Below are 263,273 nucleotides of genomic sequence, written 5' to 3' on the forward strand. Positions count from 1 at the left end.
ATATAGGGGCCCCCATACCTGCTCTCCCCTGTACAATACATGACAGTCTCCTCTTACCCAGTGATGTGAGGGGCCGGTGATTCTCCATCATCACGTCCTTGTACAGACCCCTGTGTTCCTCTATATACTCCCCCTCCTGCATGGAGATACAGACAGTGACATCCTGACACCTTATAGGAACCTGACACACACAGTGATACAGTCATCACCAGGACACGTCCCCTGGTGTTACTGTATAATGTCCCATTCCCGGCAGTCACCTCTCCAGTCATCACCCGGACACGTCCCCTGGTATTACTGTATAATGTCCCATTCCCAGCAGTCACCTCTCCAGTCATCACCCGGACACATCCCCTGGTGTTACTGTATAATACCCCATTCCCAGCAGTCACCTCTCCAGTCATCACCCAGACACGTCCACCGGTGTTACTGTATAATGTCCCATTCCCAGCAGTCACCTCTCCAGTCATCACCCAGACACGTCCCCTGGTGTTACTGTATAATGCCCCATTCCCAGCAGTCATCTCTCCAGTCATCACCCAGACACGTCCCCTGGTGTTACTGTATAATGTCCCATTCCCGGCAGTCACCTCTCCAGTCATCACCCAGACACGTCCCCTGGTGTTACTGTATAATGTCCCATTCCCGGCAGTCACCTCTCCAGTCATCACCCAGACACGTCCCCTGGTGTACCTGTATAATGTCCCATTCCCGGCAGTCACCTCTTCAGTCATCACCCAGACACGTCCCCTGGTGTTACTGTATAATGTCCCATTCCCGGCAGTCACCTCTTCAGTCATCACCCAGACACGTCCCCTGGTGTTACTGTATAATGTCCCATTCCCGGCAGTCACCTCTTCAGTCATCACCCAGACACGTCCCCTGGTGTTACTGTATAATGTCCCATTCCCGGCAGTCACCTCTTCAGTCATCACCCAGACACGTCCTCTGGTGTTACTGTATAATGTGCCATTCCCAGCAGTCACCTCTCCAGTCATCACCCAGACACGTCCCCTGGTGTACCTGTATAATGTCCCATTCCCGGCAGTCACCTCTTCAGTCATCACCCAGACACGTCCCCTGGTGTTACTGTATAATGTCCCATTCCCGGCAGTTACCTCTTCAGTCATCACCCAGACACGTCCCCTGGTGTTACTGTATAATGTCCCATTCCCAGCAGTCACCTCTCCAGTCATCACCCAGACACGTCCCCTGGTGTTACTGTATAATGTCCCATTCCCAGCAGTCACCTCTCCAGTCATCACCCAGACACGTCCCCTGGTGTTACTGTATAATGCCCCATTCCCGGCAGTCACCTCTCCAGTCATCACCCAGACACATCCCCTGGTGTTACTGTATAATGTCCCATTCCCAGCAGTCACCTCTCCAGTCATCACCCAGACACATCCCCTGGTGTTACTGTATAATGTCCCATTCCCAGCAGTCACCTCTCCAGTTATCACCCAGACACGTCCCCTGGTGTTACTGTATAATGCCCCATTCCCGGCAGTCACCTCTCCAGTCATCACCCAGACACGTCCCCTGGTGTTGCTGTATAATGCCCCATTCCCAGCAGTCATCTCTCCAGTCATCACCCAGACACATCCCCTGGTGTCACTGTATAATGCCCCATTCCCAGCAGTCACCTCTCCAGTCATCACCCAGACACGTCCTCTGGTGTTACTGTATAATGTGCCATTCCCGGCAGTCACCTCTTCAGTCATCACCCAGACACGTCCCCTGGTGTTACTGTATAATGTCCCATTCCCAGCAGTCACCTCTCCAGTCATCACCCAGACACGTCCCCTGGTGTACCTGTATAATGTCCCATTCCCGGCAGTCACCTCTTCAGTCATCACCCAGACACGTCCCCTGGTGTTACTGTATAATGTCCCATTCCCGGCAGTCACCTCTTCAGTCATCACCCAGACACGTCCCCTGGTGTTACTGTATAATGTTCCATTCCCAGCAGTCACCTCTCCAGTCATCACCCAGACACGTCCCCTGGTGTACCTGTATAATGTCCCATTCCCAGCAGTCACCTCTTCAGTCATCACCCAGACACGTCCCCTGGTGTTACTGTATAATGTCCCATTCCCGGCAGTCACCTCTTCTGTCATCACCCAAACACGTCCCCAGGTGTTACTGTATAATGTCCCATTCCCAGCAGTCACCTCTCCAGTCATCACCCAGACACATCCCCTGGTGTTACTGTATAATGTCCCATTCCCAGCAGTCACCTCTCCAGTCATCACCCAGACACATCCCCTGGTGTTACTGTATAATGTCCCATTCCCAGCAGTCACCTCTCCAGTCATCACCCAGACACATCCCCTGGTGTTACTGTATAATGTCCCATTCCCAGCAGTCACCTCTCCGGTCATCACTCAGACACGTCCCCTGGTGTTACTGTATAATGTCCCATTCCCAGCAGTCACCTCTCCAGTCATCACCCAGACACATCCCCTGGTGTTACTGTATAATGTCCCATTCCCAGCAGTCACCTCTCCAGTCATCACCCAGACACATCCCCTGGTGTTACTGTATAATGTCCTATTCCCAGCAGTCACCTCTCCAATCATCACCCAGACACATCCCCTGGTGTTACTGTATAATGTCCCATTCCCAGCAGTCACCTCTCCAGTCATCACCCAGACACTTCCCCTGGTGTTACTGTATAATGTCCCATTCCAGGCAGTCACATGGTGTTACTATATAATGTCCCATTCCCAGCAGTCACCTCTCCAGTCATCACCCAGACACATCCCCTGGTGTTACTGTATAATGTCCCATTCCCAGCAGTCACCTCTCCAGTCATCACACAGACACATCCCCTGGTGTTACTGTATAATGCCCCATTCCCGGCAGTCACCTCTCCAGTCATCACCCAGACACATCCCCTGGTGTTACTGTATAATGTCCCATTCCCAGCAGTCACCTCTCCAGTCATCACCCAGACACGTCCCCCGGTGTTACTATATAATGTCCCATTCCAGGCAGTCACATGGTGTTACTATATAATGTCCCATTCCCAGCAGTCACCTCTCCAGTCATCACCCAGACACATCCCCCGGTGTTACTGTATAATGTCCCATTCCCAGCAGTCACCTCTCCAGTCATCACCCAGACACGTCCCCGGTGTTACTATATAATGTCCCATTCCCAGCAGTCACCTCTCCAGTCATCACCCAGACACGTCCCCTGGTGTTACTGTATAATGTCCCATTCCCAGCAGTCACCTCTCCAGTCATCACCCAGACACATCCCCCGGTGTTACTGTATAATGTCCCATTCCCAGCAGTCACCTCTCCAGTCATCACCCAGACACATCCCCTGGTGTTACTGTATAATGTCCCATTCCCAGCAGTCACCTCTCCAGTCATCACCCAGACACGTCCCCGGTGTTACTATATAATGTCCCATTCCCAGCAGTCACCTCTCCAGTCATCACCCAGACACGTCCCCTGGTGTTACTGTATAATGTCCCATTCCCAGCAGTCACCTCTCCAGTCATCATCCAGACACATCCCCTGGTGTTACTGTATGATGCCCCATTCCCGGCAGTCACCTCTCCAGTCATCACCCAGACACATCCCCTGGTGTTACTGTATAATGTCCCATTCCCAGCAGTCACCTCTCCAGTCATCACCCAGACACATCCCCTGGTGTTACTGTATAATGTCCCATTCCCAGCAGTCACCTCTCCAGTCATCATCCAGACACGTCCCCTGGTGTTACTGTATAATGCCCCATTCCCGGCAGTCATCTCTCCAGTCATCACCCAGACACGTCCCCTGGTGTCACTGTATAATGCCCCATTCCCGGCAGTCACCTCTCCAGTCATCACCCAGACACGTCCCCTGGTGTTACTGTATAATGTCCCATTCCCGGCAGTCACCTCTTCAGTCATCACCCAGACGCGTCCCCTGGTGTTACTGTATAATGCCCCATTCCCAGCAGTCACCTCTTCAGTCATCACCCAGACACGTCCCCTGGTGTACCTGTATAATGTCCCATTCCCGGCAGTCACCTCTTCAGTCATCACCCAGACACGTCCCCTGGTGTTACTGTATAATGTCCCATTCCCAGCAGTCACCTCTCCAGTCATCACCCAGACACATCCCCTGGTGTTACTGTATAATGTCCCATTCCCAGCAGTCACCTCTCCAGTCATCACCCAGACACATCCCCTGGTGTTACTGTATAATGTCCCATTCCCAGCAGTCACCTCTCTAGTCATCACCCAGACACTTCCCCTGGTGTTACTGTATAATGTCCCATTCCAGGCAGTCACATGGTGTTACTATATAATGTCCCATTCCCAGCAGTCACCTCTCCAGTCATCACCCAGACACATCCCCTGGTGTTACTGTATAATGTCCCATTCCCAGCAGTCACCTCTCCAGTCATCACCCAGACACATCCCCTGGTGTTACTGTATAATGCCCCATTCCCGGCAGTCACCTCTCCAGTCATCACCCAGACACATCCCCTGGTGTTACTGTATAATGTCCCATTCCCAGCAGTCACCTCTCCAGTCATCACCCAGACACGTCCCCCGGTGTTACTATATAATGTCCCATTCCAGGCAGTCACATGGTGTTACTATACAATGTCCCATTCCCAGCAGTCACCTCTCCAGTCATCACCCAGACACATCCCCCGGTGTTACTGTATAATGTCCCATTCCCAGCAGTCACCTCTCCAGTCATCACCCAGACACGTCCCCGGTGTTACTATATAATGTCCCATTCCCAGCAGTCACCTCTCCAGTCATCACCCAGACACGTCCCCCTGGTGTTACTGTATAATGTCCCATTCCCAGCAGTCACCTCTCCAGTCATCACCCAGACACACCCCCTGGTGTTACTGTATAATGCCCCATTCCCAGCAGTCACCTCTCCAGTCATCACCCAGACACATCCCCTGGTGTTACTGTATAATGCCCCATTCCCAGCAGTCACCTCTCCAGTCATCACCCAGACACATCCCCTGGTGTTACTGTATAATGTCCCATTCCCAGCAGTCACCTCTCCAGTCATCACCCAGATACATCCCCTGGTGTTACTGTATAATGTCCCAGTCCCAGCAGTCACCTCTCCAGTCATCACCCAGACACGTCCCCCGGTGTTACTATATAATGTCCCATTCCAGGCAGTCACATGGTGTTACTATATAATGTCCCATTCCCAGCAGTCACCTCTCCAGTCATCACCCAGACACATCCCCTGGTGTTACTGTATAATGCCCCATTCCCAGCAGTCACCTCTCCAGTCATCACCAGACACATCCCCGGTGTTACTTTATAATGTCCCATTCCCAGCAGTCACCTCTCCAGTCATCACCCAGACACGTCCCCCAGTGTTACTGTATAATGTCCCATTCCCAGCAGTTACCTCTCCAGTCATCACCCAGACACATCCCCTGGTGTTACTGTATAATGTCCCATTCCCAGCAGTCACCTCTCCAGTCATCACCCAGACACATCCCCTGGTGTTACTGTATAATGTCCCATTCCCAGCAGTCACCTCTCCAGTCATCACCCAGACACGTCCCGGGTGTTACTATATAATGTCCCATTCCCAGCAGTCACCTCTCCAGTCATCACCCAGACACGTCCCCTGGTGTTACTGTATAATGTCCCATTCCCAGCAGTCACCTCTCCAGTCATCACCCAGACACATCCCCTGGTGTTACTGTATAATGTCCCATTCCCAGCAGTCACCTCTCCAGTCATCACCCAGACACATCCCCTGGTATTACTGTATAATGTCCCAGTCCCAGCAGTCATCTCTCCAGTCATCACCCAGACAAGTCCCCCGGTGTTACTATATAATGTCCCATTCCAGGCAGTCACATGGTGTTACTATATAATGTCCCATTCCCAGCAGTCACCTCTCCAGTCATCACCCAGACACATCCCCTGGTGTTACTGTATAATGTCCCATTCCCAGCAGTCACCTCTCCAGTCATCACCCAGACACGTCCCCTGGTGTTACTGTATAATGCCCCATTCCCAGCAGTCACCTCTCCAGTCATCACCAGACACATCCCCCGGTGTTACTTTATAATGTCCCATTCCCAGCAGTCACCTCTCCAGTCATCACCCAGACACTTCCCTGGTGTTACTGTATAATGTCCCATTCCCAGCAGTCACCTCTCCAGTCACCACCCAGACACATCCCCTGGTGTTACTGTATAATGTCCCATTCCCAGCAGTCACCTCTCCAGTCATCACCAGACACATCCCCAGGTGTTACTTTATAATGTCCCATTCCCAGCAGTCACCTCTCCAGTCATCACCCAGACACATCCCTGGTGTTACTGTATAATGTCCCATTCCCAGCAGTCACCTCTCCAGTCATCACCCAGACACATCCCTGGTGTTACTGTATAATGTCCCATTCCCAGCAGTCACCTCTCCAGTCACCACCCAGACACATCCCCTGGTGTTACTGTATAATGTCCCATTCCCAGCAGTCACCTCTCTAGTCATCACCCAGACACGTCCCCTGGTGTTACTGTATAATGTCCCATTCCCAGCAGTCACCTCTCCAGTCATCACCCAGACACGTCCCCTGGTGTTACTGTATAATGTCCCATTCCCAGCAGTCACCTCTCCAGTCATCACCCAGACACTTCCCTGGTGTTACTGTATAATGTCCCATTCCCAGCAGTCACCTCTCCAGTCACCACCCAGACACATCCCCTGGTGTTACTGTATAATGTCCCATTCCCAGCAGTCACCTCTCCAGTCATCACCCAGACACGTCCCCTGGTGTTACTGTATAATGTCCCATTCCCAGCAGTCACCTCTCCAGTCATCACCAGACACATCCCCAGGTGTTACTTTATAATGTCCCATTCCCAGCAGTCACCTCTCCAGTCATCACCCAGACACATCCCTGGTGTTACTGTATAATGTCCCATTCCCAGCAGTCACCTCTCCAGTCATCACCCAGACACATCCCTGGTGTTACTGTATAATGTCCCATTCCCAGCAGTCACCTCTCCAGTCACCACCCAGACACATCCCCTGGTGTTACTGTATAATGTCCCATTCCCAGCAGTCACCTCTCTAGTCATCACCCAGACACGTCCCCTGGTGTTACTGTATAATGTCCCATTCCCAGCAGTCACCTCTCCAGTCATCACCCAGACACATCCCCTGGTGTTACTGTATAATGTCCCATTTCCAGCAGTCACCTCTCCAGTCACCACCCAGACACATCCCCTGGTGTTACTGTATAATGTCCCATTCCCAGCAGTCACCTCTCCAGTCATCACCCAGACACATCCCCTGGTGTTACTGTATAATGCCCCATTCCCAGCGGTCACCTCTCCAGTCATCACCCAGACACGTCCCCTGGTGGTACTGTATAATGTCCCATTCCCAGCAGTCACCTCTCCAGTCATCACCCAGACACGTCCCCTGGTGTTACTATATAATGCCCCATTCCCAGCAGTCACCTCTCCAGTCATCACCCAGACACGTCCCCTGGTGTTACTGTATAATGCCCCATTCCCAGCAGTCACCTCTCCAGTCATCACCCAGACACATCCCCTGGTGTTACTGTATAATGCCCCATTCCCAGCAGTCACCTCTCCAGTCATCACCCAGACACATCCCCTGGTGTTACTGTATAATGTCCCATTCCCAGCAGTCACCTCTCCAGTCATCACCCAGACACATCCTCCGGTGTTACTATATAATGTCCCATTCCCAGCAGTCACCTCTCCAGTCATCACCCAGACACGTCCCCTGGTGTTACTGTATAATGTCCCATTCCCAGCAGTCACCTCTCCAGTCATCATCCAGACACATCCCCTGGTGTTACTGTATGATGCCCCATTCCCAGCAGTCACCTCTCCAGTCATCACCCAGACACATCCCCTGGTGTTACTGTATAATGTCCCATTCCCAGCAGTCACCTCTCCAGTCATCACCCAGACACATCCCCTGGTGTTACTGTATAATGTCCCATTCCCAGCAGTCACCTCTCCAGTCATCATCCAGACACGTCCCCTGGTGTTACTGTATAATGCCCCATTCCCGGCAGTCATCTCTCCAGTCATCACCCAGACACGTCCCCTGGTGTCACTGTATAATGCCCCATTCCCGGCAGTCACCTCTCCAGTCATCACCCAGACACGTCCCCTGGTGTTACTGTATAATGTCCCATTCCCGGCAGTCACCTCTTCAGTCATCACCCAGACGCGTCCCCTGGTGTTACTGTATAATGCCCCATTCCCAGCAGTCACCTCTCCAGTCATCACCCAGACACGTCCCCTGGTGTACCTGTATAATGTCCCATTCCCGGCAGTCACCTCTTCAGTCATCACCCAGACACGTCCCCTGGTGTTACTGTATAATGTCCCATTCCCAGCAGTCACCTCTCCAGTCATCACCCAGACACATCCCCTGGTGTTACTGTATAATGTCCCATTCCCAGCAGTCACCTCTCCAGTCATCATCCAGACACATCCCCTGGTGTTACTGTATAATGTCCCATTCCCAGCAGTCACCTCTCCAGTCATCACCCAGACACATCCCCTGGTGTTACTGTATAATGTCCCATTCCCAGCAGTCACCTCTCCAGTCATCATCCAGACACGTCCCCTGGTGTTACTGTATAATGCCCCATTCCCGGCAGTCATCTCTCCAGTCATCACCCAGACACGTCCCCTGGTGTCACTGTATAATGCCCCATTCCCGGCAGTCACCTCTCCAGTCATCACCCAGACACGTCCCCTGGTGTTACTGTATAATGTCCCATTCCCGGCAGTCACCTCTTCAGTCATCACCCAGACGCGTCCCCTGGTGTTACTGTATAATGCCCCATTCCCAGCAGTCACCTCTCCAGTCATCACCCAGACACGTCCCCTGGTGTACCTGTATAATGTCCCATTCCCGGCAGTCACCTCTTCAGTCATCACCCAGACACGTCCCCTGGTGTTACTGTATAATGTCCCATTCCCAGCAGTCACCTCTCCAGTCATCACCCAGACACATCCCCTGGTGTTACTGTATAATGTCCCATTCCCAGCAGTCACCTCTCCAGTCATCACCCAGACACATCCCCTGGTGTTACTGTATAATGTCCCATTCCCAGCAGTCACCTCTCCAGTCATCATCCAGACACGTCCCCTGGTGTTACTGTATAATGTCCCATTCCCAGCAGGCACCTCTCTAGTCATCACCCAGACACTTCCCCTGGTGTTACTGTATAATGTCCCATTCCAGGCAGTCACATGGTGTTACTATATAATGTCCCATTCCCAGCAGTCACCTCTCCAGTCATCACCCAGACACATCCCCTGGTGTTACTGTATAATGTCCCATTCCCAGCAGTCACCTCTCCAGTCATCACCCAGACACATCCCTGGTGTTACTGTATAATGTCCCATTCCCAGCAGTCACCTCTCCAGTCACCACCCAGACACATCCCCTGGTGTTACTGTATAATGTCCCATTCCCAGCAGTCACCTCTCTAGTCATCACCCAGACACGTCCCCTGGTGTTACTGTATAATGTCCCATTCCCAGCAGTCACCTCTCCAGTCATCACCCAGACACGTCCCCTGGTGTTACTGTATAATGTCCCATTCCCAGCAGTCACCTCTCCAGTCATCACCCAGACACTTCCCTGGTGTTACTGTATAATGTCCCATTCCCAGCAGTCACCTCTCCAGTCACCACCCAGACACATCCCCTGGTGTTACTGTATAATGTCCCATTCCCAGCAGTCACCTCTCCAGTCATCACCCAGACACGTCCCCTGGTGTTACTGTATAATGTCCCATTCCCAGCAGTCACCTCTCCAGTCATCACCAGACACATCCCCAGGTGTTACTTTATAATGTCCCATTCCCAGCAGTCACCTCTCCAGTCATCACCCAGACACATCCCTGGTGTTACTGTATAATGTCCCATTCCCAGCAGTCACCTCTCCAGTCATCACCCAGACACATCCCTGGTGTTACTGTATAATGTCCCATTCCCAGCAGTCACCTCTCCAGTCACCACCCAGACACATCCCCTGGTGTTACTGTATAATGTCCCATTCCCAGCAGTCACCTCTCTAGTCATCACCCAGACACGTCCCCTGGTGTTACTGTATAATGTCCCATTCCCAGCAGTCACCTCTCCAGTCATCACCCAGACACATCCCCTGGTGTTACTGTATAATGTCCCATTTCCAGCAGTCACCTCTCCAGTCACCACCCAGACACATCCCCTGGTGTTACTGTATAATGTCCCATTCCCAGCAGTCACCTCTCCAGTCATCACCCAGACACATCCCCTGGTGTTACTGTATAATGCCCAATTCCCAGCGGTCACCTCTCCAGTCATCACCCAGACACGTCCCCTGGTGGTACTGTATAATGTCCCATTCCCAGCAGTCACCTCTCCAGTCATCACCCAGACACGTCCCCTGGTGTTACTATATAATGCCCCATTCCCAGCAGTCACCTCTCCAGTCATCACCCAGACACGTCCCCTGGTGTTACTGTATAATGCCCCATTCCCAGCAGTCACCTCTCCAGTCATCACCCAGACACATCCCCTGGTGTTACTGTATAATGCCCCATTCCCAGCAGTCACCTCTCCAGTCATCACCCAGACACATCCCCTGGTGTTACTGTATAATGTCCCATTCCCAGCAGTCACCTCTCCAGTCATCACCCAGACACATCCTCCGGTGTTACTATATAATGTCCCATTCCCAGCAGTCACCTCTCCAGTCATCACCCAGACACGTCCCCTGGTGTTACTGTATAATGTCCCATTCCCAGCAGTCACCTCTCCAGTCATCATCCAGACACATCCCTGGTGTTACTGTATGATGCCCCATTCCCAGCAGTCACCTCTCCAGTCATCACCCAGACACATCCCCTGGTGTTACTGTATAATGTCCCATTCCCAGCAGTCACCTCTCCAGTCATCACCCAGACACATCCCCTGGTGTTACTGTATAATGTCCCATTCCCAGCAGTCACCTCTCCAGTCATCATCCAGACACGTCCCCTGGTGTTACTGTATAATGCCCCATTCCCGGCAGTCATCTCTCCAGTCATCACCCAGACACGTCCCCTGGTGTCACTGTATAATGCCCCATTCCCGGCAGTCACCTCTCCAGTCATCACCCAGACACGTCCCCTGGTGTTACTGTATAATGTCCCATTCCCGGCAGTCACCTCTTCAGTCATCACCCAGACGCGTCCCCTGGTGTTACTGTATAATGCCCCATTCCCAGCAGTCACCTCTCCAGTCATCACCCAGACACGTCCCCTGGTGTACCTGTATAATGTCCCATTCCCGGCAGTCACCTCTTCAGTCATCACCCAGACACGTCCCCTGGTGTTACTGTATATTGTCCCATTCCCAGCAGTCACCTCTCCAGTCATCACCCAGACACATCCCCTGGTGTTACTGTATAATGTCCCATTCCCAGCAGTCACCTCTCCAGTCATCACCCAGACACATCCCCTGGTGTTACTGTATAATGTCCCATTCCCAGCAGTCACCTCTCTAGTCATCACCCAGACACTTCCCCTGGTGTTACTGTATAATGTCCCATTCCAGGCAGTCACATGGTGTTACTATATAATGTCCCATTCCCAGCAGTCACCTCTCCAGTCATCACCCAGACACATCCCCTGGTGTTACTGTATAATGTCCCATTCCCAGCAGTCACCTCTCCAGTCATCACCCAGACACATCCCCTGGTGTTACTGTATAATGCCCCATTCCCGGCAGTCACCTCTCCAGTCATCACCCAGACACATCCCCTGGTGTTACTGTATAATGTCCCATTCCCAGCAGTCACCTCTCCAGTCATCACCCAGACACGTCCCCCGGTGTTACTATATAATGTCCCATTCCAGGCAGTCACATGGTGTTACTATACAATGTCCCATTCCCAGCAGTCACCTCTCCAGTCATCACCCAGACACATCCCCCGGTGTTACTGTATAATGTCCCATTCCCAGCAGTCACCTCTCCAGTCATCACCCAGACACGTCCCCGGTGTTACTATATAATGTCCCATTCCCAGCAGTCACCTCTCCAGTCATCACCCAGACACGTCCCCTGGTGTTACTGTATAATGTCCCATTCCCAGCAGTCACCTCTCCAGTCATCACCCAGACACATCCCCTGGTGTTACTGTATAATGCCCCATTCCCAGCAGTCACCTCTCCAGTCATCACCCAGACACATCCCCTGGTGTTACTGTATAATGTCCCATTCCCAGCAGTCACCTCTCCAGTCATCACCCAGATACATCCCCTGGTGTTACTGTATAATGTCCCAGTCCCAGCAGTCACCTCTCCAGTCATCACCCAGACACGTCCCCCGGTGTTACTATATAATGTCCCATTCCAGGCAGTCACATGGTGTTACTATATAATGTCCCATTCCCAGCAGTCACCTCTCCAGTCATCACCCAGACACATCCCCTGGTGTTACTGTATAATGCCCCATTCCCAGCAGTCACCTCTCCAGTCATCACCAGACACATCCCCGGTGTTACTTTATAATGTCCCATTCCCAGCAGTCACCTCTCCAGTCATCACCCAGACACGTCCCCCAGTGTTACTGTATAATGTCCCATTCCCAGCAGTTACCTCTCCAGTCATCACCCAGACACATCCCCTGGTGTTACTGTATAATGTCCCATTCCCAGCAGTCACCTCTCCAGTCATCACCCAGACACATCCCCTGGTGTTACTGTATAATGTCCCATTCCCAGCAGTCACCTCTCCAGTCATCACCCAGACACGTCCCGGGTGTTACTATATAATGTCCCATTCCCAGCAGTCACCTCTCCAGTCATCACCCAGACACGTCCCCTGGTGTTACTGTATAATGTCCCATTCCCAGCAGTCACCTCTCCAGTCATCACCCAGACACATCCCCTGGTGTTACTGTATAATGCCCCATTCCCAGCAGTCACCTCTCCAGTCATCACCCAGACACATCCCCTGGTGTTACTGTATAATGTCCCATTCCCAGCAGTCACCTCTCCAGTCATCACCCAGACACATCCCCTGGTATTACTGTATAATGTCCCAGTCCCAGCAGTCATCTCTCCAGTCATCACCCAGACAAGTCCCCCGGTGTTACTATATAATGTCCCATTCCAGGCAGTCACATGGTGTTACTATATAATGTCCCATTCCCAGCAGTCACCTCTCCAGTCATCACCCAGACACATCCCCTGGTGTTACCGTATAATGTCCCATTCCCAGCAGTCACCTCTCCAGTCATCACCCAGACACGTCCCCTGGTGTTACTGTATAATGCCCCATTCCCAGCAGTCACCTCTCCAGTCATCACCAGACACATCCCCCGGTGTTACTTTATAATGTCCCATTCCCAGCAGTCACCTCTCCAGTCATCACCCAGACACTTCCCTGGTGTTACTGTATAATGTCCCATTCCCAGCAGTCACCTCTCCAGTCACCACCCAGACACATCCCCTGGTGTTACTGTATAATGTCCCATTCCCAGCAGTCACCTCTCCAGTCATCACCCAGACACGTCCCCTGGTGTTACTGTATAATGTCCCATTCCCAGCAGTCACCTCTCCAGTCATCACCAGACACATCCCCAGGTGTTACTTTATAATGTCCCATTCCCAGCAGTCACCTCTCCAGTCATCACCCAGACACATCCCTGGTGTTACTGTATAATGTCCCATTCCCAGCAGTCACCTCTCCAGTCATCACCCAGACACATCCCCTGGTGTTACTGTATAATGTCCCATTCCCAGCAGTCACCTCTCCAGTCATCACCCAGACACGTCCCCCGGTGTTACTGTATAATGTCCCATTCCCAGCAGTCACCTCTCCAGTAATCACCCAGATACGTCCCCTGGTGTTACTATATAATGCCCCATTCCCAGCAGTCACCTCTCCAGTCATCACCCAGACACATCCCCTGGTGTTACTGTATAATGTCCCATTCCCAGCAGTCACCTCTCCAGTCATCACCCAGACACGTCACCTGGTGTTACTGTATAATGTCCCATTCCCAGCAGTCACCTCTCCAGTCATCACCAGACACATCCCCCGGTGTTACTTTATAATGTCCCATTCCCAGCAGTCACCTCTCCAGTCATCACCCAGACACATCCCTGGTGTTACTGTATAATGTCCCATTCCCAGCAGTCACCTCTCCAGTCACCACCCAGACACATCCCCTGGTGTTACTGTATAATGTCCCATTCCCAGCAGTCACCTCTCTAGTCATCACCCAGACACGTCCCCTGGTGTTACTGTATAATGTCCCATTCCCAGCAGTCACCTCTCCAGTCATCACCCAGACACATCCCCTGGTGTTACTGTATAATGTCCCATTTCCAGCAGTCACCTCTCCAGTCACCACCCAGACACATCCCCTGGTGTTACTGTATAATGTCCCATTCCCAGCAGTCACCTCTCCAGTCATCACCCAGACACATCCCCTGGTGTTACTGTATAATGCCCCATTCCCAGCGGTCACCTCTCCAGTCATCACCCAGACACGTCCCCTGGTGGTACTGTATAATGTCCCATTCCCAGCAGTCACCTCTCCAGTCATCACCCAGACACGTCCCCTGGTGTTACTATATAATGCCCCATTCCCAGCAGTCACCTCTCCAGTCATCACCCAGACACGTCCCCTGGTGTTACTGTATAATGCCCCATTCCCAGCAGTCACCTCTCCAGTCATCACCCAGACACATCCCCTGGTGTTACTGTATAATGCCCCATTCCCAGCAGTCACCTCTCCAGTCATCACCCAGACACATCCCCTGGTGTTACTGTATAATGTCCCATTCCCAGCAGTCACCTCTCCAGTCATCACCCAGACACATCCTCCGGTGTTACTATATAATGTCCCATTCCCAGCAGTCACCTCTCCAGTCATCACCCAGACACATCCCCTGGTGTTACTATATAATTTCCCATTCCCAGCAGTCACCTCTCCAGTCATCACCCAGACACATCCCCCGGTGTTACTATATAATTTCCCATTCCCAGCAGTCACCTCTCCAGTCACCACCCAGACACATCCCCTGGTGTTACTGTATAATGTCCCATTCCCAGCAGTCACCTCTCCAGTCATCACCCAGACACGTCCCCTGGTGTTACTGTATAATGTCCCATTCCCAGCAGTCACCTCTCCAGTCATCACCCAGACACATCCCCTGGTGTTACTGTATAATGTCCCATTCCCAGCAGTCACCTCTCCAGTCACCACCCAGACACATCCCCTGGTGTTACTGTATAATGTCCCATTCCCAGCAGTCACCTCTCCAGTCATCACCCAGACACGTCCCCTGGTGTTACTGTATAATGTCCCATTCCCAGCAGTCACCTCTCCAGTCATCACCCAGACACATCCCCTGGTGTTACTGTATTATGTCCCATTTCCAGCAGTCACCTCTCCAGTCATCACCCAGACACATCCCCTGGTGTTACTATATAATGCCACATTCCCAGCAGTCACCTCTCCAGTCATCACCCAGACACATCCCCTGGTGTTACTGTATAATGCCCCATTCCCAGCAGTCACCTCTCCAGTCATCACCCAGACACATGCCCTGGTGTTACTGTATAATGTCCCATTCCCAGCAGTCACCTCTCCAGTCATCACCCAGACACATCCCCTGGTGTTACTGTATAATTTCCCATTCCCAGCAGTCACCTCTCCAGTCATCACCCAGACACATCCCCCGGTGTTACTGTATAATGCCCCATTCCCAGCAGTCACATCTCATCACCCAGACACGCCCCCTGGTGTTACTGTATAATGTCCCATTCCCAGCAGTCACCTCTCCAGTCATCACCCAGACACGTCCCCTGGTGTTACTATATAATGCCCCATTCCCAGCAGTCACCTCTCCAGTCATCACCCAGACACATCCCTGGTGTTACTGTATAATGTCCCATTCCCAGCAGTCACCTCTCCAGTCACCACCCAGACACATCCCCTGGTGTTACTGTATAATGTCCCATTCCCAGCAGTCACCTCTCCAGTCATCACCAGACACATCCCCCGGTGTTACTTTATAATGTCCCATTCCCAGCAGTCACCTCTCCAGTCATCACCCAGACACATCCCTGGTGTTACTGTATAATGTCCCATTCCCAGCAGTCACCTCTCCAGTCACCACCCAGACACATCCCCTGGTGTTACTGTATAATGTCCCATTCCCAGCAGTCACCTCTCTAGTCATCACCCAGACACGTCCCCTGGTGTTACTGTATAATGTCCCATTCCCAGCAGTCACCTCTCCAGTCATCACCCAGACACATCCCCTGGTGTTACTGTATAATGTCCCATTTCCAGCAGTCACCTCTCCAGTCACCACCCAGACACATCCCCTGGTGTTACTGTATAATGTCCCATTCCCAGCAGTCACCTCTCCAGTCATCACCCAGACACATCCCCTGGTGTTACTGTATAATGTCCCATTCCCAGCAGTCACCTCTCCAGTCATCACCCAGACACATCCTCCGGTGTTACTATATAATGTCCCATTCCCAGCAGTCACCTCTCCAGTCATCACCCAGACACATCCCCTGGTGTTACTATATAATTTCCCATTCCCAGCAGTCACCTCTCCAGTCATCACCCAGACACATCCCCCGGTGTTACTATATAATTTCCCATTCCCAGCAGTCACCTCTCCAGTCACCACCCAGACACATCCCCCGGTGTTACTGTATAATGTCCCATTCCCAGCAGTCACCTCTCCAGTCATCACCCAGACACGTCCCCTTGTGTTACTGTATAATGTCCCATTCCCAGCAGTCACCTCTCCAGTCATCACCCAGACACATCCCCTGGTGTTACTGTATAATGTCCCATTCCCAGCAGTCACCTCTCCAGTCACCACCCAGACACATCCCCTGGTGTTACTGTATAATGTCCCATTCCCAGCAGTCACCTCTCCAGTCATCACCCAGACACGTCCCCTGGTGTTACTGTATAATGTCCCATTCCCAGCAGTCACCTCTCCAGTCATCACCCAGACACATCCCCTGGTGTTACTGTATAATGTCCCATTTCCAGCAGTCACCTCTCCAGTCATCACCCAGACACATCCCCTGGTGTTACTATATAATGCCACATTCCCAGCAGTCACCTCTCCAGTCATCACCCAGACACATCCCCTGGTGTTACTGTATAATGCCCCATTCCCAGCAGTCACCTCTCCAGTCATCACCCAGACACATGCCCTGGTGTTACTGTATAATGTCCCATTCCCAGCAGTCACCTCTCCAGTCATCACCCAGACACATCCCCTGGTGTTACTGTATAATTTCCCATTCCCAGCAGTCACCTCTCCAGTCATCACCCAGACACATCCCCCGGTGTTACTGTATAATGCCCCATTCCCAGCAGTCACATCTCATCACCCAGACACGCCCCCTGGTGTTACTGTATAATGTCCCATTCCCAGCAGTCACCTCTCCAGTCATCACCCAGACACGTCCCCTGGTGTTACTATATAATGCCCCATTCCCAGCAGTCACCTCTCCAGTCATCACCCAGACACATCCCTGGTGTTACTGTATAATGTCCCATTCCCAGCAGTCACCTCTCCAGTCACCACCCAGACACATCCCCTGGTGTTACTGTATAATGTCCCATTCCCAGCAGTCACCTCTCCAGTCATCACCCAGACACGTCCCCTGGTGTTACTGTATAATGTCCCATTCCCAGCAGTCACCTCTCCAGTCATCACCAGACACATCCCCCGGTGTTACTTTATAATGTCCCATTCCCAGCAGTCACCTCTCCAGTCATCACCCAGACACATCCCTGGTGTTACTGTATAATGTCCCATTCCCAGCAGTCACCTCTCCAGTCACCACCCAGACACATCCCCTGGTGTTACTGTATAATGTCCCATTCCCAGCAGTCACCTCTCCAGTCATCACCCAGACACGTCCCCTGGTGTTACTGTATAATGTCCCATTCCCAGCAGTCACCTCTCCAGTCATCACCCAGACACATCCCCTGGTGTTACTGTATAATGTCCCATTTCCAGCAGTCACCTCTCCAGTCACCACCCAGACACATCCCCTGGTGTTACTGTATAATGTCCCATTCCCAGCAGTCACCTCTCCAGTCATCACCCAGACACATCCCCTGGTGTTACTGTATAATGCCCCATTCCCAGCAGTCACCTCTCCAGTCATCACCCAGACACGTCCCCTGGTGTTACTGTATAATGTCCCATTCCCAGCAGTCACCTCTCCAGTCATCACCCAGACACGTCCCCTGGTGTTACTATATAATGCCCCATTCCCAGCAGTCACCTCTCCAGTCATCACCCAGACACATCCCCTGGTGTTACTGTATAATGCCCCATTCCCAGCAGTCACCTCTCCAGTCATCACCCAGACACGTCCCCTGGTGTTACTGTATAATGCCCCATTCCCAGCAGTCACCTCTCCAGTCATCACCCAGACACATCCCCTGGTGTTACTGTATAATGCCCCATTCCCAGCAGTCACCTCTCCAGTCATCACCCAGACACATCCCCTGGTGTTACTGTATAATGTCCCATTCCCAGCAGTCACCTCTCCAGTCATCACCCAGACACATCCTCCGGTGTTACTATATAATGTCCCATTCCCAGCAGTCACCTCTCCAGTCATCACCCAGACACATCCCCCGGTGTTACTATATAATTTCCCATTCCCAGCGGTCACCTCTCCAGTCATCACCCAGACACATCCCCCGGTGTTACTGTATAATGCCCCATTCCCAGCAGTCACCTCTCCAGTCATCACCCAGACACGTCCCCCGGTGTTACTATATAATGCCCCATTCCCAGCAGTCACCTCTCCAGTCAACACCCAGACACATGCCCTGGTGTTACTGTATAATGTCCCATTCCCAGCAGTCACCTCTCCAGTCATCACCCAGACACATCCCCTGGTGTTACTGTATAATTTCCCATTCCCAGCAGTCACCTCTCCAGTCATCACCCAGACACATCCCCCGGTGTTACTGTATAATGCCCCATTCCCAGCAGTCACCTCTCCAGTTATCACCCAGACATCTCCCCTGGTGTGGAGGAGCGGGAGGCTGGACTGATTGCTGCCTATGCTTCAAGAAATCCTAATCTATTTCATAATGAGTGGAGTGACAAAAGATCTATAAATATATGTGTGTGGGGGGGGCAGTCATTATGGGTTGGAGAAGATTAACAAATGATAATGGGTGGGAGTGAGGGGGGATTATCAAATATATAAGGAGCAGAGGTGACAAGTCGCTGTTGGGAGGGGGAAAGAGAGAAGATGTGGGGATATTTAGAAAAATAAGATTTTAAACCTACCGGTAAATCTTTTTCTCCTAGTCCATAGAGGATGCTGGTGACTCCGTAAGGACCATGGGGTATAGACGGGCTCCACAGGAGACATGGGCAATCTAAGACTCTGGGTGTGCACTGGCTCCTCCCTCTATGCCCCTCCTCCAGACCTCAGTTAGAGAAACTGTGCCCAGAGGAGACGGACAGTACGAGGAAAGGATTTTTGTTAATCAAAGGGCAAGATTCATACCAGCCCACACCATCCACACCGTATAACCTGGAATATACGCAACCAGTTAACAGTATGAACAAAACAGCATCAGCCCGAGACTGATCAAAACTGTAACATAATCCTTATTTAAGCAACAACTATATACAATCCTTGCAGAATTTGTCCGCACTGGGACGGGCGCCCAGCATCCTCTACGGACTAGGAGAAATAGATTTACCGGTAGGTTTAAAATCTTATTTTCTCTTACGTCCTAGAGGATGCTGGGGACTCTGTAAGGACCATGGGGTTTATACCAAAGCTCCAGACCGGGCGGGAGAGTGCGGATGACTCTGCAGCACCGATTGAGCAAACTCTAGGTCCTCATCAGCCAGGGTATCAAACTTATAGAACTTTGCAAAAGTGTTTGAACCCGACCAAGTAGCCGCTCGGCAAAGCTGTAATGCCGAGACGCCCCGGGCAGCCGCCCAAGAAGAGCCCACCTTCCTAGTGGAATGGGCCTTTACCGAATTTGGTAACGGCAATCCAGCCGTAGAATGAGCCTGCTGAATCGTGTTACAGATCCAGCGCGCAATAGTCTGCTTAGAAGGGCTGCATACAGGATAAACAGTGCCTCTGTTTTCCGAACCCGAGCCGTCCTGGCTACATAAATTTTTAAGGCCCTGACTACATCAAGGGACTTGGAATCCTCCAAGTCACTCGTAGCCACAGGCACCACAATAGGTTGGTTCATATGAAACGTCGAAACCACTTTAGGCAGAAATTGAGGACGAGTCCTCAACTCTGCTCGATCCACATGGAAAATCAGATAGGGGCTCTTGTGAGACAAAGCCGCCAATTCGGACACCCGCCTCGCAGATGCCAAGGCCAACAACATGACCACTTTCCAAGTGAGAAATTTTAAGTCAACCATTTGAAGAGGTTCAAACCAGTGTGATTTAAGGAACTGTAACACCACGTTCAGGTCCCATGGTGCCACTGGGGGCACAAAAAGAGGTTGGATGTGCAGCACTCCCTTCACAAAAGTCTGGACTTCAGGGAGAGAAGCCAATTCCTTCTGAAAGAATATAGATAAGGCCGAAATCTGCACCTTAATGGAGCCTAACTTTAGGCCCATATCCACTTCTGTCTGTAGAAAATGGATAAAACGACCCAGCTGAAAATCTTCCGTAGGAGCATTCTTGGCTTCACACCAAGATACATATTTCCTCCAGATACGGTGATAGTTCGCCGTTACCTCCTTCCTAGCTTTCATTAGAGTAGGGATGACTTCCCCCGGAATACCTTTCCTAGCTAGGATTTGGTGTTCAACCGCCACGCCGTCAAACGTAACCGCGGTAAGTCTTGGAACACTCAGGGCCCCTGTTGCAACAGGTCCTCCCTGGGAGGAAGAGGCCACGGATCTTCTGTGAGCATTTCCTGAAGGTCTGAATACCAGGCCCTTCGAGGCCATTCTGGAACAATGAGTATTGTCTGCACTCTTGTTTGTCTTATGATTCTCAATATTTTTGAGATGAGTGGAAGTGGAGGGAACACATAGACCGACTGAAACACCCACGGTGTCACCAGGGCGTCCACCGCCACTGCCTGAGGGTCCCTCGACCTGGAACAATACGTCCGAAGCTTTTTGTTGAGGCGTGACGCCATCATGTCTATTTGAGGAAGTCCCCAACGACTTGTTACCTCTGCAAAGACGTCTTGATGAAGTCCCCACTCTCCTGGATGGAGATCGTGTCTGCTGAGGAAGTCCGCTTCCCAGATGTCTACTCCCGGAATGAAGACTGCTGAGAGAGCGCTTGTAGCCGGAGAGACCCCCAGCCCACGTGGACAATGGCCGCTGCAGCACTGAAGGGGTTAACCCCTAGTGCCCGGCGCCATGTTGCGGACAATAGGCGCTTGGCGTCACTGTTAAATGTACTTACGGCGCTGGGCGCAGACTGTTTAAAAATATGTTTAATGATGTGTCTTAACATGTCATATGTAGTGCTCTGTGCACAATTGCAGGAATGCATGTTTAAATGTATTTATATTTAAGATGTGGTCACCTGTATATTTAAAGGAAAAATGCACTTACTATAGATGTCTGAATAATCATCTCCTGTCAGTAGGAAGTGGCATGCTAATGGGCCTGTCCTAGCAGAGAGGTGTGAATGACAAAACCTTTTGATGTGTAAGTTCCTTAGAGAAAGATGTTACGGGGGATCTCCTTATCCCATATGTAAAGTAGTTCTGGGCTTGGAACCGGTTTCATATAATGATTTAATTGATATACGAACCCTGAATGGCAGATGCAGGAAGGAAGCCTTTCCTGTTGTAATCCCAAACACTGGGTTTGCCTGGAGATGTGAATGAGACAGAAACATTGTATTTTGAAGCTATGTGATAAATTTATCAATAGTGAATGTTAATCTGATACCAAACGTCTGTGTCACAGGAAGGAGGATATTGTTTTATTGCACTTACTGTATCTCCTTTTGAAATGTAATTTATTTTTATAGATATCCTGATTGGATAGAAAGGGCTCAGGGAGGACATGACCCCCCTGTTGTACTGTGTGGTAAATTGACATAAAAAGGAGGCCTGCGTGCCTCCAGAGTGTATTTGTACCATCTTCATTCTGCTGGAACATCTTGCTGTGTGCTGTTGCCCCTAGCAATAGGGAAGAGTTCTCTTTAAAACTATTGCAAATAAATACCATTTGCCTCAAGAAGACCGCGTCATCTTGTGACCTACAGAGTTATGCCAAACATAGCCCGTCCTCCGGCTGTCCAGGGAAGCACCTAACGTCTTCAAGTTCCGCCTTCCGCCAGCTACCGGTAGCGGCCTAGTCAGGTGACTAGTGGGGATTCGTCAATACCACACAGGTGTGGTAAGGCAGCGTGTCGGCACATACAGAGCAGAACCGTGGTTCCAAACGCCACGGCAGGTTAGGAGTTTGGTGGTGGCAGCATAAACCCGCCCACAACGCAGTGGGTGGAGTCAGTAACAGGCGGTTACTGACGGTAAGCGGGAATCCCCTATGTGGTCAGGTCCCGTGTGACCTAACCTTCCATTCTGTGCACAGGGGACGGGACGCGAAAGCGGGGAGTGCTTTCGTACGGAACCGTCCTGTCACAGCGCTTACATGATTTTCCGCCCAGCGAAGAATTCTGGTGGCTTCCGCCATTGCTGCTCTGCTCCTTGTCCCGCCTTGGCGGTTTACATGCGCCACGGCTGTGACGTCTGACTGAATCAGAACGGGTAGGTTGCGAAGAAGATTCTCCGCCTGTTGTAGGCCGTTGTATATGGCCCTTAATTCCAGCACATTGATGTGTAGACAAGCCTCCTGGCTTGACCATATTCCCTGAAAAATTTTTCCTTGTGTGACTGCTCCCCATCATCAGAGGCTCGCGTCCGTGGTCACAAGAACCCAATCTTGAATGCCGAACCTGCGACCCTCTAGAAGGTGAGCACTCTGAAGCCACCACAGGAGGGATACCATGGCCCTGGGGGACAGGCTTATCCTCCGATGCATTTGTAGATGGGACCCTGACCACTTGTCCAGAAGGTCCCACTGAAAAGTTCTCGCATGGAACCTGCCGAACGGAATGGCCTCGTAGGCTGCCACCATCTTTCCCAACACTCGAGTGCATTGATGAACTGACACTCTTTTTGGTTTTAGCAGGTCCTTGACCATGTTCTGGAGTTCCTGGGCTTTTTCCGTTGGGAGAAAAACCCTCTTTTTTTCCGTGTCCAGAACCATGCCAAAAAATGACAGCCGAGTTGTCGGAACCAACTGCGACTTTGGTAGATTTAGAATCCAGCCGTGTTGTTGTAGTACTCTCAGGGAGAGAGACACGCTTTTCAGCAACTGATCTTTTGATCTTGCCTTAATCAGGAGAGCGTCCAAGTATGGGATAATTGTGACTCCTTGCTTGCGCAGGAGCACATTCATTTCCGCCATTACCTTGGTGAAAATTCTCGGGGCCGTGGAAAGCCCAAACGGCAACGTCTGAAACTGGTAATGACAACCTTGTACAGCGAATCTCAGGTACGCCGGATGAGGCGGATATATGGGGACATGAAGGTATGCATCCTTTATGTCTAGTGACACCATAAAAATCCCCCCCTTCCAGGCTGGAGATCACTGCCCGGAGAGATTCCATCTTGAATTTGAACTTTTTCAAATATGGGTTCAGGGATTTTAGATTCAGAATTGGTCTGACCGAGCCATCCGGCTTCGGGACCACAAATAGAGTTGAATAAAACCCTTTCCTCTGTTGTCCTAGGGGAACCTTGATAATCACCTGCTGTTGACACAGCTTTTGTATGGCAGCTGAAACTATTTCCCTCTCTGGGGGATAAGCTGGCAAGGCCGATTTGAAAAATCAGGTGTGGAGGCACCTCTACGAACTCCAGTTTGTAGCCTTGGGATACAATTTCGACCGCCCAAGGATCCAAATCCGACTGAACCCAGACCTGGCTGAAGAGCCGAAGACGTGCCCCCACCAGTGCGGACTCCCTCAGCGGAGCCCCAGCGTCATGCAGTGGATTTTGTAGAGGCCGGGGAGGACTTTTGTTCCTGGGAACTAGCCGTAGCTGGTGTTCTTTTCCCTCTACCTCTGGCGAGGAAGGAAGAGCCCCGACCCTTTATGAACTTATGCGACCGAAAGGACTGCATCTGGTATTGAGGTGTTTTCTTTTGCTGTGAGGGAACGTACGGCAAAAAAGAAGACTTACCCGCGGTAGCTGTGGAAACCAGGTCCGCGAGGCCCTCCCCAAATAAAACTTCACCTTTGTAAGGCAAAGCCTCCATATGTCTCTTTGAATCAGCATCACCTGTCCATTGATGGGTCCACAGGGACCTTCTAGCAGAAACTGCCATGGCATTGGCTCTTGAACCCAACAGCCCAATATCTCTCGTAGCCTCTCTCATATATAACGCTGCGTCCTTAATGTGACCCAAGGTCAACAAAATACTATCTTTATCTAGGGTGTCAATGTCAGATGACAAGTTATCTGCCCACGCTGCAACAGCGCTACCCACCAATGCCGACGCTACTGCCGGTCTGAGGTGGGCACCCGTAGTCGTATAAATTGATTTTAAGGTAGTTTCCTGTCTGCGATCCGCAGGATCCTTGAGGGCTGCCGTGTCCGGAAACGGTAGTGCAACCTTTTTTGGACAAGCGCGTCAAGGCCTTGTCCACCGTGGGCGAGTATTCCCACTGTAACCTGTCCTGTGAGGGAAAAGGATACGCCATAATAATTCTCTTGAGTATTTGCAGTCTCTTGTCTGGAGTTTCCAAAGCCTTTTCAAATAAAGCGTTCAGCTCATGAGATGGGGGAAATGTTACCACAGGTTTCTTTTCTTTAAACATACAGACCCTTGTGTCAGGGACAGAGGGGTCCTCTGTGATATGCAAAACATCCTTTATTGCAATTATCATATATTGAATACTCTTGGCCACTCTTGGGTGCAACCTTGCATCATCATAGTCGACACTGGAGTCGGAATCCGTGTCGGTATCAGTGTCTGCTATCTGGGAAAAGGGACGTTTATGGGACCCTGAAGGGTATTGTGATACAGTCAAAGCCATGGATTAACACCCTGCTTTTTCCTTGGACTCTGCTTTGTCCAATCTCTTATGTAATAAGGTCACATTAGCATTTAAAACATTCCACATATCTAACCAATCAGGTGTCGGCTGTGCCGACGGAGACACCACCACCATCTGCTCTGCATCCTCCCTAGACGAGCCTTCCGCTTCAGACATGTCGACACACACGTACTGACACCCCCACACACACTGGGATATATGAAAATGGGGACAGCTCCCCAATAAGGCCCCTTGGAGAGACAGAGAAAGAGTATCTCAGCACACACCCAGCGCCACTAGATACTGAAAACAAATTCCCAGCCTGTACAGTGCTTTTTATATATAATTTGCACCAAATAAATGTGCCCCCACCACCCTCGTTTTCTGTCCCGTTACTTGTTCAGCAGGGGAGAGTCCGGGAGAAGCTTCCCTGCAGCATGCTGTGGAGAAAATGGCGCTGGTTAGTGCTGGAGGATCAAGCCCCGCCCCCTCGACAGCGGGCTTCGGTCCCACTCATTTGTTTATACTGGCGGGGGTTTTATAACATACTGCCTCCGCAGTATCTGATAATGGTGCCAGTTTTATGCGAGGTAATTATTGCTGCCCAGGGCGCCCCCCCTGCGCCCCGCACCCTTGCTGTGCCTTGTGTGTGTGTGGGAGCAATGGCGCGCTGCACGGTACCTCTCTGAAGATCTGAAGTCTTCTGCCGCCTTTGAAGTCTTCTTACTTCATATACTTACCCGGCTTCTATCTTCCGGCTCTGTGAGGAGGACGGCGGCGCGGCTCCGGGACGAACAGAAAGGACGACACCTGTGTTCCGACCCTCTGGAGCTAATGGTGTCCAGTAGCCTAAGAAGCAGAGCCTATCAGTAAAGTAGGTCTGCTTCTCTCCCCTCAGTCCCTCGATGCAGGGAGCCTGTTGCCAGCAGTGCTCCCTGAAAATAAAAAACCTAACAAAAAGTCTTTTTCAGAGAAACTCAGTAGAGCTCCCTGTAATACATCCAGTCTCCTCTGGACACAGGATCTAACTGAGGTCTGGAGGAGGGGCATAGAGGGAGGAGCCAGTTCACACCCATCTAAAGTCTTAGAGTGCCCATGTCTCCTGCGGAGCCCGTCTATACCCCATGGTCCTTACGGAGTCCCCAGCATCCTCTAGGACGTAAGAGAAATATAATAAAATGGTATATAGAAATATATTCTCCATCTTTCTCCCTACCTCTCGATCTCTCTGTTTGTCTCTCACTACCTCTCTCTCTCCCCCTACCTCTCCATCTCCTTCCCTCTCTGCCTACCTCTCCATCTCTCTCTGTCTCTCTTTCCCTACCTCTCTCCCACTCCATCTCCCTCCCTATCTCTGTCCTTCCCTCTCCCCCCCTCTATCCCTCCCTCTGCCTATCTGTCCCCCTCTCTCAATATCTGTCTCCCCTCTCTCCATCTCTCCCTCCCTTTTTCCCCCTCCTTCTTCCTCTCTTTCTCCCTCCCTCTCATTCTCTCTCTATCCCTCCCTCTCTTTCTCCCTCCATCTCTCTCCCTCTCCATATCTCCCTCTCTCTAGCTCTCCCGCTCCCTCCATCTCTTTCCCCTTCCTCTCTCCCCCTCCCTATATCTATTTCTCTCCCCCTGCCTCTCTCTCTCCCTCCCCCTCTCTCACTCCCTCTTTCTTTCTGCCTCTATCTCTGTCCGTCCCTCTCCCTTTTTAGCCTTCTCTCTCCATCTCCCTCACTCTCCCTCCCCCCTCTCTCTCTATCTCTCCCCCTCCCCCTGTCCCTCCCTCTTCCTTCACCCCTCTCTGTCCCTCCCTCTCTTTCTCTCCATCTCTCCCTCCCAATCTCTCTCTCTCTCTCCATCTCTCTCCCTCTCTCCGTCTCCCTTTCTCTATCCCTCCCTCTCTTTCTCCCTTCCTTTCCCTCTCTCTCCCTCTCTCAATCTCGATCGCTCCCTCTCTCCCCCCTCTCTCTACATCTGTCCCTCCCTCTATCTCTCTCCCTTCCTCTCTCTCTCCCCCACCCTCCCTGCCTCTCTCTCTCTCTCTGTACCTCTATCTCTCCCCCCTCTCTCTCCTTCTACCCCTAACTTTCTCTCTCTCTCTCTCCCTCTTTCTCCCCCTCCCTCCCCCACTCTCTCCATCTCTTCCTCTCTCCATCCTTCTCCCTCTATCTCCCTCTGTCTCTCCCCCTGACTATCTCCCCATCTCTGTCCCTCCCTCTCCCTATATCAATCCTTCCCTCTCACCCCCCTCCTCTCTCCCTCTGTCCCTCCCCTCTCTCACCCTCATCTCTCCCTCTCTCTATCTCTCCCTCTGCCCCCTCTCTCTCCCTCTGTCCCTCCCCCTCTCTCTTCCTCCCTCCTATCTCCCCTCTCTATCTCTCCCTCTGCCCCCCTCTCTCCCTCCCCCTCTCTATCTCTCCCTCTTCCCCTCTCTCTCCACTCTGCTCGCTCCCCCCTTCTCTCTCTTCCCCCTCCTCTCCCCACCTACTCTCTCTCCCCTTTCCCTCTCTCCCCCCTCTCTGTCCCTCCCTCTCTCCCCCTCCCTATATCAATACCTCCCTTTCTCCCCCACCCCTCTTTATCCCTCCCTATCTCCCCCTCTCTCTCCCTCTACCCCCTCCTCTCTATCCCCCCCCCCTCTATCTCTCCTTCTGTCCCTCCCTTCTCTCTCTCTCCCTCTGTCCTTCCCTTCTCTCTGTCCCTCCCTATCTCCCTCTCTCTGACTCTGTCCCTCCCCCCTCTCTCTCTCACCCTATCTCCCCCACTATCTCTCCCTCTGCCCCCTCTCCCTCCCTTCTGTCCCTCCCTATATCCCCCCTCTCCCTCTGCCCACCTCTCCCTTTCCCTATCTCTCTGCCTCTGCCCCCTCTCTCTCTCTCTCTCTCTGACTCTGTCCCCCCCACCACCACTCTCTCTCCGCACATATACAGGACCTGCACTACTGTTGGTACCTCATGGAGGTGCAGGGAGGAGGCACACATGCAGGGTGGTGGGGGGCCTTCTGTTAGGTGCCCGGGCCTGCTGACGGCGTCACCCGGCCATGTATGAGGGGTGGCAGCGATAGGCAGGGTAGCGCCGGGGACAGCACCGTTTACCTGTTACCCAGCTGCAGTATTCTTGCACCGCGGGATATCTAGGAGCAGAGAACGGACTACTACAAAATGGCCGCCGCCGCGTTACTATCGCAACGGAGTGTCCTGCTCTGGGTGCTTGATCTATGGATTCTATAGATTAACAGTGTGCACTTACACGTGTCCTCAGTGCAGGAGCGCGACGGCCATTTCTCCTGTGTTTCCCGTAGGGTTATGCAGCGGGGCGGCCATGTTGGTGTAGCCCGCAGCTCTGTGCGTCCTCCCTGCTGCCCCAGTGTGTGTGTGGTACTGGTACTAGCATTATTATACTATTACTACCAGTGCTGGACGCTTATTATCACTCTTCTGGGTATTATCTGTAGTATCATTATAATCTCTATTGTTAATGCTTTATTATTCTATTATACTTTTTGTTATTAGTGATGCTGTATTACTATAGTCATTAGCACTTACACTGTGGCTAATGTGGGGCTGTGCGCTAATGACGCTGTGTGCGCCCCCGTGACATCTTTATTAGCGCCTATGTTCTTCCGGAACACAGTCTCCTTACTGTATTATGTTCTAGGGATGGACAGCGCATCTCCACAGTTTCGCAACCATCTATGTTTTTGTTGCCATGGCAGTGGTGTTGCCATTCGATGGCGTCGTTCCAATGTTTACCACCATCGAATGTTAAAGGTTGCCAACCAGTGCTGCCTGAAAATAACAAACTAAATAGAACGTTGAAGAAAATTCTCTGGAGCTCCAGAGGGTGACCCCGGCTCCTTGGGCACATTTTTCTAAACTGAGTCTGCAGGAGGGGCATAGAGGGGAGGAGCCAGCACACACTGATTGATTTCTTAAAGTGCCAGGCTACAATGGACCCGATCTATACCCCATGGTACTAATGTCATCCCAGTATCCACTCGGACGTTAGATAAATAGTCATTAGGTCAATACTAGATGGTGGACAGTCAATAAATCAATGGGGTTAAAAGGTCGTCAGTTATATGGTAGAAATGTACTTAGGTCACCAAAAGGTTTACAGGTTGAAAAACGAGATTTATGGTAAGAACTTACCGTTGTTAAATCTCTTGCTGCGAGGTACACTGGGCTCCACAAGGATTAACATCGGGTGTAGAGTAGGATCTTGATCCGAGGCACCAACAGGCTCAAAGCTTTAGACTGTTCCCAAGATGCACAGCGCCGCCTACTCTATAACCACGCCTCCGTGCACAGGAGCTCAGTTTTGTTAACCAGCCCAATGCAGGAGCAGGTACCAGACACGAAAACCGCTTGTAGCCGATTACACCACACACTCACCGCAGGAGAGGGTGTCAGCGTTATGCCAATACCAACCCAAAGAAGCTAAGTGCGTCAGGGTGGGCGCCTTGTGGAGCCCAGTGTACCTCGCAGAAAGAGATTTAACAACGGTAAGTTCTTACCATAAATCTCGTTTTCTGCTGCGGGGTAGACTGGGCTCCACAAGGATTAACATCGGGGATGTCCTAAAGCAGTTCCTCATGGGAGGGGACGCACTGAAGCGGGCACAAGAACCCGGCATCCAAAGGAAGCATCCTGGGAAGCGGCAGTATCAAAGGCATAGAACCTAATGAACGTGCTCCTCGAGGACCACGTAGCCGCCTTGCACAATTGTTCAAGGGTCATACCATGGTGGGCCGCCCAAAAAGGTCCAACCGACAGAGTAGAATGGGCTTTGATGGTAGCAGGAACCGGACGACCAGCCTGTACATAAGCATGTGCAATCACCATTCTAATCCACCTGGCTAATGTCCACCTTGGGTAAATAACCTGGGCGTGTCCTAAGAACCGCCCAGTCACAGTGAAAAATCAAGTAGGGGGACTTATAGGATAAGGCACCCAAGTCCGAGACCCTTCTAGCCGAAGCAATAGCCAGCAAAAACAACACCTTAAGGGAAAGCCACTTAAGGTCAACAGAGGTAAGAGGCTAAAACGGAGACTCTTGTAAGGCCTCCAAAACCACCGACAGATCCCAAGGGGCCACAGGTGGCACATAAGGAGGCTGAATCCGCAACACACCCTGAGTGAAGGTATGGACATCAGGCAGGGTAGCAATCTTTCTCTGAAACCAAATCGACAAGGCCGAGATGTGAACCTTGAGGGAGGCCTGACGCAGGCCTAAATCCAGGCCTTGTTGTAGAAAAGCCAATAGTTTGGCCGTACTGAGACGCACACCAAGTAAAGTAAGCATTCCAGACCCTATGGTATATCCGAGCAGAAGCCGGCTTACGGGCCTTCAACATAGTTTGAACGACTGCCTCAGAAAAACCCTGGTAAACACAAGGGCCCTGAATGAGGAGGTCCGGTCGTTGTGAAAGTAGAAGGGAACGATCCAACGATAGGCCCTGTAGATCGGAGAACCAGTGCCGCCTGGGCCACGCTGGAGCGACTAGAAGTAGGTTTCCTGCTTCTTGCTTGAACTTCCGTATAACTCTGGGCAGGAGTGACACCGGAGGGAACACATACAGCAGCCGAAAGTTCCACAGGATTGACTGAGCATCCACGAATGCTGCCTGAGGATCCCTTGTCCTTGCTCCGAAGAAAGGAAACCTTGTGATTGTGTCGAGACGCCATCAGGTCCACATCTGGGAGACCCCACTTGTCCACGAGAAGTTGAAACACCTCTGGATGTAGGCTCCATTCTCCGGCGTGCACGTCCTGACGACTGAAATAGTCCGCCTCCCAGTTCAGAACGTCCGGAATGAACACTGCTGATGGCGTTCTGCCCACTGAAGAATCCTTGATACCTTCTTCATTGCCATGCGGCTTCGAGTGCCACCCTGATGATTGATGTACGACACCGTGGTAGCTTTGTACGATTGTACTTGAACAGGTCTGTTCTGTATCAGACACTGGGCCATTGTCAACGCATTGAACACTGCCCGCAGTTCCAGAATGTTTATCGGGTTTAGAGACTCCTCCTCGGTCCACCGACCCTGAAGAGAGTGTTGTTCCAACACCGCGCCCCAACCTCTCAGACTGGCATCCATCGTCAGCAGGACCCAGTTGGATATCCAGAAGGGATGGCCCCTGCTCAATCGTTGGTCCTGAAGCCACCAGCTCAGTGACAGGCGGACCTCTGGAGATAGGGAGATCATGTGAGATCTGATCCGTTGAGGCAGGCCATCCCACTTGGACAGAATCAACTTCTGCAGAGGGCGAGAATGGAATTGAGCATACTCCACCATGTCGAAAGCCGACACCATGAGACCTAGCACTTGCATCGCCGAATGAATCGACACTTGCGGACGGGATAGGAAGCATCGGATCTTGTCCTGAAGCTTCAGGACTTTCTCCTGAGACAAGAACAACCGCTGGTTGTGGGTGTCCAATAACGCCCCCAGGTGTACCATGCTCCGAGCCGGAACCAGGGAGGATTTCTTCCAGTTGATCAGCCATCCGTGGGCTTTCATGCACTGGATTGTCAAATCGAGATGACACAGGAGAAGTTCCGGGGAACTCGCCAGGATCAACAAATCGTCTAGGTATGGTAGTATCCTGACCCCTTGACGGCGTAACGTAGCCGTCATGACCGCCATAACCTTGGTGGAAAACTCGCGGAGCTGTTGTCAAACCAAAGGGTAACGCCCAAAATTGGTAATGAAGGTTGCCCACTGCAAACCGCAGGTACTGCTGATGAGATACCGCAATAGGAATATGTAGGTAGGCATCCTGTATGTCCAGAACAATAGAGCGTAGCGTTTCCATACGGAACTTGGAAATTCGCACATGCTTGTTCAAGGACTTCAGATTGAGAATGGGCCGCGAGGACCCGTTCGGTTTCGGGACTAGAAACAGTGGTGAATAGAACCCCTTGCCCCTCTGAGTCAGAGGCACCTGTACCACCACTCCTGTGGACAGGAGGAAATGTACCACCGAGTGGAACGTGTTTGCTTTTGCTGGATCCAGAGGCACATCTGTTAGGCAAAATCGGTGAGGGGGACGATTCTTGAAGGGTATGGCGTAACCTCGAGCAATGACTTCCCTCACCCAGGTATCCGAAGTGGTCTTCAACCATTCCTGGGTAAAACCTAGAAGTTGGACCCCAACCCTGGGATCCCCCAGAGGGAGGCCCGCCCCGTTATTCGGCCGGCTTATCAGTTTTTGAAGCTGGCTGACAGGCGGCCCAAGCACGCTTCGGTCTGGGCTTGGCAGACCTGGAAGTATGGGCTTGCTTTGGGTACGCCTGACCTTTTGTTTTACCTGGAGTACGAAAGGACAGAGGGAAAGTACTTTTAGCCTTCTGTGCGGAAGGAGCCGTACTAGGTAGGCAAGCTGTTTTAGCAGTAGCCAGATCAGCCACAATCTTATTGAGGTCTTCTCCAAAGAGAATGTCTCCCTTGAAAGGAAGCACCTCCAGGGTTTTCTTGGAATCCACATCCACCGACCAGGATCTCAACCAAAGGATACGTCTGGCCAAAACGGACGCAGTAGCAGCCTTGGCCGCGAGCACCCCGGCACTCGGAGGCTGCCTCCTTAAGGTATAGAGAAGCCGTGGTAATATATGAGAGACATTGTCGAGCATGCTCAGATGCATCAGAAGGCAGTTCCGCCTAGAGTTCCTGAGCCCACGATTCAACAGCCAAAGTCGCTGCAATAGTTGGCCTTTGTACAGCCACAGAAAGGGTATAAATCGCTTTTAAACAACCCTCCACGCGACGATCCGTCGGTTCCTTCAGAGAGGTGACGGTCGTTACTGGCAGAGCAGAGGAAACAACCAGAGGAGGAGGGTTAGGGTTAGGCACCAGGAGGAGGGATAGGGTTAGGCACAAGGAGGAGGGGTAGGGTTAGGCACAAGGAGGAGGGTTAGGCACCAGGGTTAGTGTTAGGCACCAGTGGGAGGGTTAGGCACCGGGAGGAGGGTTATGGTCAGGCACCAGGATGAGGGTTAGGCACTAGGGGGAAGGGTAGGGTTAGGTACCAGGATGAGGGTTAGGCACTAGGGGGAAGGGTAAGGTTAGGTACCAGGATGAGGGTTAGGCACTAGGGGGAAGGGTAGGGTTAGGTACCAGGATGAGGGTTAGGCACTAGGGGGAAGGGTAGGGTTAGGTACCAGGATGAGGGTTAGGCACTAGGGGGAAGGGGAAGGTTAGGTACCAGGATGAGGGTTAGGCACTAGGGGGAAGGGGAAGGTTAGGTACCAGGATGAGGGTTAGGCACTAGTTGGAAGGGTAGGGTTAGGTACCAGGATGAGGGTTAGGCACTAGGGGGAAGGGTAGGGTTAGGTACCAGGATGAGGGTTAGGCACTAGGGGGAAGGATAGGGTTAGGTACCAGGATGAGGGTTAGGCACTAGGGGGAAGGGTAGGGTTAGGTACCAGGATGAGGGTTTGGCACTAGGGGGAAGGTTAGATTTAGGCTTAAAATAACAACAAAAAAGTGTAAACTATTTGCATGTCAACCATTTAACGGTCTATTTTTTCCCCCTATCGACCTATTGTACGTCAACCATCTGGTGTTGAACCTATTGACTGTCTATATTCTTTCAATGTTTTAATTCACACCCGGCAGACACTGGTATAGACTACTGTATATAGAGTTACTGAGCTGGGTAGTACATGATGTGGACGTATTAGTTCTGCAGATGCGTGTGTTGCAGGGATTTCCCCACACATACTTTTGCCAATCACAGATAAGTGATACAGGATCATTTACCTCAATAACAAAACAAGCACGTCTAATTTATGTGTCTCATGTGTTTGATCTGGGCCTTTGGATCTACTTTCAGGACTTGTGTACAAATCTCAGGTAGCTTTAGGCCAAATTCTGAAGGCTTCACAAATCTTCAGACACCACTGTAATTGCCTGAAATGTGGTCTCAGGATATCATTTGTTGTGAGACCGCTCACCTGTCACACATTACCGCCACCCGGTCAGGCAGCGATGCAGTCGGGTCTGTGTCCCATCTTATCCGGCAGCTTCTCACCATTTCCCGGTCATCCGGCTTCCTTCTGTGGTGGCTGTGAGATGTCCTCTCTTCTGACTGCCCTGCCTCCCTTAGGGATCACACAAGCTCTCCTCTGAGATTTCAAGGCTTAGGGTAATGTGACTCTGACATTATGGTGGCAACAGATAAGGATTACTCCAAAAGTCTTCCTCCAGCATATTAAAAGGTCTTTGTTTCTGACCCTGCTTGATTTCTGGATTCCACACTACCTCAGCTAGCTCTCCGTTTTGTGCCCTAGCCTGTGACCCTAACCTCAGGTTGTGTATTCTTTTTTTCCATTTGATTCAGTACATCTTAAGAACTACCGGCTGTCGTGTCCAGGGGGCAGTTTGAGGGCTACAACCTGTGGGTCTCTGGCAGTGAAGCCCATACCGCCTTGTTGAAGTTCCTGGAGAAGACCCAAGGGCCCTTTAGACTCCACTTCTTGACTCTGCTAGTGTTATTGTCCACTTCTGCCTGACGCACAGTAACCAGATTCAAGTTTTGGCAATGTCTTTTTACCAGAATGGAATGGTTGGAGTCCTTGTTACACAAGGAACAATGGATAGAATGGACATGTAAGACCTGGTAAAAACCTAGGCCAAAGGTTCTCAAACATGGTCTTCAAGCCACCCCAATGGTCCAAGTTTTAGGTATATCCATGGCTCAGCAGATGGTTAAACCAAATTGGTTGAGGTGCTAATTAATACCGCTTTCAGATCGCAAAGCAGGGTCCCACCTGGGAATTGGAAATAGTTCCTTCCCAGGTGCAAACCGGCATTGGACCCTTCCAGACTAGCTTCCCGACCTGTAATATGGCGGGTCAGGTTGCCATCAGGGGCGGGGATGGAGCCGGCGTAGGGGGCGGGTGCAGAGACGGCACTCGGAGATGAGATCATCTCCGCCTCTGCTGTGAACGGGTCCCGGGTCACATCAACCTTGCAACCCCATTCACACTGCACCTTACCCGGTAATATCCCGGGAATAACCCTTATTTATTCCCAGGTTGAATTACTGGTTCAGGCGACCCGGAAATTCGTCAGTGACTCTTTTCACACAGCACAGTGACCCACAATATACCGGGTCAATACTGGGTTATTTGTGCGGTGTGAAAGGGGTATAAGTCACCTGCGGCCAAGCATGGATAAGCTTAAAACCTGGACCGGTGGGGTGCCTTAAGGGCCATGTTTGAGAATGAGAACCTCTGACCTAGGATTTTATTGGCGGATCCATTGATTGTTGTCAATGATGCCTCTCGTAGGTAGGTTTGTTTTTTATGTTGGGGTGAGGGTTACCTTTAACATTATATATTACAGCTTAATACATATCAACAAATGCCCCATGATTACAGGCTTCATCCCTTTTTTATTGCATAGATGGAATCAGTATTATAATCAGAACTGTACACCATAATAGTCCCATTATTACGCTGGCTCACTAGAGGTAGAAAGAATACAAATTTTATTACAACAATGTTATTCACAAAAATGTTGATCGTTCACAAACACCTTGGTCGTTAGATCAGCTGACAAAGTATATTAATGAGCAATACGGAGCTCCGTTACCGGGATCATCACTTCTCCTACAGCTGCAAGATCTTAGCTGGAACTATCTCAGATAGATCGGATCCATGACGGGGAGTATAGACCCACACCAGACATCGGACAGATTGGCATATTATGTTTATTCTACATAAAATAAGTGAGAATAATCATCTTTAGACGTAATAGAACCATTCCAACACCTCAACTTCAACGTCATAATTGCCATCACATTTATGTAATCTATACATAGGACATAATGGTCAGAGCCATCTTTGAAATTGGCCATTAATTCCACACCATAATGAACCTATTGATGAAAACCAGTGTTAGAAATTTAAAGTATAATGAATTAGTTTTTATTCATTCGGTCACAATGTTGATAAAATACAGAACAAGAAGCATACGTCTAATGGTGTTCTCATTTGTTGGTACACTTTCAGCTCAGTGAAACAATGCTCCATTCTTCCAGACAAATGCTGAAAGTAAGAGCTACTGGTGGTCATTCAGAGTTGATCACTAGCTGCTTTCATTCGCTGTGTAGCGATGAGCAAAAAAACGGCACTTCTGCGCATGCGGTGCAATGCACACGCGCTAAGTAATATTACAACGACCGATGTAGTTTCACACAAGGTCTAGCGAAGCTTTTCAGTCGCACTGCTGGCCGCAGAGTGATTGACATGAAGTGGGCGTTTCTGGGTGTCAACTGACCGTTTTCAGAGAGTGTTCGTAAAAACGCAGGCGTGGCTGGGCGAACGCAGGGCGTGTTGGTGACGTCAAAACAGGAACTGAACAGTCTGAAGTCATCGCAAGCGCTGAGTAGGTATTGAGCTACTCTAAAACTGCACAAAAAAATTATGCCGCCGCTCTGTGATCCTTTCGTTCGCACTTCTGCTAAGCTAAAATACACTCCCAGTGGGAGGCGGCATAGCGTTTGCACGGCTGCTAAAAACTGCTAGCGAGCGAACAACTCGGAATGACCACCACTGCCTCATGCATACCTGCGTGCTTTTGGTATGACGTAGAATTAATCAAAGAAACAGATAATTTGTTGCTTATTCTCCAAAGATATTCTAAAATGGCCTGACTAGGGCCCTCATTCCGAGTTGTTCGCTCGCAAGCTGCTTTTAGCAGCTTTGCACACGCTAAGCCGCCGCCTACTGGGAGTGAATCTTAGCTTCTTAAAATTGCGAACGAAAGATTCTCAAAATTGCGATTACACACCTCTTAGCAGTTTCTGAGTAGCTCCAGACTTACTCGGCATCTGCGATCAGTTCAGTGCTTGTCGTTCCTGGTTTGACGTCACAAACACACCCAGCGTTCGCCCAGACACTCCTCCGTTTCTTCAGCCACTCCCGCGTTTTTCCCAGAAACGGTAGCGTTTTTTCCCACACGCCCATAAAATGGCCTGTTTCCGCCCAGAAACACCCACTTCCTGTCAATCACATTACGATCGCCAGAACGAAGAAAAAAACGTGAGTAAAATACCTAACTGCATAGCAAATTTACTTGGCGCAGTCGCAGTGCGAACATTGCGCATGCGCACTAAGCGGAAAATCGCTGCTATGCGAAGAAATTTACCGAGCGAACAACTCGGAATGACCACCTAGATTTGTTGGTACCCCATAGAAAAGATCAGAGATTGGATAACAGTGATATTTCAAACTAATTGCTTTCTTAAATTAGCATAAAACTTTTCAATCTCCTAATCGGTAATTCAGCCTATTTAAATGGACAAAAGACAATCACTCAGCTGTCTGGTATCATTGTGTGCACCACACCGAACATGGATCAGAGAAAGTAACGATAGTGTTGTCTAAAGAGATTGGGAAGAAAATGATAGACGAGCACATTAAAGGTAAAGACTGTAAGACCATCTCCAAGCAGCTTGATGTACGGGTTGGGGTTGAAATACTGGTGGTCAGAATACCGACTGTGGCATCCCGCTGTTTAGAAACCTGACAGGGGTCGGAATGCAAGCTAACCCTCACCCCCCCTTACTGCAGCTTAACCCTAACCGTCCCCAGTGGTGCCTAAATCTAACCCCCCCTCCCCACAGACTAAACCTAACCTCCACCTCTGCAGCCTAACCCTCTCGGGGGGAGGGGGGGGCCTAACCCTCCTCCCCGCAGTCTAAAGCTAACCCCCCCCTTCCCGCAACCTAACCCTAACCCTCCCCCCGCAGCCTAAACCTAACACACACACCCACCCCACCCCCGCGGCTTACATCTCTGGCATCCCGTCAGTCACTCAATCTGGATCCCGGTTGTCAGGATGCAGACGCTGGTATTCTGATAAGTGTCGGGATTCCGGGGTCGATCTTTTGACAGCCGGGATCCCGACCAGATCCCTGATGTATCTGTGACTACAGATGCAAATATTATTGAGAAATGTAAAGTCCATGGGACTGTAGCCAATCTCCTTGGTGGAGGTACGTCAATGTCTGATCAGACCATCCAAAGCTTTCTGAGTGACAGTGTGCTCCAAGGAAGATGACCAAGGAGGACTCCACGTTCGAGAAAAACAACAATGCCTCTGGGAGAATGTCCTTTGGGCAGATGAGTCACAACTGGAGCTTTGTCCTTTGGGCACATGAGTCGTAACTGGATGAGTCACGTTAGCTCTATGTTCACAGATGAAGCAATGAAGCTTTCAAAGAAAGCCACACCATAACTACTGTGAGATATGAAGGAGGCTTAATTATGTCTGGGGGTTGCTATGCTAGGTGCAACAAAATCTAAAGACTATCAGTGCAATCTGGTGCAAAACATACAACCCAATGTTAGGCAGATCTGTCTCAGTCACAGGTCATGGGTTCTTCAACAGGATAATCACCCAAAACACAAAGCTAAAAGCAGCCAAGAATGGACAAGAACAGAACATTGCACTGTCCTGAAGTGGCCTCTATGAGCCCTGATCTGAACTCTATGGACCATCTATGGAAAGAGCTGATACCTGCAGTCTGAAGAAGGCACCATCACACCTGAGACAGCCAGGGCAGTTGCTCAGGAAGAATGGTCAAACTACCTGCAGACAGGTGCAGAAGTCTCACTGAGAGCTACAGGAATGCAGGTTTCAGCTCTTTCCATAGATGGTCCATAGGGTTCAGATCAGGGCTCATAGAGGCCACTTCAGGACAGTGCAATGTTCTGTGAGCAATGTTCTATGAGCCCTGATCTGAACCCTATGGACCATCTATGGAAAGAGCTGAAACCTGTATCCTGAAGAAGGCACCATCACACCTGAGACAGTCGGGGCAGTTGCTCAGAAAGAGTGGTCAAACTACCTGCTGACAGGTGCAGAAGTCTCACTGAGAGCTACAGGACTGCAGTGATTGCCACAAAGGGTTGTCCAACAAAACATTAGGATAAGGGTCCCATCATTTTTGCCCATACCATTTTTATTTGTTTTATTGTTTATAATATACGGTTGAGTTACATTATTATGACCAACTCCTACATGTGATGTCGGCAGTGTGTAGACCATGAAGTTCATCATGTGCCATGCGCTGGCTTGGTGGGTATATAAGGTGTGCAATAACCCGTCTGCCCACATATCATGGGTAATAGGGGCGATTTATCCGAGTCACAGCAAGGGATGATTATCGGTTTTCGGAAAAGGCTGGCGGTATTTCAGACAGCGCAGTGTGTGACCTGTCCGCTTGCTACTGCGGTGAAGGTGCATCGTGACTGGACAAATGGCCCCACTGCGAATAACGGATGTGGAAACTGCGGAGCACCACGTGCCATTGATGTGAGAAGTGAACGTCGGGTACGAAGGTGCGCGAGGGGCGATCAACACACTACAGTGGAGCAGCTCCCCGTCACAATGAACCTGGGGGCCACCAGACGTGTGTCTAACATGACAGATCAGCCCGTCTAGCTGCTGTCCGTGCTGCACACGGTGGTTACTCTGGCTATTAGTGGTGGTCATAATAATGTGACGCCACCGTGTATTATTTCAAATATTTGTTAAATCAAAAATCAAACGCAAAGTCTGGTTTCTCTTAATAAACCATGGTGGAGGCCAATTCCTTTTATTTCAGAGAAAAATATGGGATCTTTTTTAATGAAGGGTACCAACAAACCTGCCCACCTCTGTATATTTTACTTCTACCCACATTTTTTGTATAACTAGTGTAGAGTCATAGGCAAAAACTCAGAAGGACCTTCACTTCTTTTCTCTGTGGCTTCTTCGATGTCTACTCAAAGACGAGCGATCTCTGTACCGTTTGCCACAGTCGGCACAGACGCAAGGCGTCTCCCCTGTATGGACGGTCTTATGTTTAGCGAGCCCGGACTGGTTGGTGAAGCTCTTCCCACACTGGGGGCACACGTAGGGCTTCTCTCCTGTGTGGATTCTCTTATGATGAGCGAGCGTGGACAGGAGCCTAAACGATTTGCCACACTCAGGGCACACGCACGGCTTCTCCCCTGTGTGAGTCCTCTCGTGCATGGCGAGCGAGGCCTTGGTGGTCAATGACTTGCCGCACTCTGCGCACACGTACGGATTGATGCCTGTGTGAATCCTCTCATGAATGACGAGAGATGCCTTGGTAGCTAATGATTTGCCGCACTCATGGCACACAAAGGGCTTCTCTCCCGTGTGAAGTCTCCGGTGCTTATCGAGCGAAGCCTTGGTGGTAAACGATTTCTGACACTCAGAGCAGACGTACGGCTTCACTCCCGTGTGAGTTCTCTTATGTTTGACAAAAGTTGACCAGTTGATAAAGCGTTTCCCGCAGACGCAACACACATACTGCTTCTCCTCCTTGTGCACCCGCTCGTGTTTAGCCAGTGTGGACTGATTGATGAAACTCTTCCCACATTCATCGCATGCGTACGGTTTCACTCCGGTGTGGATTCGCCCATGCGTAACTAGCGAGTACTTCACACGGAATCTTTTGCCACATTCAGAGCACTCAAATGGCTTCTCTCCGGTGTGAGTCCTCTGATGTACGACAAGCTGAGTGTTGAACGCAAAACATTTCCCGCAGACAGAACATACGAATGGCTTCTCTCCGGTGTGAGATCTCCAATGTAAAATGAGTTGAGCACTGAAAGCAAAGCATTTCCCACATTCAGAGCATCGGAACGGCTTCTCTCCTGTGTGAGTTCTTCGATGTGCCACCAGCTGGGAGTTGGAAGCAAAACGTGTTCCACATTCAGAGCATTCAAATGGTTTCTCTCCAGTGTGAGTCCTCTGATGGACAATGAGCTGAGCATTGAAAGCAAAACATTTGCCGCATTCGGAGCATTCAAATGGCTTCTCTATTGTGTGAGATCTTCGTTGGTTAGTAGTATTGGAGCTGGAAGCAAAATATGATTCCACCTTCATACGAATTGTTGGTGGACAAATGGTGTGTGTGAGGGTTCCTCCATCACATGAGGCTGGTTTCTCCTTAATATGAGTAGCTGTATACTGTGTATGATCTGTGGGTGTATAAATGTCACTGTCTGTGAGGTCTCCTCCATCACATGAGACTGGTTCCTCCTTAATATGAGTAGCTGTATACTGTGTATGATCTGTGGGTGTATAAATGTCAGTGTCCGTGAGGGTTCCTCCATCACATGAGACTGGTTCCTCCTTAATATGAGTAGCTGTATACTGTGTATGATCTGTGGGTGTATAAATGTTGGTGTCTGTGAGGGTTCCTCCATCACATGAGCCTGGTTCCTCCTTAATATGAGTAGATGTATATTGTGTATGATCTGTGGGTGTATAGATGTCACTGTCTGTGAGGTTTCCTCCATCACATGAGACTGGTTCCTCCTTAATATGAGTAGCTGTATCCTGTGTATGATTTGTGGGTGTATAAATGTTGGTGTCTGTGAGGGTTCCTCCATCACATGAGACTGGTTCCTCCTTAATATGAGTAGCTGTATCCTGTGTTTGATTTGTGGGTGTATAAATGTTGGTGTCTGTGAGGGTTCCTCCATCACATGAGACTGGTTCCTCCTTAATATGAGTAGATGTACACTGTGTATGATCTGTGGGTGTATAAATGTCACTGTCTGTGAGGGTTCCTCCATCACATGAGACTGGTTCCTCCATAATATGAGTAGATGTATACTGTGTATGATCTGTGGGTGTATAAATGTTGGTGTCTGTGAGGGTTCCTCCATCACATGAGACTGGTTCCTCCTTAATATGAGTAGATGTATCCTGTGTATGATCTGTGGGTGTATAGATGTCACTGTCTGTGAGGGTTCCTCCATCACATGAGACTGGTTCCTCCATAATATGAGTAGCTGTATCCTGTGTATGATCTGTGGGTGTATTAATGTTGGTGTCTATGAGGGTTTCTCCATCACATGAGACTGGTTCCTCCTTAATATGAGTAGCTGTATACTGTGTATGATCTGTGGGTGTATAAATGTTGGTGTCTGTGAGGGTTCCTCCATCACATGAGCCTGGTTCCTCCTTAATATGAGTAGGTGTATCCTGTGTATGATATGTGGGTGTATAAATGTTGGTGTCTATGAGGGTTTCTCCATCACATGAGACTGGTTCCTCCTTAATATGAGTAGCTGTATACTGTGTAGGATCTGTGGGTGTATAAATGTTGGTGTCTATGGGGGTTTCTCCATCACATGAGACTGGTTCCTCCTCAATATGAGTAGCTGTATACTGTGTATGATCTGTGAGTGTATAAATGTTGGTATCTCTGAGGGTTCCTCCATCACATGAGACTGGTTCCTCCTCAATATGAGTAGATGTATACTGTGTATGATCTGTGGGTGTATAAATGTTGGTATCTCTGAGGGTTCCTCCATCACATGAGACTGATTCCTCTATAATAAGAGTAGATGTATACTGTATATGATCTGTGGGTGTATAAATGTTGGTATTTCTGAGGGTTCCTCCATCACATGAGACTGGTTCCTCCTTAATATGAGTAGGTGTATACTGTGTATGATCTGTAGGTGTATATATGTTGGTATCTCTGAGGGTTCCTCCATCACATGAGACTGGTTCCTCCATAATATGAGTAGATGTATACTGTGTATGATCTGTGGGTGTATAAATGTTGGTGTCTATGAGGGTTCCTCCATCACATGAGACTGGTTCCTCCATAATATGAGTAGATGTATACTGTGTATGATCTGTAGGTGTATATATGTTGGTATCTCTGAGGGTTCCTCCATCACATGAGACTGGTTCCTCCATAATATGAGTAGATGTATACTGTGTCACTGGATTAATGTTGTGTCCTCCGTCACATAAAATTGATTTCTTAGTCACTTCTCTCTCAGGCGCTCGCTGACTTGTGCCTGATTTATAGATGTTCCTACATCCAATTGTGTTTGTAGAATGAGGTGAAGAGATTGGGCTGTGAAATTCATCTTTGGAAGAAACAGCGTCAGGCACATCTGAGGGGGGGAGAAAAAGTTCACATTTTGAACCAGAAACATAACACTGAAGAAGAAACAGAACTGACCTGGACACATGAAAACAAGAAGAAAGCAAAAGAAAACTAAGAGACATACAATGCCAACTTACTTCTGTGAGGTGTTAGAACCCACGGGTGGGGCTGCGTTAGTCAGGACACTGTGGCCCAGAAATAATCATATGTTTCTATATGATGTGCAGCCCTCTGTGAAGTACATCCTATTGCCACGGTTACTGTCACGGTTGTCACCATTTTGGATCACCTAATGTATGCAGCTGATCATGTGAGTGACGGGAGTGAGCCAGGTGATTCAGACTTTATAGCCTGGTCTCACTGACTCCTCAGGGCTGGTGATATTCTGTTTTACTCCTTTTACTTCTCTAACGAACCATGTACCACAAATTTATTTTCTTCATTGCACTCCATTGTTTTTTCTCCAAAACAATAACATCGGCCCTCATTCCGAGTTGTTCGCTCACTAGCTGCTTTTAGCAGCTTTGCACACGCTAAGCCGCTGCCTACTGGGGGTTTATCTTAGCTTAGCAGAATTGCTAACGAAAGATTAGCAGAATTGCGAATAGAAATTTCTTAGCAGTTTCTTAGTAGCTCCAGACTTACTCCTACACTGCGATCAGTTCAGTCAGTTTAGTTCCTGGTTTGGACGTCACAAACACACCCAGTGTTCGCCCAGACACTCCTCCGTTTTTCCCAGAAACACCAGCGTTTTCTTGCACACACCCATAAAACAGCCAGTGTCCGCCCAGAAACACCCACTTCCTGTCAATCACACTACGATCACCAGAACGATGAAATTTCTTCGCTACGCCGTGAGTAAAATACCAAACTTTTTTGCACATTTACTTGGCACAGGCGCACTGCGAACATTGCGCATGCGCAGTTTGCGACTAATCGCTCCGTTGCGAAAAAATCTAACGAGCGAACAACTCGGAATGAGGGCCATCCTTCATTCTCCCTGCAACTCACCCCTCTGTACACATTGATGCCTCTATTATCTACTCCCCTCTTTTTAGCACTCATGAGATTTTTACTTATGTCACCTCGCCACCAAAACCGTAATATTTCCAAAACAGAATTAATTATATTTCCACCGGCCAATAGTAGTTACCAACCTGATATCTCTATCACTGCTGAGAACTCGTCAATCAATCCTACCCCACAAGCTCGCTGCCTAGGTGTCATCGTTGACTCAGAACAGTCCTTTGTTTCCCACATTCAATCTATCTCTAAATCATGTTACATGCATCTAGAAAACATATCCAAAATACGACCATACCTTACACAAGACACAGCAAAAACTCTAATCCAAGCTCTCATTGTTTCCCGCATTGATTATTGTAATAGTCTCCTGACCGGTCTTCCCAAAAATAGGCTCTCACCACTACAATCCATTCTGAATGCAGCTGCGAGGCTAATCTTCCTCGCTAAATGTTCATCATCTGCAGATCCACTCTGTCAGTCACTATACTGGTTACCTGTACTCTACCGTATTCAATATAAAATACTTTTACTGACACACACATAAGGCCATTAACCAAACTACACCAACGTGCATCTCTTCCCTCATCTCATAATATCTCCCTACCAGACCTCTCCGCTCTTCACAAAATCTATGTCTCTCATCCACACTCATTACTCGCTTCCACTCACGATTGCAGGATTTTCTTCAAGCTGCACCCACTCTGTGGAATGCCCTCCCACGCACAATAAGACTCTCCTCTAGTCTCCAAATCTTCAAGCGTTCCCTGAAAACTCACCTCTTCAGACAAGCCTATCACATTCCAGAAACACTCACTTAACATTCATAGGGGGGGTATCCAAATAGCTCAGTTTTTTCGCTATTTTTAGTGCGAATGGAGATTCGCCCTATGCAATAGCAGGGCCAAATTTTCGCCTAGGCGAAAAATGTGGCAGGGACAGAAAACACGTGGATCAGCGAAACCACTTGTTTTCCGTCTAAAATGAGGGCAATTTTTGCAGATTTTGAGGCATTTTTCCCCAATGCCTTTTCACTTAATAAAAAAAGGTGAAAAGGCATTGGTGAAAATGCCTTCAAAACATCCAAAAACAGCCCTAATTGAATACTCATGTGGGGCGAATTCATTAGCTCTGAAATGTTTGGAACTAATTGCATACCCCCCATAAGCTTCCTATCCAGTTACATCCCCTCTGTATGGTCCACATATACAGTGCCTTGCTAAAGTATTCACCCCCCTTGGCTTTTTACCTATTTTGTTACATTACAACCTGTAATTTTTATTTATTATTTTATGTGATGGATCTGCACAAAATAGTCTAAGTTGGTGAAGTGAAATGAAAAAAATGTATATAAAAAATAATTTTTATAAAGAAAATCTGAAAATTGGCATGTGCATATGTATTCACCCCCTTTACTATGAAGCCCCTCAATAGTTCTGGTGCAACCTATTACCATCAGAAGTCACATAATTAGTGAAATGAAGTCCACCTGTGTGCAGTCTAAGTGTCACATGATCTGTCAGTATAAATACACCTTTTCTGAAAGGCCCCGAAGGCTGCAATACCACTAAGCAAGAGGCATCACACCATGAAGACCAAGGAGCTCTCCAAACAAGTCAGGGACAACGCTGTTGAGAAGTACAAGTCAGGGTTGGGTTATTAAAAAAAAAATCCAAATCTTTGATGATCCCCCGGAGCACCATCAAATCCATCATCTTCAAATGAAAAGAACATGGTACCACAACAAACCTGCCATAAGAGGGCCGGCCACCAAAACTCACAGACCGGGCAAGGAGGGCATTAATCAGAGAGGCAGCACAGAGACCAAAGGTAACCCTGAAGGAGCTGCAGAGTTCCACAACAGAGACTGGTGTATCTGCGCATGTGACCACAATAAGCCGTACACTCCATAGAGCTGGGCTTTATGGAAGAGTGGCCAGAAAAAAGTCATTACTTAGTGTTAAAAATAAGAAGGCACGTTTAGAGTTTGCCAAAAGGCATGTGGACGACTCCCCAAATGTATGGAGGAAGTTGCTCTGGTCAGATGAGACTAAAATTGAACTTTTCGGCCACCAAGAAAAACGCTATGTCTAGCGCAAACCCAACACATGGGGGATGGTTTTCAGCAGCAAGGACTCGTAAACTGTTTCGAGTCGAGGGAAAGATGGATGGTGCTAAATACAGGGATATTCTTGAGCAAACCTGTTTTACTAGGATATTCAATTATCCGCAAATTCGCGGCAATTTTTCACCCGAAAATTTTTCACGGCAATTGGGCGAAAATTGCCGCGAAAACGCTCCATTTTTCGACCTATTCAATTCCAAACGGGTTTCACGTGAAAATTCTTGCAGTGAAAAGTGCAGGTGAAAGTGGGGAAATCAGCCTGTACCTCAAAAAATGCTAAACTAACATAGGAAAACAGAAGAGAAGTGTGTTAGAGATCACATTAGAGAGTTTTTGGGGACTTAAATTGTGTGAAATGGCGGTTATATGCATTTTTTTTAAAAATGCAAAAAAATGATAGAAAGCAAGTTTTTTTGAGCAAAATAAATGCTCTCATTAAATTTGGGGTACATGAAAATGGGTATAAGTATATATTTGGGTCATTTTAGGGTACTTTAAAAAAAAGTGGAAACAGACCGATTACTCCCATCTGCAAGCCTAAAAACACCTGTCCCACTCATAAAGCACCCCAATATACCTGTCCCATATCTTGAACCCCAATTTCCATCACTTTGTACTTTTTCACCCCAAAAATGACATGTCATTATTGGCCAATTAAAAATAATTAAAAACTTCAACGTGCCTAATTAGTCATTAAGGGGGGTGTCCCAGGAGTTCTGTACCATATCCAAACATTTTTACCTTAAAATAGTGACTTTTCCCAACTTTTCACCTCCTTCAGAGTAGGTGAAGTGAAATTAGTGAAGAAGTTATGACCGATAAATTTTCCTGGAAAATTGAATAGGCTGTAATTGCGTTTCGCGGGAAAAGTCCGTTATCACTGCTAATTGAATATACCCCTGTGTCTGCCTGTGATTTGAGACTGGGACGGAGGTTCACCTTCCATCAAGACAATGACCCAAAGCATACTGCTAAAGCAACACTCGAGTGGTGTAAGGGGAAACATTTAAATGTGTTGGAATGGCCTAGTCAAAGCCCAGATCTCAATCCAATTGAGAATCTGTGGTCAGACTTGAAGATTGCTGTTCACAAGCGGAAACCATCCAACATGAAGGAGCTGGAGCAGTTTTGCCTTGAGGAATGGGCAAAAATCCCAGTGGCAAGATGTGGCAAGCTCATAGAGACTTATCCAAAGCGACTTGCAGCTGTAATTGCCGCAAAAGGTGGCTCTATAAAGTACTGACTCCAGGGGATGAATAGTTATGCACGCTGACGTTTTCTGTTATTTTGTCCTATTTGTTGTTTGCTTCACAATAAAAAAATTAAAAAAACATCTTCAAAGTTGTAGCCATGTTCTGTGAATGAAATGATGCAAACCTTCAAACAATCCATTTTAATTCCAGGTTTTGAGGCAACAAAACATGAAAAATGCAAAAAGGGGGGGGTGAATACTTTAGCAAGGCACTGTATCTTCACATAATTTCTCCTTTTATGCTTTCCCTTCCTCCTGACCGTGATTTGGACAGTTTCAGTGGAATGAAAGGAGCGAGAGACAAATTAAAGCAGCTCGAGGAAGGAATGTCAGTAAAGGAAAGCAGACAGGTATAAGAAGATGAGTCAACGCCTGAAAATGAAGACATGGAGGATGAGAGACATGGGACGGTAGTTAGAGATCAGGATCAGGTTTTTCTAGAATGTGAGAAATTATAGTGTGTTTCAAAGTGGAGGAGATAGTTCCATTGGAGAGGTAGAGAGGATAATGAAGAGAATAAGGTAGGAGCAAGCTTTAAGAGGAAGGGTGCAGAGGCGGTGGGAGGGAATGGTGGAGGGGGATGACAATGAAATGAGGATTCGGACTTAGTCACCAGTGATGGTGGAGGGAACATTGGGTCAAGTCAGCAAAACAAGGAATGGAGCAGGAGAAGGAAGAGAAGGATATGTCGGATACGGAGAAGAGGAGGGAAATTAATGTGGCGCTAAGGCAGTGGGGGTTGTAGAATGAGAAAACTGAAATAGGACTGCTTGGAGAGAGGAAAATCCGAGTAATAACAGGAGAACATGAATGACTCAAGAGCAAAAGGGTAGATGTATAGAGGTAAGTAGCCATGCCGGGACAGGAAAGGGTAGATATAGGGTTTAGAAGCAAGTCAAGATAAGGTTAAAGAGAGTAAGGCCCAGGCTACCAAGGTTTCAGAGAGTAAGAGTAGTCTTGGGAAATGAGATTATGGTCAGGGGGGGAGTTGCTGATGTTGTAGAGGTCACAGCACTGGGGAAAGACAAGGTCAACAGAACGACCACTGGAGTGAATGAGGCATTAGGTACATTTTTCGCAGTGCCTCGCAGCGCGCATAAACAGATGTAGTGCAGGCATAAAGTGCAAAGGACTTACAGTTCAGAGCATAGAAGGATATAAGCCATGTAAACATTACTGTGCACACAGACATCACATCCACAGCCCATGCGGAACCTATTGACAAGGGGGAGGAGAAGATGTCCAAAAGGGGAGGAAGGGTCGAGCTCAAGAGGTAGTAGGGTGAGCCTACTCATGAGAGCTCAATCTACTGGGGAGGGACAGACAGACACAGCTGACATTGAGGGGGAGTCAGTGAGTGAGGAACACTGATGGAAGAGTTGGGATTTAGGCTTCAGTAAGGAAATAGGTTTTGAGAAACCGCATGAAGCTTTGGAGAGAGTCTGTGATAGGGAGTGATATTCAATGGTGGGGCGCAGCACTGGTGCAATCCTAGAAATGAGAGAAACACAAGGTAATCCATTGGGAAGAAAGGCTGCAGTTGTTGGCAGAGCGGAGTTTAGGGATATGAGGTTAAACATGTGGGGGGGGGGTTTGTCGATGACTTTAAAGTTGCAAGAGTTTGAATTGGATTCTGTAATGGAGGAGAGCCAGTGTAGGACCTGGCAGAAACAATTCAGTTAGGGTGTGTTCCTCAAGCTTGGTCCTCGACAATGTGTGTTTTCAAGATATCCTCAGGAATAATTAGTACCACCAGTAGTTTTTTTTGTGTTACTCAATTAACACACCTGTGCTCCAGCTAGATGATCTGAAACTGAACTGTTAGGGCTCCATGAGGACCGAATGTGAGGAACACTGGGTTAGAGAGAACTGATGACTGATTAGAGGTGGAGCGAGGCGGTAGTCAGGCAGACCAGAAAAGATTAAGCTAAACAGTGAGTGGATGAGGGTCTTCATTGCCTTCGGGAGACATTTAGAAGGTGAAAGCGGAAAGATGGTGTGACAGGACGGTCCCGTACGAAAGCACTCGCCGCTTTCGCGTCCCGTCTCCTGCGCACAGAATGGAGGGTCAGGTCACATGAGGCCTGACCACATAGGGGATTCCCGCTTACCGTCAGTAACCGCCTGTTACTGACTCCCACCCACTGTGCTGTGGGCGGGTTTATGCTGCCACTACCAAACTCCTAACCTGCCGTGGCGTTTGGAACCACGGTTCTGCTCTGTATGTGCCGACGCACTGCCTTACCACACCTGTGTGGTGTTGACGAATCCCCACTAGCCACTTGCTAGGCCTCTACCGGTAGCTGGCGGAAGGCGGAACTTGGAAACGTTAGGTGCTTCCCTGGACAGCCGAAGGACGGGGCTATGGTTGGCATAACCCTGTAGGTCACAAGATGAAGCAATCTTCTTGAGGCAGATGAGATGTTTATTTGCTCAATAATAGCCTTAAAAAAGACTCTTCCCTATTGCTAGGGGCAACAGCATACAGCAAGATGTTCCAGCAGAATAAAGATGGTACAACTACAATACTGGAGGCACGCAGGCCTCCTTTTTATGTCAATTTTCCACACAGTACCACAGGGGGGTAAGCCCTCCCTGTCTTCTCCAACCAATCAGGTTATCGCACAAAATATAAATAAATTACATTTTACAAGGATGTCAGTAAGTGAAAAAACAATATCCTCCTTCCCGTCACCCAGACAACGTTTGGTATCAGATTAACATTCACTATTGATAAATTTATCACATAGCTTCAAAATATAAATGTTTCTGGTCATTCACATCTTCAGGCAAACCCAGTGTTTGGGATTACAACAGGAAAGGCTATACAACACATCAAACAGTCTTCCTTCCTGCATCTGCCATTCAGGGTTCGTATATCAATTAAATCAGTTACATGAAACAGGTTCCAAGCCCAGAACTACTTTACATATGGGATAAGGAGATTCCTGTGAGTAACATCTCTCTCAAAGGTACTTACACATCAAAAGGTTTTGTAATTCACACCTCTCTGCTAGGACAGGGCCATTAGCATGCCACTTCCTACTGACAGGAGATGATTATTCAGACATTGATAAGAGTAAGTGCATTTTCCCCTTTAAGTACAGGTGACCATATCTTGAATATAAAATAAATACAGTTAAACATGTATTCCTGCAATTGTGCACAGAGCACTACATATGACATGTTTGTTAAGACACATCATTAAACATATTTTTAAACAGTCTGCGCCCAGCGCCGTAAGTACATTTAACAGTGACGCCAAGCGCCTATTGTCCGCAACATGGCGCCGGGCACTAGGGGTTAACCCCTTCAGTGCTGCAGCGCCCATTGTCTACGTGGGCTGGGGGTCTCTCCGGCCACAGATGGCCAGACTGAGAGGGTGGAGTCAAGGTTAAAAGCAGAATGGATATTGATGTTACACTACTGATAGTGAAATGGAGGGATGTGAGGGGATAATGAATTCTGTCTTAGACGTGTTAAGTCTATGGAAGTGCCTGGAGATCAAAAAGGAAATAGCAGAGGCAGAGCGACAGCTGGAGACATGAGGGATGGGAGACGTCAGAGGAGGAGGGGTACATTTGAGTATCATCTTCAAAGGAGGATATTGGAAGAAAAAAAATAAAAATGATGAGCTCACCCAGTGAGGAAGTGTAAAGAAGAACCGTAGGTGGCCAAACTCAGAAACTCCAGGACAATATCAAATAGCATAAAAAGAGGAGAGATGGAGTCATGAGAAGAGCCAGATAAAGAGGGGTAGGCCAACAGCCATGTGAGAGGACTTACAGTAGGAGACTGTATAGTAACCTATTATCTGAGGTAGAAAAAAAGACAATTGTCCATCAAGTTCAACCTGTTAGTGGTCTCCTACGCTGTAATATCATTAAGACTAATTTTAACTGCGGTGAATGTTTAGCGGTCTGTCACTTCCTCCTGTTTTTTTATTTTATTTTCTATTACTATAGTGCATGATTTACCCACCATAACCCTGTACATCCTTATCCATTAGGAATTTAGCCCCTTCTTAAAAGTAATGACCGAGTCTGCCATTACTACTCTCTCAGGCAGGGAGTTCCAAACACCTATCGTCCTTACTGTGGAGAAACCTTTCCGCCTCTGGGTGCAAAATCTCCTCTCCTCTAACCTAAGCGGGTGTCCACGTGTCCTCTGTGATGATCTTACCAAAAACAGATCCCACGCAAGCTCTGTGTACTGTCCCCTTATATACGTGTAAATGTTGATCATGTCCCCCCTTAATTTCCTCTTTTCCAGTGTAAACATGCCTAGCAAAGCAAGCCTTCCCTCGTATTCCAGTGTCTCCATGCCCTTAATCAATTTGGTCACCCGTCTCACCCTTTTCTAGTTCCAGGATATCCTTTTTTGTAGTATGGTGCCCAAAATTGTACACAGTATTCGAGATGTGGCCTCACTAGGGATTTATACAATGGTGGTATAATACTCTCGTCCCTTGCATAAATTCCCCGTTTTATGCATGCTAATAACTTGTTTACCTTATTTGCTGCACTCCTCCTTTGGTTACTTCTGCTTAGTTTGTTATCTATGTGAACACCCAAGTCTTTTTCCAGTACAGAACACCCCAGTTTCTCCCCATTTAGTATGTAGGTAGGTAGTGTTTGTGTTCTTGCTACCAAAGTGCATTACCTTATTGTGGTCCATGGTGTTCAAAGCGGTCAAAGAGAATTAGTAGACAGCAAAGATTCTTAGGTTTGGAAACAAGAAGTGCATTTCGTAAAGGCAGATTCTCTAGGGTGGAGAGGACGAAAACTAGTCTGAAGAGGGTTAGGGAGAGAGTAGGAGGAAAGAAAGGTGGTAAGGTGGTTGTAAGCAATGCACTCAAGGAGTTTGGTGGCAAAGGGGAATAGAGAGATGGGTCGGTAATTAGAGAAAGCCCCAGGTTCCATGGAGGGTTTATAAGGATGAATAAGACCAAGGCAAGCTTGTAAGAGGAGAGGATGGTGCTCGAAGAGACGTAGATAGTGAAAAGGAGAGCAACATAGTAATAGGCTGTGGGAGAAAGCGAGTGGTGGAGAACCGGACAACTTCCTCTCCAGAGAATAGTGAGAATGAAAGTAGGGTTGTCAGGATGGAAGGGACAGAGGATGATAGGATAAGGAAGGGAGTGGCCGAATCAAAAACAGACAGGAAAGACTGGAGGTGATGAGGGAAATGATGAAAGCAAAGATGCCGCTGGGGTTGGAGCATTATACAGAGAGGGAAAGGACAGCAGTGAGGAGAACAGCCCCAATCCATGATCAACCATCTGTAAATTACTTGCACACTGCGCCTAATTCATATCTGATCGCAGCAGAAAATGTGTATTGTACCCAGAAATTACCAAGCATGGTGCTCTTACCTATACCGCAAACAGGACTAACAATCACAGCAGAAAATGTGTATTGTACCCAGAAATTACCAAGCATGGTGCTCTTACCTATACCGCAAACAAGACAAACAATCACAGCAGAAAATGTGTATTGTACCCAGAAATTACCAAGCATGGTGCTCTTACCTATACCGCAAACAGGACTAACAATCACAGCAGAAAATGTGTATTGTACCCAGAAATTACCAAGCATGGTGCTCTTACCTATACCGCAAACAGGACAAACAATCACAGCAGAAAATGTGTATTGTACCCAGAAATTACCAAGCATGGTGCTCTTACCTATACCGCAAACAGGACTAACAAGCACAGCAGAAAATGTGTATTGTACCCAGAAATTACCAAGCATGGTGCTCTTACCTATACCGCAAACAGGACTAACAAGCACAGCAGAAAATGTGTATTGTACCCAGAAATTACCAAGCATGGTGCTCTTACCTATACCGCAAACAGGACTAACAATCACAGCAGAAAATGTGTATTGTACCCAGAAATTACCAAGCATGGTGCTCTTACCTATACCGCAGACAGGACTAACAATCACAGCAGAAAATGTGTATTGTACCCAGAAATTACCAAGCATGGTGCTCTTACCTATACCGCAAACAGGACAAACAATCACAGCAGAAAATGTGTATTGTACCCAGAAATTACCAAGCATGGTGCTCTTACCTATACCGCAAACAGGACTAACAAGCACAGCAGAAAATGTGTATTGTACCCAGAAATTACCAAGCATGGTGCTCTTACCTATACCGCAAACAGGACAAACAATCACAGCAGAAAATGTGTATTGTACCCAGAAATTACCAAGCATGGTGCTCTTACCTATACCGCAAACAGGACTAACAAGCACAGCAGAAAATGTGTATTGTACCCAGAAATTACCAAGCATGGTGCTCTTACCTATACCGCAGACAGGACTAACAATCACAGCAGAAAATGTGTATTGTACCCAGAAATTACTAAGCATGGTGCTCTTACCTATACCGCAGACAGGACTAACAATCACAGCAGAAAATGTGTATTGTACCCAGAAATTACCAAGCATGGTGCTCTTACCTATACCACAAACAGGACTAACAATCACAGCAGAAAATGTGTATTGTACCCAGAAATTACCAAGCATGGTGCTCTTACCTATACCGCAAACAGGACTAACAATCACAGCAGAAAATGTGTATTGTACCCAGAAATTACCAAGCATGGTGCTCTTACCTATACCGCAAACAGGACAAACAATCACAGCAGAAAATGTGTATTGTACCCAGAAATTACCAAGCATGGTGCTCTTACCTATACCACAAACAGGACTAACAATCACAGCAGAAAATGTAACATGCCTGGCACATACACCCACCAACCCCAATACCCGCAGTCACACACACACACCCCTACACATACACCCCCATACCCGCAGTCACCGGCCGGCACATACACCCCCATACCCGCAGTCACCGGCCGGCACATACACCCCCATACCCGCAGTCACCCCCCAGCACATACACCTCCATACCCGCACTCACCGGCCAACACATACACCCCCATACCCACAGTCACCGCCCGACACATACACCCCCCATACCCGCAGTCACCGCCCGACACATACACCCCCATACCCGCAGTCATCGCACGGCGTTACACCTCACACGTACAATCCCGGGCACATTATACACCCTCACACCCGGCACATACACCCCCCCATACCCGCAGTCACTGCCCGGCGTTACACCTCACACGTACAGTCCCGGGCACCTTATACACCCTCACACCTGGCACATACACCCCCCATACCCGCAGTCACCGCCTGGCGTTACACCTCACACGTACAGTCCCGGGCACAACTTATACACCCTCACACCTGGCACATACACCCCCATACCCGCACTCACCGCCCGGCGTTACACCTCACACATACAGTCCCGGGCACCTTATACACCCCCATACCCGCACTCACCGCCCGGCGTTACACCTCACACGTACAGTCCCGGGCACCTTATACACCCTCACACCTGGCACATACACCCCCCATACCCGCAGTCACCGCCTGGCGTTACACCTCACACGTACAGTCCCGGGCACAACTTATACACCCTCACACCTGGCACATACACCCCCATACCCGCACTCACCGCCCGGCGTTACACCTCACACATACAGTCCCGGGCACCTTATACACCCCCATACCCGCACTCACCGCCCGGCGTTACACCTCACACGTACAGTCCCGGGCACCTTATACACCCTCACACCCGGCACATACACCACCCATACCCGCAGTCACCGCCCGGCGTTACACCTCACACGTACAGTCCCGGGCGCACCTTATACACCCTCACACCCGGCACATACACCCCCATACCCGCACTCACCGCCCGGCGTTACACCTCACACATACAGTCCCGGGCACCTTATACACCCTCACACCCGGCACATACACCCCCATACCCGCAGTCACCGCCTGGCGTTACACCTCACACGTACAGTCCCGGGCGCACCTTATACACCCTCACATCCACCCCCCATACCCGCAGTCACCGCCTGGCGTTACACCTCACACGTACAGTCCCGGGCGCACCTTATACACCCTCACACCCGGCATGTACATCCCTCATACCCACAGTCACCGCCCAGCATTACACCTCACACGTACAGTCCCGGGCACCTTATACACCCTCACACCCGGCACATACACCCTCCATACCCGCAGTCACCGCCCGGCGTTACACCTCACACGTACAGTCCCGGGCACCTTATACACCCTCACACCCGGCACATACACCCTCCATACCCTCAGTCACCGCCCGGCGTTACACCTCACACGTACAGTCCCGGGCACCTTATACACCCTCACACCCGGCACATACACCCCCCATACCCGCAGTCACCGCCCGGCGTTACACCTCACATGTACAGTCCCAGGCACACCTTATACACCCTCACACCCGGCACATACACCCCCCCATACCCACAGTCACCGTCCGGCGTTACACCGCACACGTACAGTCCCGGGCACCTTATACACCCTCACACCCGGCACATACACCCCCCCCATACCCACAGTCACCGTCCGGCGTTACACCTCACACGTACAGTCCCGGGCACCTTATACACCCTCACACCCGGCACATACACCCCCCATACCCGTAGTCACCGCCCGGCGTTACACCTCACACGTACAGTCCCGGGCACCTTATAGACCCTCACACCCGGCACATACACCCACCCATACCCGCAGTTACCGCCCGGCGTTACACCTCACACGTACAGTCCCGGGCACCTTATACACCCTCACACCCGGCACATACACCCCCCCCATACCCGCAATCACCGCCCGACGTTACACCTCACACGTACAGTCCCGGGCACCTTATACACCCTCACACCCGGCACATACACCCCCATACCCGCAGTCACCGCCAGTCGTAACACCTCACACGTAGAGTCCCGGGCACCTTATACACCCTCACACCCGCCACATACACCCCCCATACCCACAGTCACCGCCCAGCGTTACACCTCACACGTACAGTCCCGGGCACCTTATACAACCTCACACCCGGCACATACACCCCCCCATACCCGCAGTCACCGCCCGGCGTTACACCTCACACGTACAGTCCCGGGCACCTTATACACGCTCACACCCGGCACGTACACCCCATACCCGCAGTTACCGCCCGGCGTTACACCTCACACGTACAGTCCCGGGCACCTTATACACCCTCACACCCGGCACATACACCCCCCCCCATACCCGCAGTCACCGCCCGGCGTTACACCTCACACGTACAGTCCCGGGCACCTTATACACGCTCACACCCGGCACGTACACCCCATACCCGCAGTCACCGCCCGGCGTTACACCTCACACGTACAGTCCCGGGCGCACCTTATACACCCTCACACCCGGCACATACACCCCCCATACCCGCAGTCACCGCCTGGCATTACACCTCACACGTACAGTCCCGGGCACCTTATACACCCTCACACCCGGCACATACACCCCCCATACCCGCAGTCACCACCCGGCGTTACACCTCACACGTACAGTCCCGGGCACCTTATACACCCTCACACCCGGCACATACACCCCCATACCCGCAGTCACCGCCCGGCGTTACACCTCACACGTACAGTCCCGGGCACCTTATACACCCTCACACCCGGCACATACACCCCCATACCCGCAGTCACCGCCCGGCGTTACACCTCACACGTACAGTCCCGGGCGCACCTTATACACCCTCACACCCGGCACATACACCCCCATACCCGCAGTCACCGCCCGGCGTTACACCTCACATGTACAGTCCCGGGCACCTTATACACCCTCACACCCGGCACATACACCCCCCATACCCGCAGTCACCACCCGGCGTTATACCTCACACGTATAGTCCCGGGCGCCTTATAAACCCTCACACCCGGCACATACACCCCCCATACCCGCAGTCACCGCTTGGCGTTACACCTCACACGTACAGTCCCGGGCACCTTATACACCCTCACACCCGGCATATACACCCCCCCATACCCGCAGTCACCACCCGGCGTTATACCTCACACGTAGAGTCCCGGGCGCCCTTATACACCCTCACACCCGGCACATACACCACCCATACCCGCAGTCACCGCCCGGCGTTACACCTCACACGTACAGTCCCGGGCACCTTATACACCCTCACACCCGGCACATACACCACCCATACCCGCAGTCACCGCCAGGCGTTACACCTCACACGTACAGTCCCGGGCACCTTATACACCCTCACACCCGGCACATACACCCCCCATACCCGCAGTCACCGCCCGGCGTTACACCTCACACGTACAGTCCCGGGCACCTTATACACCCTCACACCCAGCACATACACCCCCCATACCCGCAGTCACCACCCGGCGTTACACCTCACACGTACAGTCCCGGGCACCTTATACACCCTCACACCCGGCACATACACCCCCCATACCCGCAGTCACCGCCCGGTGTTACACCTCACACGTACAGTCCTGGGCACACCTTATACACCCTCACACCCGACACATACACCCCCATACACGCAGTCACCACCCGGCGTTACACCTCACACGTACAGTCCCGGGCACCTTATACACCCTCACACCCGGCACATACACCCCCCATACCCGCAGTCACCGCCCGGCGTTACACCTCACACGTACAGTCCCGGGCACCTTATACACCCTCACACCCGGCACATACACCCCCCCATACCTGCAGTCACCGCCCGGCGTTACACCTCACACGTACAGTCCCGGGCACCTTATACACCCTCACACCCGGCACATACACCCGTCATACCCGCAGTCACCGCCCGGCGTTACACCTCACAAGTACAGTCCCGGGCACCTTATACACCCTCACACCCGGCACATACACCCCCCATACCCACAGTCACCACCCGGCGTTACACCTCACACGTACAGTCCCGAGCACCTTATACACCCTCACACCCGCCACATACACCCCCCATACCCGCAGTCACCGCCTGGCATTACACATCACACGTACAGTCCCGGGCACCTTATACACCCTCACACCCGGCACATACACCACCCATACCCGCAGTCACCGCCCGGCGTTACACCTCACACGTACAGTCCCGGGCACCTTATACACCCTCACACCCGGCACATACACCCTCCATACCCGCAGTCACCGCCCGGCGTTACACCTCACACGTACAGTCCCGGGCACCTTATACACCCTCACACCCGGCACATACACCCTCCATACCCTCAGTCACCGCCCGGTGTTACACCTCACACGTACAGTCCCGGGCACCTTATACACCCTCACACCCGGCACATACACCCCCCATACCCGCAGTCACCGCCCGGCGTTACACCTCACATGTACAGTCCCAGGCACACCTTATACACCCTCACACCCGGCACATACACCCCCCCATACCCACAGTCACCGTCCGGCGTTACACCTCACACGTACAGTCCCGGGCACCTTATACACCCTCACACCCGGCACATACACCCCCCATACCCGTAGTCACCGCCCGGCGTTACACCTCACACGTACAGTCCCGGGCACCTTATACACCCTCACACCCGGCACATACACCCACCCATACCCGCAGTTACCGCCCGGCGTTACACCTCACACGTACAGTCCCGGGCACCTTATACACCCTCACACCCGGCACATACACCCCCCCATACCCGCAATCACCGCCCGACGTTACACCTCACACGTACAGTCCCGGGCACCTTATACACCCTCACACCCGGCACATACACCCCCCATACCCGCAGTCACCGCCAGTCGTAACACCTCACACGTAGAGTCCCGGGCACCTTATACACCCTCACACCCACCACATACACCCCCATACCCACAGTCAACGCCCAGCGTTACACCTCACACGTACAGTCCCGGGCACCTTATGCAACCTCACACCCGGCACATACACCCCCCCATACCCGCAGTCACCGCCCGGCGTTACACCTCACACGTACAGTCCCGGGCACCTTATACACGCTCACACCCGGCACGTACACCCCATACCCGCAGTTACCGCCCGGCGTTACACCTCACACGTACAGTCCCGGGCACCTTATACACCCTCACACCCGGCACATACACCCCCCCCATACCCGCAGTCACCGCCCGGCGTTACACCTCACACGTACAGTCCCGGGCACCTTATACACGCTCACACCCGGCACGTACACCCCATACCCGCAGTCACCGCCCGGCGTTACACCTCACACGTACAGTCCCGGGCGCACCTTATACACCCTCACACCCGGCACATACACCCCCCATACCCGCAGTCACCGCCCGGCATTACACCTCACACGTACAGTCCCGGGCACCTTATACACCCCCCATACCCGCAGTCACCACCCGGCGTTACACCTCACACGTACAGTCCCGGGCACCTTATACACCCTCACACCCGGCACATACACCCCCATACCCGCAGTCACCGCCCGGCGTTACACCTCACACGTACAGTCCCGGGCACCTTATACACCCTCACACCCGGCACATACACCCCCATACCCGCAGTCACCGCCCGGCGTTACACCTCACACGTACAGTCCCGGGCGCACCTTATACACCCTCACACCCGGCACATACACCCCCCATACCCGCACTCACCGCCCGGCGTTACATCTCACACGTACAGTCCCGGGCACACCTTATACACCCTCACACCCGGCACATACACCCCCCCATACCCGCAGTCACCGCCCGGCATTACACCTCACACGTACAGTCCCGGGCACCTTATACACCCTCACACCCGGCACATACACCCCCATACCCGCAGTCACCGCCCGGCGTTACACCTCACATGTACAGTCCCGGGCACCTTATTCACCCTCACACCCGGCACATACACCCCCCATACCCGCAGTCACCGCCCGGCATTACACCTCACACGAACAGTCCCGGGCGCACCTTATACACCCTCACACCTGGCACATACACCCCCCCATACCCGCAGTCACCGCCCGGCGTTACACCTCACACGTACAGTCCCGGGCACCTTATACACCCTCATACCCGGCACATACACCCCCCTACCTGCAGTCACCGCCCGGCGTTACACCTCACACGTACAGTCCCGGGCACCTTATACACCCTCACACCCGGCACATACACCCCCCTACCTGCAGTCACCGCCCGGCATTACACATCACACGTACAGACACGGGCACCTTATACACCCTCACACCCGGCACATACACCCCCCATACCCGCAGTCACCGCCCGGCGTTACACCTCACATGTACAGTCCCGGGCGCACCTTATACACCCTCACACCCGGCACATACACCCCCCCATACCCGCAGTTACCGCCCGGCGTTACACCTCACACGTAGAGTCCCGGGCACATTATACACCCTCACACCCGGCACATACACCCCCCCATACCCGCAGTCACCGCCCGGCGTTACACCTCACACGTACAGTCCCGGGCACCTTATACACCCTCACACCCGGCACATACACCCCCCATACCCGCAGTCACCGCCCGGCGTTACACCTCACACGTACAGTCCCGGGCACCTTATACACCCTCACACCCGGCACATACACCCCCCATACCCGCAGTCACCACCCGGCGTTACACCTCACATGTACAGTCCCGGGCGCACCTTATACACCCTCACACCCGGCACATACACCCCCCCATACCCGCAGTTACCGCCCGGCGTTACACCTCACACGTAGAGTCCCGGGCACATTATACACCCTCACACCCGGCACATACACCCCCCCCATACCCGCAGTCACCGCCCGGCGTTACACCTCACATGTACAGTCCCGGGCACCTTATACACCCTCACACCCGGCACATACACCCCCCATACCCGCAGTCACCACCCGGCGTTACACCTCACATGTACAGTCCCGGGCGCACCTTATACACCCTCACACCCGGCACATACACCCCCCCATACCCGCAGTTACCGCCCGGCGTTACACCTCACACGTAGAGTCCCGGGCACATTATACACCCTCACACCCGGCACATACACCCCCATACCCGCAGTCACCGCCCGGCGTTACACCTCACATGTACAGTCCCGGGCACCTTATACACCCTCACACCCGGCACATACACCCCCCATACCCGCAGTCACCACCCGGCGTTACACCTCACATGTACAGTCCCGGGCGCACCTTATACACCCTCACACCCGGCACATACACCCCCCCATACCCGCAGTTACCGCCCGGCGTTACACCTCACACGTAGAGTCCCGGGCACATTATACACCCTCACACCCGGCACATACACCCCCCCATACCCGCAGTCACCGCCCGGCGTTACACCTCACACGTACAGTCCCGGGCACCTTATACACCCTCACACCCGGCACATACACCCCCCATACCCGCAGTCACCGCCCGGCGTTACACCTCACACGTACAGTCCCGGGCACCTAATACACCCTCACACCCGGCACATACACCCCTCATACCTGCAGTCACCGCCCGGCATTACACCTCACACGTACAGTCCCGGGCACCTTATACACCCTCACACCCGGCACATACACCCCTCATACCTGCAGTCACCGCCCGGCGTTACACCTCACACGTACAGTCCCGGGCACCTTATACACCCTCACACCCGGCACATACACCCCCCATACCCGCAGTCACCGCCTGACGTTACACCTCACACGTACAGTCCCGGGCACCTTATACAACCTCACACCCGGCACGTACACCCCATACCCGCAGTCACCGCCTGACGTTACACCTCACACGTACAGTCCCGGGCACCTTATACAACCTCACACCCGGCACGTACACCCCATACCCGCAGTCACCGCCCGGCGTTACACCTCACACGTACAGTCCCGGGCACCTTATACAACCTCACACCCGGCACGTACACCCCATACCCGCAGTCACCGCCCGGCGTTACACCTCACACGTACAGTCCCGGGCGCACCTTATACACCCTCACACCCGGCACATACACCCCCCATACCCGCAGTCACCGCCCGGCGTTACACCTCACACGTACAGTCCCGGGCGCACCTTATACACCCTCACACCCGGCACATACACCCCCCATACCCGCAGTCACCGCCCGGCGTTACACCTCACACGTAGAGTCCCGGGCACCTTATACACCCTCACACCCGGCACATACACCCCCATACCCACAGTCACCGCCCGGCATTACACCTCACACGTACAGTCCCGGGCACCTTATACACCCTCACACCCGGCACATACACCCCCCATACCCGCAGTCACCACCCGGCGTTACACCTCACACGTACAGTCCCGGGCACCTTATACACCCTCACACCCGGCACATACACCCCCATACCCGCAGTCACCGCCCGGCGTTACACCTCACACGTACAGTCCCGGGCACCTTATACACCATCACACCCGGCACATACACACCCCATACCCGCAGTCACCGCCCGGCGTTACACCTCACACGTACAGTCCCGGGCACATTATACACCCTCACACCCGGCACGTACACCCCCCATACCCGCAGTCACCGCCAGTCGTAACACCTCACACGTACAGTCCCGGGCACCTTATACACCCGGCACATCCACCCCCCATACCCACAGTCACCGCCCGGCGTTACACCTCACACGTACAGTCCCGGGCACCTTATACACCCGGCACATACACCCCCCATACCCGCAGTCACCACCCGGCATTACACCTCACACGTACAGTCCCGGGCACATTATACACCCTCACACCCGGCACATACACCCCCCCATACCCGCAGTCACCACCCGGCATTACACCTCACACGTACAGTCCCGGGCACATTATACACCCTCACACCCGCCACATACACCCCCCATACCCGCAGTTACCACCCGGCATTACACCTCACACGTACAGTCCCGGGCACCTTATACACCCTCACACCCGGCACATACACCCCCCATACCCGCAGTCACCACCCGGCATTACACCTCACACGTACAGTCCCGGGCACCTTATACACCCTCACACCCGGCACATACACCCCCCATACCCGCAGTCACCGCCCGGCATTACACCTCACATGTACAGTCCCGGGCACCTTATACACCCTCACACCCGCCACATACACCCCCCATACCCGCAGTCACCGCCCGGCGTTACACCTCACACGTACAGTCCCGGGCACCTTATACACGCTCACACCCGGCACGTACACCCCATACCCGCAGTTACCGCCCGGCGTTACACCTCACACGTACAGTCCCGGGCACCTTATACACCCTCACACCCGGCACATACACCCCCATACCCGCAGTCACCGCCCGGCGTTACACCTCACACGTACAGTCCCGGGCACCTTAGACACGCTCACACCCGGCACGTACACCCCATACCCGCAGTCACCGCCCGGCGTTACACCTCACACGTACAGTCCCGGGCGCACCTTATACACCATCACACCCGGCACATACACCCCCCATACCCGCAGTCACCGCCCGGCATTACACCTCACACGTACAGTCCCGGGCACCTTATACACCCTCACACCCGGCACATACACCCCCCATACCCGCAGTCACCACCCGGCGTTACACCTCACACGTACAGTCCCGGGCACCTTATACACCCTCACACCCGGCACATACACCCCCATACCCGCAGTCACCGCCCGGCGTTACACCTCACACGTACAGTCCCGGGCGCACCTTATACACCCTCACACCCGGCACATACACCCCCCATACCCGCACTCACCGCCCGGCGTTACATCTCACACGTACAGTCCCGGGCACACCTTATACACCCTCACACCCGGCACATACACCCCCCCATACCCGCAGTCACCGCCCGGCATTACACCTCACACGTACAGTCCCGGGCACCTTATACACCCTCACACCCGGCACATACACCCCCCATACCCGCAGTCACCACCCAGCATTACACCTCACACGTACAGTCCCGGGCACCTTATACACCCTCACACCCGGCATATACACCCCCCATACCCGCAGTCACCGCCCGGCATTACACCTCACATGTACAGTCCCGGGCACCTTATACACCCTCACACCCGCCACATACACCCCCCCATACCCGCAGTTACCGCCCGGCGTTACACCTCACACGTACAGTCCCGGGCACACCTTATACACCCTCACACCCGGCACATACACCCCCCATACCCGCAGTCACCACCCGGCGTTACACCTCACATGTACAGTCCCGGGCGCACCTTATACACCCTCACACCCGGCACATACACCCCCCCATACCCGCAGTCACGCCCGGCGTTACACCTCACACGTAGAGTCCCGGGCACATTATACACCCTCACACCCGGCACATACACCACCCCATACCCGCAGTCACCGCCCGGCGTTACACCTCACACGTACAGTCCCGGGCACCTTATACACCCTCACACCCGGCACATACACCCCCCATACCCGCAGTCACCGCCCGGCGTTACACCTCACACGTACAGTCCCGGGCACCTTATACACCCTCACACCCGGCACATACACCCCCCATACCCGCAGTCACCGCCCGGCGTTACACCTCACACGTACAGTCCCGGGCACCTTATACACCCTCACACCCGGCACATACACCCCCCATACCCGCAGTCACCGCCTGACGTTACACCTCACACGTACAGTCTCGGGCACCTTATACAACCTCACACCCGGCACGTACACCCCATACCCGCAGTCACCGCCCGGCGTTACACCTCACACGTACAGTCCCGGGCACCTTATACAACCTCACACCCGGCACGTACACCCCATACCCGCAGTCACCGCCCGGCGTTACACCTCACACGTACAGTCCCGGGCGCACCTTATACACCCTCACACCCGGCACATACACCCCCCATACCCGCAGTCACCGCCCGGCGTTACACCTCACACGTACAGTCCCGGGCGCAACTTATACACCCTCACACCCGGCACATACACCCCCCATACCCGCAGTCACCGCCCGGCGTTACACCTCACACGTAGAGTCCCGGGCACCTTATACACCCTCACACCCGGCACATACACCCACAGTCACCACCCGGCGTTACACCTCACACGTACAGTCCTGGGCACACCTTATACACCCTCACACCCGGCACGTACACCCCATACCCGCAGTCACCGCCCGGCGTTACACCTCACACGTACAGTCCCGGGCACCTTATACAACCTCACACCCGGCACGTACACCCCATACCCGCAGTCACCGCCCGGCGTTACACCTCACACGTACAGTCCCGGGCGCACCTTATACACCCTCACACCCGGCACATACAGCCCCCATACCCGCAGTCACCGCCCGGCGTTACACCTCACACGTACAGTCCCGGGCGCACCTTATACACCCTCACACCCGGCACATACACCCCCCATACCCGCAGTCACTGCCCGGCGTTACACCTCACACGTAGAGTCCCGGGCACCTTATACACCCTCACACCCGGCACATACACCCCCATACCCACAGTCACCGCCCGGCATTACACCTCACACGTACAGTCCCGGGCACCTTATACACCCTCACACCCGGCACATACACCCCCCATACCCGCAGTCACCACCCGGCGTTACACCTCACACGAACAGTCCCGGGCACCTTATACACCCTCACACCCGGCACATACACCCCCATACCCGCAGTCACCGCCCGGCGTTACACCTCACACGTACAGTCCCGGGCACCTTATACACCCTCACACCCGGCACATACACCCCCATACCCGCAGTCACCGCCCGGCGTTACACCTCACACGTACAGTCCCGGGCACATTATACACCCTCACACCCGGCACATACACCCCCCATACCCACAGTCACCGCCCGGCATTACACCTCACACGTACAGTCCCGGGCACATTATACACCCTCACACCCGGCACGTACACCCCCCATACCCGCAGTCACCGCCAGTCGTAACACCTCACACGTACAGTCCCGGGCACCTTATACACCCGGCACATACACCCCCCATACCCACAGTCACCACCCGGCATTACACCTCACACGTACAGTCCCGGGCACATTATACACCCTCACACCCGGCACATACACCCCCCCATACCCGCAGTCACCACCCGGCATTACACCTCACACGTACAGTCCCAGGCACATTATACACCCTCACACCCGCCACATACACCCCCCATACCCGCAGTTACCACCCGGCATTACACCTCACACGTACAGTCCCGGGCACCTTATACACCCTCACACCCGGCACATACACCCCCCATACCCGCAGTCACCGCCCGGCGTTACACCTCACACGTACAGTCCCGGGCACCTTATACACCCTCACACCCGGCACATACACCCCCCATACCCGCAGTCACCGCCTGACGTTACACATCACACGTACAGTCCCGGGCACCTTATACAACCTCACACCCGGCACGTACACCCCATACCCGCAGTCACCGCCCGGCGTTACACCTCACACGTACAGTCCCGGGCACCTTATACAACCTCACACCCGGCACGTACACCCCATACCCGCAGTCACCGCCCGGCGTTACACCTCACACGTACAGTCCCGGGCGCACCTTATACACCCTCACACCCGGCACATACACCCCCCATACCCGCAGTCACCGCCCGGCGTTACACCTCACACGTACAGTCCCGGGCGCACCTTATACACCCTCACACCCGGCACATACACCCCCCATACCCGCAGTCACTGCCCGGCGTTACACCTCACACGTAGAGTCCCGGGCACCTTATACACCCTCACACCCGGCACATACACCCCCATACCCACAGTCACCGCCCGGCATTACACCTCACACGTACAGTCCCGGGCACCTTATACACCCTCACACCCGGCACATACACCCCCCATACCCGCAGTCACCACCCGGCGTTACACCTCACACGTACAGTCCCGGGCACCTTATACACCCTCACACCCGGCACATACACCCCCATACCCGCAGTCACCGCCCGGCGTTACACCTCACACGTACAGTCCCGGGCACCTTATACACCATCACACCCGGCACATACACCCCCCATACCCGCAGTCACCGCCCGGCGTTACACCTCACACGTACAGTCCCGGGCACATTATACACCCTCACACCCGGCACATACACCCCCCCATACCCACAGTCACCGCCCGGCATTACACCTCACACGTACAGTCCCGGGCACATTATACACCCTCACACCCGGCACGTACACCCCCCATACCCGCAGTCACCGCCAGTCGTAACACCTCACACGTACAGTCCCGGGCACCTTATACACCCGGCACATCCACCCCCCATACCCACAGTCACCGCCCGGCGTTACACCTCACACGTACAGTCCCGGGCACCTTATACACCCGGCACATACACCCCCCATACCCGCAGTCACCACCCGGCATTACACCTCACACGTACAGTCCCGGGCACATTATACACCCTCACACCCGGCACATACACCCCCCCATACCCGCAGTCACCACCCGGCATTACACCTCACACGTACAGTCCCGGGCACATTATACACCCTCACACCCGCCACATACACCCCCCATACCCGCAGTTACCACCCGGCATTACACCTCACACGTACAGTCCCGGGCACCTTATACACCCTCACACCCGGCACATACACCCCCCATACCCGCAGTCACCACCCGGCATTACACCTCACACGTACAGTCCCGGGCACATTATACACCCTCACACCCGCCACATACACCCCCCATACCCGCAGTTACCACCCGGCATTACACCTCACACGTACAGTCCCGGGCACCTTATACACCCTCACACCCGGCACATACACCCCCCATACCCGCAGTCACCGCCCGGCATTACACCTCACATGTACAGTCCCGGGCACCTTATACACCCTCACACCCGCCACATACACCCCCCATACCCGCAGTCACCGCCCGGCGTTACACCTCACACGTACAGTCCCGGGCACCTTATACACCCTCACACCCGGCACATACACCCCGATACCCGCAGTCACCTTCCGGCGTTACATCTCACACGTACAGTCCCGGGCACCTTATACAACCTCACACCCGGCACGTACACCCCATACCCGCAGTCACCGCCCGGCGTTACACCTCACACGTACAGTCCCGGGCGCACCTTATACACCCTCACACCCGGCACATACACCCCCCATACCCGCAGTCACCGCCCGGCGTTACACCTCACACGTACAGTCCCGGGCGCACCTTATACACCCTCACACCCGGCACATACACCCCCCATACCCGCAGTCACCGCCCGGCGTTACACCTCACACGTAGAGTCCCGGGCACCTTATACACCCTCACACCCGGCACATACACCCCCATACCCACAGTCACCGCCCGGCATTACACCTCACACGTACAGTCCCGGGCACCTTATACACCCTCACACCCGGCACATACACCCCCCATACCCGCAGTCACCACCCGGCGTTACACCTCACACGTACAGTCCCGGGCACCTTATACACCCTCACACCCGGCACATACACCCCCATACCCGCAGTCACCGCCCGGCGTTACACCTCACACGTACAGTCCCGGGCACCTTATACACCATCACACCCGGCACATACACACCCCATACCCGCAGTCACCGCCCGGCGTTACACCTCACACGTACAGTCCCGGGCACATTATACACCCTCACACCCGGCACGTACACCCCCCATACCCGCAGTCACCGCCAGTCGTAACACCTCACACGTACAGTCCCGGGCACCTTATACACCCGGCACATCCACCCCCCATACCCACAGTCACCGCCCGGCGTTACACCTCACACGTACAGTCCCGGGCACCTTATACACCCGGCACATACACCCCCCATACCCGCAGTCACCACCCGGCATTACACCTCACACGTACAGTCCCGGGCACATTATACACCCTCACACCCGGCACATACACCCCCCCATACCCGCAGTCACCACCCGGCATTACACCTCACACGTACAGTCCCGGGCACATTATACACCCTCACACCCGCCACATACACCCCCCATACCCGCAGTTACCACCCGGCATTACACCTCACACGTACAGTCCCGGGCACCTTATACACCCTCACACCCGGCACATACACCCCCCATACCCGCAGTCACCACCCGGCATTACACCTCACACGTACAGTCCCGGGCACCTTATACACCCTCACACCCGGCACATACACCCCCCATACCCGCAGTCACCGCCCGGCATTACACCTCACATGTACAGTCCCGGGCACCTTATACACCCTCACACCCGCCACATACACCCCCCATACCCGCAGTCACCGCCCGGCGTTACACCTCACACGTACAGTCCCGGGCACCTTATACACGCTCACACCCGGCACGTACACCCCATACCCGCAGTTACCGCCCGGCGTTACACCTCACACGTACAGTCCCGGGCACCTTATACACCCTCACACCCGGCACATACACCCCCATACCCGCAGTCACCGCCCGGCGTTACACCTCACACGTACAGTCCCGGGCACCTTAGACACGCTCACACCCGGCACGTACACCCCATACCCGCAGTCACCGCCCGGCGTTACACCTCACACGTACAGTCCCGGGCGCACCTTATACACCATCACACCCGGCACATACACCCCCCATACCCGCAGTCACCGCCCGGCATTACACCTCACACGTACAGTCCCGGGCACCTTATACACCCTCACACCCGGCACATACACCCCCCATACCCGCAGTCACCACCCGGCGTTACACCTCACACGTACAGTCCCGGGCACCTTATACACCCTCACACCCGGCACATACACCCCCATACCCGCAGTCACCGCCCGGCGTTACACCTCACACGTACAGTCCCGGGCGCACCTTATACACCCTCACACCCGGCACATACACCCCCCATACCCGCACTCACCGCCCGGCGTTACATCTCACACGTACAGTCCCGGGCACACCTTATACACCCTCACACCCGGCACATACACCCCCCCATACCCGCAGTCACCGCCCGGCATTACACCTCACACGTACAGTCCCGGGCACCTTATACACCCTCACACCCGGCACATACACCCCCCATACCCGCAGTCACCACCCAGCATTACACCTCACACGTACAGTCCCGGGCACCTTATACACCCTCACACCCGGCATATACACCCCCCATACCCGCAGTCACCGCCCGGCATTACACCTCACATGTACAGTCCCGGGCACCTTATACACCCTCACACCCGCCACATACACCCCCCCATACCCGCAGTTACCGCCCGGCGTTACACCTCACACGTACAGTCCCGGGCACACCTTATACACCCTCACACCCGGCACATACACCCCCCATACCCGCAGTCACCACCCGGCGTTACACCTCACATGTACAGTCCCGGGCGCACCTTATACACCCTCACACCCGGCACATACACCCCCCCATACCCGCAGTCACGCCCGGCGTTACACCTCACACGTAGAGTCCCGGGCACATTATACACCCTCACACCCGGCACATACACCACCCCATACCCGCAGTCACCGCCCGGCGTTACACCTCACACGTACAGTCCCGGGCACCTTATACACCCTCACACCCGGCACATACACCCCCCATACCCGCAGTCACCGCCCGGCGTTACACCTCACACGTACAGTCCCGGGCACCTTATACACCCTCACACCCGGCACATACACCCCCCATACCCGCAGTCACCGCCCGGCGTTACACCTCACACGTACAGTCCCGGGCACCTTATACACCCTCACACCCGGCACATACACCCCCCATACCCGCAGTCACCGCCTGACGTTACACCTCACACGTACAGTCTCGGGCACCTTATACAACCTCACACCCGGCACGTACACCCCATACCCGCAGTCACCGCCCGGCGTTACACCTCACACGTACAGTCCCGGGCACCTTATACAACCTCACACCCGGCACGTACACCCCATACCCGCAGTCACCGCCCGGCGTTACACCTCACACGTACAGTCCCGGGCGCACCTTATACACCCTCACACCCGGCACATACACCCCCCATACCCGCAGTCACCGCCCGGCGTTACACCTCACACGTACAGTCCCGGGCGCAACTTATACACCCTCACACCCGGCACATACACCCCCCATACCCGCAGTCACCGCCCGGCGTTACACCTCACACGTAGAGTCCCGGGCACCTTATACACCCTCACACCCGGCACATACACCCACAGTCACCACCCGGCGTTACACCTCACACGTACAGTCCTGGGCACACCTTATACACCCTCACACCCGGCACGTACACCCCATACCCGCAGTCACCGCCCGGCGTTACACCTCACACGTACAGTCCCGGGCACCTTATACAACCTCACACCCGGCACGTACACCCCATACCCGCAGTCACCGCCCGGCGTTACACCTCACACGTACAGTCCCGGGCGCACCTTATACACCCTCACACCCGGCACATACAGCCCCCATACCCGCAGTCACCGCCCGGCGTTACACCTCACACGTACAGTCCCGGGCGCACCTTATACACCCTCACACCCGGCACATACACCCCCCATACCCGCAGTCACTGCCCGGCGTTACACCTCACACGTAGAGTCCCGGGCACCTTATACACCCTCACACCCGGCACATACACCCCCATACCCACAGTCACCGCCCGGCATTACACCTCACACGTACAGTCCCGGGCACCTTATACACCCTCACACCCGGCACATACACCCCCCATACCCGCAGTCACCACCCGGCGTTACACCTCACACGAACAGTCCCGGGCACCTTATACACCCTCACACCCGGCACATACACCCCCATACCCGCAGTCACCGCCCGGCGTTACACCTCACACGTACAGTCCCGGGCACCTTATACACCCTCACACCCGGCACATACACCCCCATACCCGCAGTCACCGCCCGGCGTTACACCTCACACGTACAGTCCCGGGCACATTATACACCCTCACACCCGGCACATACACCCCCCATACCCACAGTCACCGCCCGGCATTACACCTCACACGTACAGTCCCGGGCACATTATACACCCTCACACCCGGCACGTACACCCCCCATACCCGCAGTCACCGCCAGTCGTAACACCTCACACGTACAGTCCCGGGCACCTTATACACCCGGCACATACACCCCCCATACCCACAGTCACCACCCGGCATTACACCTCACACGTACAGTCCCGGGCACATTATACACCCTCACACCCGGCACATACACCCCCCCATACCCGCAGTCACCACCCGGCATTACACCTCACACGTACAGTCCCAGGCACATTATACACCCTCACACCCGCCACATACACCCCCCATACCCGCAGTTACCACCCGGCATTACACCTCACACGTACAGTCCCGGGCACCTTATACACCCTCACACCCGGCACATACACCCCCCATACCCGCAGTCACCGCCCGGCGTTACACCTCACACGTACAGTCCCGGGCACCTTATACACCCTCACACCCGGCACATACACCCCCCATACCCGCAGTCACCGCCTGACGTTACACATCACACGTACAGTCCCGGGCACCTTATACAACCTCACACCCGGCACGTACACCCCATACCCGCAGTCACCGCCCGGCGTTACACCTCACACGTACAGTCCCGGGCACCTTATACAACCTCACACCCGGCACGTACACCCCATACCCGCAGTCACCGCCCGGCGTTACACCTCACACGTACAGTCCCGGGCGCACCTTATACACCCTCACACCCGGCACATACACCCCCCATACCCGCAGTCACCGCCCGGCGTTACACCTCACACGTACAGTCCCGGGCGCACCTTATACACCCTCACACCCGGCACATACACCCCCCATACCCGCAGTCACTGCCCGGCGTTACACCTCACACGTAGAGTCCCGGGCACCTTATACACCCTCACACCCGGCACATACACCCCCATACCCACAGTCACCGCCCGGCATTACACCTCACACGTACAGTCCCGGGCACCTTATACACCCTCACACCCGGCACATACACCCCCCATACCCGCAGTCACCACCCGGCGTTACACCTCACACGTACAGTCCCGGGCACCTTATACACCCTCACACCCGGCACATACACCCCCATACCCGCAGTCACCGCCCGGCGTTACACCTCACACGTACAGTCCCGGGCACCTTATACACCATCACACCCGGCACATACACCCCCCATACCCGCAGTCACCGCCCGGCGTTACACCTCACACGTACAGTCCCGGGCACATTATACACCCTCACACCCGGCACATACACCCCCCCATACCCACAGTCACCGCCCGGCATTACACCTCACACGTACAGTCCCGGGCACATTATACACCCTCACACCCGGCACGTACACCCCCCATACCCGCAGTCACCGCCAGTCGTAACACCTCACACGTACAGTCCCGGGCACCTTATACACCCGGCACATCCACCCCCCATACCCACAGTCACCGCCCGGCGTTACACCTCACACGTACAGTCCCGGGCACCTTATACACCCGGCACATACACCCCCCATACCCGCAGTCACCACCCGGCATTACACCTCACACGTACAGTCCCGGGCACATTATACACCCTCACACCCGGCACATACACCCCCCCATACCCGCAGTCACCACCCGGCATTACACCTCACACGTACAGTCCCGGGCACATTATACACCCTCACACCCGCCACATACACCCCCCATACCCGCAGTTACCACCCGGCATTACACCTCACACGTACAGTCCCGGGCACCTTATACACCCTCACACCCGGCACATACACCCCCCATACCCGCAGTCACCACCCGGCATTACACCTCACACGTACAGTCCCGGGCACATTATACACCCTCACACCCGCCACATACACCCCCCATACCCGCAGTTACCACCCGGCATTACACCTCACACGTACAGTCCCGGGCACCTTATACACCCTCACACCCGGCACATACACCCCCCATACCCGCAGTCACCGCCCGGCATTACACCTCACATGTACAGTCCCGGGCACCTTATACACCCTCACACCCGCCACATACACCCCCCATACCCGCAGTCACCGCCCGGCGTTACACCTCACACGTACAGTCCCGGGCACCTTATACACCCTCACACCCGGCACATACACCCCGATACCCGCAGTCACCTTCCGGCGTTACATCTCACACGTACAGTCCCGGGCACCTTATACACCCTCACACCCGCCACATACACCCCTCATACCCGCAGTCACCGCCCGGCGTTACACCTCACACGTACAGTCTCGGGCACCTTATACACCCTTACACCCGGCACATACACCCCTCATACCCGCAGTCACCGCCCGGCGTTACACCTCACACGTACAGTCCCGGGCACCTTATACACCCTCACACCCGGCACATACACCCCCCATACCCGCAGTCACCGCCTGGCGTTACACCTCACACGTACAGTCCCGGGCACCTTATACACCCTCACACCCGGCACATACACCCCCCATACCCGCAGTCACCGCCTGGCGTTACACCTCACACGTACAGTCCCGGGCACCTTATATACCCTCACACCCGGCACATACACCCCCCATACCCGCAGTCACCGCTTGGCGTTACACCTCACACGTACAGTCCCGGGCACCTTATACACCCTCACACCCGGCACATACACCCCCCATACCCGCAGTCACCGCTTGGCTTTACACCTCAAACGTACAGTCCCGGGCACCTTATACACCCTCACACCCGGCACATACACCCCCCCATACCCGCAGTCACCACCCGGCGTTATACCTCACACGTACAGTCCCGGGCGCCCTTATACACCCTCACACCCGGCACATACACCCCCCATACCCGCAGTCACCGCCCGGCGTTACACCTCACACGTACAGTCCCGGGCACCTTATACACCCTCACACCCGGCACATACACCACCTATACCCGCAGTCACCGCCAGGCGTTACACCTCACACGTACAGTCCCGGGCACCTTATACACCCTCACACCCGGCACATACACCCCCCATACCCGCAGTCACCGCCCGGCGTTACACCTCACACGTACAGTCCCGGGCACCTTATACACCCTCACACCCAGCACATACACCCCCCATACCCGCAGTCACCACCCGGCGTTACACCTCACACGTACAGTCCCGGGCACCTTATACACCCTCACACCCGGCACATACACCCCCCATACCCGCAGTCACCGCCCGGTGTTACACCTCACACGTACAGTCCTGGGCACACCTTATACACCCTCACACCCGACACATACACCCCCATACCCGCAGTCACCACCCGGCGTTACACCTCACACGTACAGTCCCGGGCACCTTATACACCCTCACACCCGGCACATACACCCCCCATACCCGCAGTCACCGCCCGGCGTTACACCTCACACGTACAGTCCCGGGCACCATATACACCCTCACACCCGGCACATACACCCCCCATACCTGCAGTCACCGCCCGGCGTTACACCTCACACGTACAGTCCCGGGCACCTTATACACCCTCACACCCGGCACATACACCCGTCATACCCGCAGTCACCGCCCGGCGTTACACCTCACAAGTACAGTCCCGGGCACCTTATACACCCTCACACCCGGCACATACACCCCCCATACCCACAGTCACCACCCGGCGTTACACCTCACACGTACAGTCCCGAGCACCTTATACACCCTCACACCCGCCACATACACCCCCCATACCCGCAGTCACCGCCTGGCATTACACATCACACGTACAGTCCCGGGCACCTTATACACCCTCACACCCGGCACATACACCACCCATACCCGCAGTCACCACCCGGCGTTACACCTCACACGTACAGTCCCGGGCACCTTATACACCCTCACACCCGGCACGTACACCCCATACCCGCAGTCACCGCCTGACGTTACACCTCACACGTACAGTCCCGGGCACCTTATACACCCTCACACCCGGCACATACACCCCCCATACCCGCAGTCACCGCCCGGCGTTACACCTCACACGTACAGTCCCGGGCACCTTATACACCCTCACACCCGGCACATACACCCCCCATACCCGCAGTCACCGCCCGGCGTTACACCTCACACGTACAGTCCCGGGCACCTTATACACCCTCACACCCGGCACATACACCCCCCATACCCGCAGTCACCTCCCGGCGTTACACCTCACACGTACAGTCCAGGGCACCTTATACACCCTCACACCCGGCACATACACCCCCCCATACCCTCAGTCACTGCCCGGCGTTACACCTCACGCGTACAGTCCAGGGCACCTTATACACCCTCACACCCGGCACATACACCCGTCATACCCGCAGTCACCGCCCGGCGTTACACCTCACATGTACAGTCCAGGGCACCTTATACACCCTCACACCCGGCACATACACCCGTCATACCCGCAGTCACCGCCCGGCGTTACACCTCACACGTACAGTCCAGGGCACCTTATACACCCTCACACCCGGCACTAACCCCCCCCCATACCTGCAGTCACCGCCCGGCGTTACAACTCACACGTACAGTCCCGGGCGCACCTTATACACCCTCACACCCGCCACATACACCCCCCATACCTGCAGTCACCGCCCGGCGTTACGCATCACACGTACAGTCCCGGGCACCTTATACACCCGGCACATACACCCGTCATACCTGCAGTCACCGCCCGGCGTTACACCTCACGCGTACAGTCCAGGGCACCTTATACACCCTCACACCCGGCACATACACCCCCCCATACCCGCAGTCACCGCCCGGCATTACACCTCACACGTACAGTCCCGGGCACCTTATACACCCTCACACCCGGCACATACACCCCCCATACACGCAGTAGCCGCCCGGCGTTACACCTCACACGTACAGTCCCGGGCACCTTATACACCCTCACACCCGGCACATACACCCCCCCCATACCCGCAGTCACCGCCCGGCGTTACACCTCACACGTACAGTCCCGGGCACCTTATACACCCTCACACCCGGCACATACACCCCCATACCCGCAGTCACCGCCCGGCGTTACGTATCACACGTACAGTCCCGGGCACACCTTATACACCCTCACACCCGGCACATACACCCCCCATACCCGCAGTCACCGCCCGGCGTTACACCTCACACGTACAGTCCCAGGCTCACCTTATACACCCTCACACCCGGCACATACACCCCCCATACCCGCAGTCACCGCCTGGCGTTACACCTCACACGTACAGTCCCGGGCACCTTATACACCCTCACACCCAGCACATACACCCCCCATACCCGCAGTCACCGCCCGGCGTTACACCTCACACGTACAGTCCCGGGCACCTTATACACCCTCACACCCGGCACATACACCCCCATACCCGCAGTCACCGCCCGGCGTTACGCATCACACGTACAGTCCCGGGCACCTTATACACCCTCACACCCGGCACGTACACCCCATACCCGCAGTCACCGCCTGACGTTACACCTCACACGTACAGTCCCGGGCACCTTATACACCCTCACACCCGGCACATACACCCCCCATACCCGCAGTCACCGCTTGGCGTTACACCTCACACGTACAGTCCCGGGCACCTTATACACCCTCACACCCGACACATACACCCCCATACCCGCAGTCACCACCCGGCGTTACACCTCACACGTACAGTCCCGGGCACCTTATACACCCTCACACCCGGCACATACACCCCCCATACCCGCAGTCACCGCCCGGCGTTACACCTCACACGTACAGTCCCGGGCACCTTATAAACCCTCACACCCGGCACATACACCCCCCATACCTGCAGTCACCGCCCGGCGTTACACCTCACAAGTACAGTCCCGGGCACCTTATACACCCTCACACCCGGCACATACACCCCCCATACCCGCAGTCACCACCCGGCGTTACACCTCACACGTACAGTCCCGAGCACCTTATACACCCTCACACCCGCCACATACACCCGCCATACCCGCAGTCACCGCCTGGCATTACACATCACACGTACAGTCCCGGGCACCTTATACACCCTCACACCCGGCACATACACCCCCCATACCCGCAGTCACCGCCCGGCATTACACCTCACACGTACAGTCCCGGGCACCTTATACACCCTCACACCCGGCACGTACACCCCATACCCGCAGTCACCGCCTGACGTTACACCTCACACGTACAGTCCCGGGCACCTTATACACCCTCACACCCGGCACATACACCCCCCATACCCGCAGTCACCGCCCGGCGTTACACCTCACACGTACAGTCCCGGGCACCTTATACACCCTCACACCCGGCACATACACCCCCCATACCCGCAGTCACCACCCGGCATTACACCTCACACGTACAGTCCCGGGCACATTATACACCCTCACACCCGCCACATACACCCCCCATACCCGCAGTTACCACCCGGCATTACACCTCACACGTACAGTCCCGGGCACCTTATACACCCTCACACCCGGCACATACACCCCCATACCCGCAGTCACCGCCCGGCGTTACACCTCACACGTACAGTCCCGGGCACCTTATACACCCTCACACCCTCCACATACACCCCCCATACCCGCAGTCACCGCCCGGCGTTACACCTCACACGTACAGTCCCGGGCACCTTATACACCCTCACACCCTCCACATACACCCCCCATACCTGCAGTCACCGCCCGGCGTTACACCTCACACGTACAGTCCCGGGCGCACCTTATACGCCCTCACACCCGGCATATACACCCCCCATACCCGCAGTCACCTCCCGGCGTTACACCTCACACGTACAGTCCCGGGCACCTTATACACCCTCACACCCGGCACTAACACCCCCCCATACCTGCAGTCACCGCCCGGCGTTACAACTCACACGTACAGTCCCGGGCGCACCTTATACACCCTCACACCCGCCACATACACCCCCCATACCTGCAGTCACCGCCCGGCGTTACGCATCACACGTACAGTCCCGGGCACCTTATACACCCGGCACATACACCCGTCATACCCGCAGTCACCGCCCGGCGTTACACCTCACGCGTACAGTCCAGGGCACCTTATACACCCTCACACCCGGCACATACACCCGTCATACCCGCAGTCACCGCCCGGCGTTACACCTCACACGTACAGTCCAGGGCACCTTATACACCCTCACACCCGGCACATACACCCCCCCATACCCGCAGTCACTGCCCGGCGTTACACCTCACGCGTACAGTCCAGGGCACCTTATACACCCTCACACCCGGCACATACACCCGTCATACCCGCAGTCACCGCCCGGCGTTACACCTCACACGTACAGTCCAGGGCACATATACACCCTCACACCCGGCACATACACCCGTCATACCCGCAGTCACCGCCCGGCGTTACACCTCACACGTACAGTCCAGGGCACCTTATACACCCTCACACCCGGCACATACACCCCCCCATACCCGCAGTCACCGCCCGGCGTTACACCTCACACGTACAGTCCCGGGCACCTTATACACCCTCACACCCGGCACAAACACCCCCCCATACCTGCAGTCACCGCCCGGCGTTACAACTCACACGTACAGTCCCGGGCGCACCTTATACACCCTCACACCCGCCACATACACCCCCCATACCTGCAGTCACCGCCCGGCGTTACGCATCACACGTACAGTCCCGGGCACCTTATACACCCGGCACATACACCCGTCATACCCGCAGTCACCGCCCGGCGTTACACCTCACGCGTACAGTCCCGGGCACCTTATACACCCTCACACCCGGCACATACACCCCCCCATACCCGCAGTCACCGCCCGGCATTACACCTCACACGTACAGTCCCGGGCACCTTATACACCCTCACACCCGGCACATACACCCCCCATACACGCAGTAACCGCCCGGCGTTACACCTCACACGTACAGTCCCGGGCACCTTATACACCCTCACACCCGGCACATACACCACCCATACCCGCAGTCACCGCCCGGCGTTACACCTCACACGTACAGTCCCGGGCACCTTATACACCCTCACACCCGGCACATACACCCCCATACCCGCAGTCACCGCCCGGCGTTACGTATCACACGTACAGTCCCGGGCACACCTTATACACCCTCACACCCGGCACATACACCCCCCATACCCGCAGTCACCGCCCGGCGTTACACCTCACACGTACAGTCCCGGGCTCACCTTATACACCCTCACACCCGGCACATACACCCCCCCATACCCACAGTCACCGTCCGGCGTTACACCTCACGCGTACAGTCCAGGGCACCTTATACACCCTCACACCCGGCACATACACCCGTCATACCCGCAGTCACCGCCCGGCGTTACACCTCACACGTACAGTCCAGGGCACATATACACCCTCACACCCGGCACATACACCCGTCATACCCGCAGTCACCGCCCGGCGTTACACCTCACACGTACAGTCCAGGGCACCTTATACACCCTCACACCCGGCACATACACCCCCCCATACCCGCAGTCACCGCCCGGCGTTACACCTCACACGTACAGTCCCGGGCACCTTATACACCCTCACACCCGGCACTAACACCCCCCCATACCTGCAGTCACCGCCCGGCGTTACAACTCACACGTACAGTCCCGGGCGCACCTTATACACCCTCACACCCGCCACATACACCCCCCATACCTGCAGTCACCGCCCGGCGTTACGCATCACACGTACAGTCCCGGGCACCTTATACACCCGGCACATACACCCGTCATACCCGCAGTCACCGCCCGGCGTTACACCTCACGCGTACAGTCCAGGGCACCTTATACACCCTCACACCCGGCACATACACCCCCCCATACCCGCAGTCACCGCCCGGCATTACACCTCACACGTACAGTCCCGGGCACCTTATACACCCTCACACCCGGCACATACACCCCCCATACACGCAGTAACCGCCCGGCGTTACACCTCACACGTACAGTCCCGGGCACCTTATACACCCTCACACCCGGCACATACACCACCCATACCCGCAGTCACCGCCCGGCGTTACACCTCACACGTACAGTCCCGGGCACCTTATACACCCTCACACCCGGCACATACACCCCCATACCCGCAGTCACCGCCCGGCGTTACGTATCACACGTACAGTCCCGGGCACACCTTATACACCCTCACACCCGGCACATACACCCCCCATACCCGCAGTCACCGCCCGGCGTTACACCTCACACGTACAGTCCCGGGCTCACCTTAAGCACCCTCACACCCGGCACATACACCCCCCTACCTGCAGTCACCGCCCGGCGTTACACCTCACACGTACAGTCCCGAGCATCTTATACACCCTCACACCCAGCACATACACCCCCCATACCCGCAGTCACCGCCCGGCGTTACACCTCACACGTACAGTCCCGGGCACATTATACACCCTCACACCCGGCACATACACCCCCCATACCCGCAGTCACCGCCCGGCTTTACACCTCAAACGTACAGTCCCGGGCACCTTATACACCCTCACACCCGACACATACACCCCCTATACCTGCAGTCACCGCCCGGCGTTACACCTCACATGTACAGTCCCGGGCACCTTATACACCCTCACACCCGGCACATACACCCGTCATACCCGCAGTCACCGCCCGGCGTTACACCTCACACGTACAGTCCCGGGCACCTTATACACCCTCACACCCGACACATACACCCCCCATACCCGCAGTCACCGCCCGGCGTTACACCTCACACGTACAGTCCAGGGCGCACCTTATACACCCTCACACCCGGCACATACACCCCCATACCCACAGTCACCACCCGGCGTTACACCTCACACGTACAGTCCCGGGCACCTTATACACCCTCACACCCGACACATACACCCCCTATACCTGCAGTCACCGCCCGGCGTTACACCTCACACGTACAGTCCCGGGCACCTTATACACCCTCACACCCGGCACATACACCCCCCATACCCGCAGTCACCGCCCGGCGTTACACCTCACACGTACAGTCCCGGGCACCTTATACACCCTCACACCCGGCACATACACCCGTCATACCCGCAGTCACCGCCCAGCGTTACACCTCACACGTACAGTCCCGGGCACCTTATACACCCTCACACCCGGCACATACACCCCCATACCCGCAGTCACCGCCCGGCGTTACACCTCACACGTACAGTCCCGGGCACCTTATACACCCTCACACCCGGCACATACACCCCCCATACCCACAGTCACCACCCGGCGTTACACCTCACACGTACAGTCCCGGGCACCTTATACACCCTCACACCCGGCACATACACCCCCCATACCCGCAGTCACCGCCCGGCGTTACACCTCACACGTACAGTCCCGGGCACCTTATACACCCTCACACCCGGCACATACACCCCCCCATACCCGCAGTCACCGCCCGGCGTTACACCTCACACGTACAGTCCCGGGCATCTTATACACCCTCACACCCGGCACATACACCCCCCATACCCGCAGTCACCGCCCGGCGTTACACCTCACACGTACAGTCCCGGGCACCTTATACACCCTCACACCCGACACATACACCCCCCATACCTGCAGTCACCGCCCGGCGTTACACCTCACACGTACAGTCCCGGGCACCTTATACACCCTCACACCCGGCACATACACCTCCCATACCCGCAGTCACCGCCCGGCGTTACACCTCACACGTACAGTCCCCGGCACCTTATACACCCTCACACCCGGCACATACACCCCCCATACCCACAGTCACCGCCCGGCGTTACACCTCACACGTACAGTCCCGGGCACCTTATACACCCTCACACCCGGCACATACACCCCTCATACCCGCAGTTACCGCCCAGCGTTACACCTCACACGTACAGTCCCGGGCACCTTATACACCCTCACACCCGGCCCAGACACCCCCGATACCCGCAGTTACCGCCCAGCGTTACACCTCACACGTACAGTCCCGGGCACCTTATACACCCTCACACCCGACACATACACCCCCATACCCGCAGTCACCACCCGGCGTTACACCTCACACGTACAGTCCCGGGCACCTTATACACCCTCACACCCGGCACATACACCCCCCATACCCGCAGTCACCGCCCGGCGTTACACCTCACACGTACAGTCCCGGGCACCTTATACACCCTCACACTCGGCACATACACCCGTCATACCCGCAGTCACCGCCCGGCGTTACACCTCACACGTACAGTCCCGGGCACCTTATACACCCTCACACCCGGCACATACACCCCCCATACCCACAGTCACCACCTGGCATTACACATCACACGTACAGTCCCGGGCACCTTATACACCCTCACACCCGGCACATACACCACCCATACCCGCAGTCACCGCCCGGCGTTACACCTCACACGTACAGTCCCGGGCACACCTTATACACCCTCACACCCGGCACATACACCCCCCATACCCGCAGTCACCGCCTGGCATTACACATCACACGTACAGTCCCGGGCACCTTATACACCCTCACACCCGGCACATACACCCCCCCATACCCGCAGTCACCGCCCGGCGTTACACCTCACACGTACAGTCCAGGGCACCTTATACACCCTCACACCCGGCACATACACCCCCCATACCCGCAGTCACCGCCTGGCATTACACATCACACGTACAGTCCCGGGCACCTTATACACCCTCACACCCGGCACATACACCTCCCATACCCGCAGTCACCGCCCGGCGTTACACCTCACACGTACAGTCCCCGGCACCTTATACACCCTCACACCCGGCACATACACCCCCCATACCCACAGTCACCGCCCGGCGTTACACCTCACACGTACAGTCCCGGGCACCTTATACACCCTCACACCCGGCACATACACCCCTCATACCCGCAGTTACCGCCCAGCGTTACACCTCACACGTACAGTCCCGGGCACCTTATACACCCTCACACCCGACACATACACCCCCATACCCGCAGTCACCACCCGGCGTTACACCTCACACGTACAGTCCCGGGCACCTTATACACCCTCACACCCGGCACATACACCCCCCATACCCGCAGTCACCGCCCGGCGTTACACCTCACACGTACAGTCCCGGGCACCTTATACACCCTCACACCCGACACATACACCCGTCATACCCGCAGTCACCGCCCGGCGTTACACCTCACACGTACAGTCCCGGGCACCTTATACACCCTCACACCCGGCACATACACCCCCCATACCCACAGTCACCACCTGGCATTACACATCACACGTACAGTCCCGGGCACCTTATACACCCTCACACCCGGCACATACACCCCCCATACCCGCAGTCACCGCCCGGCTTTACACCTCACACGTACAGTCCCGGGCGCACCTTATACACCCGGCACATACACCCCCGATACCCGCAGTCACCGCCCGGCGTTACACCTCACACGTACAGTCCCGGGCACACCTTATACACCCTCACACCCGGCACATACACCCCCCATACCCGCAGTCACCGCCAGGCGTTACACCTCACACGTACACTATATACCCCAGTGTCCCCATATGCCCCCTGTGTTCCCCAGTGTCCCCCCAGCATTGCCCCTGATATATAGGACAGTGGGAGTAGTTATACCTGTCACACAGCTGCCATGGTCCCGGGTGTGCAGTACAGAGGGGGATCCTCAGTGTCTGCCTGTGTGAAGTGAGAGCAGACTACAGGAAAATGGCCGCGGTCACCCGGGTAACTGGGGACACTGAGTGCGGGCTCTCTCTCCAGGGCTGTGAGCGGACAGCGCCGGTCACCGGGAGCCGCTGTAGGATGTGTTGCCGCCGGTAGCCACCAGGCCGGGGCCCTGTAACGGAGGAGGCGTGGTTTGACAGGGCCATGGCATCATGGCCGTCGCTCCCCTGCACAGGGCCCTGCAGCCTCACTGACGGTGTGATATCAGCGCCTGTCCCCAGTGCGCGGCGGCCGCCATCTTGCCGTGTCCCTGCCTGCTCCCATTACACCTATGGGAGGGGAGTGAGTGAGTGTGTGGAAGAGTGGCAGTGGCAGTGGGGGGGGGGGACTACACCTATAAAATATATATACATTATGATGGGTTCTTACCTCCCAGATAATCGGGTGTGGTGTCGGCAGCAGACGGCCACCTGCATTATAATAATGGTGCCGCCCAACCCTTTACACGTGGGTAGTCAACACTGGTGCGACCGCACGCGCACAGAGGCCGGAATGGGACCGCAGGCTCAGCAACGTGCGACCGCACAGCGATTGCCGGGGGAGTGACCGTTTTGTGGGAGACTACGTGGCGTTGGGAAAACGCAGGCGCGTCGTGGCTGCTTTCGAGGTGTGCATCTGACGTCGGCTGCGATTGCCGCGATGAAAAACGTGGCGCTGCTGTTGCCGCGTATATCTGCGTATGCATGGGTCAGCCAGAATTGTTGATGTTACTTGATTTCAGAGTTTGCATTGCAATTATACCAATGCATGCACAGATTTCCGGATGCACCCGGGGGGGGGGGGGGGGGGGGGGGGGGCGTCTTTTACCTTGATGGGCGTCTCCTCACGTGTTATTTAGCAGAAGCAGGACTGGAAAATCACACTCTCTCTGTCTCAGTAGCAATACAAGCTGAATCAGGCCCCGGTTGCTTTTATTAGGGTGTCTCCACACTAGCGCCGTAACTACGTGTGTGCCAAGCCGCCTCTGCTGTGTGCAAATTGACTCATTACAAGCCGCCTCTGCTGTGTGCGCCGCGCTGAAGCCGGATGTAGGGGAGGAGAGCAGCAGCGCCGGAGGCAGGGGAGGAGGAGGAGGGAGGGGGACTGGAGCCGCAGCAGCGCTATATAATTGGTAGCGACGCTGCTGCAGTAGTCCCCTCTCCTTCCGCATTGGCTGCCCGGTGCTGCTGTGAATGCTGGGATGGGCTTCACTAATCCCAGCATTCACAGCGGCGGAAGCCAGCCAATACGGAAGGAGAGGGAACAGATGCAGCTGCGCCTCTACCAATTTCATAGCGCTGCTGCAGCTCCAGTCCCCCTCCCTCCTCCTCCTTCTCCCCTGCGGCTGCCCGGGATCTGCCAGCACCGAGGAGCCTGACTTCCAGCAGAGAGAGATGGTAAGTATCTATCTCTCTCTCTCTCTCTCTCTATTCTGAGTGTCTGTCTCTCTCTCTATCTCTCTATCTATTCTGTCTGCCGCAATGTGTAAAAAGGGGGACGCTGTCTGCCGTAATGTGTAAAAGGGGACGCTGTCTGCCGTAATGTGTAAAAGGGGCTCTACCTGGTGTAGTGGCGCTACTGTGCAGCGTAATTTGAATAATGGAGACTACTGTGCACCGTAGTATGAATTGTCATTATTTTGTGGCCACGCCCCTTCCCCATGAAACCACGCCCCTATATATTTTACGCGCGCCTACGGCGCGCACTGCCCCTATCTGGCATAGGGGGGGCGGGCAACGCCATTTCTTGCACACAGCGCTAAAATGCCTAGTTACGGTACTGCTCCAGACATCACAGCTGATTACACTCCGAAGAGAAGCAGAATTCCCTACCTCATGTATTCCCCGTCTCCTAACTGACCCAGGCTAGCAGGTCTGAGAGGCTGCTCCAATCCCAATCTATAGAGATAAAAGCACTGGTAAGGTTGTACGTGGGAGATATGTCTGTCTGTCTGTCTCGCATATAGGTTTTAAAACCCCAAGAAAATGTCCGTTTGGGCTTTAGTAAAAAGCCAGTTAAGGGATCCTGGGGTTATGGATGAAGAGAGAGGGCGGGCTCCATCCATTAGGCCCATTTCAGGTGTTCAGACTAATTAGTGCTTGCACCTGTAAGAGACTAAGGGGGACATTTACTAAGCAGTGCTAAGAGTGGAGAAGTGAGCCAGTGGAGAAGTTGCCCCATCAACCAATCAGCACTGAAGTAACATCTATAATTTTCATACTATTAAATTATACAGAGCTTCTGATTGGTTGATGGGGCAACTTCTCCACTGGCTCACTTCTCCGCTCTTAGCACTGCTTCGTAAATGTCCCCCTAATATAGGCGTGTCAGGGTTTTGCTCAGGGTCTCACTACCTGTGGGAACAGGCTGCAGCCCTATTGGGAGACATAATGCGTAACCCTGGGATTGACCTCTTTATTAATGTGCATCCACCTCAAGGGTGCATTATCTGTGATTAAGACAAATTCTTTTCCTAGGAGATAATACTTCAGGGCTTCTATCGCCCATTTTATTGCCAAGCATTCCAGCTTGACTATAGCGTCTCTGGTGTCTCGTGGTAGCAGTTTTCTACTTAAGTAGAGGATTGGCTTCTCCTCCGCCACAATGGACTGTGCTAAAACAGCTCCAAAACCTATCGTAGAAGTGCCAGTTTAAAGGATAAAGGGTTCCTGAAAGTCAGACCTCTGTAGGACTTAATTAGAACATAGAGCTGTCCTCATACCTTCCCAAGCCTCCTCAATTGTTTTGGTCCAGAGGATTATTTCTGGTTGAGCCTTCTCCAGGGTCTCGGTCAACGGTAAAGCCCTGGATGGAAAGTGTGGAATGAAGTGGTGGTAATAGCCTACCAGACCAAGGAAAGTTCTTATTTGTTTCTCAGTTGAGGGTCTTGGCCAGGACTTAACCACCTCCACTTTTTGTAATTGAGGTTTCACTTGTTCATTGCCAATCACATATCCGAGGCAATTGGCCTCCGACAGTCCTATAGTACACATAGCCGGATTAGCTGTAAACCCTGCTTTCTTAGGCTGTCCAGTAGTTTTTGGTCTTTGGGCAAGAGAGTTTCCCAGTCTTCAGTATATATGACGATGTTATCTTAATAGGCTGTGGTGTACTCTAGTGTGGCCTTAGTAGGCAATCTATGGCTCGCTGGAATGTCACTGGGTCCCCATGAAGGCCAAAAGAACTTAGAACTGATACAGAAATAATTAGATAATTACTGCACTTCGTGGATGCTTAGATATGAATTTATATGGAACAAAGATTTGTGAATATTCTTCTTTCTAAAGATGTGAGTGTTGTCTATTTGATGTATATGTAGAAATGTGATGTTTTATTAAATGTTTTATTACAAAGTACGGGCCTTCTAGTATTCATTAATTTTCTGAGAACCTTCAGCTATATTATAAAAGAAGGTCTTTGGTGTATTAAAACAACCTATTTAATATAAATTCATATCTAAGCATCCACGAAGCGCAGTAATTATCTATTTATTTCTTTATCTATGTTTGCCAATTAGGGGTTCTAACCAAACCCTAAATTACGTGCTGTTACGGTGGATTATAGCACTCCTAATAGTGTGATTTTTGATTCTTAGTTTTTCTTACAAGAACATATAACAGACGTCGAGAAGGCAGTCTCCTCCTTGGCAGACCCACTTTGGAGAATTTGTCAGTATCCCTTGGACAGTCTCTGGATGGAGCGAGACATGATGTCCCAGATGTGCTCAATTGGATTCAGGTCTGGGCAACGGGCGGGCCAGTCCATAGCATCAATGCCTTCGTCTTGCAGGAACTGCTGACACACTCCAGCCACATGAGGTCTAGCATTGTCTTGCATTAGGAGAAACCCAGGGCCAACCGCACCAGCATATGGTCTCACAAGGGGTCTGAGGATCTCATCTCGGTACCTAATGGCAGTCAGGCTACCTCTGGCGAGCACATGGAGGGCTGTGCGGCCCCCCCAAAGAAATGCCACCCCACACCATTACTGACCCACTGCCAAACCGGTTATGCTGGAGGATGTTGCAGGTAGCAGAACGTTTTCCTTGGCGTCTCCAGACTGTCACGTCTGTCACATGTGCTCAGTGAGAACCTGCTTTCACCTGTGAAGAGCACAGGGCGCCAATGGCGAATTTGCCAATCTTGGTGTTCTCTGGCATATGCCAAACGTCCTGCACGGTGTTGGGCTGTAAGCACAACCCCCACCTGTGGACGTTGGGCCCTCATACCACCCTCATGGAGTCTGTTTCTGATCATTTGAGTAGACACATGCACATTTGTGGCTTGCTGGAGGTCATTTTGCAGGGCTCTGGCGGTGCTCCTCCTGTTCCTCCTTGCACAAAGGCGGAGGTATTGGTCCTGCTGCTGGATTGTTGCCCTCCTACGGCCTCCTCCACGTCTCCTGATGTACTGGCCTGTCTCCTGGTAGCGCCTCCATGCTCTGCACACTACGCTGACAGACACAGCAAACCTTCTTACTACAGCTCGCATTGATGTGCCATCCTGGATGAGCTGCACTACCTGAGCCACTTGTGTGGGTTGTAGACTCCGTCTCATGCTACCACTAGAGTGAAAGCACCGCCAGCTTTCAAAAGTGACCAAAACATCAGCCAGAAAGCATAGGAGCTGAGAAGTGGTCTGTGGTCACCACCTGCAGAACAACTCCTTTATTGGGGGTGTCTTGCTAATTGCCTATAATTCCCACCTGTTGTCTATTCCATTTGCTCAACAGCATGTGAAATTGATTGTCAATCAGTGATGCTTCCTAAGTGGACAGTTTGATTTCACAGAAGTGTGATTGACTTGGAGTTACATTGTGTTGTTTAAGTGTTCCCTTTATTTTTTTGAGCAGTGTATATATATATATATATATATATATATATATATAACCAATTTCGAGATCGGCACTCACCCCTCAAATAGTATTACAGGCGCCGGGTGTCCTCATTAATGAATATTATAGAACGCACAGACATGCGGCACTCACGGCTCAATCAAAAAAGAAGACAAATGCTCACAGAGTTTTCAACGTTTGTCTTCTTTTTTGACTCAGTCGTGAGTGCTGCATGTCTGTGCGTGCTATATATATATATATATATATATATATATATATAATATAATATATATATGAAGTGAAGAAAATCGACGGCACTCCAGGACTTGTGGTATCAAAAGATGGTGTATTAAAACATCACAAATACAGCAATTTCTGACATTTCGGTGCCCGCAGCCCCCTTTTTTCAGGGTGTATCATACACCTTGAAAAAGGGGGCTGCGTGCCCCGAAACGTCGGAAATTGCTGTATTTGTGATGTTTTAATACACCATCTTTTCTTCACTTCTGTCTACGTCCTAATGCGGAGGGCACCTGGGCCATTTATTGTACCATACTAGGGAGTGCCGGGCGGAGGGGAGGGGAGGGAGGTGAGCGGACGGGAGCGGTTCCGGCGGAGTTGAGCTGCGGCGCCCTCTACTGTCTTGGGCGCCTGGAGCTCGAGCTCCACTGGAACCACCCTCCCTACACCCCTGGGCGCTGAGGATGGCGGATGAGCAGGTGCGGGTGTGCCGAGGGTGGGGTAGGGGGTCCGGAGGCACCGCGGGTGGGGGAGGTGTGGGGGTGCCACAGATGGCGGAGGGGGTCTGAGGGTGATGCGGCTGGGAGTGGGGCAGGTGGGGGAGGGGCGGGCGCGCGGGGCGGATGGAAATAGACGCAGCAGCGTGTGGTCAGGCAGGGAGCGCGACCTCTGCGTCTTAGGTGCGTCTCCTCATCAACTATATTCAAAGTGCTCACCACTCACCGGAACGTTAAGGGATCATGCTCTGCATCCAGCCAAACATCTCCTATGTACTTGCCCAGATCTGTGACTCTATGACTCTGACTCCACCCAGCATTCTGACTCCGCCCAGCATTCTGACTCCGCCCAGCGTTAGGAAATGAGTCACAGATCTGGGCAAATATATAGGAGATGATTGATTGATATTACTCCATCCTATATTGTCCCTAATTATTGGAAGGTGCAATTCCAGCTGCAGGAAATGGACTAACACAGAGCAATAAAACGTAGTCATTATAAAGGAAGATTTAAAGCTCTATTATATTTACCAGTCAGGGAGAGAAATCTCTCTCTCTCTATATATCTATATATATATATATATCTATATATATATCTATATATATCTATCTATATATATATATATATATATATATATATATATATATATATATATACTACACTCCCAGGTGTCACATGATACAATTACAACAGTGGCAGGAGTTTATTGAGGAAAGCATGAAAGGATACAAATGTTATAATATCATATAAGTAATATATCAGTAACTGGAGCCCTGCCAATAGAATAATAAAGACGACACACGGTTTTTATTATTTTCACATACAGATGCAGCCCTCTTTATCTTGGCCTTTAATAGGCCATAATGATACCACGTGTGGGCTATTAAATCAAAGGGACTAGTTCCACGTGGCTATAGGTATTCCATAATATTTTAAAAGATACAGAAATAAAGGATTATATTTTAAATAAATGAGTGCACCTAGAATTACTTGTTACCTGTCTATGGGGGTCATTCAGACCTAATCGCACGCTAGTTTTTTTCGCTGCGTTGCGATCAGGTCAGAACTGCGCATGCGTATGCACCGCAATGCGCAGGCGCGTCGCACGGGTACAAAGCAGATCGCTGCTGGGCGATGGATTTAATGAAGAATCCATTCGCACAGCCGATCGCAAGGAGATTGACAGGAAGAAGGCGTTTGTGGGTGTCACCTGATCGTTTTCTGGGAGTGGTTGGAAAAACGCAGGCGTGTCCAAGCGTTTGCAGGGCGGGTGTCTGACGTCAATTCCGGCCCCGGACAGGCTGAAGTGATCGCAGCGGCTGAGTAAGTTCTGGGCAACTAAGAAACTGCACAAAACTTTTTTGTACCACTCGGCTGCACATGCGATCGCACACTTACAAAGCAAAAATACACTCCCCCATAGGCGGCGACTATCTGATCGCAGCGCAGCGAAAAATAGCTAGCGAGCGATCAACTCGGAATGACCCCTATACCGTGATACTCATATCAGTGTCATCTGCTGACGCAGCTATGTTTATTTATTCCCTGTACTTGTCCTATATTGTCTTCTACTGTAAGTCACTGTCTTCTTGTTTTGATTATTAGTTTATGTACTCTGTAATTGGGCGCTGCGGAACCCTTGTGGCGCCATATAAATAAAGGATAATAATAAGTGCGGGGTGATACATAAGTTGCGGTACACCCTTTTGTTTTCAAAAACTGCAGAAAATGTGAAAACCGACTTAGATTCAAGATGGCGCCCTTGTTCGGTACATACCCTAAAAGAGAGCCCACCTCACCCGTACCTCAGTGGAGTATTCAGGTTTTCCCATTTCCTGCACAGTTTTTGAAACAGAAGGGTGTAAGGGTGTGCGGCCACTTTTGTATCACCCTGTAGTTACCAGCTAGTCTCACGCATACCACATTCCATAGGCTCTGACTTCTTCGGACCCTATGTGACCTGGTTCTCCGCACTCATAGCAGACGACAATAGGGTCTCCGTGAACAGTGGGTGGTCACAGGCCAGTGGGGTTCCAACTTAGCGGGACGCCCATTCCCTGGTCTCTTTTCTGCCATTTTTGCCATACTTCCTGCGGTTTCATACCGCTCCAGCGCTGGATACATCGACCTAAAGTCCTTATGCGCTGGTCGACAACTACCGACTCCACAATCTGTGCGGACTTCCGGCTGGAGCCCAACTCCGCCCCTGTCTGGCGAGTTCTGCAACTTGCTCCCGAACCCCTGGTACTAGGGCTCACTCGTGAATGCGCTGCGCCTTCCCAGCTGTAGTATGTGATATCCGGTCTCTAGGTCGACCACTCTTGGTCGACGTGCATTAGGTTGACATGAGTTTTTCACATTTTTTAAAAAATTTTTAGAACATTTTCATACCTAACGATCCACGTGGACTACGATTGGAACGGTAACCTGTGACGAGCGCAGCGGTAGCTGAGTGAGGCACCTTGCCCGAAGCATGGCGCGCGAACCGAGCCATGCGACGGGGACACGGCGCAGTCATTGGGGTTCTCGGTCATTTTAGGCAGAAAACGACACAAAAATAAACAAACTCGTGTCGACCTAATTACTGTGTCAACCTATTTCATGTTTTGAACTAGTCGCTGTCGACCAACGGTGGTCGATCTAATGTCTGTCGACCTAATTGTGGTCGAACGTATGGACCACACCCGGAGTAAGTCCTGACCGGGCCAAAATGGCGCTTTTGACCAGGTCACATTGTCCGGCACCAGCAGAGGATAAATCAACACTTGCCTCTCAGGCCTCGCTAGTGAGATAGGGGGCAAGCTTATCAGCCCAAGAAGAACGATGTGTGACCCTCCCAAATATTAATACGTATGACTCTGGGTCATCTGAGGTCACGCTGCGCGGTCACCAGCCCGTCATTCGGTTTAGCACAGCTTATTTCATGCGTCATATACAATTAAAAAAAGGCAGTGCTTTTCAGCAATGCAGTGGTTAATGGAACTCAGGCACATAGGCTGCATGGACTCTCACAGGTAGCAGTGTTCTCCGGCCACAGATGCTGAATAGGGGACACTGTTACACTGTAAACTGACATAGAGTCCACAACAAAATGGCGGCGGGCCCGCAGCTACAAGGCGGCGGTGACAGGGACAGTGTTACACGCAGCACACGGCGCCTGAATACAGCGGGAGGAACACAGAGTGTGCAACAATTGTATCACGGTGTCCTCAGCTGCGGGGGACCGTCGCCATTATGCCTGTCGCTGGCAGCGCTATGTGCCACAGGCGCGGCGGCCATCTTGTTGTAGCCTGCAGCGAGCAGAAACAGCCTGAGGTCTATGGCTGCTGTGTCCGAGTACGTCTTCCGGCTGCAGAGATTTCTCCCTGGTGATTTATTACTATATTACTAATATATTATTACCTCCAATATTATATCGTGTTATCAGTGTGTGAGACTGGAGGATATAGAGGCACAGTGGTATCAGTGTGTGAGACTGGAGGATACAGAGGCACAGTGGTATCAGTGTGTGAGGCTGGAGGATATGGAGGTAGCGTGGTATCAGTGTGTGAGGCTGGATGGTATGGAGGCACAGTGGTATAAGTGTGTGAGACTGGAGGATACAGAGGCACAGTGGTATCAGTGTGTGAGACTGGAGGATATAGAGGCACAGTGGTATCAGTGTGTGAGGCTGGAGGATATGGAGGTAGCGTGGTATCAGTGTGTGAGGCTGGAGGGTATGGAAGCACAGTGGCATCAGTGTGTGAGGCTGGAGGATATGGTGGTACAGTGGTATCAGTGTGTGAGGCTGGAGGGTATGGAGGTACAGTGGTATAAGTGTGTGAGGCTGGAGGATACAGAGGCACAGTGGTATCAGTGTGTGAGACTGGAGGATATAGAGGCACAGTGGTATCAGTGTGTGAGGCTGGAGGATATGGAGGTAGCGTGGTATCAGTGTGTGAGGCTGGATGGTATGGAGGCACAGTGGTATAAGTGTGTGAGACTGGAGGATACAGAGGCACAGTGGTATCAGTGTGTGAGGCTGGAGGATATAGAGGCACAGTGGTATCAGTGTGTGAGGCTGGAGGATACAGAGGCACAGTGGTATCAGTGTGTGAGACTGGAGGATATAGAGGCACAGTGGTATCAGTGTGTGAGGCTGGAGGATACAGAGGCACAGTGGTATCAGTGTGTGAGACTGGAGGATATAGAGGCACAGTGGTATCAGTGTGTGAGGCTGGAAGGTATGGAAGCACAGTGGTATCGGTGTGTGAGGCTGGAGGATATAGAGGCACAGTGGTATCAGTGTGTGAGGCTGGAGGGTATGGAGGTACAGTGGTATCAGTGTGTGAGGCTGGAGGATACAGAGGCACAGTGGTATCAGTGTGTGAGACTGGAGGATATAGAGGCACAGTGGTATCAGTGTGTGAGGCTGGAGGGTATGGAGGTACAGTGGTATCAGTGTGTGAGGCTGGAGGATACAGAGGCACAGTGGTATCAGTGTGTGAGACTGGAGGATATAGAGGCACAGTGGTATCAGTGTGTGAGGCTGGAAGGTATGGAAGCACAGTGGTATCAGTGTGTGAGGCTGGAGGATATGGAGGCACAGTGGTATCACATACCCTCCAACATGACCCGGCCCACTAGGTACAAAGTGCTCTGTTTCTGGACTTCCCTCTTAATTTATTTTCTCTGACGTCCTAGTGGATGCTGGGACTCCGTCAGGACCATGGGGGATAGCGGCTCCGCAGGAGACAGGGCACAAAATTTAAAAGTTTGACCACTAGGTGGTGTGTACTGGCTCCTCCCCCTATGACCCTCCTCCAAGCCTCAGTTAGGTTTTTGTGCCCGGCCGAGAAGGGTGCAATCTAGGTGGCTCTCCTAAAGAGCTGCTTAGAGTAAAAGTTTTGATAGTTTTCTTATTTTCAGTGAGTCCTGCTGGCAACAGGCTCACTGCAACGAGGGACCTAGGGGAGAAGGAGTGAACTCACCTGCGTGCAGGATGGATTGGCTTCTTAGGCTACTGGACTCTAGCTCCAGAGGGACGATCACAGGTACAGCCTGGATGGGTCACCGGAGCCGCGCCGCCGACCCCCTTGCAGATGCCGAAGTAAGAAGAGGTCCAGAAACCGGCGGCTGAAGGCTTTTCAGTCTTCATGAGGTAGCGCACAGCACTGCAGCTGTGCGCCATTGCGCTCAGGCACACTTCACACCAGCGGTCACTGAGGGTGCAGGGCGCTGGGGGGGGGGCGCCCTGGGCAGCAATGAGATTACCTTTCTGGCTAAAAAGAATACATCACATATAGTCCCTGAGGCTATATGGATGTATTTCACCCCTGCCAGGTCTCAGAAAAACCGGGAGAAGAGCCCGCCGGAATAGGGGGCGGGGCCTATCTCCTCAGCACACAGCGCCATTTTCCTACACAGCTCCGCTGCTAGGAAGGCTCCCAGGCTCTCCCCTGCACTGCACTACAGAAACAGGGTAAAAAACAGAGAGGGGGGGCATTTTTTGGCGATATTATATATATTTAAGCAGCTATAAGGAAACAACCCTTATATAAGGTTGTTCCTATATAATTATAGCGCTTTGGTGTGTGCTGGCAAACTCTCCCTCTGTCTCCCCAAAGGGCTAGTGGGGTCCTGTCTTCTATCAGAGCATTCCCTGTGTGTCTGCTGTGTGTCGGTACGTGTGTGTCGACATGTATGAGGACGGTGTGGAGGCGGAGCAATTGCCGGTAATGGTGATGTCACCCCTAGGGAGTCGACACCGGAATGGATGGCTTTGTTTATGGAATTACGTGATAATGTCAGCACGCTGCAAAAGTCGGTTGACGACATGAGACGGCCGACAAACCAATTAGCACCTGTACAGGCGTCTCAAACACCGTCAGGGGCTGTAAAACGCCCTTTGCCTCAGTCGGTCGACACAGACCCAGACACGGACACCGAATCTAGTGTCGACGGTGAAGAAACGAACGTATTTTCCAGTAGGGCCACACGTTATATGATCACGGCAATGAAGGAGGCTTTGCATATCTCTGATACTGCAAGTACCACAAAAAGGGGTATTATGTGGGGTCTGAAAAAACTACCTGTAGTTTTTCCTGAATCAGAGGAATTGAATGACGTGTGTGATGATGCGTGGGTTACCCCTGATAAAAAACTGCTAATTTCAAAGAAGTTATTGGCATTATACCCTTTCCCGCCAGAGGTTAGGGCGCGCTGGGAAACACCCCCTAGGGTGGACAAGGCGCTCACACGTTTATCCAAACAAGTGGCGTTACCGTCTCCTGATACGGCCGCCCTCAAGGATCCAGCTGATAGGAGGCTGGAAAATACTCTAAAAAGTATATACACACATACTGGTGTTATACTGCGACCAGCAATCGCCTCAGCCTGGATGTGCAGTGCTGGGGTGGCTTGGTCGGAGTCCCTGACTGAAAATATTGATACCCTGGATAGGGACAGTATTTTATTGACTATAGAGCAATTAAAGGATGCATTCCTTTATATGCGAGATGCACAGAGAGATATCTGCACTCTGGCATCAAGAGTAAGTGCGATGTCCATATCTGCCAGAAGAAGTCTATGGACACGACAGTGGTCAGGCGATGCGGATTCCAAACGGCATATGGAAGTATTACCGTATAAAGGGGAGGAATTATTTGGGGTCGGTCTATCGGATTTGGTAGCCACGGCAACAGCCGGGAAGTCCACCTTTTTACCTCAAGTCCCCTCCCAACAGAAAAAGACGCAGTCTTTTCAGCCGCAGTCCTTTCGTTCCTATAAGAACAAGCGAGCAAAAGGACATTCATATTTGCCCCGAGGCAAAGGAAAGGGTAAGAGACTGCACCAAGCAGCCCCTTCCCAGGAGCAGAAGTCCTCCCCGGCTTCTGCAAAGGCCTCAGCATGACGCTGGGACCTTACAAGCGGACTCAGGGGCGGTGGGGGGTCGCCTCAAGAATTTCAGCGCACAGTGGGCTCACTCGCAGGTGGACCCCTGGATCCTGCAGGTAGTATCTCAGGGTTACAGGTTGGAATTCGAGAAGTCTCCCCCTCGCCGGTTCCTAAAGTCTGCTTTGCCAACGTCTCCCTCCGACAGGGCGACGGTATTGGAAGCCATTCACAAGCTGTATTCTCAGCAGGTGATAGTCAAGGTACCCCTTCTACAACAGGGAAAGGGGTATTACTCCACGCTATTTGTGGTACCGAAGCCGGACGGCTCGGTAAGACCTATTTTAAATCTGAAATCTCTGAACCTGTACATACAAAAATTCAAGTTCAAGATGGAGTCACTCAGAGCAGTGATAGCGAATCTGGAAGAAGGGGATTTTATGGTGTCCTTGGACATCAAGGATGCTTACCTTCATGTCCCAATTTGCCCTTCACACCAAGGGTTCCTCAGGTTCGTGGTACAAAACTGTCATTATCAGTTTCAGACGCTGCCGTTTGGATTGTCCACGGCACCAAGGGTCTTTACCAAGGTGATGGCCGAAATGATGATCCTTCTTCGAAGAGAAGGCGTATTAATTATCCCTTACTTGGACGATCTCCTGATAAGGGCAAGATCCAGAGAACAGCTGGAGGTCGGAGTAGCACTAACTCAAGTAGTGCTCCAACAGCACGGGTGGATTCTGAATTTTCCAAAATCCCAACTGATCCCGACGACACGTCTGCTGTTCCTAGGGATGATTCTGGACACTGTTCAGAAAAAGGTATTTCTTCCAGAGGAGAAAGCCAGGGAGTTATCCGAACTAGTCAGGAACCTCCTAAAACCAGGGACAGTGTCTGTGCATCAATGCACAAGAGTCCTGGGAAAAATGGTGGCTTCTTACGAAGCGATTCCATTCGGCAGATTCCATGCACAAATTTTTCAGTGGGATCTGCTAGACAAATGGTCCGGATCGCATCTGCAGATGCATCAGCGGATAAAATTGTCGACAAGGACAAGGGTCTCTCTGCTATGGTGGTTGCAGAGTGCTCATCTGTTGGAGGGCCGCAGATTCGGCATACAGAACTGGGTCCTAGTGACCACGGATGCCAGCCTGAGAGGCTGGGGAGCGGTCACACAAGGAAGAAACTTCCAGGGCGTGTGGTCAAGCCTGGAAACGTCTCTTCACATAAATATACTGGAACTAAGAGCAATCTACAATGCTCTAAGCCTGGCAAAACCTCTGCTTCAGGGTCAGCCGGTGTTGATCCAGTCGGACAACATCACGGCAGTCGCCCACGTAAACAGACAGGGCGGCACAAGAAGCAGGAGGGCAATGGCAGAAGCTGCAAGGATTCTTCGCTGGGCGGAAAATCATGTGATAGCACTGTCGGCAGTGTTCATTCCGGGAGTGGACAACTGGGAAGCAGACTTCCTCAGCAGACACGATCTTCACCCGGGAGAGTGGGGACTTCATCCAGAAGTCTTCCACATGATTGTGGTCCATTGGGAAAGACCAATGGTGGACATGATGGCGTCCCGCCTCAACAAAAAACTGGACAGGTATTGCGCCAGGTCAAGAGATCCTCAGGCAATAGCTGTGGACGCTCTGGTAACACCATGGGTGTACCAGTCAGTGTATGTGTTCCCTCCTCTGCCTCTCATACCCAAGGTACTGAGAATTATACGGCAAAGGGGAGTAAGAACGATACTAGTGGCTCCGGACTGGCCAAGAAGGACTTGGTACCCGGAACTTCAGGAGATGCTCACGGAAGATCCGTGGCCTCTACCTCTAAGAAGGGATCTGCTTCAGCAGGGACCGTGTCTATTCCAAGACTTACCGCGGCTGCGTTTGACGGCATGGCGGTTGAACGCCGGATCCTAAAGGAAAAAGGCATTCCGGAAGAGGTCATCCCTACCCAAAGCCAGGAAGGAGGTGACTGCACAACATTATCACCGCATTTGGAGAAAATATGTTGCGTGGTGTGAGGCCAGGAAGGCCCCGACAGAGGAATTTCAACTGGGTCGATTCCTACATTTCCTGCAAACAGGATTATTTATGGGCCTCAAATTAGGGTCCATTAAGGTTCAAATTTCGGCCCTGTCGATTTTCTTCCAGAAAGAATTGGCTTCAGTTCCTGAAGTCCAGACTTTTGTAAAAGGAGTACTACATATACAGCCCCCGGTTGTGCCCCCAGTGGCTCCGTGGGATCTCAATGTAGTTTTGGATTTTCTCAAATCCCATTGGTTTGAGCCACTCAAATCGGTAGATTTGAAATATCTTACATGGAAAGTAACCATGCTACTGGCCCTGGCTTCAGCCAGGAGAGTGTCAGAATTGGCGGCTTTATCGTATAAAAGCCCATATCTGATTTTCCATTCGGACAGGGCAGAACTGCGGACGCGTCCTCACTTTCTGCCTAAGGTGGTTTCAGCGTTTCACCTGAACCAGCCTATTGTGGTGCCTGCGGCTACTAGCGATTTGGAGGATTCCAAGTTGCTGGACGTTGTCAGAGCATTGAAAATATATATTTCAAGGACGGCTGGAGTCAGAAAATCTGACTCGCTGTTTATACTATATGCACCCAACAAGATGGGTGCTCCTGCTTCTAAGCAGACGATTGCTCGTTGGATTTGTAGCACAATTCAACTGGCACATTCTGTGGCAGGCCTGCCACAGCCTAAATCTGTCAAGGCCCATTCCACAAGGAAGGTGGGCTCATCTTGGGCGGCTGCCCGAGGGGTCTCGGCATTACAACTTTGCCGAGCAGCTACGTGGTCAGGGGAGAACACGTTTGTAAAATTCTACAAATTTGATACCCTGGCTAAGGAGGACCTGGAGTTCTCTCATTTGGTGCTGCAGAGTCATCCGCACTCTCCCGCCCGTTTGGGAGCTTTGGTATAATCCCCATGGTCCTGACGGAGTCCCAGCATCCACTAGGACGTCAGAGAAAATAAGATTTTACTTACCGATAAATCTATTTCTCATAGTCCGTAGTGGATGCTGGGCGCCCATCCCAAGTGCGGATTGTCTGCAATACTAGTACATAGTTATTGTTACAAAAAAATCGGGTTGTTTATTGTTGTGAGCCATCTTTTCAGAGGCTCCTACGTTATCATACTGTTAACTGGGTTCAGATCACAAGTTGTACGGTGTGATTGGTGTGGCTGGTATGAGTCTTACCCGGGATTCAAAATCCTTCCTTATTGTGTACGCTCGTCCGGGCACAGTATCCTAACTGAGGCTTGGAGGAGGGTCATAGGGGGAGGAGCCAGTACACACCACCTAGTGGTCAAACTTTTAAATTTTGTGCCCTGTCTCCTGCGGAGCCGCTATCCCCCATGGTCCTGACGGAGTCCCAGCATCCACTACGGACTATGAGAAATAGATTTATCGGTAAGTAAAATCTTATTATTGCCATCACCTGTGAAGAAAGAGCTTTCTTATCATTTAAATAGTTCAACACAGGTGATGGAAGTCATAAATTAAGAGGGAAGTCCAGGAACAGAGCATTTTGTACCTAGTGGGGCGGGTCATGTTGGAGGGTCTGGTATCAGCATACCTCCCAACATGACCCTCTCCAGGAGGGACACAATGCTCTGCTCCTGAACTTCCCTCTTAATGTATGATTGCCATCACCTGTGCTGAAACACCTTTCTTATCCATTTACCTGTTCAACACAGGTGATGGCAATCATACATTATGAGAAAAGTCCAGAAGCAGAGCATTGTGTCCCTCCTGGAGAGGGCCATGTTGGGAGGTATGGTATCAGTGTGTGAGGCTGGAGGATATAGAGGCACAGTGGTATCAGTGTGTGAGGCTGGAGGATATAGAGGCACAGTGGTATCAGCGTGTGAGGCTGGAGGATATGGGGGTACAGTGGTATCAGTGTGTGAGGCTGGAAGGTATGGAGGCACAGTGGTATCAGTGTGTGAGGCTGGAGGATATAGAGGCACAGTGGTATCAGTGTGTGAGACTGGAGGATATGGAGGTACAGCATACTTGCCTACCTGACCCTCTCCATGAGGGAGAAAATGCTCTGTTCCTGGACTTTCCTGGTAATGTATGATTGCCATCACCTGTGGTGAAACACCTTTCTTATCAATTACCTAGCTCACCACAGGTGATGGCAATCATACATTACCAGGAAAGTCCAGGAACAGAGCATTTTCTCCCTCATGGAGAGGGGCAGGTAGGCAAGTATGAGGTACAGTGGTATAAGTGTGTGAGGCTGGATATGGAGGTATAGTGGTATAAGTGTGTGAGGCTGGAGGATATGGAGGTACAGTGGTATAAGTGTGTGAGGCTGGAGGGTATGGTGGTACAGTGGTATCAGTGTGTGAGGCTGGAGGATATGGAGGTACAGTGGTATCAGTGTGTGAGGCTGGAGGATATGGAGGTACAGTGGTATAAGTGTGTGAGGCTGGATGGTATGGAGGTACAGTGGTATCCGTGTGTGAGGCTGGAGGATATGGTGGTACAGTGGTATCAGTGTGTGAGGCTGGAGGGTATGGAGGTACAGTGGTATCAGTATGTGAGTCTGGAGGGTATGGAGGTACAATGGTATCAGTGTGTGAGGCTGGAGGATATGGTGGTATAGTGGTATCAGTGTGTGAGGCTGGAGGATATGGAGGTATAGTGGTATAAGTGTGTGAGGCTGGAGGGTATGGAGGTACAGTGGTATCAGTGTGTGAGGCTGGATGGTATGGAGGTACAGTGGTATCAGTGTGTGAGGCTGGAGGGTATGGAGGTACAGTGGTATCAGTGTGTGAGGCTGGAGGATATGGAGGCACAGTGGTATCAGTGTGTGAGGCTGGAGGGTATGGAGGTACAGTGGTATCAGTGTGTGAGGCTAAAGGGTATGGAGGCACAGTGGTATCAGTGTGTGAGGCTGGAGGATATGGAGGCACAGTGGTATCAGTGTGTGAGGCTGGAGGGTATGGAGGTACAGTGGTATCAGTGTGAGGCTAAAGGGTATGGAGGCACAGTGGTATCAGTGTGTGAGGCTAAAGGGTATGGAGGCACAGTGGTATCAGTGTGTGAGGCTGGAGGATATGGAGGCACAGTGGTATCAGTGTGTGAGGCTGGAGGGTATGGAGGTACAGTGGTATCAGTGTGAGGCTAAAGGGTATGGAGGCACAGTGGTATCAGTGTGTGAGGCTGGAGGATATGGCGGTACATTGGCATCAGTGTGTGAGGCTGGAGGATATGGAGGTACAGTGATATCAGTGTGTGAGGCTGGAGGATATGGGGGTACAGTGTTATCAGTGTGTGAGGCTGGAGGATATGGCGGTACATTGGTATCAGTGTGTGAGGCTGGATGGTATGGAGGTACAGTGGTATCAGTGTGTGAGGCTGGAGGATATGGTGGTACAGTGGTATCAGTGTGTGAGGCTGGAGGATATGGAGGTACAGTGGTATCAGTGTGTGAGGCTGGAGGATATGTAGGTACAGTGGTATAAGTGTGTGAGGCTGGATGGTATGGAGGTACAGTGGTATCAGTGTGTGAGGCTGGAGGGTATGGAGGTACAGTGGTATCAGTGTGTGAGGCTGGAGGGTATGGAGGTACAGTGGTATCAGTGTGTGAGGCTGGATGGTATGGAGGTACAGTGGTATCAGTGTGTGAGGCTGGAGGGTATGGAGGTACAGTGGTATCAGTGTGTGAGGCTGGAGGATATGGAGGCACAGTGGTATCAGTGTGTGAGGCTGGAGGGTATGGAGGTACAGTGGTATCGGTGTGTGAGGCTAAAGGGTATGGAGGCACAGTGGTATCAGTGTGTGAGGCTGGAGGATATGGAGGCACAGTGGTATCAGTGTGTGAGGCTGGAGGGTATGGAGGTACAGTGGTATCAGTGTGAGGCTAAAGGGTATGGAGGCACAGTGGTATCAGTGTGTGAGGCTGGAGGATATGGCGGTACATTGGTATCAGTGTGTGAGGCTGGAGGATATGGTGGTACAGTGGTATCAGTGTGTGAGGCTGGAGGGTATGGAGGTACAGTGGTATCAGTGTGTGAGGCTGGAGGGTATGGAGGCACAGTGGTATCAGTGTGTGAGGCTGGAGGATATAGGGGTACAGTGGTATCAGTGTGTGAGGCTGGAGGATATGGCGGTACATTGGCATCAGTGTGTGAGGCTGGAGGGTATGGGGGTACAGTGTTATCAGTGTGTGAGGCTGGATGATATGGAGGTACATTGGCATCAGTATGTGAGGCTGGAGGATATGGGGGTACAGTGTTATCAGTGTGTGACGCTGGAGGGTATGGAGGTACAGTGTTATCAGTGTGTGAGGCTGGAGGGTATGGAGGTACAGTGGTATCAGTATGTGAGGCTGGAGGATATAGAGGTACATTGGTATCAGTATGTGAGGCTGGAGGATATAGAGGCACATTGGTATCAGTGTGTGAGGCTGGAGGATATAGAGGCACATTGGTATCAGTGTGTGAGGCTGGAGGATATCGGGGTACAGTGGTATCAGTGTGTGAGGCTGGATGGTATGGAGGTACAGTGGTATCAGTGTGTGAGGCTGGAGGATATGGAGGCACAGTGGTATCAGTGTGTGAGACTGGATGGTATGGAGGTACAGTGGTATCAGTGTGTGAGGCTGGAGGGTATGGAGGCACAGTGGTATCAGTGTGTGAGGCTGGAGGATATGGTGGTACAGTGGTATCAGTGTGTGAGGCTGGAGGATATGGAGGTACAGTGGTATCAGTGTGTGAGGCTGGAGGGTATGGAGGCACAGTGGTATCAGTGTGTGAGGCTGGAGGATATAGGGGTACAGTGGTATCAGTGTGTGAGGCTGGAGGATATGGTGGTACAGTGGTATCAGTGTGTGAGGCTGGAGGATATGGAGGTACAGTGGTATAAGTGAGGCTGGATGGTATGGAGGTACAGTGGTATCAGTGTGTGAGGCTGGAGGATATGGAGGTACAGTGGTATCAGTGTGTGAGGCTGGAGGGTATGGAGGTACAGTGGTATCAGTGTGTGAGGCTGGAGGATATGGAGACACAGTGGTATCAGTGTGTGAGGCTGGAGGGTATGGAGGTACAGTGGTATCAGTGTGTGAGGCTGAAGGGTATGGAGGCACAGTGGTATCAGTCTGTGAGGCTGAAGGGTATGGAGGTACAGTGGTATCATTGTGTGAGGCTGGAGGGTATGGAGGTACAGTGTTATCAGTGTGTGAGGCTGGAGGATATAGAGGCACATTGGTATCGGTGTGTGAGGCTGGAGGGTATGGAGGCACAGTGGTATCAGTGTGTGAGGCTGGAGGATATGGAGGTACAGTGGTATAAGTGTGAGGCTGGAGGGTATGGAGGCACAGTGGTATCAGTGTGTGAGGCTGGAGGATATAGGGGTACAGTGGTATCAGTGTGTGAGGCTGGATGGTATGGAGGTACAGTGGTATCAGTGTGTGAGGCTGGAGGATATGGAGGTACAGTGGTATCAGTGTGTGAGGCTGGAGGGTATGGAGGTACAGTGGTATCAGTGTGTGAGGCTGGAGGATATGGAGGCACAGTGGTATCAGTGTGTGAGGCTGGAGGGTATGGAGGTACAGTGGTATCAGTGTGTGAGGCTGGAGTATATAGGGGTACAGTGGTATCAGTGTGTGAGGCTGGAGGATATGGAGGTACAGTGGTATCAGTGTGTGAGGCTGGAGGGTATGGAGGTACAGTGGTATCAGTGTGTGAGGCTGGAGGGTATGGAGGTACAGTGGTATCAGTGTGTGAGGCTGAAGGGTATGGAGGCACAGTGGTATCAGTCTGTGAGGCTGAAGGGTATGGAGATACAGTGGTATCATTGTGTGAGGCTGGAGGGTATGGAGGTACAGTGTTATCAGTGTGTGAGGCTGGAGGATATAGAGGCACATTGGTATCAGTGTGTGAGGCTGGAGGGTATGGAGGCACAGTGGTATCAGTGTGTGAGGCTGGAGGATATGGAGGTACAGTGGTATAAGTGTGTGAGGCTGGAGGGTATGGAGGCACAGTGGTATCAGTGTGTGAGGCTGGAGGGTATGGAGGCACAGTGGTATCAGTGTGTGAGTCTGGAGGATATAGGGGTACAGTGGTATCAGTGTGTGAGGCTGGAGGGTATGGAGGTACAGTGGTATCAGTGTGTGAGGCTGGAGGATATGGAGGCACAGTGGTATCAGTGTGTGAGGCTGGAGGGTATGGAGGTACAGTGGTATCAGTGTGTGAGGCTGGAGGATATGGAGGCACAGTGGTATCAGTGTGTGAGGCTGGATGGTATGGAGGTACAGTGGTATCAGTGTGTGAGGCTGGAGGGTATGGAGGTACAGTGGTATCAGTGTGTGAGGCTGGAGGGTATGGAGGTACAGTGGTATCAGTGTGTGAGGCTGGAGGGTATGGAGGTACAGTGGTATCAGTGTGTGAGGCTGGAGGATATGGAGGCACAGTGGTATCAGTGTGTGAGGCTGGAGGGTATGGAGGTACAGTGGTATCAGTGTGTGAGGCTGGAGGATATGGAGGCACAGTGGTATCAGTGTGTGAGGCTGGAGGATATAGGGGTACAGTGGTATCAGTGTGTGAGGCTGGAGGGTATGGAGGTACAGTGATATCAGTGTGTGAGGCTGGAGGATATGGAGGCACAGTGGTATCAGTGTGTGAGGCTGGAGGGTATGGAGGTACAGTGGTATCAGTGTGTGAGGCTGGAGGGTATGGAGGTACAGTGGTATCAGTGTGTGAGGCTGGAAGATATGGAGACACAGTGGTATCAGTGTGTGAGGCTGGAGGGTATGGAGGTACAGTGGTATCAGTGTGTGAGGCTGAAGGGTATGGAGGCACAGTGGTATCAGTCTGTGAGGCTGGAGGGTATGGAGGTACAGTGGTATCATTGTGTGAGGCTGGAGGGTATGGAGGTACAGTGTTATCAGTGTGTGAGGCTGGAGGATATAGAGGCACATTGGTATCAGTGTGTGAGGCTGGAGGGTATGGAGGCACAGTGGTATCAGTGTGTGAGGCTGGAGGATATGGAGGTACAGTGGTATCAGTGTGTGAGGCTGGAGGGTATGGAGGCACAGTGGTATCAGTGTGTGAGGCTGGAGGATATAGGGGTACAGTGGTATCAGTGTGAGGCTGGATGGTATGGAGGTACAGTGGTATCAGTGTGTGAGGCTGGAGGATATGGAGGTACAGTGGTATCAGTGTGTGAGGCTGGAGGGTATAGAGGTGCAGTGGTATCAGTGTGTGAGGCTGGAGGGTATGGAGGTACAGTGGTATCAGTGTGTGAGGCTGGAGGGTATGGAGGTACAGTGGTATAAGTGTGTGAGGCTGGAGGATATGGAGGCACAGTGGTATCAGTGTGTGAGGCTGGAGGGTATGGAGGTACAGTGGTATCAGTGTGTGACGCTGGAGGATATGGAGGTACAGTGTTATCAGTGTGTGAGGCTGGAGGATATGGAGGTACAGTGTTATCAGTGTGTGATGCTGGAGGATATGGAGGTACAGTGTTATCAGTGTGTGAGGCTGGAGGGTATGGAGGTACAGTGGTATCAGTATGTGAGGCTGGAGGATATAGAGGCATATTGGTATCAGTGTGTGAGGCTGAAGGGTATGGAGGCACAGTGGTATCAGTCTGTGAGTATGGAGGTACAGTGGTATCAGTGTGTGAGGCTGGAGGGTATGGAGGTACAGTGGTATCAGTGTGTGAGGCTGGAGGATATAGAGGCACATTGGTATCAGTGTGTGAGGCTGGAGGGTATGGAGTCACAGTGGTATCAGTGTGTGAGGCTGGAGGATATGGTGGTACAGTGGTATCAGTGTGTGTGGCTGGAGGATATGGAGGTACAGTGGTATCAGTGTGTGAGGCTGGAGGGTATGGAGTCACAGTGGTATCAGTGTGTGAGGCTGGAGGATATGGTGGTACAGTGGTATCAGTGTGTGAGGCTGGAGGATATAGGGGTACAGTGGTATCAGTGTGTGAGGCTGGAGGATATGGTGGTAAAGTGGTATCAGTGTGTGAGGCTGGAGGATATGGAGGTACAGTGGTATAAGTGTGTGAGGCTGGATGGTATGGAGGTACAGTTTTATCAGTGTGTGAGGCTGGAGGATATGGAGGTACAGTGGTATCAGTGTGTGAGGCTGGAGGGTATGGAGGTACAGTGGTATCAGTGTGTGAGGCTGGAGGGTATGGAGGTACAGTGGTATCGGTGTGTGAGGCTGAAGGGTATGGAGGCACAGTGGTATCAGTCTGTGAGGCTGGAGGGTATGGAGGTACAGTGGTATCAGTGTGTGAGGCTGGAGGGTATGGAGGTACAGTGTTATCAGTGTGTGAGGCTGGAGGATATAGAGGCACATTGGTATCAGTGTGTGAGGCTGGAGGGTATGGAGGCACAGTGGTATCAGTGTGTGAGGCTGGAGGGTATGGAGGTACAGTGGTATCAGTGTGTGAGGCTAAAGGGTATGGAGGCACAGTGGTATCAGTGTGTGAGGCTGGAGGATATGGCGGTATATTGGCATCAGTGTGTGAGGCTGGAGGGTATGGAGGCACAGTGGTATCAGTGTGTGAGGCTGGAGGATATAGGGGTACAGTGGTATCAGTGTGAGGCTGGATGGTATGGAGGTACAGTGGTATCAGTGTGTGAGGCTGGAGGATATGGAGGTACAGTGGTATCAGTGTGTGAGACTGGAGGGTATGGAGGCACAGTGGTATCAGTGTGTGAGGCTGGAGGATATAGGGGTACAGTGGTATCAGTGTGAGGCTGGATGGTATGGAGGTACAGTGGTATCAGTGTGTGAGGCTGGAGGATATGGAGGTACAGTGGTATCAGTGTGTGAGGCTGGAGGGTATGGAGGTACAGTGGTATCAGTGTGTGAGGCTGGAGGGTATGGAGGTACAGTGGTATCAGTGTGTGAGGCTGGAGGGTATGGAGGTACAGTGGTATAAGTGTGTGAGGCTGGAGGATATGGAGGCACAGTGGTATCAGTGTGTGAGGCTGGAGGGTATGGAGGTACAGTGGTATCAGTGTGTGACGCTGGAGGATATGGAGGTACAGTGTTATCAGTGTGTGATGCTGGAGGATATGGAGGTACAGTGTTATCAGTGTGTGAGGCTGGAGGGTATGGAGGTACAGTGGTATCAGTATGTGAGGCTGGAGGATATAGAGGCACATTGGTATCAGTGTGTGAGGCTGAAGGGTATGGAGGCACAGTGGTATCAGTCTGTGAGTATGGAGGTACAGTGGTATCAGTGTGTGAGGCTGGAGGGTATGGAGTCACAGTGGTATCAGTGTGTGAGGCTGGAGGATATGGTGGTACAGTGGTATCAGTGTGTGAGGCTGGAGGGTATGGAGGCACAGTGGTAGTGTGTGAGGCTGGAGGATATGGTGGTACAGTGGTATCAGTGTGTGAGGCTGGAGGATATGGAGGTACAGTGGTATCAGTGTGTGAGGCTGGAGGGTATGGAGGCACAGTGGTATCAGTGTGTGAGGCTGGAGGATATAGGGGTACAGTGGTATCAGTGTGTGAGGCTGGAGGATATGGTGGTACAGTGGTATCAGTGTGTGAGGCTGGAGGATATGGAGGTACAGTGGTATAAGTGAGGCTGGATGGTATGGAGGTACAGTGGTATCAGTGTGTGAGGCTGGAGGATATGGAGGTACAGTGGTATCAGCGTGTGAGGCTGGAGGGTATGGAGGTACAGTGGTTTCAGTGTGTGAGGCTGGAGGATATGGAGGCACAGTGGTATCAGTGTGTGAGGCTGGAGGGTATGGAGGTACAGTGGTATCAGTGTGTGAGGCTGAAGGGTATGGAGGCACAGTGGTATCAGTCTGTGAGGCTGAAGGGTATGGAGGTACAGTGGTATCATTGTGTGAGGCTGGAGGGTATGGAGGTACAGTGTTATCAGTGTGTGAGGCTGGAGGATATAGAGGCACATTGGTATCAGTGTGTGAGGCTGGAGGTTATGGAGGCACAGTGGTATCAGTGTGTGAGGCTGGAGGATATAGGGGTACAGTGGTATCAGTGTGTGAGGCTGGATGGTATGGAGGTACAGTGGTATCAGTGTGTGAGGCTGGAGGATATGGAGGTACATAGGTATCAGTCTGTGAGGCTGAAGGGTATGGAGGTACAGTGGTATCATTGTGTGAGGCTGGAGGGTATGGAGGTACAGTGTTATCAGTGTGTGAGGCTGGAGGATATAGAGGCACATTGGTATCAGTGTGTGAGGCTGGAGGGTATGGAGGTAGAGTGGTATCAGTGTGTGAGGCTGGAGGGTATGGAGGTACAGTGGTATCAGTGTGTGAGGCTGGAGGATATGGAGGTACAGTGGTATCAGTGTGTGAGGCTGGAGGATATGGAGGCACAGTGGTATCAGTGTGTGAGGCTGGAGGGTATGGAGGTACAGTGGTATCAGTGTGTGAGGCTGGAGGATATGGAGGCACAGTGGTATCAGTGTGTGAGGCTGGAGGATATTGGGGTACAGTGGTATCAGTGTGTGAGGCTGGAGGGTATGGAGGTACAGTGGTATCAGTGTGTGAGGCTGGAGGATATGGAGGCACAGTGGTATCAGTGTGTGAGGCTGGAGGGTATGGAGGTACAGTGGTATAAGTGTGTGAGGCTGGAGGATATGGAGGCACAGTGGTATCAGTGTGTGACGCTGGAGGATATGGAGGTACAGTGTTATCAGTGTGTGAGGCTGGAGGATATGGAGGTACAGTGTTATCAGTGTGTGAGGCTGGAGGATATGGAGGTACAGTGTTATCAGTGTGTGATGCTGGAGGATATAGAGGTACAGTGTTATCAGTGTGTGAGGCTGGAGGGTATGGAGGTACAGTGGTATCAGTATGTGAGGCTGGAGGATATAGAGGCACATTGGTATCAGTGTGTGAGGCTGACGGGTATGGAGGCACAGTGGTATCAGTCTGTGAGTATGGAGGTACAGTGGTATCAGTGTGTGAGGCTGGAGGGTATGGAGGTACAGTGGTATCAGTGTGTGAGGCTGGAGGATATAGAGGCACATTGGTATCAGCGTGTGAGGCTGGAGGGTATGGAGTCACAGTGGTATCAGTGTGTGAGGCTGGAGGATATGGTGGTATAGTGGTATCAGTGTGTGAGGCTGGAGGATATGGAGGTACAGTGGTATCAGTGTGTGATGTTGGAGGGTATGGAGGCACAGTGGTATCAGTGTGTGAGGCTGGAGGATATAGGGGTACAGTGGTATCAGTGTGAGAGGCTGGAGGATATGGTGGTAAAGTGGTATCAGTGTGTGAGGCTGGAGGATATGGAGGCACAGTGGTATAAGTGTGTGAGGCTGGATGGTATGGAGGTACAGTTTTATCAGTGTGTGAGGCTGGAGGATATGGAGGTACAGTGGTATCAGTGTGTGTGAGGCTGGAGGGTATGGAGGTACAGTGGTATCAGTGTGTGATGCTGGAGGGTATGGAGGTACAGTGGTATCGGTGTGTGAGGCTGAAGGGTATGGAGGCACAGTGGTATCAGTCTGTGAGGCTGGAGGGTATGGAGGTACAGTGGTATCAGTGTGTGAGGCTGGAGGGTATGGAGGTACAGTGTTATCAGTGTGTGAGGCTGGAGGATATAGAGGGACATTGGTATCAGTGTGTGAGGCTGGAGGATATGGAGGCACAGTGGTATCAGTGTGTGAGGCTGGAGGGTATGGAGGTACAGTGGTATCAGTGTGTGAGGCTAAAGGGTATGGAGGCACATTGGTATCAGTGTGTGAGGCTGGAGGGTATGGAGGCACAGTGGTATCAGTGTGTGAAGCTGGAGGATATGGAGGTACAGTGGTATCAGTGTGTGAGGCTGGAGGATATGGAGGTACAGTGGTATCAGTGTGTGAGGCTGGAGGGTATGGATGCACAGTGGTATCAGTGTGTGAGGCTGGAGGATATAGGGGTACAGTGGTATCAGTGTGTGAGGCTGGAGGATATGGTGGTACAGTGGTATCAGTGTGTGAGGCTGGAGGATATAGGGGTACAGTGGTATCAGTGTGTGAGGCTGGAGGATATGGAGGTACAGTGGTATCAGTGTGTGAGGCTGGAGGGTATGGAGGTACAGTGGTATCAGTGTGTGAGGCTGGAGGGTATGGGGGTACAGTGGTATCAGTGTGTGAGGCTGAAGGGTATGGAGGTACAGTGATATCAGTGTGTGAGGCTGGAGGGTATGGAGGTACAGTGGTATCAGTGTGTGAGGCTGGAGGATATGGAGGTACAGTGGTATCAGTGTGTGAGGCTGGAGGGTATAGAGGCACAGTGGTATCAGTGTGTGAGGCTGGAGGATATAGGGGTACAGTGGTATCAGTGTGTGAGGCTGGAGGATATGGTGGTAAAGTGGTATCAGTGTGTGAGGCTGGAGGATATGGAGGTACAGTGGTATCAGTGTGTGAGGCTGGAGGGTATGGAGGTACAGTGGTATCAGTGTGTGAGGCTGGAGGGTATGGAGGTACAGTGGTATCAGTGTGTGAGGCTGGAGGGTATGAAGGTACAGTGTTATCAGTGTGTGAGGCTGGAGGATATAGAGGCACATTGGTATCAGTGTGTGAGGCTGGAGGGTATGGAGGCACAGTGGTATCAGTGTGTGAGGCTAAAGGGTATGGAGGCACAGTGGTATCAGTGTGTGAGGCTGGAGGATATGGCGGTACATTGGCATCAGTGTGTGAGGCTGGAGGATATGGAGGTACAGTGGTATCAGTGTGTGAGGCTGGAGGATATGGAGGTACAGTGATATCAGTGTGTGAGGCTGGAGGGTATGGAGGTACAGTGGTATCAGTGTGTGAGGCTGGAGGATATGGCGGTACATTGGCATCAGTATGTGAGGCTGGAGGGTATGGGGTACAGTGTTATCAGTGTGTGAGGCTGGAGGATATGGAGGTACAGTGATATCAGTGTGTGAGGCTGGAGGGTATGGATGTACAGTGGTATCAGTATGTGAGGCTGGAGGGTATGGGGTACAGTGTTATCAGTGTGTGAGGCTGGATGGTATGGAGGTACAGTGGTATCAGTGTGTGAGGCTGGATGGTATGGAGGTACAGTGGTATCAGTGTGTGAGGCTGGAGGATATGGTGGTATCAGTGTGTGAGGCTGGATGGTATGTGGGTACAGTGTTATCAGTGTGTGAGGCTGGAGGATATGGCGGTACATAGGCATCAGTGTGTGAGGCTGGAGGGTATGGGGGTACAGTGTTATCAGTGTGTGACGCTGGTGGATATGGAGGTACAGTGTTATCAGTGTGTGAGGCTGGAGGGTATGGAGGTATAGTGTTATCAGTGTGTGAGGCTGGAGGATATGGCGGTACAGTGTTATCAGTGTGTGAGGCTGGAGGGTATGGTGGTACAGCGGTATGAGTGGGTGAGGCTGGAGGATATGGGGGTACAGTGGTATCAGTGTGTGAGGCCGGAGGATATGGGGGTACAGTGGTATAAGTGTGTGAGGCTGGATGGTATGGAGGTACATTGGTATCAGTGTGTGAGGCTGGAGGGAATGGAGGCACAGTGGTATCAGTGTGTGAGGCTGGAGGGAATAGAGGCACAGTGGTATCAGTGTCTGAGGCTGGAGGGTATGGAGGTACAGTGGTATCAGTGTGTGAGGCTGGAGGGTATGGGGGTACAGTGGTATCAGTGTGTGAGGCTGGAGGATATAGAGGCACATTGGTATCAGTGTGTGAGGCTGGAGGGTATGGAAGCACAGTGGCATCAGTGTGTGAGGCTGGAGGATATGGTGGTACAGTGGTATCAGTGTGTGAGGCTGGAGGATATGGAGGTACAGTGGTATCAGTGTGTGAGGGTGGAGGGTATGGAGGCACAGTGGTATCAGTGTGTGAGGCTGGAGGATATAGGGGTACAGTGGTATCAGTGTGTGAGGCTGGAGGGTATGGAGGTATAGTGTTATCAGTGTGTGAGGCTGGAGGATATGGAGGTACAGTGGTATCAGTGTGTGAGGCTGGAGGGTATGGAGGTACAGTGGTATCAGTGTGTGAGGCTGGAGGATATGGAGGTACAGTGGTATCAGTGTGTGAGGCTGGAGGGTATGGAGGTACAGTGGTATCAGTGTGTGAGGCTGGAGGATATGGAGGCACAGTGGTAGTGTGTGAGGCTGGATGGTATGGAGGTACAGTGGTATCAGTGTGTGATGCTGGAGGATATGGTGGTACAGTGGTATCAGTGTGTGAGGCTGGATGGTATGTGGGTACAGTGTTATCAGTGGGTGAGGCTGGAGGATATGGCGGTACATAGGCATCAGTGTGTGACGCTGGAGGATATGGAGGTACAGTGTTATCAGTGTGTGAGGCTGGAGGGTATGGAGGTATAGTGTTATCAATGTGAGGCTGGAGGACATGGCGGTACAGTGTTATCAGTGTGTGAGGCTGGAGGGTATGGAGGTACAGTGGTATGAGTGTGTGAGGCTGGAGGATATTGGGGTACAGTGGTATCAGTGTGTGAGGCTGGAGGATATGGGGGTACAGTGGTATCAGTGTGTGAGGCTGGATGGTATGGAGGTACAGTGGTATCAGTGTGTGAGGCTGGAGGGAATGGAGGCACAGTGGTATCAGTGTGTGAGGCTGGAGGGAATAGAGGCACAGTGGTATCAGTGTCTGAGGCTGGAGGGTATGGAGGTACAGTGGTATCAGTGTGTAAGGGTGAAGAGTATGGAGGTACAGTGGTATCAGTATGTGAGTCTGGAGGATATGGGGGTACAGTGGTATCCGTGTGGGAGGCTGGAGGGTTTGGAGGTACAGTGGTATCAGTATGTGAGTCTGGAGGATATGGGGGTACAGTGGTATCAGTGTGGAAGGCTGGAGGGTATGGATGTACAGTGGTATCAGTATGTGAGTCTGGAGGATATGGGGGTACAGTGGTATCAGTGTGTGAGGCTGAAGGGTATGGAGGTACAGTGGTATCAGTATGTGAGTCTGGAGGATATGGGGGTACAGTGGTATCAGTGCGGGAGGCTGTAGGGTATGGAGGTACAGTGGTATCAGTATGTGAGTCTGGAGGATATGGGGGTACAGTGGCATCAGTGTGTGAGGCTGGAGGGTATGGAGGTACAGTGGCATCAGTGTGTGAGGCTGGAGGGTATGGAGGTACAGTGGTATCAGTGTGTGAGGCTGGAGGATATGGCGGTACATTGGCATCAGTGTGTGAGGCTGGAGGGTATGGGGGTACAGTGTTATCAGTGTGTGATGCTGGAGGATTTGGAGGTACAGTGGTATCAGTGTGTGAGGCCGGAGGATATGGGGGTACAGTGGTATCAGTGTGTGAGGCTGGAGGGTATGGGGGTACAGTGGTATCAGTGTGTGAGGCTGGGGGATATGGCAGGTACATTGGCATCAGTATGTGAGGCTGGAGGGTATGGAGGTACAGTGGTATCAGTGTGTGAGGCTGGAGGATATGGAGGCACAGTGGTATCAGTGTGTGAGGCTGGAGGGTATGGAGGTACAGTGGTATCAGTGTGTGAGGCTAAAGGGTATGGGGGCACAGTGGTATCAGTGTGTGAGGCTGGAGGATATGGCGGTACATTGGCATCAGTGTGTGAGGCTGGAGGGTATGGGGGTACAGTGTTATCAGTGTGTGATGCTGGAGGATATGGAGGTACAGTGGTATCAGTGTGTGAGGCTGGAGGATATGGCAGGTACATTGGCATAAGTATGTGATGCTGGAGGGTATGGGGGTACAGTGTTATCAGTGTGTGACGCTGGAGGGAATGGAGGCACAGTGGTATCAGTGTCTGAGGCTGGAGGGTATGGTGGTACAGTGGTATCAGTGTGTGAGGCTGAAGGGTATGGAGGCACAGTGGTATCAGTCTGTGAGGCTGGAGGGTATGGAGGTACAGTGGTATCAGTTTGTGAGGCTGGAGGGTATGGAGGTACAGTGGTATCAGTGTGTGAGAATGGAAGATATGGGGGTACAGTGGTATCAGTGTGTGAGGCTGGAGGGTATGGAGGCTCAGTGTTATCAGTGTGTGAGGCTGGAGGGTATGGGGGTACAGTGGTATCAGTGTGTGAGACTGGAGGGTATGGAGGTGCAGTGGTATCAGTGTGTGAGGCTGGAGGGTATGGAGGTACAGTGGTATCAGTGTGTGAGGCTGGAGGGTATGGAGGTACAGTGGTATCAGTGTGTGAGGCTGGAGGATATGGGGGTACAGTGTTATCAGTGTGTGAGGCTGGAGGGTATGGAGGTACAGTGGTATCAGTGTGTGAGGCTGGAGGGTATGGAGGTACAGTGGTATCAGTGTGTGAGGCTGGAGGGTATGGAGGTACAGTGGTATCAGTGTGTGAGGCTGGAGGGTATGGAGGTACAGTGGTATCAGTGTGTGAGGCTGGAGGATATGGAGGTACTGTGTTATCAGTGTGTGAGGCTGGAGGGTATGGAGGTACAGTGTTATCAGTGTGTGAGGCTGGAGGGTATGGCGGTACATTGGTATCAGTGTGTGAGGCTGGAGGGTATGGCGGTACATTGGTATCAGTGTGTGAGGCTGGAGGATATGGAGGCACAGTGTTACCAGTATGTGAGGCTGGAGGATATGGAGGTACAGTGGTATCAGTGTGTGAGGCTGGAGGATATCGGGGTACAGTGGTATCAGTGTGTGAGGCTGGAGGATATGAAGGCATAGTGGTATCAGTGTGTGAGGCTGGAGGGTATGGAGGCTCAGTGGTATCAGTGTGTGAGGCTGGAGGGTATGGAGGTACAGTGGTATCAGTGTGTGAGGCTGGAGGGTATGGAGGTACAGTGGTATCAGTGTGTGAGGCTGGAGGATATGGAGGTACAGTGGTATCAGTGTGTGAGGCTGGAGGGTATGGAAGAACAGTGGTATCAGTGTGTGAGGCCGGAGGATATGGGGGTACAGTGTTATCAGTGTGTGAGGCTGGAGGATATGGAGGCACAGTGTTACCAGTATGTGAGGCTGGAGGATATGGGGGTACAATGTTATCAGTGTGTGAGGCTGGAGGATATGGAGGCACAGTGGTATCAGTTTGTGAAGCTGGAGGGTATGGAGGCTCAGTGGTATCAGTGTGTTAGGCCGGAGGGTATGGTTGTACAGTGTTAACAGTGTGTGACGCTGGAGGATATGTAGGTACAGTGGTATCAGTGTGTGAGGCTGGAGGGTATGGAGGTACAGTGGTATCGGTGTGTGAGTCTGGAGGATATGGGGGTACAGTGTTATCAGTGTGTGAGGCTGGAGGACATGGAGGCACAGTGGTATCAGTGTGTGAGGCTGGAGGGTATGGAGGCTCAGTGGTATCAGTGTGTGAGGCTGGAGGGTATGGAGGTATAGTGGTATCAGTGTGTGAGCCTGGAGGATGTGGGGGTACAGTGGTATCAGTGTGTGAGGCTGGAGGATATGGAGGTACAGTGGTATCAGTGTGTGAGCCTGGAGGATGTGGGGGTACAGTGGTATCAGTTTGTGAGGCTGGAGGATATGGAGGTACAGTGGTATCAGTGTGTGAGGCTGGAGGGTATGGGGGTACAGTGTTATCAGTGTGTGACGCTGGAGGATATGGAGGTACAGTGTTATCAGTGTGTGAGGCTGGAGGATATGGAGGCACAGTGGTATCTGTGTGTGAGGCTGGAGGGTATGGAGGTACAGTGGTATCAGTGTGTGAGGCTAAAGGGTATGGAGGCACAGTGGTATCAGTGTGTGAGGCTGGAGGATATGGCGGTACATTGGCATCAGTGTGTGAGGCTGGAGGGTATGGGGGTACAGTGTTATCAGTGTGTGAGGCTGGAGGATATGGAGGCACAGTGTTATCAGTGTGTGAGGCTGGAGGGTATGGGGGTACAGTGTTATCAGTGTGTGAGGCTGGAGGATATGGGGGTACAGTGTTATCAGTGTGTGAGGCTGGAGGGTATGGAGGCTCTGTGCTATCAGTGTGTGAGGCTGGAGGGTATGGAGGTACAGTGGTATCAGTGTGTGAGGCTGGAGGGTATGGAGGTACAGTGGTATCAGTGTGTGAGGCTGGAGGGTATGGAGGTACAGTGGTATCAGTGTGTGAGGCTGGAGGATATGGAGGTACAGTGTTATCAGTGTGTAAGGCTGGAGGGTATGGAGGCACAGTGGTATCAGTGTGTGACGCTGGAGGATATGGAGGTACAGTGTTATCAGTGTATGAGGCTAGAGGATATGGGGGTACAGTGGTATCAGTATGTGAGGCTGGAGGACATGGAGGCATAGTGGTATCAGTGTGTGAGGCTGGAGGATATGGAGGCACAGTGGTATCAGTGTGTGAGGCTAGAGGATGTGGGGGTACAGTGTTATCAGTGTGTGAGGCTGGAGGGTATGGAGGTACAGTGTTATCAGTGTGAGGCTGGAGGGTATGGAGGCTCAGTGCTATCAGTGTGTGAGGCTGGAGGGTATGGCGGTACATTGGTATCAGTGTGTGAGGCTGGAGGATATGGTAGTACAGTGATATCAGTGTGTGAGGCTGGAGGGTATGGAGGTACAGTGGTATCGGTGTGTGAGTCTGGAGGATATGGGGGTACAGTGTTATCAGTGTGTGAGGCTGGAGGACATGGAGGCACAGTGGTATCAGTGTGTGAGGCTGGAGGGTATGGAGGTATAGTGGTATCAGTGTGTGAGCCTGGAGGATGTGGGGGTACAGTGGTATCAGTGTGTGAGGCTGGAGGATATGGAGGTACAGTGGTATCAGTGTGTGAGCCTGAAGGATGTGGGGGTACAGTGGTATCAGTTTGTGAGGCTGGAGGATATGGAGGTACAGTGGTATCAGTGTGTGAGGCTGGAGGGTATGGGGGTACAGTGTTACAGTGTGTGACGCTGGAGGATATGGAGGTACAGTGTTATCAGTGTGTGAGGCTGGAGGATATGGAGGCACAGTGGTATCTGTGTGTAAGGCTGGAGGGTATGGAGGTACAGTGGTATCAGTGTGTGAGGCTAAAGGGTATGGAGGCACAGTGGTATCAGTGTGTGAGGCTGGAGGATATGGCGGTACATTGGCATCAGTGTGTGAGGCTGGAGGGTATGGGGGTACAGTGTTATCAGTGGGTGAGGCTGGAGGATATGGAGGTACAGTGGTATCAGTGTGTGAGGCTGGAGGATATGGGGGTACATTGGCATCAGTGTGTGAGGCTGGAGGGTATGGGGGTACAGTGTTATCAGTGTGTGACGCTGGAGGATATGGAGGTACAGTGTTATCAGTGTGTGAGGCTGGAGGGTATGGAGGTACAGGGTTATCAGTGTGTGAGGCTGGAGGGTATGGAGGTACAGTGGTATCAGTGTGTGAGGCTGGAGGATATAGAGGCACATTGGTATCAGTGTGTGAGGCTGGAGGGTATGGAGTCACAGTGGTATCAGTGTGTGAGGCTGGAGGATATGGTGGTACAGTGGTATCAGTGTGTGAGGCTGGAGGATATGGAGGTACAGTGGTATCAGTGTGTGAGGCTGGAGGGTATGGAGTCACAGTGGTATCAGTGTGTGAGGCTGGAGGATATGGTGGTACAGTGGTATCAGTGTGTGAGGCTGGAGGATATAGGGGTACAGTGGTATCAGTGTGTGAGGCTGGAGGATATGGTGGTAAAGTGGTATCAGTGTGTGAGGCTGGAGGATATGGAGGTACAGTGGTATAAGTGTGTGAGGCTGGATGGTATGGAGGTACAGTTTTATCAGTGTGTGAGGCTGGAGGATATGGAGGTACAGTGGTATCAGTGTGTGAGGCTGGAGGGTATGGAGGTACAGTGGTATCAGTGTGTGAGGCTGGAGGGTATGGAGGTACAGTGGTATCAGTGTGTGAGGCTGGAGGATATGGAGGTACAGTGGTATCAGTGTGTGAGGCTGGAGGGTATGGAAGAACAGTGGTATCAGTGTGTGAGGCCGGAGGATATGGGGGTACAGTGTTATCAGTGTGTGAGGCTGGAGGATATGGAGGCACAGTGTTACCAGTATGTGAGGCTGGAGGATATGGGGGTACAATGTTATCAGTGTGTGAGGCTGGAGGATATGGAGGCACAGTGGTATCAGTTTGTGAAGCTGGAGGGTATGGAGGCTCAGTGGTATCAGTGTGTTAGGCCGGAGGGTATGGTTGTACAGTGTTAACAGTGTGTGACGCTGGAGGATATGTAGGTACAGTGGTATCAGTGTGTGAGGCTGGAGGGTATGGAGGTACAGTGGTATCGGTGTGTGAGTCTGGAGGATATGGGGGTACAGTGTTATCAGTGTGTGAGGCTGGAGGACATGGAGGCACAGTGGTATCAGTGTGTGAGGCTGGAGGGTATGGAGGCTCAGTGGTATCAGTGTGTGAGGCTGGAGGGTATGGAGGTATAGTGGTATCAGTGTGTGAGCCTGGAGGATGTGGGGGTACAGTGGTATCAGTGTGTGAGGCTGGAGGATATGGAGGTACAGTGGTATCAGTGTGTGAGCCTGGAGGATGTGGGGGTACAGTGGTATCAGTTTGTGAGGCTGGAGGATATGGAGGTACAGTGGTATCAGTGTGTGAGGCTGGAGGGTATGGGGGTACAGTGTTATCAGTGTGTGAGGCTGGAGGATATGGAGGCACAGTGTTATCAGTGTGTGAGGCTGGAGGGTATGGGGGTACAGTGTTATCAGTGTGTGAGGCTGGAGGATATGGGGGTACAGTGTTATCAGTGTGTGAGGCTGGAGGGTATGGAGGCTCTGTGCTATCAGTGTGTGAGGCTGGAGGGTATGGAGGTACAGTGGTATCAGTGTGTGAGGCTGGAGGGTATGGAGGTACAGTGGTATCAGTGTGTGAGGCTGGAGGGTATGGAGGTACAGTGGTATCAGTGTGTGAGGCTGGAGGATATGGAGGTACAGTGTTATCAGTGTGTGAGGCTGGAGGGTATGGAGGTACAGTGTTATCAGTGTGTAAGGCTGGAGGGTATGGAGGCACAGTGGTATCAGTGTGTGACGCTGGAGGATATGGAGGTACAGTGTTATCAGTGTATGAGGCTAGAGGATATGGGGGTACAGTGGTATCAGTATGTGAGGCTGGAGGACATGGAGGCATAGTGGTATCAGTGTGTGAGGCTGGAGGATATGGAGGCACAGTGGTATCAGTGTGTGAGGCTAGAGGATGTGGGGGTACAGTGTTATCAGTGTGTGAGGCTGGAGGGTATGGAGGTACAGTGTTATCAGTGTGTGAGGCTGGAGGGTATGGAGGCTCAGTGCTATCAGTGTGTGAGGCTGGAGGGTATGCCGGTACATTGGTATCAGTGTGTGAGGCTGGAGGATATGGCGGTACAGTGGTATCAGTGTGTGAGGCTGGAGGATATGGTAGTACAGTGATATCAGTGTGTGAGGCTGGAGGGTATGGAGGTACAGTGGTATCGGTGTGTGAGTCTGGAGGATATGGGGGTACAGTGTTATCAGTGTGTGAGGCTGGAGGACATGGAGGCACAGTGGTATCAGTGTGTGAGGCTGGAGGGTATGGAGGTATAGTGGTATCAGTGTGTGAGCCTGGAGGATGTGGGGGTACAGTGGTATCAGTGTGTGAGGCTGGAGGATATGGAGGTACAGTGGTATCAGTGTGTGAGCCTGAAGGATGTGGGGGTACAGTGGTATCAGTTTGTGAGGCTGGAGGATATGGAGGTACAGTGGTATCAGTGTGTGAGGCTGGAGGGTATGGGGGTACAGTGTTATCAGTGTGTGACGCTGGAGGATATGGAGGTACAGTGTTATCAGTGTGTGAGGCTGGAGGATATGGAGGCACAGTGGTATCTGTGTGTAAGGCTGGAGGGTATGGAGGTACAGTGGTATCAGTGTGTGAGGCTAAAGGGTATGGAGGCACAGTGGTATCAGTGTGTGAGGCTGGAGGATATGGCGGTACATTGGCATCAGTGTGTGAGGCTGGAGGGTATGGGGGTACAGTGTTATCAGTGGGTGAGGCTGGAGGATATGGAGGTACAGTGGTATCAGTGTGTGAGGCTGGAGGATATGGGGGTACATTGGCATCAGTGTGTGAGGCTGGAGGGTATGGGGTACAGTGTTATCAGTGTGTGACGCTGGAGGATATGGAGGTACAGTGTTATCAGTGTGTGAGGCTGGAGGGTATGGAGGTACAGGGTTATCAGTGTGTGAGGCTGGAGGGTATGGAGGTACAGTGGTATCAGTGTGTGAGGCTGGAGGATATAGAGGCACATTGGTATCAGTGTGTGAGGCTGGAGGGTATGGAGTCACAGTGGTATCAGTGTGTGAGGCTGGAGGATATGGTGGTACAGTGGTATCAGTGTGTGAGGCTGGAGGATATGGAGGTACAGTGGTATCAGTGTGTGAGGCTGGAGGGTATGTAGTCACAGTGGTATCAGTGTGTGAGGCTGGAGGATATGGTGGTACAGTGGTATCAGTGTGTGAGGCTGGAGGATATAGGGGTACAGTGGTATCAGTGTGTGAGGCTGGAGGATATGGTGGTAAAGTGGTATCAGTGTGTGAGGCTGGAGGATATGGAGGTACAGTGGTATAAGTGTGTGAGGCTGGATGGTATGGAGGTACAGTTTTATCAGTGTGTGAGGCTGGAGGATATGGAGGTACAGTGGTATCAGTGTGTGAGGCTGGAGGGTATGGAGGTACAGTGGTATCAGTGTGTGAGGCTGGAGGGTATGGAGGTACAGTGGTATCGGTGTGTGAGGCTGAAGGGTATGGAGGCACAGTGGTATCAGTCTGTGAGGCTGGAGGGTATGGAGGTACAGTGGTATCAGTGTGTGAGGCTGGAGGGTATGGAGGTACAGTGTTATCAGTGTGTGAGGCTGGAGGATATAGAGGCACATTGGTATCAGTGTGTGAGGCTGGAGGGTATGGAGGCACAGTGGTATCAGTGTGTGAGGCTGGAGGGTATGGAGGTACAGTGGTATCAGTGTGTGAGGCTAAAGGATATGGAGGCACAGTGGTATCAGTGTGTGAGGCTGGAGGATATGGCGGTACATTGGCATCAGTGTGTGAGGCTGGAGGGTATGGAGGCACAGTGGTATCAGTGTGTGAGGCTGGAGGATATAGGGGTACAGTGGTATCAGTGTGAGGCTGGATGGTATGGAGGTACAGTGGTATCAGTGTGTGAGGCTGGAGGATATGGAGGTACAGTGGTATCAGTGTGTGAGACTGGAGGGTATGGAGGCACAGTGGTATCAGTGTGTGAGGCTGGAGGATATAGGGGTACAGTGGTATCAGTGTGAGGCTGGATGGTATGGAGGTACAGTGGTATCAGTGTGTGAGGCTGGAGGATATGGAGGTACAGTGGTATCAGTGTGTGAGGCTGGAGGGTATGGAGGTACAGTGGTATCAGTGTGTGAGGCTGGATGGTATGGAGGTACAGTGGTATCAGTGTGTGAGGCTGGAGGGTATGGAGGTACAGTGGTATAAGTGTGTGAGGCTGGAGGATATGGAGGCACAGTGGTATCAGTGTGTGAGGCTGGAGGGTATGGAGGTACAGTGGTATCAGTGTGTGACGCTGGAGGATATGGAGGTACAGTGTTATCAGTGTGTGATGCTGGAGGATATGGAGGTACAGTGTTATCAGTGTGTGAGGCTGGAGGGTATGGAGGTACAGTGTTATCAGTATGTGAGGCTGGAGGATATAGAGGCACATTGGTATCAGTGTGTGAGGCTGAAGGGTATGGAGGCACAGTGGTATCAGTCTGTGAGTATGGAGGTACAGTGGTATCAGTGTGTGAGGCTGGAGGGTATGGAGTCACAGTGGTATCAGTGTGTGAGGCTGGAGGATATGGTGGTACAGTGGTATCAGTGTGTGAGGCTGGAGGGTATGGAGGCACAGTGGTAGTGTGTGAGGCTGGAGGATATGGTGGTACAGTGGTATCAGTGTGTGAGGCTGGAGGATATGGAGGTACAGTGGTATCAGTGTGTGAGGCTGGAGGGTATGGAGGCTGTGGCCGGAGAGCCCCAGCCACGAGGCAAATGGCCGCCCTGGCACTGAAGGGGTTAATCCCCTAGTGCCCGGCGCCATTTGCCAAGAACAAAGGGCGCTTGGCGCCAAATTTAAAATGTGTTGGGCGCTAGTCGACATGTTTATAAAATGTTTAAAAAATGTGTTTTTGTAACATGCGCCGTGGTCCCGGACCCCTCCGGAGACCACGGCAGGGAGGACAGCTCCCCGGCGCGCTCAGCAGAGTGTGCGCGCCGGGGGAGAGGAGGCAGCCGCTGACCGCCGGAGTCCGGGAGCTCCGCTCCCGGCAGCGGTCAGTGTAGCCCCGGGCGCACTGGAGTGTGCGCGCCGGGGAGAAGGGTGAGCGCTGCGGCTGGGAGCTCGGCTCCCGCTGCAGTGCTCTATGTGAGAGCCGCCGCTGGGGGCCGGGAGCTCTGCTCCCAGCGCCTCAGCACAGCACGGGTGGCCAGCCGCAGCAGCCGGGACGGACGTCCCGGGCTGCTAGCCGGCGAGGGGGGTGCGCTGCAGCCCGGCTCCCCGCCGGACGCTGCAGCGAGGCCACAAGACAGGCACCGCTCAGGGGGGACCGGGCTAGCCGGCTCCCTAGCGGCGTGGGCACATTAGGCGGGCCAGCAGGATGGTGAGCGCTGGGGTCCGGGAGCTACGCTCCCGGCGCCTCAGCGCTGAAACAAGCCAGGGTCACGGCGGCCGGGACAAGTGTCCCGGTCCGCCGGGCTTAGGTACAGGGGGGTGCGCCGCTGCGTGCGGCGAGGACACTGATTAGTGCCTCCCTGGGGGGACAGGGAGAGCCAGCTCCCTGGAACCCCAGAGGCAGAAAAGCAGGCTGGAGGATGGGGGAAGCCAGCCCCATACCTCCAGCACACAGAGAGCCCTCGCAGCCAGGCTGCAGGGCTAGGGAAGGCACTGCAGTGCCTGAGTATGTAGAGTCTGTGCAGGGCACAGGCTCAGTGTATATTTACAGGGAATGTACAGTGTGATTTAAAAATGTAAGGTATTTAAAGAGAAATTGCACTTACTTGATTGTGTGGGGAATCCATAGCTGTGCAGGCTGATGGATTCTCCCAGACCTTTTCCCTAAAAAACGGAATGCATTCCCATCCAGCCTCACAGTTCCAATAGGGACAGGGAGAAAGAGAAGCAGCTCAGCTATAAGACAAGCTGAGTGGTTTCTTGGAGCTCCATGGAGATCAGCCGTAGTGGACCAGAGACCTGGACCGGGGAGCCAGGCTGCCCAGCTCTGGAGCCCAAATCCAGGCTGCAGGCAGTGAGAGGGGTCCCGGGCAGGTTTCTGGAAGTCAGTTTAGGAGGGAAACCTTCCCCCCCAGCCAGACTGAACGGCACCGTGGGAGTAGCCTGCTCTCCCAGATGGGAGAGACAAAGGAGACCGGCCACTCCCCACTGTCCATTGGGAACAATGTTGTGTGTGCATGAGTCCAGAGCATGCACAGCTCATGGGTAAACATTGATTGGTTGTACACCACAGGGCGGGCTTACCCCCTGTGGTAGAGGGTCTTGGAGAGGGATAAAAGGAGGGCAGTTGGCCCATAGGAGAGTGTATTGTAACATCTTCTTCTGCTGAAACATCTTAATTGTATGCTGTTGCCCCTAGCAATAGGGAGGAGCCTTTTTCAAGGTTTTTGAGCAATAAAACACCTTTGCCTCAAGAAGACTGCTTCATCTTGTGACCAACAGGGTTAGGCCAAACCTAGCCCCGTTCTCCGGCTGTCCAGGGAAGCACCTGACGTCTCCAAGCTCCGCCTTCCGCCAGCTACCGGTAGAGGCCTAGCAAGTGGCTAGTGGGGATTCGTCGACACCACACAGGTGTGGTAAAGCAGTGCGTCGGCACATACAGAGCAGAACCGTGGTTCCAAACGCCACGGCAGGTTAGGAGTTTGGTGGTGGCAGCAAGAACCCGCCCACAACGCAGTGGGTGGAGTCAGTAACAGGCGGTTACTGACGGTAAGCAGGGAATCCCCTATGTGGTCAGGCCTCGTGCGGCTTGACCTTCCATTCTGTGCGCAGTCAACGGGACGCGGAAGCTGCGAGTGCTTCCGTACGGTATCGTCCTGTCACAGAAATTGGTGGCATAGAGGTGGGATAATCCCAGGCGGCTTTTCATCACCTGATTGGAGAAGCCGAGTTACTCAGGAGAGGAGTAACTGCAGCGCAGGAGGACGCACAAGATGGCGGAATTCAGCGGAATGTCCAAGGATGATCTGGAGATCGTATGCCAGGAGAAGGGTGTGGTTATCCCTTCCAACGCGTCCAGAAGCGTCATGAAGGCGGCGCTCAGGAGCGTGGAGGAGTCTCATCGGGCGGAGGTGGAAAGCACTGACGGCGTCAGCATCGCAGAGGACGGCCCAACAGTGGACCTTCGTAAGGAACCGGTGAGAAACACAAGCCCCGCCCTCTCTTCTAGCAGCAGCCATGTTTCCCAGCAATCCCTAGCAGGGCCAGGATCCCAACGTCCCAGGGGGGGCGGCCCGGATACCCTAGCAGATCGGCTAGCGGAATTGGGGGAAAGGGCAACGGAGCAAGAGCGCTTGATCATCATCCAGATGTGGCGTGATGAGCGGGCACCACAGGCCGTGGTACCCCGGGAGCCGTTGTCAGCTGTTGTACACAGATCGGGACGTATTCAGTTTGCCAAGTTTGCAGACAGTGATGGGGACATTGATGGACATTTGCAAGTTTTTGAAAGGACTTGTAAACTACACGATCTACCCAAGTCAGAGTGGGTGAGACACCTTGTGCCCACTCTGCATGGAGAGGCCTTGGAGGCCTATCGAGGAGTGGCGACGGAGGACTGTGGGAACTACGACGAAGTCGCGAAGGCCCTCCTCCAGCGATTCTTCATCACTCCAGAGTCTTACAGGAAGAAGTTCAGAGACTTGCCCAAGAATCCTAGCAGCACCCATGAGCAGTTCGCCACCCAGCTGCGGCAGTACGTGGTGAAGTGGGTGAAGGATTCGGAAGCCACTACATGGGACGCACTGATCGACCTGATCTGCAGGGAGCAGTTCTACCGCCGGTGCGCCCAAGAAGTGAAGGAGTGGGTGCTAGATCGGGAGCCACCCAGCTTAAAGATGGCTGCCCAATTAGCCGACAAGTATGTGGCAATTCGGCCACGGGGGCAGAAGCGCCCAGCGAGCAGCCAGCTCCAAAAGACTGTACCACCAGGGGGACCCCCCTCTTCAGCTCATCACCCCCAAAGACAAGCATCTTCCAACCCGGGTGCTCTTAGCCAGCAACCGCACCGCAGCGTCCCTGCAACTGATCAGAGATCATCGGTGCCACGACTGGAGAAGAAGTGCTACGGCTGTGGGAAAATCGGACATCTGAGGATGAACTGTCCTGCATCCCAAGCACCCCAGACTCGTGCCCCAAATCCGAGTGCTGGAGCCCGGATCGCTTGTTTGACGAGAGGAGATGAGCCTACAGAGACTGTTCCCCCTCCAGTCAGTCCGATGGAGTGTGGCGAGAGACAGGTGCACTCTGCGGAGAGAGTCACCTGCATGGCCAAACAGCCCCTACACAACATGTGGAGGCACCTGCAGCCAGTCCACGTGGGACCCCTGCAGGGAGAAGGCCTAAGAGACTCTGGGGCCTCAATCACTGTGGTGAGCCCCCACCTTATAGATCCTGCTGCAGTATTGCAGGGTCGCACTGCCACGGTCACCCTGGCAGAAGGAACAGAAAAAGTGGTTCCCATGGCAAGAGTCTACCTGGACTGGGGAGCTGGACCAGAGTTGCGAGAAGTTGCCGTCATGGATGGTCTCCCAACTGATGTGGTCCTAGGAAATGATCTGGGTGGTGGGATCGTCACTACGTTTGTTGGCGCCATTCCCCGGAGTCAAGTTCCAAACCCACCGTTGACATCAGCTACTCCAGCACAGCCCAGCCCAGAGGAAAAGACTACAGCTGCTAGACAACTGCCAGCACAGCCAACCACAGCATCAACCAGCCCAGAGGAAAAGATCACAGCGGCTAGATCAGTACATCGACCCCGCATGCCTTTTGCCTCTGGTATGCCCACGTCCCCTAGCAACGCAGAGGATGTCGGTTCCAGCTCGTTTGATCCTGTGGGGGTGCCCAATGATGTTCCTGACCCAAGTGGTTTGCCAACTCCGGCGGTGAGTATGAGAAACCACATTGACTTTTCCATGACTGACCCCTACCAGACTGACCCTAGTAGTCCCCACCTAGATCCCCCTGTAGAGTGTCCCAATTTAGGAGAGATTGAGGGCCACAGGCAGGAGTTTAGGGAGGCTCAACTCTCTGACCCATCCCCGAAAGGCATGAGGCGCCACTCTGGCAGCGGCCTTGACAGGGTTGGGGCGGGGAGGTTGACCTGGCGGGAAGGGTTAAGGTACAGGGTAGCCAGGAAAGTGGGAGGGGATAGACCAGATAGGGAATGTGTCCAACTGGTCCCCTCAGGGTACGATCCTGTGCAACCGGTGTCGGTTGCCAGCGAAACCCCTTTGGACAGTAACCCGGAGACAGACCGTACAATGAAGTGCCTGACACAGAGCTTACCCTGGTCTGGAATGTCGGATGACGCCCAGACCAACTGTAAGGCTGGTGCCATGCGTTGGCAGCCGGGGCACTCCAGCGTTTGTGTTGTCTCTGGGCCTCTGCCCATAGGAGAACCCTCGCAGCAAGTTGCTGTGGACATAGCAGGTCCCGTGCCTGTGCACAGTAGATCGGGGAAGACACGCAGCCTCCCTGTAGTGGATGCCACACAGGATCCAGAGGCTGGTGGTCTGGCCGCCATCACTGTGGCACAGGTAGCGGACGAGGAGGAAGGAGTAGGCCTAGGTGACAGGGTAGGTTTCCCGAGTCATAGGTCGACAGTGGAGGATTGGAGGGCAGGTCTGACAGTTAGGGCAGACAGTTGCCCGATAGGTATGACGGAGGTGCAGTGCCTGGGGCACCATGTGGGAGGAGACAGGGGTAGGCCCAACCCAGAGGGGGTGGAGGCAACCAGAGGCTGTCCCCGACCCACATCACCCAGACCGGTACTGACCTTAGAACCTGTAAGGCCCTACGGACATGTTGTCATTGACTTTAGTCCTGTAGTGAACCCCTTGACAGAGATGGCTAGGAAGGGCATTCCCAAGTCAGTGGACTTTGCACCCGCTTGCGAGTTGGCATTCCAGTCATTGAAGGAGGCTCGGGTACCCGCTCCAGTGCTGATGGCGCACATTCTTGACCAGGACTGGGTGTTACGAACTATTGCGCCACTGCACGGACTGGGAGCAGTACCGAGCCAGAAAGAGCCATATGGGCAGGAGCACCCTGTGGCCTGTTTGAGCAGAAAACTGCTATTGTGGGAGGTGGGGTATGCCACAGTTGGGACACCGTGGGTGGCACTTGTTTGTAACCGGCCCCCCACCGTGGTGACTTACCACCTACCTGTTAGGTGGCTGCAACCTACCTTGGGGAAATTGGACAGACTTTTGTGGTGGAGCCTTGCACTTGGACTTCAGGTGGACTATTTGAACATTGTGCACCCACGAAGAGAGGCCCACTACACTATGGATGAACTGTCTAGGCCAGAGCCTACACCCCCCAGGTAGCGTCCCCTTCACCCCCACGGACTGCGGGACCAGGACCCAAATCGTTGGGACATGGGTCCCTGGTTGACCCGCTTGAATGGGGGGGGAGGAGTGTGGCCGGAGAGCCCCAGCCACGAGGCAAATGGCCGCCCTGGCACTGAAGGGGTTAATCCCCTAGTGCCCGGCGCCATTTGCCAAGAACAAAGGGCGCTTGGCGCCAAATTTAAAATGTGTTGGGCGCTAGTCGCCATGTTTATAAAATGTTTAAAAAATGTGTTTTTGTAACATGCGCCGTGGTCCCGGACCCCTCCGGAGACCACGGCAGGGAGGACAGCTCCCCGGCGCGCTCAGCAGAGTGTGCGCGCCGGGGGAGAGGAGGCAGCCGCTGACCGCCGGAGTCCGGGAGCTCCGCTCCCGGCAGCGGTCAGTGTAGCCCCGGGCGCACTGGAGTGTGCGCGCCGGGGAGAAGGGTGAGCGCTGCGGCTGGGAGCTCGGCTCCCGCTGCAGTGCTCTATGTGAGAGCCGCCGCTGGGGGCCGGGAGCTCTGCTCCCAGCGCCTCAGCACAGCACGGGTGGCCAGCCGCAGCAGCCGGGACGGACGTCCCGGGCTGCTAGCCGGCGAGGGGGGTGCGCTGCAGCCCGGCTCCCCGCCGGACGCTGCAGCGAGGCCACAAGACAGGCACCGCTCAGGGGGGACCGGGCTAGCCGGCTCCCTAGCGGCGTGGGCACATTAGGCGGGCCAGCAGGATGGTGAGCGCTGGGGTCCGGGAGCTACGCTCCCGGCGCCTCAGCGCTGAAACAAGCCAGGGTCACGGCGGCCGGGACAAGTGTCCCGGTCCGCCGGGCTTAGGTACAGGGGGGTGCGCCGCTGCGTGCGGCGAGGACACTGATTAGTGCCTCCCTGGGGGGACAGGGAGAGCCAGCTCCCTGGAACCCCAGAGGCAGAAAAGCAGGCTGGAGGATGGGGGAAGCCAGCCCCATACCTCCAGCACACAGAGAGCCCTCGCAGCCAGGCTGCAGGGCTAGGGAAGGCACTGCAGTGCCTGAGTATGTAGAGTCTGTGCAGGGCACAGGCTCAGTGTATATTTACAGGGAATGTACAGTGTGATTTAAAAATGTAAGGTATTTAAAGAGAAATTGCACTTACTTGATTGTGTGGGGAATCCATAGCTGTGCAGGCTGATGGATTCTCCCAGACCTTTTCCCTAAAAAACGGAATGCATTCCCATCCAGCCTCACAGTTCCAATAGGGACAGGGAGAAAGAGAAGCAGCTCAGCTATAAGACAAGCTGAGTGGTTTCTTGGAGCTCCATGGAGATCAGCCGTAGTGGACCAGAGACCTGGACCGGGGAGCCAGGCTGCCCAGCTCTGGAGCCCAAATCCAGGCTGCAGGCAGTGAGAGGGGTCCCGGGCAGGTTTCTGGAAGTCAGTTTAGGAGGGAAACCTTCCCCCCCAGCCAGACTGAACGGCACCGTGGGAGTAGCCTGCTCTCCCAGATGGGAGAGACAAAGGAGACCGGCCACTCCCCACTGTCCATTGGGAACAATGTTGTGTGTGCATGAGTCCAGAGCATGCACAGCTCATGGGTAAACATTGATTGGTTGTACACCACAGGGCGGGCTTACCCCCTGTGGTAGAGGGTCTTGGAGAGGGATAAAAGGAGGGCAGTTGGCCCATAGGAGAGTGTATTGTAACATCTTCTTCTGCTGAAACATCTTAATTGTATGCTGTTGCCCCTAGCAATAGGGAGGAGCCTTTTTCAAGGTTTTTGAGCAATAAAACACCTTTGCCTCAAGAAGACTGCTTCATCTTGTGACCAACAGGGTTAGGCCAAACCTAGCCCCGTTCTCCGGCTGTCCAGGGAAGCACCTGACGTCTCCAAGCTCCGCCTTCCGCCAGCTACCGGTAGAGGCCTAGCAAGTGGCTAGTGGGGATTCGTCGACACCACACAGGTGTGGTAAAGCAGTGCGTCGGCACATACAGAGCAGAACCGTGGTTCCAAACGCCACGGCAGGTTAGGAGTTTGGTGGTGGCAGCAAGAACCCGCCCACAACGCAGTGGGTGGAGTCAGTAACAGGCGGTTACTGACGGTAAGCAGGGAATCCCCTATGTGGTCAGGCCTCGTGCGGCTTGACCTTCCATTCTGTGCGCAGTCAACGGGACGCGGAAGCTGCGAGTGCTTCCGTACGGTATCGTCCTGTCACAGAGGCACAGTGGTATCAGTGTGTGAGGCCGGAGGATATGGGGGTACAGTGGTATAAGTGTGTGAGGCTGGATGGTATGGAGGTACATTGGTATCAGTGTGTGAGGCTGGAGGGAATGGAGGCACAGTGGTATCAGTGTGTGAGGCTGGAGGGAATAGAGGCACAGTGGTATCAGTGTCTGAGGCTGGAGGGTATGGAGGTACAGTGGTATCAGTGTGTGAGGCTGGAGGGTATGGGGGTACAGTGGTATCAGTGTGTGAGGCTGGAGGATATAGAGGCACATTGGTATCAGTGTGTGAGGCTGGAGGGTATGGAAGCACAGTGGCATCAGTGTGTGAGGCTGGAGGATATGGTGGTACAGTGGTATCAGTGTGTGAGGCTGGAGGATATGGAGGTACAGTGGTATCAGTGTGTGAGGGTGGAGGGTATGGAGGCACAGTGGTATCAGTGTGTGAGGCTGGAGGATATAGGGGTACAGTGGTATCAGTGTGTGAGGCTGGAGGGTATGGAGGTATAGTGTTATCAGTGTGTGAGGCTGGAGGATATGGAGGTACAGTGGTATCAGTGTGTGAGGCTGGAGGGTATGGAGGTACAGTGGTATCAGTGTGTGAGGCTGGAGGATATGGAGGTACAGTGGTATCAGCGTGTGAGGCTGGAGGGTGTGGAGGTACAGTGGTATCAGTGTGTGAGGCTGGAGGATATGGAGGCACAGTGGTATCAGTGTGTGAGGCTGGATGGTATGGAGGTACAGTGGTATCAGTGTGTGATGCTGGAGGATATGGTGGTACAGTGGTATCAGTGTGTGAGGCTGGATGGTATGTGGGTACAGTGTTATCAGTGGGTGAGGCTGGAGGATATGGCGGTACATAGGCATCAGTGTGTGACGCTGGAGGATATGGAGGTACAGTGTTATCAGTGTGTGAGGCTGGAGGGTATGGAGGTATAGTGTTATCAATGTGAGGCTGGAGGACATGGCGGTACAGTGTTATCAGTGTGTGAGGCTGGAGGGTATGGAGGTACAGTGGTATGAGTGTGTGAGGCTGGAGGATATTGGGGTACAGTGGTATCAGTGTGTGAGGCTGGAGGATATGGGGGTACAGTGGTATCAGTGTGTGAGGCTGGATGGTATGGAGGTACAGTGGTATCAGTGTGTGAGGCTGGAGGGAATGGAGGCACAGTGGTATCAGTGTGTGAGGCTGGAGGGAATAGAGGCACAGTGGTATCAGTGTCTGAGGCTGGAGGGTATGGAGGTACAGTGGTATCAGTGTGTAAGGGTGAAGGGTATGGAGGTACAGTGGTATCAGTATGTGAGTCTGGAGGATATGGGGGTACAGTGGTATCCGTGTGGGAGGCTGGAGGGTTTGGAGGTACAGTGGTATCAGTATGTGAGTCTGGAGGATATGGGGGTACAGTGGTATCAGTGTGTGAGGCTGAAGGGTATGGAGGTACAGTGGTATCAGTATGTGAGTCTGGAGGATATGGGGGTACAGTGGTATCAGTGCGGGAGGCTGTAGGGTATGGAGGTACAGTGGTATCAGTATGTGAGTCTGGAGGATATGGGGGTACAGTGGTATCAGTGTGTGAGGCTGGAGGATATGGAGGCACAGTGGTATCAGTGTGTGAGGCTGGAGGGTATGGAGGTACAGTGGTATCAGTGTGTGAGGCTGGAGGATATGGCGGTACATTGGCATCAGTGTGTGAGGCTGGAGGGTATGGGGGTACAGTGTTATCAGTGTGTGATGCTGGATGATTTGGAGGTACAGTGGTATCAGTGTGTGAGGCCGGAGGATATGGGGGTACAGTGGTATCAGTGTGTGAGGCTGGAGGGTATGGGGGTACAGTGGTATCAGTGTGTGAGGCTGGGGGATATGGCAGGTACATTGGCATCAGTATGTGAGGCTGGAGGGTATGGAGGTACAGTGGTATCAGTGTGTGAGGCTGGAGGATATGGAGGCACAGTGGTATCAGTGTGTGAGGCTGGAGGGTATGGAGGTACAGTGGTATCAGTGTGTGAGGCTAAAGGGTATGGGGGCACAGTGGTATCAGTGTGTGAGGCTGGAGGATATGGCGGTACATTGGCATCAGTGTGTGAGGCTGGAGGGTATGGGGGTACAGTGTTATCAGTGTGTGATGCTGGAGGATATGGAGGTACAGTGGTATCAGTGTGTGAGGCTGGAGGATATGGCGGTACATTGGCATCAGTGTGTGATGCTGGAGGGTATGGGGGTACAGTGTTATCAGTGTGTGACGCTGGAGGGTATGGTGGTACAGTGGTATCAGTGTGTGAGGCTGAAGGGTATGGAGGCACAGTGGTATCAGTCTGTGAGGCTGGAGGGTATGGAGGTACAGTGGTATCAGTTTGTGAGGCTGGAGGGTATGGAGGTACAGTGGTATCAGTGTGTGAGAATGGAAGATATGGGGGTACAGTGGTATCAGTGTGTGAGGCTGGAGGGTATGGAGGCTCAGTGTTATCAGTGTGTGAGGCTGGAGGGTATGGGGGTACAGTGGTATCAGTGTGTGAGACTGGAGGGTATGGAGGTGCAGTGGTATCAGTGTGTGAGGCTGGAGGATATGGGGGTACAGTGTTATCAGTGTGTGAGGCTGGAGGATATGGAGGCTCAGTGGTATCAGTGTGTGAGGCTGGAGGGTATGGAGGTACAGTGGTATCAGTGTGTGAGGCTGGAGGGTATGGAGGTACAGTGGTATCAGTGTGTGAGGCTGGAGGATATGGGGGTACAGTGTTATCAGTGTGTGAGGCTGGAGGGTATGGAGGTACAGTGGTATCGGTGTGTGAGGCTGGAGGGTATGGAGGTACAGTGGTATCAGTGTGTGAGGCTGGAGGGTATGGCGGTACATTGGTATCAGTGTGTGAGGCTGGAGGATATGGAGGCACAGTGTTACCAGTATGTGAGGCTGGAGGGTATGGAGGTACAGTGGTATCAGTGTGTGAGGCTGGAGGGTATGGAGGTACAGTGGTATCAGTGTGTGAGGCTGGAGGATATGGAGGTACAGTGGTATCAGTGTGTGAGGCTGGAGGGTATGGAAGAACAGTGGTATCAGTGTGTGAGGCCGGAGGATATGGGGGTACAGTGTTATCAGTGTGTGAGGCTGGAGGATATGGAGGCACAGTGTTACCAGTATGTGAGGCTGGAGGATATGGGGGTACAATGTTATCAGTGTGTGAGGCTGGAGGATATGGAGGCACAGTGGTATCAGTTTGTGAAGCTGGAGGGTATGGAGGCTCAGTGGTATCAGTGTGTTAGGCCGGAGGGTATGGTTGTACAGTGTTAACAGTGTGTGACGCTGGAGGATATGTAGGTACAGTGGTATCAGTGTGTGAGGCTGGAGGGTATGGAGGTACAGTGGTATCGGTGTGTGAGTCTGGAGGATATGGGGGTACAGTGTTATCAGTGTGTGAGGCTGGAGGACATGGAGGCACAGTGGTATCAGTGTGTGAGGCTGGAGGGTATGGAGGCTCAGTGGTATCAGTGTGTGAGGCTGGAGGGTATGGAGGTATAGTGGTATCAGTGTGTGAGCCTGGAGGATGTGGGGGTACAGTGGTATCAGTGTGTGAGGCTGGAGGATATGGAGGTACAGTGGTATCAGTGTGTGAGCCTGGAGGATGTGGGGGTACAGTGGTATCAGTTTGTGAGGCTGGAGGATATGGAGGTACAGTGGTATCAGTGTGTGAGGCTGGAGGGTATGGGGTACAGTGTTATCAGTGTGTGACGCTGGAGGATATGGAGGTACAGTGTTATCAGTGTGTGAGGCTGGAGGATATGGAGGCACAGTGGTATCTGTGTGTGAGGCTGGAGGGTATGGAGGTACAGTGGTATCAGTGTGTGAGGCTAAAGGGTATGGAGGCACAGTGGTATCAGTGTGTGAGGCTGGAGGATATGGCGGTACATTGGCATCAGTGTGTGAGGCTGGAGGGTATGGGGGTACAGTGTTATCAGTGTGTGAGGCTGGAGGATATGGGGGTACAGTGTTATCAGTGTGTGAGGCTGGAGGGTATGGAGGCTCTGTGCTATCAGTGTGTGAGGCTGGAGGGTATGGAGGTACAGTGGTATCAGTGTGTGAGGCTGGAGGGTATGGAGGTACAGTGGTATCAGTGTGTGAGGCTGGAGGGTATGGAGGTACAGTGGTATCAGTGTGTGAGGCTGGAGGATATGGAGGTACAGTGTTATCAGTGTGTGAGGCTGGAGGGTATGGAGGTACAGTGTTATCAGTGTGTAAGGCTGGAGGGTATGGAGGCACAGTGGTATCAGTGTGTGACGCTGGAGGATATGGAGGTATAGTGTTATCAGTGTATGAGGCTAGAGGATATGGGGGTACAGTGGTATCAGTATGTGAGGCTGGAGGACATGGAGGCATAGTGGTATCAGTGTGTGAGGCTGGAGGATATGGAGGCACAGTGGTATCAGTGTGTGAGGCTAGAGGATGTGGGGGTACAGTGTTATCAGTGTGTGAGGCTGGAGGGTATGGAGGTACAGTGTTATCAGTGTGTGAGGCTGGAGGGTATGGAGGCTCAGTGCTATCAGTGTGTGAGGCTGGAGGGTATGGCGGTACATTGGTATCAGTGTGTGAGGCTGGAGGATATGGCGGTACAGTGGTATCAGTGTGTGAGGCTGGAGGATATGGTAGTACAGTGGTATCAGTGTGTGAGGCTGGAGGGTATGGAGGTACAGTGGTATCGGTGTGTGAGTCTGGAGGATATGGGGGTACAGTGTTATCAGTGTGTGAGGCTGGAGGACATGGAGGCACAGTGGTATCAGTGTGTGAGGCTGGAGGGTATGGAGGTATAGTGGTATCAGTGTGTGAGCATGGAGGATGTGGGGGTACAGTGGTATCAGTGTGTGAGGCTGGAGGATATGGAGGTACAGTGGTATCAGTGTGTGAGCCTGAAGGATGTGGGGGTACAGTGGTATCAGTTTGTGAGGCTGGAGGATATGGAGGTACAGTGGTATCAGTGTGTGAGGCTGGAGGGTATGGGGGTACAGTGTTATCAGTGTGTGACGCTGGAGGATATGGAGGTACAGTGTTATCAGTGTGTGAGGCTGGAGGATATGGAGGCACAGTGGTATCTGTGTGTGAGGCTGGAGGGTATGGAGGTACAGTGGTATCAGTGTGTGAGGCTGGAGGATATGGCGGTACATTGGCATCAGTGTGTGAGGCTGGAGGGTATGGGGGTACAGTGTTATCAGTGGGTGAGGCTGGAGGATATGGAGGTACAGTGGTATCAGTGTGTGAGCCTGAAGGATGTGGGGGTACAGTGGTATCAGTTTGTGAGGCTGGAGGATATGGAGGTACAGTGGTATCAGTGTGTGAGGCTGGAGGGTATGGGGGTACAGTGTTATCAGTGTGTGACGCTGGAGGATATGGAGGTACAGTGTTATCAGTGTGTGAGGCTGGAGGATATGGAGGCACAGTGGTATCTGTGTGTGAGGCTGGAGGGTATGGAGGCACAGTGGTATCAGTGTGTGAGGCTGGAGGATATGGCGGTACATTGGCATCAGTGTGTGAGGCTGGAGGGTATGGGGGTACAGTGTTATCAGTGGGTGAGGCTGGAGGATATGGAGGTACAGTGGTATCAGTGTGTGAGGCTGGAGGATATGGGGGTACATTGGCATCAGTGTGTGAGGCTGGAGGGTATGGGGGTACAGTGTTATCAGTGTGTGACGCTGGAGGATATGGAGGTACAGTGTTATCAGTGTGTGAGGCTGGAGGGTATGGAGGTACAGGGTTATCAGTGTGTGAGGCTGGAGGGTATGGAGGTACAGTGGCATCAGTGTGTGAGGCTGGAGGGTATGGAGGTACAGTGGTATCAGTGTGTGAGCCTGGAGGATGTGGGGGTACAGTGGTATCAGTGTGTGAGGCTGGAGGATATGGAGGTACAGTGGTATCAGTGTGTGAGCCTGAAGGATGTGGGGGTACAGTGGTATCAGTTTGTGAGGCTGGAGGATATGGAGGTACAGTGGTATCAGTGTGTGAGGCTGGAGGGTATGGGGGTACAGTGTTATCAGTGTGTGACGCTGGAGGATATGGAAGTACAGTGTTATCAGTGTGTGAGGCTAGAGGATATGGAGGTACAGTGGTATCAGTGTGTGAGGCTAGAGGATATGGGGGTACAGTGGTATCAGTGTGTGAGGCTGGAGGATATGGAGGCACAGTGGTATCAGTATGTGAGGCTGGAGGACATGGAGGCATAGTGGTATCAGTGTGTGAGGCTGGAGGATATGGAGGCACAGTGGTATCAGTGTGTGAGGCTAGAGGATATGGGGGTACAGTGTTAGTGTGAGGCTGGAGGGTATGGAGGTACAGTGTTATCAGTGTGTGAGGCTGGAGGATATGGCGGTACATTGGTATCAGTGTGTGAGGCTGGAGGATATGGAGGTACAGTGGTATCAGTGTGTGAGGCTGGAGGGTATGGAGGTACAGTGGTATCAGTGTGTGAGGCTGGAGGGTATGGAGGTACAGTGGTATCAGTGTGTGAGGCTGGAGGATATGGAGGTACAGTGTTATCAGTGTGTGAGGCTGGAGGGTATGGAGGTACAGTGTTATCAGTGTGTAAGGCTGGAGGGTATGGAGGCACAGTGGTATCAGTGTGTGACGCTGGAGGATATGGAGGTATAGTGTTATCAGTGTATGAGGCTAGAGGATATGGGGGTACAGTGGTATCAGTATGTGAGGCTGGAGGACATGGAGGCATAGTGGTATCAGTGTGTGAGGCTGGAGGATATGGAGGCACAGTGGTATCAGTGTGTGAGGCTAGAGGATGTGGGGGTACAGTGTTATCAGTGTGTGAGGCTGGAGGGTATGGAGGTACAGTGTTATCAGTGTGTGAGGCTGGAGGGTATGGAGGCTCAGTGCTATCAGTGTGTGAGGCTGGAGGGTATGGCGGTACATTGGTATCAGTGTGTGAGGCTGGAGGATATGGCGGTACAGTGGTATCAGTGTGTGAGGCTGGAGGATATGGTAGTACAGTGGTATCAGTGTGTGAGGCTGGAGGGTATGGAGGTACAGTGGTATCGGTGTGTGAGTCTGGAGGATATGGGGGTACAGTGTTATCAGTGTGTGAGGCTGGAGGACATGGAGGCACAGTGGTATCAGTGTGTGAGGCTGGAGGGTATGGAGGTATAGTGGTATCAGTGTGTGAGCATGGAGGATGTGGGGGTACAGTGGTATCAGTGTGTGAGGCTGGAGGATATGGAGGTACAGTGGTATCAGTGTGTGAGCCTGAAGGATGTGGGGGTACAGTGGTATCAGTTTGTGAGTCTGGAGGATATGGAGGTACAGTGATATCAGTGTGTGAGGCTGGAGGGTATGGGGGTACAGTGTTATCAGTGTGTGACGCTGGAGGATATGGAGGTACAGTGTTATCAGTGTGTGAGGCTGGAGGATATGGAGGCACAGTGGTATCTGTGTGTGAGGCTGGAGGGTATGGAGGTACAGTGGTATCAGTGTGTGAGGCTGGAGGATATGGCGGTACATTGGCATCAGTGTGTGAGGCTGGAGGGTATGGGGGTACAGTGTTATCAGTGGGTGAGGCTGGAGGATATGGAGGTACAGTGGTATCAGTGTGTGAGCCTGAAGGATGTGGGGGTACAGTGGTATCAGTTTGTGAGGCTGGAGGATATGGAGGTACAGTGTTATCAGTGTGTGAGGCTGGAGGATATGGAGGCACAGTGGTATCTGTGTGTGAGGCTGGAGGGTATGGAGGCACAGTGGTATCAGTGTGTGAGGCTGGAGGATATGGCGGTACATTGGCATCAGTGTGTGAGGCTGGAGGGTATGGGGGTACAGTGTTATCAGTGGGTGAGGCTGGAGGATATGGAGGTACAGTGGTATCAGTGTGTGAGGCTGGAGGATATGGGGGTACATTGGCATCAGTGTGTGAGGCTGGAGGGTATGGGGGTACAGTGTTATCAGTGTGTGACGCTGGAGGATATGGAGGTACAGTGTTATCAGTGTGTGAGGCTGGAGGGTATGGAGGTACAGGGTTATCAGTGTGTGAGGCTGGAGGGTATGGAAGTACAGTGTTATCAGTGTGTGAGGCTAGAGGATATGGAGGTACAGTGGTATCAGTGTGTGAGGCTAGAGGATATGGGGGTACAGTGGTATCAGTGTGTGAGGCTGGAGGATATGGAGGCACAGTGGTATCAGTATGTGAGGCTGGAGGACATGGAGGCATAGTGGTATCAGTGTGTGAGGCTGGAGGATATGGAGGCACAGTGGTATCAGTGTGTGAGGCTAGAGGATATGGGGGTACAGTGTTATCAGTGTGAGGCTGGAGGGTATGGAGGTACAGTGTTATCAGTGTGTGAGGCTGGAGGATATGGCGGTACATTGGTATCAGTGTGTGAGGCTGGAGGATATGGTGGTACAGTGGTATCAGTGTGTGAGGCTGGAGGATATGGAGGCACAGTGGTATCAGTGTGTGAGGCTAGAGGATATGGGGGTACAGTGTTAGTGTGAGGCTGGAGGGTATGGAGGTACAGTGTTATCAGTGTGTGAGGCTGGAGGATATGGCGGTACATTGGTATCAGTGTGTGAGGCTGGAGGATATGGAGGTACAGTGGTATCAGTGTGTGAGGCTGGAGGGTATGGAGGTACAGTGGTATCAGTGTGTGAGGCTGGAGGGTATGGAGGTACAGTGGTATCAGTGTGTGAGGCTGGAGGATATGGAGGTACAGTGTTATCAGTGTGTGAGGCTGGAGGGTATGGAGGTACAGTGTTATCAGTGTGTAAGGCTGGAGGGTATGGAGGCACAGTGGTATCAGTGTGTGACGCTGGAGGATATGGAGGTATAGTGTTATCAGTGTATGAGGCTAGAGGATATGGGGGTACAGTGGTATCAGTATGTGAGGCTGGAGGACATGGAGGCATAGTGGTATCAGTGTGTGAGGCTGGAGGATATGGAGGCACAGTGGTATCAGTGTGTGAGGCTAGAGGATGTGGGGGTACAGTGTTATCAGTGTGTGAGGCTGGAGGGTATGGAGGTACAGTGTTATCAGTGTGTGAGGCTGGAGGGTATGGAGGCTCAGTGCTATCAGTGTGTGAGGCTGGAGGGTATGGCGGTACATTGGTATCAGTGTGTGAGGCTGGAGGATATGGCGGTACAGTGGTATCAGTGTGTGAGGCTGGAGGATATGGTAGTACAGTGGTATCAGTGTGTGAGGCTGGAGGGTATGGAGGTACAGTGGTATCGGTGTGTGAGTCTGGAGGATATGGGGGTACAGTGTTATCAGTGTGTGAGGCTGGAGGACATGGAGGCACAGTGGTATCAGTGTGTGAGGCTGGAGGGTATGGAGGTATAGTGGTATCAGTGTGTGAGCATGGAGGATGTGGGGGTACAGTGGTATCAGTGTGTGAGGCTGGAGGATATGGAGGTACAGTGGTATCAGTGTGTGAGCCTGAAGGATGTGGGGGTACAGTGGTATCAGTTTGTGAGTCTGGAGGATATGGAGGTACAGTGGTATCAGTGTGTGAGGCTGGAGGGTATGGGGGTACAGTGTTATCAGTGTGTGACGCTGGAGGATATGGAGGTACAGTGTTATCAGTGTGTGAGGCTGGAGGATATGGAGGCACAGTGGTATCTGTGTGTGAGGCTGGAGGGTATGGAGGTACAGTGGTATCAGTGTGTGAGGCTGGAGGATATGGCGGTACATTGGCATCAGTGTGTGAGGCTGGAGGGTATGGGGGTACAGTGTTATCAGTGGGTGAGGCTGGAGGATATGGAGGTACAGTGGTATCAGTGTGTGAGCCTGAAGGATGTGGGGGTACAGTGGTATCAGTTTGTGAGGCTGGAGGATATGGAGGTACAGTGTTATCAGTGTGTGAGGCTGGAGGATATGGAGGCACAGTGGTATCTGTGTGTGAGGCTGGAGGGTATGGAGGCACAGTGGTATCAGTGTGTGAGGCTGGAGGATATGGCGGTACATTGGCATCAGTGTGTGAGGCTGGAGGGTATGGGGGTACAGTGTTATCAGTGGGTGAGGCTGGAGGATATGGAGGTACAGTGGTATCAGTGTGTGAGGCTGGAGGATATGGGGGTACATTGGCATCAGTGTGTGAGGCTGGAGGGTATGGGGGTACAGTGTTATCAGTGTGTGAGGCTGGAGGGTATGGAGGTACAGGGTTATCAGTGTGTGAGGCTGGAGGGTATGGAAGTACAGTGTTATCAGTGTGTGAGGCTAGAGGATATGGAGGTACAGTGGTATCAGTGTGTGAGGCTAGAGGATATGGGGGTACAGTGGTATCAGTGTGTGAGGCTGGAGGATATGGAGGCACAGTGGTATCAGTATGTGAGGCTGGAGGACATGGAGGCATAGTGGTATCAGTGTGTGAGGCTGGAGGATATGGAGGCACAGTGGTATCAGTGTGTGAGGCTAGAGGATATGGGGGTACAGTGTTATCAGTGTGAGGCTGGAGGGTATGGAGGTACAGTGTTATCAGTGTGTGAGGCTGGAGGATATGGCGGTACATTGGTATCAGTGTGTGAGGCTGGAGGATATGGTGGTACAGTGGTATCAGTGTGTGAGGCTGGAGGATATGGTGGTACAGTGGTATCAGTGTGTGAGGCTGGAGGGTATGGAGGTACAATGGTATCAGTGTGTGAGGCTGGAGGATATGGAGGCACAGTTGTATCAGTGTGTGAGGCTGGAGGGTATGGAGGCTCAGTGGTATCAGTGTGTGAGGCTGGAGGGTATGGAGGCTCAGTGGTATCAGTGTGTGAGGCTGGAGGGTATGGAGGTACAGTGGTATCAGTGTGTGAGCCTGGAGGATGTGGGGGTACAGTGGTTTCAGTGTGTGAGGCTGGAGGATATGGAGGTACAGTGGTATCAGTGTGTGAGGCTGGAGAGTATGGGGGTACAGTGGTTTCAGTGTGTGAGGCTGGAGGATATGGAGGTACAGTGGTATCAGTGTGTGAGGCTGGAGGGTATGGAGGTATAGTGTTATCAGTGTGTGAGGCTGGAGGATATGGAGGTACAGTGGTATCAGTGTGTGAGGCTGGAGGGTATGGAGGTACAGTGGTATCAGTGTGTGAGGCTGGAGGATATGGAGGCACAGTGGTATCAGTGTGTGAGGCTGGATGGTATGGAGGTACAGTGGTATCAGTGTGTGATGCTGGAGGATATGGTGGTACAGTGGTATCAGTGTGTGAGGCTGGATGGTATGTGGGTACAGTGTTATCAGTGTGTGAGGCTGGAGGATATGGCGGTACATAGGCATCAGTGTGTGACGCTGGAGGATATGGAGGTACAGTGTTATCAGTGTGTGAGGCTGGAGGGTATGGAGGTATAGTGTTATCACTGTGAGGCTGGAGGACATGGCGGTACAGTGTTATCAGTGTGTGAGGCTGGAGGGTATGGAGGTACAGTGGTATGAGTGTGTGAGGCTGGAGGATATTGGGGTACAGTGGTATCAGTGTGTGAGGCTGGAGGATATGGGGGTACAGTGGTATCAGTGTGTGAGGCTGGATGGTATGGAGGTACAGTGGTATCAGTGTGTGAGGCTGGAGGGAATGGAGGCACAGTGGTATCAGTGTGTGAGGCTGGAGGGAATAGAGGCACAGTGGTATCAGTGTCTGAGGCTGGAGGGTATGGAGGTACAGTGGTATCAGTGTGTAAGGGTGAAGGGTATGGAGGTACAGTGGTATCAGTATGTGAGTCTGGAGGATATGGGGGTACAGTGGTATCAGTGTGGGAGGCTGGAGGGTTTGGAGGTACAGTGGTATCAGTATGTGAGTCTGGAGGATATGGGGGTACAGTGGTATCAGTGTGGAAGGCTGGAGGGTATGGATGTACAGTGGTATCAGTATGTGAGTCTGGAGGATATGGGGGTACAGTGGTATCAGTGTGTGAGGCTGAAGGGTATGGAGGTACAGTGGTATCAGTATGTGAGTCTGGAGGATATGGGGGTACAGTGGTATCAGTGCGGGAGGCTGTAGGGTATGGAGGTACAGTGGTATCAGTATGTGAGTCTGGAGGATATGGGGGTACAGTGGTATCAGTGTGTGAGGCTGGAGGATATGGAGGCACAGTGGTATCAGTGTGTGAGGCTGGAGGGTATGGAGGTACAGTGGTATCAGTGTGTGAGGCTGGAGGATATGGCGGTACATTGGCATCAGTGTGTGAGGCTGGAGGGTATGGGGGTACAGTGTTATCAGTGTGTGATGCTGGAGGATTTGGAGGTACAGTGGTATCAGTGTGTGAGGCCGGAGGATATGGGGGTACAGTGGTATCAGTGTGTGAGGCTGGAGGATATGGCAGGTACATTGGCATCAGTATGTGAGGCTGGAGGGTATGGAGGTACAGTGGTATCAGTGTGTGAGGCTGGAGGATATGGAGGCACAGTGGTATCAGTGTGTGAGGCTGGAGGGTATGGAGGTACAGTGGTATCAGTGTGTGAGGCTAAAGGGTATGGGGGCACAGTGGTATCAGTGTGTGAGGCTGGAGGATATGGCGGTACATTGGCATCAGTGTGTGAGGCTGGAGGGTATGGGGGTACAGTGTTATCAGTGTGTGATGCTGGAGGATATGGAGGTACAGTGGTATCAGTGTGTGAGGCTGGAGGATATGGCAGGTACATTGGCATAAGTATGTGATGCTGGAGGGTATGGGGGTACAGTGTTATCAGTGTGTGACGATGGAGGGAATGGAGGCACAGTGGTATCAGTGTCTGAGGCTGGAGGGTATGGTGGTACAGTGGTATCAGTGTGTGAGGCTGAAGGGTATGGAGGCACAGTGGTATCAGTCTGTGAGGCTGGAGGGTATGTAGGTACAGTGGTATCAGTTTGTGAGGCTGGAGGGCATGGAGGTACAGTGGTATCAGTGTGTGAGAATGGACGATATGGGGGTACAGTGGTATCAGTGTGTGAGGCTGGAGGGTATGGAGGCTCAGTGTTATCAGTGTGTGAGGCTGGAGGGTATGGGGGTACAATGGTATCAGTGTGTGAGACTGGAGGGTATGGAGGTGCAGTGGTATCAGTGTGTGAGGCTGGAGGATATGGGGGTACAGTGTTATCAGTGTGTGAGGCTGGAGGATATGGAGGCTCAGTGGTATCAGTGTGTGAGGCTGGAGGGTATGGAGGTACAGTGGTATCAGTGTGTGAGGCTGGAGGGTATGGAGGTACAGTGGTATCAGTGTGTGAGGCTGGAGGATATGGGGGTACAGTGTTATCAGTGTGAGGCTGGAGGGTATGGAGGCTCAGTGGTATCAGTGTGTGAGGATGGAGGTACAGTGGTATCAGTGTGTGAGGCTGGAGGGTATGGAGGTACAGTGGTATCAGTGTGTGAGGCTGGAGGGTATGGAGGTACAGTGGTATCAGTGTGTGAGGCTGGAGGATATGGAGGTACTGTGTTATCAGTGTGTGAGGCTGGAGGGTATGGAGGTACAGTGTTATCAGTGTGTGAGGCTGGAGGGTATGGCGGTACATTGGTATCAGTGTGTGAGGCTGGAGGATATGGAGGCACAGTGTTACCAGTATGTGAGGCTGGAGGATATGGAGGTACAGTGGTATCAGTGTGTGAGGCTGGAGGATATCGGGGTACAGTGGTATCAGTGTGTGAGGCTGGAGGATATGAAGGCATAGTGGTATCAGTGTGTGAGGCTGGAGGGTATGGAGGCTCAGTGGTATCAGTGTGTGAGGCTGGAGGGTATGGAGGTACAGTGGTATCAGTGTGTGAGGCTGGAGGGTATGGAGGTACAGTGGTATCAGTGTGTGAGGCTGGAGGATATGGAGGTACAGTGGTATCAGTGTGTGAGGCTGGAGGGTATGGAAGAACAGTGGTATCAGTGTGTGAGGCCGGAGGATATGGGGGTACAGTGTTATCAGTGTGTGAGGCTGGAGGATATGGAGGCACAGTGTTACCAGTATGTGAGGCTGGAGGATATGGGGGTACAATGTTATCAGTGTGTGAGGCTGGAGGATATGGAGGCACAGTGGTATCAGTTTGTGAAGCTGGAGGGTATGGAGGCTCAGTGGTATCAGTGTGTTAGGCCGGAGGGTATGGTTGTACAGTGTTAACAGTGTGTGAGGCTGGAGGGTATGGAGGTACAGTGGTATCGGTGTGTGAGTCTGGAGGATATGGGGGTACAGTGTTATCAGTGTGTGAGGCTGGAGGACATGGAGGCACAGTGGTATCAGTGTGTGAGGCTGGAGGGTATGGAGGCTCAGTGGTATCAGTGTGTGAGGCTGGAGGGTATGGAGGTATAGTGGTATCAGTGTGTGAGCCTGGAGGATGTGGGGGTACAGTGGTATCAGTGTGTGAGGCTGGAGGATATGGAGGTACAGTGGTATCAGTGTGTGAGCCTGGAGGATGTGGGGGTACAGTGGTATCAGTTTGTGAGGCTGGAGGATATGGAGGTACAGTGGTATCAGTGTGTGAGGCTGGAGGGTATGGGGGTACAGTGTTATCAGTGTGTGACGCTGGAGGATATGGAGGTACAGTGTTATCAGTGTGTGAGGCTGGAGGATATGGAGGCACGGTGGTATCTGTGTGTGAGGCTGGAGGGTATGGAGGTACAGTGGTATCAGTGTGTGAGGCTAAAGGGTATGGAGGCACAGTGGTATCAGTGTGTGAGGCTGGAGGATATGGCGGTACATTGGCATCAGTGTGTGAGGCTGGAGGGTATGGGGGTACAGTGGTATCAGTGTGTGAGGCTGGAGGGTATGGAGGTACAGTGGTATCAGTGTGTGAGGCTGGAGGGTATGGAGGTACAGTGGTATCAGTGTGTGAGGCTGGAGGGTATGGAGGTACAGTGGTATCAGTGTGTGAGGCTGGAGGATATGGAGGTACAGTGTTATCAGTGTGTAAGGCTGGAGGGTATGGAGGCACAGTGGTATCAGTGTGTGACGCTGGAGGATATGGAGGTACAGTGTTATCAGTGTATGAGGCTGGAGGGTATGGAGGTACAGTGGTTTCAGTATGTGAGGCTGGAAGATATGGAGGCACAGTGGTATCAGTATGTGAGGCTGGAGGACATGGAGGCATAGTGGTATCAGTGTGTGAGGCTGGAGGATATGGAGGCACAGTGGTATCAGTGTGTGAGGCTAGAGGATGTGGGGGTACAGTGTTATCAGTGTGTGAGGCTGGAGGGTATGGAGGTACAGCGTTATCAGTGTGTGAGGCTGGAGGGTATGGAGGCTCAGTGCTATCAGTGTGTGAGGCTGGAGGGTATGGAGGTACAGTGGTATCAGTGTGTGAGGCTGGAGGGTATGGCGGTACATTGGTATCAGTGTGTGAGGCTGGAGGATATGGCGGTACAGTGGTATCAGTGTGTGAGGCTGGAGGATATGGTAGTACAGTGGTATCAGTGTGTGAGGCTGGAGGGTATGGAGGTACAGTGTTATCGGTGTGTGAGTCTGGAGGATATGGGGGTACAGTGTTATCAGTGTGTGAGGCTGGAGGACATGGAGGCACAGTGGTATCAGTGTGTGAGGCTGGAGGGTATGGAGGTATAGTGGTATCAGTGTGTGAGCCTGGAGGATGTGGGGGTACAGTGGTATCAGTGTGTGAGGCTGGAGGATATGGAGGTACAGTGGTATCAGTGTGTGAGCCTGAAGGATGTGGGGGTACAGTGGTATCAGTTTGTGAGGCTGGAGGATATGGAGGCACAGTGGTATCTGTGTGTGAGGCTGGAGGGTATGGAGGTACAGTGGTATCAGTGTGTGAGGCTGGAGGGTATGGGGGTACAGTGTTATCAGTGTGTGACGCTGGAGGATATGGAGGTACAGTGTTATCAGTGTGTGAGGCTGGAGGATATGGAGGCACAGTGGTATATGTGTGTGAGGCTGGAGGGTATGGAGGTACAGTGGTATCAGTGTGTGAGGCTAAAGGGTATGGAGGCACAGTGGTATCAGTGTGTGAGGCTGGAGGATATGGCGGTACATTGGCATCAGTGTGTGAGGCTGGAGGGTATGGGGGTACAGTGTTATCAGTGGGTGAGGCTGGAGGATATGGAGGTACAGTGGTATCAGTGTGTGAGGCTGGAGGATATGGGGGTACATTGGCATCAGTGTGTGAGGCTGGAGGGTATGGGGGTACAGTGTTATCAGTGTGTGATGCTGGAGGATATGGAGGTACAGTGTTATCAGTGTGTGAGGCTGGAGGGTATGGAGGTACAGGGTTATCAGTGTGTGAGGCTGGAGGGTATGGAGGTACAGTGGCATCAGTGTGTGAGGCTGGAGGGTATGGAGGTACAGTGGTATCAGTGTGTGAGCCTGGAGGATGTGGGGGTACAGTGGTATCAGTGTGTGAGGCTGGAGGATATGGAGGTACAGTGGTATCAGTGTGTGAGCCTGAAGGATGTGGGGGTACAGTGGTATCAGTTTGTGAGGCTGGAGGATATGGAGGTACAGTGGTATCAGTGTGTGAGGCTGGAGGGTATGGGGGTACAGTGTTATCAGTGTGTGACGCTGGAGGATATGGAGGTACAGTGGTATCAGTGTGTGAGGCTGGAGGATATGAAGGTACAGTGTTATCAGTGTATGAGGCTGGAGGATATGGCGGTACAGTGTTATTAGTGTGAGGCTAGAGGATATGGGGGTACAGTGGTATCAGTGTGTGAGGCTGGAGGATATGGAGGCACAGTGGTATCAGTATGTGAGGCTGGAGGACATGGAGGCATAGTGGTATCAGTGTGTGAGGCTGGAGGATATGGAGGCACAGTGGTATCAGTGTGTGAGGCTAGAGGATATGGGGGTACAGTGTTATCAGTGTGAGGCTGGAGGGTATGGAGGTACAGTGTTATCAGTGTGTGAGGCTGGAGGATATGGCGGTACATTGGTATCAGTGTGTGAGGCTGGAGGATATGGCGGTACAGTGGTATCAGTGTGTGAGGCTGGAGGGTATGGAGGTACAATGGTAGTGTGTGAGGCTGGAGGATATGGAGGCACAGTTGTATCAGTGTGTGAGGCTGGGGGGTATGGAGGCTCAGTGGTATCAGTGTGTGAGGCTGGAGGGTATGGAGGTACAGTGGTATCAGTGTGTGAGCCTGGAGGATGTGGGGGTACAGTGGTTTCAGTGTGTGAGGCTGGAGGATATGGAGGTACAGTGGTATCAGTGTGTGAGGCTGGAGGGTATGGGGGTACAGTGTTATCAGTGTGTGAGGCTGGAGGATATGGAGGTACAAGGTACAGTGGTATCAGTGTGTGAGGCTGGAGGATATGGGGGTACAGTGTTATCAGTGTGTAAGGCTGGAGGATATGGCTGTACATTGGCATCAGTATGTGAGGCTGGAGGGTATGGGGGTACAGTGGTATCAGTGTGTGAGGCTGGAGGGTATGGAGGTACAGTGTCATCAGTGTGTGAGGCTGGAGGGTATGAAGGTACAGTGTCATCAGTGTGTGAGGCTGGAGGGTATAGAGGTACAGTGGTATCAGTGTGTGAGACTGGATGATATGGGGGTACAGTGTTATCAGTGTGTGAGGCTGGAGGATATGGGGGTACAGTGTTATCAGTGTGTGAGGCTGGAGAATATGGCGGTACAGTGGTATCAGTGTGTGAGGCTGGAGGATATGGTGGTACAGTGGTATCAGTGTGTGAGGCTGGAGGGTATGGAGGTACAGTGGTATCAGTGTGTGAGTCTGGAGGATATGGGGGTACAGTGTTATCAGTGTGTGAGGCTGGAGGGTATGGCGGTACAGTGTCATCAGTGTGTGAGGCTGGAGGGTATAGAGGTACATTGGCATCAGTGTGTGAGGCTGGAGGGTATGGAGGTACAGTGTTATCAGTGTGTGAGGCTGGAGGATATGGGGGTACAGTGTTATCATTGTGTGAGGCTGGAGGATATGGTGGCACAGTGGTATCAGTGTGTGAGGCTGGAGGATATGGCGGTACATTGGCATCAGTGTGTGAGGCTGGAGGGTATGGGGGTACAGTGTTATCAGTGTGTGAGGCTGGAGGATATGGGGGTACAGTGTTATCAGTGTGTGAGGCTGGAGGGTATGGAGGTACAGTGGTATCAGTGTGTGAGGCTGGAGGGAATGGAGGCACAGTGGTATCAGTGTCTGAGGCTGGAGGGTATGGAGGTACAGTGGTATCAGTGTGTGAGGCTGAAGGGTATGGGGGCACAGTGGTATCAGTGTGTGAGGCTGGAGGATATGGCGGTACATTGGCATCAGTGTGTGAGGCTGGAGGGTATGGGGGTACAGTGTTATCAGTGTGTGATGCTGGAGGACATGGAGGCATAGTGGTATCAGTGTGTGAGGCTGGAGGATATGGAGGCACAGTGGTATCAGTGTGTGAGGCTAGAGGATATGGGGGTACAGTGTTATCAGTGTGAGGCTGGAGGGTATGGAGGTACAGTGTTATCAGTGTGTGAGGCTGGAGGATATGGCGGTACATTGGTATCAGTGTGTGAGGCTGGAGGATATGGCGGTACAGTGGTATCAGTGTGTGAGGCTGGAGGGTATGGAGGTACAATGGTAGTGTGTGAGGCTGGAGGATATGGAGGCACAGTTGTATCAGTGTGTGAGGCTGGGGGGTATGGAGGCTCAGTGGTATCAGTGTGTGAGGCTGGAGGGTATGGAGGTACAGTGGTATCAGTGTGTGAGCCTGGAGGATGTGGGGGTACAGTGGTTTCAGTGTGTGAGGCTGGAGGATATGGAGGTACAGTGGTATCAGTGTGTGAGGCTGGAGGGTATGGGGGTACAGTGTTATCAGTGTGTGAGGCTGGAGGATATGGAGGTACAAGGTACAGTGGTATCAGTGTGTGAGGCTGGAGGATATGGGGGTACAGTGTTATCAGTGTGTAAGGCTGGAGGATATGGCTGTACATTGGCATCAGTATGTGAGGCTGGAGGGTATGGGGGTACAGTGGTATCAGTGTGTGAGGCTGGAGGGTATGGAGGTACAGTGTCATCAGTGTGTGAGGCTGGAGGGTATGAAGGTACAGTGTCATCAGTGTGTGAGGCTGGAGGGTATAGAGGTACAGTGGTATCAGTGTGTGAGACTGGATGATATGGGGGTACAGTGTTATCAGTGTGTGAGGCTGGAGGATATGGGGGTACAGTGTTATCAGTGTGTGAGGCTGGAGAATATGGCGGTACAGTGGTATCAGTGTGTGAGGCTGGAGGATATGGTGGTACAGTGGTATCAGTGTGTGAGGCTGGAGGGTATGGAGGTACAGTGGTATCAGTGTGTGAGTCTGGAGGATATGGGGGTACAGTGTTATCAGTGTGTGAGGCTGGAGGGTATGGCGGTACAGTGTCATCAGTGTGTGAGGCTGGAGGGTATAGAGGTACATTGGCATCAGTGTGTGAGGCTGGAGGGTATGGAGGTACAGTGTTATCAGTGTGTGAGGCTGGAGGATATGGGGGTACAGTGTTATCATTGTGTGAGGCTGGAGGATATGGCGGCACAGTGGTATCAGTGTGTGAGGCTGGAGGATATGGCGGTACATTGGCATCAGTGTGTGAGGCTGGAGGGTATGGGGGTACAGTGTTATCAGTGTGTGAGGCTGGAGGATATGGGGGTACAGTGTTATCAGTGTGTGAGGCTGGAGGGTATGGAGGTACAGTGGTATCAGTGTGTGAGGCTGGAGGGAATGGAGGCACAGTGGTATCAGTGTCTGAGGCTGGAGGGTATGGAGGTACAGTGGTATCAGTGTGTGAGGCTGAAGGGTATGGGGGCACAGTGGTATCAGTGTGTGAGGCTGGAGGATATGGCGGTACATTGGCATCAGTGTGTGAGGCTGGAGGGTATGGGGGTACAGTGTTATCAGTGTGTGATGCTGGAGGATATGGAGGTACAGTGGTATCAGTGTGTGAGGCTGGAGGATATGGCAGGTACATTGGCATAAGTATGTGATGCTGGAGGGTATGGGGGTACAGTGTTATCAGTGTGTGACGCTGGAGGGAATGGAGGCACAGTGGTATCAGTGTCTGAGGCTGGAGGGTATGGTGGTACAGTGGTATCAGTGTGTGAGGCTGAAGGGTATGGAGGCACAGTGGTATCAGTCTGTGAGGCTGGAGGGTATGGAGGTACAGTGGTATCAGTTTGTGAGGCTGGTGGGTATGGAGGTACAGTGGTATCAGTTTGTGAGGCTGGAGGGTATGGAGGTACAGTGGTATCAGTGTGTGAGAATGGAAGATATGGGGGTACAGTGGTATCAGTGTGTGAGGCTGGAGGGTATGGAGGCTCAGTGTTATCAGTGTGTGAGGCTGGAGGGTATGGGGGTACAGTGGTATCAGTGTGTGAGACTGGAGGGTATGGAGGTGCAGTGGTATCAGTGTGTGAGGCTGGAGGATATGGGGGTACAGTGTTATCAGTGTGTGAGGCTGGAGGATATGGAGGCTCAGTGGTATCAGTGTGTGAGGCTGGAGGGTATGGAGGTACAGTGGTATCAGTGTGTGAGGCTGGAGGGTATGGAGGTACAGTGGTATCAGTGTGTGAGGCTGGAGGATATGGGGGTACAGTGTTATCAGTGTGTGAGGCTGGAGGGTATGGAGGTACAGTGGTATCGGTGTGTGAGGCTGGAGGGTATGGAGGTACAGTGGTATCAGTGTGTGAGGCTGGAGGGTATGGAGGTACAGTGGTATCAGTGTGTGAGGCTGGAGGATATGGAGGTACTGTGTTATCAGTGTGTGAGGCTGGAGGGTATGGAGGTACAGTGTTATCAGTGTGTGAGGCTGGAGGGTATGGCGGTACATTGGTATCAGTGTGTGAGGCTGGAGGATATGGAGGCACAGTGTTACCAGTATGTGAGGCTGGAGGATATGGAGGTACAGTGGTATCAGTGTGTGAGGCTGGAGGATATCGGGGTACAGTGGTATCAGTGTGTGAGGCTGGAGGATATGAAGGCATAGTGGTATCAGTGTGTGAGGCTGGAGGGTATGGAGGCTCAGTGGTATCAGTGTGTGAGGCTGGAGGGTATGGAGGTACAGTGGTATCAGTGTGTGAGGCTGGAGGGTATGGAGGTACAGTGGTATCAGTGTGTGAGGCTGGAGGATATGGAGGTACAGTGGTATCAGTGTGTGAGGCTGGAGGGTATGGAAGAACAGTGGTATCAGTGTGTGAGGCCGGAGGATATGGGGGTACAGTGTTATCAGTGTGTGAGGCTGGAGGATATGGAGGCACAGTGTTACCAGTATGTGAGGCTGGAGGATATGGGGGTACAATGTTATCAGTGTGTGAGGCTGGAGGATATGGAGGCACAGTGGTATCAGTTTGTGAAGCTGGAGGGTATGGAGGCTCAGTGGTATCAGTGTGTTAGGCCGGAGGGTATGGTTGTACAGTGTTAACAGTGTGTGACGCTGGAGGATATGTAGGTACAGTGGTATCAGTGTGTGAGGCTGGAGGGTATGGAGGTACAGTGGTATCGGTGTGTGAGTCTGGAGGATATGGGGGTACAGTGTTATCAGTGTGTGAGGCTGGAGGACATGGAGGCACAGTGGTATCAGTGTGTGAGGCTGGAGGGTATGGAGGCTCAGTGGTATCAGTGTGTGAGGCTGGAGGGTATGGAGGTATAGTGGTATCAGTGTGTGAGCCTGGAGGATGTGGGGGTACAGTGGTATCAGTGTGTGAGGCTGGAGGATATGGAGGTACAGTGGTATCAGTGTGTGAGCCTGGAGGATGTGGGGGTACAGTGCTATCAGTTTGTGAGGCTGGAGGATATGGAGGTACAGTGGTATCAGTGTGTGAGGCTGGAGGGTATGGGGGTACAGTGTTATCAGTGTGTGACGCTGGAGGATATGGAGGTACAGTGTTATCAGTGTGTGAGGCTGGAGGATATGGAGGCACAGTGGTATCTGTGTGTGAGGCTGGAGGGTATGGAGGTACAGTGGTATCAGTGTGTGAGGCTAAAGGGTATGGAGGCACAGTGGTATCAGTGTGTGAGGCTGGAGGATATGGCGGTACATTGGCATCAGTGTGTGAGGCTGGAGGGTATGGGGGTACAGTGTTATCAGTGTGTGAGGCTGGAGGATATGGAGGCACAGTGTTATCAGTGTGTGAGGCTGGAGGGTATGGGGGTACAGTGTTATCAGTGTGTGAGGCTGGAGGATATGGGGGTACAGTGTTATCAGTGTGTGAGGCTGGAGGGTATGGAGGCTCTGTGCTATCAGTGTGTGAGGCTGGAGGGTATGGAGGTACAGTGGTATCAGTGTGTGAGGCTGGAGGGTATGGAGGTACAGTGGTATCAGTGTGTGAGGCTGGAGGGTATGGAGGTACAGTGGTATCAGTGTGTGAGGCTGGAGGATATGGAGGTACAGTGTTATCAGTGTGTGAGGCTGGAGGGTATGGAGGTACAGTGTTATCAGTGTGTAAGGCTGGAGGGTATGGAGGCACAGTGGTATCAGTGTGTGACGCTGGAGGATATGGAGGTATAGTGTTATCAGTGTATGAGGCTAGAGGATATGGGGGTACAGTGGTATCAGTATGTGAGGCTGGAGGACATGGAGGCATAGTGGTATCAGTGTGTGAGGCTGGAGGATATGGAGGCACAGTGGTATCAGTGTGTGAGGCTAGAGGATGTGGGGGTACAGTGTTATCAGTGTGTGAGGCTGGAGGGTATGGAGGTACAGTGTTATCAGTGTGTGAGGCTGGAGGGTATGGAGGCTCAGTGCTATCAGTGTGTGAGGCTGGAGGGCATGGCGGTACATTGGTATCAGTGTGTGAGGCTGGAGGATATGGCGGTACAGTGGTATCAGTGTGTGAGGCTGGAGGATATGGTAGTACAGTGGTATCAGTGTGTGAGGCTGGAGGGTATGGAGGTACAGTGGTATCGGTGTGTGAGTCTGGAGGATATGGGGGTACAGTGTTATCAGTGTGTGAGGCTGGAGGACATGGAGGCACAGTGGTATCAGTGTGTGAGGCTGGAGGGTATGGAGGTATAGTGGTATCAGTGTGTGAGCATGGAGGATGTGGGGGTACAGTGGTATCAGTGTGTGAGGCTGGAGGATATGGAGGTACAGTGGTATCAGTGTGTGAGCCTGAAGGATGTGGGGGTACAGTGGTATCAGTTTGTGAGGCTGGAGGATATGGAGGTACAGTGGTATCAGTGTGTGAGGCTGGAGGGTATGGGGGTACAGTGTTATCAGTGTGTGACGCTGGAGGATATGGAGGTACAGTGTTATCAGTGTGTGAGGCTGGAGGATATGGAGGCACAGTGGTATCTGTGTGTGAGGCTGGAGGGTATGGAGGTACAGTGGTATCAGTGTGTGAGGCTAAAGGGTATGGAGGCACAGTGGTATCAGTGTGTGAGGCTGGAGGATATGGCGGTACATTGGCATCAGTGTGTGAGGCTGGAGGGTATGGGGGTACAGTGTTATCAGTGGGTGAGGCTGGAGGATATGGAGGTACAGTGGTATCAGTGTGTGAGGCTGGAGGATATGGGGGTACATTGGCATCAGTGTGTGAGGCTGGAGGGTATGGGGGTACAGTGTTATCAGTGTGTGACGCTGGAGGATATGGAGGTACAGTGTTATCAGTGTGTGAGGCTGGAGGGTATGGAGGTACAGGGTTATCAGTGTGTGAGGCTGGAGGGTATGGAGGTACAGTGGCATCAGTGTGTGAGGCTGGAGGGTATGGAGGTACAGTGGTATCAGTGTGTGAGCCTGGAGGATGTGGGGGTACAGTGGTATCAGTGTGTGAGGCTGGAGGATATGGAGGTACAGTGGTATCAGTGTGTGAGCCTGAAGGATGTGGGGGTACAGTGGTATCAGTTTGTGAGGCTGGAGGATATGGAGGTACAGTGGTATCAGTGTGTGAGGCTGGAGGGTATGGGGGTACAGTGTTATCAGTGTGTGACGCTGGAGGATATGGAAGTACAGTGTTATCAGTGTGTGAGGCTAGAGGATATGGAGGTACAGTGGTATCAGTGTGTGAGGCTAGAGGATATGGGGGTACAGTGGTATCAGTGTGTGAGGCTGGAGGATATGGAGGCACAGTGGTATCAGTATGTGAGGCTGGAGGAATTGGAGGCATAGTGGTATCAGTGTGTGAGGCTGGAGGATATGGAGGCACAGTGGTATCAGTGTGTGAGGCTAGAGGATATGGGGGTACAGTGTTATCAGTGTGAGGCTGGAGGGTATGGAGGTACAGTGTTATCAGTGTGTGAGGCTGGAGGATATGGCGGTACATTGGTATCAGTGTGTGAGGCTGGAGGATATGGTGGTACAGTGGTATCAGTGTGTGAGGCTGGAGGATATGGTGGTACAGTGGTATCAGTGTGTGAGGCTGGAGGGTATGGAGGTACAATGGTATCAGTGTGTGAGGCTGGAGGATATGGAGGCACAGTTGTATCAGTGTGTGAGGCTGGAGGGTATGGAGGCTCAGTGGTATCAGTGTGTGAGGCTGGAGGGTATGGAGGCTCAGTGGTATCAGTGTGTGAGGCTGGAGGGTATGGAGGTACAGTGGTATCAGTGTGTGAGCCTGGAGGATGTGGGGGTACAGTGGTTTCAGTGTGTGAGGCTGGAGGATATGGAGGTACAGTGGTATCAGTGTGTGAGGCTGGAGAGTATGGGGGTACAGTGGTTTCAGTGTGTGAGGCTGGAGGATATGGAGGTACAGTGGTATCAGTGTGTGAGGCTGGAGGGTATGGAGGTACAGTGGTATCAGTGTGTGAGGCTGGAGGATATGGAGGCACAGTGGTATCAGTGTGTGAGGCTGGATGGTATGGAGGTACAGTGGTATCAGTGTGTGATGCTGGAGGATATGGTGGTACAGTGGTATCAGTGTGTGAGGCTGGATGGTATGTGGGTACAGTGTTATCAGTGTGTGAGGCTGGAGGATATGGCGGTACATAGGCATCAGTGTGTGACGCTGGAGGATATGGAGGTACAGTGTTATCAGTGTGTGAGGCTGGAGGGTATGGAGGTATAGTGTTATCACTGTGAGGCTGGAGGACATGGCGGTACAGTGTTATCAGTGTGTGAGGCTGGAGGGTATGGAGGTACAGTGGTATGAGTGTGTGAGGCTGGAGGATATTGGGGTACAGTGGTATCAGTGTGTGAGGCTGGAGGATATGGGGGTACAGTGGTATCAGTGTGTGAGGCTGGATGGTATGGAGGTACAGTGGTATCAGTGTGTGAGGCTGGAGGGAATGGAGGCACAGTGGTATCAGTGTGTGAGGCTGGAGGGAATAGAGGCACAGTGGTATCAGTGTCTGAGGCTGGAGGGTATGGAGGTACAGTGGTATCAGTGTGTAAGGGTGAAGGGTATGGAGGTACAGTGGTATCAGTATGTGAGTCTGGAGGATATGGGGGTACAGTGGTATCAGTGTGGGAGGCTGGAGGGTTTGGAGGTACAGTGGTATCAGTATGTGAGTCTGGAGGATATGGGGGTACAGTGGTATCAGTGTGGAAGGCTGGAGGGTATGGATGTACAGTGGTATCAGTATGTGAGTCTGGAGGATATGGGGGTACAGTGGTATCAGTGTGTGAGGCTGAAGGGTATGGAGGTACAGTGGTATCAGTATGTGAGTCTGGAGGATATGGGGGTACAGTGGTATCAGTGCGGGAGGCTGTAGGGTATGGAGGTACAGTGGTATCAGTATGTGAGTCTGGAGGATATGGGGGTACAGTGGTATCAGTGTGTGAGGCTGGAGGATATGGAGGCACAGTGGTATCAGTGTGTGAGGCTGGAGGGTATGGAGGTACAGTGGTATCAGTGTGTGAGGCTGGAGGATATGGCGGTACATTGGCATCAGTGTGTGAGGCTGGAGGGTATGGGGGTACAGTGTTATCAGTGTGTGATGCTGGAGGATTTGGAGGTACAGTGGTATCAGTGTGTGAGGCCGGAGGATATGGGGGTACAGTGGTATCAGTGTGTGAGGCTGGAGGATATGGCAGGTACATTGGCATCAGTATGTGAGGCTGGAGGGTATGGAGGTACAGTGGTATCAGTGTGTGAGGCTGGAGGATATGGAGGCACAGTGGTATCAGTGTGTGAGGCTGGAGGGTATGGAGGTACAGTGGTATCAGTGTGTGAGGCTAAAGGGTATGGGGGCACAGTGGTATCAGTGTGTGAGGCTGGAGGATATGGCGGTACATTGGCATCAGTGTGTGAGGCTGGAGGGTATGGGGGTACAGTGTTATCAGTGTGTGATGCTGGAGGATATGGAGGTACAGTGGTATCAGTGTGTGAGGCTGGAGGATATGGCAGGTACATTGGCATAAGTATGTGATGCTGGAGGGTATGGGGGTACAGTGTTATCAGTGTGTGACGATGGAGGGAATGGAGGCACAGTGGTATCAGTGTCTGAGGCTGGAGGGTATGGTGGTACAGTGGTATCAGTGTGTGAGGCTGAAGGGTATGGAGGCACAGTGGTATCAGTCTGTGAGGCTGGAGGGTATGGAGGTACAGTGGTATCAGTTTGTGAGGCTGGAGGGCATGGAGGTACAGTGGTATCAGTGTGTGAGAATGGACGATATGGGGGGTACAGTGGTATCAGTGTGTGAGGCTGGAGGGTATGGAGGCTCAGTGTTATCAGTGTGTGAGGCTGGAGGGTATGGGGGTACAATGGTATCAGTGTGTGAGACTGGAGGGTATGGAGGTGCAGTGGTATCAGTGTGTGAGGCTGGAGGATATGGGGGTACAGTGTTATCAGTGTGTGAGGCTGGAGGATATGGAGGCTCAGTGGTATCAGTGTGTGAGGCTGGAGGGTATGGAGGTACAGTGGTATCAGTGTGTGAGGCTGGAGGGTATGGAGGTACAGTGGTATCAGTGTGTGAGGCTGGAGGATATGGGGGTACAGTGTTATCAGTGTGAGGCTGGAGGGTATGGAGGCTCAGTGGTATCAGTGTGTGAGGATGGAGGTACAGTGGTATCAGTGTGTGAGGCTGGAGGGTATGGAGGTACAGTGGTATCAGTGTGTGAGGCTGGAGGGTATGGAGGTACAGTGGTATCAGTGTGTGAGGCTGGAGGATATGGAGGTACTGTGTTATCAGTGTGTGAGGCTGGAGGGTATGGAGGTACAGTGTTATCAGTGTGTGAGGCTGGAGGGTATGGCGGTACATTGGTATCAGTGTGTGAGGCTGGAGGATATGGAGGCACAGTGTTACCAGTATGTGAGGCTGGAGGATATGGAGGTACAGTGGTATCAGTGTGTGAGGCTGGAGGATATCGGGGTACAGTGGTATCAGTGTGTGAGGCTGGAGGATATGAAGGCATAGTGGTATCAGTGTGTGAGGCTGGAGGGTATGGAGGCTCAGTGGTATCAGTGTGTGAGGCTGGAGGGTATGGAGGTACAGTGGTATCAGTGTGTGAGGCTGGAGGGTATGGAGGTACAGTGGTATCAGTGTGTGAGGCTGGAGGATATGGAGGTACAGTGGTATCAGTGTGTGAGGCTGGAGGGTATGGAAGAACAGTGGTATCAGTGTGTGAGGCCGGAGGATATGGGGGTACAGTGTTATCAGTGTGTGAGGCTGGAGGATATGGAGGCACAGTGTTACCAGTATGTGAGGCTGGAGGATATGGGGGTACAATGTTATCAGTGTGTGAGGCTGGAGGATATGGAGGCACAGTGGTATCAGTTTGTGAAGCTGGAGGGTATGGAGGCTCAGTGGTATCAGTGTGTTAGGCCGGAGGGTATGGTTGTACAGTGTTAACAGTGTGTGAGGCTGGAGGGTATGGAGGTACAGTGGTATCGGTGTGTGAGTCTGGAGGATATGGGGGTACAGTGTTATCAGTGTGTGAGGCTGGAGGACATGGAGGCACAGTGGTATCAGTGTGTGAGGCTGGAGGGTATGGAGGCTCAGTGGTATCAGTGTGTGAGGCTGGAGGGTATGGAGGTATAGTGGTATCAGTGTGTGAGCCTGGAGGATGTGGGGGTACAGTGGTATCAGTGTGTGAGGCTGGAGGATATGGAGGTACAGTGGTATCAGTGTGTGAGCCTGGAGGATGTGGGGGTACAGTGGTATCAGTTTGTGAGGCTGGAGGATATGGAGGTACAGTGGTATCAGTGTGTGAGGCTGGAGGGTATGGGGGTACAGTGTTATCAGTGTGTGACGCTGGAGGATATGGAGGTACAGTGTTATCAGTGTGTGAGGCTGGAGGATATGGAGGCACAGTGGTATCTGTGTGTGAGGCTGGAGGGTATGGAGGTACAGTGGTATCAGTGTGTGAGGCTAAAGGGTATGGAGGCACAGTGGTATCAGTGTGTGAGGCTGGAGGATATGGCGGTACATTGGCATCAGTGTGTGAGGCTGGAGGGTATGGGGGTACAGTGGTATCAGTGTGTGAGGCTGGAGGGTATGGAGGTACAGTGGTATCAGTGTGTGAGGCTGGAGGGTATGGAGGTACAGTGGTATCAGTGTGTGAGGCTGGAGGGTATGGAGGTACAGTGGTATCAGTGTGTGAGGCTGGAGGATATGGAGGTACAGTGTTATCAGTGTGTAAGGCTGGAGGGTATGGAGGCACAGTGGTATCAGTGTGTGACGCTGGAGGATATGGAGGTACAGTGTTATCAGTGTATGAGGCTGGAGGGTATGGAGGTACAGTGGTTTCAGTATGTGAGGCTGGAAGATATGGAGGCACAGTGGTATCAGTATGTGAGGCTGGAGGACATGGAGGCATAGTGGTATCAGTGTGTGAGGCTGGAGGATATGGAGGCACAGTGGTATCAGTGTGTGAGGCTAGAGGATGTGGGGGTACAGTGTTATCAGTGTGTGAGGCTGGAGGGTATGGAGGTACAGCGTTATCAGTGTGTGAGGCTGGAGGGTATGGAGGCTCAGTGCTATCAGTGTGTGAGGCTGGAGGGTATGGAGGTACAGTGGTATCAGTGTGTGAGGCTGGAGGGTATGGCGGTACATTGGTATCAGTGTGTGAGGCTGGAGGATATGGCGGTACAGTGGTATCAGTGTGTGAGGCTGGAGGATATGGTAGTACAGTGGTATCAGTGTGTGAGGCTGGAGGGTATGGAGGTACAGTGTTATCGGTGTGTGAGTCTGGAGGATATGGGGGTACAGTGTTATCAGTGTGTGAGGCTGGAGGACATGGAGGCACAGTGGTATCAGTGTGTGAGGCTGGAGGGTATGGAGGTATAGTGGTATCAGTGTGTGAGCCTGGAGGATGTGGGGGTACAGTGGTATCAGTGTGTGAGGCTGGAGGATATGGAGGTACAGTGGTATCAGTGTGTGAGCCTGAAGGATGTGGGGGTACAGTGGTATCAGTTTGTGAGGCTGGAGGATATGGAGGTACAGTGGTATCAGTGTGTGAGCCTGAAGGATGTGGGGGTACAGTGGTATCAGTTTGTGAGGCTGGAGGATATGGAGGCACAGTGGTATCTGTGTGTGAGGCTGGAGGGTATGGAGGTACAGTGGTATCAGTGTGTGAGGCTGGAGGGTATGGGGGTACAGTGTTATCAGTGTGTGACGCTGGAGGATATGGAGGTACAGTGTTATCAGTGTGTGAGGCTGGAGGATATGGAGGCACAGTGGTATATGTGTGTGAGGCTGGAGGGTATGGAGGTACAGTGGTATCAGTGTGTGAGGCTAAAGGGTATGGAGGCACAGTGGTATCAGTGTGTGAGGCTGGAGGATATGGCGGTACATTGGCATCAGTGTGTGAGGCTGGAGGGTATGGGGGTACAGTGTTATCAGTGGGTGAGGCTGGAGGATATGGAGGTACAGTGGTATCAGTGTGTGAGGCTGGAGGATATGGGGGTACATTGGCATCAGTGTGTGAGGCTGGAGGGTATGGGGGTACAGTGTTATCAGTGTGTGATGCTGGAGGATATGGAGGTACAGTGTTATCAGTGTGTGAGGCTGGAGGGTATGGAGGTACAGGGTTATCAGTGTGTGAGGCTGGAGGGTATGGAGGTACAGTGGCATCAGTGTGTGAGGCTGGAGGGTATGGAGGTACAGTGGTATCAGTGTGTGAGCCTGGAGGATGTGGGGGTACAGTGGTATCAGTGTGTGAGGCTGGAGGATATGGAGGTACAGTGGTATCAGTGTGTGAGCCTGAAGGATGTGGGGGTACAGTGGTATCAGTTTGTGAGGCTGGAGGATATGGAGGTACAGTGGTATCAGTGTGTGAGGCTGGAGGGTATGGGGGTACAGTGTTATCAGTGTGTGACGCTGGAGGATATGGAGGTACAGTGGTATCAGTGTGTGAGGCTGGAGGATATGAAGGTACAGTGTTATCAGTGTATGAGGCTGGAGGATATGGCGGTACAGTGTTATTAGTGTGAGGCTAGAGGATATGGGGGTACAGTGGTATCAGTGTGTGAGGCTGGAGGATATGGAGGCACAGTGGTATCAGTATGTGAGGCTGGAGGACATGGAGGCATAGTGGTATCAGTGTGTGAGGCTGGAGGATATGGAGGCACAGTGGTATCAGTGTGTGAGGCTAGAGGATATGGGGGTACAGTGTTATCAGTGTGAGGCTGGAGGGTATGGAGGTACAGTGTTATCAGTGTGTGAGGCTGGAGGATATGGCGGTACATTGGTATCAGTGTGTGAGGCTGGAGGATATGGCGGTACAGTGGTATCAGTGTGTGAGGCTGGAGGGTATGGAGGTACAATGGTATCAGTGTGTGAGGCTGGAGGATATGGAGGCACAGTTGTATCAGTGTGTGAGGCTGGAGGGTATGGAGGCTCAGTGGTATCAGTGTGTGAGGCTGGAGGGTATGGAGGTACAGTGGTATCAGTGTGTGAGCCTGGAGGATGTGGGGGTACAGTGGTTTCAGTGTGTGAGGCTGGAGGATATGGAGGTACAGTGGTATCAGTGTGTGAGGCTGGAGGGTATGGGGGTACAGTGTTATCAGTGTGTGAGGCTGGAGGATATGGAGGTACAAGGTACAGTGGTATCAGTGTGTGAGGCTGGAGGATATGGGGGTACAGTGTTATCAGTGTGTAAGGCTGGAGGATATGGCTGTACATTGGCATCAGTATGTGAGGCTGGAGGGTATGGGGGTACAGTGGTATCAGTGTGTGAGGCTGGAGGGTATGGAGGTACAGTGTCATCAGTGTGTGAGGCTGGAGGGTATGAAGGTACAGTGTCATCAGTGTGTGAGGCTGGAGGGTATAGAGGTACAGTGGTATCAGTGTGTGAGACTGGATGATATGGGGGTACAGTGTTATCAGTGTGTGAGGCTGGAGGATATGGGGGTACAGTGTTATCAGTGTGTGTGGCTGGAGAATATGGCGGTACAGTGGTATCAGTGTGTGAGGCTGGAGGATATGGTGGTACAGTGGTATCAGTGTGTGAGGCTGGAGGGTATGGAGGTACAGTGGTATCAGTGTGTGAGTCTGGAGGATATGGGGGTACAGTGTTATCAGTGTGTGAGGCTGGAGGATATGGAGGCTCAGTTGTATCAGTGTGTGAGGCTGGAGGGTATGGCGGTACAGTGTTATCAGTGTGTGAGGCTGGAGGGTATGAAGGTACAGTGTCATCAGTGTGTGAGGCTGGAGGGTATAGAGGTACATTGGCATCAGTGTGTGAGGCTGGAGGGTATGGAGGTACAGTGTTATCAGTGTGTGAGGCTGGAGGATATGGGGGTACAGTGTTATCATTGTGTGAGGCTGGAGGATATGGCGGCACAGTGGTATCAGTGTGTGAGGCTGGAGGATATGGCGGTACATTGGCATCAGTGTGTGAGGCTGGAGGGTATGGGGGTACAGTGTTATCAGTGTGTGAGGCTGGAGGATATGGGGGTACAGTGTTATCAGTGTGTGAGGCTGGAGGGTATGGAGGTACAGTGGTATCAGTGTGTGAGGCTGGAGGGAATGGAGGCACAGTGGTATCAGTGTCTGAGGCTGGAGGGTATGGAGGTACAGTGGTATCAGTGTGTGAGGCTGAAGGGTATGGGCGTACAGTGGTATCAGTGTCTGAGGCTGGAGGGTATGGAGGTACAGTGGTATCAGTGTGTGAGGCTGAAGGGTATGGGGGTACAGTGGTATCAGTATGTGAGTCTGGAGGATATGGGGGTACAGTGTTATCAGTGTGTGAGGCTGAAGGGTATGGAGGTACAGTGGTATCAGTATGTGAGTCTGGAGGATATGGGGGTACAGTGTTATCAGTGTGTGAGGCTGGAGGATATGGAGGCTCAGTTGTATCAGTGTGTGAGGCTGGAGGGTATGGAGGTACAGTGGTATCAGTGTGAGCCTGGAGGATATGGCGGTACATTGGCATCAGTGTGTGAGGCTGGAGGGTATGGAGGTACAGTGGTATCAGTGTGTGAGGCTGGAGGATATGGATGTACAGTGTTATCAGTGTGTGAGACTGGAGGGTATTGAGGTACAGTGGTATCAGTGTGTGAGGCTAAACGGTATGGAGGCACAGTGGTATCAGTGTGTGAGGCTGGAGGGTATGGCGGTACATTGGCATCAGTGTGTGAGGCTGGAGGGTATGGGGGTACAGTGTTGTCAGTGTGTGAGGCTGGAGGATATGGGGTACAGTGTTATCAGTGTGTGAGGCTGGAGGGTATGGAGGTACAGTGGTATCAGTGTGTGAGGCTGGAGGGAATGGAGGCACAGTGGTATCAGTGTCTGAGGCTGGAGGGTATGGAGGTACAGTGGTATCAGTGTGTGAGGCTGAAGGGTATGGGGGTACAGTGGTATCAGTGTCTGAGGCTGGAGGGTATGGAGGTATAGTGGTATCAGTGTGTGAGGCTGAAGGGTATGGGGGTACAGTGGTATCAGTGTGTGAGGCTGGATGGTATGGAGGTACAGTGGTATCAGTGTGTGATGCTGGAGGATATGGTGGTACAGTGGTATCAGTGTGTGAGGCTGGATGGTATGTGGGTACAGTGTTATCAGTGTGTGAGACTGGAGGATATGGCGGTACATAGGCATCAGTGTGTGAGGCTGGAGGGTATGGAGGTATAGTGTTATCACTGTGAGGCTGGAGGACATGGCGGTACAGTGTTATCAGTGTGTGAGGCTGGAGGGTATGGAGGTACAGTGGTATGAGTGTGTGAGGCTGGAGGATATTGGGGTACAGTGGTATCAGTGTGTGAGGCTGGAGGATATGGGGGTACAGTGGTATCAGTGTGTGAGGCTGGATGGTATGGAGGTACAGTGGTATCAGTGTGTGAGGCTAGAGGGAATGGAGGCACAGTGGTATCAGTGTGTGAGGCTGGAGGGAATAGAGGCACAGTGGTATCAGTGTCTGAGGCTGGAGGGTATGGAGGTACAGTGGTATCAGTGTGTAAGGGTGAAGGGTATGGAGGTACAGTGGTATCAGTATGTGAGTCTGGAGGATATGGGGGTACAGTGGTATCAGTGTGGGAGGCTGGAGGGTTTGGAGGTACAGTGGTATCAGTATGTGAGTCTGGAGGATATGGGGGTACAGTGGTATCAGTGTGGAAGGCTGGAGGGTATGGATGTACAGTGGTATCAGTATGTGAGTCTGGAGGATATGGGGGTACAGTGGTATCAGTGTGTGAGGCTGAAGGGTATGGAGGTACAGTGGTATCAGTATGTGAGTCTGGAGGATATGGGGGTACAGTGGTATCAGTGCGGGAGGCTGTAGGGTATGGAGGTACAGTGGTATCAGTATGTGAGTCTGGAGGATATGGGGGTACAGTGGTATCAGTGTGTGAGGCTGGAGGATATGGAGGCACAGTGGTATCAGTGTGTGAGGCTGGAGGGTATGGAGGTACAGTGGTATCAGTGTGTGAGGCTGGAGGATATGGCGGTACATTGGCATCAGTGTGTGAGGCTGGAGGGTATGGGGGTACAGTGTTATCAGTGTGTGATGCTGGAGGATTTGGAGGTACAGTGGTATCGGTGTGTGAGGCCGGAGGATATGGGGGTACAGTGGTATCAGTGTGTGAGGCTGGAGGGTATGGGGGTACAGTGGTATCAGTGTGTGAGGCTGGAGGATATGGCAGGTACATTGGCATCAGTATGTGAGGCTGGAGGGTATGGAGGTACAGTGGTATCAGTGTGTGAGGCTGGAGGGTATGGAGGTACAGTGGTATCAGTGTGTGAGGCTGGAGGATATGGAGGCACAGTGGTATCAGTGTGTGAGGCTGGAGGGTATGGAGGTACAGTGGTATCAGTGTGTGAGGCGAAAGGGTATGGGGGCACAGTGGTATCAGTGTGTGAGGCTGGAGGATATGGCGGTACATTGGCATCAGTGTGTGAGGCTGGAGGGTATGGGGGTACAGTGTTATCAGTGTGTGATGCTGGAGGATATGGAGGTACAGTGGTATCAGTGTGTGAGGCTGGAGGATATGGCAGGTACATTGGCATAAGTATGTGATGCTGGAGGGTATGGGGGTACAGTGTTATCAGTGTGTGACGATGGAGGGAATGGAGGCACAGTGGTATCAGTGTCTGAGGCTGGAGGGTATGGTGGTACAGTGGTATCAGTGTGTGAGGCTGAAGGGTATGGAGGCACAGTGGTATCAGTGTGTGAGGCTGGAGGATATTGGGGTACAGTGGTATCAGTGTGTGAGGCTGGAGGATATGGGGGTACAGTGGTATCAGTGTGTGAGGCTGGATGGTATGGAGGTACAGTGGTATCAGTGTGTGAGGCTAGAGGGAATGGAGGCACAGTGGTATCAGTGTGTGAGGCTGGAGGGAATAGAGGCACAGTGGTATCAGTGTCTGAGGCTGGAGGGTATGGAGGTACAGTGGTATCAGTTTGTGAGGCTGGAGGGCATGGAGGTACAGTGGTATCAGTGTGTGAGAATGGACGATATGGGGGTACAGTGGTATCAGTGTGTGAGGCTGGAGGGTATGGAGGCTCAGTGTTATCAGTGTGTGAGGCTGGAGGGTATGGGGGTACAGTGGTATCAGTGTGTGAGACTGGAGGGTATGGAGGTGCAGTGGTATCAGTGTGTGAGGCTGGAGGATATGGGGGTACAGTGTTATCAGTGTGTGAGGCTGGAGGATATGGAGGCTCAGTGGTATCAGTGTGTGAGGCTGGAGGGTATGGAGGTACAGTGGTATCAGTGTGTGAGGCTGGAGGGTATGGAGGTACAGTGGTATCAGTGTGTGAGGCTGGAGGGTATGGAGGTACAGTGGTATCAGTGTGTGAGGCTGGAGGATATGGGGGTACAGTGTTATCAGTGTAAGGCTGGAGGGTATGGAGGCTCAGTGGTATCAGTGTGTGAGGATGGAGGTACAGTGGTATCAGTGTGTGAGGCTGGAGGGTATGGAGGTACAGTGGTATCAGTGTGTGAGGCTGGAGGGTATGGAGGTACAGTGGTATCAGTGTGTGAGGCTGGAGGATATGGAGGTACTGTGTTATCAGTGTGTGAGGCTGGAGGGTATGGAGGTACAGTGTTATCAGTGTGTGAGGCTGGAGGGTATGGCGGTACATTGGTATCAGTGTGTGAGGCTGGAGGATATGGAGGCACAGTGTTACCAGTATGTGAGGCTGGAGGATATGGAGGTACAGTTGTATCAGTGTGTGAGTCTGGAGGATATCGGGGTACAGTGGTATCAGTGTGTGAGGCTGGAGGATATGAAGGCATAGTGGTATCAGTGTGTGAGGCTGGAGGGTATGGAGGCTCTGGTATCAGTGTGTGAGGCTGGAGGGTATGGAGGTACAGTGGTATCGGTGTGTGAGGCTGGAGGGTATGGAGGTACAGTGGTATCAGTGTGTGAGGCTGGAGGATATGGAGGTACAGTGGTATCAGTGTGTGAGGCTGGAGGGTATGGAAGAACAGTGGTATCAGTGTGTGAGGCCGGAGGATATGGGGGTACAGTGTTATCAGTGTGTGAGGCTGGAGGATATGGAGGCACAGTGTTACCAGTATGTGAGGCTGGAGGATATGGGGGTACAATGTTATCAGTGTGTGAGGCTGGAGGATATGGAGGCACAGTGGTATCAGTTTGTGAAGCTGGAGGGTATGGAGGCTCAGTGGTATCAGTGTGTTAGGCCGAGGGTATGGTTGTACAGTGTTAACAGTGTGTGACGCTGGAGGATATGTAGGTACAGTGGTATCAGTGTGTGAGGCTGGAGGGTATGGAGGTACAGTGGTATCTGTGTGTGAGTCTGGAGGATATGGGGGTACAGTGTTATCAGTGTGTGAGGCTGGAGGACATGGAGGCACAGTGGTATCAGTGTGTGAGGCTGGAGGGTATGGAGGCTCAGTGGTATCAGTGTGTGAGGCTGGAGGGTATGGAGGTATAGTGGTATCAGTGTGTGAGCCTGGAGGATGTGGGGGTACAGTGGTATCAGTGTGTGAGGCTGGAGGATATGGAGGTACAGTGGTATCAGTGTGTGAGCCTGGAGGATGTGGGGGTACAGTGGTATCAGTTTGTGAGGCTGGAGGATATGGAGGTACAGTGGTATCAGTGTGTGAGGCTGGAGGGTATGGGGGTACAGTGTTATCAGTGTGTGACGCTGGAGGATATGGAGGTACAGTGTTATCAGTGTGTGAGGCTGGAGGATATGGAGGCACAGTGGTATCTGTGTGTGAGGCTGGAGGGTATGGAGGTACAGTGTTATCAGTGTGTAAGGCTGGAGGGTATGGAGGCACAGTGGTATCAGTGTGTGACGCTGGAGGATATGGAGGTACAGTGTTATCAGTGTATGAGGCTGGAGGGTATGGAGGTACAGTGGTTTCAGTATGTGAGGCTGGAGGATATGGAGGCACAGTGGTATCAGTATGTGAGGCTGGAGGACATGGAGGCATAGTGGTATCAGTGTGTGAGGCTGGAGGATATGGAGGCACAGTGGTATCAGTGTGTGAGGCTAGAGGATGTGGGGGTACAGTGTTATCAGTGTGTGAGGCTGGAGGGTATGGAGGTACAGTGTTATCAGTGTGTGAGGCTGGAGGGTATGGAGGCTCAGTGCTATCAGTGTGTGAGGCTGGAGGGTATGGAGGTACAGTGGTATCAGTGTGTGAGGCTGGAGGGTATGGCGGTACATTGGTATCAGTGTGTGAGGCTGGAGGATATGGCGGTACAGTGGTATCAGTGTGTGAGGCTGGAGGATATGGTAGTACAGTGGTATCAGTGTGTGAGGCTGGAGGGTATGGAGGTACAGTGTTATCGGTGTGTGAGTCTGGAGGATATGGGGGTACAGTGTTATCAGTGTGTGAGGCTGGAGGACATGGAGGCACAGTGGTATCAGTGTGTGAGGCTGGAGGGTATGGAGGTATAGTGGTATCAGTGTGTGAGCCTGGAGGATGTGGGGGTACAGTGGTATCAGTGTGTGAGGCTGGAGGGTATGGGGGTACAGTGTTATCAGTGTGTGACGCTGGAGGATATGGAGGTACAGTGTTATCAGTGTGTGAGGCTGGAGGATATGGAGGCACAGTGGTATCTGTGTGTGAGGCTGGAGGGTATGGAGGTACAGTGGTATCAGTGTGTGAGGCTAAAGGGTATGGAGGCACAGTGGTATCAGTGTGTGAGGCTGGAGGATATGGCGGTACATTGGCATCAGTGTGTGAGGCTGGAGGGTATGGGGGTACAGTGTTATCAGTGGGTGAGGCTGGAGGATATGGAGGTACAGTGGTATCAGTGTGTGAGGCTGGAGGATATGGGGGTACATTGGCATCAGTGTGTGAGGCTGGAGGGTATGGGGGTACAGTGTTATCAGTGTGTGATGCTGGAGGATATGGAGGTACAGTGTTATCAGTGTGTGAGGCTGGAGGGTATGGAGGTACAGGGTTATCAGTGTGTGAGGCTGGAGGGTATGGAGGTACAGTGGCATCAGTGTGTGAGGCTGGAGGGTATGGAGGTACAGTGGTATCAGTGTGTGAGCCTGGAGGATGTGGGGGTACAGTGGTATCAGCGTGTGAGGCTGGAGGATATGGAGGTACAGTGGTATCAGTGTGTGAGCCTGAAGGATGTGGGGGTACAGTGGTATCAGTTTGTGAGGCTGGAGGATATGGAGGTACAGTGGTATCAGTGTGTGAGGCTGGAGGGTATGGGGGTACAGTGTTATCAGTGTGTGACGCTGGAGGATATGGAGGTACAGTGTTATCAGTGTGTGAGGCTGGAGGATATGGAGGCACAGTGGTATCTGTGTGTGAGGCTGGAGGGTATGGAGGCACAGTGGTATCAGTGTGTGACGCTGGAGGATATGGAGGTACAGTGGTATCAGTGTGTGAGGCTGGAGGATATGAAGGTACAGTGTTATCAGTGTATGAGGCTGGAGGATATGGCGGTACAGTGTTATTAGTGTGAGGCTAGAGGATATGGGGGTACAGTGGTATCAGTGTGTGAGGCTGGAGGATATGGAGGCACAGTGGTATCAGTATGTGAGGCTGGAGGACATGGAGGCATAGTGGTATCAGTGTGTGAGGCTGGAGGATATGGAGGCACAGTGGTACCAGTGTGTGAGGCTAGAGGATATGGGGGTACAGTGTTATCAGTGTGAGGCTGGAGGGTATGGAGGTACAGTGTTATCAGTGTGTGAAGCTGGAGGATATGGCGGTACATTGGTATCCGTGTGTGAGGCTGGAGGATATGGCGGTACAGTGGTATCAGTGTGTGAGGCTGGAGGATATGGTGGTACAGTGGTATCAGTGTGTGAGGCTGGAGGGTATGGAGGTACAATGGTATCAGTGTGTGAGGCTGGAGGATATGGAGGCACAGTTGTATCAGTGTGTGAGGCTGGAGGGTATGGAGGCTCAGTGGTATCAGTGTGTGAGGCTGGAGGGTATGGAGGTACAGTGGTATCAGTGTGTGAGCCTGGAGGATGTGGGGGTACAGTTGTATCAGTGTGTGAGGCTGGAGGATATGGAGGTACAGTGGTATCAGTGTGTGAGGCTGGAGGGTATGGGGGTACAGTGTTATCAGTGTGTGAGGCTGGAGGATATGGAGGTACAGTGGTATCAGTGTGTGAGGCTGGAGGATATGGGGGTACAGTGTTATCAGTGTGTAAGGCTGGAGGATATGGCTGTACATTGGCATCAGTATGTGAGGCTGGAGGGTATGGGGGTACAGTGGTATCAGTGTGTGAGGCTGGAGGGTATGGAGGTACAGTGTCATCAGTGTGTGAGGCTGGAGGGTATGAAGGTACAGTGTCATCAGTGTGTGAGGCTGGAGGGTATAGAGGTACAGTGGTATCAGTGTGTGAGACTGGATGATATGGGGGTACAGTGTTATCAGTGTGTGAGGCTGGAGGATATGGGGGTACAGTGTTATCAGTGTGTGAGGCTGGAGAATATGGCGGTACAGTGGTATCAGTGTGTGAGTCTGGAGGATATGGGGGTACAGTGTTATCAGTGTGTGAGGCTGGAGGATATGGGGGTACAGTGTTATCAGTGTGTGAGACTGGATGATATGGGGGTACAGTGTTATCAGTGTGTGAGGCTGGAGGATATGGTGGTACAGTGGTATCAGTGTGTGAGGCTGGAGGGTATGGAGGTACAGTGGTATCAGTGTGTGAGTCTGGAGGATATGGGGGTACAGTGTTATCAGTGTGTGAGGCTGGAGGATATGGAGGCTCAGTTGTATCAGTGTGTGAGGCTGGAGGGTATGGCGGTACAGTGTTATCAGTGTGTGAGGCTGGAGGGTATGAAGGTACAGTGTCATCAGTGTGTGAGGCTGGAGGGTATAGAGGTACATTGGCATCAGTGTGTGAGGCTGGAGGGTATGGAGGTACAGTGTTATCAGTGTGTGAGGCTGGAGGATATGGGGGTACAGTGTTATCATTGTGTGAGGCTGGAGGATATGGCGGTACAGTGGTATCAGTGTGTGAGGCTGGAGGATATGGTGGTACATTGGCATCAGTGTGTGAGGCTGGAGGGTATGGGGGTACAGTGTTATTAGTGTGTGAGGCTGGAGGATATGGGGGTACAGTGTTATCAGTGTGTGAGGCTGGAGGGTATGGAGGTACAGTGGTATCAGTGTGTGAGGCTGTAGGGAATGGAGGCACAGTGGTATCAGTGTCTGAGGCTGGAGGGTATGGAGGTACAGTGGTATCAGTGTGTGAGGCTGAAGGGTATGGGCGTACAGTGGTATCAGTGTCTGAGGCTGGAGGGTATGGAGGTACAGTGGTATCAGTGTGTGAGGCTGAAGGGTATGGGGGTACAGTGGTATCAGTATGTGAGTCTGGAGGATATGGGGGTACAGTGTTATCAGTGTGTGAGGCTGAAGGGTATGGAGGTACAGTGGTATCAGTATGTGAGTCTGGAGGATATGGGGGTACAGTGTTATCAGTGTGTGAGGCTGGAGGATATGGAGGCTCAGTTGTATCAGTGTGTGAGGCTGGAGGGTATGGAGGTACAGTGGTATCAGTGTGAGCCTGGAGGATATGGCGGTACATTGGCATCAGTGTGTGAGGCTGGAGGGTATGGAGGTACAGTGGTATCAGTGTGTGAGGCTGGAGGATATGGATGTACAGTGTTATCAGTGTGTGAGGCTGGAGGGTATTGAGGTACAGTGGTATCAGTGTGTGAGGCTAAACGGTATGGAGGCACAGTGGTATCAGTGTGTGAGGCTGGAGGGTATGGCGGTACATTGGCATCAGTGTGTGAGGCTGGAGGGTATGGGGGTACAGTGTTGTCAGTGTGTGAGGCTGGAGGATATGGGGTACAGTGTTATCAGTGTGTGAGGCTGGAGGGTATGGAGGTACAGTGGTATCAGTGTGTGAGGCTGGAGGGAATGGAGGCACAGTGGTATCAGTGTCTGAGGCTGGAGGGTATGGAGGTACAGTGGTATCAGTGTGTGAGGCTGAAGGGTATGGGGGTACAGTGGTATCAGTGTCTGAGGCTGGACGGTATGGAGGTATAGTGGTATCAGTGTGTGAGGCTGAAGGGTATGGGGGTACAGTGGTATCAGTATGTGAGTCTGGAGGATATGGGGGTACAGTGTTATCAGTGTGTGAGGCTGAAGGATATGGAGGTACAGTGGTATCAGTGTGTGAGTCTGGAGGATATGGGGGTACAGTGGTATCAGTGTGGGAGGCTGGAGGGTATGGAGGTACAGTGGTATCAGTATGCAAGTCTGGAGGATATGGGGGTACAGTGGTAGTGTGGGAGGCTGGAGGGTATGGAGGTACAGTGGTATCAGTATGCGAGTCTGGAGGATATGGAGGTACAGTGGTATCAGTGTGTGAGGCTGGAGGGTATGGAGGTACAGTGGTATCAGTATGTGAGTCTGGAGAATATGGGGTACAGTGGTATCAGTGTGGGAGGCTGGAGGGTATGGAGGTACAGTGGTATCAGTGTGTGAGGCTGGAGGGTATGGAGTTACAGTGGTATCAGTGTGTGAGGCTGGAGGATATGGAGGCACAGTGGTATCAGTGTGTGAGGCTGGAGGGTATATAGGTACAGTGGTATCAGTGTGTGAGGCTGGAGGGTATGGAGGTACAGTGGTATCAGTATGTGAGTCTGGAGGATATGGGGGTACAGTGTTATCAGTGTGTGAGGCTGAAGGGTATGGAGGTACAGTGGTATCAGTATGTGAGTCTGGAGGATATGGGGGTATCAGTGTGTGAGGCTGAAGGATATGGAGGTACAGTGGTATCAGTATGTGAGTCTGGAGGATATGGGGGTACAGTGGTATCAGTGTGGGAGGCTGGAGGGTATGGAGGTACAGTGGTATCAGTATGCGAGTCTGGAGGATATGGAGGTACAGTGGTATCAGTGTGTGAGGCTAAAGGGTATGGAGGCACAGTGGTATCAGTGTGTGAGGCTGGAGGATATGGGGGTACAGTGTTATCAGTGTGTGAGGCTGAAGGGTATGGAGGCACAGTGGTATCAGTCTGTGAGGCTGGAGGGTATGGAGGCACAGTGGTATCAGTGTGTGAGGCTGGAGGTTATGGAGGTACAGTGTTATCAGTGTGTGATGCCGGAGGATATGGAGGTACAGTGTTATCAGTGTGTGAGGCTGGAGGGTATGGAGGTACAGTGGTATCAGTATGTGAGGCTGGAGGATATAGAGGCACATTGGTATCAGTGTGTGAGGCTGGAGGATATGGAGGTACAGTGGTATCAGTGTGTGAGGCTGGAGGGTATGGAGTCACAGTGGTATCAGTGTGTGAGGCTGGAGGATATGGTGGTACAGTGGTATCAGTGTGTGAGGCTGGAGGGTATGGAGGCACAGTGGTATCAGTGTGTGAGGCTGGAGGATATGGTGGTACAGTGGTATCAGTGTGTGAGGCTGGAGGATATGGAGGTACAGTGGTATCAGTGTGTGAGGCTGGAGGGTATGGAGGCACAGTGGTATCAGTGTGTGAGGCTGGAGGATATAGGGGTACAGTGGTATCTGTGTGTGAGGCTGGAGGATATGGTGGTACAGTGGTATCAGTGTGTGAGGCTGGAGGATATGGAGGTACAGTGGTATAAGTGAGGCTGGATGGTATGGAGGTACAGTGGTATCAGTGTGTGAGGCTGGAGGATATGGAGGTACAGTGGTATCAGCGTGTGAGGCTGGAGGGTATGGAGGTACAGTGGTATCAGTGTGTGAGGCTGGAGGATATGGAGGCACAGTGTTATCAGTGTGTGAGGCTGGAGGGTATGGAGGTACAGTGGTATCAGTGTGTGAGGCTGAAGGGTATGGAGGCACAGTGGTATCAGTCTGTGAGGCTGAAGGGTATGGAGGTACAGTGGTATCATTGTGTGAGGCTGGAGGGTATGGAGGTACAGTGTTATCAGTGTGTGAGGCTGGAGGATATAGAGGCACATTGGTATCAGTGTGTGAGGCTGGAGGGTATGGAGGTACAGTGGTATCAGTGTGTGAGGCTGGAGGGTATGGAGGTACAGTGGTATCAGTGTGTGAGGCTGGAGGGTATGGAGGTACAGTGGTATCAGTGTGTGAGGCTGGAGGATATGGAGGCACAGTGGTATCAGTGTGTGAGGCTGGAGGGTATGGAGGTACAGTGGTATCAGTGTGTGAGGCTGGAGGATATGGAGGCACAGTGGTATCAGTGTGTGAGGCTGGAGGATATAGGGGTACAGTGGTATCAGTGTGTGAGGCTGGAGGGTATGGAGGTACAGTGGTATCAGTGTGTGAGGCTGGAGGATATAGAGGCACATTGGTATCAGTGTGTGAGGCTGAAGGGTATGGAGGCACAGTGGTATCAGTCTGTGAGTATGGAGGTACAGTGGTATCAGTGTGTGAGGCTGGAGGGTATGGAGGTACAGTGGTATCAGTGTGTGAGGCTGGAGGATATAGAGGCACATTGGTATCAGTGTGTGAGGCTGGAGGGTATGGAGTCACAGTGGTATCAGTGTGTGAGGCTGGAGGATATGGTGGTACAGTGGTATCAGTGTGTGAGGCTGGAGGATATGGAGGTACAGTGGTATCAGTGTGTGATGCTGGAGGGTATGGAGGCACAGTGGTATCAGTGTGTGAGGCTGGAGGATATAGGGGTACAGTGGTATCAGTGTGTGAGGCTGGAGGATATGGTGGTAAAGTGGTATCAGTGTGTGAGGCTGGAGGATATGGAGGTACAGTGGTATAAGTGTGTGAGGCTGGATGGTATGGAGGTACAGTTTTATCAGTGTTAGGCTGGAGGATATGGAGGTACAGTGGTATCAGTGTGTGAGGCTGGAGGGTATGGAGGTACAGTGGTATCAGTGTGTGATGCTGGAGGGTATGGAGGTACAGTGGTATTGGTGTGTGAGGCTGAAGGGTATGGAGGCACAGTGGTATCAGTCTGTGAGGCTGGAGGGTATGGAGGTACAGTGGTATCAGTGTGTGAGGCTGGAGGGTATGGAGGTACAGTGTTATCAGTGTGTGAGGCTGGAGGATATAGAGGGACATTGGTATCAGTGTGTGAGGCTGGAGGATATGGAGGCACAGTGGTATCAGTGTGTGAGGCTGGAGGGTATGGAGGTACAGTGGTATCAGTATGTGAGGCTGGAGGATATAGAGGCACATTGGTATCAGTGTGTGAGGCTGAAGGGTATGGAGGCACAGTGGTATCAGTCTGTGAGTATGGAGGTACAGTGGTATCAGTGTGTGAGGCTGGAGGGTATGGAGGTACAGTGGTATCAGTGTGTGAGGCTGGAGGATATAGAGGCACATTGGTATCAGTGTGTGAGGCTGGAGGGTATGGAGTCACAGTGGTATCAGTGTGTGAGGCTGGAGGATATGGTGGTACAATGGTATCAGTGTGTGAGGCTGGAGGATATGGAGGTACAGTGGTATCAGTGTGTGATGCTGGAGGGTATGGAGGCACAGTGGTATCAGTGTGTGAGGCTGGAGGATATAGGGGTACAGTGGTATCAGTGTGTGAGGCTGGAGGATATGGAGGTACAGTGGTATAAGTGTGTGAGGCTGGATGGTATGGAGGTACAGTTTTATCAGTGTGAGGCTGGAGGATATGGAGGTACAGTGGTATCAGTGTGTGAGGCTGGAGGGTATGGAGGTACAGTGGTATCAGTGTGTGATGCTGGAGGGTATGGAGGTACAGTGGTATCGGTGTGTGAGGCTGAAGGGTATGGAGGCACAGTGGTATCAGTCTGTGAGGCTGGAGGGTATGGAGGTACAGTGGTATCAGTGTGTGAGGCTGGAGGGTATGAAGGTACAGTGTTATCAGTGTGTGAGGCTGGAGGATATAGAGGGACATTGGTATCAGTGTGTGAGGCTGGATGATATGGAGGCACAGTGGTATCAGTGTGTGAGGCTGGAGGGTATGGAGGTACAGTGGTATCAGTGTGTGAGGCTAAAGGGTATGGAGGCACAGTGGTATCAGTGTGTGAGGCTGGAGGATATGGCAGTACATTGGCATCAGTGTGTGAGGCTGGAGGGTATGGGGGTACAGTGTTATCAGTGTGTGAGGCTGGAGGATATGGAGGTACAGTGATATCAGTGTGTGAGGCTGGAGGATATGGGGGTACAGTGTTATCAGTGTGTGAGGCTGGAGGATATGGCAGTACATTGGCATCAGTGTGTGAGGCTGGAGGGTATGGGGGTACAGTGTTATCAGTGTGTGAAGCTGGAGGATATGGAGGCACATTGGTATCAGTGTGTGAGGCTGGAGGGTATGGAGGCACAGTGGTATCAGTGTGTGAAGCTGGAGGATATGGAGGTACAGTGTTATCAGTGTGTGAGGCTGGAGGGTATGGAGGCACAGTGGTATCAGTGTGTGAGGCTGGAGGATATAGGGGTACAGTGGTATCAGTGTGTGAGGCTGGAGGATATGGTGGTACAGTGGTATCAGTGTGTGAGGCTGGAGGATATAGGGGTACAGTGGTATCAGTGTGTGAGGCTGGAGGATATGGAGGTACAGTGGTATCAGTGTGTGAGGCTGGAGGGTTTGGAGGTACAGTGGTATCAGTGTGTGAGGCTGGAGGGTATGGGGGTACAGTGGTATCAGTGTGTGAGGCTGGAGGATATGGAGGTACAGTGGTATCAGTGTGTGAGGCTGGAGGGTATAGAGGCACAGTGGTATCAGTGTGTGAGGCTGGAGGATATAGGGGTACAGTGGTATCAGTGTGTGAGGCTGGAGGATATGGTGGTACAGTGGTATCACTGTGTGAGGCTGGAGGATATAGGGGTACAGTGGTATCAGTGTGTGAGGCTGGAGGATATGGTGGTAAAGTGGTATCAGTGTGTGAGGCTGGAGGATATGGAGGTACAGTGGTATCAGTGTGTGAGGCTGGAGGGTATGGAGGTACAGTGGTATCAGTGTGTGAGGCTGGAGGGTATGGAGGCACAGTGGTATCAGTGTGTGAGGCTAAAGGGTATGGAGGCACATTGGTATCAGTGTGTGAGGCTGGAGGATATGGCGGTACATTGGCATCAGTGTGTGAGCCTGGAGGATATGGAGGTACAGTGGTATCAGTGTGTGAGGCTGGAGGGTATGGAGGTACAGTGGTATCAGTGTGTGAGGCTGGAGGATATGGAGGCACAGTGGTATCAGTGTGTGAGGCTGGATGGTATGGAGGTACAGTGGTATCAGTGTGTGAGGCTGGAGGATATGGAGGTACAGTGATATCAGTGTGTGAGGCTGGAGGGTATGGAGGTACAGTGGTATCAGTATGTGAGGCTGGAGGGTATGGGGTACAGTGTTATCAGTGTGTGAGGCTGGATGGTATGGAGGTACAGTGGTATCAGTGTGTGAGGCTGGATGGTATGGAGGTACAGTGGTATCAGTGTGTGAGGCTGGAGGATATGGTGGTACAGTGGTATCAGTGTGTGAGGCTGGATGGTATGTGGGTACAGTGTTATCAGTGTGTGAGGCTGGAGGATATGGCGGTACATAGGCATCAGTGTGTGAGGCTGGAGGGTATGGAGGTATAGTGTTATCAGTGTGTGAGGCTGGAGGGTATGGTGGTACAGTGGTATGAGTGTGTGAGGCCGGAGGATATGGGGGTACAGTGGTATAAGTGTGTGAGGCTGGATGGTATGGAGGTACATTGGTATCAGTGTGTGAGGCTGGAGGGAATGGAGGCACAGTGGTATCAGTGTGTGAGGCTGGAGGGAATAGAGGCACAGTGGTATCAGTGTCTGAGGCTGGAGGGTATGGAGGTACAGTGGTATCAGTGTGTGAGGCTGGAGGGTATGGGGGTACAGTGGTATCAGTGTGTGAGGCTGGAGGATATAGAGGCACATTGGTATCAGTGTGTGAGGCTGGAGGGTATGGAAGCACAGTGGCATCAGTGTGTGAGGCTGGAGGATATGGTGGTACAGTGGTATCAGTGTGTGAGGCTGGAGGATATGGAGGTACAGTGGTATCAGTGTGTGAGGGTGGAGGGTATGGAGGCACAGTGGTATCAGTGTGTGAGGCTGGAGGATATAGGGGTACAGTGGTATCAGTGTGTGAGGCTGGAGGGAATGGAGGCACAGTGGTATCAGTGTGTGAGGCTGGAGGGAATAGAGGCACAGTGGTATCAGTGTCTGAGGCTGGAGGGTATGGAGGTACAGTGGTATCAGTGTGTAAGGGTGAAGGGTATGGAGGTACAGTGGTATCAGTATGTGAGTCTGGAGGATATGGATGTACAGTGGTATCAGTATGTGAGTCTGGAGGATATGGGGTTACAGTGGTATCAGTGTGTGAGGCTGAAGGGTATGGAGGTACAGTGGTATCAGTATGTGAGTCTGGAGGATATGGGGGTACAGTGGTATCAGTGCGGGAGGCTGTAGGGTATGGAGGTACAGTGGTATCAGTATGTGAGTCTGGAGGATATGGAGGTACAGTGGTATGAGTGTGTGAGGCTGGAGGATATGGGGGTACAGTGGTATGAGTGTGTGAGGCCGGAGGATATGGGGGTACAGTGGTATAAGTGTGTGAGGCTGGATGGTATGGAGGTACATTGGTATCAGTGTGTGAGGCTGGAGGGAATGGAGGCACAGTGGTATCAGTGTGTGAGGCTGGAGGGAATAGAGGCACAGTGGTATCAGTGTCTGAGGCTGGAGGGTATGGAGGTACAGTGGTATCAGTGTGTGAGGCTGGAGGGTATGGGGGTACAGTGGTATCAGTGTGTGAGGCTGGAGGATATAGAGGCACATTGGTATCAGTGTGTGAGGCTGGAGGGTATGGAAGCACAGTGGCATCAGTGTGTGAGGCTGGAGGATATGGTGGTACAGTGGTATCAGTGTGTGAGGCTGGAGGATATGGAGGTACAGTGGTATCAGTGTGTGAGGGTGGAGGGTATGGAGGCACAGTGGTATCAGTGTGTGAGGCTGGAGGATATAGGGGTACAGTGGTATCAGTGTGTGAGGCTGGAGGGTATGGAGGTATAGTGTTATCAGTGTGTGAGGCTGGAGGATATGGAGGTACAGTGGTATCAGTGTGTGAGGCTGGAGGGTATGGAGGTACAGTGGTATCAGTGTGTGAGGCTGGAGGATATGGAGGTACAGTGGTATCAGTGTGTGAGGCTGGAGGGTATGGAGGTACAGTGGTATCAGTGTGTGAGGCTGGAGGATATGGAGGCACAGTGGTATCAGTGTGTGAGGCTGGATGGTATGGAGGTACAGTGGTATCAGTTTGTGATGCTGGAGGATATGGTGGTACAGTGGTATCAGTGTGTGAGGCTGGATGGTATGTGGGTACAGTGTTATCAGTGTGTGAGGCTGGAGGATATGGCGGTACATAGGCATCAGTGTGTGAGGCTGGAGGGTATGGGGGTACAGTGTTATCAGTGTGTGACGCTGGAGGATATGGAGGTACAGTGTTATCAGTGTGTGAGGCTGGAGGGTATGGAGGTATAGTGTTATCACTGTGAGGCTGGAGGACATGGCGGTACAGTGTTATCAGTGTGTGAGGCTGGAGGGTATGGAGGTACAGTGGTATGAGTGTGTGAGGCTGGAGGATATGGGGGTACAGTGGTATCAGTGTGTGAGGCTGGAGGATATGGGGGTACAGTGGTATCAGTGTGTGAGGCTGGATGGTATGGAGGTACAGTGGTATCAGTGTGTGAGGCTGGAGGGAATGGAGGCACAGTGGTATCAGTGTGTGAGGCTGGAGGGAATAGAGGCACAGTGGTATCAGTGTCTGAGGCTGGAGGGTATGGAGGTACAGTGGTATCAGTGTGTAAGGGTGAAGGGTATGGAGGTACAGTGGTATCAGTATGTGAGTCTGGAGGATATGGGGGTACAGTGGTATCAGTGTGGGAGGCTGGAGGGTATGGATGTACAGTGGTATCAGTATGTGAGTCTGGAGGATATGGGGTTACAGTGGTATCAGTGTGTGAGGCTGAAGGGTATGGAGGTACAGTGGTATCAGTATGTGAGTCTGGAGGATATGGGGGTACAGTGGTATCAGTGCGGGAGGCTGTAGGGTATGGAGGTACAGTGGTATCAGTATGTGAGTCTGGAGGATATGGGGGTACAGTGGTATCAGTGTGTGAGGCTGGAGGATATGGAGGCACAGTGGTATCAGTGTGTGAGGCTGGAGGGTATGGAGGTACAGTGGTATCAGTGTGTGAGGCTGGAGGATATGGCGGTACATTGGCATCAGTGTGTGAGGCTGGAGGATATGGGGTTACAGTGTTATCAGTGTGTGAGGCTGGATGGTATGGAGGTACAGTGGTATCAGTGTGTGATGCTGGAGGATTTGGAGGTACAGTGGTATCAGTGTGTGAGGCTGGAGGATATGGGGGTACAGTGGTATCAGTGTGTGAGGCTGGAGGGTATGGGGGTACAGTGGTATCAGTGTGTGAGGCTGGAGGATATGGCAGGTACATTGGCATCAGTATGTGATGCTGGAGGGTAATGGGGTACAGTGTTATCAGTGTGTGACGCTGGAGGGAATGGAGGCACAGTGGTATCAGTGTCTGAGGCTGGAGGGTATGGTGGTACAGTGGTATCAGTGTGTGAGGCTGAAGGGTATGGAGGCACAGTGGTATCAGTCTGTGAGGCTGGAGGGTATGGAGGTACAGTGGTATCAATTTGTGAGGCTGGAGGGTATGGAGGTACAGTGGTATCAGTGTGTGAGAATGGACGATATGGGGGTACAGTGGTATCAGTGTGTGAGGCTGGAGGGTATGGAGGCTCAGTGTTATCAGTGTGTGAGGCTGGAGGGTATGGGGGTACAGTGGTATCAGTGTGTGAGACGAGGGTATGGAGGTGCAGTGGTATCAGTGTGTGAGGCTGGAGGATATGGGGGTACAGTGTTATCAGTGTGTGAGGCTGGAGGATATGGAGGCTCAGTGGTATCAGTGTGTGAGGCTGGAGGGTATGGAGGTACAGTGGTATCAGTGTGTGAGGCTGGAGGGTATGGAGGTACAGTGGTATCAGTGTGTGAGGCTGGAGGATATGGGGGTACAGTGTTATCAGTGTGTGAGGCTGGAGGGTATGGAGGCTCAGTGGTATCAGTGTGTGAGGCTGGAGGGTATGGAGGTACAGTGGTATCAGTGTGTGAGGCTGGAGGGTATGGAGGTACAGTGGTATCAGTGTGTGAGGCTGGAGGATATGGTGGTAAAGTGGTATCAGTGTGTGAGGCTGGAGGATATGGAGGTACAGTGGTATAAGTGTGTGAGGCTGGATGGTATGGAGGTACAGTTTTATCAGTGTTAGGCTGGAGGATATGGAGGTACAGTGGTATCAGTGTGTGAGGCTGGAGGGTATGGAGGTACAGTGGTATCAGTGTGTGATGCTGGAGGGTATGGAGGTACAGTGGTATTGGTGTGTGAGGCTGAAGGGTATGGAGGCACAGTGGTATCAGTCTGTGAGGCTGGAGGGTATGGAGGTACAGTGGTATCAGTGTGTGAGGCTGGAGGGTATGGAGGTACAGTGTTATCAGTGTGTGAGGCTGGAGGATATAGAGGGACATTGGTATCAGTGTGTGAGGCTGGAGGATATGGAGGCACAGTGGTATCAGTGTGTGAGGCTGGAGGGTATGGAGGTACAGTGGTATCAGTATGTGAGGCTGGAGGATATAGAGGCACATTGGTATCAGTGTGTGGGGCTGAAGGGTATGGAGGCACAGTGGTATCAGTCTGTGAGTATGGAGGTACAGTGGTATCAGTGTGTGAGGCTGGAGGGTATGGAGGTACAGTGGTATCAGTGTGTGAGGCTGGAGGATATAGAGGCACATTGGTATCAGTGTGTGAGGCTGGAGGGTATGGAGTCACAGTGGTATCAGTGTGTGAGGCTGGAGGATATGGTGGTACAGTGGTATCAGTGTGTGAGGCTGGAGGATATGGAGGTACAGTGGTATCAGTGTGTGATGCTGGAGGGTATGGAGGCACAGTGGTATCAGTGTGTGAGGCTGGAGGATATAGGGGTACAGTGGTATCAGTGTGTGAGGCTGGAGGATATGGTGGTAAAGTGGTATCAGTGTGTGAGGCTGGAGGATATGGAGGTACAGTGGTATAAGTGTGTGAGGCTGGATGGTATGGAGGTACAGTTTTATCAGTGTGAGGCTGGAGGATATGGAGGTACAGTGGTATCAGTGTGTGAGGCTGGAGGGTATGGAGGTACAGTGGTATCAGTGTGTGATGCTGGAGGGTATGGAGGTACAGTGGTATCGGTGTGTGAGGCTGAAGGGTATGGAGGTACAGTGGTATCAGTGTGTGAGGCTGGAGGGTATGGAGGTACAGTGGTATCAGTGTGTGAGGCTGGAGGGTATGAAGGTACAGTGTTATCAGTGTGTGAGGCTGGAGGATATAGAGGGACATTGGTATCAGTGTGTGAGGCTGGATGATATGGAGGCACAGTGGTATCAGTGTGTGAGGCTGGAGGGTATGGAGGTACAGTGGTATCAGTGTGTGAGGCTAAAGGGTATGGAGGCACAGTGGTATCAGTGTGTGAGGCTGGAGGATATGGCAGTACATTGGCATCAGTGTGTGAGGCTGGAGGGTATGGGGGTACAGTGTTATCAGTGTGTGAGGCTGGAGGATATGGAGGTACAGTGATATCAGTGTGTGAGGCTGGAGGATATGGGGGTACAGTGTTATCAGTGTGTGAGGCTGGAGGATATGGCGGTACATTGGAATCAGTGTGTGAGGCTGGAGGGTATGGGGGTACAGTGTTATCAGTGTGAAGCTGGAGGATATGGAGGCACATTGGTATCAGTGTGTGAGGCTGGAGGGTATGGAGGCACAGTGGTATCAGTGTGTGAAGCTGGAGGATATGGAGGTACAGTGTTATCAGTGTGTGAGGCTGGAGGGTATGGAGGCACAGTGGTATCAGTGTGTGAGGCTGGAGGATATAGGGGTACAGTGGTATCAGTGTGTGAGGCTGGAGGATATGGTGGTACAGTGGTATCAGTGTGTGAGGCTGGAGGATATAGGGGTACAGTGGTATCAGTGTGTGAGGCTGGAGGATATGGAGGTACAGTGGTATCAGTGTGTGAGGCTGGAGGGTTTGGAGGTACAGTGGTATCAGTGTGTGAGGCTGGAGGGTATGGGGGTACAGTGGTATCAGTGTGTGAGGCTGGAGGATATGGAGGTACAGTGGTATCAGTGTGTGAGGCTGGAGGGTATAGAGGCACAGTGGTATCAGTGTGTGAGGCTGGAGGATATAGGGGTACAGTGGTATCAGTGTGTGAGGCTGGAGGATATGGTGGTACAGTGGTATCACTGTGTGAGGCTGGAGGATATAGGGGTACAGTGGTATCAGTGTGTGAGGCTGGAGGATATGGTGGTAAAGTGGTATCAGTGTGTGAGGCTGGAGGATATGGAGGTACAGTGGTATCAGTGTGTGAGGCTGGAGGGTATGGAGGTACAGTGGTATCAGTGTGTGAGGCTGGAGGGTATGGAGGCACAGTGGTATCAGTGTGTGAGGCTGGAGGATATGGCGGTACATTGGCATCAGTGTGTGAGCCTGGAGGATATGGAGGTACAGTGGTATCAGTGTGTGAGGCTGGAGGGTATGGAGGTACAGTGGTATCAGTGTGTGAGGCTGGAGGATATGGAGGCACAGTGGTATCAGTGTGTGAGGCTGGATGGTATGGAGGTACAGTGGTATCAGTGTGTGAGGCTGGAGGATATGGAGGTACAGTGATATCAGTGTGTGAGGCTGGAGGGTATGGAGGTACAGTGGTATCAGTATGTGAGGCTGGAGGGTATTGGGGTACAGTGTTATCAGTGTGTGAGGCTGGATGGTATGGAGGTACAGTGGTATCAGTGTGTGAGGCTGGATGGTATGGAGGTACAGTGGTATCAGTGTGTGAGGCTGGAGGATATGGTGGTACAGTGGTATCAGTGTGTGAGGCTGGATGGTATGTGGGTACAGTGTTATCAGTGTGTGAGGCTGGAGGATATGGCGGTACATAGGCATCAGTGTGTGAGGCTGGAGGGTATGGAGGTATAGTGTTATCAGTGTGTGAGGCTGGAGGGTATGGTGGTACAGTGGTATGAGTGTGTGAGGCCGGAGGATATGGGGGTACAGTGGTATAAGTGTGTAAGGGTGAAGGGTATGGAGGTACAGTGGTATCAGTATGTGAGTCTGGAGGATATGGATGTACAGTGGTATCAGTATGTGAGTCTGGAGGATATGGGGTTACAGTGGTATCAGTGTGTGAGGCTGAAGGGTATGGAGGTACAGTGGTATCAGTATGTGAGTCTGGAGGATATGGGGGTACAGTGGTATCAGTGCGGGAGGCTGTAGGGTATGGAGGTACAGTGGTATCAGTATGTGAGTCTGGAGGATATGGAGGTACAGTGGTATGAGTGTGTGAGGCTGGAGGATATGGGGGTACAGTGGTATGAGTGTGTGAGGCCGGAGGATATGGGGGTACAGTGGTATAAGTGTGTGAGGCTGGATGGTATGGAGGTACATTGGTATCAGTGTGTGAGGCTGGAGGGAATGGAGGCACAGTGGTATCAGTGTGTGAGGCTGGAGGGAATAGAGGCACAGTGGTATCAGTGTCTGAGGCTGGAGGGTATGGAGGTACAGTGGTATCAGTGTGTGAGGCTGGAGGGTATGGGGGTACAGTGGTATCAGTGTGTGAGGCTGGAGGATATAGAGGCACATTGGTATCAGTGTGTGAGGCTGGAGGGTATGGAAGCACAGTGGCATCAGTGTGTGAGGCTGGAGGATATGGTGGTACAGTGGTATCAGTGTGTGAGGCTGGAGGATATGGAGGTACAGTGGTATCAGTGTGTGAGGGTGGAGGGTATGGAGGCACAGTGGTATCAGTGTGTGAGGCTGGAGGATATAGGGGTACAGTGGTATCAGTGTGTGAGGCTGGAGGGTATGGAGGTATAGTGTTATCAGTGTGTGAGGCTGGAGGATATGGAGGTACAGTGGTATCAGTGTGTGAGGCTGGAGGGTATGGAGGTACAGTGGTATCAGTGTGTGAGGCTGGAGGATATGGAGGTACAGTGGTATCAGTGTGTGAGGCTGGAGGGTATGGAGGTACAGTGGTATCAGTGTGTGAGGCTGGAGGATATGGAGGCACAGTGGTATCAGTGTGTGAGGCTGGATGGTATGGAGGTACAGTGGTATCAGTTTGTGATGCTGGAGGATATGGTGGTACAGTGGTATCAGTGTGTGAGGCTGGATGGTATGTGGGTACAGTGTTATCAGTGTGTGAGGCTGGAGGATATGGAGGTACAGTGTTATCAGTGTGTGAGGCTGGAGGGTATGGAGGTATAGTGTTATCACTGTGAGGCTGGAGGACATGGCGGTACAGTGTTATCAGTGTGTGAGGCTGGAGGGTATGGAGGTACAGTGGTATGAGTGTGTGAGGCTGGAGGATATGGGGGTACAGTGGTATCAGTGTGTGAGGCTGGAGGATATGGGGGTACAGTGGTATCAGTGTGTGAGGCTGGATGGTATGGAGGTACAGTGGTATCAGTGTGTGAGGCTGGAGGGAATGGAGGCACAGTGGTATCAGTGTGTGAGGCTGGAGGGAATAGAGGCACAGTGGTATCAGTGTCTGAGGCTGGAGGGTATGGAGGTACAGTGGTATCAGTGTGTAAGGGTGAAGGGTATGGAGGTACAGTGGTATCAGTATGTGAGTCTGGAGGATATGGGGGTACAGTGGTATCAGTGTGGGAGGCTGGAGGGTATGGATGTACAGTGGTATCAGTATGTGAGTCTGGAGGATATGGGGTTACAGTGGTATCAGTGTGTGAGGCTGAAGGGTATGGAGGTACAGTGGTATCAGTATGTGAGTCTGGAGGATATGGGGGTACAGTGGTATCAGTGCGGGAGGCTGTAGGGTATGGAGGTACAGTGGTATCAGTATGTGAGTCTGGAGGATATGGGGGTACAGTGGTATCAGTGTGTGAGGCTGGAGGATATGGAGGCACAGTGGTATCAGTGTGTGAGGCTGGAGGGTATGGAGGTACAGTGGTATCAGTGTGTGAGGCTGGAGGATATGGCGGTACATTGGCATCAGTGTGTGAGGCTGGAGGATATGGGGTTACAGTGGTATCAGTGTGTGAGGCTGGATGGTATGGAGGTACAGTGGTATCAGTGTGTGATGCTGGAGGATTTGGAGGTACAGTGGTATCAGTGTGTGAGGCTGGAGGATATGGGGGTACAGTGGTATCAGTGTGTGAGGCTGGAGGGTATGGGGGTACAGTGGTATCAGTGTGTGAGGCTGGAGGATATGGCAGGTACATTGGCATCAGTATGTGATGCTGGAGGGTAATGGGGTACAGTGTTATCAGTGTGTGACGCTGGAGGGAATGGAGGCACAGTGGTATCAGTGTCTGAGGCTGGAGGGTATGGTGGTACAGTGGTATCAGTGTGTGAGGCTGAAGGGTATGGAGGCACAGTGGTATCAGTCTGTGAGGCTGGAGGGTATGGAGGTACAGTGGTATCAATTTGTGAGGCTGGAGGGTATGGAGGTACAGTGGTATCAGTGTGTGAGAATGGACGATATGGGGGTACAGTGGTATCAGTGTGTGAGGCTGGAGGGTATGGAGGCTCAGTGTTATCAGTGTGTGAGGCTGGAGGGTATGGGGGTACAGTGGTATCAGTGTGTGAGACTGGAGGGTATGGAGGTGCAGTGGTATCAGTGTGTGAGGCTGGAGGATATGGGGGTACAGTGTTATCAGTGTGTGAGGCTGGAGGATATGGAGGCTCAGAGGTATCAGTGTGTGAGGCTGGAGGGTATGGAGGTACAGTGGTATCAGTGTGTGAGGCTGGAGGGTATGGAGGTACAGTGGTATCAGTGTGTGAGGCTGGAGGATATGGGGGTACAGTGTTATCAGTGTGTGAGGCTGGAGGGTATGGAGGCTCAGTGGTATCAGTGTGTGAGGCTGGAGGGTATGGAGGTACAGTGGTATCAGTGTGTGAGGCTGGAGGGTATGGAGGTACAGTGGTATCAGTGTGTGAGGCTGGAGGGTATGGAGGTACAGTGGTATCAGTGTGTGAGGCTGGAGGATATGGAGGTACTGTGTTATCAGTGTGTGAGGCTGGAGGGTATGGAGGTACAGTGTTATCAGTGTGTGAGGCTGGAGGGTATGGCGGTACATTGGTATCAGTGTGTGAGGCTGGAGGATATGGAGGCACAGTGTTACCAGTATGTGAGGCTGGAGGATATGGAGGTACAGTGGTATCAGTGTGTGAGGCTGGAGGATATCGGGGTACAGTGGTATCAGTGTGTGAGGCTGGAGGATATGAAGGCATAGTGGTATCAGTGTGTGAGGCTGGAGGGTATGGAGGCTCAGTGGTATCAGTGTGTGAGGCTGGAGGGTATGGAGGTACAGTGGTATCAGTGTGTGAGGCTGGAGGGTATGGAGGTACAGTGGTATCAGTGTGTGAGGCTGGAGGATATGGAGGTACAGTGGTATCAGTGTGTGAGGCTGGAGGGTATGGAAGAACAGTGGTATCAGTGTGTGAGGCCGGAGGATATGGGGGTACATTGTTATCAGTGTGTGAGGCTGGAGGATATGGAGGCACAGTGTTACCAGTATGTGAGGCTGGAGGATATGGGGGTACAATGTTATCAGTGTGTGAGGCTGGAGGATATGGAGGCACAGTGGTATCAGTTTGTGAAGCTGGAGGGTATGGAGGCTCAGTGTGTTAGGCCGGAGGGTATGGTTGTACAGTGTTAACAGTGTGTGACGCTGGAGGATATGTAGGTACAGTGGTATCAGTGTGTGAGGCTGGAGGGTATGGAGGTACAGTGGTATCGGTGTGTGAGTCTGGAGGATATGGGGGTACAGTGTTATCAGTGTGTGAGGCTGGAGGATATGGAGGCACAGTGGTATCAGTGTGTGAGGCTGGAGGGTATGGAGGCTCAGTGGTATCAGTGTGTTAGGCCGGAGGGTATGGTTGTACAGTGTTATCAGTGTGTGAGGCTGGAGGATATGGAGGTACAGTGGTATCAGTGTGTGAGGCTGGAGGATATGGAGGTAAAGTGTTATCAGTGTGTGAGGGGGGTACAGTGTTATTAGTGTGAGGATAGAGGATATGGAGGCACAGTGGTATCAGTGTGTGAGGCTGGGGGATATGGGGGGTACAGTGTTATCAGTGTGTGAGGCTGGAGGATATGAAGGCACAGTGGTATCAGTGTGTGAGGCTGAAGGGTATGGAGGTACAGTGGTATCAGTGTGTGAGGCTGAAGGATATGGAGGTACAGAGTTATCAGTGTGTGAGGCTGGAGGGTATGGAGGTACAGTGTTATCAGTGTGTGAGGCTGGGGGATATGGGGGTACAGTGGTATCAGTGTGTGAGGCTGGAGGATATGGAGGCACAGTGGTATCAGTGTGTGACGCTGGAGAATATGGCGGTACATTGGCATCAGTGTGTGAGGCTGGAGGGTATGGGGGTACAGTGTTATCAGTGTGTGACGCTGGAGGATATGAAGGTACAGTGTTATCAGTGTGTGAGGCTGGAGGGTATGGAGGCACAGTGGTATCAGTGTGTGACGCTGGAGAATATGGCGGTACATTGGCATCAGTGTGTGAGGCTGGAGGGTATGGGGGTACAGTGTTATCAGTGTGTGACGCTGGAGGATATGAAGGTACAGTGTTATCAGTGTGTGAGGCTGGAGGGTATGGTGGTACAGTGGTATCAGTGTGTGAGGCTGGATGGTATGGAGGTACAGTGGTATCAGTGTGTGAGGCTGGAGGATATGGAGGTACAGTGATATCAGTGTGTGAGGCTGGAGGATATGGGGGTACAGTACAATTAGTGTGAAGCTAGAGGATATGGGGGTACAGTGTTATCAGTGTGTGAGGCTGGAGGGTATGGAGGTACAGTGGTATCAGTGTGTGAGGCTGGAGGGTATGGGGGTACAGTGGTATCAGTGTGTGAGGCTGGATGGTATGGAGGTACAGTGGTATCAGTGTGTGAGGCTGGAGGATATGGAGGTACAGTGGTATCAGTGTGTGAGGCTGGAGGATATGGGGGTACAGTGTTATCAGTGTGTGAGGCTGGACGATAAGGAGGTACAGTGGTATCAGTGTGTGAGGCTGGAGGATATTGGGGTACAGTGTTATCAGTGTGTGAGGCTGGACGATAAGGAGGTACAGTGGTATCAGTGTGTGAGGCTGGAGGGTATGGGGGTACAGTGTTATCAGTGTGTGAGGCTGGAGGATATGGGGGTACAGTGTGTTATACATTAACACTAGGGGATGTGTCTGGGTGATGACTGAAGAGGTGACTGCTGGGAATGGGGCATTATACAGTAACACCAGGGGACGTGTCTGGGTAATGACTGGAGAGGTGACTGCTGGGAATGGGACATTATACAGTAACACCGGGGGACGTGTCTGGGTGATGATTGGAGAGGTGACTGCTGGGAATGGGACATTATACAGTAACACCAGGGGATGTGTCTGGGTGATGACTGGAGAGGTGACTGCTGGGAATGGGACATTATACAGTAACACCAGGGGATGTGTCTGGGTGATGACTGGAGAGGTGACTGCTGGTAATGGAGCATTATACAGTAACACCAGGGGACGTGTCTGGGTGATGACTGGAGAGGTGACTGCTGGGAATGAGACATTATACAGTAACACCAGGGGACGTGTCTGGGTGATGACTGGAGAGGTGACTGCTGGGAATGGGACATTATACAGTAACACCAGGGGACGTGTCTGGGTGATGACTGGAGAGGTGACTGCTGGGAATGGGGCATTATACAGTAACACCAGGGGACGTGTCTGGGTAATGACTGGAGAGGTGACTGCTGGGAATGGGACATTATACAGTAACACCGGGGGACGTGTCTGGGTGATGATTGGAGAGGTGACTGCTGGGAATGGGGTATTATACAGTAAAACCGGGGGACGTGTCTGGGTGATGACTGGAGAGGTGACTGCTGGGAATGGGACATTATGCAGTAACACCAGGGGACGTGTCTGGGTGATGACTGGAGAGGTGACTGCTGGGAATGGGACATTATACAGTAACACCAGGGGATGTGTCTGGGTGATGACTGGAGAGGTGACTGCTGGGAATGGGACATTATACAGTAATACCGGGGGATGTGTCTGGGTGATGACTGGAGAGGTGACTGCTGGGAATGGGACATTATACAATAACACCGGGGGACGTGTCTGGGTGATGACTGGACAGGTGACTGCTGGGAATGGGACATTATACAGTAACACCAGGGGATGTGTCTGGGTGATGACTGGAGAGGTGACTGCCGGGAATGGGGCATTATACAGTAACACCAGGGGATGTGTCTGGGTGATGACTGGAGAGGTGACTGCTGGGAATGGGAAATTATACAGTAACACCAGGGAATGTGTCTGAGTGATGACTGGAGAGGTGACTGCTGGGAATGGGACATTATACAGTAACACCAGGGGATGTGTCTGGGTGATGACTGGAGAGGTGACTGCTGGGAATGGGACATTATACAGTACACCAGGGGATGTGTCTGGGTGATGACTGGAGAGGTGACTGCTGGGAATGGGACATTATACAGTAACACCAGGGAATGTGTCTGAGTGATGACTGGAGAGGTGACTGCTGGGAATGGGACATTATACAGTAACACAGGAGATGTGTCTGGGTGATGACTGGAGAGGTGACTGCTGGGAATGGGACATTATACAGAAACTCCAGGGTACATGTCTGGGTGATGACTGGAGAGGTGACTGCTGGGAATGGGGCATTTCTCTGACGTCCTAGTGGATGCTGGGGACTCCGTAAGGACCGTGGGGAATAGCGGCTCCGCAGGAGACTGGGCACATCTAAGAAAGCTTTATGACTACCTGGTGTGCACTGGCTCCTCCCCCCATGACCCTCCTCCAGACCTCCGTTAGAATCCTGTGCCCGGTTGAGCTGGATGCACACTAGGGGCTCTCCTGAGCTCCTAGAAAGAAAGTATATTTTAGGTTTTTTATTTTACAGTGAGACCTGCTGGCAACAGGCTCACTGCACCGAGGGACTAAGGGGAGAAGAAGCGAACCTACCTGCTTGCAGCTAGCTTGGGCTTCTTAGGCTATTGGACACCATTAGCTCCAGAGGGATCGACCGCATGGAACCGTCCATTGATGTTCGGTCCCGGAGCCGCGCCGCCGGCCCCCTTACAGAGCCAGAAGCAAGAAGAGTCCGGAAAATCGGCGGCTGAAGACATCAGTCTTCTCCAAGGTAGCGCACAGCACTGCAGCTGTGCGCCATTGCTACTCATTACACACTTCACACTTCGGTCACTGAGGGTGCAGGGCGCTAGGGGGGGGGGGGGCGCCCTGAGCAGCAATAAATACACCTTGGCTGGCAAATATATCACAATATATAGCCCCAGAGGCTATATATGTGATAAATACCCCTGCCAGAATACACAAAATAGCGGGAGAAAAGTCAGCCGAAAAGGGGGCGGAGCTATCTCCTCAGCACACTGGCGCCATTTTTCCCTCACAGCTCCGCTGGAAGGAAGCTCCCTGGCTCTCCCCTGCAGACTACACTACAGAAAGGGTAAAAAAGAGAGGGGGGGCACAAATTTAGGCGCAATATAAGTGTATAGCAGCTATAAGGGGATATAACTCAGTTAATCCCTGTATTATATAGCGCTCTGGTGTGTGCTGGCATACTCTCCCTCTGTCTCCCCAAAGGGCTTCGTGGGGTCCTGTCTTCTATCAGAGCATTCCCTGTGTGTGTGCGGTGTGTCGGTACGACTGTGTCGACATGTTTGATGAGGAGGCTGATGTGGAGGAGGAGCAGGTGCCTATAAATGTGATGTCACCCCCTGCGGGGCAGACACCTGAGCGGATGGACTTGTGGAAGGAATTACGCGAAAGAGTCGACTCCTTACATAAGAAATTTGACGACATGCCAAATGTGGGACAGACGGCTTCTCAGCTCGTGCCTGCCCAGGCGTCTCAAAGGTCATCCGGGGCTTTAAAGCGCCCGTTCCCTCAGATGGCAGACGCAGATGTCGACACGGATACTGATACCAGTGTCGACGACGATGACGCAAACGTAATGTCCACTAGGGCCACTCGTTATATGATTGAGGCTGTGAAAAATGTTTTACACATTTCTGATGTAACCCCAGGTACCACAAAAAAGGGTATTATGTTTGGGGAGAAAAAACTTCCAGTAGTTTTTCCCCCTTCTGAAGAATTAAATGATGCGTGTGAGGTAGCGTGGGCTTCCCCTGATAGAAAATTGGTGATTCCAAAAAGATTACTAATGGCGTACCCTTTCCCGCCAGAGGATAGGTCACGTTGGGAAACACCACCTAGGGTGGATAAAGCGCTCACACGTTTGTCAAAAAAGGGTGGCACTACCGTCTCCGGATACGGCCGCCCTAAAGGAGCCTGCGGATAGAAAGCAGGAAGCTCTCCTGAAGGCTATATATACACACACTGGTGTTATACTGAGACCAGCTATTGCTTCAGCCTGGATGTGCAGTGCTGCAGCGGCGTGGTCGGAATCCCTGTCAGAAAACATTGACACCCTAGACAGGGACACTATATTGCTTAACATAGAGCATATTAAAGACGCAGTCTTTTACATAAGAGATGCACAGAGGGATATTTGCCGGCTGGCATCTAAAATCAGTGCGCTGTCCATTTCTGCCAGGAGAGGGTTATGGACCCGGCAGTGGACAGGGGATGCAGATTCTAAAAGGCACATGGAAGTTTTGCCTTACAAGGGTGAGGAGTTGTTCGGGGATGGTCTTTCGGACCTAGTGTCCACAGCAACGGCTGGGAAGTCAGCATTTTTACCACATGTCCCCTCACAACCAAAGAAAGCACCATATTATCAGGTGCAGTCCTTTCGTCCCCAAAAGAGCAGGCGGGGTAGAGGCGCGTCCTTTCTGCCCAGAGGCAGAGGTAGGGGAAAAAAGCTGCAGCATTCAGCCAGTTCCCAGGAACAAAAGTCCTTCCCCGCTTCATCTGCTAAGTCCGCCGCATGACGCTGGGGCTCAACAGGCGGTGCCAGGTACGGTGGGGGCCCGTCTCAAAACCAGGTAGTCCTAAATCTTTCTTAGATGTGCCCAGTCTCCTGCGGAGCCGCTATTTCCCATGGTCCTTACGGAGTCCCCAGCATCCACTACGGACTACGAGAAATAGATTTACCGGTGAGTAAAATCTTATTTATACCGTAACACCAGGTAATGTATCTGGGTGATGACTGGAGAGGTGACTGCTGGGAATGAACATTATGCAGTAACACCAGGGAGATGTATCTGGGTGATAATTGGAGAGGTGACTGCTGGGAATGGGGCATTATACAGTAACAACAGAGTATGTGTCTGGGTGATGACTGGAGAGGTGACTGCTGGGAATGGGACATTATACAGTAACACCAGGGGATGTGTCTGGGTGATGACTGGAGGGGTGACTGCTGGGAATGTGACATTATACAGTAACACCAGGGGACGTGTCTGGATGATGACTGGAGAGGTGACTGCTGGGAATGTGACATTATACAGTAACACCAGGGGATGTGTCTGGGTGATGACTGGAGAGGTGACTGCTGGGAATGGGACATTATACAGTAACACCAGGGGATGTGTCTGGGTGATGACTGGAGAGGTGACTGCTGGGAATGGGGCATTATACAGTAACACCAGGGGATGTGTCTGGGTGATGACTGGAGAGATGACTGCTGGGAATGGGACATTATACAGTAACACCAGGGAATGTGTCTGTGTGATGACTGGAGAGGTGACTGCTGGGAATGGGGCATTATACAGTAACACCAGGGGATGTGTCTGGGTGATGACTGGAGAGATGACTGCTGGGAATGGGACATTATACAGTAACACCAGGGGATGTGTCTGGGTGATGACAGGAGAGATGACTGCTGGGAATGGGACATTATACAGTAACACCGGGGGACGTGTCTGGGTGATGACTGGAGAGGTGACTGCTGGGAATGGAGCATTATACAGTAACACCAGGGGATGTGTCTGGGTGATGACTGGAGAGGTGACTGCTGGGAATGGGGCATTATACAGTAACACAGAGGGACGTGTCTGGGTGATGACTGGAGAGGTGACTGCTGGGAATGGGACATTATACAGTAACACCAGGGGACGTGTCTGGGTGATGACTGGAGAGGTGACTGCTGGGAATGGGGCATTATACAGTAACACCAGGGCATGTGTTTGGGTGATGAGAGGTAACTGCCGGTAATGGGGCATTATACAGTAACACTGAGGGACGTGTCTGGGTGATGACTGGAGAGGTGACTGCTGGGAATGGGGCATTATACAGTAACTCCAAGGGACATATCTGGGTGATGACTGGAGAGGTGACTGCTGGGAATGGGACATTATGCAGTAACACCAGGGATATGTATCAAGGTGATGACTGGAGAGGTGACTGCTGGTAACGGGGCATTATACAGTAACTTCACGGGACATGTCTGGGTGATGTCTGGAGAGGTGACTGCTGGGAATTGGGCAATATACAGTAACACCAAAGGGATGTGTCTGGGTGATGACTGGAGAGGTGACTGCCGGGAATGGAACATTATACAGTAACAGCGGGGGATGTGTCTGGGTGATGACTGGAGAGGTGACTGCTGGGAATGGGTCATTATACAGTAACACTGAGGGACGTGTCTGGGTGATGACTGGAGAGGTGAATGCTGGGAATGGGGCAATATACAGTAACCCCAGGGGATGTGTCTGGGTGATGACTGGAGAGGTGACTGCCCGGAATGGAGCATTATACAGTAACACCAGGGGATGTTTCTGGGTGATGACTGGAGAGGTGACTGCTGGGAATGGGGCATTATACAGTAACACCAAAGGGATGTGTCTGGGTGATGACCGGAGAGGTGACTGCTGGGAATGGGGCATTATACCGTAACACCAGGGGATGCGTCTGGGTGATGACTGGAGAGGTGACTGCTGGGAATGGGGCATTATACAGTAACACCAGGGGATGTGTCTGGGTGATGACCGGAGAGGTGACTGCTGGGAATAGGGCATTATACAGTAACACCGGGGGATGTGTCTGGGTGATGGCTGGAGAGGTGACTGCTGGGAATGGGACATTATACAGTAACACCAAGGCATGTGTCTGGGTGATGAGAGGTAACTGCCGGGAATGGGACATTATACAGTAACACCAGGGGATGTGTCTGGGTGATGACTGAAGAGGTGACTGCTGGGAATGGAGCATTATACAGTAACACCAGGGGATGTGTCTGGGTGATGACTGGAGAGGTGACTGCCGGTAATGGGGCATTATACAGTAACACTGAGGGACATGTCTGGGTGATGACTGGAGAGGTGACTACTGGGAATGGGGCAATATACAGTAACTCCAGGGAATGTGTCTGGGTGATGACTGGAGAGGCGACTGCCCGGAATGGAGCATTATACAGTAACACCAGGGGATGTGTCTGGGTGATGACTGGAGAGGTGACTGCTGGGAATGGGGCATTATACAGTAACACCAAAGGGATGTGTCTGGGTCATGACCGGAGAGGTGACTGCTGGGAATGGGGCATTATACAGTAACACCGGGGGACGTGTCTGGGTGATGACCGGAGAGGTGACTGCTGGGAATGGGACATTATAGAGTAACACCAGGGCATGTGTCTGGGTGATGAGAGGTAACTGCCGGGAATGGGACATTATACAGTAACACCAGTGGGTGTGTCTGGGTGATGACTGGAGAGGTAGCTGCCGGGAATGGGACATTATACAGTAACACTGAGGGACGGGTCTGGGTGATGACCGGAGAGGTGACTGCTGGGAATGGGACATTATACAGTAACACCAGGGCATGTGTCTGGGTGATGAGAGGTAACTGCCGGGAATGGGACATTATACAGTAACACCAGTGGATGTGTCTGGGTGATGACTGGAGAGGTAGCTGCCGGGAATGGGACATTATACAGTAACACTGAGGGACGTGTCTGGGTGATGACTGGAGAGGTTACTGCCGGGAATGGTACATTATACAGTAACTCCAGGGGACATGTCTGGGTGATGACTGGAGAGGTGACTGCTGGGAATGGGACATTATGCAGTAACACCAGGGAGATGTATCTAGGTGATGACTGGAGAGGTGACTGCCGGGGATGGAACATTATACAGTAACACTAGGGGATGTGTCTGGGTGATGACTGGAGAGGTGACTGCCGGTAATGGGGCATTATACAGTAACACTGAGGGACGTGTCTGCGTGATGACTGGAGAGGTGACTGCCGGGAATGGTACATTATACAGTAACACCAGGGGATGTGTCTGGGTGATGACTGGAGAGGTGACTGCTGGGAATGGGGCATTATACAGTAACACCAGGGGACGTGTCTGGGTGATGACTGGAGAGGTGACTGCTGGTAATGGGGCATTATACAGTAACTCCAGGGGAAATGTCTGGGTGATGACTGGAGAGGTGACTGCTGGGAATTGGGCAATATACAGTAACACCAAAGGGATGTGTCTGGGTGATGACTGGAGAGGTGACTGCTGGGAATGGGGCATTATACAGTAACACCGGGGGACGTGTCTGGGCGATGACTGGAGAGGTGACTGCTGGGAATGGGGCATTATACAGTAACACCAGGGAATGTGTCTGGGTGATGAGAGGTGACTGCCGGTTATGGGACATTATACAGTAACACAGGTGGACGTGTCTGGGTTATGGCTGGAGAGGTGACTGCTGGGAATGGAGCATTATACAGTAACACCAGGGGATGTGTCTGGGTGATGACTGGAAAGGGTGGCGGCTGGGAATGGGACATTATACAGTAACACCGGGGGACGTGTCTGGGTGATGAGATGTGACTGCCGGGAATGGGACATTATACTGTAACACCAGGGGATGTGTCTGGGTGATGACTGGAGGGGTAGCTGCCGGGAGTGGGACATTATACAGTAACACTGAGGGACGTGTCTGGGTGATGACTGGAGAGGTGACTGCCGGGAATGGTACATTATACAGTAACACCAGGGGATGTGTCTGGGTGATGACTGGAAAGGTGACTGCTGGGAATGGGGCATTATACAGTAACACCAGGGGACGTGTCTGGGTGATGACTGGAGAGGTGACTGCTGGTAATGGGGCATTATACAGTAACTCCAGGGGAAATGTCTGGGTGATGACTGGAGAGGTGACTGCTGGGAATTGGGCAATATACAGTAACACCAAAGGGATGTGTCTGGGTGATGACCGGAGAGGTGACTGCTGGGAATGGGACATTATACAGTAACACCGGGGGACGTGTTTGGGTGATGAGATGTGACTGCCGGTAATGGGACATTATACAGTAACACAGGTGGACGTGACTGGGTTATGGCTGGAGAGGTGACTGCTGGGAATGGAGCATTATACAGTAACACCAGGGGATGTGTCTGGGTGATGACTGGAGAGGTGACTGCCGGGAATGGGGCATTATACAGTAACAGCGGGGGATGTGTCTGGGTGATGACTGGAGAGGTGACTGCTGGGAATGGGGCATTATACCGTAACACCAGGGGATGCGTCTGGGTGATGACTGGAGAGGTGACTGCTGGGAATGGGGCATTATACAGTAACACCAGGGGATGTGTCTGGTGATGACTGGAGAGGTGACTGCTGGGAATGGGGCATTATACAGTAACACCAGGGCATGTGTCTGGATGATGACTGGAGAGGTGACTGCTGGGAATGGGACATCATACAGTAACACCAGGGGATGTGTCTGGGTGATGACTGGAGAGGTGACTGCTGGGAATAGGACATTATACAGTAACACCAGGGGATGTGTCTGGGTGATGACTGGAGAGGAGACTGCTGGGAATGGGGGATTATACAGTAACACCATGGGATGTGTCTGGGTGATGACTGGAGAGGTGACTGCTGGGAATGGGGCATTATACAGTAACACCAGGGGACGTGTCTGGGTGATGACTGGAGAGGTGACTGCTGGGAATGGGACAATATACAGTAACACCAGGGGACGTGTCTGGGTGATGACTGGAGAGGTGACTGCTGGGAATGGGACATTATACAGTAACACGGGGGATGTGTCTGGGTGATGACTGGAGAGGTGACTGCCGGTAATGGGGCATTATACAGTAACACTGAGGGACGTGTCTGGGTGATGACTGGAGAGGTGACTGCTGGGAATGGGACATTATACAGTAACGTGATGACTGGAGAGGTGACTGCCGGGAATGGTACATTATACAATAACACCAGGGGATGTGTCTGGGTGATGACTGGAGAGGTGACTGCTGGGAATGGGACATTATACTGTAACACCGGGGAATGTGTCTGGGTGATGACTGGAGAGGTGACTGCTGGGAATGGGACATTATACAGTAACACCAGGGCATGTGTCTGGGTGATGAGAGGTAACTGCCGGGAATGGGACATTATACAGTAACACCGGGGGACGTGTTTGGGTGATGAGATGTGACTGCCGGGAATGGGACATTATACAGTAACACCAGGGGATGTGTCTGGGTGATGACTGGAGAGGTGGCGGCTGGGAATGGGACATTATACAGTAACACCAGGGTATGTGTCTGGGTGATGACTGGAGAGGTGACTGCTGGGAATGGGGCATTATACAGTAACACCAGGGGATGTATCTGGGTGATGACTGGAGACGTGACTGCTGGAAATGGGGCATTGTACAGTAACACCAGGGGATGTGTCGGTGTGATGACTGGAGAGGTGACTGTCGGGAATTGCCCATTATACAGTAACACCGGAGGACGTGTGTGTGGGATGACTGAAGGGGTGACTGCTGGGAATGGGGCATTATACAGTAACACCAGGGGATGTGTCTGTGTGATGACTGGAGAGGTGACTGCTGGGAATGGGACATTATACAGTAACACCAGGGGTTGTGTCTGGGTGATGACTGGAGAGGTGACTGCTGGGAATGGTACATTATACAGTAACATCGGGGGATGTGTCTGGGTGATGACTTGACAGGTGACTGCTGGGAATGGGGCATTATACAGTAACACCGGGGGATGTGTCTGGGTGATGACTGGAGGGGTGACTGCTGGGAATGGGGCATTAAACCATAACACCAGGGGATGTGTCTGGGTGATGACTGGAGAGGTGACTGCTGGGAATGGGACATTATACAGTAACACCAGGGGATGTGTCCGGGTGATGACTGGAGAGGTGACTGCTGGGAATGGGACATTATACGGTAACACCGGGGGATGTGTCTGGGTGATGACTGGAGAGGTGACTGCTGGGAATGGGACATTATACAGTAACACCAGGGGACGTGTTTGGGTGATGACTGGAGAGGTGACTGCTGGGAATGGTACATTATACAGTAACACCGGGGGATGTGTCTGGGTGATGACTGGACAGGTGACTGCTGGGAATGGTACATTATACAGTAACACCAGGGGATGTGTCGGTGTGATGACTGGAGAGGTGACTGTCGGGAATTGCCCATTATACAGTAACACCGGGGGGCGTGTCTGAGGGGTGACTGCTGGGAATGGGGCATTATACAGTAACACCAGGGGATGTGTCTGTGTGATGACTGGAGAGGTGACTGCTGGGAATGGAACATTATACAGTAACACCAGGGGACGTGTCTGGGTGATGACTGGAGAGGTGACTGCTGGGAATGGTACATTATACAGTAACACCGGGGGATGTGTCTGGGTGATGACTGGATAGGTGACTGCTGGGAATGGGGCATTATACAGTAACACCAGGGGACGTGTCTGTGTGATGACTGGAGGGGTGACTGCTGGGAATGGGGCATTAAACCATAACAGGGGATGTGTCTGTGTGATGACTGAAGAGGTGACTGTCGGGAATGGGCCAGTATACAGTAACACCGGGGAACGTGTCTGTGGGATGACTGGAGAGGTGACTGCTGGGAATGGGGCATTATACAGTAACACCAGGGGACGTGTCTGGGTGATGACTGGAGAGGTGACTGCTGGGAATGGGGCATTATACAGTAACACCAGGGGACGTGTCTGGGTGATGACTGGAGAGGTGACTGCTGGGAATGGGACATTATACAGTAACACCAGGGGGCATGTCTGGGTGATGACTGGAGAGGTGACTGCTGGGAATGGGACATTATACAGTAACACCAGGGGGCATGTCTGGGTGATGACTGGAGAGGTGACTGCTGGGAATGGGACATTATACAGTATTACCGGGGAATGTGTCCGGGTGGTGACTGGAGAGGTGACTGCTGGGAATGGGACATTATACAGTAACATCGGGGGATGTGTCTGGGTGATGACTGGAGAGGTGTCTGCTGGGAATGGGACATTATACAGTAACACCAGGGGACGTGTCTGGGTGATGACTGGAGAGGTGACTGCTGGGAATGGGGCATTATACAGTATCATCGGGGGACGTGTCTGGGTGATGACTGGAGAGGTGACTGCTGGGAGTGGGACATTATACAGTAACACCAGGGGATGTGTCTGGGTGATGACTGGAGAGGTGACTGCTGGGAATGGGACATTATACAGTAACACCAGGGGATGTGTCTGGGTGATGACTGGAGAGGTGACTGTTGGGAATGGGACATTATACAGTAACACCGGGGGATGTGTCTGGGTGATGACTGGAGAGGTGACTGCTGGGAATGGGACATTATACAGTAACACCAGGAGACGTGTCTGGGTGATGACTGGAGAGGTGACTGCTGGGAATGGGACATTATACAGTAACACCAGGGGATGTGTCTGGGTGATGACTGGAGAGGTGACTGCTGGGAATGGGACATTATACAGTAACACCGGGGGACGTGTCTGGGTGATGACTGGAGAGGTGACTGCTGGGAATGGGACATTATACAGTAACACCAGGGGATGTGTCTGGGTGATGACTGGAGAGGTGACTGCTGGGAATGGAACATTATACAGTAACACCAGGAGACGTGTCTGGGTGATGGCTGGAGAGGTGACTGCTGGGAATGTGACATTATACTGTAATACCAGGGGATGTGTCTGTGTGATGACTGGAGAGGTGACTGCTGGGTATGGGACATTATACAGTAACACCAGGGGATGTGTCTGGGTGATGACTGGAGAGGTGACTGCTGGGTATGGGACATTATACAGTAATACCAGGGGATGTGTCTGTGTGATGACTGGAGAGGTGACTGCTGGGGATGGGGCATTATACAGTAACACCGGGGGAATGTGTCTGGGTGATGACTGGAGAGGTGACTGTTGGGAATGGGACATTATACAGTAACACTGGGGGACGTGTCTGGGTGATGTCTGGAGAGGTGACTGCTGGGAATGGGACATTATACAGTAACACCAGGAGATGTGTCTGGGTGATGATAGGAGAGGAGACTGCTGGGAATGGGACATTATACAGTAACACCAGGGGATGTGTCTGGGTGATGACTGGAGAGGTGACTGCTGGGAATGGGGTATTATACAGTAACACCAGAGGATGTGTCTGCGTGATGACTGGAGAGGTGACTGCTGGGAATGGGACATTATACAGTAACACCGGGGACGTGTCTGGGTGATGACTGGAGAGGTGACTGCTGGGAATGGGACATTATACAGTAACACCAGGAGATGTGTCTGGGTGATGACTGGAGAGGTGACTGCTGGGAATGGGACATTATACAGTAACACCAGGGGGCATGTCTGGGTGATGACTGGAGAGGTGACTGCTGGGAATGGGACATTATACAGTAACACCAGGGGGCATGTCTGGGTGATGACTGGAGAGGTGACTGCTGGGAATGGGACATTATACAGTAACACCGGGGAATGTGTCCGGGTGGTGACTGGAGAGGTGACTGCTGGGAATGGGACATTATACAGTAACATCGGGGGATGTGTCTGGGTGATGACTGGAGAGGTGTCTGCTGGGAATGGGACATTATACAGTAACACCAGGGGACGTGTCTGGGTGATGACTGGAGAGGTGACTGCTGGGATTGGGGCATTATACAGTATCATCGGGGGACGTGTCTGGGTGATGACTGGAGAGGTGACTGCTGGGAGTGGGACATTATACAGTAACACCAGGGGATGTGTCTGGGTGATGACTGGAGAGGTGACTGCTGGGAATGGGACATTATACAGTAACACCAGGGGATGTGTCTGGGTGATGACTGGAGAGGTGACTGTTGGGAATGGGACATTATACAGTAACACCGGGGGATGTGTCTGGGTGATGACTGGAGAGGTGACTGCTGGGAATGGGACATTATACAGTAACACCAGGAGACGTGTCTGGGTGATGACTGGAGAGGTGACTGCTGGGAATGGGACATTATACAGTAACACCAGGGGATGTGTCTGGGTGATGACTGGAGAGGTGACTGCTGGGAATGGGACATTATACAGTAACACCGGGGGACGTGTCTGGGTGATGACTGGAGAGGTGACTGCTGGGAATGGAACATTATACAGTAACACCAGGAGACGTGTCTGGGTGATGGCTGGAGAGGTGACTGCTGGGAATGTGACATTATACTGTAATACCAGGGGATGTGTCTGTGTGATGACTGGAGAGGTGACTGCTGGGGATGGGGCATTATACAGTAACACCGGGGGAATGTGTCTGGGTGATGACTGGAGAGGTGACTGTTGGGAATGGGACATTATACAGTAACACTGGGGGATGTGTCTGGGTGATGTCTGGAGAGGTGACTGCTGGGAATGGGACATTATACAGTGACACCAGGGATGTGTCTGGGTGATGACTGGAGAGGTGACTGCTGGGAATGGGACATTATACAGTAACACCGGGGACGTGTCTGGGTGATGACTGGAGAGGTGACTGCTGGGAATGGGACATTATACAGTAACACCAGGAGATGTGTCTGGGTGATGATAGGAGAGGAGACTGCTGGGAATGGGACATTATACAGTAACACCAGGGGATGTGTCTGGGTGATGACTGGAGAGGTGACTGCTGGGAATGGGGTATTATACAGTAACACCAGAGGATGTGTCTGCGTGATGACTGGAGAGGTGACTGCTGGGAATGGGACATTATACAGTAACACCGGGGACGTGTCTGGGTGATGACTGGAGAGGTGACTGCTGGGAATGGGACATTATACAGTAACACCAGGAGATGTGTCTGGGTGATGACTGGAGAGGTGACTGCTGGGAATGGGACATTATACAGTAACACCAGGAGATGTGTCTGGGTGATGATAGGAGAGGAGACTGCTGGGAATGGGACATTATACAGTAACACCAGGGGATGTGTCTGGGTGATGACTGGAGAGGTGACTGCTGGGAATGGGGTATTATACAGTAACACCAGAGGATGTGTCTGCGTGATGACTGGAGAGGTGACTGCTGGGAATGGGACATTATACAGTAACACCAGGGGATGTGTCTGGGTGATGACTGGAGAGGTGACTGCTGGGAATGGGACATTATACAGTAACACCAGGAGACGTGTCTGGGTGATGACTGGAGAAGTGACTGCTGGGAATGGGGCATTATACAGTAACACCAGGGGATGTGTCTGGGTGATGACTGGAGAGGTGACTGCTGGGAATGGGACATTATACAGTAACACCAGGGGATGTGTCTGGGTGATGACTGTATCACTGTGTATGTCAGGTTCCTATAAGGTGTCAGGATGTCACTGTCTATGTATCCATGCAGGAGGGGGAGTATATAGAGGAACACAGGGGTCTGTACAAGGACGTGATGATGGAGAATCACCGGCCCCTCACATCACTGGGTAAGAGGAGACTGTCATGTATTGTACAGGGGAGAGTAGGTATGGGGGCCCCCTATATACACACATCATCTGATAATCACATATATACAGTATTATGATGAAACACTCGGTGCACATAATAAATGCAGTGCCACATTGAGAAACAAGAATCAATACTCGGCTTGTATGTGAAAGTCCTTCATATCTTCATTCATCTGAGGGAGTTCCGTCACCTCTACTCTAGTGCTCAGAATGGATGGTCGGATGTCCTCAGTACAGATATGCGTCTCTCTGGCTTAGGGGGGCTTCTCAATGTACTGCAGGGGAGACTCCCAACATGTATTGTGTTGCTGCTCATACAGCTGTATGTTCTGCCGATAGTCTGTTCCCTGTATTCTGATTTTCATAAGGAATTAGAACCAGAACACAATCTTATCTTCAAGGTCTGTTAGTCTGCTGTCTTCAGTATATGTACAGACTCCTTCTCAGGGCCTGCTTAGAGCCAATACAGTAACCTGCAAGGCATGCAGAAATCATGGGAGTGTTAAATACTGTATATAGCAAAAGGCTACCCAGATAGTGCGTCACCGCACCGTTTATTACATTAGGTAATTGCTATGTGCTTCCATTGTTGTGGCATGTGGATAGCCCTACAGTTTGTCTATGAATATAGGTCCCTGTGGTGGACAAACTCTCCAACATAGGTTTATATAACAAAAAGCTGTAGGGGTTGGCAGCCATATACTGTATACCCCTGCCAATCTATATCAGGATGACAAAGCAAATCGGCACAACCAAGTTTAATACAGTTACTGCTCTACGTGTAGGTCCACAGATGGCACATTTTATTGGCCAGCAGCAGTGGTCACATCTATCGCAATGTAACATTACCAACGCGTTTCACTTGTTCAGAATTACTGCCTAATCTAGTAATAGTTCACCAGAGTCCCTATTACACTATAATTTATATGGCTTTTATATATTATGAATGTTTACTAAATGGTTACCCATTATCTATGGTCTACAGGGCACTTTCATAGTCCATATAAGCATTCAATATTGCATATAACTATCAAAACCAACACTAAAATATGTTATATAGTAAATCTTGTTTCTTATTTTGTATTTTGCCAGCTGAATAGCCATAATTACGTGCCCGTGTGTGGCCACAGCTAATGGTCTCTTTCCCTGCAGAGATGTCTAAATGATAGCTGTGATGATCACACACGCGTTTCGCTGAATGGGCTTTTTCAAGACACAAAAACCCTGATCGTTAGGTATGGGCATTTCGTTTTTGCATCCTAATAAATGAGTATGGCAAAGTGACTGAGCAGGAGAGAAATCTAAATCAAATCAATATTTGGTGTGACCTCAAGTTTCTTTCAAATCGGCATCAATTCTTCTAGGTACACTCGCACACAGTTTTTGAAGGAACTCGACATGGAGGTTGTTCTAAGCATCTTGGAGAACTAACAGATCTTCTGTGGATGTCAGCTTGCTCAAATCCTTCTGTCTCTTCATGTAATCCCAGACAGACTTGATGAAGTTGAGATCAGGGCTCTGTGGGGGTGATATCATCACTTCCAGGACTCCTTGTTCTTCTTTACACTGAAGATAGTTCTTAATGACGTTGGCTGTATGTTTGGGGTCTTTGTCCTGCTGCAGAATAAATTTGGAGCCATCAGATTCCTCCCTGATGTTATTGCATGATGGTGAAGTACCTGCCTGTATTTCTCAGCATTGAGATCACACTCCCTGTGATTGGAAACATGGCGGCAGTTCCCCTGTGTATGCAGCCATGCTGAGGAGGCAGAGGTCAACCTCTATTTGAGATTTTTGGGACCCCCAGGACAACGATCCCCAACATACAACCAAAGTCATTAAGAACTATCTTCAACGTAAAGAAGAACAAGGAGTCCTGGAAGTGATGATTTGGCCCCCCCACAGAGCCCTGATCTCTGCATCATCGAGTCTATCTGGGATTACATTAAGTGACCAAAGGATTTGAGCAAGCCTACATCCACAGAAGATCTGTGGTAAGTTCTCCAAGATGTTAAGAAGAACCTCCCTGCCGAGTTCCTTCAAAAACTGTGTGCAAGTGTACCTAGAGGAGCCGATTCTGTTTTGAAGGCAAAGGGTGGTCACACCAAATATTGATGTGATTTACAGCTTTCTTCTGTTCAGTCATTTTGCATTTTATTAATTGCTAAAAATAAACTATTAACACAGAACTGTATATTCTTTCGATACCAACTTATGTTTCATTTTCTTTTTGAATGAAAGTGTTGCATTTAGTAATGTATAGACTGCACTTCTCTCTTTTATCATTTTACTTTGTACACCACTATTGTTAATTAATGTACTTTCTTCTTATTTTAAAACCCTTGTCTAATTCAACCATAAAATAGTAACTGTGAATTTATTTTCTACAGATGCGTATAACACCATACATTCCGACATCGTCTTCTCATTCTATAAACTCAAATAAATGTTTGGAAATAGATCAATCAGACGATATGCCAAGAGCACATAGGAGAAATGTGGCCGATGGACTTACTTCATCTGAAGGAGAAATTCTCACCAATATTTGTACACAAATATATAATATGCAATATATACCTAGTCATATTAAGGCAGAATCCATATCATGTGATGGAGGAACCCTCATAGACACCAACATTTATACACCCACAGATCATACACAGCATACATCTACTGATATTCAGGAGGAACCAGTCTCATGTGATGGAGGAACCCTCACAGACAGTGACATTTATACACCCACAGATCATACACAGGATACATCTACTCATATTAAGGAGGAACCAGTCTCATGTGATGGAGGAACCCTCATAGACAGTGACATTTATACACCCACAGATCATACACAGCATACATCTACTCATATTAAGGAGGAACCAGTCTCATGTGATGGAAGAACCCTCATAGACCCTGACATTTATACATCCACAGATCATACACAGGATACAGCTACTCATATTAAGGAGGAACCAGGCTCATGTGATGGAGGAACCCTCACAGACACCAACATTTATACACCCACAGTTCATACACAGTATACACCTACTCATATTAAGGAGGAACCAGGCTCATGTGATGGAGGAACCCTCACAGACACCAACATTTATACACCCACAGTTCATACACAGTATACACCTACTCATATTAAGGAGGAACCAGTCTCATGTGATGGAGGAACCCTCACAGACACAACAGATCATACACAGTATACATCTATTAATATTAAGGAGGAACCAGTCTCATGTGATGGAGGAAACCTCATGGACAACAACAATTATACATCCACAGATCATACACAGTATACAGCTGCTCATATTATGGAGAAACCAGTTTCATGTCATGGAGGAACCCTCACAGACAGTGACATTTATACACCCACAGATCATACACAATATATATCTCATATTCAGGTGAAATCAGTGTCATGGGAAGGAGGAAACTTTACAGACGGTGACATCTATACACCCACAGATCATACACAGTATACAGCTACTCATATTATGGAGGAACCAATCTCATGTGATGGAGGAACCCTCACTGATAGTAAAATATATGAACCCACAGGTCATGCATGTACAGTTCTTTGTATTGTAGATCAAAGAAAGAGGAATAAGTCATTAATAACACAATCTTTGGAAAAGCTTCCTAGATCAGCTCATTCTAGACATCGGAGAAGCTCTAGTGATGGAACATCGTATGAAGATGGAAACTCCTTTGGAGATTTGTCAAGTCTTATTGAGTATCAGAAAGTACACCCCAGTGGGAAAGAGTTTGAATGTTTTCTGAGGAAGCTCCAACCTGCTGCGCAAGAAAGTACCCCAACGGGGAAGGAACCATTTGGGTGCTCAAAATGTGGGAAATGTTTTAGTGAGAAGTCCACCCTTGCTAGACATGAGAGAACGCACGTAGAGGATAATCTGTACGCGTGCCCTAAATGTGGGAAGCATTGCTCAGGCAAAACCCGACTTGTCATGCATCAGAGAATTCACACAGGGGAGAACCCATGTCTCGAATGTGGGAAGAATTTTAATGAGAGGTCGATTCTTGCGGCACATAGCAGAAGTCACGCAGGAGACAAACCGTACGCGTGCTCTGAGTGCGGCAAATGTTTTGCCTTCAACTCCCAGCTGATCGCACATCAGAGAACCCACACAGGCGAGAAGCCGTACGAATGCTCGCAGTGCGGGAAATGTTTCATCGACAAGGCAGCGCAGTCCGCGCATGAGCGAATCCACAAAGGCGATAATCTGTACGTGTGCTCGGAGTGTGGCAAGTGTTATGCTTTCAACTCCCAACTTCTTAGACATCAAAGGACACACACGGGGGAGAAGCCCTATAGATGCTCGGAATGTGGGAAGTGTTTCTCTTACAACGCCCACCTCGTCGGCCATCAGAGGACTCACACCGGAGAGAGACCGTTCGAGTGCTCCGAATGCGGTAAATGTTTTCCTTTCCATAGCCAGCTGGCTACTCACCAGAGGACTCACACAGGAGAGAAGCCGTTTGTGTGCTCAGAGTGCGGGAAAAGTTTCAGCGTCAAGACCTCGCTGGTGACGCACGAAAGGACGCACACGGGGGAAAAGCCGTTTGGATGTTCGGAGTGCGGGAAGTGTTTCAACGAGAAGTCGACTCTTGCCGCCCATCGGAGGACTCACACAGGAGAGAAGCCGTACGTGTGCTCCGAATGCGGGAAGTGCTTCACGTTTAAGTCATCCCTCTTTACACACAGGAGAATTCACACCGAAGACAAATAATGGACCTTTGCTGATTGTGAAGGACAACGTGCCTTTCTTGTCTGGGATGTTCATCTACAGTGTGCGAAGTCTGAAATAAAGTCACATGAGCACTCGTACTACAACCGGTAGTGAAGCAAAGGGCTACTCTGATACCTGGAAGGTGTCCACGGATGTAGAGCTTCCAGCGAATGCCCTGCTAGTCTACTAACATCAGTTACACATATTTTGTGCTAGAATGTTATATATTAATGGCAAGTCTAATACACAAATTCTAAACCTATGTTGAAGGTGTGACAAATAGTAGTATACAACATACAAGACTGAACAACAAATAACGTATAAGTCAATGATTGGACCATCATGGGCGCCTTTTTTCTCAAAAGTCCTAATAGAAGTGGTCGCTAACACATTTGGTTCACAAGATCTCCTGGTGGTGGGTTTGGTATTAAAGCAATAAAGTGACGAGGTAGCACATCCCTTGGTTTCCAGAATAGTGTAAGAATTGGGGTGAGAAAAAGGAGTGAAAGCTTTAATGTTCTTAGATATATATTTCTCTTATGTCCTAGAGGATGCTGTGGTCCACATTAGTACCATGGGGTATAGACGGGTCCACTAGGAGCCATTGGCACTTTAAGAGTTTGAGAGAGTGGGCTGGCTATTCCCTCTATGCCCCTCCTACCAGACTCAGTTTAGAAAATGTGCCCGGAGGAGCCGGTCACAGCTAGGGGAGCTCTACTGAGCTTCTCTGGTAAAAGTTTATTTTAGAGTTTATTATTTTACAGGGAGACTGCTGGCATCAGCCTGCCTGCATCGTGGGACTAAGGGGGGGAGCAGTGTCTGCCCTGCGGGGTCTGAGCCACTGTCTCCACTGACTGGACACTGAGCTCCTGAGGGGATAGATCGCTGCCAGCCGCAGGGGGACGCTCACCCCGGCAGCCAGCCGCCACCCCCTTACAGAGCCAGAAGATCGGTGGCGAGTGAGTCACCAGCCCCCCTAGCAAGCGGGGGGCGAGTGTGAAAATGGCGGCAACAGGGTATGGAGCACAGTACTAACTGCGCTCCGGGGCTCATCGGTACATAGTGCGGCGCTGTGAGGGGCGCCCTGAGCCAGCGCCTACACCCTACACTGACCCCCAAGCCTGTCAGCGTCACAGGATCGCTGCCAGCGTGATTCCTCAGGCCAGTATAATCTTCAGAAGAGCGGGAAGACAGCGCCATTAAGGGGGCGGAGTTTCTTCTCAGAGCGGACCCAGCAGCGTTCAGCGCCATTTTCCTGCCTGCAGAAGCGGTGTCAGTGAGAGCTGTCCCTCCAGAGCAACTCCAGCTATCTCTCTCAGTACCAGGGGGTTGTAGAAGGGGGGGCATTCCATGTAATCAGGATTGCACTGGTTTAGCGCAGATACCAGCAAGGGAGCCTGAGTGGTTATCCTCTATCAAATCCATGATTTCTCAGATTTCTACTAGGGTTGCACAGAATGAATCTGCAACTCAGGTTTTACACGGCTCTATGGCAGTCTGGCCCGGTTCTGTCACCTCAGGAACCCTACTGTATATTCCCACAAACGTGCTCTTGCCCAGATTATGCAAGATGACATGGATACCTATTCTGATACTGCAGACGGTGACGGGGATGTGCTGCGGGGGGCCGCATCTCTTGTAAAAGGGGGTGCAGTTGATGATAGAGGCCATTACAGATGTGTTGAATATTGCTGACACAACACCTGAGCAGGTTGAGGAGGCTTACTTCACTGACAATAAGAAAGCCTCGCTAACCTTCCCTGCGTTCAAAGAATGAAATGCTATTTCTCTTACGTCCTAGAGAATGCTGGGGACTCCAAAAGGACCATGGGGTATAGACTGGATCCGCTGGAGCTTGGGCACAGTAAAAAGACTTTGACTGGGTGTGAACTGGCTCCTCCCTCTATGCCCCTCCTCCAGACCCCAGTTATACTTTGTGCCCAGGAGTGACTGGATGCACACTAGGGGATCTCTACTGAGTTTCTCTAGAAAAGACTTTATGGTAGGCTTTTTTATTTTCAGGGAGACCTGCTGGCTACAGGCTCCCTGCATCGTGGGACTGATGGGAGAGAAGTCAGACCTACTTCTTCTTAGTTAAGGGCTCTGCTTCTCGGCTACTGGACACCATTAGCTCCAGAGGGTTCGATCACTTGGTGCGCCTAGCTGCTTGTTCCCGGAGCCACGCCGTCACCCCCCTCACAGAAGCCAGAAGCCGGGTGAGTATGAGAAGATCAGAAGACTTCAGGACGGCAGAAGACTTCAGTAACGGTACAGCACAGCGGTAACGCTGGAGTTTGTTGGGCGGCTTAAAGATTTTAGGTGCCTCGGCACCGTTTACAGACTCCCGCCGGCATCTTTTTTTCAGATTTAAAATTTGGGGGCCGAAGCGTGCCGGGAGGGGCGGAGCGTCGTCCCGCAGCTCACGGGCGCCATTTTCCCTACAACACGCGGCTGAGGGATAGACGCTGCCGGGACCTCCGCGCTTTTCTCCCGAGTAACGGGGGGCATTTTCAGAGGGGGGCCGCAGTGTGGTGCTTAATATTAACATAAGGCAGCGCTGGGTACATATATCGTGTCTTGCGATATATGGGCGCTGCGGTGTGAGCTGGCATACTCCCTCTGTGTCCTCTATCTGGGCTTTATTGTGGGCCTGTCACCTAGCTGGGACGTTCTGTGTGTTGTGTGTCTGTACTACGTGTCGGCATGTCTGAGGCTGAAGGTTATTCACCGGAGGAGGTTATTGGGGGAGCGGATGCGGGGCTAGAATTGGGACTGTCGATGCAGCCGACACCTGATTTGCTAGCACTGCTCAAAACGATAAATTCCGATGTAGCTTCCTTATCAAAGAGGTTAGATAAGTCTGAGTCACAGACGCAGGTGTGGAAAAAGTCCATGGAAGAGGCTTTGTCTCAGGTACAGACCCCATCCGGGTCGCAAAAGCGGCCATTTACTTAAGTGGTAGATACGGATACCGACACGGACTCTGATTCCGAGGTCGATTTCACTGAGGCAGCGTTACATCCACGGTTAGTTAAGAGTATTCAGTACATGATTGTGGCTATAAAAGACGTTTTACACATTTCTGATGAACCTGCGGTACAGGAAACAAGGATTTGCTTGTTCAAGGGAAAAAAACCTGAGGTGAAGTTTCCCCCCCTCTCATGAAATGAATACTCTTTGTGAAAAGGCTTGGGAGTCGCCGGATAAGAAATGGCAGATTCCCAAGAGGATTTACATGGCGTATCCTTTCCCCTCTGATGACAGGGAAAAATGGGAGGCGTCTCCGAATGTTGATAAAGCTCTATCCCGTTTGTCTAAGAAAGTGGCGCTTCCGTCTCCAGACACAGCAGCTCTCAAAGATCCGGCGGATCGCAAGCTGGAGACGTCTCTGAAGTCCATTTTCGCTAATTCAAGGGCTTTGCTGAGACCCGCTGTGGCGTCGGTATGGGTGAGTAGTGCTATTGCTAAATGGGCTGAGAATTTAGCTAATGATATGGATACTCTGGATAAAGATAATGTCCTTTTAACTCTCGGTTATATTAAGGACGCTGCAGATTACATAAAGGACGCGGCGAGGGACGTATGTCTCTTGGGTTCAAGAACCAATGCCATGTCATATCTGCCAGGAGGGCGCTGTGGATCCATCAATGGAATGCTGATGCCGACTCCAAGTGGTCTATGGAAGCACTACCATTCAAAGGTACTGTCTTGTTTGTGGATGGCTTGGCTGACCTGGTCTTGACCGCGACTGCGGGTAAGTCCTCTTTTCTTCCTTATGTTCCCACACAACAGAAAAAGGCACCACATCAGCCAATGCAGTCCTTTCATCCAAATAAATACAGGCGTGGAAAAGGTTCGTCCTTCCTCGCTTCAAAGGGTAGAGGAAGGAGACCTCCTGCAGGCTCAGGCGCCCAGGACCAAAAGTCCTCCCCTGCTGCTACCAAGTCCACCGCATGACGCTGGGGCTTCCCTGGGGGAGTCCGGACCGGTGGGGTGCCGTCTTCGGATATTCAGTCAGGTCTAGATTCAATCAGGCCTGGATCCTTGGGTCCTAGAGATTGTGTCTCAGGGATACAAACTGGAGTTTCAGGAGATACCCCCTCACCGGTTCTTCATTTCGGCATTGCCAGTAGGTCTTCCGGACAAGAAGGTGGTGCTGGCAGCGATTCAAAAATTGTGTCTACAGAGGGTCATTGTTCCCGTTCCCTCGTCCCAGCGGGGGGAGGGGTTCTACTCGAGCCTCTTTGTTGTGCCGAAACCGGACGGTTCGGTCAGACCAATTCTGAATCTAAAATCCCTCAATCCATACTTGAAAGTTTTCAAGTTCAAGATGGAATCCCTTCGAGCGGTAATTGCCAGCCTGGAAGGGGGGGATTTTATGGCGTCAGTCGACATAAAAGATGCCTACTTACATGTCCCGATATATCCTTCGCATCAGGCCTTCCTCAGGTTTGCGATACAGGATTCTCATTACCAATTTCAGACGTTGCCGTTTGGGCTTTCCACGGCTCCGAGGATTTTCACAAAAGTCATGGCGGAAATGATGGTTCTTCTTCGCAAACAAGGGGTTACAATTATCCCGTACTTGGACGATCTCCTGATAAAGGCGAGGTCCACGGTTGCTGAGAAGTGTAGAGTTGTCACTGTCGGTTCTGCGACAGCACGGTTGGGTGTTCAATTTCCCAAAATCCCAGTTGATTCCGACCACTCGGCTTCCTTTTCTGGGCATGATTCTGGACACGGATTTACAGAAGGTATTTCTTCCAGAAGAAAAGGCTCTGGAACTGCAGACGATGGTCAGGGAAATTCTGAGGCCGACGAGTGTGTCGATCCATCAATGTACTCGGGTTCTGGGGAAGATGGTTGCGGCATACGAAGCCATCCCATTCGGCAGGTTTCACACCCGGGTGTTTCAGTGGGACTTGCTGAGCAAATGGTCCGGGTCTCACCTGCACATTCATCGGAAGATAAGTTTATCTCCCAGAGCCAGAATTTCTCTCCTGTGGTGGCTACAAGGTCATCACCTCCTAGGAGGACGCCAATTCGGTATCCAGGATTGGGTACTTCTAACAACAGATGCAAGTCTCCGGGGCTGGGGCGCAGTCACCCAAGGAAGAAACTTCCAGGGGAAATGGTCGCTTCAGGAAGCCTGTCTCCACATAAATGCGTTGGAGTTAAGAACCATTTACAACGGCCTGCTGCAAGCAAGAAGCCTTCTTCAGGGTCGACCTGTCCTGCTGCAGTCAGACAATATCACAGCGGTGGCGCATATAAACCATCAAGGCGGAACGAGGAGCAGAGCGGCAATGGCGGAGTCCACAAGAATCCTTCGCTGGGCAGAACAACACGTGTTCCTACCGGGAGTGGACAACTGGGAAGCAGATTTCCTCAGCAGACACGATCTCCATCCGGGAGAGTGGGCTCTTCACCAAGAGGTATTTGCAGAGGTGACAAAACGCTGGGGAATTCCGTTGATCGACATGATGGCGTCTCGTCTCAACAAGAAGCTCCCGAGGTATTGTTCCAGGTCAAGGGACCCCCAAGCCACTGCAGTGGACGCCCTGGTGTCTCCATGGGTATTCCAATCGGTGTACGTGTTCCCTCCACTTCCTCTCATTCCAAAGATACTGGGGATCATTCGACTAGCAAGGGTTCAGGCGATTCTCGTCGTTCCGGACTGGCCAAGAAGGGCCTGGTACCCGGATCTTCAGGACTTACTGGTGGAAGATCCGTGGCTGCTTCCTCTAAGAGAGGATCTGTTGTTGCAGGAGCCATGCATGTTTCCAGACTTACCGCGGCTGCGTTTGACGGCATGGAGGTTGAGCGCCAGATCTTAGCTCGTAAGGGTATTCCCAGGGAGGTAATTCCAACTCTCATTAAGGCTAGGAAGGAGGTTACGGCGAAACATTATCACCGTATTTGGAGACAGTATGTTTCCTGGTGTGAGTCTAAAATGGCTCCTGCGGAAGATTTTCACTTGGGTCGCTTTCTACACTTTTTACAGGCGGGGCTAGATGCAGGCCTGAAATTGGGTTCCATCAAAGTGCAGATTTCGGCTTTGTGTATTTTCTTTCAAAAAGAGTTAGCTGCCCTCCCAGAGGTTCAGACTTTTGTGAAAGGAGTAATACATATCAATCATCCGTTTGTGCCTCCTGTAGCTCCATGGGATCTTGAGGTGGTCTTACAGTTTCTCATGTCTTCCTGGTTTGAACCTTTGCATAAGGTTGAGTTGAAGTTTCTCACTTGGAAGGTAGTTATGCTGTTGGCGCTGGCGTCTGCCAGGCGGGTGTCAGAGTTGGCGGCTTTATCTCATAAGAACCCGTACTTGATTTTTCATTCGGATAGGGTGGAATTGAGGACTCATCAACAATTTCTGCCGAAGGTGGTTTCTTCATTTCACATTAACGAACCTATTGTGGTTCCAGTGCTACGGAAGCGGTGGCGATTCCAAAATCTCTGGATGTTGTAAGAGCGTTGAAGATCTACATTTCTAGGACAGCTGTTGCTAGAAAGACTGAGGCGTTGTTTGTCTTGTATGCTGCCAACAAGATTGGTCATCCTGCTTCAAAACAGACTATTGCACGCTGGATTTGTAGTACGATCCAGCAGGCTCATTCTTCGGTTGGACTACCGGTGCCGAAGTCGGTGAAAGCCCATTCTACCAGGAAAGTGGGCTCATCTTGGGCGTCTGCCCGAGGCATTTCGGCGTTACAACTTTGCCGAGCAGCTACTTGGTCGGGTTCTAGCGTTCGCTCAGTCGGTGCTGCAGAGTTGTCCGCACTCTCCCGCCCGTTCTGGAGCTTTGGTATAATCCCCATGGTCCTTTTGGAGTCCCCAGCATCCTCTAGGACGTAAGAGAAAATAGGATTTTGGTACTTACCGATAAATCCTTTTCTCCTAGTCCGTAGAGGATGCTGGGCGCCCGCCCCGGTGCGGACTATTACTTGCAGTGTTTTCTTGCTGGTTAAATTAGTTTATACACGGGTTGTGTATTGTTTTGTTTCAGCTTGTTTCTGGAGTTAATGCATACTGTTATCTGGTTTAAAGTTACTCCGGTTGTACGGTATGTTTGTGGTGTGGGCTGGTCAGTTTGTAGCCCTTAGTTTAAACAAAAATCTTTTCCTTGAAATATCCGTCTCTCCTGGGCACAGTTCCAATAACTGAGGTCTGGAGGAGGGGCATAGAGGGAGGAGCCAGTTCTCACCCAGATTAAGTCTTTTTGAGTGTGCCCAAGCTCCTGTGGATCCCGTCTATACCCCGTGGTCCTTTTTGGAGTCCCCAGCATCCTCTACGGACTAGGAGAAAAGGATTTATCGGTAAGTACCACAATCATATTATTTGAGAGAGCATGGGAAAACCCGGAGAAAAAATTCCAGATCCCTAGGAGGGTTCTGGATGCTTTCCCTTCCCTGAGGAGTAATGGAAAAAATAGGGAAAACCCACCCATAGTTGACGCGTCTGTGTCCATACTCTCAAAAAAGGTGGTTTTACCTGTTCCAGGATCTACCGCCATTAAGGAGCCGGCTGATCTCAAAATTGATACTACGCTCAAATCCATATACACGGCTTCTGGGGCGATACTACGGCCTACTATTGCCAGTGCATGGATTTACAAAGCTATAGTAAAGTGGTCAGGCACGTTACTTGAGGATTTGGATACAATGGATAAAAGTGATGTTGAATTGTTTATACGTAATATTCAGGATTCTGCAGGATTTATGGTGGAATTCATGAAAGACCTGGATTCCATGGCTGCAGGGATATATTCCATGTCTGTCTCAGCTCGTAGGGGACTTTGGCTGCGCCAGTGGTCTGCCAACGCGGAATCCAGGAGAGGTGTGGAGACCCTACCCAACACAGGTTAGGCTCTCTTTGGGGAAGCGTTGGATGCGTGGATTTCCACGGCTACAACAGGTAACTCTCTCCTTGTCTTCCCTCAGCTGCACCTGCTACAAAGAAACCCTTTTCTACAGCTGCATCTCAGTCCTTTCGGATTGCCAAAGCAAGAAAGGCCAAACCGTCCAACACCTTCTTTAGAGGAGGTCAGACAAAATCCAAGAAACCTGCTGCGGCAGGTTCCCAGAAACAGAAACCTACTTCAGGTATGCCAAAGTCCTTAGCATGATGGTGGACCGTGCGGCCTGGAGGTGGGGGCGAGACTCAGGCATTTCAGTCACGTTTGGGTGTCGTCCAGCCTCGATCCCTGGGTGCAAGATATTGTGTCCCAGGGGTACAGGCTGAAATTTCAAGTTCTCCCTCCACACCGGTTCTTCAAATCAGGCTTGCCAGCTTTGCTGGCAGTCAGGGCTATCCTACAGGAAGCCATCCAGAAGTTGGCGGAGGAACGGGTTATTATACCAGTTCCACCCCATATGCAAAACAAAGCTTACTATTCGAACCTATTCGTTGTACCAAAACCGGATGGTTCGGTCAGGCGGTGATATCAGGACTGGAGGAGGGGGAATGCCTGGTGTCCCTGGATATCAAGTATGCGTACCTCCACACTCCGATTTGGACGCCGCATCAAGCTCATCTGCGATTCGCACTGTTGGACTGTCATTTTCAATTCCAGGCACTGCCATTTGGCCTCTCCACAGCACCGAGGGTATTCACCAAGGTGATGGCGGAAATGATGGTTCTCCGCAGACAGGGGGTGAACATAATTCCATATCTGGACGATCTGCTGATAAAGGCATCGTCCAAGGAGAAGCTGTTACAGTCCATTGTTCTCATGACCCATCTACTCAGGGAACACGGTTGGATCCAGAATCTTCCAAAATCACATTTGGAACCAACCAGGAGGTTGTCCTTTCTGGGAATGATCCTTGACACGGAAGTGCAGAGGGTGTTTCTTCCAGAGGAAAAAGCATTGGTGATACAAACAATGGTCCGGGATGTCCTGAAGCCAGCCCGGGTGTTGGTTCATCAGTGCATTCGCCTTCTGGGGAAGATGATGGCCTCTTACGAGTCTCTGCAGTATGGGAGGTTTCATGCTCAATCCTTCCAACTGGATCTCCTGGACAAGTGGTCGGGATCTCATCTACACACGCACCAGAGAATACGTCTGTCGCCAAAGGCCAGGATTTCACTCCTCTGGTGGCTACAATTACCTCACCTTCTGGAGGGCCGCAGGTTTGTAATTCAGGACTGGATCCTTCTAACCACGGATTCAAGTCTCCGGGGCTGGGGAACAGTCACTCAAAGGGGCAACCTTGCAAGGAAGGTGGTCAAGTCTGGAAGCCGGCCTACCGATAAACACTCTGGAACAAAAGAGCCGTCTACATCTGTCTTTTCCAAGCGGCCCCTCTTCCGAGAAATCAGCCCATTCAAGTGCAGTCGGACAATGTGACGACAGTGGCTTACATAAACCGACAGGGCAGAATGAAGAGCAGAGCTGCAATGTCAGAGGTAAAAAGAATCATCCTCTAGGCAGAAAAACATGCGTTGGCGCTGTCAGCAATCTTTATTCTGGGAGTAGCCAATTGGGAAGCGGACTTCCTCAGCAGACACGATCTCCATCCAGGGGAGTGGGGTCTCCATCCGGAGGTGTTCAAAGAGGTATCCGATCTTTAGGATGTACCCCAAATAGACATGATGGCCTCTCGTCTCAACAAGAAGCTTCGGAGATATTGTTCCAGGTTGAGGGACCTGCAAGCAGTGGCGGTGGACGCCCTAGTGACTCCGTGGGTGTTCCAGTCAGTGTACATGTTTCCACCACTCCCAGCGATTCCAAGAGTGCTAAAGCTCACAAGGAGAACAAGGGTTCAAGCAATCCTCATTGCTCCAGACTGGCCAAGAAGGTCTTGGAACGCAGATCTTCTGGATCTACTGCTAGAAAAGCCGAGGCCTTTTCCTCTTCGGGAGGACCTGCTGTAGTAGGGGCCGTTCGCCTATCAAGACAGGATAGCGGAGTCTGCTGGCAGACTTGGCTCTATCCATTTTCTTCCAGAAACAGTTGACTGCCTTCCCTGAGGTTCAGACTTTTTTGAAGGGAGTTCTGCACATCCAACCCCCCTTTGTACCGCCTACGGCGCCCTGGGATCTTAACGTGGTGTTGCAGTTCCCCCAGTCGGACTGGTTTGAGCCTCTACTTGAGGTCAAGTTTCTCACGTGGAAGGCTGTCACTTTGATGGCCTTAGCTTCTGCTAGACGTGTGTCGGAGTTGGGGGCTTTGTTATGTAAAAGCCCATACTTGATCTTCCATGAAGATAGATCTGAGCTCCGGACACGTCAGCAGTTTCTTCCGAAGGTTGTGACGGCATTTCATATTAACCAACCTATTGTGGTGCCAGTTGCGACTGACTCATCAATTTCATCAAAGTCCTTAGATGTGGTAAGGGCTCTAAAAATCTATGTGAGGAGGACTGATCGTCACAGAAAATCGGACTCTGTTTGTCCTGTATGATCCCAAGAAAATTGGGTGTCCTGCTTCGAACCAGACGATCTCCCGCTGGATCAGGTTCACTATCCAGCATGCGTATTCCACGGCAGGCAATGCCGTGTCCTACGTCTGCTTAGTCCCACTCTACTCGTAAGGTGGGTTCTTCCTGGGCGGCTGCCCGGAGTCGAACACATTTGCAAAGTTCTACAGGTTCGATGCCTTGGCCTCTGAGGACCTGAAGTTCAGTCAATCAGTTCTGCAGGAGCCTCCACGCTCTCCCTCCCATTCTGGGAGCTTTGATACATCCCCATGGTACTAATGTGGACCCCAGCATCCTCTAGGATAGGGCTGCCCAAACCGGTCCTCGAGATCTACCAACAGTTAATTTTTTCCAGGCCTCCTGGAGATCTGTATAATTGTCAGTTAGGAATGAATGCAGCACATCTTAATTAGTAATGACTACATCTGTGCACCAGCTAGGTGGTCTGGAAAATGTGAACCGCTGGTAGATCTCGAGGACCGGTTTGGCCAGCCCTGCTCTAGGATGCAAGAGAAAATAGGATTTTAATGACCTACTGGTAAATCCTTTTCTTGTAGTCCGTAGAGGATGCTGGGCGCCCACCCAGCGCTTTGTTTTCCTGCAGTGGTTATCTAGTTGAGTACAACTTTGTTGTTATGTACTGCGTTATTACTGGGTAAGTAATGTTTCCAGCGGTTGCTGAGTGTTCAAGCTACGTTAGCTTGACGTGACTTGTATGTGTGAGCTGGTATGAATCTCGCCACTATCTGTGTATAATCCTTCTCTCGAAGTTGCCAGTCTCCTCGGGCACAGTTTCTAGACTGAGTCTGGTAGGAGGGGCATAGATGGAGGAGCCAGCCCACACTCTCTAACTCTTAAAGTGCCAATGGCTCCTAGTGGAACCGTCTATACCCCATGGTACTTATGTGGACCCCAGCATACTCTACAGACGACAAGAAAAGGATTTACCGGTAGGTAATTAAAATCCTATTATAACACACAATAGTCATGATATACACTTCTGGGCAATATTGCCACATTTAGGATCCGATATTGTCCAGAAATTCTTTAAAACTGCCAAGTGTGGTAGGCACTGACCATCAACGTGAATATAGATTGCTCTTGTATCAACGCATTTCGCCTGACACAGCAGGCTTCATCGGGATAGTGGAGTCTGCTGGCAGACTTTACACACACGGTTAGTCTGGATGCCTGACTGTTAGTGTGAAGATTGATTGCTCCTGTGTCAACGCATTTCACCTGACAGTGCAGGCTTCATCAGGATAGCGGAGTCTGATGGCAGACTTTACACGCACTGTTAGTCTGGATGCCTGACTGTAAGTGTGAAGATTGATTGCTCATGTATCAACGCATTTCGCCTGACAGTGCAGTCTTCATCAGGATAGCAGAGTCTGATGGCAGACTTTACACGCACTGTTAGTCTGGATGCCTGACTGTAAGTGTGAAGATTGATTGCTCATGTATCAACGCATTTCGCCTGACAGTGCAGTCTTCATCAGGATAGCAGAGTCTGATGGCAGACTTTACACGCACTGTTAGTCTGGATGCCTGACTGTAAGTGTGAAGATTGATTGCTCATGTATCAACGCATTTCGCCTGACAGTGCAGTCTTCATCAGGATAGCAGAGTCTGATGGCAGACTTTACACGCACTGTTAGTCTGGATGCCTGACTGTAAGTGTGAAGATTGATTGCTCATGTATCAACGCATTTCGCCTGACAGTGCAGTCTTCATCAGGATAGCAGAGTCTGATGGCAGACTTTACACGCACTGTTAGTCTGGATGCCTGACTGTTAGTGTGAAGATTGATTGCTCATGTATCAACGCATTTCGCCTGACACTGCAGTCTTCATCAGATTAGAGGAGTCTTTACCACTCTGTTGCTGACGTGATTTGGAAATCCTTTCTTTGCTGTTCAGTCTTATGTGTTGTACATTAGGGTTACCACTAATAAATATGTAATTTTCTAGCACAGAATCTGTCATTGCTTTTATTAGTCTGGCAGGGTATGCGCTGAAAGTCCCTTTTTATCTGCGTCCATGCCTTTCACATCTGTCTGAACGTCGCCCAGTATTATTATTTATTTCATTGTTAAGTATCAACCTGGGAAATTGAGGGAGGGCATCACCATGCGTGCACATTACATACAATGGAATGCAGCAGAAGGTAAAGGTGGCCTGCCCAGAGGAACTCACAGCCTAAGAGATGCAGCTGCTGGTGGGGAAAGTGTTGGCGGTTGCCGTGAGACAGGAGCGTTATCAGCCCCCAGTAATAATGCAGTGGCTTTTGGAATAAACCTCCCCCTGTCCAAATTTGCAGAAGTTCTGGTTGCAGCTGTGGGCAGCAAACAGGCCATGGAGAACACCAGAGTAGATAGCAACAGCAGTAACATCTGAACTTCCTTGGTCCAACGGTGGCGCTCATATTTATCTGTGAAACAACCCTGTTTCGGTGCCGTATCACTGTGCCGTATCGCCTCCATATCACTGTCACACTGCCTTTGTACATTATCAATTGTTTAATCTTCCTGACGTGATTACGGAACCGGCTGGCACAGTGTTGACCTTCAAAGAGAATTGCTAAATGTGAGAATCCTTTTACCGATAAGTAAATAGGCTGTCAGCGGATTGGCATGTGGCCCTACGATGTGCATTTATAGATATTTTATTAAAAAAAAATGCTTTTTGTATTGGAATATTCTTGAAAGTGGCACAAAGTATATTATTCCATGTTACTGTAGCTTAACGGACTGTTTCCAGATGAGTTTGCAGCAAATCACAGTGAGGTCAAACGTGACAGATCCATTTATAATCGTGGATCAATATTATTGTCCTATAAAAAAATAAATAAACCTGGCCCCATATTTAATATGTAAAAAAGCAAATTATTGGGGGGCGTGGCCTGGAGGCTGAACTGATAGGCAGCAAGTGCTGTGAGCTCCTCAGAATCTGGGAAACAAACTGCATTTTCCACCCCTAAAAACCCCTCTAAACTTGTTTCCCGACCTGAGGCTGCTGTGTTGAACGGTGGGGTAGCGCTGCGGAATCGGGGAGCCGGTCTGCTGGCTCCCGCGGGTTGCGGCCTACCCTTCACCACAAAGCCGGGGCCTAAATTTCAACAACCTGCCCGCGGTGGGCCGTCCGGAGCTCCGGACCCCCTCCTGCCATATCTGCTGCTACAGGCATCGTTGCCCACCCAGTGACCTGCCCCTCAGCCTACCTCCGCTGCCCGGACACCGCCCGCCGTCCGTCCACTGAGCGGGTAAGAAGACTCTGCCGGGACGCGGACGCCACCATCCCGGCGCCTCAGGGACGGCGGCCATCTTGGCTCCTGGGCCTACGGAGGGACTGCGGCTGTGGGACCCGGCGGAACACCGCACTCCTGCTCTCCCCCACCAACGCTTACCCGCTCCCGCTCCGGCCACGTCCAGCTACAACCAGCGACCGCAAACGCCTCCTCTGCGGCCGTCAGGCGGGTGACGTGCGGCCCCACGGCGGCTCTGACTGGGATCCTCTCTGGAGGCTACCGCCCGTCCTCCGGTGCTGACGGCTCTCAGCTCTGCGCCCCGCACCCGGCGAGGGGTGGATATTCCGGCCCGGTGCGACCAGGAGTGACAAGTTCTGGGGCTTTCTGCGGACGTGATCCGCCTGCCTGCTGCGCCCTGCTCCCCTCCCCTCCTGGACCCACAGCACTGAGCGCTGAACTTGCGGGGCACACCTGGAGGACTTAAGTTGAGGTTGGTCCCACACATATTGACACCCCATCCCTCTCTCCAACATCTGACCCGGCCCTGTACACGGGAGGCGCCCCCTCCCCCTTTTTGTGGGGCCTCCGCTCACTGGACCCTCTCTCACTCACTCTCCTTCCTGGGTGCCGCCTGTAACCATATGCGAGTGGGGTACCCGGTTTCTATCTCAGGGCACTGGACTCTTTCTATACTACGGCCGGCTGCCTGGGGGTGCTACCCCCCCTGCCCAATGCCGGTGATTCTCTCTATACGATACCCCAGTCCCCCATGATCCCTTCAAGCGGAGGAATGTCCTGCTGAATCCCCAATGGGTGCGACCCGGGGGGTCTTTTCATGTTTCATGTTCTATCTCTATGCAGCCTACATGATGGATCGCTAATTACTTACGTTATACCTCAGCTCTGACCTATGTCCTTCACCAGCTTCGGGACTGTCCTACACCATGCCTAAATCTAAATCCAAGTCTAAGAAAGCCACAGCGTCGGCGGAAATCTCGACCTTTATATCCAAGATGAAGTCTAGTGCGGCCAAACCCCCAATTGCCCCTCCCTCTGACCTGGTTTCGGAATCTGAGGAAGACTCGTCAACCCCTGACCCTTCCATGAAAGATTGCTTCTCCTCAATTTTAACGGAAATGAAGTCACTGAAGCAGGCCTTCCACTCGGAGATCCACAAAGCCATTTCCGGCCTTAAGGTTGAGATGGCTGATCTTGGGGCCCGCACTAATGAGGCGGAACAGAAAATCGATGAAGTCATCACCTTTCAACAGGAGTTGGAGCACTCGGTTCAAGTTCTGCAGGAGGATATTTACCTACTCCAAGATCAACAAGAGGACGCTGACAACCGCGCACGACGTAACAACCTACGCATCAAATATATCCCAGAGTCAGTAGAACCAGCCCAACTGGAGGATTTTCTCCTCAGGTTCTTCCAGCACCTCCTCCCGGACATTTCTAGTGAGCAGTTCCTTTTGGACAGAGCCCACCGCTCACTACGTCAAAAGCCCTCAACTTCGTCTCCCCCACGAGATGTAGTTTTACGCTGTCACTATTTCAAAACTAAAGAGAGAATTTTGACGGCTGCCCGGAATAAAGATGTGTGCCTATTCGAATCACATAAGCTATTAGTGTTTCAGGACTTATCCCCTACTACTCTCAAGAGGCGCTTCGATTTGAGGGAGTACACCCAAATCCTCAGAAATAACCAAATTCGCTACAGATGGGGCTTCCCTTTTGCTTTAATTGTGCAGCTGGATGGGAAGAAATTGTCGGCACGATCCAAAGAGGAGGCTCACAGGCTCCTGCTGAGACTGAACTTGCCTCCCCCGGAGGCTAACAAACCTTCCTCCCCACGAGATGCTCCAGATCTCCGACACTCTCCAAATTTACCCCTCCCTCAACGAGCGCCTAGACGTCTGTGGTCGACAGTTCCGGAGAAAACCTCTACAAGCCATGACCCGCCGTGAAAGTATCTGCATAGATGTGCTAATGGGTCACTATATGTTAAATGTTACTATTTTACAAATTAGTTTAGAGGTTTAAGATTCTCTTCTTGAGCTGAGAATATTTATTTATTTACTTATATCATTCCAATTGTGGTCCATTGTGACGGGTTGTTGCAACGACCCCCTTGGTCGCCCCCCATATGTTTAATTGGTGGGCGTCCCGGTGGCCGAGGCCACGCCCTCAACCGAGCCTCCATAGTCAGTTTTGAGCATGAGGGAGTCCTCTTCTCCCTTAAACTCCCCATACGGGTGCTCAAACATACGGACCCGTACGCAGAGTACAATGGGTCAATGGCTCGGTCAACTCTATTTGTTTATCCTACAGTCTCTTAAATGTCTTTTTGTGACTTTTTTGATTTCTCATTTTTTTCTCCTTTTTCTTCTCCCTCTTTCTCTTCCCCCACTTCCCGCTCTTCCTCTTCCCCCTGTTCCCCTTGTTCCCCAGGGGGACTGCTTAAGGTTCATTAAGTTCATTCACGCTATACCTACACTTATAACAGTATGTCTGTTAACATAATATCCTACAATGTAAAGGGCCTCAACAGTCCTCAAAAGAGGACCAAGTTATTTCTCTTTCTGAAACAGGTGAGGGGAGATCTGGTATTCCTTCAGGAGACGCATTTCAAAGGGACTTCTCACCCCGAACTACGTTCTAGACGCCACCCTGTTGCCATACACGCCTGTGATCGATCTCAAAAGAAAAGAGGGGTTGCCATTTTGATCCCCGCTCATCTACATTTGGAATCAGACCGAATCATTAAGGATAAACGCGGTAGGTTCCTCATTATAGTAGGTAAACTTAATAATGTCCCTATCACCATGGTCAATGTCTACGCTCCCAATATTAACCAGGCCTCGTTCTTTGCCTCCTTAGACTCCAAAATTGCCCAGTGTAGGAAAGGTGACCTCTTAATAGCAGGAGACTTTAACACCATACTACACCATAGTCTGGATCGCTCCCATCCCCTCCCACGGTCCCAATCCCATATCAGCACCCGCAACTCTAGAGCCCTACAGTCGCTGCTTAAAAATCATCTTCTATTTGACTCCTGGAGGGTTGTCGATCCCCTGATTAAGGATTACACGTTCTACTCCCCAGTCCACAATCTATATACTAGAATCGATATGATTATGGTCGGAAGGGATCTAACATCTAGAATTCAGAACTGCTGTATTTATCCAATCACGTGGTCTGATCACGCCCCGATTTCCCTAACTCTGACTGGGCTAGCTCGCACTCCTTCCCCCCCCTCCTGGTCGCTTAATGATGCCCTCCTCCAACAACCTGACGTGTTACAGAAAACTACTCAGGTATTAACTGATTACTTCAATGAGAACCAAACCCCTGACATATCCGATATGACCCTATGGGAGGCACACAAGGCGGTCCTCCGGGGTCACTTCATCCAGACTGCGGCCGGGATCACCAAACAGCGCTCCCAAAAGATTCTAGAGTTATCTAATCAGCTCCACCAAATGGAGGAAGTGCATAAGTCCTCTCTAGACCCTGCTGATTTTGAGTCGGTACTTAAAATCAGAGGCAAACTTAATTTACTGTTGTCTCATAAGACTGAAATGTGCCTTAGACGTCTTAACCAGATCTACTACGAAAAAGGGGATAAGGCGGACAAACTATTAGCCAGAAAGTTGAGGGCTCAGATTTCCTCCAAAAATATCTTATCCATCCGCACCAAACAAGGGGCTCTGACCCATGATCCTGACCGCATTCTGGGTGAATTCGAGGAATTTTATAAATTGTTGTACAACTCAGAAACCACCCCCCCCCCATCACCGAGACTTGATAGGGGAATCGACTCCCTCCTAGACAAATGTAACCTACCATCACTGAGTGACGCGACAGTCTCCCAATTAGGCTCAGAGATTACTATCGAAGAAATAGAGAATGCACTTAAAACTCAGAAACCGGGTAAGGCCCCTGGTCCTGATGGGATGTCAATTACGTATTATAAGAAATTTAAGGATAAGCTTCTGCCCCACCTTTGCCGACTCTTCAATGGTTTCCTAAGTGGTAATCCTCTATCACCCCGTACCTTAGAGGCACGAATAGTCTTAATTCATAAACCTGGAAAAGATCCCAACTCCTGTGCTAGCTACCGCCCCATCTCCTTATTAAATAACGATATTAAGTTATTCGCCAAAATTATAGCCTTAAGATTAAACCCAGTTCTCCCGCGCTTAATACACGCTGACCAGGTGGGCTTCATCCCAGGCCGACAAGCCAGAGACAATACACGAAGAACTATTAACCTGGTTCATCTTATTAACAAAACTAAAATGCCCTCCGTCCTTCTCTCATTAGACGCAGAGAAGGCTTTTGATAAAATACTATGGCCTTTCATGTTTGCCACTCTACGCAGATTCGGTCTGGGGGGAAGCCTACTTCAAGGCATTCAGGCACTTTACTCTAACCCTTCCGCTAGAGTTCGGGTCAACGGTAAGGACTCTCAACTCTTCCACATCAGTAACGGTACACGTCAGGGGTGTCCCTTGTCTCCACTAATTTTTGCCATGACGATCGAACCTCTGGCGTGTATGATTAGGGCCAACCCCGATATCAAAGGCATCCATGTCGGTGAGGAGGAATTCAAATTGTCATTATTCGCAGACGATGTCCTCTTGACTATCTCCTCTCCTAATATATCCATCCCTAACCTATTTAAAACCCTCTCATTATACTCTCATTATTCTGGATATCGTATTAATTACTCCAAATCGGAAGCCCTTCCACTGCATCTTGATGAGAATGCCAGATCTCTCCTAGCTGCTAACTATAACTTCTCTTGGCGCTCCAAGAAAATTAAGTACCTTGGCGTGTACATCACAAACTCCTACGATTCCCTATACTCCGAAAACTTTCCTGCCCTCTTTAAGTGTATAGAATCTGACCTTAGAGCCTGGGACAAACAGATTATAGCATGGTTCGGACGGATAGTCTCAATTAAAATGAACGTCCTTCCGAGGATCCTCTATCTGATCCAAACAATCCCCGTGAGCATCCCCGCTGAGGCCTTATGTCGAATGCAGAAACTATTTGTTAACTTTATATGGTCTGGTAAGCCCCCCAGAATTAAGACCTCCACTCTGATACGCGACCCATTGGCAGGGGGTAGGGGATTGCCGGACATTCGTAAATATTATCATGCAACCCACCTGAGTCAGGCTTTGGCTTGGTTCTCCCCTGCCCCTCACCTGCCTTGGATCCGAATCGAGCTTCTCGCGGCCGGGGTTTCCTCTATGGTCTCCCTCCTCTCACCGACCAAACCACTACGGTCATCACAAACCTGTGTCCCTTCGACAAAGCTCACTTGCGCCTTGTGGCTTTTCTGCATTCGACATTATGGCCTGTCCACTTTCCCATCTCCTATCACGCCCATCTGGGATAACAGGGACTTCCCCCCAGGTTCTACTTTGCAATCTCACTCGTGGCTTCATCTGAACCCACGCCCGGGCCTTGTATTTGATTTTATAGAAGGATCCTCATGGCGTTCCCTACAATCTTTATGTGACAGATACGATATTTCCCATCCCGTATTTTACGAATATTTACAGCTCCGCTCCTTTTTAAGCTCTCTTCCCAAATCCCAGGTTATCCGCCAACTCACCCCCTTGGAACGTCTATGTATTTACTCTCCTATGCGGCAGGGTATTATCTCTATACTCTACGGATTGCTGCGTTCCCTGAAGGCAACAAACATCCTCCCCAATGAACGTAAGTGGGAGCGGGACCTGGGCCCTCCACCTGAAGAAGACTCATGGGAAACCATTAGACAAAAAGTAGCCCAATCGTCAATTTCCTCTCTTGTGAAGGAAAATTCTTATAAAGTCTACACTAGATGGTACCGGGTCCCAGCAACATTGCATAAGATCTTTCCCGGAACCTCCCCATTGTGCTGGCGTGGATGTGGCCAGATTGGAGATTTTAAACATATCTGGTGGTCATGCCCCAAAATACACACGTTCTGGTCTCAGGTGGAGGCTCTCTTAGGCTCTGTCTTCTGCTCACGGATAACTCTGGGTCCCTGGTCAGCCTTGCTGGGCCTACCCTTACCCAACTTAGATAGCCAAGCTGACAGCTTGGCTCTCCAAATCTTACATGCGGCTCGCTGTGTAGTAGCAAAAAATTGGAAAAACACCAATACCCCCCATAGGAACATGCTAATAGCAAAAATTTGGCATATCTCCACGATGGAGAAAATCACAGCTTCCTTACATGACAGATCAGACAAATATAATAATAATAATAATAATTTTTATTTATATAGCGCTCTTTCTCCAACAGGACTCAAGGCGCTTTACAGACATCAAAAACAATGCACATAATACAGAGGATTTGAGTAATACAACAATAGACAAGCAACACAGACATAAAAGAAAACCTTAAGCCCACAGAAAGCATAACGCAGGATTGGTGCAGGCATTTTGGGTAATAACTTCCAAGGGTTGTGTATTCCACCCTTATAGGTACCAAGTGCAGCAGCCGTCTTGGGCGCTAAGCGTAGGATTACCCAGGGTGGAATAGTCCACCCCTAGAAGAGATGACACAAAATGGGGGTGATTTCAGAGTCCTACAGTTTAGAGTAGGGTTCCAACAAAACCACAAGGTCCATGTATTTTTCATCCCATCCACAAGTGTACCATATGGGGCAGCCATGTTGGGCGCACTTTGAAGGTTACACTGTGGGAGGTGAGCCATACAAGGGCCAAGTTCATATATGGGAAAACTGATGCTTATGTAGTAGTATGATGTACCCTGCATGTAGGGCACAATGGCAAAGTGTGCAATCAGTGGAGGTAAACATTACAGGAAAAACACATGGTGGGGTGAAGCGAGCAATGGAAAGAAAAAAAAACATAATAGCAGGTAACTAGTGGCAGAAGTAGGAGTGGGATAACATTTTGATCAGATCTTAGTTCGGGTGGGTAGGAGAATGAGGGGGGGCATACTCAGACGCAATGGGGATGTCCCTGCTGATCCTGGTCCTGGTGCTCTGCCCCCACAGTTCCCTGTTCATCTTGATGGTTAGGCCCAGGGGCAGACTTGATGTTCTCAGCCAGAGAGGTGGTAAGCCTGGTCTTGGTGTTCTCATGTTTGAGGCGAGGAGAGGCCACATAAAGTTCCAGAGTTTTTAGGTTGTAATGCAGTCCTTCTGTTAATTTGTAAGTTTGTTTGACTTCTGTTTTCCTTCGGTTTAACACAGGTATAACACTGCTATTGATATTAGCTGCCACTTAATAACTAGCCACTTTATACACTAGCCACTGCAACGTCCTTATAGGCCTGACGTCCTATACTATACTGGTTAAGTAAGTCTACAAACACATGCTCTTTGTGATTAAAACCCCCTCCCCCACACAGCAACCCTCCTCCAAAAGGTGATAATCAACCACCAAATGTGAAATCTAAGCCCCAGTCAATCACAAAGTTTTTGCTGACTACAGATATTAATCCACTTAACAATTTACCAAATATATCTTTTTAGCAATAAACACACAGTGATCAGCTCTCTGCTGTAGTTACCAAATATATCTTTTTAGCAATAAACACACAGTGATCAGCTCTCTGCTGTAGTTACCAAATATATCTTTTTAGCAATAAACACACAGTGATCAGCTCTCTGCTGTAGTTACCAAATATATCTTTTTAGCAATAAACACACAGTGATCAGCTCTCTGCTGTAGTTACCAAATATATCTTTTTAGCAATAAACACACAGTGATCAGCTCTCTGCTGTAGTTACCAAATATATCTTTTTAGCAATAAACACACAGTGATCAGCTCTCTGCTGTAGTTACCAAATATATCTTTTTAGCAATAAACACACAGTGATCAGCTCTCTGCTGTAGTTACCAAATATATCTTTTTAGCAATAAACACACAGTGATCAGCTCTCTGCTGTAGTTACCAAATATATCTTTTTAGCAATAAACACACAGTGATCAGCTCTCTGCTGTAGTTACCAAATATATCTTTTTAGCAATAAACACACAGTGATCAGCTCTCTGCTGTAGTTACCTGTTGGTGAAAAGGAGAGACAGGAGTCAATTCCAAATATCAGTTGAAGATGCAACCAATGAAACACAGGTATAACACTGCTATTGATATTAGCTGCCACTTAATAACTAGCCACTTTATACACTAGCCACTGCAACGTCCTTATAGGCCTGACGTCCTATACTATACTGGTTAAGTAAGTCTACAAACACATGCTCTTTGTGATTAAAACCCCCTCCCCCACACAGCAACCCTCCTCCAAAAGGTGATAATCAACCACCAAATGTGAAATCTAAGCCCCAGTCAATCACAAAGTTTTTGCTGACTACAGATATTAATCCACTTAACAATTTACCAAATATATCTTTTTAGCAATAAACACACAGTGATCAGCTCTCTGCTGTAGTTACCAAATATATCTTTTTAGCAATAAACACACAGTGATCAGCTCTCTGCTGTAGTTACCAAATATATCTTTTTAGCAATAAACACACAGTGATCAGCTCTCTGCTGTAGTTACCAAATATATCTTTTTAGCAATAAACACACAGTGATCAGCTCTCTGCTGTAGTTACCAAATATATCTTTTTAGCAATAAACACACAGTGATCAGCTCTCTGCTGTAGTTACCAAATATATCTTTTTAGCAATAAACACACAGTGATCAGCTCTCTGCTGTAGTTACCAAATATATCTTTTTAGCAATAAACACACAGTGATCAGCTCTCTGCTGTAGTTACCAAATATATCTTTTTAGCAATAAACACACAGTGATCAGCTCTCTGCTGTAGTTACCAAATATATCTTTTTAGCAATAAACACACAGTGATCAGCTCTCTGCTGTAGTTACCAAATATATCTTTTTAGCAATAAACACACAGTGATCAGCTCTCTGCTGTAGTTACCTGTTGGTGAAAAGGAGAGACAGGAGTCAATTCCAAATATCAGTTGAAGATGCAACCAATGAAACACAGGTATAACACTGCTATTGATATTAGCTGCCACTTAATAACTAGCCACTTTATACACTAGCCACTGCAACGTCCTTATAGGCCTGACGTCCTATACTATACTGGTTAAGTAAGTCTACAAACACATGCTCTTTGTGATTAAAACCCCCTCCCCCACACAGCAACCCTCCTCCAAAAGGTGATAATCAACCACCAAATGTGAAATCTAAGCCCCAGTCAATCACAAAGTTTTTGCTGACTACAGATATTAATCCACTTAACAATTTACCAAATATATCTTTTTAGCAATAAACACACAGTGATCAGCTCTCTGCTGTAGTTACCAAATATATCTTTTTAGCAATAAACACACAGTGATCAGCTCTCTGCTGTAGTTACCAAATATATCTTTTTAGCAATAAACACACAGTGATCAGCTCTCTGCTGTAGTTACCAAATATATCTTTTTAGCAATAAACACACAGTGATCAGCTCTCTGCTGTAGTTACCAAATATATCTTTTTAGCAATAAACACACAGTGATCAGCTCTCTGCTGTAGTTACCAAATATATCTTTTTAGCAATAAACACACAGTGATCAGCTCTCTGCTGTAGTTACCAAATATATCTTTTTAGCAATAAACACACAGTGATCAGCTCTCTGCTGTAGTTACCAAATATATCTTTTTAGCAATAAACACACAGTGATCAGCTCTCTGCTGTAGTTACCTGTTGGTGAAAAGGAGAGACAGGAGTCAATTCCAAATATCAGTTGAAGATGCAACCAATGAAACACAGGTATAACACTGCTATTGATATTAGCTGCCACTTAATAACTAGCCACTTTATACACTAGCCACTGCAACGTCCTTATAGGCCTGACGTCCTATACTATACTGGTTAAGTAAGTCTACAAACACATGCTCTTTGTGATTAAAACCCCCTCCCCCACACAGCAACCCTCCTCCAAAAGGTGATAATCAACCACCAAATGTGAAATCTAAGCCCCAGTCAATCACAAAGTTTTTGCTGACTACAGATATTAATCCACTTAACAATTTACCAAATATATCTTTTTAGCAATAAACACACAGTGATCAGCTCTCTGCTGTAGTTACCAAATATATCTTTTTAGCAATAAACACACAGTGATCAGCTCTCTGCTGTAGTTACCAAATATATCTTTTTAGCAATAAACACACAGTGATCAGCTCTCTGCTGTAGTTACCAAATATATCTTTTTAGCAATAAACACACAGTGATCAGCTCTCTGCTGTAGTTACCAAATATATCTTTTTAGCAATAAACACACAGTGATCAGCTCTCTGCTGTAGTTACCAAATATATCTTTTTAGCAATAAACACACAGTGATCAGCTCTCTGCTGTAGTTACCAAATATATCTTTTTAGCAATAAACACACAGTGATCAGCTCTCTGCTGTAGTTACCTGTTGGTGAAAAGGAGAGACAGGAGTCAATTCCAAATATCAGTTGAAGATGCAACCAATGAAACACAGGTATAACACTGCTATTGATATTAGCTGCCACTTAATAACTAGCCACTTTATACACTAGCCACTGCAACGTCCTTATAGGCCTGACGTCCTATACTATACTGGAGGATATGGGAACCATGGTTCACCTATACTACGCCCCCGGTTACAGGGATTTGAAGGGGTGTGTTAAATTGTGAGGCAGTCCTCTACACCATACAGGTTCCAATAAACATGAGAGACGTAAGGCAGACCCCGGTTGTACAGATGGTATAATCCGTAGATGGGAAAGTTTACGCACCCATCTCATATGTATTCACTGGTCTGCTTCTCTGTCGAACCACCATTCCCCCATCCCCCCCCCCTTTTTTTCCTCTCTTTCCCCCACTCTTTTTCTCTCTCCCCTTCTCTGAACCTTTCTTATTATTTTCTTTTCTGTTTGTTTGATGTTTAAATATAAAAAATTGTGATGGTCGAGACATGCTTATACTCGGTATTGTCACAATATGCTCTTGTTTCTGTAATATTTGATTGTTCCCTAGGGGACTACTTGTATATGATTGAGCATTTACTTGGAGCTGTTACCTCCTGTTTGTTCTGTATCTGCATGCTCGGCTTTTCCTTAATAAAAATATTAATTAAAAAAAAAAAAAAAAAAGCAAATTATTATTAATAATTAAAACTGTCACCAATTCTCTCACTGAAATCTATAATCTTTCACTCTTGCTCATTAGTAGAATAACCCAGTTTTATATTTCTGTTGTATGTATGTATATGTGTGTGTGTGTATATATATATATATATATATATATATATATATATATATGGATCCCAAATCGGTCTGGCACTCTCCCAGTAACCTTACACCTTACACCTTGACAAAGGGGCATGTAAGCCCCGAAACGTTGGCTACTTGTAATCTCTTTTGAAATATAACTTCATTTACTGCACGAAAAAATCCTCGAGTGCCGCTGCGTCATTTTGGACTTCTATATATATATATATATATATATATATATATATATATATATATACCAGATCCGACACTCATATCCTCCCACAAAGAAACTTGCCAGGTGCCCTCCGTGACGACCGTGTTGCAGCGGCCCACAATAGAATCTCACCACTCGGCGGCACTCCGGACGAATATCAATGCTGTCTGATAATCTTGATAAAAGTGCCGCCGAGCACTGAAACGTCGATATAATCCAAGATGACTTTGTAGTCTTTATTTTATTCGTCCGGAGTGCCGCCAAGTGGTGAGATTATATATATATATATATATATATATATATATATTTCTCTAACGTCCTAAGTGGATGCTGGGGACTCCGTCAGGACCATGGGGAATAGCGGCTCCGCAGGAGACAGGGCACAAAAAGTAAAAGCTTTTGGACCTAGGTGGTGTGCACTGGCTCCTCCCCCTATGACCCTCCTCCAAGCCTCAGTTAGATCTTTGTGCCCGGCCGAGAAGGGTGCAATCTAGGTGGCTCTCCTGAGCTGCTTAGAAGTAAAAGTATACTTAGGTTTTTTTTTATTTTCAGTGAGTCCTGCTGGCAACAGGCTCACTGCAGCGTGGGACTAAGGGGAGAAGAAGCGAACTCACCTGCGTGCAGAGTGGATTGGGCTTCTTGGCTACTGGACATTAGCTCCAGAGGGACGATCACAGGCCCAGCCATGGATGGGTCCCGGAGCCGCGCCGCCGGCCCCCTTACAGATGCTGAAGCAAGAAGAGGTCCATAAATCGGCGGCAGAAGACTTTCCTGTCTTCATAAGGTAGCGCACAGCACTGGAGCTGTGCGCCATTGCTCTCAGCACACTTCACACTTCGGTCACTGAGGGTGCAGGGCGCTGGGGGGGGGGGGGCGCCCTGGGAAGCAATGAATTTACCTTATTTGGCAAAAAATACATCACATATAGCTCCTGGGCTATATGGATGTATTTAACCCCTGACAGTTTTCCAGAAAAAAGCGGGAGAAGAGCCCGCTGTGAAGGGGGCGGGGCCTATCTCCTCAGCACACAGCGCCATTTTTCCCACACAGCTCCGCTGGTAGGAAGGCTCCCAGAATCTCCCCTGCATCCTGCACTACAGAAACAGGGTAAAAAAGAGAGGGGGGCACTTATTTGGCAAAATAACAGATATAAGCAGCTATAAGGGTAGACACTTATTGTAAGGTTGTCCCTATACATATATAGCGCTCTGGTGTGTGCTGGCAAACTCTCCCTCTGTCTCCCCAAGGGGCTAAGTGGGGTCCTGTCCTCTATCAGAGCATTCCCTGTGTGTGTGCTGGGTGTCGGTACGTGTGTGTCGACATGTATGAGGAGGAAAATGATGTGGAGGCGGAGCAATTGCCTATAATGGTGATGTCACCCCCTAGGGAGTCGACACCTGAATGGATGGCCGTAATTAAGGAATTACGTGACAGTGTCGGCACGTTACAGAAAACTGTTGACGACATGAGACAGCCGGCAGCTCAGTTAGTGCCTGTCCAGGCGTCTCAAACACCGTCAGGGGCTATAAAACGCCCGTTACCTCAGTGGGTCGACACAGACACTGACTCCAGTGTCGATGGTGAAGAAACAAACGTATTTTCCAGTAGGGCCACACGTTACATGATCACGGCAATGAAGGAGGTTTTGAACATTTCTGATACTACAAGTACCACAAAAAAGGGTATTATGTGGGGTGTGAAAAAACTACCCGTAGTTTTTCCTGAATCAGATGAATTGAATGAAGTGTGTGATGAAGCGTGGGTTTCCCCCGATAAAAAACTGCTAATTTCTAAAAAATTATTGGCACTATATCCCTTCCCACCAGAGGTTAGGGCTCGTTGGGAAACACCCCCTAGGGTAGATAAGGCGCTCACACGCTTATCAAAACAAGTGGCGTTACCGTCTCCAAAAACGGCCGCCCTTAAGGAGCCAGCAGATAGGAGGCTGGAAAATATCCTTAAAAGTATATACACACATACTGGTGTTATACTGCGACCAGCAATCGCCTCAGCCTGGATGTGCAGTGCTGGGGTGGCGTGGTCGGACTCCCTGACTGAGAATATTGATACCCTGGATAGGGACAGTATTTTATTGACTATTGAGCAATTAAAAGATGCATTTTTATATATGCGAGATGCACAGAGAGATATTTGCACTCTGGCATCAAGAGTAAGTGCGATGTCCATTTCTGCCAGAAGAGGGTTATGGACGCGACAGTGGTCAGGTGATGCGGATTCAAAACGGCACATGGAGGTATTGCCGTATAAAGGGGAGGAGTTATTTGGGGTCGGTCTATCAGACCTGGTAACCACGGCAACGGCTGGGAAATCCACATTTTTACCTCAAGTCACCTCTCAACAGAAAAAGACTCCGTCTTTTCAGCATCAGTCCTTTCGTTCCCATAAAGGCAAGCGGACAAAAGGACAGTCATATCTGCCCCAAGGTAGAGGAAAGGGAAAAAGACTGCAGCAGACAGCTTCTTCCCAAGAACAGAAGCCCTCTTCCGCTTCTGCCAAGTCCTCAGCATGACGCTGGGTCCTTACAAGCAGACTCAGGTACGGTGGGAGGTCGTCTCAGAAATTTCAGCGCGCAGTGGGCTCACTCGCAAGTGAACCCCTGGATCCTGCAAGTAGTATCTCAGGGGTACAAATTGGAATTCGAGACGTCTCCCCCTCGCCGGTTCCTGAAGTCTGCTTTACCAATAGCTCCCTCCGACAGGGAGGCGGTATTGGGAGCCATTCACAAGCTGTACTCCCAACAGGTGATAATAAAAGTACCCCTCCTACAACAAGGGAAGGGATATTACTCCACACTGTTTGTGGTACCGAAACCAGACGGTTCGGTGAGACCGATTTTAAATCTAAAATCTTTGAACACTTATATCAAAAGGTTCAAATTCAAGATGGAATCACTCAGAGCAGTGATAGCGAACCTGGAAGAAGGGGACTATATGGTGTCTCTGGACATCAAGGATGCCTATCTCCATGTCCCGATTTGCCCTTCTCACCAAGGGTATCTCAGGTTCGTAATACAGAACTGTCATTATCAGTTTCAGACGCTGCCGTTTGGATTGTCCACGGCACCCCGGGTCTTTACCAAGGTAATGGCCGAAATGATGATTCTTCTTCGAAGAAAAGGCGTATTAATTATCCCTTACTTGGACGATCTCCTAATAAGGGCAAGGTCCAGAGAACAGTTAGAAGTCGGAGTAGCACTATCTCAAGAAGTACTACGACAGCACGGGTGGATTTTAAATATTCCAAAATCGCAGCTGATTCCGACGACACGTCTGCTGTTCCTAGGGATGATTCTGGACACAGTCCAGAAAAAGGTGTTTCTCCCGGAGGAGAAAGCCAGGGAGTTATCCGAGCTAGTCAGGAACCTCCTAAAACCAGGAAAGGTGTCAGTGCATCAATGCACAAGGGTCCTGGGAAAAATGGTGGCTTCTTACGAAGCGATTCCATTCGGCAGATTCCACGCAAGAATTTTTCAGTGGGATCTGCTGGACAAATGGTCCGGATCGCATCTTCAGATGCATCAGAAAATAACCCTGTCTCCAAGGACAAGGGTGTCTCTTCTGCGGTGGCTGCAAAGTGCTCATCTCCTAGAGGGCCGCAGATTCGGCATTCAGGACTGGATCCTGGTGACCACGGATGCCAGCCTGAGAGGCTGGGGAGCAGTCACACAAGGAAGAAACTTCCAGGGAGTGTGGTCAAGCCTGGAGACTTCACTTCACATAAATATACTGGAACTAAGGGCAATTTACAATGCTCTAAGCCTAGCAAAGCCTCTGCTTCAGGGTCAGCCGGTGTTGATCCAGTCGGACAACATCACAGCAGTCGCCCACGTAAACAGGCAGGGCGGCACAAGAAGCAGGAGGGCAATGACAGAAGCTGCAAGGATTCTGCAATGGGCGGAAAATCATGTGATAGCACTGTCAGCAGTGTTCATTCCGGGAGTGGACAACTGGGAAGCAGACTTTTTCTGCAATACTTGTATATAGTTATTGCTTCAATAAGGGTTATGTTATAGTTGCATCGGTCTTGCACTGATGCTATGTTGTTCATACTGTTAACTGGGTAGTTATCACAAGTTATACGGTGTGATTGGTGTGGCTGGTATGGATCTTGCCCTTGGATTAACAAAAATCCTTTCCTCGTACTGTCCATCTCCTCTGGGCACAGTTTCTCTAACTGAGGTCTGGAGGAGGGGCATAGAGGGAGGAGCCAGTGCACACCAGGAACTAAATTCTTTCTTAAAGTGCCCATGTCTCCTGCGGACCCCGTCTATCCCCATGGTCCTTACGGAGTCCCCAGCATCCTCTACGGACTACAAGAAATAGATTTACCGGCAAGTAAAATCATATTATTTTTGGAGCGTGGGAGGAAACCGGAGTACCCCGAGGAAACCCACGCAAGTACAGGGATAACATACAAACTCCACACAATCAGGACTATAATAAGATTTTACTCACCGATAAATCTGTTTCTCGTAGTCCGTAGTGGATGCTGGGGACTCCGTCAGGACCATGGGGAATAGCGGCTCCGCAGGAGACAGGGCACAAAAAGTAAAAGCTTTTGGACCTAGGTGGTGTGCACTGGCTCCTCCCCCTATGACCCTCCTCCAAGCCTCAGTTAGGATACTGTGCCCGGACGAGCGTACACAATAAGGAAGGATTTTGAATCCCGGGTAAGACTCATACCAGCCACACCAATCACACCGTACAACTTGTGATCTAAACCCAGTTAACAGTATGATAACAGAGGAGCCTCTGAAAAGATGGCTCACAACAATAATAACCCGATTTTTGTAACAATAACTATGTACAAGTATTGCAGACAATCCGCACTTGGGATGGGCGCCCAGCATCCACTACGGACTACGAGAAATAGATTTATCGGTGAGTAAAATCTTATTTTCTCTAACGTCCTAAGTGGATGCTGGGGACTCCTTCAGGACCATGGGGATTATACCAAAGCTCCCAAACGGGCGGGAGAGTGCGGATGACTCTGCAGCACCGAATGAGAGAACTCCAGGTCCTCCTCAGCCAGGGTATCAATTTTGTAGAATTTTACAAACGTATTTGCTCCTGACCAAGTAACTGCTCGGCAAAGTTGTAAAGCCGAGACCCCTCGGGCAGCCGCCCAAGATGAGCCCACCTTCCTTGTGGAATGGGCTTTTACAGATTTTGGCTGTGGCAGGCCTGCCACAGAATGTGCAAGCTGAATTGTACTACAAATCCAACGAGCAATAGTCTGCTTAGAAGCAGGAGCACCCAGCTTGTTGGGTGCATACAGGATAAACAGCGAGTCAGATTTCCTGACTCCAGCCGTCCTGGAAACATATATTTTCAGGGCCCTGACTACGTCCAGCAACTTGGAGTCCACCAAGTCACTAGTAGCCGCAGGTACCACAATAGGTTGGTTTAGGTGAAACGCTGAAACCACCTTAGGAAGAAATTGAGGACGAGTCCTCAATTCCGCCCTATCCGAATGAAATATCAGGTAAGGGCTTTTATAGGATAAAGCCGCCAATTCAGATACTCGCCTGGCAGAAGCCAGGGCCAACAACATTACCACTTTCCATGTGAGATATTTTAATTCCACCGTGGCAAGTGGCTCAAACCAATGTGATTTTAGGAATCCCAAAACTACATTGAGATCCCAAGGTGCCACTGGGGGCACAAAGGGAGGCTGTATATGCAGTACCCCTTTTACAAAAGTCTGAACTTCAGGAAATGAAGCCAATTCTCTCTGAAAGAAAATCGACAAGGCCGAAATTTGAACCTTAATGGACCCTAACTTTAGGCCCATGGACAGTCCTGTTTGCAGGAAATGTAGGAAACGACCTAGTTGAAATTCCTCTGTCGGGGCCTTCTTGGTCTCGCACCACGCAACATATTTTCGCCAAATACGGTGATAATGCTGTGCGGTTACATCCTTCCCCAGCATCCTCTACAGACTACGAGAAAAAGATTTACCGGTAAGTAAAATCTTATTTTCTCTAACGTCCTAGAGGATGCTGGGGACTCCGTAAGGACCATGGGGATTATAACAAAGCTCCCAAACGGGCGGGAGAATGCGGATGACTCTGCAGCACCGATTGAGCAAACATGAGGTCCTCCTCAGCCAGGGTATCAAACTTGTAGAATTTTGCAAAAGTGTTTGAACCCGACCAAGGGGTATATTCAATTAGCAGTGATAACGGACTTTTCACGTGAAAAGTCCGGTTTTCGGGTGAAAAAACTGACTTTTCACGTGAAACGCAATTACAGCCTATTCAATTATCCTGGAAAATTTATCGGTGATCATTTTTTCACTAATTTCACTTCACCTTCTCTGAAGCAGGTGAAAAGTTGGGAAAAGTCACTATTTTAAGGTAAAAATGTTTGGATATGGTACAGAACTCCTGGGACACCCCCCTTAATGACTAATTAGGCACGTTGAAGTTTTTAATTATTTTTAATTGGCCAATAATGACATGTCATTTTTGGGGTGAAAAAGTAAAAAGTCATGGAAATTGGGGTTCAAGGTATGGGACAGGTATATTGGGGTGCTTTATGAGTGGGACAGGTGTTTTTAGGCTTGCACATGGGAGCAATCGGTCTGTTTCCACTTTTTTTTTTAAAGTACCCTAAAATGACCCAAATATATACTTATACCCATTTTCATGTACCCCAAATTTAATGAGCATTTATTTTGCTCAAAAAAACTTGCTTTCTATCATTTTTTTGAATTTTTTTTTAAAATGCATATAACAGCCATTTCACACAATTTAAGTCCCCAAAAACGCTCTAATGTGATCTCTAACACACTTCTCTTCTGTTTTCCTATGTTAGTTTAGCATTTTTTGGGGTACAGGCTGATTTCCCCATTTTCACCTGCACTTTTCACTGCAAGAATTTTCACGTGAAACCCGGTCGGAATTGACCGAAAAATTGCCGCGAATTTGCGGATAATTGAATATCCTAGCAAGTAGCAGCTCGACACGGCTGTAGTGCCGAGACCCCCCCGGGCAGCCGCCCAAGAAGAGCCCACCTTCCTAGTGGAATGGGCCTTGACCGATTTTGGTAACGGCAAACCAGCCATAGAATGCGCTTGCTGAATCGTGTTACAAATCCAGCGAGCAATAGTTTGCTTTGAAGCAGGGGCACCAATCTTGTTGGATGCATACAGGACAAACAGCGCTTCAGTTTTCCTGACTCTAGTCGTTCTGGCCACGTAAATTTTCAAAGCCCTGACCACATCAAGTAACTCGGAATCCTCCAAGTCACGTGTAGCCACAGGCACCACAATAGGTTGGTTCATATGAAAAGATGAAACCACTTTTGGCAGAAATTGCGAACGGGTCCGCAATTCTGCTCTATCCAAATGGAAAACCAAATAGGGGCTTTTATGTGACAAAGCCGCTAATTCAGACATTCGCCTAGCCGAAGCAAAGGCTAATAACATGACCACCTTCCACGTGAGATATTTCAACTCCACCGTTTTAAGTGGTTCAAACCAGTGTGACTTTAGGAAAGTTAACACCACGTTAAGATCCCAAGGTGCCGGGGGGCGTGGCCTGGCTAGCAGTGGGGACAGAAGCACCTTACATGAGCTCCTGCTACCCAAGGGCTAAAAACTCAAATTTACCCCCCTAATAGTGTCCCGGTGCCACCTCCACATACCTTGCTGCCTCTGCTTTCGGTGGCCTGCAACGGGGAAGCGAGCTGTGGAGTCGGGAGGCGGCCTTGGCTGTCTCTGCGGACTGCGGCCTTCCCCTCCTGGTGAAGCCGGGGCCTTGATTTTGGCGCCTTGCGGAGCTGGGCTCCGGAGCTGTCCGCGGGAGCCGGGAATCCTCCTTCAGGCCTTCTGGATCACCTGTGCCTGGCTGCGGTGACCTCGTCCCCCCCCCCCGTGGGCCCCCTCAGCGGAGCTGTGTGGCCGACGAGCCGGGCCTGCGACCTCCATCTACCTCCGGCCGTCGAGGCCTACTACGCGCCCTGCAGCCGGGGCCTGGAGTTTGGGGATACCCGGCCGGGAGCTCCGGGACCGGAGCGCGGCCGCACCGGAACCCCCAGGACCTCGGACCTTCCTCCCCTGGCTTGGCTGAGCACCCCCTGACACCTGGAGAGAGCCTCAGCACCTCCATCAGCCCCACAGGAGATATCTGAGGAGTGTAAGCTGCCCTGTGTGTGCTGCGGCGGCCATCTTGGATCCCTGGGACATATGCTGGAGGGAGCTGTGCACATCTAAGGGAAGCCCTGAAAGGCTGTATAACACGTCCAGCGGGCTGACTTACCTTCAATGTCCAGTCCACTTGGAGGGTGGTGAGTACCTGTTGCTGCCACAGCAATCATTCCCGATCTGCACCCCTGCCCCATAGAATCCTGTGACACGAGCCCGGAACCTCCATTTTGCTTTCTGGCATTCAGCCAGGGTGAAGATAAATTGCATTATACCACACACTCCTCACCCTTGCAGGCCCACAGATTCTGCCCGAACTGCCGCCCGCAGTGGCGACAACCATGAAAGAGCTTTAATATCCACGGGGTGTGCCAGGGCCACGGGATGAAGGGTTAAGCAGCAACCTACCCCGACATCAGAGCTGACGCCTGGGAGATCCCGGCCCCGACGCTATGACACTCGGATCTATATGTTCCCGACCCATTCTCAAGATGAGTTAACGCAGGATAATAAAGTGCCATAACTAAGCAGTTCGAATCTATTTATAACGTTCTGGCACACTGTCCCCAACTCAACGGCTAGGACACATGAAGATGACAAATTTATCCCCCTCGGGAGGCCGCTACGGTGAGCTGCTTGATTTACAATAACAGAAATCAGGAACACGAAATAATCTTGAATACCGATCACCTTCTACGAACCTGATAAGACACCCTCCTCCGCCCCCCGACCTTCCTGGGGCTTTCATTATTCACTCCACCAGCCGCATAGGAGAATGGTGCGAAGCTAAAACAGACAGCAGCCTGACCTCCCCGGACTATCCGCTTAATGTACGGACCCTGAACTGTGTCCCCTCGTCAACAATTTTTTCATCCCCTTTTTTTTTCACCTCCACCGTTATCCTCCCCCCCCCCCTTTTTTTGTACATATATGCCACTATGTCCAAAAATAAAAAAGCAACACAAGTCCCGACTAACTTCTTTGGCTCAAAATCTAAGGGCCCGCAGAACCCCAACATGTCCGCAGGCTCCCCCCCCTCTCCGTGCTCATCGGAAATAGGTATCGACCCTCAGATACAAGCGGTCATGTCGAGCCTACTGGAGGGGGTACAATCTGCGTTCAAACAGGAACTCTCGAACGCCATAGCCGACTTTAAATCGGACCTTACAGCCCTCGGCAATCGAACGGACACATTGGAAACTAAGACAGACGATCTCTGTCGCTCCCAACACCGACTTGACAGTGAGCTCACCAGATTGCACGAAGAAATGGAGATCCTCAAAGAGCGACAAGAGGACCAAGAAAATCGCTCGCGTAGAAATAACCTACGCATACGCGGCATCCCAGAATCGGTCCTCGGAACATCGCTGCCGGCATTTCTGAGAGATTTCTTCACGCACATAACACCAGACCTCACAGACGAAGAATGCCTCTGCGACAGGGCACATAGAGCACTCCGTGCAAAACCGTCTCCTGCCCAACCACCCAGGGATGTTATTATCCGTTTCCATTATTTCCGTTCGAAAGAGAAAATTCTGTCCTCCGTTCGAGATTCATCGGAGACTCTGTTTAAGGGTATGCAACTGCAGATTTATCAGGACCTGGCCCCCTCCACGATCCAGAAACGGCGGGACCTCCAGCCGGTCACCCGGATCCTGCGTCAGCATCAGATACAGATGGGGATTCCCTTTTCAACTCCACGTCTCGGTCAATAACTTTGTCCACTCAGTCAAGACCCTAAACCAGGGACAGGAACTACTGGCAAAGTTAGATCTCCTCCCAGCATCATCCGTAGTAGATACGGCGACTTCTTCATCGAAATCACCGCACCCTCTGCCACCCCTTCCCGACTGGACGAGGGTGTCCCGACAGCGTAACGTGGACAAAGACCCTCCCTGACTTGGGGAGCCCCCCTCTGTGGATCATATACGTAAAGTTGGCGCAACATTTACGCGCATCGAACTGAGCCAGAGTCGTGGATGATCCGACCTCCATCCTTATGCCAGTATCGTAACTATCCTCTGTTATTGCTGTTATAATTAAGCCATACTTGCTTGTACCCCTGTGGTTCCCACCCCCCACCCCCTCCCCTGATTTTTTTTTTTTTGACTTTTGTCTCTCCCTCCCTCTTCTCTCCCCCTTCCCCAACCCCCTCCTTCTCCCCCCTTCCCCAACCCCCTCCTTCTCCCCCCTTCCCCAACCCCCTCCTTCTCCCCCCTTCCCCCTCCCCATTTCGAATTTACGTTTGAATTTCTTGTTGTCTGGACACAGTTCTCATTGTCCTATACTGTAATATGTCCGATATAGTTAAAAAGGCCGATCCCAACCCTTGTGGCCCGGGCACCCTAGGCCCTCCCACATGGTACCCTGGTTACCCCCCCATAATCCCTCATTGTTGCTTACAATGTTACTGTTGCAATGCTTTCTCCCTGGCGGTCCCCGAATGGGACCCACAACTTTAGGGATGTTTCCCCGTTTGGGGTGTTTCTTTTTCCTCTCTATTTTCCTCTTCCTCTCCTGGCGACCCCTGCCTGACCTTCCCGCTCCTTTTCTTGCTTGGCCCGGAGGGGTGGCCCTCTTCTGGCGCGGGCGGTACGTTACTGGACCTTTAGGGCAATATGTCATACTCCCCCACGTAAATAGCCATGTCCCTTAAAATATTCTCGGCCAATGTAAATGGCCTAAACTCCCCTAGGAAACGCACCGTGTTCCTGAGCGCCTGCAGACGTGAGAAAGTCGACATAGCATTCCTCCAGGAAACGCATCTCACCGGTCCCCATACCCAGCTTAAGGGCAAATGGTTCTCCCAGTCCTACTTTGCTTCGGCAGACTGTAAAAAACGGGGTGTGGCCATATTAGTCCGCCGTAACATCCCGTTTATCCACTCTAGGACAGTGACAGACCCAGAAGGACGTTTCCTCATGGTAATGGGTACCCTCCGCTCAACGGCTCTCACACTGGTCTCCACCTATGCCCCCAACCAAGACCAGTCTCTGTTTTTCGACTTTCTAAACGCTTATCACGGGAAGCACAGGGAAGCATTATCATGGGTGGCGATTTTAACACCATAATCGACCCCTTGCTAGATAGATCTGGCCCCTTCCCCCCTCATGCTTCTATAACGACCCTTCCTCGGGCCTCCCGCACACTTACCGCCATCATGAAACACCATGGCCTCTGTGACACTTGGCGTTCCCAACACCCTCACACCAAAGATTTCACGCATTTTTCAGCCCCACACCATCACTACTCCAGGATCGATATGATCCACATCTCCTCTGCCCTCGTGCCACTGATTTCGGACACGGGCATTAAACCTCTGTCATGGACGGACCACGCTGGGGTCTATCTCTTCATAGACATATACCGCGTGCCGCGTAAGAGATACAAATGGCGTCTGGACGACTCGCTTTTACAACACCCCTCAGCATTAGAGGAAACCAAACTAGCAATCACACACTACTTCACCGAAAACACATCTCCCGATATCTCGCTTAATGTTCTCTGGGAAGCCCACAAAGCTACGATTCGCGGAGCCTTATTGGCAAAATCGTCAGCTCTTAAGAAAAAAGCCGCGCAGGAGATATCCTCCCTCGAAGCAGAAATAGCCACCCTTCTATCCAAACATAAAGCATCCCCCAACCCTTCCCTGCTCACTCAGATAGACTCCCTTCGGGGACAACTTAACACCCTCCTTTCCAATCGCGCGGCATTGATCCTCCGGAAACTGCAACAACGCTTCTATGATAAAATGGATAAAATTGATTCCCTACTGGCCAACAAACTACGTCGCAAGCAAGCGTTGGGTGCAATAGATAAATTGTATTCGTCGCGAAGGGGAACCTATACATATGACCCTGAAGTGATGGCCGAAGATTTCCGTTTGTTTTATAGCTCCCTTTATAACCTACCTGACCCATCCCAGCAGTCTCCTGAAGAGACTGGGGGAGTGCGCTCATACTTGTCTGATACCCCCCTCCCAACCCTATCGGATTCTCAGTTGGAAGCCCTTAATTGTCGAATCTCGGAGGAGGAGACATTAGCCGCCATACGATCTATGCGCTCGTCGGTCGCCCCAGGCCCGGATGGTTTCACAGCCCAATATTATAAACTCTTCGCGAAGGAGCTGACCCCACACCTAACCTCCCTATTTAACGGTGTTCTTAAGGGAGCCTCCTTCCTGCCAGAGACCACCCGAGCCGATATAGTGGTAATCCCAAAGCCCGACAAAGACCCGACTAGCTGCCTGAACTACAGACCGATTTCACTATTGAATGTCGACCTGAAGATATACGCGAAAATATTAGCTAATCGCCTGGGGCCTTTGATGCCCGGTCTGGTCCATCCGGACCAGGTCGGCTTCATCCCTGGACGCAAGGCACCTGATAACACTAGAAGGGCCATAGATCTAATATATTCGATTCAAAAAAGGAAATCTCCCTCTCTCATCCTGGCTCTCGATGCGGAAAAGGCCTTCGACCGTATATCGTGGTCTTTTGCCTTTGCAGTCCTTGACAAACTGGGATTCTCCGGAGAATTTTTAGAAGGGATCAAAGCACTTTACCGCTCCCCATCGGCCCAGGTTATGGTTAATGGTGTCTCCTCCTCCAGTTTTGAGATTGCCAACGGTACCAGGCAGGGATGCCCCCTTTCCCCTTTAATCTTCGCACTAGTCATGGAGCCCCTAGCAGCAAGAATCCGCAACAACAACTCTATTCGTGGAATATCCACAGGCCTATCCGAACATAAGATAGCGTTATATGCCGACGATGTCCTGATCTCCCTCACAGACCCAGCCCAATCTCTCCCCGCCCTCTTATCCGAGATCACCTCATACTCCCAGTTCTCTGGATATAAAATAAATGTTAACAAAACAGAGGTCCTTAACTTTTATATCCCAGCAGCTCTCAAACAGGACCTCCAGAACACCCTCCCATGTAACTGGTACACAAAGAAAATCAAATACCTCGGTGTGTACCTGACCCACCATCACCACCAACTTTTCCAAGCAAATTATCCCCGTTTATTGCAGACAATCAAGGAGGATTTGGTGGAATGGTCCAGCTACTTTATATCATGGATAGGCAGAATTAACTCCGTCAAGATGAGCGTACTCCCCCGGCTTTTGTATTTATTTCAGACCCTCCCGATTTACGTCCCTACCTACGTGTTCAAGACCCTGCAACGCCAATCCTCCCTTTTTATCTGGAACCATAAGCGTCCCCGCGTTAGACTTAAATTGCTTCAACGCCCCTCCAGAGGCGGAGGCCTGGGTATTCCGGACTTTAAGAAATATTTCTATGCTGCACAACTTGCTCAATGCGCACAATGGTGCAACGAGGGAGGGACACGAAAGGTCTGGGTGGGGATAGAGGCAGAGAAGACGGGCCTAGCTACATTATCCTCCCTATTGTGGCTTCCCCGGAACCAGCGCCCGCGCGCGGCCCTCTCGCACCCCGTAGTAAGCCGCTCATTAGCGACATGGGATCTAACAAATCGACGGTTCAGTTTAGCCCCATACCCATCCCCGCTAATTCCGTTATTTCACAACCCAGCCTTTCCTCCAGGCATGGGTAAAGCCTCGCATACATTTTGGCGCTCGAGTGGTATATTATACGTTAACGATATCACCTCCAATGCTACTTTCCCACAATTCGCGGATATCCGTGAAGGAACAGCAATCCCCTCTTCGGACTTCTTCCGCTACCTACAAATCAGACACTTCCACTCCACCATTACCACCACCCTCCTCCACAGACATTTATCCCCCTTCGAATACATTTGCTGGAAACGCACCAACACCAAGGGCCTCATATCAGATATTCACATCTTACTTGACGACTACCCCAACACATCCCAGGCCCCTCACGAAGCGGCATGGGAAAAGGAACTAGGAGTAACCATAGACAATGAAGACTGGGTAGATATATGGGACAATGCGGCCTCCAGCTCTATCTGTGTGAAAATTAAAGAAAACATCTATAAACTACTCTACCGCTGGTACTATGTCCCGGCCCGTCTACACACTATGTTCCCCAACACCCCAGATGGTTGCTGGAGGGGTTGCACGGACAGTGGCTCTTTCTTACACATATGGTGGGCCTGCCCCAAGATTCATAAAATATGGGGTGAACTCATATTGCTTTCGCGCTTATTTGATATCTCTATCCCCCCTGACCCCCAATACTTCTTGCTCCCCATGTCTCTTCCAACCCTCAATAGACACCAAAACAAACTATTTCGACATGTAGTTTCGGCAATGACTTGCCAAATTGCCACAGACTGGAAGAGCCTGACCCCCTCACCAATGCCGGTGATAATCTCCCGGATATGGTATGTCCACAAAATGGAATATATGACCGCAGTCATACGTAACACCTCGAAACAATTTGACAAAGTATGGTCCCCGTGGCTAAACTTACAACAAGCCCCCTCCCCATTTGTAGCCTGACACGGTACTCCACGGCCCGGCCCGCCTCCTGCCCCGGAGGGCCACCCCTCCACCCCTCCACCCCCCCTCTACTCCCCCTCCTTCTCTCTCCGACTGGAGGCTCTCAGCCTCACCTGCTTTTCTGTCCCCTTTTACTCGATCTCTGAGTAATCTTTTCTTCTCATTGCCTCCGCTGACTCTCTATGACGGAAGGCCAATCCGTCGCCGAGAGTTCCCCACCGCATACATCTTAACTTTACTCTTTTAAAATAAGGGGAAAACAAAAACAAAAAAAAAAGGATCAATTATTTTGTTGTTGTAACAATTCATTGTAACTATATTTGTTCTTCAAACACCCAAATTGTCCGGGTGCTCTGTTACCAATGTAATCTTATTGTGATCCACCCAATAAATTGTGTTTAAAAAAAAAAAAAGATCCCAAGGTGCCACCGGAGGCACAAAAGGAGGCTGAATATGCAGCACTCCCTTTACAAACGACTGAACTTCTGGGAGAGAAGCCAATGCTTTTTGAAAGAAAATGGATAGGGACGAAATCTGGACCTTAATGGAACCTAATTTAAGGCCCAAATTCACTCCAGTTTGTAGGAAGTGAAGGAAACGGCCCAGATGGTATTCTTCTGTAGGAGCATTCTTGGTCTCACACCATACCTCCCAACTTTTCAATTCTTCAAAGAGGGACACGCGTGGCGAAGTAGCGCACGCTCCCGAAAAGGGGGTGTGGCCTAAGGAAAAGGGGCATGGCTTCGCGGAGGACCCACGCTCGCGAGCCACGCCCCGTTTTCGTCACTGAGGGGGCATGCTCAGCGCTCTGTTAGCCGCTGGTATGCCCCCTCTCCCTCTGACTCCAGTGAATAGACGCTGTGCGCATGCGCACAGCGTCTATACACCGCTGCTCTGCTATGCAGGGCAGTGAGAGACAGACTCCCAACTGCCCTCCCCACCGTGGGACACTGCGGCCCGCGGGTGGGACAGCGGGACAGTCCTCAAAAACGGGACTGTCCCGCGAAAATCGGGACAGTTGGGAGGTATGCTCACACCAAGAAACATTTTCGCCATATACGGTGATAATGTTTTGCTGTTACTTCCCTCCTAGCCTTTATCAGCATAGGGATAACCTCATCCGGAATGCCTTTTTCTGCTAGGATCCGGCGTTCAACCGCCATGTCGTCAAACGCAGCCGCGGTAAGTCTTGGAACAGACAGGGTCCCTGTTGCAACAGGTCCTGTCTTAGAGGAAGAGGCCACGGATCTTCTGTGAGCAGTTCCTGCAGATCTGGATACCAGGTCCGTCTTGGCCAATCTGGAACAATGAGGATTGTTCTCACTCCTTTTCTTCTTATTATCCTCAACACCTTTGGTATGAGAGGAAGAGGAGGAAATGCATAGACTGACCGGAACACCCACGGTGTCACTAGAGCGTCTACCGCTACTGCCTGAGGGTCTCTTGACCTGGCGCAATACCTCTGTAGCTTTTTGTTGAGGCGGGACGCCATCATGTCTATCTGTGGCAGTTCCCACCGACTCACAATCTGTGCGAAGACTTTTGGATGAAGTCCCCACTCTCCCGGGTGTAGGTCTTGTCTGCTGAGGAAGTCTGCTTCCCAGTTGTCCACTCCCGGAATGAACACTGCTTACAGTGTGCTTACATGATTCTCCGCCCAGCGAAGAATTCTGGTGGCTTCCGCCATTGCCACTCTGCTCCTTGTGCTGCCTTGGCAGTTTACATGAGCCACTGCGGTGATGTTGTCTGACTGGATCAGAACTGGTCGGTCGCGAAGTAAGGTCTCCGCTTGACGTAGGGCGTTGTATATGGCCCTTAGCTCCAGGATGTTGATGTGAAGACAAGTCTCTTGACTTGACCAAAGACCCTGGAAATTTCTTCCCTGTGTGACTGCTCTCCAACCTCGGAGGCTTGCGTCCGTGGTCACCAGGATCCAGTCCTGAATGCCGAATCTGCGGCCCTCGAGAAGGTAAGCACTCTGCAGCCACTACAGTAGTGACACCCTGGCCCTGGGGGACAGGGTGATCAACCGATGCATCTGAAGATTTGACCCGGACCACTTGTCCAGTAGGTCCCATTGGAAAGTCCTCGCATGGAACCTGCCCAAGGGAATGGCCTCGTATGACGCCACCATCTTACCCAGGACTCGAGTGCAATGATGCACTGACACCTGTTTTGATTTCAATAGGTTCTTGACCAGAGTCATGAGTTCCTGGGCCTTCTCTATCGGGAGATAAACCCTCTTCTGGTCCGTGTCCAGAATCATGCCCAAGAAGGGTAGACGAGTCGTAGGAACCAACTGCGACTTTGGAATATTGAGAATCCAGCCGTGTTGCTGTAACACTTTCAGTGAAAGAGATGCGCTGTTCAGCAACTGCTCTCTTGATCTCGCTTTTATGAGGAGATCGTCCAAGTACGGGATAATTGTGACACCTTGCTTCCGCAGGAGCACCATCATTTCCGACATTACCTTGGTGAAAATCCTCGGGGGCCGTTGAGAGACCAAACGGCAATGTCTGAAATTGGTAATGACAATCCTGTACCGCAAATCTTAGGTACGCCTGATGAGGTGGATAAATGGGAACATGAAGGTACGCATCCTTTATGTCCAGTGACACCATAAAATCCCCCCCTTCCAGGCTTGCGATGACCACTCTTAGCGATTCCATCTTGAACTTGAACCTTTTCAAGTATAGGTTCAGAGATTTTAAATTCAATATGGGTCTGACCGAACCGTCCGGTTTCGGGACTACAAACATGGTCGAATAATAACCCCTTCCCTGTTGAAGGAGGGGAACCTTGACCACCACCTGCTGAAGATACAATTTTTGTATTGCGTATAACACTATTTCCCTCTCTTGGGGGGAAGATGGTAGGGCCGAGTTGAAATACCGGCGAGGAGGCACCTCTTCGAATTCCAGCTTGTAACCCTGAGACACAATTTTTATTGCCCAAGGATCCACCTGGGAGTGAACCCACATGTGGCTGAAATTCCGAAGACGTGCCCTCACCGGGCCCGACTCCGCCAGTGTAGCCCCAGCGTCATGCGGTGGATTTTTCAGAGGCCGGTGAGGACTTCTGTTCCTGGGAACTAGCTGTGTTGTGCAGCTTCTTTCCTCTGCCCCTACCTCTGGCAAGAAAGGACGCACCTCGGACTTAAGGCCAGGGAGGAGACTGGGCCTACACACACACACACACACACACACACACACACACACACACACACACACACATATATATATATATATACACACACACACACATATATATATATATATATATATACACACACATATATATATATATATATACACACACATATATATATATATACACACACATATATATATATACACACACACACATATATATATACACACACACATATATATATATATATATATATATATATATATACACACATATATATATATATACACACACACACACACACACACACATATATATATATACACACACATATATATACACACACACACACATATATATATATATATATATATATATACACACACACACACACACACACACACACATATATTGTCAAAGTCAGAAAAATGTCTCAATGCACGTTGCCATATTTGCACCGCACACTGGTCCGCGCTGCGCGTGCATGCGCTCTCCCGTGGATTCGCATACCCGCAATAACGTGCACTCGCAGGCGCGGTATGCGTATTTACGGTAGAGTTTATGTAGTCGTAGCGTGCGACTCATTCGTTACAAATGTTCACAATTAATGTAGTTTATAGATCATGGTCCCTTTGATAGATTCTGAAAGTTTGGTTAAAATACAATGTCCCAGAGCTGAGGAATCCCTCTTTATATCGTACGAAGGGTCTAACAGGAATCATACAGCAGTGTTTGGTACCCATCGGAAGAGTATTTAATTAGCAATATTCCGGTGTTGGTTTGGAGCGTATTAATCGCTCGTGCGAATAGTTATGGACATAAGAAGTTTATGTCCATTTCTATTAATTACACATACTCAGGTATGCGGCGGGAAACCCAGTTTCCCACCCACCTGAGCTGTTGGAAATCGTCACAGCCCACCTGTATGAATCACCCTATGACCTTTTGTTATGATACAGGGCCGAATTCCTTCGGCCAATGGACAATGGGATTGTAGGACCAGGAGATTGCATTGTGTGTGGGGCATAAATAGGCAGGCCGACCACATCCAGCTCTCACTCTCTCATCAACGGTTATCTGCTGATAGCCGGGAGCTGGATATCGAGGCGCAGGCGATCATACCCTTTGTGCGTAAGTTTCTCTCCGTAATCATTGTCTTTCTGTGAGCCAATTTCTCTCATCTCATCTCTATCTCTCTCTCTCTCTGTTCTGTTCTCTCATATCTCCCCTAGACTAGGCTAGTATTGTATTGTATTAGATAGTATTGTATTGTATTTCTTTTAGGTCAGAGTAGTATTGTCCTTTTGTATTTATTGTTTAGTTCTGTGGTTAGGAAGTCTCTGTTATATTGTAGTGTATCATTTGTACTGTTATCCCCTTTTACAAGTATATTAGATATAATACAGTTAATAGGCCTTGGAACCTAAACCAGTATCTGTGTATTTCCTATAGTGTTAAGTGTTCACTTGAGCGTCGGTGACGCTCAAGCAGCTTTGTAGTTAGTCAGGTTACACAAGGTTGCACTTACACCCTGTACTCACATTAAGGTATTCAGTGTATTTCATTGGTATAAGGTTTTATCATAAAGGTATAGTGTTGTAAGCGTCTGCATCGCTGGTGACCTCCTCGTGGTCTCGAGCGTATGCTACGCTACAGCGAATCATTCCCCTAGACATAACCAATAACGTGTCCTGTGATCACTGGGCCGTGAGCGAACGTGACGCTTGAGCGTCTCGCCTACGGCTGAGCGATCGCTACGCAGATAGCGTACCATTACGGTACTTCTTAAGTAAACAGCGTACAGTGTTCTTAGCTTCATAAAGGGTTGTTTATATGACAAAGGAATTTAGCATTGTCAATTGCGGGCTCGTCCTATCCTTCTCATATCTGCACTAGGTAGATCAGCAGACACTATCCCTCCAGCAAAGGGTGGGAGGTTGTCTCACAGTGCTGACGGGATAAGCGTCTGCTTCGCTTAGATAAAGAATGCTGAAGGAATCCGGGAACCGGAAGTAAGAACAAAACGCTTGTGTCTTTTTAAAACTGTTTATTTTTCTTTTGTCTTGCGTACGCATACATACCTGCATTTCTTTTCACTTGTGTATTTCATTTTTTCGTATATCACTATTCCTGTTTGCCAAATTTTATAGTTGATAGAAAGTGCTAAAAAGAGATTTGCTGTTATTTAATAGTAGAGGTAATAATTAAAGTATAGAACAACACACGGTTTGTCTGAGATACAAGGCAGTCAGTGTGGATTGCGGTAGATGATCAGGGATCACCTACATTGATAAATAAATATATTGTGTTACGGTGGATCCTTTGCATTGCGTACACGTGTCGCTAACAAAGACTAGCGTACGCAATCCAAAAGGCAGACGCACGCAGCGTACATTACGCCACGTAGCGTCCGGTTACGCTCACGTAGCTCAAGTCACGAAAAAGTTGAATTAGCGCAAAGCGATAATTAGCGCAAGGCGATAAGTAACGCACAGCGGTAGATAACGCGAAGCGGTAAATAACGCAAATCTATTTTTAGAAAATCTGAAATTTAGTTTAACAGATCCTGCTCCTAATTGGTAACACTCTTGGCCTGAAGACAATTTCTGCGCAGAAATAGATATAGAAACAAAGTGTACATGTGTTGAGTGAGTGTGTTTTGTATACAAAAGTTTATATAACTTTAAGGTGGAACCAAAAGGAAAGCCGGGTACTCGTCAAGGGACATACGTGTAAGTGACATATACGGTGGCTAGGGAGGCATCCCTGGTTAAATAATATTTGAGCATTAGAGTATAGCGGACCATAAGGTAACAAGACCAGGAGGTCATAAGGTAACAAGACCAGGAGGTCATAAGGTAACAAGACCAGGAGGTCATAAGGTAACAAGACCAGGAGGTCGTAAGGTAAAAGGTCCGCTATAAAAGTCCAGTGGCACAACGCCTGGGGTGTTGGTGCAGAACCCATATAGGCCATACAAGCTCTGGCTGAAGGAATCGCAGCCGGAAACATAGATTCCATTGATCTTTCAGTACATGACAAGTAGTGCTCGTGTACTGAACGATTGGACCACACGTTATTGTGTGCAGTAGTTAGTAATCTGACCTAATACCATTAGAGTAAAGTGGTCACAAACGCTATCTGTACATTCTGACGTGATTTGTGTAATTTTTTATTTTTGGAAGGGAAGTTCGCTGGTCACTCAGGAACTATCTAACAACCCCAACTTTACTGGAAAGAGTAAGTGTCCTGCGGGTAACCCTCATATGTTCCAGTAAACTGAAGGTTCCATAGGGGCCCTGTATCGAGTACGCCAGCACCACGTCGGTGTGATCAGGTCGTATTGGTCGAGGTGGGCGAGTGAGTGGGGTACTCGGTAAACCGCCACCGCCGGCCTACTGTGGAGTAATTTGGTTGTCTGTAAAGGCTTGCTGAAAACCTTGATACAGAGATCCAAGGAGGACTAAGCAACACCTGCAGACTATGGGGGCCAGTTGCTCAGGTAGGGGGCGATCAACCCTGGTTCAGGTTGATTCTGTGAACCGACCAGTTGGGTCGGCACGATATGTAATGTGTGAAAAATATGGAATTCACACCGAATCTTTATGTGATGAATGGGAGAGAATGACTGTACAAGACAGGGACAAATTCCCAAGAATAGGTAGCTTTAGTCCAGAAGTGTTACAAAATTTAAGGAGGAGGATATGTCTCGTAAAATCAACAAAGAGACGAATTCAACATCATGATTGTTTACAGTTATGGCACCAGGAAGGTGAGATACAGAGAGGTTTGGCTCTGGCGGCAGGATCTGGGGCAGTCAGGAAGTTGATTGCCACAGCTCCTCCTCCACCATACATTGCAGGAGAGAAGTTGATTGCGGAGAGAAACGCACTGGGTTGTAAAACACAAACTCTTAGTAACCCTGTAAATGTTAATAATGTTAACCAAATAACTCATGCAAGTATTAACCCGTGCAAGATGTACCCTGTTTTGAACCTTCCTCAGGAGTGTGATCAAGAAGACGATTCAGCAACAATTTCAGCTCTCTCTCTTGCAGCCACCATAGCAGAGACCACAGTAGGCACAGCGACACCCACGAGATTAGTAAAAGCCCCTAGCGGAGGGATAGGTGAGGTCGTGTCAACGGGTAAGTACGGCACCATGCACTACACTGAAACAATTGTACCACAACAAGCTGTAGAATCTACACAGGAAGAGGCTGTTAGAATTGCTCCTGTAAGGGTAATAGCAGTTCCCAATGGAAAAACAGATGTGTCTGGAGCCACTCCCATAAGGAACATTGCCATGTACACTCCATTTTCCAGAATGGAATTAAGAACAATAGTGTCCGAATTTCCTGACCCCAGGAAGGATTTAGTTGCTAGCCAAAAATACATCAGGGATCTAGGTAACACTGTAGAACCCAACAACAAGGATTGGCAGATACTGCTAAGAGCTTGTTTACCTTCCAATGTTGACGCAACTCAATTTTTAGCTGATTGTGCATTGGATAAAGATGTACCGCTTACAGACGTGTACAACAAGGATAATGTAAAAAGGATAAATTTACAGCTAAAGGAGTATTTCCCAGCCGTTGTTAAATGGAATAAAATATTTTCCATTAAGCAAAAGGAGTCCGAAACGGCAACAGAATATTTTCACCGGGCACTATTAGAAATGGCAAAGTACACTGGTATAGAAGACATTAAGACCAACCCAAACCATCGAGAAGTAGCAGTATCTGTACTGATGGATGGTTTAAAGGAAACATTAAAGACTAGGGTTCAGACCACGCAACCATGCTGGCGAGGTCTGTCAGTGTCCGGCTTGAGAGAGGCTGCTATTGATCACGACAGAAACATCACTAGGCACAGGGAATCGCAAAGTGATAAGTTGATGTCCGTAAGTATACAGGCGCTGACCACAAGGCAGCCTGCGTATGTACCACCGAATCCTGTGGGTAAGGCAAGTGTAATAACATGTTTTTCTTGTAACAGACCGGGACACTTTGCACGAGAATGTAGAACAAAGAATGTACAAAGATCTTTTCAACCCCCTAGACAACAACACAACACACGACATTGGGAGCAGGGTCCACAGAGGCGGAGTTTTGAGCCACATACAGGGGAAACAAAAAGATATCCCCCGAACAGAGATTGGCATGCCTCTGGTAGTTCCCAGCTAACTCCCCCACAAGTAGTTGCTGCCAATGGGATTCAGGGAGGTCAGCATACCCAATAGGGGTGTGGCCATACCTGTAATCTGCAGCCAGTTAAGTTGATTGCCAGTCTTGGAAGCGAACCAGAAATTGCAATCAATGTAGCTGGTAAAACTTTAAACTTTCTTGTAGACACAGGGGCGGCCAAGTCAGTGATAAATTCGACAGTGGGCATGAGAACCACTGGTAGGACAATTCCAGCCATGGGAGTAACAGGAGTAGTCCAGCACTACCCTGTTAGCAAACCAGCCGAGATTACAATAGGGCCTTTGCATACCAAGCATTCCTTTTTGCTGGCTGCATCTGCACCAACTAATCTCCTGGGGAGAGACTTACTATGTAAAATGGGTTGCGTCATTTATTGTACTCCTGAAGGTGTATTCTTGGACATTCCTGAGAATCACGCTCAGGAAGTACGAGACATGTTAGACTCCCCATCAAAATTAATGTCACATTCCATTATGACAAATAGGAATCCATCCCAAGTAGAAGAGATGACATCTCAGATACCAGAGTCGCTTTGGACAAAAGATGGACAGGACACTGGATTAATGGCAAACGTAGCTCCAGTAGTTGTGCAAGTAAAAGATGGTAGGATAGCTCCAAAAATCCCACAGTATCCTCTGAAGCCAGAGGTGGAGTTAGGAGTTTTTCCCGTAATAGAGCGCTTGCTACAACAGGGCATTCTAGTAAGAACGTCCAGCACCGCAAATAGTCCCATCTTCCCTGTTAAAAAGAGTGGGGGGAGGGGTTACAGGCTAGTGCAGGATCTAAGGGGGATTAACAAAATAGTTGAGAGTCAGTTCCCCGTAGTGCCTAATCCAGCTGTCATCCTAATGCAAATTCCTCCCACTGCCAAATTTTTCACTGTTATTGACCTCTGCTCCGCTTTCTTTTCGGTACCTCTGCACCCTGACAGCCAATATTTGTTTGCATTCACATACAGAGGAGTCCAATACACGTGGACTCGGTTACCCCAAGGTTTCATAGATAGTCCAAGTATATTTTCTCAGGCTTTGCATGATTGTTTACAGTCTTTCCAACCAGACAGTGGATCAGTATTGATACAGTACGTGGATGATCTACTGCTGTGTTCTGATTCATTGGAGGCATCCCTGAAGGATACGAAACAGCTCCTGTTTCATCTTTCAGACACAGGTCACAAGGTCTCCAAAGACAAGTTGCAATTATGCCAAGCTAAGGTAAAATATTTGGGACACTGTCTAACACAAGGACTGAGACACCTGACCGCTGATAGAATCCAAGCCATTAGAGACATGACACTGCCACAAACCCAGCAACAGATCAGGACGTTTTTAGGAATGTGTGGGTATTGCCGTAATTGGATCCCAGGGTTTTCCATATTGGCGCTACCTTTGCAGGAAATGGTCTCCTCAAACAAACCTGATCGGATTTCGCATACAGACGAATCCGAAACAGCATTTGAGAGACTCAAACAGTGCCTAACGCAGGCACCAGCACTAGGTATGCCAGACTATGGGAAACCCTTTGAACTATATGGAACAGAAAGTGCTGGGTGCGCAGCAGGTGTACTAACACAAAAACACGGTGATGCCAGCAGGCCAATTGCATACTACAGCGCTCAGCTAGACACGGTAGCGCGATCCCTCCCCACATGCTTGCGTAGCGTTGCGGCGATAGCATTGCTAGTAACAAAAAGCGAAGATGTCGTGCTAGGCCACAACCTCACAATCCATACACCGCATGCGGTATCTGCCTTATTGAATTCTGCCCAAACCAGACACGTCTCATCAGCAAGGTTTACAAGATGGGAATTGGCATTAATGGCCCCCGTAAACATCACCATAAGGAGATGCAGTGCATTAAACCCTGCAACATTTCTCCCAGGTGTGCCTGGTCAGACACAAAGGGTGGGAGGTGAGAGTGATGGGGAAGGAGGATTTAATGCAAAGGAAGATGCACATGATTGTATGGAATATTTGACCCAAAATTTTACCGCAAGGCCTGACATCAGTGACAATCCACTAGAAGATGCAGAACTCACGTTCTACACGGACGGTAGTTGTCACAGACAGTCAGACTCGGGAGACTTGTGTACTGGATACGCAGTCGTAGATGACCAAGACACCATAGAAGCGGAACCGCTAGGCCCACCTCACTCAGCCCAGGTTGCTGAACTGGTCGCCCTAACCAGAGCATGTGAATTGGCTAAGGGTAAGTCTGCCAATATCTACACCGATTCTAGATACGCGTTCGGGGTAGTACATGATTTCGGAGCGCTATGGCGTCTCAGAAATTTCATGACGGCAGCTGGTACACCGATAGCGCATGCAGCTCACATAAAAAGGCTTCTAACAGCGATACAGGAACCCGACAGAGTGGCTGTTATCAAATGTAAAGCACACACATATAGCCAAGACCCAGTATCCCTTAGTAACAGCCGAGCAGACGAAGCCGCAAAGCTTGCAGCTGCTACCCCCACACGGACAGACACCACACAGTTGATGGTATTTAATACCATCAACACACAGAAGTTGTGTGAGATGCAGAATCTGTGTTCCACACAGGAAAGAGCAGTCTGGAAGGCAAAGGGATATGGCCAGGAGTCCTCAGGGCTCTGGACGGATGGACATGGTAAACCAGTGGCCCCCAGGGCATACCTTCCATGTCTGGCTGAAGCAGCTCACGGGCTGACTCATCTAGGCAAGGAGGGGATGTGCAAATTGGTAAGAGCATACTGGTGCGCCCCAGGATTCTCCTCTCATGCGAGTAAAAGAGCAATGTCATGCCTTACCTGTCTGAGAAAGAATATTGGAAAAGCAATACCTACAGAACCATCCCATATCCCACCTGCCGGCGGCCCTTTCCAGGTAATACAAATTGACTTCATTCAATTACCCCCATGTCGAAATTTGAAATATGTACTTGTTTGTATAGATGTTTTCTCGAATTGGGTCGAGGCTTTTCCAGCAGCTACAAATACCGCTATGTTTACAGCTAAGAAAATTGTGCAGGAATTTGTATGTAGATATGGTATCCCTAGAATCATTGAAAGTGATAGGGGTACCCATTTTACAGGTGATGTCTTTCAAGGAATGTGTAAATTGATGGGTATTGATAGCAAGCTGCACACTCCGTACCGTCCACAGGCGAGTGCGAAGGTCGAAAGAGTGAACAGCACTATTAAAAATAAATTGAGTAAAGTAATGGCAGAGACAGGATTGACGTGGCCAGAAGCTTTACCCATTGTTTTGTATAGCATCAGAACCACTCCCAGGTCCCCTCTTAATCTGTCTCCTTTTGAAATCTTGTTTGGTCGACAACCGCATGTCATGATTAACCCTCAGGATGATTTGAAATGTAACAATGAAGTAACTGTAAAGTACTTGATTAACATGAGTAAACAGTTGAGGAATCAAAATGATAATCTGAAGTTGGTGATTCCTGATTTACCAGATAGTAATTGTCATGACATTGAACCTGGGGATTATGTAATGATACGAAATTTTCTACGCTCAGGTTGTCTTATTGATAGATGGGAAGGACCATACCAGGTCTTATTGACTAGCACCACAGCATTGAAGGTTGCTGAGAGAGAGACTTGGGTCCATTCATCCCACTGCAAAAAGGTTGCTGATCCAGAGAAGTCCCGCGATAAGGAACAGACGGTAGAGGTTGTATCACTGGAGTGTCTGTTCCAGGAGGATTGAGGCGGCACCTGAGCCTTGAAAATCGAAAGCAGCTGTCGACTCCCCTCTCCCTTTTATTGTTTTTCTCCACTTCCCAGCCCCTCTCCCTTAAAATTTCTTTTTTCCCCTCCTCATTCTTCTCTATTTCCTCCTCAAAGATGGACTTGCCCCAAGAGACTGTGATCCGGATTTTGATGTTAACCATGATGTTGACCAGAGCAGTCTGTTCCGGCGAGAGTACCATAGAGGTCGAAAGAGGTTCTGGAATGGGTTCCGATTATGATGATGGAGGCGTAGTTTTCCAAGATCAACCAAACCAACAAGCAAAGGCGAGTATCAGAAAACGATCCGATAGAAGAAATTGTGATGGATTGTTAGCTGAAGAAAATTGTATCTGTAGGCTCTGTGATAATCTGGTTGAAGATGGATGCATAAAGAAATGCCAATCTAGTTTTAATATCCATATAGACCGGCATCCATTGAGTGACTATCACTCCTTAGTGGGTAACGTGTTAAACCAAACAGATTGTTGGGTATGCTCTCAAGTACCTCAGGGTCACAGCAAATCAGGGCTAGTACCATTTCCTTTAACGTTAGGGGAGGTACTTGAGCTAAGTGGTGGGAGACCGGTGGACCGGAGGTTTAATATCTCCAGCCCTCCTAGTTTGAAGCTCCACCAATACCATGTGGATAGGTCCCTCTTATGTTTTAACATCTCCAATCCCAGAAAACCGGGAAATTGGGAAGTGTCGTGGAGCAACCTTACCATGACCTTTTCACACAGAGCAGATAGAATGCCTACAGATACAGAGCTCGTACGCCATATAGCCAGTAGAGGAAAATCTTTCCGGTATCGATATACCTTAGGAAATAGGATTACTAGAGTTGGAGAGGTATCACCAGGATACTGTGCACATATCGTACAAACCGATACGTGCATTAAGCAGATGGAAGAATTAGGGTCAGGAGATTTCACCTGGAAGGTTTGTAACATGGTCATGTCCTTCTCCGTCCCATATGTTCTCCCCGATGATGCATATTTCATATGCGGGAGAAAGGCGTACAAGTGGCTTGCCCCAAACTCTGAAGGATTGTGTTATATTGGAAAAGTATTGCCCGAAGTGATGACTGTTACACATGACAAAATGAAGGACATACACCGTGGTGCCCAAGCTCCTTATACTCACACTCATTACGAACACCGAGTTAAAAGACAACTGTCAGAAAGGTTAGAGCATCCGGCCTCTGATCTTATCCATGAATCCACCGGGATTCAGGTTCTGGTAGCGTTAGATTTCACTCGTACCGCTCGAGGAGTGATGAATTATAGATACATTTCCGCACTCGCCAATTTGTTAGATAATATCACTGAAATGTATGATGACACGTTTAGATACACTGGAAGAGAACTTCAAGCTTACAAAACAGAACTAGTTCAGCATAGGATGGTTCTTAATTATCTTACAGCAGTAACAGGCGGATATTGTGTTACATTGGCAACACAGTACGGCATAAAGTGTTGCACGTATATCACAAATAGCACCGAGGATCCGGTAGAGGTCATAGACCAAAAGATGGACGATATTCTCCAACTAAAGTGGGAATTTCGTCGAAAACACAATCTCACCCTTGCTGCTGTAGGTAATGAGCTGACTGGTTGGGTGTCATGGTTGAACCCGCGAAATTGGTTCTCCGGTTTAGGAGATTGGGCTCAAGGAGTCATAATGGATGTTGGAAAGTTTCTACTATGTATCTTGGGTGTCGTTATATCGATTGGATTGATATTTAGATGCGGGCAGGCTTTAATGAGGTGCAAACAAAGTACAAAAGTGATGAGCTTGAGGAGTGAGGAAACTGTAATTAACCTGGATTTGATTTATGACCCAATGATAGAAACCAGAATGTGATGAAAATGCGATTATACGGTCCGTTTCTTTCACCTGTTTTTCTGCTTTTCTCCCAGATACAAAGACCCCCTTGGACGAGGAAGCTGACGAGACGAGATGTATACAGACAACGGATTGACCAAAGAAGAAGATTTGACAACTTTAAATATGGACACTTGATGAACTTTGCCATGGATCCCCAGTTTCCCTAGTATTTTTAAACTCACGCTAGCCCACCATTTTTGTAAATCTGATGGCACTGACAAAGCTTGTTGCTCATGCCTAAGGAGCAAAACAGCGCAAAGAAGACGACTCTCAACAGATACCGAAAACAACTTCGACGACAGATGTACATTTCCCTGACATAGAATATCATTGCATTTTTCGTAAGTGTTCTTTATCTTCATCTCTACAACCCTCAGGTAACGACACACATAGACGATAGGGAATACAGGCACAGATATCAGCAACCACATACCTCCCCCATTCATGTATCATCAACTAAAATGTGCTCCCCATTTTGTTCAAAATCCGAAATGAGCTCGGTAAAGTTTGACAGCCCATCCACAGACCTGTGCCACAGGATAAGAAGGAATTCAAATGTATACTTCGCAATACCTCGAAGCTTGATTTACAACACGTACGGCACGATGATACATGACCCCCCAAACATGGATTCATACACACATGCTTCTGCTATCTCACTAGGTCATACCCTCTTCACACCTTCTCCTCTCTCCTCCCCTACCCAACCATGGAAATCAATTAACCCCTGACTTACATTTTTCTCCTTAAATGTTTTGTGGCAGTTATTATTGACTGCCAAAGGGTGGACTGTCAAAGTCAGAAAAATGTCTCAATGCACGTTGCCATATTTGCACCGCACACTGGTCCGCGCTGCGCGTGCATGCGCTCTCCCGTGGATTCGCATACCCGCAATAACGTGCACTCGCAGGCGCGGTATGCGTATTTACGGTAGAGTTTATGTAGTCGTAGCGTGCGACTCATTCGTTACAAATGTTCACAATTAATGTAGTTTATAGATCATGGTCCCTTTGATAGATTCTGAAAGTTTGGTTAAAATACAATGTCCCAGAGCTGAGGAATCCCTCTTTATATCGTACGAAGGGTCTAACAGGAATCATACAGCAGTGTTTGGTACCCATCGGAAGAGTATTTAATTAGCAATATTCCGGTGTTGGTTTGGAGCGTATTAATCGCTCGTGCGAATAGTTATGGACATAAGAAGTTTATGTCCATTTCTATTAATTACACATACTCAGGTATGCGGCGGGAAACCCAGTTTCCCACCCACCTGAGCTGTTGGAAATCGTCACAGCCCACCTGTATGAATCACCCTATGACCTTTTGTTATGATACAGGGCCGAATTCCTTCGGCCAATGGACAATGGGATTGTAGGACCAGGAGATTGCATTGTGTGTGGGGCATAAATAGGCAGGCCGACCACATCCAGCTCTCACTCTCTCATCAACGGTTATCTGCTGATAGCCGGGAGCTGGATATCGAGGCGCAGGCGATCATACCCTTTGT

The 263,273-nt window shown here is 51.4% G+C and overlaps 2 protein-coding genes across 3 annotated transcripts; one reads left to right on the forward strand and one right to left on the reverse strand.

Moving 5' to 3' along the window:
• Positions 1-39,690: 39,690 nt before the first annotated feature.
• LOC134984186 (zinc finger protein 271-like) lies at positions 39,691-85,235 on the reverse strand. The gene is made up of 2 exons (XM_063949812.1): positions 84,929-85,235; positions 39,691-43,063 (listed from the first exon to the last, which is right to left on the reverse strand). Exon 2 carries the CDS (start codon positions 42,858-42,860, stop codon positions 39,861-39,863), a length of 3,000 nt encoding a protein of 999 aa, XP_063805882.1. The 5' UTR covers positions 42,861-43,063; positions 84,929-85,235; the 3' UTR covers positions 39,691-39,860.
• An 8,644-nt stretch (positions 85,236-93,879) lies between these two features.
• LOC134984166 (endothelial zinc finger protein induced by tumor necrosis factor alpha-like) lies at positions 93,880-209,914 on the forward strand. Of its 2 annotated transcripts, none has more exons than XM_063949786.1 (4): positions 93,880-93,954; positions 203,202-203,280; positions 204,394-204,536; positions 205,692-209,914. In XM_063949786.1, exon 4 carries the CDS (start codon positions 205,692-205,694, stop codon positions 208,053-208,055), a length of 2,364 nt encoding a protein of 787 aa, XP_063805856.1. In that variant the 5' UTR covers positions 93,880-93,954; positions 203,202-203,280; positions 204,394-204,536; the 3' UTR covers positions 208,056-209,914. The 2 variants fall into 2 exon arrangements, with proteins under 2 accessions (XP_063805856.1, XP_063805857.1); XM_063949787.1 differs by having other exon boundaries at positions 204,454-204,536.
• Positions 209,915-263,273: the final 53,359 nt, after the last annotated feature.

This window comes from Pseudophryne corroboree (assembly GCF_028390025.1).
Source record: "Pseudophryne corroboree isolate aPseCor3 chromosome 3 unlocalized genomic scaffold, aPseCor3.hap2 SUPER_3_unloc_4, whole genome shotgun sequence".
NCBI lineage: Eukaryota > Metazoa > Chordata > Amphibia > Anura > Myobatrachidae > Pseudophryne > Pseudophryne corroboree.

What these genes read in the sequence shown, in the direction of transcription:
- LOC134984186 (XM_063949812.1), bottom strand. Translation starts at nt 42,860, where the DNA reads ATGGAGGAACCAGTCTCATGTGATGGAGGAACCCTCAGAGATACCAAC.
- LOC134984166 (XM_063949786.1), top strand. Translation starts at nt 205,692, where the DNA reads ATGCGTATAACACCATACATTCCGACATCGTCTTCTCATTCTATAAAC.